General features: G+C 38.1%; 1 protein-coding gene and 2 pseudogenes across 3 annotated transcripts; 1 reads left to right on the top strand and 2 right to left on the bottom strand.

Annotated features, from left to right (window-relative positions):
* Positions 1-50,224: 50,224 nt before the first annotated feature.
* Positions 50,225-50,682, top strand: LOC112300153 (riboflavin kinase pseudogene; annotated as a pseudogene).
* A 14,064-nt stretch (positions 50,683-64,746) lies between these two features.
* LOC112300498 (aldo-keto reductase family 1 member A1 pseudogene) lies at positions 64,747-65,602 on the bottom strand (annotated as a pseudogene).
* A 13,893-nt stretch (positions 65,603-79,495) lies between these two features.
* Positions 79,496-226,735, bottom strand: MET (MET proto-oncogene, receptor tyrosine kinase). 3 transcript variants are annotated; one of them, XM_024555773.3, is made up of 21 exons: positions 226,214-226,735; positions 194,626-195,842; positions 141,455-141,646; positions 127,445-127,579; positions 126,494-126,667; positions 121,702-121,862; positions 120,104-120,206; positions 119,854-119,990; positions 118,980-119,141; positions 118,114-118,213; positions 113,878-114,096; positions 107,336-107,482; positions 105,471-105,627; positions 105,135-105,275; positions 101,744-101,974; positions 99,716-99,796; positions 97,720-97,901; positions 94,664-94,773; positions 93,296-93,461; positions 81,796-81,932; positions 79,496-81,687 (listed from the first exon to the last, which is right to left on the bottom strand). In XM_024555773.3, exons 2-21 carry the CDS (start codon positions 195,826-195,828, stop codon positions 81,477-81,479), a joined length of 4,149 nt encoding a protein of 1,382 aa, XP_024411541.1. In that variant the 5' UTR covers positions 195,829-195,842; positions 226,214-226,735; the 3' UTR covers positions 79,496-81,476. The 3 variants fall into 3 exon arrangements, with proteins under 3 accessions (XP_024411541.1, XP_045047409.1, XP_045047410.1); XM_045191474.2 differs by lacking the exon at positions 105,135-105,275; XM_045191475.2 differs by lacking the exon at positions 194,626-195,842 and having other exon boundaries at positions 226,214-226,734.
* Between the last annotated feature and the right edge of the window lie 37,965 nt (positions 226,736-264,700).

Genomic DNA, 264,700 nt, shown 5'->3' with positions numbered 1-264,700 from the left:
TACAGAGTTTTGACTCATAAATGCTTTTTTTATTGTTGTTCAATTATAGTTGTCTGTGTTTTCCCCCCACCACTCCCCCCAACCCCAGCCATCCCCACCTCCCTCCTCTGATCCTTGTTTTTGTCCATGTGTCCTTTATAGCTGTTCCTGAAGACCCTTCCCCCTTTTCCTTCCTACAAAGCTTCATTGAAATGCACAATGATTGAATGATCCTTTGATTTTACATCCTTAAATGGGAGCTGAAAATTGAGCTAGCCACCATATGGAGTTTAGAGATTGCCCTAAAGTGTGGTTCTGGGTCTCCAGAATAGGAGAGCAAACACTTTCCCCAGAAAACCTCAAATCATACAAATACTCCTACTCTTTTCTACTCCACATTCAGTCACAACTTATATAGCTCTCTAATTGATTTTGTGCTCTTTAATTTCTCAATCATTGTGAGTTCAAGCCTTTAGCATCATCACATCATGCCTCAAATGAAGCACAGGTCAGGGAGAGCATCTAAGGTGATCCTTTAGGGTGAGGCAAGGAAAGTCTAAAGCTTCTACTTATTTCTGTTAATTTATGTGAACTATTTTTACACAATATGTCATATGCGTGTGTGTCTTGGTTCACTCCTTCTATGTACCATTCATTCCCTTTCCTTCTTTTCCTGGGTAACCACTAATTTGAATCTGGTGTTCATCATTCTCATTCTTCTTTAACACAAACTGTTTTGTTTTTTAATCCCCTTAATGTGGTTCTTAATTCAAAAAGTATTTATGGAATGAATTAATGAGTATGATTTCTTTGCATAGTCTTGAAGACAACATAAATATAGAAGATAAGATTGATTTCTTACTTTAAAAAAAGTCCTAATGGCAGTATAATTATGGAGCATGAATAAAAAATTGTCAGACTCTTGGCTTAGAAAAATGAAGCAACACAATGAACAGATTTGCTGGTAGTAAGTGAAAAGAGTCAGTATCTTTAATTCTTTACCTTTAATACCTGATAATATTTTTAGCTCTTATTTAGACTCAGTAATAGAAAAATAGCAGTACAGAAGGAAATTTGTCATTTGTGTTTCCTGAAGCCATACCAGCCTAATAAAATTTTGTTTCTCTAACTCAAGTCTAATCCAATGAATTGCAGAAGTACCTGCCCAAATTCCTTTCTCTTTGTTCTTTAGGGGTGTTACAGTGAGTCATGTGCAGAAATGTTTGTACTACTCTCTTCTTTGTCCTTTGGTAAAGGCCTGTATCGTGTCTGCTGCTCCATATCTCATTAGATCTCTCCCAATGTTGTAGCTCTAGTATCTTTCCTAATGTTCCCCCCATGGCACATATGGTTCAGTGATCCTGTCACCTAATCTTATTGTAACTTTAGCTGCATCTATTGCAGGTAGGGGCTGGAGGATCCTGGGCCATGTCCCAGGCTGTGGGGCGAGCCACACAATTTTCTTCACTTTTCTCTTGTCTGCTGCTCCTGATGAATAGAGCTATAGCAGACACTGTAAGTGCTCTGCCCAGGTGCCCTCAGATCACTTTGACTATGTCTGTGAGTTAGTGCTTTTTGTGTCCACATCACAGAACCTACAATTATTCCTCACTGTTGTGCTACTAGGGCTGCTTAGCTAACAAGTGTGGAGATGGGGTAGGAAATCCCATCTCCCTAGCCTCAGGTCAGAACAAGTCTAAGATGTAATTTACATTCCAGATTTCCCCCAGACAGGCCAATCTCAATTTGCCTTTTCCCCCTTTCCTGGGAGTGACTGATACATGAAAAATTCTCAGAGTAGGAACCCGAGAACAGTGATAGAATAGATGGTAGGTTTTGCATATGACACAGCTTTGGTGCTCCAAATTCAGGTAACAGGCCAGTTATCAAACATCAGATTTAACTAGCCTTGAGGTTAAGCCCCGAAATATTGATTTGGAAGGACATTAATCTACTCTTGCTTCAATACGATCAGCCCAGGGAATAGAGTAGGGCTAATTTTGCAGGTGATTTTAAATGTGGAGAGGAATAGAGCGAGCAAAGACAGGAAGTCACCCAAATTGAGCTTGACACTGTGCAAAGCAGAGAGGTGAAACAAAGAGGATTTTAGACTACAGGACAGGGTTCATGTCCTGACTTTAGGACGTTACATTCTGGTTGTGAAAGGCTGGGATTCAATATACATTGTAGAAAGATACCTCTACAAAGCAATATGAGTTAAGTGCAAAATAAATGGCACAAATGAGAAATGTTTATACATATGAAATAGAATATGTCAAAAGAACAGAAATAATACCGGTAAAATCAATGAATTACTGAAGTAGTAATTAGTAAAAGTTTATTGTGCACACATTGGAAGGACTGTTTGTAAACTGGGAACACTCAAACCAAAACATGGACTGAGGTTCTGGGGTGTACTGTCACAAAGCAGTTGATATAGTGAGAAAGTGGCAACTGTTTACTCCTCACAGTGATTGGTTATATTAGAATTTTCTTTTTTAAAAATTTAAATTATATTTTATTGTTTATGCTATTACAGTTGTCCCAAACTTTCTCCCTTTGCCCCACTCCACGCTGATCCCCTCCTATGTCCTCATGCAATCCCTATACTGTTGTCCATGTCAGTGGGTCCTGCATATGTTCTTTGGCTACTCTATTCCCTATGCCATACTTTGATCCCCATAACTACTCTTTAACAACCAATTTCTGTTTCTTTTTTTTAATTAAAAAAAAATTTATTGTTATTCAATTATAGTTGTCTGCCTTTCTCCCCATCCCTCCACCCCACCCCAGCCAAACCCACCTCCCTCCCCTGCCTCCACCCTCCCCCTTGATTTTGTCCATGTGTCCTTTATAGTAGTTCCTGTAAACCCCTCTTCCCACTATCAACTCCCCACTCCCCTCTGGCTATTGTTAGATTGTTCTTAACTTCAATGACTCTGGTTATATTTTGTTTGCTTTTTTCTTTTGTTGATTATTAGAATTTTCTTAAATGATATCTACTTGGGGAAACATTTCAAGTTTTGCTCGTGATTTCCAGCATAAGCAGGAGATGATCCAAGTCAAGTTAGCTTTGCAAAATAAACTAAGTTAAGCTATGCTTGTATAACTAAATTGGTTTTGTCTGCTCAGGGAATTTCTAATGTCAGTCTCCTTTTGTTTTTTATTTTAGCAGATATAAATCATACTGAAACAATAGATGAAAGGAAGAAATATAGACTTTTAAGTTCTATTCCTCTTATGCATTTCTTAATCTGCTATGCTGCCTATCTCATGACTGAAGTATGAATTTAAAGAACATTACAATGCTAAGTTATTAATGTTTATTTTTAATCATAATATTTACAAAGAAAATCTAGGTTCTGAAGATAAATGTATATGTGATAGCTTCTATGAGTTGATGTACTAACTGCTTCTTAGATAATTTGGCTTATTTTAGGAAACAGTTTCTTAATTTCACAATATTTGACATAGTAGGACAATGTAAAAAATTAATGTGTAGCAGAACATATTACAATAGACTGCTTTTAATGGTATTGAAGAAATGGATGTCTGCATTATGGGAGTAATTTCTTTCTATAAGAAAGCATCATATTTTCATTTGAAAATTTCTATATTTTTAACTTATGGGAGAATTAGCTGTATGATTTCTGCAAATAAGTAATCATGCTGAGCCTCAATTTCATTACCCATTAAAAGGGAAACAATGGTATTATTTACCTTATGTGTTTTTTGAGAATAAAATGAAGTAAAAATGTTGCACATTTTAAAAAATATATGAAGCATTGTAATTCACTGTCTGATGGAAACGTAATTCTATCATTCATCTTCACTCTGCTAACTATAATGAATATATAAAATATTTCCATGAATGTTTAACTTTTCATTTAACTGAAACATTATGAAAATGCTTTTTCCAGTTTGTTTTGACATTGTTCTACCTTGTAATTGTGGTGGGTAAAAAGACCTTCTGAAATATAGGAAAGAGTATTAGCTTAGAATACACAAATTTCATGCCTGTTTTTTATTTTTCCACTTAAAAAGTCCAATGATCTTGGACAAGTCTCTTAACATATCCATCTAATTCAAAAATTTATTGTGAAGCTTGCTTAAAATAATGTGCGAAAGGGTGTTTCCTAAAATAAAAAGTGCTAAATGAATGTAAAGCAGTATCATTAAAGTCCTGTATACCTTGTGGCACCAGTAACTTGTCATTCATATTTCTTCTACTTGTGTCTCTAATGTACTCAAGTCTAATAATCCATGAGCAGTTCTCCAAGAACATTTTTGGGCTTCTTTATGTATCAGCACTCTACTAGTCATTAAAGATGTAGCAATTAACAAAACAGACATGGTCCCTGCCTTCATAGAACTCATTATTTAAAGGAGAAACATATAGTAAACAAATAATCACTCAAATAACAATGTATTTACAATTGTGATATATGCAATGTAGAGAATGTGCACCATGATTTGAGTTACATGTGACAGATCATTCTTAATGGGTCTTTCATGTTCCTGCACATCCTGAGAGCTGACTGACGAGACTTTGTTTTGGATTATCTTTTAAGAGACTTTGCATCTATCAAAAACATTCCAGTTTTTCCATGTCTTGGTTGCCGTGAATAATGCTGCATAGGGGTGTGTATATCCTTGTGAATCAATGTTTTCAAATTTTTCAGGTGGATACCTGTAAGAGGGATTCCTGGGTCATATAGTAACTATTCTTAATTTTTAGAATTAAAAAAATTACATTTAATTCAGTTTACATTCCCACAAAATGAGGGTTTGTTTTTCTCCACAACACTTGTTATTAAATACTTGTTGATAATAGCCATTCTAACAGGTGTGAAGTAGTATCTCCTTGTAGTTTTGATTTGCATTAATGAAGCTGAGCATCTTTTTATATATATGTTGGGCATTTGTAGGTCTTCTTGGGAGAAGTGTCTGTTCAGGTATTCTGCCCATTTCTCAATTGGATTGTTTGTTTGGTGTTGAGTTGTGTGAGTTTTTTGTATATTTTGGATATTAACCCCTTGCCAGAGCTGTTGTTTGCAAATATCTTTTCCCATTTGGTTGCCTGCCTTTTTATTTTTATTGGTCATTCCTTTTGCTCTGCAGAAGATTTTTAGTTCGATATAGTCACATTCATTTATTTTTGCTTTTATTTCCCTGTCTTTGGGATCAAATTCATAAAATATTCTTTAAGATCAAGGTCCATAGGTTTAGTGCCTATGTTTTCATCTATGTGATTTATTGTTTTGGGTCTTACATTTACAACTTTGATGCATTTTGAGATAATTTTTTGTATATGGGGAAAAACAGCAGTCTAGTTCCATTCTTTTACATGTGGCTTTCCAATTTTCCCAGCACCATTTACTGCAGAGGATTTCTTTTCTCCATTGTATGTTTTGGCTCCTTTGACAAAAATCATTTGCCCATGTACATGTGGGTTTATTTCTGGGCTCTCAACTCTATTCCATTGGCCTGTGTGCCTGTTTTTCTGCCAATATCATGATGTTTTGGTTATTGTAACTTGATTGGATAAAGAAGATGATATGGTACATGTATACAATGGAATACTACTCAGTCATAAGAAAGATGAAATACTGCCATTTGCGACAACATGGATGGATCTTGAGAATATCATGCTAAGTGAAGTAAATCAGACTGAAAAATGTCAAGAACCATATGATTCTACTCATATGTGAATGAAAGCAATATTTAACAAACAAGACAAAAAAACAAACAAACACACAAAAACTCATAGACACAGACAATAACACAGTGGTTACCAGAAGGAAAGGGAGGTAGAAGGGTAGTATAGGGTACAGGCAGTTGAGTGCATGGTGACAGAAGGAGATTGACTTTGGGTGGTGGGCATGCAATGCAATATTCAGATTATATAGCATAGAATTATGCACCTGAAACCTATATAATTTTATTAACAAATGTCACCCCAATAAATTTAATTTTTAAAAAAAGTAAAATAAAGTTTGCATAGCAAACAGCCTTAGGAGATAGTGTCTCCCTCCAGAGCAAAGCACAGGCTTGTTTACTGCCCACTATAAAAGGTTCTGGTTTTCTTTTTTCTATTATTTAAAAAATTTTTTAAAGATTGTACTTATTTGTCTTTAAGAGAGAAGGGAAGGGAGGGAGAAAGATAGGGATAGAAACATCAGTATGTGGTTGCTTCTTGTGCACCCCCAACTGGGGACCTGGCCCACAACCCAGGCGTGTGCTCTTACTGGGAATCAAACCTGCGACCCTTTGGTTCACAGGTCAGCACTCAATTCACTGAACTACACTAGCCAGGGCTGATTTTCTAAACTCAAGGTTCCACTTCTCTACTGCATCCAATTTTGTGTGCACTCCATCTGAATCAATCTGTGTTGCCATATGAGATGGGGACAAGAGAAACTAATGCAAATATACTGATGCTTTTGTTGCTTGATGTGTCATGAGGAATAAAGTCCTTTGTCTCTGAGCAAGGGGTCTCATGTTTTCTGCCAGCATCCATGAACTTACCAGCTAACTTGTTAGCACTTGAAAGCAGAGCAGAATCACAAACCTGTTACAAAAGGGATCAGTTCTACGAAGTGACATTTAAAATGGTTATTTTTAAATTTTTATTTATTGATTTTGAGAGATAAAAAGAGAAACATCAATTTGTTGCTCTACTTACTTATGCATTCATTTGTTGCTTTTTGTATGTATTCTGACCAGAGATTGAACCTACAACCTTGGAATATCTGGAAAATGCTCCACCCAACTGAGCTACAGAGCCAGGGCCTGAGAAGTGACATTTAAGCCTCTAGTCTCACTTTCCTCCAATTCATTTTAAAAAATAAATTTTATTTTACTATAAAATGCTCCAAATATGCAGATAAAAATAGAGATTGATATATAAATATCTACACATCCACAGCCAAGTTTTGTCAAACATTAACTAGCATTGTGACATATTTGCTTTAGATTTGATGTTTATGAATAAAGAATTACACATACAGTTGATATTTCCTGTGTCTTCCTTTCTCATCTCATTGTCTTCTGCCTATCCTTCCCTTCCCAGAGGTAAACACCACCATGAATTCAGTATTAGTCTGTGCTGCTTATTTCTTCAATAAAATATTTAATTTTACCAACAGCAGTTTACATGTAAATGGATGTACAAAGTACTTGGTACCCAAGTACATATTTCATTGTGTAAGGACAGGATAATATTGCCAATGATAATGAGGGCTTCCTGGCAAATATTAAACTGCTTCTGGGTCATGATCTGGCTTCAGCATTTCTGTGAATTTACAAGTGCTCTATCAAGGGAAGCCAGGTGGCATGGCAATGAGTGAGTCCTGAAAACACTCGGTCACGACAGTTGGTACTAAAATGTGGGTTAGGTTTGAGAAATATTGAAGGAATGAGTTAAAGAGGTGGGTGGGCTTCTTTGTATGTTCTCTTCCAAGGTTCTCAAAGGCCAACTGCCAACTCTCAGAATTAGGTTGAAGCAGTACTTCTGTGGGGTGAGATGGACGTCCTCAGATGGTCTAGGCAGATGTTCATTGCCCCATAGGCATTGAGGAAAGAGCAGAATTTCATCCATACATGGTTGAAACAAGCCAAGTAGACACAGACACAGGCTCACTTTGATGCTCAGCCCTTAGATTACAAAGACCATAAAAAGGACAGCAGGCATTTTTTATCTTGATGGCCCTCAACATGTCCTATTTCTTGATGCATGCTATGCTCCAATCTGGACAGGTTACCCTCTTTGCTCGGTTCATAGGCTTCATTTTGGTGTCTCCCTTTATAATTCTCCTGGAGATGCCTTTTGCACTCTGTGTCGAATTTGTTTGAGATCTCCTATTTTGTGTCAGATTTTTTATTTTTTGTATCCAACAACTTCCTCTTTTTTATTTACTCTTGTATTTGTGGAATATATTATCCAGAAGCTTCTTGAGAAAAGGTATTTAAGAGGTAAAATTTTACAACTGTACATATCTGAAAACATCTATTTGACCCTCATCCTTGATTTATAGTTTGGGTATATTATAATCTGAGATTGGAATTAACATTCATTCAGAATTTTGTAGGCATTGTTCCACTGTTTTAGGATTTTATTCTATGTGTGACCTTCTCTTTGTCCTCAGTATTCCAAAATTTCAGAATAAAGTTACTTTTTTAGTTCTATTTTCACTGATTTTATTGAGCCTTATGGGTCCTTCCAATCTGGAAAATTGGGTCCTTCGGTGCTGAGAAAGTTTCTTATTTCATTGATGATTTTCATTCTTCCACTTTTCCTGCACTTTCTTCTGCTACTCCAGTTATTTGTATGCTCTGCCTCCTGGGTTGATACTCTATTTTATAAAAATATTTTCTTTCCTATATTTACATATTTTTTGTCCTCCTTTTCAAGTAATAATAGCCTTGACTAATCTACTGAGTTTTTCCTATTATTTATCTGCTCATGGATATGAATGTTTGAATAATTAGTTGAAATTTACTTTAGGGATATCTGATTGGGCCATTTTATGATTCTCATTTTTTGTCAGGATCCTCAGAGAAGACTCTACTAATCTCTTGCCAGAAAAGGAAAGGCTTGGTTAATAATATTTTAGAATCCAAATACAGGAAGAAGGCTGGATGTCTCAGCATTCACCATCCAGATATTCCTTTAATCCCTACATTTGGTGTGATATCTTCACCCTCCACTGTGCTTGGTATCCATCAGTCCTAAATCCCTTTACTTTACTATTCCCAGAGAATGAAATTCTAGACTTCTGCTTGGGGTTGGGGATGGGGGAGTGGCTGTGGGAAGCTAACGTCTACCTGCATCACACACAGTCTGCATCTGGTCCTGATGACTGGGGGCACTGCTTCACCCTCATGTCAAGAGATACTTGATGCTACCAAGTCATAGACCCTTGAAAATTCTGTGGTTACAAATGAGGCTGACTCTGGGCTTAGAATTTGGCTTTTTTGGACAATCTAGTCTGCCGTGACTTCCAATTGCTTTCTAATCTCACAATTTCTGGTGCTGTTGGTTTCTTTTTCCCATTGTTTTTTCCCATTGTTTTGTGTTTATTAATTTAAAAAATTCCTTTTAGTGGGGTTCTGTGAGGGGAAAAAATTAGATACATGTGTTTCCTTCAACAAGTTTAGCTAGAACCTACAATTCACTTGAAATATTGTATATAGAAGGAGATCCTATTTTGGCTTCATGGATGCAATATCTTATCAAGTGATAATTTATAGTTTTATTTTTGTTTTCCTTTTTAATTTTCCCAAAATGCTGTATTTTTTAAAATACAAATCTATGAATGTCACTCTCCCCACCTGACTCCAATTTCAGCAGCTTCCTACATAGCTTTTAGATGAGACAAAATTCTCAAGCATAATTTTTAAGGCTATATCAGGGGGCACAAACTTATGGTGAAATATATATACTTTTGCAGCACAGTTGTGGTGTTTCAAATTCAAATGAAATTTGAATGCGTATAAGCAAGGTTTATACTCTCCTTTTTACCATATGTTCTGCTGCTCCCTCTTGTCCTTTCACATATTATCTGCGCGGTCCCTAAGGTCTTAAATTTGTTTACCTCAGCCCTGCATGTTTTGGCATCTCCAGCTGATCTCTTGCCACACTTCTTTTATTCTCTCAGCTTCACCACACTGGCTTTCTTTTGGTTCTCTGCAAGCCCCACGATGACTCTTCTGCTGGGCCTATGGATATGCAATTTAGTCTGCTTGTAACCTCCTTTTCCCCTTTAGATCTCTATTCAGTTTTTTCTTCTGTCTTCTGACTTTACTGACCAGGTAAAATCCCCATGATGGACACTCAGCACCATAAGCTATTTTATATTTCTTTCTTTTATATTGTTTTTTTATATTAAAGCATTTTAAAATTTTTTATATTTCAACTATAGTTGACTACAATATTATATTAGTTTCAGGTGTACAATCCAGTGATCAGACATTTATATAACTTACAAAGTAATTAACCCAATAAATCTAGTATCCACCTGGTGCCATACGTAGTTAACAATATTGTTGACTATATTCTGTCTACTGTACTTTACATCCTCCTGACTATTCTGTAACCACCCATTTGTACTTAATCCCTTCACCTTTTTCACTCCTGGCAATCATCAAAGTGTACTCTGTATCAGTGAGTCTGTTCATTTATTTTGTTTTTGTTTTTTAGATTCCATATATATGTGAAATCATATGGCATTAGTCTTTCTCTGTATGACTTATTTTACTCAGCATAATACCCTTTAAATTTACCCATGTTGTTGCAAATGGAAACATTTCATTTTTTCATATGGGTGAATCATATTCCATTGTACTACTAAGTAGTACAATGCACTACTTATGTTTATATTCATTCATCTATTGATGGACACTTGGGTTATTTCCATATCTTGGCTATTGTAAATAATGTTGCAATGAACATATAGATATATATCTTTTCAATTTAGTGTTTTTGGTTTCTTCAGATAGATACCTAGAAGTGAAATTGCTGGGTCCTTCTTTGTCTCTTGTTTTAAAGTCTATTTGGTTCAGCAAAAGTTTCACTGCTGTAGCTTCATTGTTTGTTTGTATCCATTTTCATGAAATATCTTTTCCATCCCTTAACTTTCAGTCTATGTTTGACTTTTGATCTGAAGTTAGTTTCTTGTAGAGAGAATATCTAAGGTTCTTGTTTTTTTATCCCTTCAATAATCATATGTCTTTTGATTGGAGTGTTTAATCCATATTCATTTAACATAATTGTTCATAGATGTATATTTATTGCTGCTTTATAATTCATTTTTTATCTTTTGTTTTTCTTCTCATGCTTTTAAAGAAGACCCTTTAATATTTCTTGTAATACTGGTTTGGTGGTGATGAACTCCTTCAGCTTTTTCTTGTCTGGGAAGCTCTTTATATATTATTTGATTCTAAGTGACAGCCATGCTGGGTAGAGTAATCTAGGTTCTAGGTCCTTCCTTTTCATCACTTTGAACATTTCATGCCACTCCCTTCTGGTTTGCAAGTTTCTGTTGAGAAATCAGCTGACACTCTTATGGGAGCTCCCTTGTAGGTAACTAACTGCTCTTCTCTTTCTGCTTTTAAGATTATTTTTGCCTTTAACCTTAGGCATTTTAATTATGATGCGTCTTGGTGTGGGTCTCTGGGTTCATCTTGTTTGGGAGTCTCTGTGCTTCCTGCACTTGCATGTCTATTTCCTTCACCAGGTTAAGAATGTTTTCCATCATTATTTTTTCAAATAGGCTTTCAATCTTTTGCTTTCTGTCTTATCCTTCAACACCACCATGATGTAAGTTCTCACAGGCTCCTTAAACTACCCTTATGTTTTTTGATATATTTCTCTTTTTGCTCTTCTGATTGGGTGTTTTCTTCTTGTCTATCTTCCAAATTGCTGTTTGATCCTCTGCTTCATCTACTCTATTGTTGATTCCCTGTAATGTATTCTTCATTTCAGTTAGTATATTCTTCATTTCTGACTGGTTCTTTTCTATGCTTTCTACTTCAATTATTATGTTTCCAATCTCTTTGATGAAGTTCTCACTAAGTTCATCTACTCTTCTCCTGAGTTCATTGAGTATTCTTATAACCAGTGTTTTGAAATCTGTATCTGGTAGATTGCTTGTGTCCATTTTGTTTAGTTCTATTTCTGGAATTTTGTTCTGTTCTTTCATTTGGGACATGTTTCTTTGTCTCCTCATGTTTCTTTGACTGGCTACCTGTGTTTGTTTCTATGTTTTAGGTACAGCTGCTATGTGTCCTGGTTTTAGTAGAGTGGTTTTATGTAGTGAGTGATTTGCTGTGCCCATTTGCACAGCCTCCCTGGTAGTCCAAGCTGTGCATTCTTGGTGCACCCCACCTCCTTGTGGGGATATGTGCACTCTCCTGTTGTAGTTGAGCCTTGATTGATTTTGGCACATCTGTGGAAAGGATTACTCCCAGGTTGATGGACTGCAAGGACTAACCATGACCACAGTGGAGGATCTGTTGTGCAGGGGCTGAACCCCCTGGGCAGGACTACCTTCAGCAGGTCTCTGGTGTGTTCACCCCTTGAGTGTGTCACTTGTGGAGGTGGTTGTGTGGTGTCTGGAGTAGTCTGAGGCTGTCCAACAGGCTGGCTCTGGGGCCTCGCAGAGAGAGGAGGCTAAGCACTGCTGCCTGTGCTTTTCCTGGGGCCACCTGGCATGAGCTATAAAGTGACTTGCAGATGGCTGCTACTTGTGCTGGGCTTGGTGGTATCTGGGAGAAGCCAAGACACAAACGGAGGCTGGCTGCTGCTAGTGCTGGGCTTGGGGTAACTTACCAAGAGGTATGGGCCATGTCAAGGCCAGATACTGCCTGTTTGGTATTTGAGAATCTAAGAAATTTTAGGAAGGTCCATAGCATGAGCCAATATAGGCCATTTAGATGGAAAAGCCAATGGAAACAGCTTGGGTGTGCCTGCAAATCGGGTGGCACAAAGTCTCAGAGAAACACCAGGGTAGGGTAAACAGTGTTAGCCAGGTTGATAGAGACTCAATTATGGCACTCCCCTGCCAACTCTGTCAGGGAAGGCTCAGCAATGGAACAATGGCCTCTGATTGCATTTCTGTCTGGGAAGAAGCTGCCCATACAGCCCTCATTTTGAAGCCAGACAATTCAGTTCATCCTCATATGTTCTGGTATCTGTTGAGTTGCTGCCCCACCCATGTTGGAGCTCAGAGTGAGTGAGTTTGAGTAAGTTGTGCTGGCCCTTTAAGTGAAACTCCTGGAACTCCAGAACCCTCATCTCAGTCAGCCACAATCTCCAAAGGTTTTTATAGCCAGAAGTTATGGGGACCTCTCTTCCCAGAACTGGAACCATGGGCTGGGTGGCCTGGTAGAGGTATGTGAGTTATCCCTCCCAATTTTTAACTGCCATACATGAGTGGGGACCAGCCCATTCTGCATCTCCAACCCTCCTACCAGTCTCAACATGGCTTCTTCTGTATATCCTTACTTGTAGAACTTCTGTTTGGCTAGAATTTTGGAGGTTCCCAATGATGGTTGTTCTGTAGTTGTTTTTTTTTTTTTTTCGATGTGGTTGTGGGAGAATGTAAGTACTGTGTTTACCTACACTGCCATCTTGACTGGAAGCTTATTTTATTTTATTTTATTGATACTTTATTTAGTTGGTGTCCACTTTCCTCAACTAAATTATAAGCTTCATAGGTTATGATATAAGTCTCTTGCATTCACAGTGCCTAGCACAGAACTTGGCTCAGAGTGGGTACTTTATAACTATTTATTAAATGAATGTATAAAGCTGATGTCTTAAGGAAAACTAGAAGCTATAATAAAATGAGGACTGAGGAAATACGAGAATAACTTGGTAGATTTGAGGAACAGAAAGACAGGAGCTGTGGCTAGAGCCATATAAACCAGTGGAGGTGGTACTAGATTAAACTAGAAGGATCAACGGGCATCAGATCACAGGGTACATTTTAAGCAATGATAAAAACATGTGACTTTTTTTAAGGGCAGTTTTAGTAGGGGAGTTGATACTTTATAGGATGTGGAGAATGAGATAGGAGTGGAAAAAGCAGATGACAGGAGCCCAGTTAAAAGGTCATCACCTTAGTTTAGTCAAGACCTAATGGCTTAGACAGAAGAAAAGGTAGGAAAGATGGAAAGAAGTATCAAAGTATATTTCAGAAGGCACAAAATTTGATGATGGGTTGGATATGGAAAGTGAAAAAAAAGAATTGTCAAAAATGACTCTTGGGTTTCTAGCATTATCAACTGGGTAAACACAGATACCATGTACTAAGATGGACTAGATTAGGGGAGAAGAGGAAAATATCATTTTGGAATTTTTTTTTTGAGATACCTGTGAGCTACCTGAGACGTTGTAGGCTGTATTGAAGAGACCATTGAACTTATAAGTCTGGAGCTCAGAAGAGAGGTCTGTATTGGAAATTTAAATTTGTGACTTGTCATACAGTTGTACTTAAACCAGGGTTAGATGAGAAAAGGCCTGAAGATACCAACCTAAAAGAAGAGTAAAATAGTAGGATATTAGGGTTGGACAGTGATGTCTACGTTAGTGATTTTGATGTGGGAGCAGTAGTGGGGACAGGAATAGACAAAATATGAGGTGGGTGTGTGACTTCAGTTAGGGACTCAGTTAGGTTGGAAAAGTTAATTGGGATGAGGCTAAGATATTGAATACTCTTCGAGTGAACACTGATATAGGTTAGGATAATGACAAGAGTTGGGGAGAAGGTGCTGTAGACCTCAGGAAACAGAAAGGAATGACTAAGTCAATTTATAATAGTAATGAGGATAGGGAGGGCGATGTATCTGAATGATATGTCAGGTTAAAGTACTTTGTGCTTTTTAGGCAGCAATAAGGTATTTTCATTATTTGAGTTTTACAAATAAAACCCAACCCCCCAAAAGAAGAAAAAAATTAAACTAAGAAAACAAACTAATTTAAAACAAAACAAAGTTTATTGCAGGGATTTGCCTGGCTCCTTATTTTTAAAAAAAAATTATTTATTTATTTTTATTCAGTTACAATTGTCTGCATTTTCTCCCCTTCCCTGCCTGGCTCCTTATTTAAACATTCAGACTTTTTGTTGGAGTATAGCAACAACAAACAAACACCAAATGTTCCAAAAAATGTAATATAGTAAAATGCAGTAATATAAGAAAATGAAGATATCTTCTCCTTAAACACATTGACATTTAGACCCACTCTGAAAAATAAAAATAAACAGTAGAAACATTGGAGGCCTATATAAATGGAAGTTTTATTTGGGATGATTAATTTGTTTTTGTTGGTTGATAAATACATATACTTTACCACATTGTAATTGTGTTATAATGTCCTTATGGATTAGATACCCTCAATTTGTAGGTCACCCATTTGATTGTGAGACGTGAAAGTAAATATCCCTTTTATACATTCTGGTAGTCACCCTCAACAACAAGGTAAAGTCACTGAATTATAGGTTAAATTGCATCACATTATTAGTATTATAATTCTGTTATATTATATAAACTTAACATATATGTGAACTTGGACTAATGGAATGATTATCTCTTTTATTTATTGTTCTGCTAAAGTTGTCTCCATTTCTCCCCCATTACTTTCCTCTGTCCTACCTACCCCAACCTCCCACATTCAATTCCCCCCACCCATGGTTGTCTTTGTTCATGAGTCTTTTATACATGACCCTTCACCTTCTGTTCATCTTCATTCCGACATTATCACCTTCTCCCCTCCCCTCTGGTCGCTGTCAGGTTAATCTGTATTTCCATGTCTCTGCCTCTATATTGCTCACTTGTTTGTTTTGTTGATTAGGTTCTATTTATAGGTAAGATCATAACATATTTGTCTTTTACTGCCTTGGTTTATTTCACTTAGCATAATGCTCTCCAGTTGCAACCATGCTGTTGTGAAGGGTAGGAGTTCCTTCATTCTTTCTGCTGCATAGTATTCCATTGTGTAAACGCACCACAGTTTTTTGATCCACTCATTTACTGAAGGGCACTTAGGCTGTTTCAGCAGTTGGCTATTGTAAATTGTGCTGCTATGAACATTGGGGTGCATAGGTTCTTTTGAATTGGTTTTTCAGGATTGTTAGGGTATAATCCAGGCAGTGGAATTGGCAGGTCAAAAGGCAGATCCATTTTTAGTTTTTTGATAAATTCTATACTGTTTTACACAGTGGCTGCACCAGTCTGCATTCCCACAAACATTGAACTAGGATTCCCTTATCCCCACATCCTCACCAGCACTGTTGTTTGCTGGTTTGTTTATGATAGCCATTCTGATTGGTATGAAGTGGTATCTCATTGTGGTTTTGATTTGCATCCCTTTGATGGCTAGTGATGCTGAACATCCTTTCATATTTCTGTGGGCCCTAAGTATGTCCTCCTTGGCAAAGTGTCTGTTCAGGTCCTTTGCCCACTTTTTAATTGGATTGTTTGTCTTCCTCTGTGGAGTCCTGTGAGTTTTAATATATTTGGGAGAGCAAACCCTTGTCAGAGGTATTATTTATAAATATATTATCCCATATGATTGGTTCCCTTTTCATTTTGCTGATGTTTTCTTTAGCTGTGCAGAAGCTTTTTAATTTGATGAAGTCCTACTTGTTTATTCTTTCCTTTGTGTCCCTTGTTCTAGGGGACATATCACTGAAAATATTGTTGTGTGCAATATTTGAAATTTTCTTCCCTGTGTTCTCCTCTAGGAATTTTATGGCATTGTGACTTGTATCTAAATCTTTTATCTATCTTGAGTTTATTTTTGTGTATGGTATAAGTTTCTGGTCATGTTTCATTTTTTTGCATGTAGCTGTCCAGATCTCCCAACACCATATGTTGAAGAGGCTATTTTTACTCCATTTTATGCTTCTGCCCATTTTGTACAATATTAATTGACCATAGAGACTTGGGTTTATTTCTGGGCTCTCTATTCTGTTCCATTGGTCTATTGTCTGTTCTTATGCCAGTACCAGGCTGTTTTGGTTACAGTGGCCTTGTAATACAGTTTGATATCAGGTATTGTGATCCCTCCTACTTTGTTCTTCTTTCTCAAAATTGCTGAGGCTGTTTAGGGTCACTTATGACTCCATATAAATTTTTGAAATGGTTGTTCTATATCAGTGAAATGTGTCTTTGGTATTTTAATAGGTATTGCATTGAATCTATAAATTTCTTTGGGTAGTATGGACAATTTGATGATGTTAATTCTTCCAATCCATGAACATGGTATATGTTTCCATTTGTTTGTGTCATCCTTAATTTCTTTTTTCAGAGTTGTGTGGTTTTCTGAGTACAGATCTTTTACCTCCTTGGTTAGATTTATTCCTAGGTACTTCATTTTTTTTTGCTGGTGTATCAAATGGGATTTTTTTCCCTGAATTCTGTTTCTGACATTTCATTGTTGGTGTACAACAATGCCTTCAATTTTGAATATTGACTTTGTATCCTATTATTTTGCCAAATTCACTTATTAGGCCAAATAGTTTTTAGGTGGAATCTATAGGATTTTCTATGTACACCATCATATCATCTGCAAACAGTGACAGTTTTGCTTCCTTCTTTCCAGTTTGGATGCCTTTTCTTTCTTTTTCTTGTCTGATTGCTGTGGCTAGAACTTCCAATATTATGTTGAATAGAAGTGGTGAAAGCAGACACCCTTGTCTTGTTCCTGATCTTAGTTGGTAAGGTTTTTATTTTTACCCATTAAGAATGATGTTGGCTATAGGTTTCTCATATGTGGCCTTTATTATGTTGAGGAATGCTCCCTCTATTCCCACTTTGCTAAGTGTTTTTATCATAAATGGGTGCTGTACCTTATCAAATGCCTTTTTTGCTTTATTGATATGATCACGTGATTTTTGTTTTTCCTTTTGTTTACATGATGTATTGTGTTTATTGATTTGTGAATATTGTACCATCCTTGCATCCCTGGGATGAACTCCACTTGATCATAGTGTATGATCTCTTTAATATATTGCTGGATGTTGTTTGCCTTGCCAATATTTTGTTGAGGATTTTAGCATCTATGTTCATCAGCGATATTGGCCTGTAGTTTTCTTTTCTTTCTTTCTTTCTTTCTTTAATTTAAATTACTTTATTGTTGTTCAATGACAGTTGTCTGCATTTTCTCAGCCAAACCCACCTCCCTCCCTTGCTTCCACTCTCCTCCTTGGTTTTGTCCGTGTGTCCTTTATAGTTGTTCCTGAAAACCTTTCTCCCCACTGTCCCCTCCCCTTTCCCCTCTGGCTAATTTTAGATTGTTCTTAATTTCGATGTCTCTGGTTATATTTTGTTTGCTTTTTTCTTTTGTTGATTATGTTCCAGTTAAAGGTGAGATCATATGGTATTTGTCCCTCACTACCTGGCTTATTTTACTTAGCATAATGCTCTCCAGTTCCATTCATGCTGTTGCAAAGGGTATAAGCTCCTTTCTCTCTGCTGCATAGAATTCCATTGTGTAAATGTATCACAGTTTTTTGATCCATTCATTTACTGATGGCCCGTTAGGTTGCTTCCAGTACTTGGCTATAATAAATTGTGCTGCTGTGAATATTGGGGTGCATAGGTTCTTTTGGATTGGTGTCTGGGCATTCTTAGGGTATAATCCCAGCAGTGGAATTGCTGGGTCAAAGGGCAGTTCCATTTTTAGTTTTCTGAGGAAGTTCCATACTGTTTTCCACAGTTGTAGTTTTCTTTTTTTGTTGTGTCTATCTGGTTTTGGGATTAGGATGATGCTGGACTCATAAAAAGAGTTTGGGAGTCTTCCATATCCTTGATTTTTTGGAATAGTTTGAGAAGAATAGGAGTTAGCTCTTCCTTAAATGTTTTGTAAAATTCTCCTGTGAAACCATCAGGTCCAGGGCTGTTGTCTGCCAGGAGTTTTTTGATTACTGCTTTAATTTCCCTAGGTGTTATCAGTCAGTTCAGGGTTTCTATTTCTTGATTCACTAATGGAAGATTATGTATTTCTAGAAATTTGTCCATTTCACCCAGGTTTTCAAATTTCTTGGCATATAGTTGTTCCTAGTAATTTCTTACAATTCTTTGTATTACAACTGTGGTCTCAGTTGTAATTTGTCCTCTTTCATTTCTGATTTTATTAATTTGGGTCCTCTTACCTTTTTTCTTGATGAGTCTGCTTAAAGGCTTGTCGATTTTGTTTATCTTTTCAAAGAAACTGCTCCCGGATTTATCAATCCTTTGAATTGTTCTTTTAGTCTCTATGTATTTTAATTCTGCTCTGGTCTTGATTCTTTCCTTCCTTCTGCTTGCTCTTGGCTGTCTTTGTTGTTGTTCTTCCAGTTCTTGTAGGCGTAGGGTTAGGCTGTTCATTTGAAATGTTTCTATGTTTTAAAGGTAGGCCTGTATTGCTATGAACTTCTCTCTCAGGACTGCTTTTGCTGTGTCCCATAGGTTTTATACTGTTGTGTGTTCATTTTCATTTGTTTCCAGAAACCTTTTTGATTTCTTCCTTGAACTCCTTATTAACCCATTCATTGTTTAATAGCATGCTATTCAATCTCCATGAATTTGGATGTTTTTGAGTTTTTTCCTTCAGGTTGGTTTCTAGTTTTAAGCACTTTTGGTCTGAGAAAATGCTTGATATGACTTTAATTTTCTTGAATTTGTTGAGACTTGTTTTGTGTCCTATCATGTGGTCTCTCTTTGAAAAAGTTTCATGTGCATTTGAAAAGAATGTGTATTTTGCTTCTTTGGGATGAAAGGGTCTACATCAGTTAGGTCCATTTGATCTAATGTGTGGTTCAGTTCTACAATATCCTTCCTAATATTTTCTTTAGAAGATCTATCCATTGTTGACAGTGTGGTGTTAAAGTCCCCTACTATAAATGTGTTGCTGTCTGTATCTTTATTGAAGTCCTCCAAGATTTTCCTTATATATTTGGGTGCTCCTATGTTGGGTGCACATAAGTTTATAATGTTTGTATTCTTGATGTATTCTTCCCTTGAGTATTATGAAGCGTCCTTCTGGGTCTCTTTTTATGGCCTTTGTTTTGAAATCTATTTTGTCTGATATTGTTACCCTCACTTTTTTCCCTGTCCATTTGCTTAGAATATTTTTTTCTAGCCATTCACTTTCAGTTTGTGTAGATCTTTTGTTCTGATGTGGGTCTCTTGTAGGTAGCATATGTGTGGGTCATGATTTCTTATCCATTCAGCTACACTATATCTTTTGATTGCAGCATTTAATCCATTTACATTTAAGGGTATTATCAATTGGTAATTATTCATTTTTTCCCTTTTTACCTGTGTTACTCTCTCTTTTACTGCCCCCCCCCCATCATCTTAAATCAGTCCCTTTAGCATATCTTGCAATGCTGGTTTGCTGGAGGTGTATTCTTTTAGTCTTCTTTTGTCTGAGAAACTCCTTATTTCACATTCTATTTTAATTGAGAGCCTTGCTGGGTAGAGTAGTCTTGGTTGCTTTTCATTACTTGGAATATTTCTTGCCATTGCCTTCTGGCTTGTAGTGTTTCCATCAAGAAGTCAGCTGCTAGCCTTATTGGAATACCCTTGTATGTTATTCCCTGTTTCTCCCTTGCTGCCTTTAAGATTCTCTTTTTGTGTTTGAATTCTGTCATTTTACCTATGATGTGTCTTGGGCCTCTTTGGGTTCATTTTGATTGGGACCCTCTGTGCTTCCTGGATTTGTGTGACTTTTTCTCTTCTCAAAATAGTGAAGTTTTCCATCATTACTTTTTCAAACAGATTTTCTATCCCTTGCTCCTCTTCTCCTTCTGGTATCCCTATTATATGGACATTATTCTGTTTCATGTTGTCCTGCAGACCCTTAACCCCTCTTCATTCTTTTTGAGTGTTTTTTCCTTTTCTTCCTCTTTCTCACAATTTGTTCCTACTTTGTCCTCCAGCTTGCTGATTTCAATCCTCTGCTTCATCTAGCCTGCTTTTGATTCCTTCTACTGTGTTCTTTAATTCAGAAATTGTATTCTTTATTTCCTCTTGGCTGTTGATAGTTTCTATGTCCTTTTTCATGCTGATGTAGTTTGCAGTGAGTTCCTTGTAGCTTCCCTGTAGTTTTTGGTAATTCTCACTGAATTCATTGAGCTTCCATAGAACCATTGTTTTGAACTCAATATCTGTTAGTTTACTTGCCCGATTTCATTTAGCACTCTTTCTGAGGATTCCTCCTTTCCTTTCAATAGGGGTTTGTTTCTTTGTCTTCCCATTTTTTGGGATACTCTTCTTGTTTGCTTCTGCTTCTTAAATCGATGAGTTTTGACTCCTTGTCTTTGTGGTGTGAACTTCTATGGTAGAAGACATGTGAGATTCAATGTTGCAGTCTCCTTGATCTCCTGAACTTGATGCTCTTGGGATGTCCTTTATGCCATTTGTGTTGGCTCTCTGGGTGTAATTGGGTTTTGATTGTTGTTGGGTTATTCTTTGTTGAGTCCTTCCCTCCAACTGGATTGAGGGTCACCCCACCCACCATGTCTTGTATGCTGTCGTGCAGATGCTGCCAGAACAAAATCACAAAGCCAAGGAAGCAAACCCACACCTGCAAAAATAACTCCCACCCACAATCCCACTATCAACAGCAAATGAACCAGTATTAATAAGGGTGTAAAGGGATTAAAACTATTATAAGAAAGGAGAACAAATATGAGATGACCTACTGAAAGAAGAATGATTTTTAGAGGGTAGAGGGAGGAGCACTAATAAGAGCTGGGAATCAGAGCAATATGAAGAAAGGAAGTAAAATTCACATCAGAAAATCAAAAGGGAATTAAGAAGGTGAAATGGAGTGAGAGAAGGGAAGCATATAGTATTAGGTTTAAACAGAAATGAAAATAAAATAAAGTAAAGAAAGTGAGACAGAGAAAGAAAAAGGAAGGGAAAAAAGTAAATAAATAAAAAAAACAGGAGCCAAATTGGAGCGAAAGATCCACCACAGCAGTATCAACAACAAATTAGCAAAAATTAATATAAGTGGAATGGGAATAAGAGGGAAAAAAGAAAGAAAAACTAAGAGATGTCTGGAGGAATGGGTAGTGATTTTGAGATGGTAGAGGGAGATAGAATACTAAGAGTGAGGAATGAAAACCAGACCAAGGCAAGGAAAAATTAAAATTTGGGATGTAAAGGAAAAGAAAAAAAGGAGAAAAAAGAAAGATAAAGGGCAGGATGAAAGAGAAATAGAAGAAAGAAAAAATAATAAAAACAAGTTTAGACAGGGCAAAATTAAAATTTGAGACAAAAAAAGAATAGGAGAGAACAGTAAAAGTTGAGATTTGAAATACCAAATTAGTGAAGCTGTAGAGATAAAATTGAAAAAAATACAACTACCCTATCCACAACCAATGAGCAAAGATTGCTAGAGGTGGATAGAGAATTCAGGTATTTTAAGAGCAGGGAAAAGGATATAAGATGACCATTGACAAGAAAATTGATTTTGAGAAGCTGGACTGGGGAGAAATAGTAAGCCTGTGGAATGGAAACAAGTTGGAGCAAGAGAGAAAACAAAATTTGAAACAAATATACTGAGAGGAAAGAAGAAGGTAAAATGGGGTAATAGAAGGAAGGGGCAAAGTATGTGAATTGAAATAAATTGTAGCATAAAATCTAGTAACTTAATATGCACAAACTTGACGGACAAGAAATGAATGTTAAAAAGCTATGCAGGAAAGAAATTATTGCAAATCATGGAGAAGACCACAGTGGATTTCATCTCAGAGCATGTAGTATTTACCACTGTTTTTCCTTTTTGGATCATCCTCTGGTGATGTCAGATGGTGACCCTGTCTGACCTTATGCAACCTGTTGGAGACTTCCAGGGATCTACTGTCTGGGGATGATTCCTTCCATTGTACATCTAATCAGACTGCACTTAGCAGTGAGGCTTACATACCACAGGGTGGGGCAGAATCCCTCCTGTGGTCAGGGCTACTGTTTGCCCTGAGACTGCTGCCATATGGGGGTTGACTCAGCACTGAGATCCAGACTGCTACTTCCTCAGTTCTGTCCCCAAAGCCTCTGTCCCCAGTCTCTCCTCAAACATCGGTAGTCCACTCTGTGCAGCCCTTCCCCTCCATTGCCAGGGATCTACTGTCTGTGGCTGACTTCTTCAGTTGTTAAATCTAGTCACTCTGCACTCAGGAGTCAGGCTTAAGCACGCTAGGGAGGGGCAGATTCCCTCCTGGGTTTGGGGCTATTGTTTCCCTTCAGGGTGCTGTCACTAGGAGTATTACAGAAACAAGCCCCCTCCCCCAGGGTCCTTTTTTTTTTTTTTTTTTTTTTTTTAATCATGGTTCTTCTTTGCCTGCTGCTGTGTTAGGAAATGTGGCTCTCAATGCCAGAGTTTGGTAAAAAGGAAAGGAACTATTTATTCAAAAGTTACATAGGGTTAGAATAATGGCAGAATATCACCATTAAATCTCAAAGTCGCTTTAAAACACCCACAAACACACACACAGTCCTGCTTCCCCTTGCCAAACCAGGCCAGTCAGGGGTACTGTATCTCAGGAAAAGAAATAGAAGTCCATAGCTGGGCTCGATTCCCATTTGCAATCCAAAACCTTATCCTTTAGGTGGGCCAGTGGGAGTCCTTCTGCATTCTTTTAAACAGCAAAGAGAGAGTTCTGCATGGCTACTACCTGTTGCTTTCCAACTTCCTAAGCTGCATGGTCAAGAGAACCCTCTCTCTACTCTCAAAACTGCATTGTGAAACCCCTCGCATGGCTGCTGCACCTGGGTTTAACTCCTAGCACGGATCTTCCTCTGTAACCCTATTTCTGACTCCTCCCATAATCAGCTACACCAGCCAGTAGTCTGGTTTCTTCTGCCTTTCTTGGCTGCCATTGCAGGTCCAGGCAAGTGTGGCCCTGTGGTATGGAACAAAACATTTCCAAGCTCTCCTATATAGCCTCCCACCCCTTTCAAATCACAGATATGACCTATTCCTTAAAGTAGTATAACTCTTAAAAAAAAAAAGAGTAGTATAACTCTAGTAATTCTTTTCCTTTCTAGAGCAATTTTGTTAAAGTGATTCATAAAATAATGAGCCTCCTGATGAAATCTAATGCTCATAAGAGGTAAAGATAGGCCAAAGAAATGTATGAAATTGCGAGGCACATTTTAATCAAGTTTAATGTTCTCTTGACCCTAGCCATCCTTTCCTAGCCCAGAAAAGAACTCTTGGGTTTCACCTTTACTTCTCTTTCTTTAAAAAAGATTTTATTTATTTACTTTCAGAGAAATGGAGGGAGAGAAAGAGGGAGAGAAACATCAATATGTGGTTGCCTCTTGCACACCCCCAACTAGGGACCTGGCCTGCAACCCAAGCATATGTCCTGTCTGGGAATCAAACCAGTGAACCTTTGGTTCGCAGGCTGGCACTCAATCCACTGAGCCACACTAGCCAGGGCCACCTTTACTTCTCTTGAAAAGGTGGTAATGAGTGTAAAAGAAAAAAAATTACTTGAAAACATATAATTTAAGATGTGTAAGCCCTGGAACATTCTAATAGTCTACTTAACAAAGTTTATTTTTGCTTAATCTAAATTTATTGTTAATTTTAGTGAAAAAATAAGAAAGACTATACTAAAAAGTTGGGACACTCAAAATCAAGGCAATGGCTCCACTGAAGTGAAGCATCTTGGGTGCAGTTTGGGTGCTTAATGGGGACTGATCTGGGGGCCAAGGCAGTGGATAGCATGGACCAGCTCAGAAGAATTTATTGTAAGTCTAAATTGTATACAGATCAATTTCAAGATGGCTGCGGAGTAGCTGGAAGCCTCACTTCCTTGCTCCCTGCCCCAGACAGGACTTGCACCTAAACTGCAGAGCAATCCACTTGAAAAGCCAGTTGAAGTACAGCTGATCTGAACATTTATAAACAGAAGAATGGGGGAAGGCAGGAGGTGACACAGAGAAGGTGAGCCCCCTCATGCAGGTGCAGCAGCTGGGAAGCTAGAGGGACATTACAGCAGTGGAGTTCCCTCCTCCTAGGACTGCGGGGTGTCAGCCCCATGCAGAGATCCCCAGTCCAGAGTAACAGAGGTGAGAAGGGGAGCCTGAGTCACATCCGGTGGTGGAAATCAGTGGGGATTCCATCCACCTGGGAGACTCAGACCATACCATCCCAGGGAAAGAGCAATCCTTTGTTACACCACCAGCCTGGGAAGTTCCCTCAGGTCTGTGACTGCTGTAGGGGCCACTACGCAGTTCCAGGCAGTGAAAGGGTCTGCTTGGTACAGTTAGGAGTGACTTTGAGGGACTCTCTATCCTCTGGAAGGACTTTGGGCAGACAGCCAATTAGAGACAAGTCTGTGTGGCTTGGGAAAGATCTGTCTTGTCTACCTGCACTGCATGGGTGGCGCCACTTCCCCTAACCTGCTGAACTGCTTGGTCTCCCTGTCCTGCTGTGTTCCAAGGCAAAAGGCCATGGCACTGGACTGGAAATTTGGGCCTGCCATGCTTGGTTAGACAGTGTGTGGGAGTAGGACATTTGGTCCATTTGTACCCTGTTGTGGCTGCTGTGTGAAGAGATTGGAGTGCCAAGTGGGGCTGATTTTTTGGTATCCTCCAGCTTGGTTAGGTGGTACGGAGGTGCCAGGGAGTCACGCAGACCTGGGATTTTGTGATTGTGTCTCCCAAGTGGGCTTCAGCCTAAGAGTCAGATAAGTGTGTGCTGGGCTCTGCAGCTGTGTTACTGGGAAGCAGATTTGAGCTCCCTAGTGAGATCAGTCCAGAAGCCCCAGGAAGGACAGGAAGGGCCCACCCCTAACAGGTTGTGGTCATCACCCCCAAGACTATTTTAATTACCCCTTCCAGGTACTGGATACCCCCTGCAGTTACATGGGGAAAGGGAGAGCAGCTCAGAGCAAGGATATTCAAAGTGCGAGACCCAGAGGCATACCCAACCTCTAGGCTCCAGAGGCCCCACCTGCCAAACTACTAGGGGCTCCACCTGCAGAGCTTCTGACTAGTTGTTGGGAGCTTGGCAGAGACAGTGTCTGATGCTGGCTTGTACCAGAGAAATCCCCATGAGTCCAGTACACCAAATGGCCAGCTTCAGACAACATTTGAGCAGGATCCAACAACTTCACAAATAGCATATCCAAAGGGTGATCGCAGCAGGTACTAAACTCTGCTAAGGTGAAGCCCATTTTTTCCTTTTTCAATCTTTTCTTTCTCTTCTATTACATTTTCTCTTTCATATCTCTTTTTTCCCTCTTTCCTTTTCTTATTTAATTTTTTCTCTTTTCTTACTCTCATTTCCATTTTTCTTTTCTATTCTTTATTTTATTTTTATATTTATTTTTATTATTATTACTATTTATTTTTCTTCCTTTCTTTCATATTCTCTCTTTCATTTCATTTCTTTTTTCTCTAATCCTTTTTGCCTCTTGTCTTTTATTATTCTTTTTTGGTCTCTTTTTTCTTTTTTTATTTTTGTTGTTGGTATGTTTTTTTTTGTGTGTGCTGTTTTCAGTTTTGGTTTGTCTTATTTTGTTCTGTCAGCACCAGTGCAACACTTGGCATGATTTGGTCTGGGTTTTGCTTCACAGTCAGCTAGCCTAAGGGTTGAGCCCACCATCAATGGGACAGTAGCAGTCAAGACCAAATTATAATAGGAGGGCCAACATGGCCCACACAAGGATTATTCCTAGAGCACCCAGCTCAGGAGATCAGTGAGACTGCACCACTGAGTCTCACAGAACACCTACAACAGAAGGCTGCCCCACCAAGACTGGAAGTCATAGCAGTTCTGTTTAATACATAGAAATAAACATAAAGAGACAGCCAATATGGGGATTCGATAAAAAAAACAAACAAACAAAAAACCCAAACAGGCCCCAAATGAAAGAACAGAAGGAATCTCCAGAAATAGAGCTAAATGAAATGGAGGCTAGCAATTTACCAGAAACAGAATTCAAAGTAATGGCTATAAGGATGCTTAAAAGCATGAAAAAGGACATAGAAAACATGAAAAATAATCAATCAGAAATGGAGAATAACATATCTGAAATAAAGAATGAACTGGAAGGAATAAACGGTAGGTTGGATGACGCAAAGGATTGAATCAGTGAATTAGAAGACAAGGTAGAAAAAAATCACTCAATTAGAGCAGCAAAAAGAAAAAACTAAAAAGCATGAGGATAGTTTGAGGCAACATGAAACATAACAGCATCTGCATCATCAGGGACCAGAAGGAGAAGAAGGAGATCAAGGAATCAAAAACCTGTTTGAAAGAAACACAAAGAGAGGAGTCAAATAAATAAAATTACAAATGAAAGAGATGAAGTAACAACTGACATCACAGAAAGACAAAGGATTGCAAGAAAATACTATGGACAACTATATGCCAACAAATTCCGAGAAACCTACACTCTTCCAAAACTCAATCAAGAAGAATCAGAAAACCTGAATAAGGGAATAACAAGTAATGAAATTGAAGCAGTACTAAAAAAAAACCCTGTAGGAGACAAGTCTTGGACCAGATTTTACCAGTCAAAGAAGAACAACCACCTTTTCCTCAAACTACCCCAAAAAATTCAAGAGGAGGGAAGACTTCAAGCTCTTTTTATTAGGTCAGCGTTATCTTACTTCCAAAACCATATAGAGATACTACAAAAAAAGAAATTATAGGTCAATATCCCTGATGAACATATATGCTAAAATCCTCAACAAAATATTAGCAAATGGCCCTGGCTGCTGTGGCTCAGTGGATTGAGCACCGGTCTGCAAACCAAAGGGTCGCTGGTTCAATTCCCAGTCAGGGCACATGCCTAGGTTGCATATGGGCCAGGTCCTCAGTTGGGGGCATGGGAGAGGCAACTGATTAATGTATCTCTCACACATTGATGTTTCTCTCCTTCTCTTTCTCCCTCCATTCCTCTCTCTCTAAAAATAAATAAATAAATAAATATTGGCAACAGAAATGCACTATAACCAAGTGGGATTTATTCTGAATGCAAGGTTGGTAAAATATTTGCAAATCTATAAATGTGATACATCATATAAACAAAATGAAGGATAAAAATCATGTGATCATATCAATAGATGCAGAAAAAGTAGTCAATATAATCCAGCACCAATTTACAATAAAAAAAAATCTCACCAAGGGGGAATAGAAGGATCATACTTCAACATAATAAAGGCCATATATGAAAAACCTACAGCCAACATCATATTTAGTGGGCAAAAACTACAAGCAACTACTCCTGTCTTGTTCTTTAAGAATCAGGAACAAGACAGGGGTGTCTGCTTTTACCACTCTTATTCAACATAGTACTGGAAATTCTAACCACAGTGATCAGACAAGAAGAAGAATTAAAAGGCATCCAAATTGAAAAGGCAGAAGTAAAACTGTCTTATTGCAGATAACATGATATTATACATAGAAACCCCTCAAGATTCCACCAAAAAAAGAAAAAACAAACTTACAGACTTAATAAATGAATTTGGCAAAGTAGCTGGATACAAATTAATATTTAGAGATCAATGGCATATTTATACACCAATAATGAACTCTCAGAGAGAGAAACTAATAAAACAATTCCATTTACCATTGCAACACAATGAATAAGGTACCTAGGAATAAACTTAACCAAGGAGGTAAAAGACCTGTACTTAGAAAACTATAGGACATTTAAGAAAGACATAGAGGAAGATATAAACAAGTAGAAGTTTGTACTATGTTCATAGATTGGAAGAATTAACTTCATTGAAATGTCCATACTACCCAAAGCAATCTATAGATTCAACACAATTTCTATTAAAATACCAATGACATATCTCACAGATCTAGAGCAAATATTCCAAAAATTTATACAGAACTTAAGAAGACCCTGAATAGCCTCATCAATCTTGAGAAAAGAACAAAGTTGGAGGGATCACAATACCTGATATCAATCTATACTACAAGGCCATTGTAATCAAAACAGCCTGGTACTGGTATAAGAACAGACACATAGATCAATGGAACAGAACAGAGAGCCCAGAAATCAACTCATGCCTTTATGGTCAATTGATATTTAACAAAAGAGGCAAGAGTGTACAATGGAGTAAAAGCAGTCTCTTTAATAAATGGTATTTGCAAAATTGGACAGGTGCATGCAAAAACAATGAAATCAAAAAAGAAAAAAGAAACCAGACCACTAACATACAGCATACACAAGAATAAACTCAAAATGGATAAAAGAGTTAAGTGTAAGTTGTGAAACCATAAAAATCCTAGAAGAAAACACAGGCAGTAAAATCTTAGGCATCTTGTGTAGTGATATTTTTGTCGATATATGTCTTAGGGCAAGGGAAAGAAGTGAAAAATATAAACAAATGTGACTACATCAAACTAGAAAGCTTGTGCACAGCAAAAGAAACCATCAACAAAATGGAAAGGGAACCCACTGTATGGGAGAACATATTCACCAATGGATCTGATAAGGGGTCAATTACCAAAATATATAAAGAACTTATACAACTCAACACCAGGAAGACAAACAATCCAATTAAAAAATGGGCATGGGATCTGAATAGACACTTTTCCAAAGAGAACATGCAGATGGCCAATAGATGTATGAAAAAATGTACAACTTCACTAATCATCAGAGAGGTACAAATTAAAACCACAATGAGATATCACCTCACACCTGCAAGAATAGCTACCATCAATAAATCAATAAACTACAAGTGCTGCAGAGGATGTGGAGAAATGGGAACACTCATGCACTATTGGTGGGAATGCAGACTGGTGCCCCCACTGCAGAAAATAGTATGGAGTTTCCTCAAAAAATTAAAAACGAAACTGCTTTTTGACATAGCATTCCCATTTCTGGGAATATATCCTAAGAATCCCAAAACACCAGAAAGAAAATATGGAAGCCTATGTTCATAGTAGTGTTATTTATAATAGCCAAGATCTGGAGAGAGGCCAAGTATCCATCAGCAGATGAGTGAATAAAAAAGCTCTTACCCTTTGTGACATCATGGATAGACCTGAAGATTATTATGCTAAGCAAAATAAGCCATTCAGAGAAAGACAGATATCACATGATTTCACTTATATGTGGAATATAATGAACAAAATAAAGTGACAAACAAAATAGGAGCAGAGGCATGGATACATGGAACAGACTGACAGATCTTGAAGGGGAAGGGGTAGAGAAGGCCAGAAGGGATTAGCCAAAGAACACGTATGCATATAAGCATAGCCCATGGACACAAACAACAATGTGGTGAAGGGGCAGTCTAGGTGGAGGGGGGTAGAGGGCATGAAATGGGGGGCATCTGTAATAGTGTCAATGATAAATAAATAAATAAATGTGGTTTCAAACTCAAACAAAAAATTATATGCAAATCAAGCAGGCAACTCCTGCATGTCTAAGATGGGAACAAAAGATTGGGTTGCTACCCTTGTAAGTTACAAAGGTTACATTTCATAAAAATTATACTGCATTTTACTGTGTTCATCTTCACAAATAAAATACTATTATGAGGTAAACAGAAGTTTGAGGAAGCTGAGAGTCTTTATTATTAGGACTTATATCTTCACTTTTGACTGCATATTCAAAATTGCTTCACTAGATTCTGGATCCTACTGGGAGAATAGGAAGGGCTTTTGCAGCTTTCATTGACTGAGCAGGAGGAGGTTGGAGCCTTGGTCTGGAACATCGGACAGTAGAGGGGAAAGAAGAGTGAACAGAAGGAGGAAAAGGCAGTTTTCCTTCCCTGTGTGGCTCACAGAAAAGAGAAATTGGGTTTCCCAGGCAGAGGAGTGAAACTAGGGGAACTGGAGTTTCAGTGGTTAGAGCAAGCCCTGAAGCCAGTGCAGGCAGAAGTGCCAGTGGCCTGAAGTGTCTTTACCCCCAGCTTGACACAAATCCTAGAGAGCTGGAGATCCATGCCCAAACCATGGGAGAGGTACCTGTACACAAATCCAAGATGCAGAATGAAGGGTGATGGAACATGGAAACAAGATTATGACAAAAATGAAGAGCTGGTCAAATCTTTGAGAGATGCTCAGTTGTATTTAGAGTTTATCTTTACAAATGATTTTTCTCTAAAAGTGTTATGAAACGAAATAAAGAAGGGAACAAGATGGTAATGTAACTGAACACAGATCTGGCTGCCCACTGCTTCAAAAGCCAGTACTGTTGTAGAAAAGTGGTTTATTCAGTTGCCAGCCACCTGGAAGATGGGGGACTCTCGTCTCAAAACCCATCTCGGCACCTCGGGCTTCCTGGCTAGTTTATATAGGGGAACCGTGGGAGGAGGAGAAATGAGGAATTTCTGGCGATGTGCAGTTTCTCAGCTCTGCTCTTGGGTGGTTTCAATGTGACCTCCTGCGTGTGTCATCGTGTAGTCTTCATCGCTCCATCTGCAGTTTCACTGCTGATATCTGGGAACAGGATGTGTTTCTGCTGGTTCTGATACGAGTCGCTTTCACTTGCCCAATATCTTGTGGTCACGGTCATTCCTTGGTTAAGCAGGGACTGCAACTACTGATGTCTTTAAAATACTTATAAGGAAACTTTTAATGCATGAATCTTGCATGAGTTTTTTAGTACAGACAATTCTATAATTACCACCTGATTAGTATATTATGTTTACTTTAATCACTGTTACAGTAACTAAGGGAGACCATCGTGGCGGCCAGGGAAGGTATCCCTGAGGAATGACATTTGAGCTGAGGCCTGTGGGGTGAAAATGAGCCAGCCCAGTAATGGGATGGGGGGGCAAAAGAGGGAAAGAAATGTAGAGGGAAGAAATGGGTCCAGGTCCTGTTTATACTTTAATAGTAATATGTAATTTTCCCTCATAACTTACTGTATAAGTGGAATGGTGAAGAGCTATAAGAGTTATGTTACAGCAATGGGTAGCATTCAGTTCACATGGACCAAAACATGCAATGAAGTCACCTGTGATTTAGGCTTATTGATTCAGTGATATTTTCTTTTGCCTCATTTGCTTGATTTCTACCAAACACATTTCTGACATCTATCTTTTTTCTTCCAAATTCTTCTTTGCCAAATATTTTGTTTTCTTTTATAGGAAGTCTTAGAAATTTTCTACACCAGCTTTTTCCAAACCTGATTGCAATTCAGAATTACCTGGGGATCTTGTTAAAAAAGGATTCTTCAGGTCTTGGGTGGGATGCAGTCATCTGCATTTCGATTCTGATGCTCAGAATTCTGATGCTCAGAATTAGGTTCAATACCCTAATCTTGATTAGTAATTTCCAAACTACTCAGCAAAACATTGGTTCCAGGAGGTGTTATCGGTGCTCCAAGAATAAAGGATTTTCTTGTTAAATATGCTTAAGAAACTGTCCTGTTAGCATTTCGCCCTGGGACAAAGGCTCCAAGACCCATTTAAGTGTCTAACAGCTAAATAATAGAATCATACTGATATTTTTTCTTAACTTCACTAAGAATAGTTTTCCCTAAATGAAGTATGGAAAACATTGATCTAGAAACAGGTCTTAATTTCTACAAATATATATGTGTATATGTATATATAGTTCATTATTATATCATAAATTCTATTAAGTGTAACTGGGTAAGTTGCTCCTTCAGTTAAGAAAGCAGTCCCAAAGAAGGCATCTAGTCTTAGTTGCAGGTGAAGCTCTGACCAGCCTCAAAGCTGGTCCCAAATGTTTTTGCCACATCTCCGCTTTTGTCCTTTTTCCAGACTCTACCTAAAACTGCTATGCTGTCTCTCAAATTTATATCTCCATATTTCTGCCTGTTTATAAAACATCTCTACCTGGATGTTCCAGGTTTACTCTCAATGATTTTGACACCAATTACAATGCGTGAGTGATTTTCCCCACCCCACCGAGCAATTCTTTGATACTAGCTGGGTATCTCACATTTCAACCTGGAGATAGCATCAGATACCACAGGTGAGGGCCCAGTCTCAAAAGACTACCTCCCTTTCCCACTTCCCATGGCAATCACAGATCTAGAATTACCAGTCTTCTGCCCAAACTGGTTATAAATCACAGGTTCCCACAACTCCCTCCTCAGGTTTGATAAATTTGCTAGAGTAATTCATGGAACTCAGGAAACCAGTTTACTCACTGGATTACTAATTTAATGAAAAGCATACTAGAGGATACGAATCAACATCCAGATGAAGAGATACATAGGGTGAATTCCCAAACAAAGAAGTTTCTGACCTGAGGAGTTTGGGTCCCAGCAGAGTGGCCCGTGGTTGTGTTCTGGTTTCTCAAGCTGGAAGCTCTCTGAACCCCATTATTTTGGGTTTTTGTGGAGGCTTCAGTACATAGGCATGATTGATTAAATCACTGGCCATTGGTGATTGCCCAAAGAAGTAACTAAAAAGCTTGGTTAGATGGAGACGGTCCAGTGGACATTTCGCTTCTTAGATAGTCAGACAGTGAAAACCAGGTTTCCTCTAATCATCTCTCTTCTCCTTCCTGCTGCACATTGCATTAGTAAGAGGATGCCAGAGCTTTCTGTGGCCACTTTCTCTACATAGTTAACCAACTAAACTTCTCCACCAGCCACTGGGGATTCATAGAGATTCTTAGGTTCAGGGTGTCAAAGGATGATGTGACCCTCAATCAATATTTGAAATAAAATGACAAAACTGAATTGATTGCTAACCATAGCAAAGGAGGCACAGTCTTTCTGAGAACACTGCCAATACAATTGCTGATATGGTTTTATAGAGGAAGTGTAGAGTTCAGGGACTGGCAGATTTGCAGAAGTTTAGGGGGTGAAGGTCTCATCTGCAGAAGCTTGTGTATTTATTGGTCTGAGTCTATGATTGTCTGACTTTTGAGTAAGGAGCTGACATTAATTGGTTGGCTTTTAAAAGCCTTCTAGTGAGGTGAGTTGTTTTAAAAGCCTTCCACTGAGGTGATATGTGAACAGGTTTCAAGCAGTCTCTGAGTGTTACTTACCATCATGGTATACGACAATCAGGCTTTTCCTAGGAATGTGGAAATTTGATTTTATTTTCACGTCAGCTTCACTAGTAATAACGTTGGTATTGTTCTTTTACCATCTTCAGGCTCCTTGTGTGCTTTTCTCAGCTGGTTAAGAGCTGGAGAGAGGAAGGCTGTGAGTGGTGCCCCTAAACCTTCCCAGATGGGGAGGAGTAAGGCTGAAACAGGACTTTACAGCTGGAAGAAACTTAAGAGTTCCTCAAATTTAGAATTACTGTTCAACAACCTCTTTAAGAAGAAAATAGATGAAATATTACCAAAGAGGTAGCATCTGCCTCCATTTTATCTAGGACACGGTGAGAAAGCAGATGTTTTGGTCTTACCTCCCTATTAGTATAGTTAAAAGGAAGCTGCTCTTTGGTGTCTCCTCATCTGCATTGATTCTGGTTCCAATGTGTACCAGGGCTCTCTTTTCTGCTGGTCACCTCCTCGAAGTTCTGGGCACAGGCTCTGATCGGATGCAGTGCTGTTGCCTGGGCCCAGGTCAGGAGACCGTGGTGCTGGTAACTGTGCATACTATTGTGCTGTCTCTTCAGTCTTTGGAGCACTATTATGCAGCTTGGTCAGGTGTCCAGACTTGAAACACAGGAAGAAGTTAAAGAGCCTTTTCCAGAGTCCAATGGGGAAAGTGGCATAAAGGCAAAACCTCTCTGACAGGTTCTCTTAAATTCCATCCTGCTTCCTTCCTGGCTCCCCCCTTAGCATTTCCTCTCTCTACCTGTGCTGCTACCATCCTTTTCAAGAAGTCCCAAGTTACCCTCAGACATTGATCTTGCCCCAGGGTCAGCCTTTTCTCCCCTTAACCCCCACTTCTCCCCATCTGAATCATTTGGCCTCATCCAGCTGTTCACAAATTTTAATATGTTTATAAAGCACTCAAAATCTTATGAAAATGCAGATTAGATTCTGATTCATTAGGTCTTGGGTGCGGCTTGAGAGTTAGCATTTCTAACAAGCCCCAGTGATTGAATAAGAAAATTCTAACATGCTAGCCAGGGATTCATCAGGACAAAAAGGGAGTGATTAGGTCCCATGACACAAAGTGGGTATTTGGCACTTACAGTGGATTCTGAGCTCTGCTGGGGTTCTGCACATCAAACACCCTTCGTGATTTCTTACCCTTGTGAGCTGCAGGCTTGAGGGCTGCATTATGGCATTAAGGGGCTATAGGCACGCTGCCTTTGTGGATTCCTTCCTCCATAAAAATATAAATAATTATATTTTACAATGAAAAATTTTTCTTTTATTGATTCTAGAGAGAGGGGAAGGGAGGGAGAAAGGGAAGGAGGAGACATTGATGCAAGAAACATTGATGGTTGCCTCTTGTACACGCCCTAACTGGGGACTGAACCCACAACCTAGGCATGTGCTCTGACCGGGAGTCAAACTGGAGACCTTTTGGTTTGCAGAGTGGTGTCCAACCAGCTGAGCCACACTGGCCAAGGCTTTACAATTATTTTGGTACAAAGATGAATATAATCCAGAGGAATTCATTATTATATAAAAAATAATTTATTTTCTGACTTTAAAAGAAACAAAAACTAAAGCATTTCCCTGGGACCCTAAGAGTATCATGGGTACTATGCACTATGTCTACTATGTCTAATAAGGAAGTCAACCCTAATGGACCTGTTACCTAACCAAAATCTGTGTACCTGATGCTTTGTAAGGCCAAAACTCTCAACATCAGAGTTTGGAGTAAGGAAAGGTTTATTGATTGAGAAGGTGCCAACTGAGAAGATAGGAGACTTAATGGTGCCTTAAATCCATCTTGTTTATGAACTAGGCTAAGTATTTTTAAGGGGTTGGGGGAACAGGTATGAAGAAGTGCTGGTGGGGCAGATTTGAACTGGAGGACCTTGGAACCTGGCCATTTATGATAAAGGGGTGTCAACACCAGATCTTTCTGGAAAATGGACCCTTGCCTTCTGAAAAGGTTCCAGTTTTCAAGTTCTGGTTATGTTCTGGTCCTTTGGTTCCATTAGGGGGTGAGGGAGAATGAGACTTTGGTTCCAGGTACAGTGTAGTTCAAAGTTTTCTCTGCTGCCCATGATTCCGGTGCATGACCCATAGCCCTGGTCTGCTGTCCCTGAAAAAACAACTCAGCACCTCATCAAACAGGATACGACTATTCTGAGTTGGCTCTGCAGTTACAAGCCTACGTGTTGGACCAAATACACACATTTGCCATGAGAAAGTACTTCTCTGACATGGAGCTGTTGTAGGTGGGAATTAGGTTCTTCCACATTATCATAAAGAAAGCATTCCACGGATCCACACACAGGAGATATTGGGGGGGGGGGCAAGATGGTTCATTCTTGTAGATACAGAAGCTTCCCCCTGGGTTTCAGATGTCCCATCTCCTTCTGTGCTGCCATGGAAAATCAGGGTCAGAAATAGAGTCAATGTCCAGAGATTCTGTGCCGTATCAAAGTCCAGTCCAGTCCAGCATCTAGTTAGCTCAGTGTGTGTTTTCAGATGCAGTCCATTGCTGTGCTGTGGTATTCGGCCTCCCTTCTGGAGCCTGCATGTAGAGTCCCCATGACAATGGGCCTCGTGGCTGATAGGGCCACATGGCTATAGAGAGAGAATGTGTGAATGTGGGAGTGGGGGAGTGGAGTGAGTGTGGGTCACATTGGAGGGAGGGAGGGAGGGAGGGAGAAAGGGAGGGGGAGAGAGATAGAATGTCTTTGTTCCCCTGGGATTATATTAGATTGGGTTTGGAACACACCAGGTAACTTTTCAAGAGAACCAATCAACTTCCCAGGCTTCCACAGGCTTTGGATGGGCCCATCTCCCAACCAATCCCTTTTTCCTCCAGGCTAGACTGACAGGCTTCTTTGGTCAAGCACCTACCCCTACACCATTTTGACTTCTATTGCACAAGTGCCTGCCTTCCCCTGCTCCCAACTGGCAATCTGGTGCCAGAGCGGGGAAGGGAGGAGTGTTAATCCTCTTGGTGGGGCATAATGCTATAATCCCCTGGGGTGTGAAGCTGCAGCTTCTTAGCTAAGCAAGCAGTCTACTGCTTCCCAGTTTATTAAACTCAATGTCCAGTTCCTTTTGCTTTCTTTCCTTTACTAATATCTATCTAAACACCAACGGTAATAGAGCTATCTAAATTTCTAAGGAAGATAAAATTTATTTTAAATGCCTTAAATTTCCAAAGCATCTCTCTTCCTGTGGACTAAATTAATATCAGCACAGGAATTAATCCAATTTGTTCATTCCCCTCCCTGCCACTTTCCAAATTTTGCTCATTTGGATTTGTCATGAATTAAAGAAAATGGTATAATATTTTAGTGGCTGTGCCATTAATTACAAAAAGAGTAACTTTGAGACTCTTACTGCAGGAGAACCTTGATTACATTTTTAGTCAAGGGCCAGTAGTTCTACTCCATCTACAGGTATTTTGTTCTTACAGATACAATAATACATAAAACAGATGCAAGTGTGGCCTCTGTGGTTGAAGAGAGGCTGGCATCCTGCCTGCTCAGTTTTATTTCCATCCCTTTCAGGAGGCCTGGGATGTCTCTGAGGAATACCAGGGACCCAATTGGAACCAACAATTAAATTCACAACCTCTTCCACACTCTACATATGAGGAACCAGAAAGTCAGTGAGTATGATTGTGTCTTCTTTTTTAAAAATAATAAAATTTAATGTGTTTCCAGGTGTTACAAGTAGCCTATTTATTCTAGAGTTAGAATAGAATTAGCCGGCCTATTAGTTCCAATACTTGCCCTTCTTCCAGTCAGAATGGTTAGTCACTTTGTTACTCTGAATGCTTTTGATCCCAGAACCACACCCTGATTTCCTGGAGGAAAAAAAAGAAAGGCCGGAATGGAACTGTTAAGGCAAACAATGTCCTGCTACTCAGGAAGAGATAATAATAGCATATAGATACTTAGAACAACCAGGGTCATGTTCTAAACACTTGACATGTGTTAACGCTATACACTTTTCCTGGTGGTGCTACGAAGTGGGTGACATCTTACCTGTGCCTAAGGCACAGAGAGTTTCAGTACCTTGTCTATGGTCCCTGGTTATTCAGTTGTGGTAGAGTCAGGCTGTGGACCCAGCCAGTCTGCCTCAGGGTTTTTTCTCTTAATCCCTCTGTTATGGGGATAGCTCCAGAAGTTCTCATCTAGCAGTGAAATTTTCTGCTTTTGAAAACATTTTCCCCTTTCTTTTTCACTTAGCTTCTTCTGCCTCTCCAAGGAATTGAGTAAAATTTTCAACATCCTTACTTGTCTACTGATACTGCACACCTTACTCTTTCAAAATCCATCTGTGGACAAGATCTTCAGATTATGATCCTAATCATTCCTCTTTTTTGTGTTAACAAGGAACTTCTGTGATATACAACACTCCTGGGGGCTCAGAGTAGAGTTCCTGGGAGCGGCTATGGAGTCAGAGCCAGAGCTAGTGTAAGGCTGTCTCTGGTCCTCAGAGCCCTTATCACCACATAGCCTACATGCCTGGATGCCCTTCATGCCTGGGTGCTATGTCTGCATCTCGGTACAGAGCCCTCTCAAGTTGGCAATTTAATCAAACTGCGACTTCACCCAGATAGCTGTGCAATACACAGAGCTCCTTTCACCACTGAGATTGATGTTTTCCCATCTCTGGGAAGCAGCCCAGTGTTTAGACAGAAGATAGTCTCTGAGGTCAATCTGTTTAGATTTAGTGATGATTCTGTTACTTATTACCTTAGAGATATTGAGTAGCTGATTTAATTCAGCTGTCCCTTAGTTTTCTTATCACTAAACTGAAATAATTACAGTACCCACCTCAGTTAGCTCCTGTGAAGAATGTATGAGATAATACATGTAAAGTATTTAAAAGAGTGTATGGTTCATAGTGAAGAATTAGTTAACAGTAGCATCTATTATGATGAGATGACTGGCAGCAGGAGAGAAGACAAAGTGTTCTGTTATCATTGGAGCATATTTTAAACTAGAATTATGGAGGTATATTTCACCACCTAGTAGACCTCCGTTCATTGTATAATCAAAGGAACACAGATATCTCAGACTCAGAATAAAAGCCCTTGTCCTCTTAAGTCCTTACAGTTGGGTGGGAATAAGGCAGAGGCCCAAGTTGAAACATTAGCTTCCTGGGAGTTGTCAAATTAACTCACCCCATGAAGCTGACCCATTATGCTTGTTAATCACAGTAGTCTGGGTTATACCACCAAATCATATCTTACTCATTGGTTTCACCTTTACCAGCAGAAAATCTATGTATTACTCCATGGACAGACACTCCCAAATCTGTGCTTAATTTTCTTCCTCATCCCTATGTCATCACATTAGGATCCTGACTTTAACCCGTCTTGCCTGAGATTCTTCCCTTTTTTTCTAGGACTTCCTGCCTTAGCCACTTTCTGTTTTTTAAAATATATTTTATTGATTATGCTATTACAGTTGTCTCATTTTTTTCTCCCCTTTATTCCCCTCTGCCCTGTACCTCACCTCCCACCATCATTCCCCCACCTTAGTTTATGACCATGGGTCATACATATAAGTTCTTTGGCTTCTCCATTTCCCATGTTATTCTTAATCTCCCTCTGTCTATTTTGTACCTACCATTTATGCTTCTTATTCCCTGTACCTTTTCCCCTATTCTCCTCCCTCTCCCTCCCTGCTGATAACACTTCATGTGATATCTATTTCTGTGATTCTGTTCCTGTTCTAGTTGTTTGCTTAGTTCGATTTTTTTTTTTTTTAGGTTTTGTTGTTGATAGTTTTGAGTTTGTTGTCATTTTACTGTTTGTATTTTTGATCATCTTCTTTTTCTTAAATAAGCCCCTTTAACACTTCATATAATAAGGGCTTGGTGATGATGAACTCCTTTAACTTGACCTTATCTGGGAAGTACTTTGTCTGCCCTTCCATTCTAAATGATAGCTTTGCTGGATAGAGTAATCTTGGATGTTTGTCCTTGCCTTTCATGACTTGGAATACTTCTTTCCAGCCCCTTCTTGCCTGCAAGGTTTCTTTTGAGAAATCAGCTGATTGTCTTATGGGAACTCCTTTGTAGGTAACTCTCCTTTTCTCTTGCTGCTTTTAAGATCTCTCCTCTTTAATCTTGGGTGATATAATTATGATGTGTCTTGGTGTGTCCTTCCTTGGGTCCAACACTTTGGGATTCTCTGAGCTTCCTGGACTTCCTAGAAGTCTATTTCCTTTGCCAGATTAGGGAAGTTCTCCTTCATTATATTTTCAAATAAGTTTTCAATTTCTTGTTCTTCCTCTTCTCCTTCTGGGCCCCCTGTGATTCTGATGTTGGAACATTTAAAGTTGTTCTAGAAGTTCTTAAGCCTCTCCTCATTTTTTTGAATTCTTGTCTCTTCAGTCTGTTCTGGTTGAATGTTTATTTCTTCCTTCTGGTCCGAACCATTGATGTGAGTCCCAGTTTCCTTCCCTTCACTGTTGGTTCCCTGTACATTTTCCTTTATTTCACTTTGCATAGCCTTCACTTTTTCCTCTGATTTGCAACCATACTCAACCATTTCTGTGAGCATCCTGATTACCAGTGTTTTAAACTGTGCATTTGATAGGTTGGCTATCTTTTCATCACTTTTATTTTTTTCTGGAGCTTTGATCTGTTCTTTCATTTGGGCCATATTTTTTTGTTTTGGCACACCTGTTATGTAGTAAGGGGAGGAGCCTTAGGTATTCGCTGGGGTGGGGCAACCCACCTGGCTGTGTTAGGCACTGTATGTTGGTGAGGGGTCCAAGAGAGAACAATGCTGCTTGCTGGGCTCTTGGTAGGCTTTCAGTCACTTCCTATAAGCAAATTGGGCCCTTCTGGCGCTGATTCCTGGGAGGTTGGGTGGGGGTGGAGTGGTTTTGTGTAATTTCCTGGACCCTGTAGGTCTCTTCAATGGAATCTCCTGTGAGACTGGGATTTTCTCCAGCCTCAATCCTCACAGGTTTTTTCAGTCAGAGATTTTGAGGCTTTATTTACCCACACTGGAACACTTGGTTGAGTGCTCTGTCTTGCTCCCCAGTTATTCTTCCCGGTTTATCTGCATGCAAATGTGGGACCACATGCTCCACCAGCTGCCAACTTGACATGAGTCCTCTCCACCCTGGCTGCCCATTTCTGCCCCTCCTACTTTCTTGTTTAACTCCTTGGTTGTTGGACTTCCATACAGTATTATTTTGTGGCAATTCTGGTTATTTTTTGCTTTCAAATTTGTTGTTGTCCTTCTTTTGGTTGTGCAAGGAGGCAAAGTATATCTACCTATGCCTCCATCTTGGCTGGAAGTCCCACTTACTTTTCTTATAAACAAATTTTGTTGTGAAAAATACTACACATAAATTGGTGTTATGGTAGACAATGCTATGTGCTGCCAGATCCCTTTCAGGAATGAAGGACTTAGCCCCAGCTCCCAGAGGATTGCCAGCAGAAAGCCTTCAGTTGTAAGCCTCCAGTTGTGTGGATGGCCTTAGCTGAAGAGATCTGCTTTGCTCAAAGTCAAGATCTCCCAAGGGTGGCTTGTATCCACTGACTGATTAACATAGGTATGTAAAGACCAGTTTCCCATTTCCACCAAATCAGGACAACTTTGAAGGGCCATTCCAGCTTCAAAACTCTCTGTACAGTTGACTGAAACCTCAATTGAGACTTGTATTGAAAGTCTCTCCATTGCAGATCAATTTCTTCCCATATCCAATCCTGCTTCCTTCAATTCCTGCCACAGTTTTTGACTCCAAGAACACTCCCAAATAAATCTCTTGCACGATAATCTCCACCTCAGAGGCTGCTTCCTAGTGATCGCAACTTATGACAGGTGTATAAAGTACTTATGTGGTTTAAAGAATAAATAAGTATTCAGGTACCCTCCATCCAGCTAAAGATATAGAATATAGAGTCTGGCACAAATAACGCCCCTTTTTATTACAAAATCACAAGCATGTAATAATGTAACATAATATTACATTCAAGCATACCATATGACACTTTAGGTGAAATGTTCAAATTAAAACTATAAATTATTGTACCCATAGTGTTACCCTACCAACCACACTCAAGCAGGCCTTACTTTTTTTCTGCAGACTCTGTAGTTTGAAGTCTTTCAGAGTACTGAAGTCTCAGTACTTTGAAGCCCACTGTGTACATTCCTGCCCTGTGTCCCCTTCTCTGTCTGTACCCCAGGTAATTAATATCCTGAACATTGTGTTAATCATTGTTTTGTTTTTCTTTACATTAAAATATATATTTACATTAAACTAAAAATTTATATATTTTTCCTGTTTTTGAGCTTTAAGTAAGTATAACCTCATACTTACATATTCTTTTGGTACTCAGGACTTTCCTTCAATATTGTTTTTTTGAGATTTAACCCTATACTTAACATGTATGTAGCTATAGTTAATCTTCCTCCCTCAATTATTTTTTTAAATAGCATTTCATTGTGTGAATGGTTTAGCACTCAGTTACTCATTCTATTGTTGATAGACATTTGAAGTATTTCCAGTTTTTTTGCTATTATGAATAATACTGGTAGGAATATCCTTGAAACTGAGAATAGAATTCTTGGGTCATAGGGAGTACACATCTTAAGCCTTACTAGAGAATGGTAACAAATGAAGCAAAACTATTGTACAAGTTCATACTCCTACCAGGAGTGCTTGTGAATTCCCATGTCTCACATTCCACATTCTTGCTAACACCTGATAGTCCATTAAATTTTTTTTCTCCTGATCATGGTAAGAAATGATATCTCATTGTTTTAATGTGTGTTTCCCTAGTTACTAAGAAAGATGACCATATTTTCATAAATTTTTAAGACATTTATGCTACCTTTTCTGTGAAATGCCAGAATTTTTATTCTCCCAACTTCATTCTTTAAAATCAGGCAGACATGGTAATAATGATTTCCATTTATCTCCTCCAACTGTGTAATACTCTGTTCAACAACATTCCTAGTTCAACACCTAGTTTGACAAAGTGGTCCTGTTTTGGAAAATTTGCCAAAAATTAAGTTTCCTCAGAAAGTCAATGTGCCAAATAGCTTCCCTCTTCCTTCTGTATGTTCTATAGGACCAACCATGAGAGAAAAGCAGTATTGGCAATTTCATGATAGGAAGCAGTCTAAAAATCCTAATCAACTCATCAGAACAAGCCCACCTTAAGGTTGGTACAATCAAATACTTTTTCAGATTTTTAGTTGCAATGGGAAGAATTTAAGAAAAGCAGTAAATACCCGAAAAAGAAGAGTTCTGGTAGCCAGAGCGGGGCTGGGATGACTTGTGCCATTGAGGTGACTAACTCCAACAGGCAGGGTCAAAAAGAATGGCTGTTGTGCAGAGACTAGGGCATAGGATCTGACAGTAGAATTCACACTTGGATAGGAGGGAACTCAGTTGGGAAAGTAGCTGGAGGGCAGAACAGGAGACCCAAAGCAAGTTGTGAATGGTTGAATTTTGGACACAGCAGCATCTACATACTCTTAAAAAACAGTAATATAAATAACATATAAACATAAATTTAGTATATAACATGTAATAAATAAAAAATCAATATTTGGTATGACTCTCAAACTTTTATGCAGAAGTATTCTGAATGGCAAAAGAAGTGTAACCAGAAGGCTTTGAAATTTAAATTATGTATTTTTTTATCCCATCGCCACCTCAACTAGTCTTCCAGTAAAATTGTTATGTAGCTTCCTTAGCCTGTCTGTGCTGCGACCTGCATGGGATGGAGGTCCCTGACGCAGGGCGATGGGAGATTAAGAAAGACACATACACAGACACTTTAAGGAAAAGTGGGGACCAGGTGGGACATCGTCCTCTGATGGAGAGACAATGACCCTGAACATGGCCTCTGTGTTTATTTTATAAGAGTTAGTTGGATAAAGCTCAAGGACATTTTGCAGACTCAGGGAAAAACTGCAGGCATAATTGCTTGGTTCCCAGGCTATCTAAATGATAAATATTTCTTCTGTAAAAGTTACAGCCGCATTCAGCTGAAGCTTGTGGTTAACTATCTCCTTCTTAACCCCTGTGGGTTCCGGCTGTATGATGCCAGCTTTTGCTGTCCTCCACAGTCTGTACATTGGTACTGATGCTATGGGTTATATATACCCTGGGTGAAAAACAGGGGCATATTGATTTGGGGAACCTTAACCATTACTTAGGGACATCTGAGGCATCTATAAACCACAAATTGGAACCACTGTGGAGGAATCAGATTAGAATATAAAATCAAATTATGCTAACGTGTTACTTTTCCCAGCTTATATTAACTTTCCAACTAATATTTCTGCATGATAAAATGGCCAGGCCAAATTAGAAGGGCAGATATTTATGCAGACAGATTTTTTAAAAGAATAAACTTTTAATTTTAGAATAGTTTTAGATTTAGAGAAAAATTACCAAAGATAGTAGAGAATTCCCACATACTCCATATCAACTTTCCCATATTATTAACATGTTACATTACTAGGCTATATTTGTGACAATTAATAAACCAATATTGATTTATCATTATTAAGTAAATCTATACTTTATTCAGATTTCCTGAATTTTTATCTAATGCTCTTTTCCTGTTCCAAGATCTACCTTTGAATTTTCATTTACTTAACTCCCACCCTCCTACAAGTCAAACCATTCAACAAACTGCACAGACTAAGTGGATGAATCATTTCTAGGTGGTAGAGTCCAAAGATGATACTCACTGTGATAAAGGCCAGGAAGGTGACTAATGGTTAGTTACTAAGACAGTAGAACCTTTGGAGGAGTGCTGGACAATTTCATTACAGTGATGTTTCCTTTGAAGTTTTTGGCTATTAAATATTTGGTGTCAACCAAAACATTACTAACTTACGAAGAGAAACTGTCCCCAATGAATAATATAAAGAGCAAACACTTTCAGAGACCTACATGTATAAAAATTGGTATATCTGTCCTAATGCACTGTTGTATATAATATGTCATTCAAACACAACACAGTGGGCTTTGAAATCATACTGCCTGGATTCAATATATGGCTCTATCACATATTTCAGGCAAATTTCTTAATTTTTAGGAGTCTCAGTTACTCTACTGCAAATTGGGGTAATAATATATATGATATATGAAATTATCATTTTGATAGTTATAAACAGTCAAATATCAGCCATTTCCTACATTAAACTTGGCAATTTCTACTTCAGCCAGTTCTTGAGATGATTATCTGAGATAATGATAATCAGATGCTTGGAATGTTCCTGGTGCTTAGTAAATATACAATATATACCAGCCATAATTAATATATACCATTTCCTCCCTGGCTGGTGTGGCTCAGTGGATTGAGTGCCTGCCTGTGAACCTACAGGGCACGTCAGGGCACGTGCCTGGGTTGCAGGCCAGGTCCCCAGTAGGGGACATATGAGAAACAACCACACATTGATGTTTCTCTCCCTCTCTTCCTCCCTCCCTTCCCCTCTCTCTAAAAAATAAATAAATAAATATAAATAAATGGTATATATATATATGTATACCATTTCCTTTCTTCTTCTCTGCAAGAAGAATATGTAACACAACAATTTAGAGAAACTACTGTTATCATAATTGGACACATGGATGGTAGGTCCAGTTCTTGCTAGTCATATATAAACTATGAGTTTAACTAGTCCTGCCTGAAGTTAAGATAACAAATCCAGTCAGGGTTTGGAAGAAAGGCAGAGTGGCACAGTCCTTCATGACATGATTTGAGAAGGCTCCAACAAAAGATTTTACCTACCAAAAATATTTTCCTGTACATCCTGACCATGACCATTCTTAACATTTATTCATTTAAGTTTAGTATTGCATCTACTAGAGTCCACTTAAACAATTCAAACATCTTAATTATATGAGCATATATAATATCAAGAGATTGGGGGAGAAATTAATCAAAAAACAGAACAGGTGAGGTGAAGATGAGAAGTCTGAAGGACCAAAGTCAAACTTCTCATTTGTTAAGATTGCATCAAGCCAGCTCTTGGCAGGCATGGCCTTAAGAACGTTTCCATCTTACAATACTATAGTTTATTGTATAAAAGAAATTCCTTGGAAAAGGAAGGAAGAAAAAAAGATAGAACAAACAAAAAGCAAAGCAAAAATTTGTTATCTGAAATGAAATTTTGTAAGGGTTATGGAGTGGTACTTGATTCCATCCTTTTCATGCAGCAAATGATATTTTTAACATCATCTCACATGTTTATTAAGTGATTTTGAAAAAGAAGGCATATATTAGTAAACTATATATTTTTCCTATTCAAACAGAAAGGAAAAGCTGTCCTACTGACCATAACAAGGGCCAATTCAAACACTTTAAATGACAAATAGACAAAAATCACCCGTATTTGCTATGTCCTTGATAAAAACAACAATAACAAAAAACAAGCATTAACAAATATGTTTTTCTTCCAAGAAGATGTAGGGACCATAAATAGAATCTGTAGTCTTATGTGTGTGATGGAAAACTGGTTTATGTGCTTTTCTTTGGAATCTATGACAGTTTTTTTTTTTTTTTTTACTTTCTGAAAACCTGACAAACTAACATTGCCAACTGAATAATGAGAACTAATTTCTGAAAGGGAAAAGTCTTCCTAGGTGTTTATTAAAAGGAATTTTACAAAGATTATAAAAAGCTTTTTAAAAAAAAACCTCTTCCCCTATCCTTTCCATTTTCTCTAGCACTAATATTATTTTAAACTCAGTATTCTATTTCCACTCTTTCCCACCTTTCTCCTCATTATTATGTATTGGTTCACTCATGATATTTTTGGTAAAATTAAGTATTTAAATTATTCCTTAGAAATAAAATGAAGTAAGACAAAGAAGAACCAGTTCATTTAATTAGGCAAAGAGCAAACTGGAGCTGTCTGGAAGAGGAGTGTGCCCTCAGAGGGCCATCTGTTGTCACTCCGTTTTCTTCCTGTTTCAACTTACTGTTTCCTTGCTTAATTAGGAGTTTATCAACTACTGTGTAACCCATACCTTTTTTCCTTCCTATGCATATGTTTGTTTGTTTATTTATTTATTTAGTAACATGGCATCTTACCTGGGTCCAAGCTACCAGCTGCATGTGTGTGAAGTTGGGTAACAGGCTCCTTGAGCCCTCAGTGTCCTCAAGCAGATGAAGCTTCCCAGGACTCCATCAAATCCTGTGCTCCACCTCTTCATGTAGCTGTGTGACCTTGGGCATGTTACTTAATGTCCTCGTACCTCAGTTTTTCTTCTTTATGAATTTATTAGGATAATAAAGTACTTACCTTATGGGGCTTTTAATGAGAAAATATCTGTCAAGCACTCAATAAATGTTAATAATGACAAAAATGATTATGATAATGACAATGAAGAAAATATTCACAGGGTCACTTAAACAGATATTCAATGATCACTTAGTTTGTCTGGGTCCCAAAAGTATCAGTGGGAGGAAATTGGTTCATGACCACATTCTCATATAGAGAAATGTTTGAAGTACTTAAGGGAGGAAGGGTTTAAGGAAGGCATATTAAAGGCAGAGTAATGGGACCTCTGAAATAAAAATCCTTATAAGGGAGTAAAGAGTCTGTTATATTAGGTCACTTAGGTCAAAGTCCAAGTGAGAAGATAGACGAAGTTTCTAAAATACAATGTGTGGCTGCATGTGAACCCAGCTTGACTCAAGAGCTTAACAGGAAAAGGAAGGGAAGCATTAATCAGTCACTGACTTCTGGTAGCTCACAATCAAGAAGAGACATACAGTTAAGGGACATATAGATAGAATAAAAGAAATATGGATGTATAAGCTATCCATTTATATGATGTGCAAATCAAAGGTAAGTAAAGGTACTTTAGAAATGTAGCCCAGATGATTAATGTAATAAGATTACCAAGTGACTATTGGTTATGCTGAGGCTCTCATTTGGAAGTGGTAGGGATTGGACAAATTTATTTTAGACCTTGGGGTAATTTTATTTTAGGGCTTGACTTATTTTAAATTATCTTTGAAGACTGGATCAAAGGAAAGTATCCTGGATGTTATGGGTTGAACTGTGTCCCTCAAAAAGACATACCCTCAACCTTCAGCATGAAGATTGAAGTCATAACCTTCAGCATCTGTGAATATCACCTTATTGGCAAATAAGGCCTTTGCATATGTAATCAAGTTGAACTGAGGATAGTAGGGTAGGTTCTAATCTAGAATGTTGGTGTTTTAAGGAAAGTAAAACATCATATGAAGAGAGACACACAGGGAGAACACCACAAGATGGCAGAGGGAGAGACTGGAGTGATGCAGCCATGAACAGCTGCACACCAAGGAACACCAACCATTCACCTACTCCAAAAGCTAGGACCAGGCTAAAAAGGATTCTACTCAATCTTGGAGCACAGCCCTACCGACATCTTGATTTTAGGTTTCTGGCCTCCAGGCTGTACAAAAATGAATTTGTTTTTTTAAGCCATCCAGTTTGTGGTGCTTTGTTATGGCAGCCCTAAGAAATGGGTATGCTGATTTGCTATTAGAGTGTTTCAGACATAATTTTCTTAAACCTTGAATATGCCTTTATAAATAAAAGTTTCAGTAAATAGTTGCTCTTGATAATTTTAGGGTGGTTTGGTGACATGGGCTGTGAAAGAATTTGCAAAGAAAATGCAGAGAGCAAAGTTTTCATTTTACTTTCCCAAGAGAGGGAAAGGGCTAGGTGCGGAGATGAGCATCAGTACTGAGGGGTGGGGGGCTTTGAGCTTTTATTAGCTTATAATTGGATTATAAAAGGGTGGGAGGATGCTGTTCAAGTGGGCCCTGGACTGTTGGGGCCATTGCAACACAGGAAGTTTCTGGTGGCTTTGCCTAAACTGCAGCTTGCTCCAATGTTATCTTTTGCCTGCAGCTGTGGGGGCCATTAGTCACAGCTTGCTCTTGCTTTCCCTGTAGTGTTCCAGTCCCTGGGACATAAACTCAGAAGAGTAAAATGGTAGTCATATTTAAGGTCATAGGCCTGCTCAGCAAATGGTGCCACAATAGCAAATGGCCCTGGCTTTATCCTTTCGGATGACAGTATTAGAATCTATTTCTGTATCTGGCCAAGAGATTTTATTTAATATAACAAATTTTTGCTGGCTCACCTTTAATCTCTCCACCCTCTGCTTCCTATAGTGCCATTTGTTTCTACCTCAGGAATAGTTGGTCTTCTGTGGCCATTCTAATGTACCAATCATCTTGATCTTGTAGCATTTCCCATTTATTTCAGGTTGTTCTTAACGGAATCAGTTGAATGTGGGGTCTATTCCCCTCTGGTGTAGTAAGTAAAGGCAAGTTTCATGTTCATGTTGTTTCTTGTGTTTCTACATGCAAAACATTTCATTGCTGTGGGTTTCCTCCTAGTTCCGACATTTTGGGCAGCATTAAAATTTTCTCACACTTGCATTAAAAATGCAAAGGTAGGGTGGTTCAGACACTATAAAGGAAGCCTACTCTAACCTAGGAACTCTATATATTACTTTCAATCACTTTGTTACTGTGAGAAAGCACAAAACAAAGACTGTGTTTCTTTGGGGGCTGAGAAGAGTCTTGAGTTCCAGGGACTCTTAAGGTTGAATCTTAAATTTTATTAGGGCCTCAGTTAGGCAGCCATTGCTCTGCTTCCTTCATATGCAAGTATTAATCACTATATCTTAGTTATAGTGATTAATTCAGTTATTTACTCTTTTGACATGTATTTTTGGGTGCCTATTATCTATCAATTCTGTCTAGGTCCTAAGGGTATAGGGATGAAGAAGAGAGATCAATCCTTACTTTCCTGGAGTCCATAATCTAGTGAGGAGAAACAGATAATACAGAAGTAGGCATATAAATAAATAAGATAATTTCAAATAATTATACATAACAGTGACAAAAAGAAACCAGGATATGTGACAGAGAATGACTGAGGCAGAGGGTACTATTTATACTGGGTGATCAGGAAAAGCCTCATTGAAAATGATGATAAGGGGCCATCCATGAAAAGATCTGGGGCAGGGAGTTGTAGCCATAGGTAATGAGGGAAAAACCCTGAAAGGGAAAAAGTGTAGAGGAAAAAAAATGGCTGGCAAGGCAAAAGGGTAGTGTGCTAGACAGGGTGAGAAGAATGAGCTGAGTTGGTGAGGAAGCTGAGGCTCAATCACGAAAGCCTTGATGAACAATGCTAAACAACATGCATGTTGTTCTAAGTACAATGGGAAGCCGTTGAAATATTTTAGGTGTGAAAGTTACATGATGTGATTTATGTTTTCAAAAGTTCACTCTGGCTGCTGTGGAAGTAGAAATTGTAGTGGAAGCTTAGAGACCATTTGAACAGTAGTCCAGGTGAGAAATGATGGTAGCCTGGTCTTGGGGCTTGGCAGCATAGTTGAAAGAGATTGTGGGTATGTTTTAGAAATAGAGCTAATAACATGTGCTGGAGGGAGAGGTTTTGATAGATTACCACTGGCTGGATGATGATGCTATTTTACTAAGATGATTTTACTAAGATTTTACTAAGAAGATTGAGGAGTGAGGGAGGTCAAGAATTCTATTTTTGAGAAATTTATTAGGCTACTGCTCCTGAGGCAGAGATGCCTCAGAGTTGCCAGGCAGCTCCTCTTGGGTCAGCAGCGTGAAGGGTTTGCCCTGTCATGTCTCTGGTATCTCCTGGGCTGTGTGCTCCCACCGGGCATGCCTAGCCCAGGGTGTCCAGGCACTGCCTCAGAGCCACTGGACCTTCAGACTGGGTCACAGTCCATACCCCAAGAGGATAGCTTCATGAAGCACCTGAAGTACTTCAGCCATGGCCAGTGGTATGGGGGGGGCCTCCAAGCAGCTGGGCAAACCCACAGCTAACTTTTCTGAATGAGTGGTAGATAATCTTCCCTTTGATGTATCCACTGGCCTTTATTATGGATGGGCCAGTGTTGGAAGTGGAGATTTCATAAGATGGTGGTGAACATAGGATGGAACATATTCTACAAGAATACAGAAAAGTTCATGGAACTCCTATCATGCAAACCTTCAAAGAGTAGTTTAATGGGGAAATCCTCAATGTGGCCATCATTGGCTATGAAAGACCAGAAAAAAATTTTTATTCTCTGGAGTCACTTACTTCAGCAATTCAAGATGATATTGAAGAGGCTAAGAAACAAGCAGATTTATCAGAACATTTGAAACTCAAAGAAGACAATTTCTTCCAGGTTCCTAAAAGCAAAATAATGAATGGCCACTAATGAAAAATCATCTTATTTATTACTATTATTTTCTAGTATTTTACTGCTTATAACTATGCAGTCTCATCTTGGTTATATTTAAAAAACCAAACATTTTCCTACAGCTGTGAATTAAACAATACAATGTAATTTTAATTACGCTTCAACTGTTCAGTAAACCCATCATGCTACATTACTAAAAAGATTCATTTTAAAAATCAAGATTCTTTTAATGTAATATGTTGACTAAAATTTACCACTAGAAATCTCTTAAGTGCCTTATTAGGGAAATGAAATGTCTATAGCTATGTGTAAAAGGCAAGTAACTATATTGAGGTGAAAACTAATTCACATGGTAAAATTCTAGCATGTATGTACTTGTATAACATGTGCTGCTAAACAGAGAAGACTTATAGCAGTAAATGTATTAAAGAGGTTTGATAGGTTTATTATAAACCTAAGGGGGAAATTCACACTTTGTAGTTTTGATATTTTGTACATTAATATATTATTACAAAGATGAAGAGTTGTATAATATAAATGTCATTTCCTTTATGAAGTCAAATCATTGTGTTATGTGTTATGTACTTTTTTTTACAGGTGCCTCAATTCTAATTGGTCTAGACGCCCTCTGCCTATCAGTATTTTGGTCTGTCTTTTAAAATATTAAATGAGTGTCTTTTGAAAAAGATAAATAAACATTAATTAATTTTTAAAATTAAACAAATTTAAAATTACAGTTGCTAGTTCTTATTTGTATTTAAAATAATTTCCCCTTCTTCTTAATGAAATCCCTTTAATATTTCTTGAAATACTGATTCATTGATGATGAATTCCTTTAGTTTTTTCTTATTTGGGAAGCTCTTTATCTGTCTTTTAATTATAGATGATAGTCTTTCTGGGTAGAGTAATCTTGGTTGTAGGCTTTTGATTTTCATCAATTCGAATATTTTGTGCTGATCTCTTCTGGCCTGCAAAGTTTCTGTTGAGAAATCAGCTGACAGTATTATGGATCTCCCTTGTAGGTAACTAACTGCTTTTCTCTTGTTGTTTTTAAGATTCTCTATTTGTCCATAACCTTGGCATTTTAATTATGATGTATCTTTGGGTTTATCTTTTTTAGGATTGTCTGTACTTCCTGGATATGTGTGTCTATTTCATCTGCCAGTTTAGGGACGTTTTCAGTCATTACTTGTTCCAATAGGTTTTCAATCTTTTGCTCTCTCTTTTCTCCTTATGGTACCCCTATGATATAAAAGTTTTTATGCTTGATGTTGTTCCAGAGTTTCCTTAAATTATCCTCAATTTTATAGGTCCTTTTTTCTTTTGCTGTTCTGATTGGATGTTTTCTGTTACCTTGTCTTTCAAATTGCTGATTTGATCCTCTACTTCATCTAATCTGCTGTTGATTCCATTTAAAGTATTTTTAATTTCAGTTATTATATTCTTCACTTCTTACTGGTCCTTTTTTATGTTTTCTATATACTTAGTTATGTTTCCTACCTCTTTGTTGAAGGTCTTACTGAGATAATTAATTCTTCCCTAAGTTCATTCAGCATCCTTGAAATCAGTGTTTTGAACTCTGCATCTGGTATATTTCTTGCACCTATTTTATTTAGTTCTTCTTCTAAAGTGTTGTCATGTTCTTTCATTTGGGAAATGTTTATTTGTCTCTTCATTTGGCTGCCTCCCTGTATGTGTTTCAATGTGTAAGGTAGATCTACTGCTCCCAGTCTTGTCAGAGTGGCCTTATGTTGTAAGTGGCCTCTAGGGCCCAAGGTGCAGTTCCTTTGCTCACCTGAGTTGGGTGCTCCAGGAGCACCCCACACTCTTGTATAGGTTGTGTGTGCCCTCCTACTGTAGTAGAAACTTTATTGTTGTTGGCATGTGAGTGGGTGAAATTGACCCTCAGGCTGACTGGTTATGAGGACTGGCTGTGTGACAGAGTGCAGGCTGTTTTACAGGGTTGACCCAAGGAGAAGGATTCACTTTAGTGGGGCTCTGGTATCTGCTGAGTCCACCCTTGAGTCCACTCTTTTCATGTGTCATTTGTGGTGCTAACTTAGTGGTGCTCTGGTGTGGTCTAAAGTTGGCCTCCAGGTATATTGGTTCTGGGGCCTCTTCAGAGGGGTTCTGGTGAAGGCCAAGGTCAGCTGATGCCTGTGTCTGGTCTGGGGACACTTGGTAAGAGCTACAAAGTGATCTGCAGTTGGTAGCTGCCTATGCTGGGCTTGGAAATGCCTGGGAGTGAGTATTCTGTGAACCAAGGCTGGTTGCCATTAATTTTGGACTTGGAACCACTTAGCAAGAGGCACAGGGCATGCCTTGGCTAGTTGGCTTAGTTGGTTGGAGCATTGTGCCATGAACCAAAAGTTGTGGATTTGATCCCTAGTCTGGGTACATACAGGAGGCAACCAATCGATGATTCTCTGTCTCTCTCCTTGCCCCTCTCTCTAAAATCAATAAACATATCCTCAGATCAGAATTAAACAAAATAAAAATAAATAAAAGTAGGTATATGGCATGCCAAGGACAAATGCTGCTCTTTTGGTGTTTATAGACCTTTGAGAGTATTTAGGAAAGTGTGCAGTGTGAGTCTAAGCTGGCTGCTTGTGCAGATTACCCTCTGAAGGATGCTGGGTGTGTGAACCGAATGAGGCAGGGACTCAGACAATCAGCAGAGAGGGGAGAGAGCAGTTGGGTGTCAAGGGTGGTTGTTCTATAATCTAATTGTAATTTTGATGTGAACACCAGCATTTAACTACTCCTCCATCTTGACCAGAAGTTAAGAGTTCTAATTTTTATCTGTTAAACTTGAGGTGATTATGACATGAAATTGTCAAGTAGGCAGCTATTATATGTATTTGGAGTTCAGGTAAAGATGTAAATGTTGGAGTCTATAGATGTATTTAAAACAATAGGATTGGTTAATAACATTACTTTGGAGGGAGTAGGGCAACAAAAGGAATGGCGCTCCAGGACTGAACCTGAGATAAGTAAATGTGAGCTGGGAAAAGAATCCAGCAAAGGACACTAAGGAGTGTTCTACCTCAGTGACGTAGGTAGAATACTGGAATGGTATGGTGTCACTGAAGCCAAGAGAATAAAGCTAATCAATGAGGGAAGAATGATCACCTGGTCAAATTCTATGGCAAAGCAATATATAATTGAGGGCAGATTTAACACCACTGGTGATTCTGAGAAGAGATTAAGTAGAGTGGAGGGGTGAGTAATTGCCTGGAGTGGACTAAAGTGAGAATGAAATGTGGAAGTAGAAGTTGTGTCTTTCAACACATTTATGGTGCAGAGAAGAGAAAGTTAATGTTGCTACTATTTACTGAGCTAGGCATTTTTTCATATATTATTTATAATGCTCACAATAACTCTACAAGGTATTTTAATTTCCATTCTTTAGATAATTAAACAGAACATGAAAAGAATGAGAAACTTTCCTAAAGCCAAATAACCTGCAATGAAGGGTTGGGATTCAAGCTCAGGTCCTTCTTGGTCAAAGTCCTGTCTTATTCTATTATGCCATATCACCACCAGAGTAGCAGATAACCCCGTCAGCATGATTTTCCAGAGCCTAAGAAAACTGTCAATATCTGTTCAGAAATATTTTTCCTGAGACTTACAGTGTTCCTGAAATTTCACTAACAGGGATTTGAAAATATATCCATTCTTTAGAGTTTTTCAGAATTCTGATATTAATTAAAATATCAATAATCAAGGGAAAGGTATCATCCAACAGCTTCATGTGGATTCCTGTGGTTTTAAGTAGTGTCTATAAACTCATGATATCCCATTTTTCCTCTTCAATCTAGAACACTTCTTTGTGCTCTGGGTTCATAGTTCCAACTTGACATTCGAATAGCTTACAGGCACTTAAAAATCAGCACACCCCAAATGCTAATCTTGACTTCCACAGCCCCTCTTCCAATGTGAGTAAGTAAGTGGTGACATAGTTCTCTCAGTTGTCTACTGCAGAAACCTATTAGCCATCTTATAATCCTCTCATGTAATTTTCCTTATCCCTGACATTAGATCCATCAAGTTATGCTGGTTCTCCCTTTAAAAGAGACCTTCCACTTGTCTGCCTTTTTCCATTTTCAGCATCCCACCTTTACTCCTACCCATCTAAACTGGGTCTCTGACAGTCCATTATCTCACCTATCACTGCTAATTTTCTTCTAGCACTTATCCCATGCTGTTACCATTTGGGTTAATTTTTTTTTGTTTATGTCTGCATTGTAGAATGTAAGTTCCATAAAGACAGGAACTTTATTATGATTACCATTGTGTCCCCAGTGTTTATCGTGACTGGCACAATTAGCACATAGTAGATGCTCAACAAATATATTGGTACTTGAATGAAAAAAATTAACAAAGAAATAATTTCTCTCCAGGCAAGGAAATAGCCTCTGCCAACTGTGGCTGAAAAACAAAGTGACAAAATCCACATTCACCAAAGTTGGACTGTCCAGAGTTTTGGGGCACTGAAATTGTGGCTCTGGGGCTGGCACCCTTTCTATTTCCCTCTTCTGGTTAAGTTGTACATTTCTTTGTTATGGCAGTAATACAAACAACAGCTAACTGTTTAGTAGTTTACAAAGCACATGCAGGTTTGCTATTTTAATAAACTGTGAGATGGGGAACAGGTTTTACAGGTAAGAAGTTTAAAGAATTGGGCCTGCATCCCTAACTCTGGGTCTACTTTGTATTCTACATGCTATACTTATATTTATAGGAAACCGATCTGCATGGCAATGGCTAATGTAGGCCAGCCCCTGATTTGGAAAACTGGCGAGAGCAAGGTGGCACACAGGAACTGAGACCACAGATCAGTTCTCCCTTGGGGATCCAGGCCTGCATTGTACTTAGGCTGCTTTGAGGCTTGCTTTTTGCTAAAACTCCCTCACCTTGAATTGAGGCAGCAAATGTTTGCTGCATATCTTTAAAGTAACTTCCTAAAGTCTGTGCTAAACCTCCCAAGGATGGAGTGTAACCAGTTCAACCACTTTTCCCCTTGCATTTGCAAACATCCTTTTCTTTGTAGTAATTAGCAACATCCTCTTCTTTGTTATCTGTAAAAGGTAATCACCTAAAGCAAACCTGTGCATAGTAAATGAGGACATAAAAGCCTGTCCAGGCAGGGGTTGGGGCCCTCTCTCTCACTTAGAGAGTGGCAGTGCCATCCTTTTTCTCCACAGGACTTCTGTAGTCCATGTGAATTTGTTCGTAGCAGCCACAACACACAGACGCTGCTGGACCAAGGCTGCATCAATATTTTCTATCAAAATGACATCATACATAGTTTCAATGTATAGCAATGTTGTAAGGTCAATGTCAGGCAATTTGCCTAAGTATAAACCTTTTGTAACTGGGCAGGCTGGGGTTTTGATGCCTGTCTCTGTATATAAGCATAACACGTAAATTTGTGGGGATAGAAAGAGGTTTTTATTAACAGGATACTCAATTTGAGGGGGCTGGGAACATTCCTGCTTTGAACCAAACTTTTCTACCAAGTACAGAACCCCAGCCACCCCCAGGACCACAGTCAGTGTCTCAACCCTTCTTATCTGCCCTTTTGAGTCCCATGGTGGCTACATGAATAAGTCTCCATCCTCAGGCACTCTCTCTCTCTCTCTCTGGTGCACACTTGTGGGTTCTAGCCTTGCCATTGCATTGTGCAGCTTTCCTCTCTCCTGGGGTCTGGAGTGTGCTGCCAGATCATTCAGATGGTCGTGCAGGGGAAGCTCCATCTGTGGAGGCCCAGCACCTGAGGCTTCCTGTGACCCTGGATTTGAAGAATTTCTTGGCTCTTGCCTCTCGCAGGGCGAGAGAGTGAAAGCAGTCCAGGACTTGTGCAGTGTGCTGTGCAGGGTCACAGCGTCCCAAGGGCTGGCACCCAGTATGGCATGTCCCAGCATGGGACTCTTCCTCTGTGAGGTAGCTTCAGACCATGCAAGGCCTAAGCCATGAGTGCGCCCAGCGTCTGCCAGTCCCAGAAGTGCGCCTGCCCATGAAGGGCAAGGAAAGGGGAGAGTGCCTTTCTGTGTGTTCCGTTTTAAATCTTTTCCCCCAAATCTGATGTGCTGTGGGAGGTCCCTGCATCCACCAGTTCTATCGAATGTCCACCATATGTATCCTGCTTTTCAAGCAATGTGGGCTCGTCAACCATCTCTGTCTGCTCCCTAGTGTTCTCACCCCTCCTCTGGCTGCCATGTTCTGCAAGGGGGTCAAGATCTGGGCCTGGGGCAGGGTGTCATGTCCCCTGCTGTGGCTTGCTGACCTCTACCATACACATGTGTTTTGACCTTCCTGGCCCCACACAGCCTCAGTACAAACTCTCTCTGATGGGCAGTGAAGTGCTCAGCTTCTGGGGCCAAGCATGCTGACTGTTTACTGTTGCCTTGCGCAGCAGCCTTCTCCTAAAGCCCCTCCCCTCTTCAGGACAGCATGGTCTTTGGTAGGCTGCTGCTTTGATCCACAGCCCTTGGCACTTCCTGGCTCCCCCACCCCAGGCACCCCTCTGGGGAAGTTCTTACTTGTTAATCTGAGTAAAGCATTTTGTGAAATGTTTGGCATACAGTAAGCTCCCAATGAATGCTGGCTATTAAAAAGTTCCTGAGCCAGGCCTTGGACTTAGTTTTTCTGGTTCCAACTCCACTGGCATCCTATCATTCAAGTCAGTCATACTCTTAGAAAGCAAATGGAAATAAATGTCTTTTGAAGTGTTCTTTTTAGGAGAATCTGAGGTTAAAGATTTAACCTCTTCTTTCGACTTAAAGATAAGTACTTAATGTTGCTACATCTCATGAAATCACCACATAGGATGTATTTTGGCAGAGAGTATGCTGAATTTCATCATATCAACATAAGGAGTTGTCCTTATTTGTTTTTTATCCTCTAGAATTTCAGACCTGGAACAAGTGGCACTATCTTTTTGTTATGACACATGCTCGGACTTACTGTGTGTCAAAGGAGAAAGTGTCTCTTTCAACTTCAGATATTTAACATGACCTTAGAGGCTGCATCAGTTATTACTAATTTTTTGTGTGTGTCTCTTTAGGATTCTATCCTGGAAGAATAAAAGGCTGACGTATTAGGTAATGTGCATAAGGTGTTTTTTTTTTTTTGCAGCATTGTTTGTAATACTAAACAAAACAAAGCAAAAAACCTGGAAGCAACCCGATGCTTATGAAGAAGGGAACAATTAAATGACTTCTGAAACCCCATTCTACAGAATATTAGGTAATGAAGATGTAAGCCATAAAGTGGGAGAATGCCTGTGCTACACTGCGAAGTCAACATAAACCCTGTTGCAGACTATGTACATAACACAATTTTATTTTGATTTATAAACCCTAAAATCATCATATATGTGTACCTTTCTATAAGCATACAGAGCATGAAAATATGTTGGTGAGAGAATCTATTGGAATGAGGTAGTACTGGAGGGGTTTGCTAGAATCTGCAAGAATATTAGCTTTAAAAAAATTACATCCTGACATTATTTTACCCAGAGAAAGCATATGTTATTTATAAAAAAGGTCTAATATGAGCAGAAAAAATGGTTTTCTTCAGCAGTGGCCAGTTTACACATTCATTCTCCTAAAGCCCATTGACCTTGAGGGAACGTATTCATACGACCTGAGGTATTCAGTAGTGAGGCTGTCTGTCCTCTGTAGGAATCAAACTTCTGAACGTGGTCTCAATAGCACTAAGCTCCAACTGAACTAGTCCTTCTGTTTACTCACAAGCATAGCAAACACATAATCAGCTTGCAAATTATACATATGTACACTATACAGGTTCATACACTTGTTGAATCAACCATACTTACTCAATTATGTTAGCTTTTTTATTCATAAAAATTATAATGCTTGAATTTCAGTATAGTGTGAAGCTAGAATAACCTCAACCTCAGATATAATAAATGTAATTACTTTTTTTTTTCACTGACTTACTGGTATTTTTTAAACTGTGTGTTTGATATCATTTAAAGCATATCTGCTATTGTCACAACCACTGATAGGTTTCAGAGTAGTAAAGTCTTTGAAATATGACTCTACTCTACAGAAAGGAATCTGCAGCACTTTGACACAAAGATTATAATCTTTGGCCTTCCCGTGGCAAGATTTACAACTGTGACCTTAGACTCTATTTCTTTTGGAGTATAGTCACTTTAAGTTACAGTGATGATTGCTTTGAGTTACTAGGTCAGTGTAAATTGCCTAATATAATGTCAGATTCGTGCTTCCCAAGGACTAGGCAGTATTAGGGACACAAAACAAAGGGAATTTTAATGTCTGCAGAAGGCAGTGCTATGATATATGAGCCATCCCAGTCACAATGAATTTCCTCAGCAGGAGATTTTAACACCAGTTCCTAACCTAGTCCACACTATCCATCTTTTAATTCATGAAATATTATGAGTTAAGTGAAATAGTCTGAAATTACCTGGTTAAAGAGATGGAAAGAATTAAAAGCTAGCTCTGTCTTTGGGCCTACCTTTTATTAGAATGATAAAAAAGTGAATTAATTATATGAAGGATGATACAAAGCTACAAACCATGCCCTTCAATTCTGTTAACTCATCTCTGTCTGGAAGTTGAGCTGAAGGCTTCCTCCCGCTGCAGTTCCAAGTAAACAACTTTGATTGTTTAAAATTTAAATTAATATCTGGATGACCAGCGACAAAGGCAGTTTAAGAGTATGGGTTTTGATCCTTCACCATTGCCTAGTTTTTGTTGTTGTTGTTACCAATTTTTTAACAGGAGGAAGTGGCATTACCGGATAAGAAACCAGACCTTTCTATGATATGTTATATTTAAATACATTACCAACACTAGATGGCACTCTAGGGTTGCTTTTCTAGTATGTTCCTCAAATTCCGAGGTCCTTCAACATTAATTCCCTCCTTTAAAAAGAGCAAACATGCTATTTAAACAAAGGTCCCTGCAGTTGTTCTGTAGTTCTGTTTTTATATTTATAGTCATGTAATCAATATGTTGGAAGAGTAATTAATTTTTAACCTCGATCTATGGGGAGATCAAATGTTAGTGGAGTTAATGGATGGAACAGGCTTCATTATTCTAAAGTAACACTAATGATAAGACAGAGAAGAAGGTGAAGGGTTGTAAACAATTGTGCCATCAAACACTCTCCTAAAGCAGCCGTGCAATGTGATCGTGGAACGCTGACCTATCGCTACCCTCCTTTGGTACTGCTGTAGTTTCTGCTTTAGTCAACTAGACTAAATTTAAATACAGTTGGCCCTTGGACAACATAGGTATTAGGGGCACCAACCACCCCCCCAAATAGAAAATCCACATACAATTTTTGATTCCCTCAGAACTTTACTAATAGCTTACTGTAGACTGAAAGCCTTACCAATAATATAAACAGTCAATTAACATATATTTTTGTTATATGTATTGTATACTGTGTTCTTACAATTAAGTAAACTAGACAGAAGAAAATGTTATTAAGAAAATCATAAGAGAAAACACATTTAGAGTACTGTGTGTATTTATTGAAACAAACCCCGCACGTAAGTAGACCTGTGCCATTCAAATCTGTTGCTCAAAGATCAACTGTAGTCTCCTAAGTGACCTTTGAAAATATTTCCTCTTCCAATCAATATGGTTGGATTTATTATTCCAAATGTAAGTTCTTTTTTGTTGACCCTCTGTTTTGAAAGCCTCTCGTCTTTCCTCATTTCCCAATACCTTAGAATGATATTAAATCACTTTTATGTTTTGGGTCCTCTGTTCTCCTGGAGCATGTATGTTTCCAGACTTCTGGGTTGCCATGCAATGCTTCAAAGAATATTTTGGCAGCACTATGTTCCTGTACATGTGCTATGTTCTTCCAAGAGAGGTAACAACCCAGGGTAGCTTCTGCACTGCATCATATCCATGGGCAGCCAGGCTTCTGGATGGGCTCACTCCCAGGACAGAAGTGGGATGGCATGGCCAGAGCTGAGGGGCTGGCAGCAAAAAAGGACAAAGGACTTACCCTCTTTTATACTCGCATCGGCAAATGCCATCGTTAAATTTCCAAACCTGCTTTCCAGGATCATGAGAAAATAAAAAAGATCATTATGTTGTAGGCATGACAGGCTCACAGTCAATTGTACACAAAGGCTCATTATCACTGGACACATTTCTCTTTCTTTACCAAACATTATTATATTCAAATTAACTTCTCTTGTTTTTTAACCAGTCTTGTACTTTCCTGACCTCTTTGCTGAAATAATTCTATGTAGAATGTTCCTTTCCTGTCTGTTCATCTGACTCTTGTGCATCTTCTTTTGCAAAATCTTTAACTCTTTCTAGCATAATGAATCTCTTTATATGCTGAACTTCCATATTTCTTAATTTATATGCTTATTACAAAAACCTATGATAGGATTTCTGTACTTATTTTTCTTTTCTAGTACAAGTGTAAATTATGTGAGGATTTGCAGATCTTTGTATCTTCTACGTTGCCTGACCAAGTGCCTTATGTAACATAGAGGATCTATGAACGTTGAATTTACTGAAATAAGACAGGATAAAACTTGATCAAAGGACCCAGGATGGATGGCTGTATTAGAGATAGCTAATTTTTTGGACTAATCATTAAAAGAAGACTCCTTTTTAAAAAATTTTTTATCTTTTAATTACAGTTGACATACACTATTATATTAGTTTTGGGTATAGAACATAGTGAGTAGGCATTTGTATAGCTTATGAAATGATCACCCCAGTAAGTCTAGTACCCATCTGGTACGATAGATAATTATTACAATATTATTGACTATTTCCCTATGCTATACTTTACATCCCAATGACTGTTTTTATAGCTAGCAATTTGCACATTTTAATCCCTTGCCCTTTTCACCCATCCACCAACTTCCCTCCCATATGGCAACCATCAAAGTGTTCTCTGTATCCATGAGTTTGTTTCTGATTTGTTTGTTCATTTCTATTGTTCTTTAGATTCCACATATAAGATATATCACATAGTATTAGTCTTTTTCTGTCTGACTTAATTTACTTAGACCCTCTACATCTATCCCTGTTGTTGCAGTTGGCAAAATTTCATTATTTTTTTATGGCTGAGTGATATTCCATTGCATGAGTATATGTATATATATATATATGTGTGTATGTGTGTGTGTGTGTGTATGTGTGTGTGTGTGTATATATTCTTTATCCATTTGTCTATAGATTGATACTTAGGTTGCTTTCTTTTCTTGACTATTGTAAATCTGCTGCAATGAATATATAAATGCATATATCTTTTTGATTTAGTGTTTTGGATTTCTTCAGATAAATACCCAGAAGTGGAATTGCTAGGTTCTTCTTTGTCTCTTGTTAGTGACTTTGTTTTAAAGTCTATTTTTTCTGATATAAGTATTGCTACCCAAGCTATTTTTTGTTTCTATTTTCATGAGATATATTTTCCATCTCCTTACTTTCAGTCTGTTGTGTCTTTCCATCTGAAGTGAGTCTCTTGTAGATAGTATATATAAGGGTCTTGCTTTGTTATCCATTCAGCTACCCTATGCCTTCTGATTGGCACATTTAATCCATTTGCATTTATGGTAATTATTGATAGATATGTTTATTGGTAGGTATGTATTTATAGATATGCTGATAGATATGTATTTTATAATTCATATTTTGAATTTTTTTTCTTCTTTTTAAGGAAGACCCTTTAACTTTTCTTTTAATACTTGTTTGGTGGTGATGAACTTCTTTAGCTTTTTCTTCCCTGGGAGGCTTTTCATCCGTCCTTCGATTGTAAATGCTAGCCTTGCTGGGTAGAGAGTAATGTAGGTTATAGATCCTTTCTTTTCATTACTTTGAATATTTCATGCCAAACCCTTCAGGCCTGCAAAGTTTCGCCTGAGAAATTAGCTAACAGTCTTATGGGAGCTCTCTTGTAGGTAACCAGCTGCTTTTCTCTGCCTGCTTTTAAGATTATCTTTGACTTTAACTTTTGGTATTTTAATTATGATGTCTTTTGGTATGGGCCTCTTTGCTCTTTGTACTTCCTCGACTTGTATGTGTATTTCCTTTTCCAGGTTAAAGAAGTTTTTTATCATTATTTCTTCAAATAAGTTTTCACCTCCTTGGTCTCTCACTTCTCTTTATAGTACCCCTATGAAATGAACATTTTTAGACTTAATGTTGTCTCAGAAGTCCCTTAAACTATCCTCACTTTTTGGATTCTTTTTTCTTTTGTTGTTCTGATTGGATGTTTTCTGTTACTTTGTCTTCCAATTTGCTGATTTGATCCTCTGCTTCATCTGCTCTAATGTTGATTCCCTCTAATGTATTCTTTGTTTTTAACAAGGAAAAGGTAAAATTAATTACTTTTTTACTTTTGAATATTTTTATTGCTGTTCAAGTACAGTTGTCTCCATTCTCCCCCCACCATTCCCCCCACCCCAGCCATCCCTACTTCCCACCCTTGATCCTACCCCCATTTGTTTTTGTCCATTTGTCCTTTACAGATGTTCCTGAAAACCCTCCCCCCCATAATCCCCTCCCACCTCTTAGTCATTTTATTCTTCATTTCTTACTGGTTCTTTTTTATGTTTTCTATCTCTTTGTTAGGAAACTGAGATCATTAAGCATTGTTATAGCCACTGTTTTGAACTCTGGGAGATTGCTCGCCTCCATTTTGTTTAGTTCTTTTTCTGGAGTTTCATCCTGTTTTTCATTTGGGACATGTTTCTTTGTCTCATTTTGGAGACAAAGTCCCTATGTTTATTTCTATGTATTAGGTAGTTCTTTTACATCTCCTAGTCTTGGCAAGGTAGCATTAGGTAGTAGGTATCCTGTGGGCTGAGTAATGTAGTCTAGTTTCCCTGTTTACCAGACCTGAGTGCTTCAGGTATGTCCCTCGTGTGGACTGTGTGTTCCCTCTTGTAGCTTAGCCTTGATTGTGGTTGGCACATCAATTGGAGGGAATTGGCCCTCAGGCTGATTGGCTATGAGGACTGGCCATGACTACAGTAGAAAAACTGTTGTGAAGGGGCTGACCCTACAAAGCAGGATAACTTTAGCAGGGCTCAGAGCCTGCTGAGTCTACCCTTAGTATGTGGTTTGTAGACGTGTTTAGGTGGTACTCTGGTGTGGTCTGAAGCTGGACACTGGGTGTGTTGATTCTGAGGCCTCTTGGAAGGAGCTCTTATGCAAGCCAAGGTCAGCCCTGACTTTGCTTTGTCCTGGGGCCATCTGGTAGGAGCTAGAAAGTGATATGTAGATGGTTGCCACTTTTGCTGGCCTCGGAGAGGCTAAATTGTGAACTGAGGCTGGCTGTCACTATTACTGCACTTGGGGCTACTTAGTAGGAGGTATGAGGCATGCTGACGCCTGGTGCTACATGTTTGAGGTTTATAGACTTTTGAGAGATTTTAGAAAACTCTGAAGTATGAACCAAGGCAGGCTGTTTGCATGGAAAAGCCAATGGAAATGGCTTGAGTGTGCCTGAAAATTGGGTAGGGTAGGGTCATAGGGAATCACAAGGGCAGGACAAGTAGTGTTAGCTAGGCTGATGAAGACTCAGATATGGCACCTACCTGCATCTGTAGGGGAAAGGCTCAGCAAAGGAACAATGGCCTCTGCCAGCACTTTGTCTTGGAGAAAGCTGCCCTTCCAAATCTCCCTGAAACCAGACAATTCAGTTCTTCTCTGTATATCTCTCACACTTTTCACTTTCTGACTTGTTACTCCAGTGCTGCAGCTCAGAGAACAGGAGTCTAGCAGAAAGTAAGCCTATGTGTGGGTTCTTGAAGAGGAACACCCAGGACTCTAGAAGCCCTCTGTCTCACTCTGCTATAACCCATGCTGGGTTCACAGCCAGAAGTTATCAGGACTTCTTTTCCTGGCACTGGAACCTTGGGCTGGGGTGCCTGGTGTAGAGCTGGAACCTCTTACTCTTGGTGGGACCTCCACAGCTGAGATACTTCTCCTGAGTTTTAAATGCTACATATGGGTATGGGACCAGGTGGTCAGCCTCTCTGCCCTTCCTACCAGTCTCAATGTGGCTCCTTCTGTATATCCATAATTATAGGAGTTCTTTTCAGCTAGACTTTAGGCTGTTCTCAATAATGGTGAAGTTAAAAATATGGATGTTCTGAATGATAGGGGAAGGTGTGACACTCTTGGGGATGGAGATCACTTTCTGCTGGACCTGCCACCTGAGTAAGATCTGGGCTGCAGACCAGCCATACTTTTCAGGCAGTGCCAGGACCACTGGTTCCTCAAGCAGAATGGCTCATTAGGATCATGCCAAGCACGACCAGAGGAGTCCAGAGGGCTGGAAGCAGTCACCTTCAGGCCGTGTGCTTGGCAGTGGGCAATCAGCTTGTTCTGAGCAAGATAGGGGTGGCATTCCACTTTCTGGACAGCTGGGCGCACAGAGGCCACACTGAGCAGATCGTCAATCTGCTGACTGCTGAAGCTGGACAATCCCAGTGCCTGCACCAGCCCATTAGCCACCAGAGCCTCCAGAGCCTTTCACATTTCCTTGTAGTCAATGGTTCCATAGTGGATAGTCCCATCAGCATTCTTAGGAAAAGGGTCATCTTCTCACTCAAAGGCATCAGGTACAGGTCCAAATACTCCAGTTGGAGGTCAGCCAGCATCTTCCAGAGGTCAGGCTCCACATCTTCACAGTGGTTCTCAGTATTCCATAGCCCGGAAGTCACAAACAGTTCCTCCTGAGGCACCGCCTTGCCAGGTCCAGTGTTCTCCTTCAGAGCCTCCCCAATGTCAGTCTCACTGCAGCAGACAGCAGAGCAGTCAATGTAGTGGTAGCGTATACTCAGGGCATACTTAATAGCTGCTTTTACTGGGCCAGGATTGCTCTTCTAGGTGCCCAGTCCAATCAGGTGCATCTTCTGACCAATGTGTGGGAGGACACAGGAAACTGCCATTGCTTCATTCTTTCTCACTGGGGTTCATTCAGTCTTCCCTTCTCAGAGGAGGGTTCTATAGTTGCTGGCTGGATGCAGGGAACTCTGCACAAGTACTGAGCGTAAAACCCAATGAACATAGCTCATGTACAGGAACATAGTGCTGCCAAAATAAAGGTGGTATAATTTTGGCTCAGTTCTGAGCTGTGTTAGTGATCCAAAGAGCTGGAAATGGTGGGTTACATGGGAAGTTGGCCTCCAATTTTCCCTTTTAAAATGAAAGAAGACAAGTTTAGATATAAGTTGTGTTAATTTAGTAATGTAAGCTTCAGAATAATTAGAAAAAACCAGATATCTTTAGGAGACAGGAGACTTGTCATTTGACATTACTAGTTGTGGTATATTATGACTTATTAGTGTATGATCTTTGCTTGCTTACTACATTCAGTTGGGGCCTATAAAAATTGAGATAAAAGGACTAGTAATTTTTTATTACTTAGAATATACAGTGGTTCACTTCTTTTCTTTAGAATAAGAGATTAATTATATTTGGATGGCAGGAGTGATTGAAAGGGGAGAGGTTAAAAAAGATGGAAGAAATTAGCTAAAAATTGTTGAGTATCTTTAACCAGCTAGTAGAAAACCATACATAATTTTATTTAATCTTTCCAGATGATAATTTTGCATTTTATGTTGATATAAGGAAGGTCCTACTCAATCTAACCTCCCTGACCACTAAGCAATGTAGGGCCCTGAGGTCCTACTATCCCTGGTCCTTTCTATCTTCCATCCATAGGTGATCTCACCTGGTTCCATGGCTTTTACCACAAAATGCTGATGGTTTTGCTCCTCTAAGCTCCTGACTTATATATTTAAAGGGCTACTTGGCATTTCCACTTTCTGGCTAAAAGACACTTAAAATTGTAATATAGAACCCATAATCTGACCTGTGACTCCCCCAGTAAGTGGTGATACCAGTCCAGCCAGTTGCTTAAGCCCAAAATCTAGGAGTCATGTTTGATCATTCCCTTATCCTCCTCACACACATAGAAGTCATCAGCACATTCCATTAATTTTATCTTCAAAGTGCATCTCAAAATGTCCACTTATCTCTACCTCCACTGCCTCTGTCCTACCTCAAGTCCACACTGATCTCATGCCTGGAGTTATTCAGTAGCCTCCTTGCTTCTTCCCTTGCATTGCTACAATCTATTTTCACGGAGCAGCTCCACACTTCACAATGCTGGTTCATTCACATCTTCAGGTCTCCTAGCAAGGTCTTTCCTGATCACCCTCTGTCAAATAGCCATTTAAATCTTTATCCTATTTATTCCTTTCACAGTACTTTTAACAATTTGAAATTAACTTTTGTGTATTTATTGCTTCTGTGTGTCTGTCTACACATCTATCTATTATTTATCTACCTACCATCGATCATCTATTTAACAATTATCTACCTTTCTTTCTCACTTTGTAATATGTGCCCTGGGGGGCAAGTGTCTTGTCTAGTATATTCCAATCATATCATCCTTTTTTTGAACAGTGCTTGTCATGTGGAAGATGATCAATAACATTTTAAAATTGAATAAATGAACAACTGCATTTATCCACAGTCAAATGGTGAGGATATGGCAGAGTTGGGATGGGAACCTGGCTCTTTGTTGCTTTTCACCCTTAATTTTTCATTACAAGAGCTTCCTTCCAGTCAACCAGGACTCAGAATTCTCTGCTATTAAAACAAGGGCTATTTTAGCTAAATATATTGAAGAATTGCAGTAATTATGTGGTTAATTTGTGTTTCCTCTAAATTATTTTACCTCGACTCCACAGATGCTTCAGTAAATCACACATTTTAAAATTTGAATTAAATGATTGCCTCACTCTCGTTTTTCTTTGCTATCATGTATTATTCTATGAATGAAGAACCATTTCCTTTTAAAAATAATGTTGTCCATATCCTAATGAACTAGTTAATTTTTTTCCACTATTTTCTTTTGGCTTTGTAGATATGACCTAATAGTCACTGCAATAGTGCTGTTGTTTTAAAGGGTAGAGACCTTTTTTCTTATAAAAAATTGAATGTGAAAAAAAAAAACACCCCACCTCATGCAGTGTGAGAATGCCTGTTTTCCTTGGTCATATTTCATTTCCTCAGCAAGACTATTTTCTTCTGCTTTCCATTGTCAGCAGACAAAAAAAGAGACACAATTAAATCAAGGAAACCTGGCAGGGCTGATTTTGGAAAATGAAGTGAATTCAGTCTCTGATTTGAACAAAGAGTAATTTATTATGTTGGAAAAACACAGTCCTGATGAGATTCAAACTCAACATTGTCTTGTGTTAGCTCAGGACACCATTTCAGATCTACATTGTGTTTGTCTTTGAGAAGGAGCAGTGATTTCACCCCCAAACTTTGAACTCCAAAGAGGACATGGAGTTTTTTAAGGGTCAGCTAGCAATGAGCACCCAGAATTCCTGAGTTGAGGCCCAGGGCCAGATTCAGGGCTTTCTGCCCTGAGCTCATTGATTCTAAGTGCAGATTTTTGTAAACAACTCCAGCAACTATGTTAGAGCAAATGGAGTGCTGGGGTTGGTGAGAGGGAATTTTATGAATCAGATGAGGTCTAACAAGACTTTTGAAATAAAAAATATATTTTGCTGAATCTAGTAACTATACTAGTACCTTATATTTGTATAAAACATTGTTATATCATTTAAGATTTACAGCTAGCACTGTGAGTATAATTATCTTCATTCTTTATAGGTAAGAAAATAACAAAGTACAACTTAAAACAATTAAGTGGCATTGAAGATCACACAGACAGTAAAGTCAGACCAGAGTAAGGACCCCTTTCTAATATCGGGCTGGTACTACTAAAATGAATGAAAAAAATGAGTCTTTTTCATGACTTTTACCTTCACACATTTCTGGTTTGTGCCAAACTTTGGACCTTTTTTGGTGACAATTTTATTTTAGAGTCTTCCACATTGAGTCTTTTTGTGCAGCAAGACAAGCTGTAAGTGATAGTAATAATAATAATAAAGTACAAATCAATGTCTCCAGAAATAATTACTGCCCTTGTTGAGAGTTTTCTACACATTATTTTGTTGAATTCTTGCACAATCTTATTAGAAAGCTGCGATTTGTATTTCCATTTTACAGACGTAGAAACTGAGGCTTAGGCTGGGTAAGCACCTAGTTCAAAGTCACTACTGGCAAGTGGTGGAAATGATTCAAACTTAGAGTGTCTGATTCCAAAGTGTGTCCACTGAACTTCTATGCTATAGCACTTCTATCCAGAATGAGGGTAAGGGGTAGGCCTGCCAGGTCACTGGATGCTGAATTATGACTGAACTATGTAAGTAATATGATGTCAGGCCATTTTGAATTCCACATGTGGCTCCTTATGTAATGGACAAAAATTAGGTTGGGTTTGCTCTTGCCAAAAGGACTGTTGGAGTAAGGAAAGTAATTTCCTTCTTTGTGAATCGTGCTTGCTACAAACAGGTGCAGTTTGTGAGTTAAAAGTCATCAGTAAAATGAAATTCTGAAACAAAACCTCATATAATGCTGCTTATCAGACATGGGTGATTTCTTTTTATTACCTAAGTTTGAAACCCTTTATAACCTATAAGCAGTCTGGTTCAGAATATTACAAAAGAGAGCTAAGTTTTAGAAAATTGTAATATTTTACTGATTTATATTTTAGTACATTGATTCTGCTTTGTTAAATGGAAATAAATACGTAAATCTGTTCTTTATTTTTTGTTAAAAAATCACTGTGCTCGCCTATTAAATAAAATTATAAAATTCGAGAAAATATTTAAAGATTATCAGTTTGAAGGTATATCAAATTATAAACCAGCTTGGGTGGTGTTGGTGGTGGTAGTCCAAATAGCTTGGACTAGTCTTGTTATACAGGGTGCGTGTGTGTGTGTATTAAACCCTGTATATACAAAAGGGGCTTATTTTTGGTGGAAGTTTGTTTATTTATTTATTGCTGGAAGTTTAAAGTCACAGAGCTAGAGAAATGCCATATAATTGGGCAGATTATGCTGACCAACAGTTTGGTCAATATGATGGAGATTTTTGAAAGATTTCTTAAAAGTGTCTGATGCAAGGACTGATGCAAGGTGGAAGCTTCTGGAACAATATACAAAGTGTTAACATTGATTATCCTTAGCGAGTGAGGAGACTGTGGGAGAATGGTCAGAGGATATTTCCTGTTCAATTTAAACTTCGTCTAATTAAAAAAAATTCTATAAGGGCATATTCTATAATAAAAATAAAACAAAGTAAGACAACATAAAGAACTAATGCAGGGAACATCTAGAAATGGGCATAGGTTTTCAAGTAGGAGGATGGCATAATCAAATATATTATTTAATTTTGCAGCTTTTATTATTTTATCTTATTATTAATTACTTTCTTTTTTGTTATTGGGAAGTATTGCTTTTGTTTCTTTTTAATTGAATTTCTTAGGGTGACATTGGTTAATAAAATTATATAGGTTTCAGGTGTACAATTCTATAATACATCATCTGTATATTGTATTGTGTTCACCATCCCAAGTCTCCTTCCATCACCATTTATCCCCCTTAGAGCAGTTAGTTTTAGAATTATAAGGAAAAGTCAATATGGAGAGAGCAGAATCAGGAGGTCAGTTGTTAGTGTAAAGATGTTGTGTAATGACTTCTAAACCAGGTATAATTTGGAGTGAATATTCTAAAGCCCAGGTGGAGGAGCCACATTTTGTTACTTAAAATGATTGAAAGCAATCATAATTTAAATTTGATATACCTGCACTAGAAGGAGTTACATTTTAAAAATCCTCACTTGAGGATGTGTTTATTGATTTTAGAGAGAGAGGAAGGGGGAGGTGGTGGACAGAGGAAGAAAGAGAAACATCGATGAGTTGTGCCCTCTCCCCTGTGTGTGCCATCTGGGGATCGATTCACAACCTAGACATGTGCTCTGATCAGAGATCAAAACTGAAACCTTTTTGGTGTATGGGACAATGCTCCAGCCAACTGAACCTCCTGACCGGGGCAGGAATTACATTTTTATTAACAGCTTAAATCCATCAAACAATTTATAAGTAAGCTCTGGGTAGGTAGCTCAGTTTGGTACAGCATCATCCAGATATGCCAGGGTTGCAGGTTCAATCCCTGGACAAGGCACATACAAGAATGAATCAAGGAACAATAAATTACATAGAAGAAAACATAGGTACTAAACTTATGAACCTTGGTCGTGGAGAACGTTTTATGAATTTGACTCCAAAGTCAAGGGAAGTAAAGGCAAAAATAAATGAATGGGACTATATTAAACTAAAAAGCTTCTGCACAGCATAAGAAACTGACAACAAGAGGCAACTCACCAAATGGGAGATGATATTTGAAAACAACAGCTCCAACAAAGGTTTAATATTCAAAATATATAAAGAATGAATAAACTGAATGCCAAATGAACAATATAATTGAAAATGGGCAGAGGGCCTGAATAGACACATCTCCTAAGAAGACATACAAATAAATGGTGAACAGATACATGAAAAGATGTTCAACCTCATTAGCTATTAGGGAGGTGCAAATCAAAACTACTGTGAGATACCACCTCGTACCTGTTAGAATGGCTACTTTCAAGAAGACAAGTGAAAGCAAGTGTTGTAGAGGTTGTGAAGAAAAGGAAACCCTTATTCACTGCTGGTGGGAATACAGACTGGTACAATCACTATGAAAAACAGTCTAGCAGTTCCTAAAAAAATTAAAAATATAGTTACAATACGATCCAGCAGTCTGTCTTCTGGGTATCTAACCAAAACACTCAAAAACAAGTATTCACAAAGGTATATGCACCCCTATGTTCACTGTAGCGTTATTCACAGTGGCAAGACATAGAGACAATCAAAGTGTCCTACGATCCAGGACTGGATAAAGAAGATATGGTACATATACGCAATGAAATACTACTCAGCCATAAGAAGAGACAAAATACTGCCATTTGCAACAGCATGGGTGTACCTTTAGAACACTATGCTAAGTGAAATAAGTCAGTCAGAAAAAGTTAAGAACCATATGATTTCACTCATATGTGGGATATAAAACTGAAACTCGTAAACACAGAAAGCAATGTGGTGGTTGCCAGAGGGAAAGGGGTGGGGGTTGAAGGATTGAGGAGAGCATAATATATGGACATGGAAGAAGGTTTGACTTTAGGTGGTGGGCATACAGTGCAACATACAAATCCAGTATCATAGAAATGTACACTTGAAACCTACATGATCTTATTAACCAATGTCGCCCCAATAAATTTAATAAAAAATCTGAAAATTATTAAAAAAATCAATCACTTCTGGCCAAGATGGAGGTGTAGGTAAATGCACTGTGCCTCCTCACACAACCAAAAGATGGGCAACAACAAATTTAAAAACTAAAAACAACCAGAACTGAAACAAAATTGAACTGTATGGAAGTCTGACAGCCAAGGAGTTAAAGAAGAAACATTTATCCAGACTAGTAGGAGGGGCGGAGACAGGAAGCTGGAGTGGAGAGGACTCACAGGGAGGCGGCAGCTAGAAATTAGGCAGTGTCACATTTGTGTGTGGATATATCAGGAGGAACAACTGGGGAGTGAGACAGACTGCGCAACCCAGGGTTACAACTTGGAGTAATAAAAGCCTCAGAACCTCTGACTGAAAAAACCTGTGGGGGTTGTGGTGGTGGGAGAAACTCCCAGCCTCACAGGAGGGTTCACTGGAGAGACCCATAGGGTCCCAGAACATACACAAAACCACCAACCTGGGAAGCAGCACCAGAAGGGCCCAATTTGCTTGTGAGTAGTGGGGAAAGTGACCGAAAGCCAGCAGAGAGCTGAGCAAGAGGCATTGTTTCCTCTTGGACCCCTCCCCCAAATACAGTGCCACAGTGCAGTGATGTGGTTGCCCCACACTGGCAAATACCTAAAGCTCCACCCCTTACCACATAACAGGCCTACCAAGACAAAAAAAATATGGCCCAAATGAAAGAACAGATCAAAACTCCAGAAAAAATACAGCTGAGCGATGAAGAGATAGCCAACCCCGCAGGTGCAGAGTTCAAAACAATGATAATCAGGATGCTCACAGAAAGGGTTGAGTATGGTCTCAAAATAGAGGACAAAGTGAAGACTATGAAAAGTGAAATAAAGAAAAATGTACAGGGAACCAACAGTGAAGGGAAGGAAACAGGGACTCAATGATTTGGAGCAAAAGGAAGAAATAAACATTCAGCCAGAACAGAATGAATAAACAAGAATTCCAAAAAATGAGGAAATCCTTAGGAATATCTGAGACAACTTTAAACGTTCCAACATCTGATTCATAAGGGTGCCAGAAGGAGAAGAGGAAGAGCAAGAAATTGAAAATTTATTTGAAAATATAATGGAGTACTTCCCCAATCTGGCAAAGGAAATAGACTTCCAGGAAGCCCAGGAAGCTCAGAGAGTCCCAAAGAAGTTAGACCCAAGGAAGGACACACCAAGGCATATCATAATTACATTGCCCAAGATTAAAGATAAGGAGAGAATCTTAAAAGCAGCAAGGGAAAAGGAGAAAGTTACCTACAAAGGAGTTCCCATAAGGCTATCAGCTGATTTCTCAAAAGAAACTTTGCAGGCAAGAAGGGGCTGGAAAGAAGTATTCCAAGTCATGAAAGGCAAGGACAAACATCCAAGATTACTCTATCCAGCAAAGCTGTCATTTAGAATGGAAGGGCAGACAAAGTGCTTCCCAGATAAGGTCAAGTTAAAGGAGTTCATCATCACCAAGCCCTTATTATATGAAATGTTAAAGGGATTTATTTAAGAAAAAGAAGATGATCAAAAATACAAACAGTAAAATGAAAACAAACTCACACCTATCAATAACTGAACCTAAAACAAAAAAAAAAAAAACGAACTAAGCAAACAACTAGAACAGGAACAGAATCACAGAAATAGAGATCACATGGAGGGTTATCATTGGGGAGGGGAAGGGAACAATGGGGGAAAAGGCATAGGGAATACATATAATAAATGGGAGGTACAAAATAGATAGGGGTAGTTGAAGAATAGTATAGGAAATGTAGAAGCCAAAGAACTTATATGTACAACCCATGGACATGAACTAAGGGTGGGGGATGTGGCAGGGAGGGAGTGTGCAGGATGGAGGGGAATAAAGGGGGGGGGAATAGGACAACTGTAATGGCCTAATCAATAAATTAAAAAATAAAAATAAAAAATTCAATCACAAACAATCAATGAATGTGTCAATATGTGGGACAAAAAATCAATGTTTCTCCTTTCCTCTCTGTAGAATCAATAAATAAAAGTTAAAACAATCCTTAAGTAAACATTGTCAGAGTAAAAGTAGGAGGTAGATGTATGAAATAAAAAATGTACAGATCTAACACAGCTTGTAAAAAAAAGAAAAAATGAAGAATATATATTTTTTTCTGAACTACAAATAAATAAAAAAATGAGTAGGACCAGCACATGACACGTTTGCAGCAGCCTTTTTTTCCTTGTGAATCACCCAGATTTGATGGTTGCAGTTCTGATTTTCTTGCTGTCATGTTAAGCTTTCCTTTACTAACAACATTTCATTGAGCAAGACTAATTCCTGAGAGCCCATTAGCTTCCAGACAGACATTAATTCCTGTGACATGTCTTGGGATGAGGTCATTATTATTATCACTATTATTTTTATCAATCAAGTTCATTTTTAGAAAAAAATATCTATGTAGTTTTAACACTGGCTATTTTTTTTTCTGATACATGTTTGTTAGTATCTTTGGGATAGTAATTTCTTGCTTTGCCATGTTTCCATAGACCTTTTGACTGCTACCAAAGCTAAATTTCCTAGGTTTAATTCTCATTGTTAACAAAAAATTAGAGACATCTTTACAAAAGTATCCTGATAGGATATTTTGGTTTCTCTGTAATTTTTTGATTGGGACTTCTGAAATAATCTCTGAAGATCATGTGGCTGATTTCAGAAGTGTGAGTGGGATTTCACAAAGGCTCAGACTTTGTCATTTCTTGTTTGCGATGATTGTTGCTGCTCATGAATATGGTGGTAGTTAGTCGCAGTGCTACAGAAGGAAAGGCCCAGCTTGATTTTAATGGAAAAGCAGATGTCACCAGAACAGAGTGGCAAACGTCAAAGTGAGGGCTTTGGCTTGCGGGGAGCAGTCTGTCCGTTACCACTTCCCAACACTTTTAGAATTAGAGACAGAAAGAAAACTCATAAGACAAATGTGGAAATTATAAACAACCAATAAAGGTAAATAAAATATGGTGCTGAAAAATTCCAGGCTGCCCTATAAAATTAGGAACTGATATTACAGATCCCATAGAGCATAAATGGCCTGGGGAGTCAGTACAGTTCTGACATGTTTGGATGCCAAAGATTTTTAAAGTTGATCTCCTTTGCCCTAGTAAGATTTTATGCATATTTGTCATTCCAGCCCAGGGGTCTAAGGATTAGTGGATGTTTCTGCCAGCTTGAAAATCATGTGGTAAAAAGAATGTATGCATGTGACAGAGAAAAAGTAAATGCATCAAGATAAAGGGCTTCTTTTCAAGAAAAGAATAAAATTATCATGGTAATCTGGGTTCAGTGCTTCAAAATAATGCTAAATTAGTAGTTTCCTTAAGTTAAACATTTCTGTTTATGTACCCTAAATATGGCCATTTTCATCTCAGGGTTGCTTTTTAAATGCTACCTGGTTTTCAGAACACTTAACCTACTCTAAATTGGTGTATATGGGGAACTAGCTGTTCATTAAACAATAATAAAAGATTAGGAGCTATCTGGATACTAATTGTATATGGGGCTAATTAATTGATTCATATCAGTTTTTTTTTTACCTACACATTTTATTGATAAGAAGGAAATATTCATCTGAATAGCTCAGAAGCATGCAATAGAGAACAGGGAGAAGATAGAAGATCCTTCTCTTTCCAGCATTTGTTAAATGTTTGCCTTGAAGCTAACACAGTACTAGTTAGAAAACAAAATGTTTAGTCCTAATAATGATGGGCTTTTCATTACCATAGATATGTTTTTGAAATTTTCCTAGCTATCTGCTCCAGGGTCATGTGGTAAGTCAATAGTAGTTATAAACCTCTCTGCATTGTGATCAATACCTTTCGCTGACGTAATCTAGATCTCTGGTGTAATTTACAACACAGGGCAGTTTGGGCAAGCTCTGTTTTATTACCTTCAATTCCCCTACTGAAATATTTCACTGGTTTATGACTGAAGTTACTTCCAATTTTTGATAGATAGGGAATTGAAATAGTACTGAAGAAAAGTGTCAAGTATGAAGTAAAAGATATTTTATGGAATTAAAAGCAATAAGCATTTCTTCTTTGGGGGGTAGAATGGGGTATACCTATCTCCTGAAATTGTCTAAAGCACCACAAGAGTGAAGAGTGTGTGTCTGTGTAGTGCCTTGTGCATGGATTATAATACTAATGAAGTATTTCTTATCTTCCAAACACACACCATATAATGAAAACAACACTGTACGTAGTCTACTTTCCTGGAATCCGAATAATCATTAACCATCCATTTGAGCAAAACAAAGTCACTAGACATGAACACTGAGGATGGTATCTCCTATCGTTGTGCCTTCATGCAGTTTCCCAGTAATTCAGACATATTTTTTCCATGTCAATTGTACATTCTAGGTCTGAAGGCTAACCAAGAAAAAAGGAAACCAGTCATTGGGGAGGTGATTAAAGAACTAGCAGGAGTACAAAAAAAGAAGAAGAGATGGAGGTGTTCTTCGGGTATCCTGCACCAATAGGAGAGGTGCACAATCTTGTCACCACTCGCATCCCTAACCTGCACTGCCATATCAGTGTGCGAGGATGACGTGCAATCATAGCTCTGCTTCTACTATATAAGGCAGGTATGGGGTGAAGGATAGGGTAAAGATTTAGATTTAAACATCTATAAGGTCCCTTTCAGACTGAATTCCCCTTTCAATCCACCACCAGCTACATTTACATGGGCTTTTATTGTCTTAAGAATGAAGATAATAATAATATCCTAATTACTGAGCAACTATGGTGTGCCAAGTACCCATCCAAACTATTTTTTAGTACTCAAATAACCTTCTTAAGTAGGATTAACCTATCTGACAGGTAGAGAAACGTGGGTTGAGAGAGTTTCAGTATTTTGCCCAAGGTAAGTCAGAGCTTGATCTATTTGCCTAACAGGCTTCACTTCGCTTATGTAAAACTGATGTCTTTTAGTGATCAAAACAGCATGATGTTGGCATAAGAACAGGCACATGGATCAAGGGAACAGAATAGAGAACCCAGGGATAAACCCATGTGTATATATGGTCAATTAATTTACAATGGAGCCAAAAATATACAGCAGGGAAAGGACAGTCTTTTCAATAAAGGGTGTTGGGAAAACTAGACAGTCACATACAAAAGAATGAAACTTGACCACTGTCTTATGCTACACACAAAAATTAAATCAAAGTAGATTAAAGACTTGAATTTAAGACCTGAAACCATAACTCCCAGAAGAAAACATAGGTGGCAAGCTTCTTGACATAGGTCTTGGTAATGATTTTTAGAGTCTGACACTAAAAACAAAGGCAAAAAAAGCAAAAGTAAACAAGTAGGACTACATCAAACTGAAAAGATTCTGCACAGAAAAGGAAACCATCAGCAAAATGAAAAGGCAACCTACTAAATGGGAGAAAATATTTGCAAATCATATATCTCATAAGGGGTTAATCTCCAAAATATATTTAAAAACTTCATAAACTCAATAGCAAAAATTTTAAAAATCTGATTTTAAAATGGGCAGATCTGAATAGACATTTTTTTCAAAAGAAAACACAAATGGTCAATAGGTACATGAAAAGAAGCTCAGCATTACTAAATCATCAGAGAAATACAAACCAAAACCACACTGAGATATCACCTCACAAGTGTTAGAATGACTATTATCAAAAAGACACGAGAGAACAAACGTTGGCAAGAATGTAGAGAATAGGGAAGCCTGTGCACTCTTGGTAGGAATGTAAATTGGTGAAGTCACTATGGAGGTTCCTCCAAAAGTTAAACTAGAACTTCCATATGATTGAGCAATTCTACTTCTGGGTATTTACCCAAAGAAAACAAAAACACTAATTCAAAAAGGTATATGCATGTTCACGGTGGCATTATTTACAATAGACAAGACATGGAAAGAACCTAGGACTGTACTGATGTACAAATGGAAGAAAATGTGACCATATATATGTACATATATAATAAAATATTATTCAGCCATAAAAAGGAAATCTTGCCCCTTCCATTTGTGATAACAAGGATGGAATAAGAGGGTATTATGCTAAATAAAATAAGTCAGACAGAGAAAAGCAAATACTGTGATTTCACGTATATGTAAAAAAAAAAAAAACCCAACCCCAAACCAAGCATGTAAATACATAGAACAGGTTGGTGGTAGCCAGAGACAGGGGATGGGGTGATGGTGAAAGAACAGGATGAAGGGGTCAAAGGTACAAAGCTCCAGTTATAAACTGACGTCTCTTCAAGGTACTTTACAGATCTAAGAAATGTATAGTGTTAGTATTTACTAGTTGTATAATCTTGTCTCTTCCATTGAATTCCTTGGGGTGGGAGGGATTGTTTATTCTTAAATCCTCATTACCCAGCACAGTGCCTGACATATGTATTGAATAGATGCTCAATAAATATTAGTTGAATTAAATGAAATACTAATCAATTTCTTTCATATAATGCTAATTTGCTTCTTGAACTAAACCAGGTAGATTAACAATGGGAGATGTCATTGCCATTCAAATGTTTGATGTACTTGACAAGACTTATATCACTTCCCCATAGGTCTTTAAGGGTACAATCTGCTGTGCAGGTCAGAGAGAGCAAAAATATAATTGATGTTTACCTTGTGAAATACAAAATCCTGTGGTAATTAATAATTTAGAACATCAAATAAACTTTGCAAAGAGTTATGTTTTTATCCCTCTCTCCCTAGAAATATCACCCTCCTCCCCATGTGAGCGTTCACCAAACATCATGGGAGCTACACAGGTAATAACTGTATCTGGTGGTTTAAAGTGATTGAGGATAAGGAAATCCTGCTTCAGTTCATTGAGAATCTATTAAGTGCCAGATAGTAGGGATATAAAGATGACAGGTTCTTACCCTCCAGAGGCCTGGTCTAATTGACCTTATGCAAATATATCTCTTGGCTGGGAGGGAGTTTGGGTATGTACATGTACGAGGATTGACTTCACTCTCTCAGGAAAGCAGCAGCTCCCACTCTATTCATAGGCAACAGTTTAAACTTGGACTTTTTAAAAGAAATCAGATTGCTCCAAAGTGCCACATAATTCTTAGATCAGTACAATATCACCTTTGAATTCTCTTACTATTACAATAATATTCGTTGAAATAATCTGAAGGTAGTTTTCTAGTAATTGGGGGCTCCTGAGCAGTGGGAGCCTGGGTAGTGGATAAGAAGGCCTGTTTACTCCAACTCCCAACTAGGTATCTCTGTGTGAACTGAACTGTGGGTTTGCAGCTCCACTGTCATATCTTCTGGACTAAAAATACACCTTGCTGGAGAAGAGTACCGTGCTACAGTACGAGTCAGGCTCTAGCAGTTGAAAACTTGTCAGAGAAATGCAGGAAATTTAGCAACTCAGGGCAAACTGCCCTTAGAAAGACGGAGACTTCCTGAGATTCAGAGTGAAATTTTGTTTTTTTAGCTGCCCATGCACTAACTCATTTAAGGCTCTCATATGAGGATGATCTTGATGTAGTCAGGTGAAATCAATTGTAGGCTTCCTGCCATTATGCAAATGCTAGGTAATCAAGAATGACTAGCAATAACCAAGTCTCAGTTTACAAGATGATACATCACTTTATTTTTAATTGCATGATTTAATCAGCACAATAACTATTAACATACAAAGTACCATTCAGCTCAACTGCAGGTATAGGCAGTGACAAGTATCTAACCTTAGAAGAATCTCTTACTTCCCCAATCTGTCTAGACACGTTAACCTAAGGACACATTTACAAATAGCAAACACGATTTTCACATTTCTGCTTTCTCAAGGATATACACAGGTATGTGAAGACTTGTTCATGGGTTGTTTCCATTAAGTTCTTTCTGTTTTCATTCTCTTGACATTGGCAGAGATATTTCTGCAGCGCAGATTTATTTTTTGTTATTCACTATTTACAATACTCTGTGAATTAGTATTATCCCTTACACTTCTGAAATAGTAATATTTGAATTGTAATATCTCTGCAGTACACTTCCTTGTGTCTTCTGGTATGTTCTGCTATTATCAAGGAGGTTTTGGTTGTAATCACTCTTTTGCCACAACTCGGTTACTGTGTTTCAGTGTAACACACCCTCTTTACGGCTGGCTGTGTTAACTCTTGGCTCCAAGTCCTGGTGATGCAATGAGGGTGGGGTGCACTGGCAATCAGCACGTTCCCTTGTCATTGTTTATAGCCATTTAAAACCATGCCCTTATTAATCCAAGTCTGACATATCTTTTCTGAAATGTTCACAGTGTAGTATTTTTGTGGCTTAACAAAAGTTTTCTTATATCATTAAAATAAACATTTTTATAAAAATAGAAAATTTAAATGTTTATACAGACAAAACATGTTAGAGTATCCTGTGCCACATGCACTATACAGTAGTAAGCACAAAATCTCACAAAACAAGTCATCACAAAAATCCTACCCAGAGTAACTGTTCATCCAGGTGAAATGGCCAGAACTTTCAATTGCTTTTTTTTTCTAAAATATTTTTTTCTTAATACATAACATGTCCTAATGCAAAAACTGGACTTCCTCAAGTTTTTTATTGTCTCTACATGTTTGTGGAATAGGAAGCTGCCACTTGATAAAGAGGCTAACATTTCCAGTCTATCAATCGTCTCTTTGCCATACATGTGAGCTGGATTGGAACCAATGAACCTTTCAGTTGGTTGTATTTTGCTTTTAAAAACATGCCAAATTACCTTTAAAAACACTAATTATCACAAAGTACTTGTTTATTTTCAGTCAGCATTTACAAAAATACAGACAAAACATCTAAATGTCCACATTCATTATATCAGAACAGTGTCATTTTCAAACAGTTGATTTTTAAATGAGAAATATTTCATTATGACTAAACTATTTTATGAAAACTTTAATGTCATCTATGTACAATACGTAAATATCCCTATTAAATTATAAACACATTTTGTGTCCTGCTGATTTGAAACATTAACTGCATCGCCTACGAATATTTCTCCAATAAAAGGAATGTGTATGCAAAAATTTAGAAGGGAATGTTTACCTAGTAGGCAAATAACAACATCAGTAATAAAATATGTTCATGACCATCTAACACATGAAAGCTTTGAAACACTTTAAATGAGTGACCTGGTCCCAGGGCCGCCTGGACATTACCACTTCTGAATTTTCTGTGATCTAGAAGGCTTCAAAACTCATGGCCTCAGTTCCCCATATGAAATCAGGTGAGATCCTGGTTTTTAAAATTTCAATACAGAATTCAGGTTTTGGCCTGAATACAAAAGGAGCATCATCGAAGCTGCAGGGTTGCCATTGGTCACTGGCCTTTGGGACCAAGCTTCTGGCTCTGATGCTTTGTCAGATGATAATTCCTTAGAATCCAGTCATTTTAAATAACAACATAAGGTCCTATAATAGTGCAATTTTGGCAAAATCAAAATATATTTGGTCGCCTTTCAATGGCCAGGCAGTGAAAAAATATTGGACCTGGTATGGATTGTTGTTTGGACAGTTCTATGACGCTTATCAGAAGGAGACTGATGCTGTGTCCATCCATCATGTGTCTCCCTCGCCATCAACTTTATCTTGTGATGACAACAGAGAAGGGTATGGAGAGACACATTTGACATTCACATAAGTAGCATTCACATGGACGTAGTGCTCCCCAATGAAAGTAGAGAATATCGTTGATATCCTGGAGACCAGTTCTGAAAAGGATGGGCGAAGTTCGGCTTTGGGGTGCCAGCATTTTAGCATCACTTCATATCTGTTTCAGAAAGAAAGAAATGCTGTGAGAGACACTTTGAAGGAAACTGTTTCTGTAAAAGTAAAAAATATAAGAGGTACAGAAGATTCTTTCAGAATTCCTACTTACAAGGGATCTGGGCAGTATTCAGGTTGTAAGAGCCTTCGGCCTTGCAACAAGTAAACTGTTATATCAAAGGTGTTGACATCAGGATAAGGTGGTGCTCCTCTTGTCATCAGCTCCCAGAGGAGCACACCAAAGGACCACTAGTCAAACAATGCAAGGGACAATCCAGTGAGAAGTACGACAGCACAAAGATGAAAGGCAATCAACAGGCCTTGATAATTAAACTTGTCTTAGCATATTCAATACTCGTGCTGTTTGGAGCAAAAATTTCCTAAAAGACATTTAGTAAGCTATACAATTTGTAATTTATTTAAACCAGAATTGTATAACATTTAGATTACAAGTAAAAAGAGTATCTGAAGTACACATGATGATTAAAATTTCATCTGTGGTTAGTGGAGTAGGATTTCTAAGTTCTCTCTTATAGATGTAAAGCGTGAACAGGTGTCTATCCTTCTCTTTCTCAATAGCACCACTACAATTTTAGATTACTAACTAGTAAAAGAAGACAAATAAGCCATCCAGAATTTAAATTTGTGGGATTTCCAAATGAATGTAAGTAGTCAAGAAATGTAACCATATCTAAAAGTTAATGTTAAAAGAGAAGATCTAAGTCAGTATAAGTAAAAATCCATACTAAAAATCAGAAGTAATAAAACTGCTAGGCAACAAGGCTCTCTACTGAAAACTAATTTCAATAAAATATATGTAACTTGAAAATGTTAAATGAGGGGATTAATATAAAACAGCTGTATCAGTACCTTATAAAAAGATCGTAAGGTCACAGAGAAGTTAAGTGACTTGCTAAAAATTCCCCTGTAAGTCTTAATTCACAGTGGGATGAACATCTAAAAGTTCTTGGCTCTTGGATCTTGCTTGGTCTACTGAACTTTACTAAATATGTAATCTCTTGATTCAAAGCACTCCTCTTGGGATACTACATCAAGTCATACATATTATCTTCTCCTGGACGTGTGCCAAGGTAGAATGACACAATGAGACTAAGTCAGTATGTGCAGGTCACCTCTGGGCATAGGACCCAGGAAATCAGTTCTTTCTTAGCAACACTTACAGACGAAGAGGAACATAGGGAGGCCCTGAGAAAAAAAGGAGTTTGGAGGAGAAGAATAATACAGACTGGACAGGTGGAGTAGGAGAACATAATATTGAGAAGCACGTGTAGCTCATAACACTCAACAAGAAGAATAAGGCATGTCTTTGAACATGGTGGCCAAAAGAAAGAAATCAAGTAGGTACTGCAATTGCTAATACAATCTCCATTAATGATTCTTTCCTTTTGCCCAACTGCAAGAACGCTTAAAGGCCACTGACAGCCTTGATCCAAACAGAGAAAACAAACTCTTTCCCACATAGGAACTAGATAACTTTGTTGTCTTCTGCAGCCTTTCAAAATCAAAGCATTCAAAGCCTGCAAATCTTATGAGTCGCTTCTGGCAACTTCATTGTGTAAACCTTCAAGTTCCAAAATGTGCACGAAAATTTAATTCATTTAACAAGTATCTGCTGATTATATACAAGTAGGTGATTCCCCAAGTTACTGGATAAGTCCAGGGTTTATCCAGGGTTTAAACAGGGTTTAGAGTATTATGCAATTAACTGTCATGTAGAACAGTAAAATATAGAACAGTAATACAAAAGAGGTGTAAATGTTGTGAAAAGTCGAGATAATAGTGGAGTACTGAAAGGGGCTTCAGAAAGAAAGTGACAGTAAAGTGAGTCTTGAAGGCAAGAGAGAATTTGTTTTATAGGTGCAGGTAATGCCAGGACAGAGAGTATTCCAGATGGAGGGAGTGGGCCCAGGGGTGACAGTACACGTGCCTTTATTGAATTATAAGTACAATAGTCACTGCTTGGTGTGTGGACTAGGTGAAGGGATGAAGGATAACATATCAGGTTGAAAGGGGACCGTGAAATTGATGAGACATGCCTGCAGTTGAGCTCTAGGAGACTGCATCTTGTAAATACTATGCTTTAGACACATCGAAGAAGCCAATTCATAAGGTAAAGACAAGTCAGAAGATTTCTGGAAGACAGAAGCCTATGAGACTGAACTTCCAAATTAGGGTGGTGGGAGATTGTATGTGTCATATAATAAGCTGGGCACAGTGTCATGCCCTTTAAAAAATGATTATCTTAGCCCTGACTGGTGTGGCTTGGGGGGTTGGATGTCGTCCTGCAAACTGAAAGGTCGCTGGGTCGATTCCTGCTCAGGCCACATCCCTAAATTGCAGCCCAGGTCCCTGGTTGGGGGTGTGCAAGAGGCAACCATCAATGTTTTTCACACACATCAGTGTTTCTCTCCCTCTTTCTTCTTCCCTTGTCCTCTCTTTAAAAACAAATAAGTAAAATCTTTAAAAAAATGATGATCTTATCAATAGATGCAGGAAAAGCATTTGATAAGATCCAGCACCCATTTCTGATAAAAACACTCAGCAAAGTGGGAATAGAGGAAGCATTCCTCAACATAATAAAGGCCATATATGAGAGACCTACAGCCAAACATCATACTCAATGGACAAAAACTTAGAGCTTTCCCACTAAGATCAGGAACAAGACAAGGATGCCCTCTCTCACCACTCCTATTCAACATAGTACTGGAAGTTCTAGCCACAGCAATCAGACAAGAAAAAGAAATAAAAGGCATCCAAATTGGAAAGGAGGAAAAGAAACTGTCACTGTTTGCAGGTGACATGATAGTGTACATGGAAAATCCTATAGACTCCACCAAAAAACTACTTGACCTAATAAATGAATTTGGCAAAACAGCAGGATACAAAGTCAATACTCAGAAACCAAAGGCATTCCTGTATACCAACAACGAAACATCAGAAACAGAAATCAGGAAAAAAAAAATCCCATTTGATATAGCAACAAGAAAAATAAAGTACCTAGGAATAAACCTAACCAAGGAGGTAAAAGACCTGTACTCAGAAAACTACACAACACTGAAGAAAGAAATTAAGGAAGACACAAACAAATGGAAGCATGTACCATGCTCATGGATTGGAAGAATTAACATCATCAAAATGGTCATACTACCCAAAGTAATTTATAGATTCAATGCAATCCCTATTAAAGTACCCATGACATATTTCACAGATATAGAAGAAACATTTCATAAGCGACCCCGAATAGCTGCAGCAATTTTGAGAAAGAAGAACAAAGCAGGAGGAATCACAATACCCGATATCAAACTGTATTACAAGGCCACTGTAATCAAAACAGCCTGGTACTGGCATGAAAACAGGCACATAGACCAATGGAACACAAAAGAGAGCCCAGAAATAAACTCAAGTCTTTACGGTCAATTAATATTTGACAAAGGAGGCAGGAGCATAAAATGGAGCAAAAACAGCCTCTTCAACAGATGGTGTTGGGAGATCTGGACAGCCACGTGCAAAGAAATGAAACTCAATCACCAAGTTACGCCACACACAAAAATGAACTCAAGATGGATAAAAGATTTAAATATAAGTCATAACACCATAAAAGTCCTAGAGGAAAACATTGGAAGGAAAATCTCAGACATTCCAAGCAGCAACATCCTCACAGACACATCCCCTAAAGCAAGGGACATAAAGGAAAGAATAAACAAATGGGACCTCATCAAAAGAAAAAGCTTCTGCATGGCTAAAGAAAACAACACTAAAATACAAAGAGAACCAACAGTATGGGGAAAAATATTTGCCAATGATACCTCAGACAAGGGCCTGATCTCCAAACTATATAAAGAACTCACACAACTCCACTCCAGGAAGACAAACAACCCAATTAATAAATGGGCAAAGGACTTGAACAGACACTTCTCCAGGGAAGACATCCAGAGGGCCCAGAGACATATGAAAAGATGCTCAGCATCACTAGCCATCAGGGAGATGCAAATTAAAACCACAATGAGGCACCATCTCACACCAGTCAGAGTGGCCAACATAAACAAATCCACAAACAAATGTTGGAGAGGATGCGGAGAAAAGGGAACCCTCGTGCAGTGTTGGTGGGAATGCAGACTGGTGAGGCCACTGTGGAAAACAGTATGGAATTTCCTCAGAAAACTAAAAATGGAACTGCCCTTTGACCCAGCAATTCCACTGCTGTTATACCCTAAGAACCCTGAAACACCAATCCAAAAGAACCTATGCACTCCAATGTTCATAGCAGCACTATTTACAATAGCCAAGTACTGGAAGCAACCTAAGTGCCCATTAGCAAATGAGTGGATCCAAAAACTATGGTATATTTACACAGTGGAATTCTACACAGCAGAGAGAAAGAAGGAGCTTATACCCTTTGCAACAGCATGGATGAAACTGGAGAGCATTATGCTAAGTGAAATAAGCCAGAAGGTGAGGGACAAATACCCTATGATCTCACCTTTAACTGGAACATAATCAATAGAAGAAAAAAGCAAACAAAATATAACGAGAGACATTGAAGTTAAGAACATCTAACAATAGCCAGGGTGGAGTGGGGAGGGGACAGTGAGGAGAGAGGGTTACAGGAACTACTACAAAGGACACATGGACCAAATCAAGGGGTAGGGTGGAGGTGAGGGAGGCAGGTGGGTTCAGCTGGGGTGGGTTGGAGGGATGGGGAGAAAAGGCATACAACTGTAACTGAATAACAATAAAAATTAAAAAAAATAAATAAAAATGATGATCTTATCTAATCCTTATAACCCTGTAATGTAATCAGTTTCATAGATGCTTTAAGGATGAGGAAACCAAAGTTCTGAGAGACTGATTAGTTGTTTGTGATCAGGTCTCTCTACCCAATAGCCTCGACTATAGGTGCGTCTGGGAGCAAATTCACAAAAAAAGGGGTAAATTTCTGAGCCATAATTTGGATTCAGAGGAGAGTTGGAGGACTTATGGGACAGGAGAGGTGAGAGGGCAGCGGTTTCTAAGAAAAGCAGGCCCCCTTAACCGCTTTGCACTGACAGGATAATGGGGGGTAAGTGAAGAAGGAGCATGATATTGACCAAGAGAGAGGATGGAGGAGGGGGAGACACAGAGGGAAGAAGGTGTGGATGTGTGTGCATTAGGAATGAGGGAAACAAGTCAGTTTTAGTTTCAAGACAGGAAAGCTCTACCATTCACACTTACTGCATGAATAGTCAAGCCATTCTGAACATCTGAGCATTGGAAGTGAGCTCATCTGAAGAATCTCTGCCCAACTTTATCAAAAAGGTAAAGATCAAAGAGATTGTTGTAAACTACAAAAAAGGGTCACTGCTGATGTAAGCAAGGAATGGAGTCAGCCAGACTTGAGCATTCAAGAGGAGGAAAACTGAGATACAACACAATTTGTAAAACAACCACAGTTGAGAAAAAATGGGTATATTGATAAAATTTTATCATTGAGTAAATTTTAATAAATTTTCTATAAAATTATAAAATTCTACTCCTTGCAAGATATCAGTAAAATAATGAAAAGGCAAGCCACATGCAAGAAAAATATATTTGCAAAAACATGTACCTGCATCCAAAAAATATATAGAACCTAACAATTCAGTAATAAAAAATAAACAACCCAATTACAGAAACCCAGAAAATAAATTTTAAAACTTAAAAGGGTGGGCAAAAGTTTTAAGTAGGCACTTTACTAATGGAGATATAAGAATGGCAATTGGCACATGAAAACATGTTCAGCATCATTAGTCATTAGGCAAGTGTGGATTAAAAAGAAAATGAGACACCACTACAACCTCTTCGAATGGCTAAAACACCCAAAATTGACAATGGCAAGTGCTGATGAGAACGCTGAACAACTGAAACTCTCATGTATTACTGGTGGGAGTATAAAATGGTACAGCATGTGTGGAAAAACAGGTGGCAGTCTCACATAAAGTTAAACATAACACTTATCTTACAACCCAGTAATCCTACTTCTAGATATTTGTCCAAAAGAAATAAAAATTATGTTTACACACAAAAAAACTGTTAAGCAAATGTTAAGGCTGTTATAATTACAGATAACTTTCATATGTAATTACTTTATGAAAAACAGTACAATTTCTTTAAAACATTAAAAATAGCACTACCAAACAATCCAGCAATCCCACTTTTGGGTATATAACCAAAAGAATTGAAAAAGGATCTTGAAGAGATATTTGCACACCCATGTTCATAGCAACATTATTCCAATAACCAAGAGATGGAAGCAACCTAAATGTCCATTGATAGATGGGCAAAGAAAATGTGGTATATTCATGCAATGAAATATTATTTAGCTTTAAAAAGAAGGAAATCCTGTCATATGCTACAACATGGATGAACCTTGAGGACATTATACTAAGTAAAATAATCCAGTCACAAAAAGATAATACATGATTCTACTTATATGAGGTACTTAAGATAGTCAAACTCTTAGAGACAGAAAGTAGAATGTGGTTGCCAAGAGGCTGGGGGGAGGGGAAAATGGGAAGTTGTTCAGTGGATATAGAATTTCAGTTTTACAAGATGAAGAAATTCCAGAGATCTGTTGCATAACAGTGTGTATATAGTTAACACTGTGGTACTGTACACTTAAAGATGGTTAATTTTATTTTGTATTTTTTACCAAAACAAAAAATGAAGTCAACTACTGATACATTGATACTATTGATAAACATGGATGACTCTTATGTGTTATGCAAAGGGAAAAGAGACAAACTCAAATGCTACTTAGGTATGATTCCATTTAGATGACATGATTGAAAAGGTAAAACTATAGAGACAGAAAACAGACCAGTGGTTTCCAGGTGCTAGGGGTTGACCACAAAAGGGCACAAGGAAATTTTCTGGAATGATAGAACTGTTCTATATCTTGGTTGTGGTGCTGGTAGTGGTCACACAGTTTGAAGAGCTGGCAAAAGTAAAGAAAACACAGCCAAGAAGCAAGAGGAAAACCAGATGGAACAATGCCCCCAGAAATGAAAGGAGGCAGAAATTTCAAGAAGGAAGGTGCAGTCAACAGTGTTAAATGCTACAGAATGATGAAGCAGGATGAAATGGGCCTGCTTCATCATTCAATCGGTTTGAATGGGCTTGAAGAGTATTCAGATTTTAGCTGAACTCCATCTGGGCATTTGCAAGAAAATGGACCTTTCTATAAGCAGCAAGTTTTTGCTTGTAGGTGTTAACATACATACAGAATATTATATGCTTTTGGAAATGTTCCATGTCAGCATTCAAAAGGTTGTGCTGTCCTGGAAATGAAACTTTATGCAAATTTATCCATGCAATCGATAGCCATTTGCCAAAACAGCATTGTGTATGGATTACTCAGGTTCACCCTTTAGGTAGCACAACATAGTGTCTTTGAATGCAAGAGAGACACAGCATTTCATATCTGCAGAGGCCTAATCAATATTTGAGTGACAGTTGCTCGGTGAGAAGTGGTGGCCTCCAGATGGCATATGTATGTTTGTGGAGGCAGTGGTGTGTTGGGGGGAGGAGGGCGTTTCAAAGAGCTCTGAATTCCCACTCTTGTCTTGAACACCCAAAATTTCATCAGGCTCTTTTTATTTTGTTTTAACAGCTTTGTTGAGATATAATTTATATATGATATAATTCGCCGGCTGTAGTGTATACTTGATGATGTTTACTAAATTTATATAATTGTGCAGCTATCATCATGATTCAGTTTTATATCAATTCCAACACCCCAGAATGTTCCCTCATCCCCGTTTATAGTTAATCTTCACTCCTACCCTCAGACCTAGGCTCTGGAATTTGCCGTCTCTAGGGTTTTATGTCTTTCTAGAAATTTCATGTACTAAATGGAATCATTCAATATGTGATCTATTGAGGCTGACTTTAAAAAAATTTTTTATTGTTATTCAGTTACAGTTGTATGCCTTTTCTCCCCATCCCTCCACCCCACCCCAGCCAAACCCACCTCTCTCCCCCGCCTCCACCCTCCCCCTTGATTTGGTCCATGTGTCCTTTATAGTAGTTCCTGTAAACCCTTCTCCCCACTGTGCCCTCCCCACTCCCCTCTGGCTATTGTTAGATTGTTCTTAACTTCAATGTCTCTCGTTATATTTTGTTTGCTTTTTTCTTCTATTGATTATGTTCCAGTTAAAGGTGAGATCATATGGTATTTGTCCCTCACCGCCTGGCTTATTTCACTTAGCATAATGCTCTCCAGTTCCATCCATGCTGTTGCAAAGGGTATAAGCTCCTTCTTTCTCTCTGCTCCATAGAATTCCATTGTGCAAATATACCATAGTTTTTGGATCCACTCATTTGCTGATGGGCACTTAGGTTGCTTCTAGTACTTGGCTATTAACATAATGTTTTTGAGGTTTATTCATATTGTAGCATGCATCAGTAGTTCCAATGTTTTCATGTTTGTATTAGCTGGCTTATCATACATCCTTTTGATAAAATGTCTATTCAAATCTTTATCCTATATTTTAAAAGTGGGCATTTTGTCTTCTACGAGTTGGTTCTGGCTCTTAATGGTAGACTGACAGTTAAGTCTGAATGAATATTATGTTCTTTGAGGATGGGTTAAATCTCCCTATCTTATGCTTCTATCTTCTGCCATCACAAATATGTCCCAGCCTAGCTCTCTAGTACCCACTTCTTTTGTCTCTTTCAGAATCTTTAAGGATCAGAATACCAGGTATTATGCTCTGCTATGTGCTATCTCATTTTCTTAGTGGTCTTAACCTCCCTGAAGTCCCATTCCTCCACCATGCCCTGCAATGAACTTATTTATTGAAAACAAACTCCCCAGTTACCCTCAACTTATTTATAATGTCTCCACCACCTACTCATAATAGCTGAAACTTGGCATTAACTTGAAGACCAAAATTTCTTTGAAACTCTTACCAATCAAGGCCACACCTCTCCCTCTTGCTGACCCCCAAGGAGGGGGGTAAATGGCTTCTCAGTTCCAAAACCTCACTGAGATCTCTGTCCCTTGTTATTTCCCAATAGCTGCCAACCCTTTTCCTTTTGACGTTCTCTCCATTAGCATTATTTTCTGCCTATTTTGTTTGTTGATGTCATGGATTTGTACTTTTTCCTTTTTCAGTTGTTATCCTCAAAAACTGAAATATCAATGTTTCTATACCTCTAGGCATCATAGTCCTCTTGACTTACTACATGCAAATAGAGTAAGTGTACTCTCTTACCAAGGCTCCTCAGCACACTCTAGGCCTCTGAACTGATTCAGTTTCTAAGACCCTTCTTGTGTGCTGAACAGCACTGGACCCTCTGGAGCATCCCGTTTCTTCTTGACGCTTTCTCTTCTCCAACTTTCATGAAAATCTCTTCTCCTGGGTCTTTTACCTTTCTGTTTTTTCTCCCTCACTTTGTATATATAGGTTCTCCCTAATAATTACTTTTGGACTGTCAGAAGCATATTTTCAGCCTTGGCTTCTGTCATAGACTAAACTGTGTTCTCCCAAAATTCATGTGTTGAAGTTCTCTCAGTGTGAGGGGATTAGGAGGTGGGGCTTTTGGGAGGTAATTAGGTTTAGATGAGGAGATGAGGGTGGGGCCATCATGATGGGATTCATACCCTTATAGGAAGATATACCAGAGAGCTTGCCTTCTCCCTGTCCATCACATGAGGACACATTGAGAAGGTGGTCACGTAAAGTCAGGAAGAAGGCTCTCTGATCTTGACTGGGCCATGCTGGCCTGATCTCAGAACTTCCAGCCTCCAGAACTGTGAGCAATGTCTGTTGTTTAAACCACCTGGTCTATAGTTTTTGTCATGACAGCCTGAACTGATACAGTGAAAGAGGTGAAGTGGCAGATCCACATTTCCAATTGCCTGATGGATCTCTCTTTCTGGATGTCCTACTCTCAAGTCAAACCACTCAGCTTGGTAGTTTTCCTCCTAAACTAGCTTTTGCTCCTATGCTTCACGTATTTGTTACTCTACCAGCATATAACTTACTCACCTTTAACTTTTATCAATTTCTTGCTGCATATTGTTGATTTTACCTCTGAGATACTTTTCCTTCTATCTGTTCTTTTCTGTTCTCACAGTTTCTATATTATTTCAAGTTCTACTTTGTCTTTTGGTATCTAACTCCTCCCAAATCATTTTACACAATAAAGGAAGACTGTAGTCTAATCTAATTATACTATGTTTTCAAAGTACAATGTTTTCATATGGCCACAGAATAAATTACAGACTCCCTAGCTTGCTTTCCAAGGATATAGTATGAAGGTATTTTTCTCATTTTGTTCTCATAACTCTCCTCTGCCCTCTAGTTTTGCCAATCACTCCACGCTTCCTGTTTCCATAGAACTTTAAAGATGTGTATACTTTCCTGCCCCTTTGTCTCACCTGGATTTGTATTGCTTATTTCATTGCCCATTCCATCCTCCTTTAAGGCTCATTTTGAAACTGAGGATCCTTTAACTTTGATTAAATTTAGCTTTAAATTGTAGTTCTAGACATCATATTTCACTCTCTTTTTCTACACCCCTAGCTTTTACCCTGGAAAATCAGCAAACCCTGAGGCTGCATAAGACAATATCGGGGACCTGACTAATGATTACATGGTCAGGGACTCTGGCAGGCTAAAGATAACATCTAGACCTAAGTTATGTTTCAGTTTCTACACCTGAAGGTGGAACAACTCCCTGTCTACTTTCCCATGAATCTAGACCTAAGATCTGTCCTCAAGACCTGAAAAAGTGATTTATTACCATTATTTCACCTCCAACCAATCAGCTTCCAGCATAACCCCAAGCCCCCTAACCCACAGTGTCTTGTGATTTTGCCCTGTGTAATCTGTAACCTACATGCTACCAGGGAATTTGGACTTTTGAGTATTAGCTTCCTATTCTCCATTCATAATAAAATGTGAAAGATGGCACCATTCATAATAAAATAGCCAAATATTTCTCCACTGCAATTCTCTGGTTCTAGTGTTTGGCTCTGCTAGCACCAAGTGGATGAACTCTTTCTGCTCTGTAACAATTTCAAGCACCGTCCTTTCCTCCAGGTGGAAGACCCAGGGGTCAGTACTCAGGTCCATGTTCTGTGAGAGGAGGATAACCTTTGCAGAGAAAGGAGAGTATATTGCTAGCTAGGTGCGGGAATAATGACTTCATTGCTAGACCTGCCTCAGTTACAGCTTCCAGATGTCTCAAGATGGAATTCTTGTTGCCATGAATTTTTGAGCTATGAGTGGCTGGGCTAATCCCAGTCTACTTTGTGGGATGGATATACTTTCTCTTTCCTATTGAGCTAAGCTCCTGGAGGACAGGGTTCACACCTGGTTGGGCTTCCTAAGAATTTAGGATGGTACCCTGCTAGACAAATGTTTTTGAATAAATTAATTTATAAAAAGATACTTTGAGTACCTGTTAAGACAATCAGTCCACTTTTACTTATGAAGAAAACCAAAATTAGTGATGTTAAAGGCTTCTTTTCTTTTTTAAAAAAATTAAGTAGCCATGAAACTACTAAAAATTTGGGGTATGAAAGTAAAAGAGGAGAAGATCAGGGGTGATCAATAATACATTACCACATCTGACTTGGTGGTAAACTTCTGAGTTTGTAGACTTTCTAAAGCCATCCACTTTACTGGCAGTTTTGCTCCTGTTTTATTGTGTACACTGTAGTATTCTTTATCATACATGTCTCTGGCAAGACCAAAATCAGCAACTTTGACAGTGAATTTTTCATCCAGCCTACAAAAGGACAAATATTATTACTGGTGGCTGAAACAGACTAATTTATAGTGATGCTGAATATTTACAGAACAAGTGACTCTGTATTTGAAAACCATAAATCCATAACTTTTTCAGGGAGGGTTTCCTTTAGCCTCAATTGACTAACACTATATTACAGTAGAATTCTTAAATAAAAGTGCTTGACATTTATACTATAAATTCAACAGACTAAGGAAAGAGATCATGAATGATGTGGTATAAGAAAATTTGTTTTGCTTCAGTAGCTCTGAAGAAGTGGTAAAATTGGGCCCCCTTCCAGCTTTCCTTGGTTGCTAAATCAAGTATGCCAATGGAATAACCAAAGTAATCGCCAATAATCACTGTGAACTTATCATTAATACTGAGTTTTATAAGGGACACATGGCAGGGTGGTGTTATCTTACTTTTTCATTCTCAAATGGGCTAGGATAGTACATAAAACTTACATATTGCACCACTGAGGTAATAGAGAAACAGGACACACAGTAAAGCATCTAAGAAAAAACAGCAAGGCTCAAGAAAATCAATTTACGCTCTCTGAGGCTATGTATCCCTTTGTTTAAGTGGGCTTTTATGTTGTTACATTGACCAAAATCAAGGTAGGAAATTAACAGCACAGCTCTCTCATTCACGTATACCGTAAGCCATGAATGAGAGCTATGTAGGGGAAAGCACTGAATCAATTATAAACTGGTGACTGCTGTATTATACAACCCAGGCAGCCAGACACAAATATAGTTTTTTGTATATTCATTCCCAAATACCATTTTAGTTGGGCTTCTGCAGGCTGGCTTCAATCCACTCTAGGGAAGTGAATATGTAGGTATTTGTGTTACCAGCCTTCTCCTTTTCACTGTAAAAGGCTGAAGATCAAATTCTACCTCCCTACACTAATGCAGCGTGAAACCACAACACTGAGGTCTACTTTTAGGGAGGAAAAAAAAAGGCAAAAGCATGCAACAGCTGTTAAGACCCCCTCTGGAGAATCCCTTTTAAATTCTCCATTTGATAAGAGACTGAAAGCCCTGCCTACATCTCCAGTGTTTGCATGTGGATTTAAAACTGTAAAGGAAATAAAGAACTGTTGCATAAGAAAACTTCCTCGGTATCCTTAAACAGTGAAAACAGATTCCTCCTTGTCACTTAATTTGGACTGTGGGCACAGAGATTATTACACTTACATACAGTTTCTTGCTGCCAAGTCTCTGTGAACAAACTTTTTGCTTGCAAGATATTTCATGCCTTTGGCTACTTGAAGACCAAAACCAATAAGATCTTTCACAGTTGGGTTCTGCAATCAAAGAGAATTGGAAACACATAAACTAGGTATCTACTATTCTAGCTGTGATCTCAGAATTCTGAAATGTTTATAAGAATTATCTTGTTTTAAATGGTAACTTGTGCCTTGTTAATAATAGCAATCATTTATTAAGTACCTCCTACTGTGTGCAAAGCACCAGGCTAGATGGCTTTATAAATTTTGGCTAATCCTCGTATACTTCTGTAAGGCAGGTTGGTTATAGGGGCTCCATTTTTCAGCGGGGGAACTGGAGGTGTTTTAAAATGTAGGTTTTGTTATTATTCAGGGATGGTGAAGCCAATGGATGGGAGACAATTGCCACTGAGAGCATAGTTTGTTATAACCTACAGAAGAGGCCCACACAGGGAAGCAGTGGGGTGGTCAGGAGACAGAGGGAGGCTGATTGTGGCTTCTGTGGGAAGAAATGGTCAAGGCAACTTAAGCTGGTTTAGAATTGGCTGGTTTGAGTAATTTCAGCAGTTGGGCTTTTGGATGTAGGTGCTGTCTCTAGTTGTCTGGTATCTGGCCCTTCAGTGATTAGGGCAGGGAGATAGTGACCTACAGTGTGAAAGCCCTTTAAAGGAGGTAGTTGGGGTTTAGGCTCTGGATTGGCTGGTTTGCCTGCTCTTTGAAGGTGAGTTGTTGATCATGCTTGGGAATTTGCTAGTCCTGGGTGTGGTAGTCCCTCCAGGGTCAGCAAGGCCTCAGAACTCAGAAATACATGGTTAATGCAGGAAGTTCACAAAGAAATAAATCAGCCCCCAAATGACTCAGATGGTAAGTGGTGGAGTTAGGGTTTTAAGCTAAATCTTTTAGGCTCTAAAGCCCACAGTGTAGTGAAATCAATCACATCAGAACTCCTCCTATATATAGGTACTGACGCTTCAGCTTACAACTCCAGTGGCCTGGACCCTCATTCTGTAGGAACTCTGCCCAAAAAACTGGATGGACAGTGGGAATGTCTCTAGTGACTATAAGAACTATATCTGAAATCGTATAGATATCACTGTGGCTGGTAGCCCTACTGGTGCCTGTCCATCAGGAACAGGGTCTGTCTTCTTTAGCATTTGCTGTGGAGTTTGTGAAGTCAAGAGGCAGACAACAGGGACCCTGCAAAGAGGGCTATAGCCCTACTTAATGCACAGAGCACGCGGAGAGGCCAATTTCTTGTGTTTCTCTTCAAGACACATCTATGTTAGTGGTTGTCATTAGTATGGACTCCTTGGGTTTTAAAAGGCCATATACTTATAATAAGAAATCTCTATCATGCTTTAACCCTGGGGGCATCATATCCTGGAGAAGGTAGCACATCCAGTCAGATGAACTTATTAGGGTAACAACAAGCGTTAAAGTGGAAAAGTGGCATCTGTCAGGGCAGCTTTGTTCTTTGTAAGGTAAAGTCACCCTACCTGCAAACATTCATTGCCAGGGGGTATTTTGTTCTTTTTGCTGAACACAAATATTCCTTTATCATCGATCCTAGAGCTTATTTCTTCTGAGAAACAGAAGTTGTTTCAACAACTTCATGTTTCTGAAGTTGTTTTTGATCAAGAGTAAACTCCATTAATTCCCAAAGGACCTTGGGTACAGGAGCTAAGGAGTTGGATGCCTCCTGTGTTTTCAGTTCTGGATTCTCCTTCCTTTTTCCTCTCTGGTTCTGATCTGGCCATCATTTGCCCACCCTTTAGGTCCTATCATAAATGTCACAAGAAACCTCTGATTTGCAGGGGCCTCAAAATGTGTTTTGTAGCTCTGAGCTCATTCATTCAACAAATAGTCACTGAGAGTTTATGGGCCAAACACTCTTTTAGGTGTTAGATCTATAGCACAGACCATATACACAAAACTCCCAACCCTCAGGGGTTTGCATTTTAATGGGATATGTGTGTGTACATACACAACATTATATGCGTGTGTGTATATATATAGCTATTTATTAATTTATCATTATTTATTAATGTATTATTTATTAATTTAGCATAGCACTGTTCAATAGAAGTATAATGCAAGCCAGACATGTAAATTAACATTTTCTAACAGTCACATTAAAAAAGTAAAAAGAAACAGGTAAAATTAATTTTCACAATATATTTTTCAATCCAACATATCCAAAATATTATCATTTTAACACATAACCAACATAAGGAATGATTAATATTTTACCTTCTTATATTAAATATTCAAAACCTGGGGTGTATTCTACACCTACAGCACATCTCAGTTTGGACTAGCCACATTTTGCATGTGGCTCATTGACTCAGCCCTAGTGTATAAGGGGATGATAAGTGAGAGGGAGAAAAATAAAGCAGGGGAGAAGGGGCAGATGGAAAGCAGGAGAGGGGGTGGGTCAATTGCCATTTTAGACAGGTCAGGAAACCCTCATTTTGAAGATGATATCAGGGCATAAAGCTGAAGTTGAGACATGTGGATATTTTGAGGAAAAATTGTTCAGGCGGTAGAAATAGCAAATACAAAGGTCCCGAGATAGGAGAGTGGTTGGCAAATTTGAATAATAGCAAGGGATTTATTTGTAATTAGTTCTCTAATATCTTTGCTTCTAGAGCTAACACTCCATGTGGGCTGTGGCTAATTATGCTTCTATGTCTCCTGTGCTGTGCTGTTTCTAGCACATAGTAGGGCCTTCAAGAGTACTAAATGTACCTATCAGTGGGATGGTAGAACTAGGCTGTTTGCAGGGAAGAGTCACTGCCCCTGGGGAAACCCTTCTAGGTATCACTATCTTCCCGCCAGGATAGAAAGTTTTCAGGTACAAGTAAACTGAATCAACTTCCGTACATTTGAAAGGTGCCAACATTTTATATGTGCTTTTTTTTTTCTTTCTAAAGAGCTTTAAAAATGGTTCAAAACAGGCACATTTTAGAAGGCTGGATGGCTTACAGCTAGTTCATCAGTTAGGGAGCTTGGTAATATACTTACATGAGTCTCATTTCTAATGAAATTTCGAAGATCTCCATGTTTCATGTACGGTAGGACCACCAGTGGAGACCCCTCACTTCGAAGGCAGATTCCCAAGAGTGAGAGAACATTGGGATGACTAAAATCTTTCATGATGATTCCCTCAGTCAGAAATTGGGAAACTTCTCCTAGGTCAGTGATTCCTGAGAAATCCAGTGGTGGAGACATTGATTTCATTACAAAACAATGAAAACTTTGTCATGTGCAGATAGGGAAAGCAGTGGCATATAAAACCATAGGACTCCATCTTGTTCCAATGCCTCATCCTTGGAGTGCTTTTTCACAACGTATCTGAGTGGATGCTGTTGCCCTGCACTGTGCCTTTAGGTCATCACCTGCACCCAATTTTGTAAGATAGCACCTAGCAACTAGTTTGTATCACACAGAAAAAGGAGAAGAAAGCAGGCCCGTCAATTTCTGTAGTGCCAGTTTCGGGCAGGGGTTGGAGATTTTTTTGTAGAGCCAGACAGTTAATATTTTCTGGCTTTGTGGGTCATATGATTTCAAATACTCAACTCTGCCATCATAATGCAAAAGCAGCCACAGACCATGAGCAGCTAAGTCTCAATAAACTATTTTGGAAAACAGGTGGCCGGCCATAGTTTTCTGATCTCTGGACTGGGAGAATTTGAAGACCAATCATTGTCACGTATCTAAGTAAACTTTTTCTGTTTCTCATCACTTCTACATAGAGATTGTGAAGGCTTGATACTAGTCAACATTAATGAAGAGTTAACAGCTTAATTTATTAATCTAACATCAGTGCCCATGATGATATTGTTTTACAAATGCAATGCATTCTGAAACTGGGAAGTCCATAGAGATCAATGCACACCAGGGACAGAGAAAGAATTCTTGGTGTTAGGATTGTTCTTAATACAATTGGCCATGGTGCTCTCTTGTGAGGCAAATTTATTGAAAATCATACTTAATCCATCACAGTGTATAGTTAGATTTTATATAAACTGTCTCTTTAATTACCTTGTGATCAGACTTCCAACAAAATCAACCATGTAGCATGGAGATTTATGTGTAAAAAGGGCTGAAATTGTTCTGACAATAATGTATCTTGAAGAAAAACCTTTCACTTGTGCATTTAAATTTTATTTTTCAATATAAATTTGTAATATAGATGGTTAGCATTTTGTGGGATGTTCCAAATTATGAGCAAAAAATTTGGAAATTTAGAAAAGGCCAGCACATGGACTTTACATGTAAGGCCTGTCAGCAAAGGTGGAGCCAGGGAAATGCTAGTATGAGGAGTACATTGGGTTGTACAAAATAGTAATTTATGCCATAATTATGGTCACCAGTAAAGTCTTAGTTTTTGTTTGAAAGCATTGCTTACTGTTTAAACAGAGTATGCATGCATTCCACTTTTAAAAGTTTCTCAATAACTGCTAAAATTAAAAAAAATTTCCTAACATTAAAAGGGAGGTAAGTTTTACTTGTTTAGAAAGTTCATTATGTGGAATACCTCATTCACCAAAAATGTGGATAAATGAGGTATTATCATATTTACAATTTTTCAATTTTATGCCAACATATTTTTATCCTGTTTGTCTTATTTCATTTTTTATCTTTTTAATGGGCTGAAAAATAATTATAATAATGCCTGTGGGTAAAATGAGTCATTACTATTGTATGTGCCAGCATGCTTCCAATAGTTTCCATAAATGTCACTTGCAAAACAAATATTATAAACCAAACATAGTTAAATGATACTCAGCTCATCCAAGAACCTCATTTCTCTTATGCTCTAACTTATGAGGGTCCTGAGGGATAACTTTTGAGGAAATAACTCAATAAGAATTTAGAACAAATTTTCAGGAATAGGTCCATAATTCCAGCAGTAGCTGATTTTCCACAAGGGGAAGTGTAAATCAACAGTTTATTATAAACTATTAGTTTGCAAACTGCAAAATTGAACTCCACTGTTAAATAAAATATAACTTACTATTCAAGGATTTCACAGCACAATGAATTTTCTTGTCATCATTTTCCAACAAAGTCCCATGGTATACGCACCCAAAATGACCTACATGAAAGAAGGTGCTTGGTTAGTACTGCATTGCTTTAAACTGTGTAATAATTACTTACTAAGCCCTTTATGATCTTCATTTCCTTTTTTTTTACATGACAAAAAATACATTGTTTCTTCTGCTTTTGATTAATAATATCACTCTGTGAGTATGTTTGTGAATACAAGGTGGGGCAAAAGTAGGTTTACAGTTGTTCATATGGAAAATGGTACAATAATTGGTAAATAATAATATAAGAATAAACTGATATAACTATGATTAAAGGCTAAATATAATAAAATACTCAATCATAGTGAAACCAGTGAAAACAGGAGTTACATCTACCTTGAAAAATTTTATTATTTTTAAGGATAAAAGAATGTCTTATAAATATGAAAATAAAGTTTTGCCTACATGAATTACATTAAAATAAAGCTCTCTACATTCCAATAAGCTGAAATGAAATAAAAATGTGTGACCATTAGAAGTAAGATTAGCATTATAGAATAAGGATTTCCCCCATTAGTCACCAGTTAATATGTAATCCAGGTTGGCCAAAACTGCAAGGAAATAACCCAAATGAAGCAAATTCACTGAGTCATTCCATCCAGTTCTCTCTGGCTTTAGCCACATCACTTTCCCAATAACAGCCTTTCATCCAGTGGCAGTAATTTTCCCCAGAGGTGCCAAATGTCTGATAGCCGTGTAAGTCACTCATTAACTAATTCCTCTAACCAGCCAAGGCTCCCTGGATGCCTCGGGTGTGAGTGTCAGTCATTAGTCTGCCTTCTCATAATGAAAAGATGGATTTAAAAAACCCTATGATCTCAAGGGCTCACATTCTACTGGGGAAAACATATAAATAATAGTTAATATTTATAGAATCACTAATGATTATTACTGCTTAAGAGAAATAATTGCCATTCAGTACTTTCACGATAAAAATAAAAAATTCTAATTTTATAATGCATAGAATTAGAACATAATTAGTGAGGCCACACACTCAAACTGGTGCAATTACTGGAGTTTATAGGCTGGTAAGAGAACTGTAAATTACTCTGATGTGAAACATGTTTATTAACTGTGAAGTTGCTATTAGGGAGGAGGAGCAGGCTAAGCATTAAAATCTGGAGTATATGATAGAGGAATGTGTGGGTGCTCTCCCAGGAAAATGGGAAGGCCTTGTGTTCAAATAAGGCAAATCATTCCACCAGCTTCTTCTGCAGTCTGCATCATGCTGGCAGATGCTTGTGCTACCTCTTGCAGCACATGCTGAATAAAAGAGATCAGCGGCCATTCAATATTAAAAAAAGCTTTTTAGAAAAGAAGGGAAGAAGAGTGGCGTTCATTTCCTGGCTTCTGGCTGGTTTCTTTTCCTGATAAATATTTCCTTCAATATTGTGTGTTAGCTATTATTGCTGCTCTGTCTGGCTTGGCTTATGAGAAATATTCATTCCTCTTTGTATAAAGAAATTGAAATGCACTGTAGATATGATATATGTTGTTTCAGATCAAGAGAATGCTACAAATTCCCTGTCTTCTGATGCTTTCTAGCAGTGTACAAACTGCTACAAACCAGGGCTTCATAGATAGTCACTGTTCTCAGAGTAAAGAAAGACTGGAAGGAGATATGAATTAAAGTATTGGAACATAAAAGAATGGTGTTTTGGAAGGAAGTAAATGGCACCTTTGAAAAAATCATGGTTGTCATTATAAAAAGGTGAGGAGGGGATGTGATTTATTTTTAGATTGTTTGGAGATTATTAAATTGCCTCCAAGGACAGGGCACGTCCCCATGGATGTTATTTGCAGGCAGTTGCCCTGCAGAACTAAATCAAGAGCACTTGTTATCACTGCTCTGTCAGTTACTTTCACCATTGTCTAAATTCCTAATCTGCAATGGCAGAAGATAAAATGCTTACTGGAAAGTCGTATTTAACAAAAAGCTGAGTGGAAACACTTACCTCTTCCTATGACTTCATTGAAATGCACAATCAGGCTACTAGGCCCAATCACTACGTGCTGGACTGCCTGAACCAGCTCTGGATTTAGAGCACTGAGGTCAATGTGGACGGTATTTTGCAGTAATGGACTGGATATATCAGAGTCCCCACCAGTCAGGATTGGGGACAGGTCCATCAGAGGATACTGCATTTGTCTGCATGACCCATTCTGAGATGAGTTAGGAAACTGCTCTGCAAGATAAAGTAAAATTATTAGGAAACAACAGCAAAACCTCACTTAGTAGAGACTGCAACAGGGGTAGTGAATTGAATTGATTATGAAGACTGATCTTTAAAATTAAAGAAATGATGCTTTTTATCATTGAATGAGGATAGGAAGAGCCTTTACATAGGAATTGGTTTAATAAAAACAGTAAGTTGGGAAAAGATATTGGCATATATACACAAACACACATACAAGTGTTTTTAAAAATGTTTTAAAATTTTTTTTAAAGCAGACTGAGCATTCACTTTGACACCTTGTTTATTCTCCTCATTTCCTTAGACATTTCTCTTTTTGCATATAACAAAAAGCCATGCTTGAAGTTCACTTTTAATGTACTATATTCTTAAGGATGGGAAGCAGCAGAAGTAGTCTGGCTTTTGAGTGACTACTGTTTATTGATAGAATTAATTGCTATTGCTCAAAACCTACATGGATTCCTGTATAGTGAAATATTTTACATATATATGTTTAGAAATATAAAATGGCTCCATTTTCAGAAATGAAGCTTTTTACATTAGTGGTAAGTTTTCCATTGTGTGATGATGGCAGCAGATTTAGTGTTACCGCCATTTAGAGAAGGCAGGTTAGAATTAGGTAACTGTACCATCCCCAGCACTTAGCTGAGGGCACTTGGAAAGGGACCAGCATTCCTTATAAACTGATCCTTGTAACCAAAGTCCTTTAAGAGCCTCAGGAAAGAAGGTACTCTGTGCAAGGTGAAGCTTTTTCACATCAGGGGTAATGAATTGCGATGTTGAGAATAAAGTTCTTAATGCCAAATAGGGCAGAGAAGCCACCAGTTGCTTTCTCTTTTCTACTGGGAATCCAGACATGTTAGGGAGAGGGAATCACATCCACAGCAATAGACCTAAAGATAAACTAAGCAAGGTATTGAATTGTATTAGTATATAACACGGGGAAAGGGGGAGGGTTATGTGTGTGTGGGGGGTTCTCCATTGGTACCAGAAAGATATCATTTGTTTGCAAATGAGCAAGAAAATTAGAATTTTATAGAGGGACATACAAAGAAAGTTGATGGTACCATAACTATTCCTAACCCCACTTAAGCTTTTAGTATTTTCCACATTGAACTGTTTGGTTAATAACAAAGCAATTAGCCCAGAGCATTAAATCTCAACGGTGGTTCCAGAAAAGCTTGGGGCCACCTATAGTTACAGTAATCACTGACTGAAAATGAGACAGATAGTGATTACATAAAGAACAAATTTAGAACACAGGGGAGTACTTGAAATGTTGGATGGGTGAGAGAAGGGGGCCCAGCTGGCTGCCTGCTCCTTTGATCCCAGAGTCTAGTCCCCTCAAATCCTCTCCAAGGGATAAGAATGCAAATGAGCCTCTCCAAACTCAGTTCCTTCACCTTCACTTCCCAGACTATTGTACCTAGAGGTCAGGGTTCTAAATTCTCAGGGTGCAGAGACTGAGGGAAATTCTTGGTCGAACACAGGAAAAAGGTCCCCTGGCATGAAAATTCTATTGACCCTGGGGTTAAGTTCAAACAGGTGCATAAGCCATTGAAACCATTAATGTGTGTTTCTGGTGTAACGTCACAGAGAATCCTAGGTCTGCATGAAAGACTGATGAAGAGGCTGTCCCCAGCACATAGACAGAGAAAAGCTTTATAGTTGCCTCTTCATTAGATGCTGACTGTGCATTTTCCTTTTTCTCTTTGGATGACCTTCTTTTGCCTATTTTACTTTTCCATGTCTCCAAGGAGCAGGTTCAGTGTAGGAAAAAGGGTAGAACTCAAGCTTCTTCCCAGTGATGATAGAGGTTTGGTGAGTAATGAAGTTGAAAGAAAATTAAGCCTTTTAAAAAATTATTTGTGAATTTTAATTATCTTATTGTAGATTAGGGCTATTAAAGGTGAAAGTAAGACAATATAAGCTTAAATATCAAAACTATAAACTGGATTTGATTTGTCCATGTTGTTAAGGGCATGGATTTTTGTAGTGGCAAATGGAGTCAGGTGGGCAAAGACAGTATTTATAGAAGTAATATAAATTTCAAAAAATAAGAGGCAGTAAATGTAAAAAAAAAGTTAAAATGTTAAATGCCTCGCTGCTCTTGCACTTGTTTGGAGGATCAAATTCTAAGTTTTCCAGTATCCTCAACTGTCGGTGACTCATTTTATTTGTCCAGTGGTAAATATTCAAACAGGGAAATCCCTGTATTTGACTCACGTCCTGTAACTTCTAAAGATAATGGAGCAGATACAATCTGGACATTTTGCTTTTACCAGGGGATTTTAAATAAAACACTGTGAAATATGCTGGTTAACCTAACCATTATTAGGCCTACTGTTTTGCGAAGTAGATGATACTAATCCCTCCTTTTTAAATTGCATAAATGAAGGTTTTTATTGGATAAAACTCAAAATATATTAAAGTCCTGGAATGCTGTGGGTAAAAGGCTGTGTACTGACTGTTCACTGAGAATCCTTCAAAGGAGTACTAAAGGTGTAATTTAAATGTTTGAGGATCAACATTTGGAGGTAAGAAATGTAGCAGTGTCAACATATACTTAAATAAATATACATTTTGCATTTTAAATGGGTTGTTCAAGAGAGCTTCACAATTTCTTAGCATTGTACTGAGATGATCAACATCTTACTTTTGCTCAAATTATTTTAAAATTAACCTTTTTGAGGGAGCAAATTGGTAGTTACGAAAACAGTCACGGGGGATGTGAAGCACAGCATAGGTAATATAGGCAATAGTACTGTAGTCACTATGTACGGTGCCAGGTGGGTACTAGACTTACTGGGAGGATCACTTTGTAAGGTAGATAAATGTCTAACCACTATGCTGTATACCTGAAACTAATATAATATTGCAAGTCAACAGTAATTGAAAAATAAAAATTAACCTTTTGTGAGAAAAGAGCTTAAAGACTCTAAAAATCTAATATAATATATAAATGAGTTCATTTAAAAATAAGAGCCTTGTAATTATGTGTCATATTAAATACTTCTTTGGCCAAAGAGAGGTAAATACTTCTTTTATATTTTTATAAAAATATAAAAGCAAAACCAAAAATAAACAACAATGCCACAACCAACTGAGGTGTATTTATAGGTATTTCTCAGAAAAATAAACTGAAATATACCTTCTGGAAAAGTAGCTCGGTAGTCTACAGATTCATTTGAAACCATTTCTGTAGTTGGGCTTACACTTCGGGCACTTACAAGCCTATCCAAATGAGGAGTGTGTACTCTTGCATCATAGCGAACTAATTCGCTGCCCAGATCTTAAAACAGAGAGAGAGAGAGAAAGAGCTCATTAAAGACTTGGCTATCATCGGTCTCAGCAGACCTTGACTGAGTGACAAGAATTCATTGGTTGTATGGATTGCATATGCAATAGTGCATATGAATCTACAAATTTAAACTGTAATGACTGCATTCTTAAGGTAACGCCTTAAAACAAACAATTAAAAACGTACCTTTAATTTGCTTTCTCCTTTTCAGCCACAGGAAAAGCCCAAGTAATAACAAGAGTATTACAGATATTGTGACAACACCAACAATCAATCCTGTGAAATTCTGATCTGGTTGAACTATTACTTTTCCAAGGACAGTTGAAGAAACTGCTTGCTTCCACTAAAAATGACAAAGAAAAGCCAGAATTTAGTTGGCTATTTTAGATCTACAAATATACTACACAGGTTGAATCACAATACCACCTGATTATGACTCTTCTGTAAGTGGCATGATTGCTTTCAGAGTAATAAGACATCCCTCAACTCCGCTCCTGTGTTTTAATAATTAGGGGCTACTGATCTCTGAAGTACCTATATGATATTTAGCTGTTTGTACTTGAAACTAGGTATTAGGGATAAAAAGCTGTCTTTGATCTTGAGAAACTGAGTTATAAAAGGGGAGGTAAACACAAATAATTATTATAATGCAATGTGATGTGTCCCATAGATGTATAAATAAAGAGTAAAAAAACAGAGACAATGGGACATTAATTCTGTCCTATAGGGTAGGGTAGAGGGAGAAGGAGACTTACCATAAGAAGTAAATGATCACTATTATGGCATAATAAAGGCTTAAAATATTTTAATATCAGTTTTGATACACAGAGGAAATCTTTGAGGTCCCTTCTAGCTCTAACATTGTATAATTTTTAGGATTTATGGTCCTTCTAAATTCCAAACTTGAAGCTCATAATTCAGCCTTAAATTTTCTAATTTTCTTTGTAGTTTTCCATTTCATAACTTTCCAGAAGATTTCAGGAACCCTTTAAAAGGTACTCATTCTCAGATAAACAAAATGTGGTATATCTACACAATGAAAAGTTCAGCCTGGTATATTTATAAAATGGAATATTCAGCCTTAAAAAGTAATGAAATTCTGACACATGCTGTAACATGGATAAACCTTGAAAACATGCTAATAAAATAAGCCAGACATAAAAGGACAGATATCAAATGACTTCACTCATATGAAATATCTAGATTAGGCAAATCTATAAAGACAGAAAGTAGATTAGAGGTTCCCAGGGGCTGGGGAAGAGGAGGGAATGTGACAGAACTGCTTCATGGTTTCAGAGTTCTGCTGGGGTGATAGAAGAGTTTTAGGATTAGAGAGTGATGATTGCATGCACATTGTGACTGTAATTAATGCCACTAAATTATACACTAAAACATCGTTAAAATGGCAAATTTTGTTATACATAGTTTATCACAAGCTCGAAATATTAATATTGTATGTGTCTCAAACCATTGAACTGTATACTTTAAATGTGTGAATTGTATGGTATGTGAGTTAATCTCAATAAAGCTCTTCAAGAAAAAAGAATGCAAAAAAAAAAATCACTCTTTCTGGTTCCAGTTTATCTGATTTAGCTGTCTACCGAAGAAGTTCCTGTAAAATAGTTTAATTTCTATTTTATTTTGTCCCATGCATACACATTCCTTTCCTTATGAGGTCCATGCATTTGAGATTACCATGGAAGGCAGCAGTATGTTGGCTCTGGCCTCCTGTGGTAGTGGGAGGTAAGGGTAGGGGCAATCTTGGATGTGTCCTTATCTCTCCTGAGAACTAGAGCAGATTTTGACAAGAGTGCGGCATGACACAAAGGGAGTGTGGCTGGGCAGGACTTTTGAGATCTACTCTCTCAAGCTTGGGAAGGAGAGTGAAACAAAAAACTCACTATTTCTAAAATAACAACCAAGAATTCAGGCTGAGCTGATGAGCCAAAGCCAACACACAAATGAGCTTTAATGATTTATTTTAAGCCTGCAAGTGACATAATTACACTAGCATCTTTATTTACATCATGAAAGGAATGCAGAAATCCCACCTCTATATTTAGCTCACTGTTCAATTTCAGCAGGTCATTGGGGACCGTACATAAAATAGCTTCAGAATGTGAGTATATAGTCTCACAGCTCTTATTTCCAACTTTTAACACTTCACCTTTAACTGCTTCAGGGTCAATGTCATTTCCCTGGAAGGAAAAAAAAAGAGGTTGTTAACACTTCACAGTTTTGCAGGAATGCTAACAATTGTGAAGGGATATAAATATATTGCAAACATAGGCCATTTTGTTTGCCAAGGCACATGATACTCAGTTTATGATATCCATTTTCATGGGAATTTGGATGGCTGAAAGAAAGCATGACCATTTCAGGGCACTGAGTAGTCAGGAGTCACAGCACATAGCTTTCCATCCAATTGGATTTCAGAGAAAAGGAGAGAGTGTTTGGTTCACATGCTTACATTGAATGAACTCTTACCCATAATCATCTTATTAATTCTCATGGGGTCTTGATAGTTGGCAAAAAGGAAGCAATTTAGAGAGTTAGTTGTTGTGCCACCTAACACTGACTAATACAGTGCAACTCAGCTCTGGCTTCACTTTTAGAATCATAGTAACAGCTTTATAAAATGCTGATGCCTGGGTCCCATCTCCCAAGACTCTCATTTAATTCATTTATGTTAATATATTCTTTTTGTGTTTGATTTGGGCAGTTTCTTTTCACCCTTATTGCACAGTTAAATCCTATACATAAATAAATTTATTTTTAGGAAAATTCCTGTAATATGTCATGTGACCCTTATTATGATTTGACTACACGGTTACCTATTTTGAACAATTACATAGTTACATGAGGATTTAAAAAACTATACAATTTGACATATTTAGTTAACTGAGGTTACCATTAGGCATTTATGAAATATTAATGCTTTGTTGAAGAAACCAATCATTAGCATGGGAAAGAAGTGAAAATAGAGGAACAGTTTCTCATATCAACAATAAATGAATACAGCTATTTATTAAAACACCATTACTTACAGGAAAGATATATCAAAACATATTATTTTTCTTATAGACAAAGAGCAGCCTGTTAACTGCAGCACTGATATTCTGTTTTATATGATCTTTAACACTTAGCAAACTGCTTTTACATACATTGTTTCATATGGATTTTAATAGATTGTTAGGTCAGACATTAACCTGGGAGAAGAAGTTGGAAGAAAGCACTTCTTTCTAACATGAATCTGGGGTTTAAGAAAAAACAGATACAGACAAACTCTATCCTTATAGTATGTATGTATACTCCATTGAACCAGGTCAGCCACACAGGGCAATTCAACATAGAAGCACATAAGTCTAATAGGTCACTTTGGGGCTTCAAATGACAACTTGTTGGTTAGGTCTGAGAAAGGCTAAGGCACTCACAGATGGGAGGGAATTTGGTGAATGACAAAGAAAAAGATTAAAGAGCTGGAGGACTTAATTTATGAAGGAATGACTAGAATATGTCTTGCTTGCTTAGATAATGACAAAAGCTGGGGGAAGGGATGAACATACTGCATTTACATTTCCAATACTCCTTGTAGGCTCAGGATCTCTTTGGATGTTGCATAAAGGCTTCTCTAAAACAAACACAGATCACACAGACACACAACTGAACCCCTTTTCATTTGTGCCTACTAAGGAACACATGAAAAGCAGTGACATACATAAGAAATTACTAATAGCTTTGTATGTTCAGTAATTATCTTACCAGTCTTAAACCCAAAATATCACAAAAGTGATACTGGTAGCCGACTATGATGTAACAGAGGGGCCTGAGTCAGAAAAAATAGAAATAGATATAGGCTACCTCTTATCATTTAAAATAAACATAGCTTTACAGAACTGTGGGGAAAAGGTAAATGTTTAGAACATTATGTACTTTTTCATTATTTTTAAAAATATTTTATTTATTCATTTTTAGAGAGAGGGGACGGGAGGGAGAAAGAGAGGGAGAGAAATATCAATGTGTGGTTGCAAGTCACACTCCCCCAACTGGGGACCTGGCCCACAACCCAGGCATGTGCCCTGACTGGGAATTGAACCAGCGACTCTGGTTCACAGGCCAGCACTCAATCCACTAAACCACAGCAGCCAGGGCTACTTTTTCATTATTTAATATTAAGTATTATCAAATAGAAGAACATATTTACACAATTAGGTGGGGTTTTTAGTCATTGAAATGGCAATATATGAATTTGTAAATAAAGAAACATGGAAGAAACTTTCTGGTCTTGAACCCCCTATACACACAGCAATTTAGAGGTATAATTATCTCATTTTATCCTCCAAAGACATCTTCCTAAGGTAGGTATCATTGTTATTCCTGCTTTACACATTGAGAAATAAGATTCAAGAAAGGACTGGTCATGAAGCAAATAAAATTCCATTTGATACAAAATCTGTTTACCATCTATTGTGTATTAGACATATTCTTTTTACTAAGAATATAAAGATATATAAGAGTTTCTTCCTCTCACTGTAATGTTAAAATGAATAACTTTCTAAAGTGAAAACTACTCCCAATGTGCAATATTAGGATGCTCCTTATTCCCCTTCCTTTCCAACTCTGGCCAGGTGTAACACATATTTCTATCTAGGATTCGGGCCCAGGGACCCATGTCTGAGCTGGTTATAGGAGACAGCAGAAGGGAGTGGAATTGGGTAGGATTTTAAAAATAGCATTATAACAGAATGGGTCTTACAAGTTTTCATATATCATGGTGGCCACAAAGTTCAGTCTGGCAAAGTCAGCTAAGGCCTTAAGGTGCCGGTTGGTACCAGGACTCAGCCAGGCAACAGTGCAGGGAGTTTGGCAGCAGAACACTAGTGAGTTGATGATGGTGGCTGCAGGGGCAGATTTATAATTTATCCAGAGGATATGAGTGCCTTGGCTTAGGAAGCAGGCCAAAGAACCTTCACAGAAAGCTTCGAAACTGAGAGCACAGACTGTTAATAGGCATTTGGGGAAAAAGTTCCCAGGTCACCTGAGAAAAGTTTGGTGAACAAAAATTAAACTGGTTTCTTCACAGGTGCTGTCTATGTGCCCTGAATTTTTTTAACAGAATGCATATTAATGTGTAAAGTACAGGGAAATGCTAGTTTATGAGTACCATCAATAAGAATATATCTTGATACTGGGCTGCATAACCTCTAAGAAAAGAGTTCTTCATCCCCATCCTGCCTGGAGATAGAAATGGCCTCACAGTGGTTGTGGTTGGGATTGGGCCTATAGTTGCAGGTAAAATTGTCAGAAGGGGGAGGAAGAAATCTCTGGCTGGCTCTGGGAGGCAGACTGGTTTAGATCAGAACTATGCTACCTTCTATATGTTTGATTTAATTTTTATTTTTAGAGAGGGGGGAAGGAGGGAGAAAAAGAGGGAGAAAAACATCGATGTGAGAGAGAAACATTGACTGGTTGCCTGTTGTACGTGCCTCAACTGGGGACTGAACCCTCAACCTAGGCATGTGCCCTGGCCTGGAATTGAACTGGCAACCTTTTGCTTTGCAGCACAATGCCCAACCAGCTGAGCCACACCAGTCAGGGCTATGCTCCCTTCTGATGCCCAGACACTGACACAGGCCTTCCTGACCTCCCAGACTTTGTTCTTGTGCTCACAATATCATAGCCCAAGTCTCTGCTCCCTGCCTTAGCTGACCTAACTGCCTTCTGTTTCCTATTTTAGCCGACTTCACCAGACTGGACTTGTGAAGTATCTCTGTAAACATATATAAAAAGTGTTTCAGAAAAACCCACAGGCCACTGTCAGGCAGTCCTTGTTCCATCATTAAATACTGTACTTCTCTAGTTCCACAAAATATGCTCATACAGAAAAAGTCATATAATAAGAATTGATTTTTAGATATGTAATAAGAATTGATTTTTAGATATTTGAAAAGAGTTTAGAGCTATTCCACTTAGAAAACTGTGTAGATATCTATATACCACATGAGAGAAAAGTCCATTATAAAAGGTATTTTGGTATACATGGAATAAAAGTTAGAATGAAAAGCACTGTAATTTAGTGGAAGACCAAATCAAAACACTTGAGTATAAGTCCTGGTTCTACTGTTCGACATCCTTCCCCCACCCTAGGTGACCCAAGACAAATCACCTAATCTTTTTTAACCTCTGTTTACTTATCTGTAAATTGGGAATAATGATCACTGATTTCCCAAACCTCACAAGGTCCACATGAATCTCAGATGAAACAATGTATGTCAAGGTACTGTGTTAACTAAAAGGCCACACAAAGTTGAGCTGCTTTGCCATAGACACTGTGCCCTAATGTCTACTCCCAAAGAGATGTCTACTTGTAAGGACACTGTCCACCACTGCTGCTAGCTGACTGAGCCTTGCTCATAAGCCTCCCCACATCGATGGGTTTTCTCATCTGTTCTGAGGAGTGACTGACCCTTGGTCTCTATTACATTCTCTGGCTCCAAACTTGGCTGACCCTCTTCTCCATGGTGTAGTCATTAGACTATCTACTGTCTAAGGCAATTCTCACAACTAGGGCAGGAAACTATCATAATCTCTTTTCAGCCAAGGAATTCTTATATGCATGGCTGCTTGTGGAGCATGAACTCTTCCTGGCAATGAAAAGGAGTAAATCTCACTCTAAACACGTGATTCTGCCCACAGTGCTTTCACTGGTGGAATACAAACATACTTCATACTCATGTTTTGAATGGTAATTGGACATGCACAACATGAAATAAAACAGTATCCCTTCTGTTGATTAAGAAGTGTCTGCTGCTTGTCCAGAAGAGGGCTTTTCTTTTCTAATGCTTTGCTTTCTTAGATTATGTTCTAAGAGAGGTGGAGGTTTTAATGTGATCAACTTCAGGGATTGGTAAAGGGTTAAAGTACTGTTACACAAATATTCTCTTATACCCTAGATTTCATCTTATACTTAAGGAAAATGAAGTATGGGAAATGACTGAATCATGATACCAAAACAGACCCCTAAACTTGCCCTCTTTCCCCCAGATTGTCACTCTGTGAGTGACAGGTGCTATACACTTGTCAGAGAAAGGAGTCAATCTAAATATAAGCAAGAGAAGAAAGTGTTTTGTGCCTGTTTCCAGAGACCCTTTGGGGCATGTTGGGAACAGCATTGAAAGGCTGAGATGATGTCAAATCTTATTTTTCTTGGTCAAACAATGTAGGATATTGAAAAATGGTACTTAACTTATAGAAAAAGAAGTTTTCTTCACATAAGACTGTGCTTGGAAGGATAGATAAAGAACTATGTATATCTAATCCTTCTATCAGAGACATAGGGATAGAAAAATATTGGGCATCATCTGGGCATAAAAATATTTGCAAATAAACTTTTGTTTTCACCAAGAAAAAAACCAAATGGAATCTTTCAAATGGCAAACACAGTAATTGTTGAAAGCAAAAGGTCACACTAGATTAGTTTTATTGAAAGAAAAGTAGAGATAAAAGCTTTTTCTCCCTTTATAAAACTAATTAAAAAGCAGATGAAAGAACTTTGCTGCAGTAAACATGTCGTTCATTGAAGCAGGTTTCCATTTAATTTCATGCTGGGTTTGCTTAATTATTGTACAAAACACAATTGCAAGATTAGTAAACTTGCATGAGCATGAACGTGTGTATGGGTTTGGCTGGAGATAAAATCTTGTTGAAAAAGAAGAAAAATTTCAGTAGAAACATATTATTACTTAGATGAACATGATCTATGAGAATTTATATTACACCTAAACAAGAACTATCCTATTCTATTATTTTGTGTTTGTTCATATTTGCGTTCAGACTATCTTTTAGGTAAAAAATTCTAATTGTCTAAAAACAACATGTTTAAGGATATTTTGGTATTTCTAGTGAAAGGCTATAAATAATTAAAGTTGATCATTTTGTCTGCTTTATTACTATTTGAAGTAAAAAAATGACTGAAGCAACATAAGAGAACTGTATTCTAGTTACTATTTCATCACTTGTCAACCCACTTAACCTCGCTGGGCTTTAGTATTCTTTGTTTGCAACAGGCTGGGTTAGAAAAGATGATCTGTTGTTCTCCAACTAAATTGTAGTCAGAGGCTAATATATCCTAAGGTAGAAGAAACCCAGCTCCATTTATAAATCAGCTTAAAGATGACTACCCAGACATAAAATTCTAAGTATTTCAAGGAAGTACAGAACTGCAATTGATGCATTTACTTTCGTGGTTCTTACCTTTTATCTTATAATGAGCTCATTTAGGTATCCAGGAAAATACATACATAACATCAGCAGGATAATGCATCACAGGCAGCCTATTTAATGGATTTGTGTCCCCCATTTGCTACTTTTTAATATATACACAAGAAAGAGTTGTTAAGTGCCTCCTTAAAAGCAGTCTATGATTATATACTCACCTTTTAATCTTATGCCAAAAATTATTTTTTAGAGCTTAGATATTTGCTGATGTAGTACAAGATAAAGACCAACCAAGTACAACAATTCTATTCACATAGCTATGTAGTCAATTAAGTGCTCGTTGATGATTTAAAAGGGCATTCTGAGCATTTCTTACCTTAATTTCCAGTACATTTTCATTGCCTATTGAGATCACCACTGGCTTTTCAAAAGGCTTAAACACAGGATTATGTACATAAATGAGATCGAAGTATTTGGAATGGATCCCATCTAACATGAAAAAGGCTTTAGTTTTCAGGGGGAGTTGCAGATTCAGCTGCTGTAGTGAAGGAGTAGTACAGCAGATTATCTCTGAATTAGAGCGATGTCGACATGCCTATAGGAAGACAAAATCACCCACTGTAAACAGAATATGGCTTGACAACATCAATTGCAACTTTCACATCTCACTGTTTCAAACAATCAATTAAAAATGTAATTTTTGAAAAAAATCGGCATTTAACTTTCTAATGTTTAAGAACACATTTCGGGAAATACAATAGATGCAGAATTATCTAAACAACGCAGTCTGCAAAGAAACATAGAGCTTCACTTCCTCAGAACAAGCTATGTTGATCTACCTGAAACTGGCTCGCCCTCCATCACTTAATTTTTCGTAAGAAGATAGGACAGTCTCCTGGAAGGACTACTTTCTCATTTATGGAACAGCTATGGCACAGTGGAAGCTGAACTTTGTGCAATTAGAAGTCCTTATTTACATCTGAGCTTTAAATCAAGCTGTCAGGGCCAAACCCTTACTTGGAAACTCAGTTTCCTCATTTAGGAAGTAAGATTAAAATGTCATTACAATGTGTGATACTATATGGTAAAATGCTTTGTCAACTGCCAAGCACCATACGGTTCATATTATAATTTACTAAGTTGTTAGGTCATTTTTCTAGTGTGTTTTAAGATTATCAATTACTGAGTGCCAGCTTCTATACAAAATTCTTTCAAGGTTTGTCTCACTTAATTCTCGCAATAATCCTATGAGATAGGTGTTGTGATCACTCACATTTTACAGATGAAGAAACTGGACTTTTAGAGCTAACATCACCAGACCAGGTCACACAGGTCTGAGTGGAAAAGTAAGGAACATAAAACCGACTGCCTTAACTTTCATGCCATAGGTACTGCTTCTTGCTCACCCTATAGTCTAGGTTGGTAAATCTTTTCCTCTGCTATTTTACAAAGACTTTGCTATAATAATTTCATGCCCCATCATCTCTCATTTCAAATACTCCCCTTTGGAATTTTTATTTATGGAAGTTTGAAAAATGTGGTTTCTTCTTGATTATGCTTAGACTAAACCAGCAACACAAAGTGGCACACTTAAGATAAAATGGTTGCATTTTTTCCCCAAGGAAAAGACAAACACACAACAACATCCTTTAGATTTCCTTTACTTTGACAAGCAGAGTTAAAGATAAAACAATTACTTATGTCTACAACAGAAAAAGGGCTCAGGATATACATAAGAAGCACAAATAAAATTGGGTATTTGAGTCCTGGCTGGTGTGGCTCAGTGGTGTGAGTGCCAGCCTGCGAACCAAAGGGTTGCTGGTTCAATTCCCAGTCTAGGGTTCATGCTTGGGTTGCAGGCCATGTACCCAGTGCGGGGCATCCGAGAAGTAACCACACATTGATGTTTCTCTTCCTCTCTTTATCCCTCCCTTCCCCTCTCTAACTATAAGTAAATAAAATCTTTTTAAAAATTGGGTATTTGACATTTTCTTCTAAAAATAATGAAAAAATTATCCTATGTTTAAAGTGTATGCTGAAGCAGATAGAGAAAACTGATACATAAATACAATATAAATAAAATCATTTAATTTTATATCAAATTCATATTATAATGCTGAAAGCAATTTATTCCTATCATCTTGAAAAAAGGAAATGAACAGTTTTACTGCTATCACAATAATTCTCTATATAATAACAAGAATTTTGAAAACTACAATAATCTGCTGGCTTTTGAGACATAATGTACATTAATAAATTAATACACATTTTGTTAAAGCGATTAGTATTTTAATTTTTATTTTCTTTTCTGTTAAATTTATTGGGGTGACATTGGTTAATGAAATTATATAGGTTTTAGGCAAACAATTCTATAATACATCATCTGTATGCTGTATTGTATAATCACCATGTCAAATCAATTGGTGATTATACAATAATTGATACAAGATTATACAAATTTTGTATACAAAATTATACAATTTGATATAAGATTATCAAATCTTTATTTTTAAAGATTATAGTTTATTGGACTTAAAGTTATTGTAGCTGGATCAATACATCTAAATCAGACCTGACTAAGAGATTTTATTCGTTAATTGATGAATGGGCTCAACTAATCATGGTCAGCTTCAAATTCCACAAGCAGCAGGGAACATGGAAAGAATATGTCTCTTTATGAAGTAGTTTTTACAGACAACAAACACACTCACTGAACTTTATATTCTTGTCCAATTCTAATGCATAGTTCTATTGTACTAGTATTATAATCTGTTTGTGGCTAAAACAACAGAAGTTTACATTTCCTGATATGTAAACAGATAGAATTTTTATCTTCTACCATTGTTTGAATCTTCCTTGGCATATGCTACTCTTATGTCACACAGGTTTTAAATAAATACTTGCTTATAAATAAATGAAGAAAACTAAGAGGAGTTCTGTCTGTTGTTAAAATGCTGGTGGGAGAGAAGGAATAAAATTTAGCCATATTTTAATAAGAGGCTTGATGTAAATTAGATAAGCTAATGACTACTCAGATTTCTACTTTAAAAAGTATATGACAACACCAAAGAAGGTTACTGTTATTCTCATTTGGACAATAATGGTATACTTGGCTGGAGAGAATTGGTGTCCTTTAAATTAATAGCAGTGGTATTCTAACTTTGTTTGTGGCTGTGTGTGAGGATTGGTTTCAAAGCTCTCTACTTCATATGGTGACTCCCTGGAGTACAATCTCTCAGGAATATAAGAATCTAATAATGCTCTTTAGAGGTGATGCAATGTGGCTGATTGAGAAGGTCAAGAAAATTTCATTTTGTGTGACCTTACTGTTTGGTCTCTTGGCTTGACATTTTTAGCCCCAAATTGGTTTTTGTAATTAAAGAATGCTATGGCCTTAAGTCTTCAAGAAATATTGGGTGGGTAATCTAAAAGAAAGTGCTATAATTCAATCTATCACCTGCCCAATCAAGACCCTGCTTGAGAGGGGGCTCTGAGAACTTTCATTCAAAGTGAGTACATAAACCCAACTAGATTATGGCATTTCATATCAGAGATAAACAACAAAAATATGAAATCTCTGTAAATAACTCCAACCTTCCTAAGGTCTAAACTAAAATTACCATTATTTAATGTGACCTACATAAATTGTTAGAGCACAAAACAGGTCAATCACTTTTAAGGACGCATGCAGTTAAATTTGACTGACCTTACAAATAAAAAGAAAGATGAAGCAATACCAAAGAACATACATACACTAGTATATAAGTATTCTAATGCTCTTTCTCATTACTTGATAGTGTTCTAACAAAGGGACAAGAAGAACAGTAAGAAGTAAATGTAAAAAAACACTGTGTGCCTGCCACTTAGACACGGATGATGCTGAAATATTGGAGACTTTGCCCATGGCTTTTAATTGAGCAAAGGGGTTGATGTTCTATGGTGCATTGAAATAGGGGGGTTACAGGAATGCTATGAACTGAAAATTTGTGTCACCCCCCCAAGTTCATTTGTTGAAACCCTAATCCCCAGTGCAACAGCATTTGAAGAGCTTTGGGGAGGTAATTAAGCCACGAGGGTGATGTTCTCATTAGTGCCTTTATAAGAAAAGATATGAGAGCTTCCTTCCTCTTTCTCTCTACCCCTTATGTGAGGTTATGATGAGAAGATGGCCTTCGGCAAATGAGGAAGAGTGTCCTTACCAGACACCCAGATCTGCTGGCTCATTGATCTTAAACTTTTCAGCCTCCAGAACTGTGAAATAAATGTTTCCTGTTGAAACCACCCAGTCAATGGCATTTTGTTGGAGCACCTTGAACTCACTAAGACAGGAAATGATGGGGTTTGTATTTGTACTGACTGTTTTTAAAAACACTGCCTCAAATTGTTAATCATCATTTGTGTCTAAACATTATGTGCATGTGTATTATTTTTACAATGTTAGCACAAGGCAAGATAATTTTAGTTGTTGAATAAAAGTACTACTTGACTTACATTGCAAGGAAGGTAGCTAGCAAACATTAAAGGCAAACTGAAATGTCCTATGAACCATGAAACCCAGTGGTAGAGGCAGGGACGCAGAACTTTAAGCACAGCTATCACTCAAAGGACTTACCACTGTGAAGTTCCTTCCTACTTCATGCACATTTATTACCATCCTTAGGACACTAACGGAATTCAGGTTTTTTCCAACACCTGTTATTGTGCTCCCACCACTGGCAAAATAAAATAGAAAAACAGCAATATTGAGAGGTTCTTTCCCTACCAAGTATTTTAAGAAAGAAATTCAATTAAATCACATGCAGTTATTGCAAGTTGCAGCCACAGCCAAAGTCAAATGAAACCTCAGTGGTAACAGTTCCTTGGAAACAACTTATTTAACTTGAAAATATTTTTAAAATTTACATTTCATAAAATGAAGAAATGCATTTGTCTATTTATTCATCAACTATGCATAAGAATTTTTTTCCTCTGAAAAAAATACAAGAAGAATGAACTTAACTATTGTTGCTAGACTGATAGAATTAATGGAAACGAGGCAGACTGAACTGGGTCCAATGAGAAATTAATTCAAAGGGATGCTAGATTAGGGAAAAGCTGTGTATAAATCGGGCAGGGGAAAATGCACTGAAGAATGGGGGGAAAGGGTGATCTCACTTTGGGGCATTAAGGTTATGATACAATTGACATGGACATCACGTAAGTGCATAAATACTATGATGCCACATTAAACTGTTTTTACTGAAATCCATTCAAAATCTCATAGACCAGGATAAAATGTTCCTTGGCATGAACTAACATTGATAAAGTCAAACTGCTTTCAGAACAAGAATATAGTTTTTACTCCTAAGTTAGAAAGGCAGCTTTCAAAAGAAATGAAACTGCATCAAAGCTAAGATAAAAATATCCTTTTGACTACTTGACAGCCAAATCATCCTTATGTTCCTTATTTTCTTACACCCACCAGAAATTTTTACTTACCTAATAAAAGATTTGGTTGGATGAATTTCATAGACAATAGGGTCTTCCTGGTAACTGAAGCTGTCAGTCTCTCGGTTGGCTAAGTCAATTTTCAACTTAACAGGAAACTCAGTTGGAGTGGTTTGGGCTGGGGTATAACATTCAAGAGTACTATCTGACACACTGTACCAAAGGAAAACAAACAAACAAACAATGAGCAAAATGGACATTCACATTAAAGATATACATACTCATATTCTAAAATTATATAGTTAAATAAAAAAGATATCACTCAATGTCTCCTAAATAGGAATTTCTTGATGTGGCCTAGAAAAATGCTCTTTCTAATGTAGGCTGTTTACATCTGACTAGATCCCAAATTTAGTCTTGTTTGAACAAGCCACCCTTGACTTCAAGCATTTAGGATTTTAAGCAATTATTAAGGTATCCTTTTGGTATGTGATTAAACTGAGCTGTTCCAACTCTAAGAAGAAAAAATATAACTTCCCTCCAAACCCAATCTCCCCCAAGTTTGTCACCTCCCCAAAGTGATTTAGTCTAATTGTAAATCTTGATGGAAATGTTTATTTTAATTTATTGTCAATTATTAGAACCTCACAGCTCATAGCATAGCTAGGATACTAAGATAAAATAGGAGAGAAGGTGAATGGAAAGAACAAATTTAACAGTGGAATTAATAAACAATAAGGTTAGGGTAGAAAAATGAGCAAAAGGGAGTAAATGCATTTAGGAAGGAAGAAGTTTTATCAGCAGGACAGTAAAAGATAAATATCTTCAATTCTTTTCTCACAACAAAGAATAATTTTTTCTTGACTTGTTAGATGTACATATTAATCCTACATGACTGATGCAACTAAAAATAAATTTACACCACCTTTTTAAAGCACAGGTTTTTCCACCAATTGAAATGTGTCTAGAGTTCCCACTATTTAGGTACTTTCCAGTTAAAGTAAGTAAAGTGCCACCAGTCTTAGGACCATAACTTGGAGAAATACTTGTTATTATAGGATCCTGATGAGAGATAAAAACAAAAGAGCAAAGTATCTTGTTAATTTTATAACTCTAAGTAGATTAAGTGACAATTAAATATCCTACTTCATGAGAAAAGTAATGTTTAGACTTACCACATAAGAAAATGTACTATATTGCGCTGTCCCTCGATCACTTGAAATAATTATGGACATATTGAAATGCTCATTCACTGCAGGAGCAACTGTGCATTTTAACCTGAAAAAAACCCCCCAAAGTTTAATATATTACAAATCCAAAGGAGGCATTTTTTGGTTTGGCTGACTACTCTAGCTAGCAAGCAGAGTTTTGTGTAAAGCATTACAGCTGAAAAGTGTATAATTCTATTTCTATACTATTATGCTAACTTAATATTGTCTGTATTATATTATTTATACAGACAAAACAGGAAATGTTAAACCTCATCAATGCAGACTTCACCAAGTGAAACATTCATAATACTCTAAGTCTAATCCTATAAAACTGTAGGTATAATATTTGGCATACTTAACACACAGCATTTCAACAGCATATAAACCAATGGCTAACTATAAATAAGCAAAATATCTTCATTAAAGTATGTCAACAGGTATATTATTTAAAAATAGTGAAATTGTGATAGGTTTTCCATAGGATTATTTAAAAATAATCTTCTAGTCCTGAAAAAGTATAAATATAATTTGTTTTGTTAAATATCTTTTTAAAGAAGAGAATGAATTGTTTCACTTTTATGGGCTCTAATTTATAATGCAATGACTAGGAATTTACAAGGTATATTTTCAGAATGAATCTGTTTTGGTCATTAAGCTAAACAAGTATGACATTAACGGATGTTTCAATCTCAGTAAAATGAACAGATTTAGACCTTTGTGCAGTCCTGAAAGGAATTCTATTAGGTATAAAATAACCACTTGATACACTAGGTTTAACCATAAAACTTTAAACATTTGGCTGTTGTTACTACATGGTATCTAAAGGTTTTTGGATTCTCATTCATTACAGGATTCAAATAGAAGGTATGTATAAAATATAATAGAACAAGCACAGGTATTGGATCAGGAAAGCTAAACTCAAAGGCCTGTTCAACTTTTACTGTCTGGATTACTTCTGCTAAACTACACTCCATCTCTCTGAATTTCAGGAACCCCCTTGGAAAATAGAAATGGCATTGCTATTTCCCAGGACTTGGGAATGGTTAAATGAGACACACTCCTTACATTACAATGTCAATAAATATCAGCTGAATGTAAATTTAAACTCAGCAGAAAATGAGTCTCAACAATGTGTTTCAGCTACTCTACATTTCTGAGGTTTAGAAAGTGAATTTAAAAGACAGAATACATATTGAGCTATTTACTGATTTTTACAGGAAGAGCCACTGGGTACTATATTTGAAGCCATTAAAAACAGAGGGACTCCAACCAGTGCTTTCAAATCTACCCAATTTCTGAAGAGTTGTTACAAAAATGGCTCAAAACTCCTAGATGCTGGATTTTTCTCTTTTTTTCACCCAGGTAATGTCACCTTTCTCCCTCCTTAACCCTGGCAGTAAATAAGATTAACAAAGTAAGACAAAGCAAATCCACAAGGGATGAGATAGGCCAAGACTCTTTAACTTAAGAGATAAACTTTTAGGGCAGTTTTTACAAACATACATTCAAAAACAAAACCTGTTTTCCAGCCACACCCCAGCAAAGCATTTTAAAATCCTTACATATTTGTTGTACTTTCACTTAAGGTCAAGGTGCAGCTCTCATTTCCAAGGAGAATTCTGGTTTTCTTTAAATCAAATTTACTATTCCTCCTGAATCCAAAGTCCCAGCCGCATATGGTCAATGTTGTCCCTCCTTCCAGAGGGGCACTAGCTGGGAAAACCTATGAGGACAATACAGAATTTTAAAAACCCAATATATTGTCTTTTATATGTATGGAAAGCAAAATATGTATGTTCAAATAGTCTGAAATTATTTCATTGTCCCACTACCTAAAAAATTTAATTTTCACTGAAGGTGAATGGTCACAAATTTCAGAGTATCTGGAACAAACATGCAAACTATCTGACATGCTGATGAAACAAGTTGTTTTCAGGAGATCCAGAGATGAGACAGAGAACAGATTCGGCCTGGGTGGGAATGAAGGGCCTCCTTGGGCTAATCTGAAATGAATTCATCTTCTGGGAAACTTCTGGGTCAGAGAAGGCGTGCTTTGGACTCAGACTTTTATGCTTGTAAGTCTGACTGTAACTCCTTCATGAGCCTCTAGATGAAACTCTGCTCAGACTCATTCATCGGCCTTAGAAGCCAAGCTCCAACATATGCCGTGCTGTGTGTGCTGCACTCCTGTTGCTGTGATGTCCCCAACCCAGAAAAGAAAGTCACCCCGCAAAAATACTTCTTTTTAAATCCAGTGTTTCCAGTTGCATTCAGCAGCTTTCATAATATCAAACACATACGTAGATAGTATTCAATATATATCTGCTACTTATTTACAAATCATCTTCCATGTGCCAGACAGCAACACATGAATAAGTTAATTATGTTCTTTTATTTGTTAACTCACATTTATTATTTATTTGTGATTTTTCTTTAAATATGGTCACTATTTGATATATACCAGTTGGTTAGCTGATACACTCAGCCTTTAAAAAATGATGTAATATTTAATACATTCAATATATTATTTGTATTAGAAAGTAATATTTAATACATTCAATATATTATTTGTATTAGAAAGAGATAAAAACAGAACAGGAGAGAGCCCCAAATGTGATCTTTATTGCTGTAATGTTTCTATTGATCTCCCTTGGCATTATTTTATGTCTCATTTCCCGGATGGTACCCCGACCCGCCCACCCTGTGCAATGTTAAGTAAATAATAGGTTCATTTTATTATTGCAAGTTTACTCTTGTTGTGTGAAAAGTAAAGTTTAAATTTATTAATAAAACTTTGGTAACTGTAAGAAGATAGCATTGGGATCTTAGGAAGTCTGTAAGACAACAGTTCTTAGACTAAAACTATTAAAACAAAACAAATTTCCAAGTTAAAAATAAGCTTCTCCCCAGCAGCTTTGTGACAATTGAGAAAGGAAATACTCTTTTGGGGGGGCACATTGTAAATTGTGCTGTGAAGTACAATGGTGGGAAAACAGCACTGCCGCAGAGGAACTCCAGAAGGCATTTGTTTAAGGCCAGTTACTGAAAATCTAAAAGTGATTCTTGTACAATTTAGAAGGGCTCTTAGCAAAATTCAAATTTGCCACTATTCCCATTCTTCCCAAGCAAACAATTGCAAACCAAAGCCTTAACTTTTCTTGTTTACCAAATCCCTTTAAAGTTTTAACTTAATGCTTTTGTGGTATCTGTTTTACCCATAAAATCCATTACACGAGTTGTGCCTTTTGTGAAAACTTACCTTGTCCATGTCTAGCCAAATGAGAACTGCTAGGAAAAAAAATATCTGTTTATTATTTTATTAGAAATCCAGTAGCAGAGAATAAGACACCTCAAGCTCCTGGACTCTCTTCAGCTTGAGATACTCACGCAGCTGCTGTTCCCTCTCCTAATGAGGCTCCCCCAAGAAAACAGCTGCCTAAAGCCTAATCCCACAGATGGATCCCCCCTCTCTAAGTAAAAACTGAAGTCTGTCACTCTACATGCATCATGACTTTCTATATGAGGCAAAGGGATTGGGGGATGATTTGAGAAAAGACATTGAGAGGTGTTCAATTGGTGCAATAGAAATAAATGGGTGTTGTATAAACTTGGCTAGACAATCAGGTTTTGAAAGACCAGCTCTGCTTAGCTTTTTTCTCCAGACTGAAATACTAGAGGTGGGCATCTGAGGATTTTCCCTAGCTTATGGGGTAATGTTCACTCTTCCAGGGGGAAAGGAAGGAAGCAGCATTGGACTATACACCCTTAGATAGAACTAACAATGGGCTGGCAAACTCTGAGTTATCCTGAGGGGCAGAGACACTGTGGGAAGGAAATGTGTGTCGAGCATAAAACCACAGAGGCTGGGTCTCCCACCTGTTTGAATGGGGGAGACATAGCTACGAAAGGAGCTATAGTCCTTTCACAGGTGAAAGTGAATTAAATGATAATGTTTTCAAAACCCATCAAGATAATACATGAGAAAGCTAGAAACAACTACAAAAATCTTGGAAATTAAAATTTGTAATGTATCATAGTAATGTAAGCTATTAACTATAAAGGAAACCAGGTGAGGAGTATAGGAAAACAACAGCAACAAACTTTGGAAGATTAAAATTTGCCTCTTCAGTAGGAAAAAAGTCACAAATATACTGGTGACAGTGTACTGACTGCATGACCCGTCCCTCCATAAAATATCACTTCTTATCTGAGTCTTCTTATTAATTAATAAACTGTTTTATTGTCTCACTGGGACTGAATTCAATCCTACAAAATATGACAATTTTATCCTGATAAACTCAGAATACATGGGAAAGGGTTACCTTTTCTAAAGCATTTCTCATTGCTCTTTAAGTACAAGATCAGACAGTATGTTTGAAACAAAATAATGGGCTAGCGATCCAGAAATATCTCATATGTGGAACTGTAAACAATTTCAGCTACTGAACATCATATCATGTACCTTGAAAAGCAAGTTAACATACATTTATCAGAAAGTGACATCCAATACCTTCGCTGGGTTTTGTGCCTCCAGAGTTTAAGAGAGATAAGAAAAAGATGAATAATCTTATTTTTTTTGCAGTAAGAATGCTGAATGTCACGCTCTAGTGCAGCATGAAATCTTCCTAACAACTATGAACCGAAAGGGATTTACGGACTGGGCTGCACCACTTTCCTCCCAACCGCACAGCCCAAGCCTCGCTGACTCGGGCATGACACAAAATTGCCAGTTAGAATGTTGGCGTTAGGAAAGGTGAGAGACGAGGAAAACTCAAACAGGAGGGATTTTCTGGTTCTAGAAAATTCTAAAATATTTATTCTGTTTTTGCCATTTTAATGTACCTTCCATGACAAATAAAGAGAAGCCCATTGGATAAAGTTAAATGTTTCATTTGTACAAGTTCTCAACCCACTCTTTATTTAAAACAACAGCTTGGCTATTTTTGAAAAGAAATTGTGATTTAACTGCATGTGTGAGCACATGTGTAAACACAAACACGCACACATACCACACTCCTCATATCTCTTTCATGAATAGCTGAGCTCAGCTTTCTAGTGTCTCAAATTTCCAAGACTGCATGTTTACAAAAGTATAAAATTCTATGTGGTTTTAAAAGTGTATTAAAGAACAACAAAAAAGGGTATATAGATTTAACTTCTTCTTTCTGTCTCCTAGTTTGTTCCTTGGCTGATCGAGCTAAGTCTTAATAATTGTGTCACATCCAACAGAAATTAATTTGGTTTAAAACCTAGTCACCCAGTACAAATGTAGTCCCAAACCATAGCTAAATGAAAACAGTCATGCACTTGGGGGCAATTCCTGTTCTGACTCGTACACTTTGTTTACTCGGGTTTGAACCAGGCAACCAAGACCTTTAACTTGAATCTTTCACAAGGGACCATTTACTAAAGTCCAACTGTTCCCATGCAGGCAGAGAAAACATACACTGGGTCCTCATCAGGGAAGTATTTTCAAGCAAAATGTGTTTGGATCAAGACATTTTAAAAAAATGCCAGGAAGAGCTGCAAAGTGTCAAATATATCTTATGTAAGTAAGGCAACAGAGAGAGGCAGTGGCTGCTATGTCATGGCTGAAGTGTATTGCTAGAAACTATGTTCTCTAAGAGCAGAATCGATTTTGTCTTGAGACAGATCTTCCCAGTGTCTAGAAGTATGCCTGCTGTGTAGCATGCACTCAAATATTTTTGGAATAAATTAAAGAATGAAATGGCTCCCACAGTCTAGATTTTAGTATAGTCATCAACTATATCTTTATGGTTTTTCCAGGAACTTGAAGAGAAGGTGAATAGCCACCCATGGGTGTTGACTATCTACTTGCCCAGGGAAGTAATCTCTAATCTCATCTGTGATGAGACAAGGCCACCATCTCTGGAGTCAGACAGGAAGAAACCTGATCTGTTTGCCCCAGCATGGCTATGATCTCTAGCTTGCTTGGTACTGCGTACACTTCTGGGTTAGACCATGAGGAAATCTCTGTGTATGGTAGAGGGTCACATCTAGGCACCTGGCAGATAAAGTAGGTGGTAAGGACTCAAGAGAATGGGGGAGTCAGGAGGGAAGAGGTCCCAGTATGAGAAAACGGGGAGCTTATTCACACAGCACTGAAAGAGGGCCATTGGGCAAGGAGAACATCTCAGTGAGTGTGAAGCAAGCACTTCAGGTGCAGGACTCAGGGGACATGCCCCAATGCCGTCCTAAAGAAAAAACGTGGCGGGAGATGGTGCTTTGGCTGATTTCTCTTAGATAAATGAGTAAATTGAATTTTGGATTTTTTTTCATTAGTAGGATTTATGTCTACCAAAAAACATACTGATAACTGCCAGAGATTCCTACCTCATAGATTGTAGGATGACAAATCTCTTGAGTCCATGCTCCACTGGGGCATTTCTCCAATCGCACACATTTGTCATGGCACCAGCCACACTGTACAAAGGGAGGGGCAGAGAGGCACTGACTGCAGGACTGGAAATGTTCACAGCCCAGGCCGTTCAGAGGGATCTTGGTGATCTGTAAAGAAAAGTGATGGAAAGAGCTTCCAGAAAGCTTGTTTGTTAAATAGAAATTGAATATGTCAAAGATACACGTAAATATAATTTTATAGTCTACTATAGTTATCACATCTATGTGTGCAAATCATGTAATAATTATTAGGTGATTAAAGTAAAAACCAATCAAATTCCTTTCATCTCTCTACTGTAGGTATGTATGTGATAGAAGTTACCATGAGTATCCAGCAAACATAAGCACTGTCATGCAATGCTGGAGGTTCTCTTTAGTAGAGATAGTTTGCTGTGTTTGAGACAATTTAAAAATAACAATAGAGTATAATTTAAGCAGCTGGAAAACACACTTGAACCCCTGGGAAATCTAAGTAAGTTTACATATTATTCTGGCATCAAGATGCACCTCCCTGTCTCAGAGAAAAGGGGTGATTGGCTGGTGTCAGGGTCCAATATGCATTTTTAGGATCAGTCTGCCTGCACCAGAGCTCTTCCCTTAGGACTGTAATACTAATTCCGCATGTTTGTTTTTCTCATTGAGAAATATAGGACAAAAGGAAAAGTACTCATTATGAAAAGGACTTTCCTTAGGTCTTATTTTCCCTGAATAAAAATTTAACTTGATTTCAGAAGATCTCTGAAATACTCAAGAAAGAACTTGAAAGAGGACAGGTGAATACAAGACAAAGAGAGGAGTTAAAAAGGAAACACGACACTGGCTACAAATACCCACTCAGGAAGAACGGCATCCATGGCACCTCCTTGGTGTGGGAACAGGGCTTACCTTCTTCCCCGTGACAACCAGTGTGTAGCCATTTTGGTTTAATGGCTGTGCCACCACGGCTTCTGGAGACACAGGGTGGGAATCCAGGCGAAAGTTCACGTGAGGGGTTGATGATCCTGATCGAGAAACTACAACCTGAGAAATAAAACAGAAAACACCTTTGTTCCAACAAGCTCTGTTTAAACATAAGGGGAAAATGTGGATGATAATGGTAGTAATAGATTAGGAGAGCTCGTGGGTGTTAAAACTAAAGGGCCAACAGTTTATCTCATTGTAAATCTATGTGGCATCTTCTAATCTTCTGCCTTGAAGATAATTCATCTGAATCCCCAAGACAGGCTTTTCCTATGATCTTTTAATGGTTTCTAGGGAAGGACATCTCCCAGTCAATCAGCCAGCACATGCAGACCAATCCTCATGATTGTACTGTTAACTGAAGGAGCCACAACTCTTCCCAGAACACTTGTGCTATGCGGATTCTGGATAATTTTTAATCTATCCTTCCAACTCTCCCCATCAGGCAGCTTCCCTTGCTGTAATGGAAAATATACTGGACAGGGATTCAGGAGACTTGGACCTAGTTCCAGTGTTGCTACTCTTAAGCTGTATTTATAGACCTTTTGAAGTCAAAATAGGCCCTGAGCTACTTTGAAATGATGTGCCATCATTTTTATAAACCATTGTTCCACCATATGCTTTTACTTGGATTATAAACAAAGTACTGTTTCTCAGTCTGCTTTTATAGTAAGACCTGATGGATTTTAACAATGTCTTGGAAATGAGGTTTGATAACTGGTGTCATTCTTGTTTTCAGGTATTTAATTTGGGGTGCTACTTAGCTATATAATTTCCACTCGCCCTACTGCTATAACCCAGTAATAATGAAGTCTAGGAGTAAAATCAGGATGACTGTCTGAGATGAACACTCAGAGTTTAGGAGAGTTTACAGGTGCTTAGAGAGACTTTCCTTCTTAAATGAGGGTGCTGGAGGCTGAGCACAGGTCTGGGCTTGAAATTGACTGTGAAATTTCCTGACATCTCAAATACCCTTTTAGTTTGCACAGAAAGTGTATTTATTATATTTGCCATGGGACTGAAATCAGAGAACAAATATGTTCATTTGTGAGACTAGGATTAGTTAAATAACCACCCCTTCTACCTCAACATTCTCATCTTTAAAATAGGAATGAAAATTGTGGGAGTCAATAACTGCTTAGTACCTAACAAACATATACAACAAATAAATGTTCTGGGGAACCAGTAGTAAATTTTTTTCTTAAACACAATGAAGGAGTCAGGTAGCCTGAAACAATTTGGGAAGATTCCCAGAGTACTGGTACCTAATTTGCTCCTAGAGAATGAACTGTTGATAGAGAAACTAACCAAGCTGTAATAGAGCCCTGAAAGTTAAACATCATGACATTTCCCCCCTCCCAACATTTGTTCTACCCCAAACACTCAACGCTTTCAAAACATTTCCATTTAGCAGGGTGGCGATATTTACACAGAAGTTAAATGATGGATCAAAGGTCCTTTGGTCAGGATGGGAAAGGATGGAAACTATTGTTATTCCTAAATTTAGAGCCAAATAGGTATTTGTGACTTTTGCAGTCAAAGTAAAAAGAGGTTCAATTACCAGTCCTACCTCCCTCTGTGTGCTGGTTACAAGCACAATATCTGGACACCAGACTTTGAAAGCCTCTATCTTAAATTATCCAGATTTCAGTTACACAATTTTCCCATCTTAACTCACTTCTGGTGTTTACCAGTTCTTGTTTTTTCCTATCTCCTATTTCTTACCCCTCATTTTCATATTTTCCTGATGGTTGCCAATTAGTTCAAACTGAAAAGATTAAAATCTCCTTTTAAAAGATTAAAATAAAAAACTCCTTTTCTCACATACAAGTCAAGAACAAAATAAAACACCAGCCTCTCTTAATACTCTGAGCTGGTCTCTGTCTCATTCTGTGCTTTCCACTTCACTGAAGATTATGCATCCCTTGAACCTTCCTCTGAATATCTGCATTCTGTGCCTATATCTCTTGTATCTTCCATTCCATTCAGATCTCCTAAATAACCACTACCTCCTAGTATCCTTTTTTCTATCTTCTTGCTCTTTTTAATATCATTTCTTGTATCTATTAATAAGCAATATCTTCTTAATTACTAGGTCATCATCTTTGACCTTATTAAATATCTGAAGACTATCCAAATATTCATTTTTCAGAAAGGATTAACCTTTTTCTCTCTCTTTTCCTAAAGAAGTTCTTTGTACCTCTGTCACTTGGAAAGATTGATTCAGGTAAGACTTTTTCTCTGGAGAGCACCATACAATGCCTGGCCAGAAAGTGTCCAGCCATGTACTATGAAAAATAGAGACATTTATTGAAGAAGATACAAGGTACAAGAAACATTGTACATGGGACAATGATGGCTCAGTCCCTTTCAAAGTAGTCATCTTGCCACCTCACATAATTCTCCCAACTGCAGCACGGTGTTCCTTCTGCTCTGGTAGCAGAAGCTGCAGAATGAATTTTGCCATGACACGTTTCATGCCAAGATCCTGCATCAAAATTTTGGACACAGTAGTTTTTTGAATCCCCAGATAAGCTTCTAGTTCTCACACTGTCAGTTGCTGATCTTTGTTGATTGCAGCCCATACACATTCAACATTCTCACGTGTTCTGTTCGTTGCAGGCCTTCCAGAACATGGAACACTTTCAACAGATTCTCAACCATCTTTGAAACGTTTGTGCCACACTTTTATTTGCAATGTACTCATGACATCTTCCCCAAAAGCCTTCTTTACTAAAACTTTACTAAACTTTACTAAACTTTACTAAACTTTACTAAACTTTACTAAAACAGTTGGCTATGTCTTCTTGTGATGATCAGCTAGGATGAGTGTGGCTTGTTATAGAAAATGGGATGAACCTGAGAAGACAGGAAGGCTGTGTGGAAAAGTGAGATAGCTGGAATTTTGAGCAGAGGTCATACCACAGATGCAAATACCTTTTTAGTTGATCATTAGCTCTTCCTCTGCAGGGATACCTAAAGCACCAAGAATGCTTTTCTATCATTAATTCCTCACTTTCACTCATTGCCCAGATTCTAAATAACTGAGTAACTACTTTACTCTCAAATGCCCCTGAAGCAATGTTTGCAAAATTAGGAGTTCCTTTTGGTTGACACAGAGATATTTCTAGGGACAGAACTAAATCTAGCACCTAAATTTAATTCATATGATAAATCACATGGCAATGTTATGATACTCAGTATGAAATAGAAGACTGGCAATTATCTTTTGAGTTTTACTGTGTTGATAACTAATTTTTACTGTTTAGGTCTCAAAATCTTTTTCTAATACACTTGGGGTGGAGGAGTTGGGGGGAATCTGAATTTACTTAATTGTTGTGGCTGTGATCTAAAATTGTCTGGGACAGGACATGGGGAAGAAATATATGAACAACTAAAATAAATCCTTTGTGGCAAGGTCCCTAAATTCATAAGCCTGAACAAAGTAATTAAAAAAATTTTTTTATCCTCACCCAAAGATATTTTTTCACTGCTTTTAGAGAGAGGAAGAGAGGAAGAGAAACATTGACGTGAGAAAAGAGCACCAATTGGCTGCCTCTCTCACACACCTAGACAAGGGATCGAACCTGAAACCTTGGTATGTGCTCTTATTGGAAATTGAACCCACCTATGGGTACATGGGGCAATGCTTCAACCAATTGAGCCACACCTGCTAGGGTTTGAACAAAGTAATTTTATGTGATATATCTACAAATACATGAAGTCTGGATTCTCTCATCCCCCACATAAACATTTTTTTAATTACTGTATTTTTTGGACTATAAGACATACTCCCCCCCCCAAATTTGGGGGGGAAATGGGGGTGCATCTTATAGTCTGAATGTACCTTACCTGGCTCGCTGGAGGGGGGGTTATTTATGTTATTAAATATTTTACCACATTTTTTGCTTCAAAATTTTTTTCCTATTTTCCTCCTCTAAAACCTAGGTGCGTCTTATAGTCTGAAAAATATGGTAAACTGTTTTAGAATTTAATTTTCTTTAAGAATGATGAATACAATTTAACATAACACCTATACATGGCTTTCTGTCTACTCTCCATTTTTTTTAAAGTGGACAATAAATTGTTCTTAGTGTACCCACAGATTTGTGCAACCATCACCAAAACCAGCCTTGGAACATTTTTACCTCAACCCACACCCCTTAGCCATCATCCTATCTCCCCATATTCTCTAGTCTCTGACAACAATAATCTACTTTATGTCTCTATAGGATTTCCTACTCTGGATGTTTCATATAGATGGAATTCTGTAATGTGTGGTCTTTTGTGTCTGACTTCCTTTACTTAGTATAATATTTTCAAGGTTTATCCATATTGGAGCATGTGTCAGTACTTCATTTCTTTTCATTACCAAATAATATTCTATCATACAGATATACCACATTTTATTTATCCACTCATAAGTTAATGGATATTTGGGTTATTTCCACTTTTTGGCTATTGTAAATAATGCTCCTATGAACATTCATGTGGGAAATTTTGTGTGATTATATATATCTAGAAGTGGAATTTTGGGGTCTTATGGTAATTCTATATTTAAGTTTTTGAGGAACTGCCAGACCAATTTCCATAAGGGGCACATAATTCTACATTCTCACCAGCAATGTATGAGGGTTCCAATTTCCCAATATCATCACTGAAATTTGTTATTTTCCATTTTCTTAATTATGAACATCTTAGTGCATATGAAGTGGTATTTCATTGTGGTTTTGGTTGTTATTTCTCTAACAAAGATTTAATTACATTAAGTCAAGGTAAGTTTACTTCTGGAGGTTCTACAATCTTCCATTCATTCCTCCTCCCTGAAACTGAGTACTTACTTGGTTGGGCATCACCTGCTCAGTCTCCCAGTGTTTTGAAGAGCATTCCTTCATGGTCAGACAGGGCTTTTGTAAAACAGCATTCTACAGAGGCTGGAAGTGAGGGAAGGATAGAAAGAACAAAAGTAGATTCTCACTAGGAGAATCTGTCAGAGTGGGAAATGCAGGTCACTCCCTAAGTGCTACTGTTTTTTGAATATTGAAGTGACTCTTCCTTTTATAAAACAGAAAAGATACAGTTCTATTTCCAGGCAAATAGAATTGAATGGGGTCTCTGATATTATCTAGACTGATTTTTATTTAAAAGTTAAGAAAAATAAAGGATGTCTATTAAGAAATAAGGAAAACTTCAGTTTTAATAAAAATAATGCAAATTATTGAAGTTTAAAACTCAATGAGAAAAATATGGAGTTAAGAGGGGAAAAAAATGTGAGTGAAGTTGATGATACCATTAAGAAACAGACTGGCTGTGACCTTAAAGATCCAGGAGTAGGTCTGCTTTCCTGGTTCCCAGTAGCGTCTGGCACATAGTAGATCCCAAAGGCATACCTATTGCCTAAATATATGAATAAGAAGCTCACTTAAACTTTTTCCACCTTTTTATTGAATGTATTGGGGTGATACTGGTTAATAAAACTATATAGGTTTCAGGTGCACAATTCTATAAATACATCAACTGTATATTGTGAATTTATCACCCCAAGTCAAGTCTCCTTCCATCATCACTTATTTCCCCTATACCCTTTTCTACCCTCTAACCCCTTTCCCTCTGTAATAACCATACTGTTGTTTGTGTCTATGAATTTTTTATCTTTGCTCAATCCCTTCACCTTTTTCACCTAGCCCCACAACCTCCCTCCCCTCTGACAGCTGTTCTCAGCCTGTTCTGTATCTGAGTCTGTTTCTATATTTTGTATGTTAATTGTTCAATATTTTCCACATATGAATGAAATCATATGGTATTTATCTTTTCTGACTGGCTTATTTCACTTAACATAATGTTTTCCAGGTTCTTCCATGCTGTTGCAAAGGGTAAGATTTTCTTCTATATTTACAGCTGAATAGTATTCCATTATGTAAATGTACCAAATTTTTTTATCCACTCATCTACTGATGAGCACTTGGGTTGCTTGGAAATTTTGGCTATTGTAAATAATGCTGCCATGGACAAAGGGGTGCATATATTCTTTTGAATTGGTGTTTCAGGTTTTTTCGGATATATTCCTCGAAGTGGAGTCACTGGATCATAAGGCAGATCCATTTTTGTATCATTTTTTAGACTCTAGTTCATTTATTTCTGCTCTGATTGTTATTATTTCCTTTCTTCTAACCACTTTGGATTTTGCTTTTTGTTCTTTTTCAGTTCCTTTAAGTATGAAGTTATATTGTTTTTTTTAGCCTTTTCTAGTTTTTTGAGATAGGCCTGTAATGCTATGAATTTCCCTCTTAGGACTGGTTTCTTTCTGTTTCACAGATTTTAGAGTTTTGTGTTCTCATTTTAATTTGTTTCAAGGTATCTTTTGATTTCTTCCTTGATCTTGTTTGTTGGGAACTGTCCTCCCTGGTTTCAGAAACTGTAACCCCTTGTGGCTAAGGCTGAGTAAAAAGACCTTGGGACCAGAAGCTACTTAGGAGACAAAGCTTATCTTCCTTGTAGGGGCATCGCCTCTGCCCCCTTTCACCTCACCCTGTTTGGCCCCAGGTGGATGACCAGTTAGCCATTGATAGGTAAGATTCTTCAAAGGAGGGATGACCTAAGACAGGCACAGTTGTGAAGGGCCCTTCAGGGAAGGACTTGGGGGGCTATAGAAAAAGGGGATGATGGACCCTCACCCCTCAGCTTTGACATAGCCTGAGTCCTCATTTTGTCTTCAAGGAGTCTCCTAATCTCTTGGCTGCCTTACTTCCCCTCCCTCACTTAAGCCTGAAACAATGCTGCAGGTGGGTGTGGCCCTGTGGTGGAAAGGGCGGGTTCCCTAGGGCGATCAGGCTTAAGAAAGAATGCATAAAATCCTATGAAATCTACTTTGCTAATACTCTCAATTTAAATGATAAGGGTCCAAGCATGAAATGAGTTTGTTTTCCAAAGTTTTATGGTCCTTTAGCTATCTATCTGACCCTGACTCTGAATAAGCCCTCATAGTTTTTTGAGTGTTATTTATTGTTTGATCATTTCTGCCTGATGATAATTGATGAGCTTTACATAAATACCCCTTATTCCTATGCAAATTAAACCCAGTAAAAGCCTGTCTAGGCAAGGGATGGGGCCAGCCCTCTCTTTCACTGAGAGAGCTGCCATGTCATCCCTTTTCCTCCATAGGATTTCTGTAGTCCATGTGAATTTGTTTTGTCTCATCCATAACACCATGGACACTGCGGGCTGGTGCCCGCATCAGTTGTTAGCCCATTCATTGTAATAACATGTTATTTAGCTTCCATGTTTTTTAGTGTTATTCAGTTTTCTTCTTGTGATTGATTTCTAATTTCACAGCATTGTGGTCAGATAAGATGCCTGATATGATTTCAATCTTAAATTAACTGAGAATTGTTTTGTGACCTAACATGAGGTCTATCTTAGAAAGCATTCCATGTGCACTTGGAAAATATGTGTATTCTACTACTTGGGGGTGAAATGCTCTGAAGATATCAATTAAATCCATTTGATTTAGTGTGTCATTTAAGGCCACTGTCTCCTTGTTGATTTTCTGCCTGGAAGATCTATCCATTGAAGTCAATAGGGTGTTAAAATCCCCAGCTATGATTGTATTTCTGTTGCTCTCTCTTATGTCCATCAAGTTCTGCTTTACATATTTAGGTGCTCCTAAATATGTAAATGTTTACTAGGATTATATCCTCTTGTTGGATTGTTCCCTTTATCATTATGTAGTGCCTTTCTTTGTCTCTTACTATATAGCCTTAGTTTTAAAGTCCATTTTGTCAGGTAAAAGCATTGCTATCCCAGCTTTTTTTCTTTTCCATTTGCATGAAGTATCTTTTTCCATCCCTTTACTTTTAGTCTATGTGTATTTTCAATCTGAGATGGGTCTCTTGGAGGCAGCATATATATGGGGCTTTTTTCTTATCCATTCAGCTACCCTATGTCTTTTGGTCAGAGTATTTAAGCCATTTACATTCAAGGTGATTATTGATAGATACTAAAATGTAGTTGCATTTTATTGCTAGACTGTTTTACTCTTTTTTTTTTTCCTTTCTCTTTTTTTTATTCTTCTTAAAGCAAGCCCTTTAACATTTGTTGTAGTACTGGTTTGGTATTAACAAACCCCTTTAGCTTTTTCTTGTCTGGGAAGCTCCTTATATCTCCTTCAATTTTAAATGATAGCCTTGCTGGGTAAATTAGCCTTGGTTATAGGTCCTTGCTTTTCATCCTCATGAATATCTCATCCCACTCCCTTCTGGCCTGAAATGTTTCTGTTGAGAGATCAGATGCCAGCTTAATTGCTGCTCCCTTGTATGTAACTACCTGCTTTTCTTTTGTGGATTTTAGGATTCTCTACTTGTCTTTAAGTCTTGTCATTTTAATTATAATGTGTCTTGGTGTAGGCCTCTTTGGGTCCAACTTTTGTTTGGGACTCTCTGAGCTTCCTGGACTTGTATGACTTTTTCTTTTTCCAGATTAGGGAAGTTTTCAGTCATTATTTCTTCAGATAGATTCTTGATTCCTTGCTTGCTCTCTTCTCCTTCTGGTAGTCCCATGATGTGAATATTGTTATGCTTTATGTTGTCCAAAATGTTTCTTAAGCTCTCCTCATTTTTTTTTAAATTCCTTTTTTCTCTTTGCTCCTCTGCCTGGGTGTTTTCTCCTACCTTGTCTTCAAAAACACTGATTCTATCTTCTGCTTCCTCTAACCTACTGTTTATTCCTTCCAGTGTATTATTTATTTCAGATATTGCATTCTTCATTTCTGACTTTTTTAATGGTTTCTATGTCCTTTTTCATGCTGTTAAGTATCCTTATAATCAGTACTCTAAACTCTCTATTTGGTAAATTGCTTGCCTCCATTTTATCTAGTTCTTCCAGAGAATTCTCTTGTTCTGTCATTTGGGGCCTGTTTCTCTGCCTTCCCATTTTGGCTGCTTCTTCGTATTTTCCACCTCAGATGTTAAACTAATCATCCACTAAATGGTCTGGTTTTAATCTAATCAAGCTCTAAACAGCTGTCTGGCTTAAGCACCACAGGGTTGGGCAGAGTATTTCTTGCCGATGAGGCTATTGCTTCCCCTCAGGCTGATGCCACTTGGAGAGGAGTGCTCTGCCTGAGAAAGATGGCACCTGCAGTACGGGGAATGACTCAGCACAGGGATCCTGAGAGCTGTTGCTTCCGTTCTCTCCCCAGAGCCACCAGCCCCAGATGCTACTCAAGAGTCTCTAGTCCACTCTGCTCTCCCTCGGCTGGAGCCCAGGGTAAGTGGCTGCAAACAAAATTTTGTGTTGGCCCTTTAAGAGGCTTTCTGCATCTCCAGCTCTCTCTCCCTGGCAGACAGAAACCCTGCTGCTTTTCACCCCTGGATATTATCTGGGTTTGTTTCTGGCTCTAGTATTACAGGCTGGGGAGCCCAGGTGGGGTTTAGACCTCACACTTTTCAGGGGGAGTCTCTGGCTGCTAAATATCCCTCTGGAACTCCAGTTGCTACCTGTGGAAGCCCAGCCAGCCTCTCACAACTTCTCCACATTCTGTACCAGTCACATTGTGCTGAAGTGGTTTCTTCTGTCTGTCCGTGGTTATAAGGCTTCTCTGGTGTTCAGTTTGTTATTCTGGATGACTTATTTACAATTAAGCTGTAATTCCAGATTGGTCCTAGGAGGGGGTTAGTGTAGCTTCTACTTCTCCATCATCTTGGATCCTCTCTAAAATTATTATTTACAATAGGTTCTTTTATCACCAAAGATATTTCAGAACTCATGGGTGTGTTTTATTCTAAAGAAATATACCAAAGCTATCAGTCTTTAGGGATGTAACTAAATCAATAATGTACACATTTTAAAAAAGAGATGATACTTTTATCTCAGCAGTTTATAAAGGAGACAGGTAAGTCAGCAATCCCTAAAGAGAAATGTTGTTCAAGTGCAAGCTTCATTTGGCTGTGTCTCTTGCTGGAGGCTTATGGCACTGAGGAATTGATGGTCTGTATCTACATACTCTAAAATAGCAGTAATCCCAAGAGTAATATATACTACAGGCTTCCAACACAAAGCATTGACATGCCATGATGTCTGAACAGGGACTGAAGGAATTTGAAGACAGGAGGTCAATAGCTGAATTGATTCTTCTTACTGGAAATGAGTAATTATTCTCAAGTTCACTGATTACTAACATAATCCTTTAAGTAGTGATCATAAGTAATGATCATAAGCTAAGGATGTGTTTTTAGGCAACCCATACCTCTAGGTCTCCTGCTTAAGGCCCAACTAGTCCAGTTAAGAGGCATAAGAGAAAAGGGGTGATGAGTGGTAATAGCATTAAAGAATTGGGAAGAGTATGAAAGGGGAATTGGAGAAGAGCAAGGAGAATGCCAGCTATAATAGTGCCCAGGTGCAGAAAAAGTAGCTGCTCTGTGTTTGTGGAGCTGAACTTGAAATGACTCTTGAAAGTAACTCCCCACCCCCAACCCATCCCTAAGCTACTTGCTTTCCCTAGCCTGACAGTCATGCACAAATATTTAATAGCAATTCCTTGCATCTAGAGATTAAAGGCCTTATACAAGTGCTGTAAAAAAAAAATCAAGCAAGCATTGTTTTTGGATGTAGATTAGACGAGGAGCTCAGAAGGGGAGACGCGGGCAATCCCTGTGATTAGTCCTGTGATCTTCATGAGTATCTCTCTGCCTTCTCCCACGTAGCCCTGCACACTGGCTGATGTTCCTGAGCCTTGTTCTTTTCTACATCCCTTCCACCTCTATATTTTGTAAGAAGGCATGTTCTCATTGTTTATTTATACTGTCTTTAATATTGCCTATCATATTATTTTACTTCAAAGCATCCCAAAAGAGTGATCACAGAAATAAAAACTGTTTTTGAAATCTATATTGATATGGCTCTACAGATAAAACTCAAATATATGTACACATCAGTATATTCAGACATAGTTGCACCTGTATGCGATAAGTAAAACATATTTAAATGTTAGAAACATCGAAAATGTCTCCACTGCCATACATGTAATATTGTTAGCTAAACAATATAATTCTTTCTAATCAGATAACCACTGTGAAATACCTGATTCACTTTGCACCCAACAGCTGGGGCTGTAGCTTGTGTTCCCAACCGGGGCTGAACATAAGCACAATAGGAAAGGCAGAAACAGCTGCAAAATCTTGGAAGAAAACATTTGTAAAGCAACTTTGTCTTTAGGCTTTAGGGTAGGAAGGAAGTAAAATCATTTTTCTGTTCCTTTTTATGTATGGCAGCTGTTTTTTGGGGAAAATATGTTGATTCTATTTTGTAACAGAGACTCCACAGTATTATTAAAACACGAGTTGCAGAAACTTAGGCCTGGCCACAGATTTAGCACATTAGTGTGGTCAAAACATTTACAGAACTTGGTAGGTAGTTACGGTTCAGCTAGATTAAGCTAGATGATCCTCTTGTCTTTGCTGCACGACTGACTCCTCCCCTAACATTATTTGCTGTAAACAAACTGGACTTCAGTGATGTTGATTGCTTGATACTTCAAATGTTTTAGGTTTGTTTACATACAATTTAACGGAATGAAATCCTCTTAGGCAGTGTCAGAGAAATAGATCCTCTGTGAGTGTCAATAGTCCTTTGTCTGTATGTCTTTGTTTGTAGTCTTGGCATCAGGTACATGTTTTTATCTCCCCTACCAAAATGTTAGCTCCTTAAAGGCAGGTTCTGTGTCAATGCTTTCTTTGCTTCATTTATTTGCCTAGTAAGCATAGTAAGTTCTTGATACATATTTGATGAATTAAGAGCCACCTGGTTTAAAAAAATCAGTGATAATCAGTACTTTTCATAAATAAGTATCTACTTGTTTGCTTAATTTTATCTTTACTGTGTTGGATGCATAGGTAAAGGGCATAATATAGCTTCTTCTTTTTTCCTGCCCTTTTACTGAATCTAGAGAGAAAGGAAGGGAGAGAGAGAGAAAAACATTGATGCGTAAGAAAAACATGGATTGGTTGCCTCTCACATGCACTCCCACTGGTGACTGAACCTGCAACCCAGGCATGTGCCCTGACTGGGAATTGAACCTGCGACTTTTTGGTTTGCCGGACAATGCCCAATGGGCTCACACTGGCCAGGGCAATGTAGCTTCTTCTATGAAAATGCTGGGAGATAAGAATAAAACATTTGCCATAGCATTTATGTTATAATGAGGCTGTTGATGCATGACATATCACTTGGGTGGTAGAATCTGTCACACAGCAGAATTCACTCCACAGTCATTAAAGCAACCTATCTAAAAATGGGATTTTTATTGGATCTTTAGAATCTGGAAATAGGCCAGGAACCTGTTGAGGTAAAAAAGTGTCAGCCCTAAAGTGTCTGTGTAAAGCTGACTAATATAAAACTGTATTAGTGAGGTAATAAACAATTTAGAAAAAACACAAAATAAAGATAAAGGGAAGCAAATCAATATAGTGCACACATTAGGAGTTCAATGAATGTTAGCCTCTTTTATCCTCCTTCAATTTTGGGGGGAATTCTATAGAATAACATCAATGTAAACTAAAAAAAATACAAACACAACATAATACAACATATTTTACAAGGATAATAGATATGACCATATTTCAAATATGTTAAGAGTGCTTGTCGGTGTGGGACAGGACTGGGCATTCCTCTTTCAGATTTTGAGGAGTTGAGGACAGGATTAAATGATCTGAGGTGGTAAATAAAAGTACTAGACTGGGAGAGAGGGAGGAGGTCAAGAAAGAGTGTAGTTACCTGTGAAGCAAAGGGAGGGGGACAGACTAAAGTTTGGGAATATTTAGATAACAGATCAATATGATTAGCTCTGAGCTAGGAAGGTTTCATTTACATTTTATGACTTTGAAAAATTCCATCATGCCCACTAGTACAAGAAAAACATGATTTAAAATATGGCAATGACCAATATCCAGACTACTATAAAGACAATGATAATTTTTTAAAATATGTTTTGTAAAAGAATATAGACAGAAGATGTACAGATGGGCAAGTCACAGGAAAACATCATCATCTTCAATTAGTTTATTAGAAGTCATTGTCTGAATAGGATCTTAATTAAATTAGAAGATTATGAAATAGGCATCTCTCTTTAAGAGAAATATCTAGCATTTGTAGAAATTCAACAGTTCCATAGATGCCCTTACCATTCTGCATTAATTAAGAGTTTAATAAGGAACTCAAGTTGAAAGCACTATGCAATAACTATTACAGCAGTAAAATAGCACACATAAGTGCATTTTAGTTTCTGGAAAGCACTTTGATTCTTGTATCTAGGAAGCACAACTTCTGAAATGTGAACTTTTATTGTATGGAAATACTGTTACTATCCATTAAAAGCATTTATTTAAAAAAACCCAGATATTTTTTCAATATTTTAACTTCTTTGTATCCGATCTCATCATTTGCAGAAATCAGGAGAGTTGAAGTTACAATGGGATTTTGATGAAAGTGTCCCTTCCTAACTGCTGCCAATATTTCTCAATGATGTGAATGTTTCTTCTCATGGAGACACACAGTTCACACAATAGCTCTCCTTTGATCTGTAGCTTCCCTTGAAAAGGAAAACATCGCCTGGAAGTGCTTTAATTGTTTCATTTTATTTTCCAATCATGTGATAGAAATCATGAATGGAAAAGAAAAAAAGCCCAAACCATTCTGGGCAAAGAAATTAAAAGCAACCACATTTAAACCGGAAACTTCAAGAATTAACAAAAATAGGTCGGACACTTCATAAAAAGCAGACCAGCCTTCATTGTTTTGCTTTCAGTCTGTGTCTCTAGCTCCCACTATGATAGTCATTTTACAATATTTGCAAATATTGTAAAAACTTACTGCAAAAATAAAAACAAATTAATTGCATAATAACAGATACAACAGACACAGTCACTATTACAAAGCATTTACCTGCATAAAGCGACCCTCTGAAGTCCCCAGATTAGCGATGGTGAGGTCTCCTTTAATGAAGGTGGTTATAGATGTTAAGAGGACTTGGTTGAATTGGCCCATGAATAAGTCAACACGCTGCAAAGCTGTGGTAAACTCCGTTCGATATTCATCACTGTGTACTTCACAACCTGATGAATTTCTCAAAAGTGTCTGGAATAAAATATGGTCATAGAATTAATGTGAGTCCAGATGTGAGCAAGCTGTTAAGAAACTATTCAGTGTGTCTTTTCAGAGCTTGGATGGGAATGGCAAGGACAACCATGCAAACAGGCCCAGATAAGCAGACATGTTTTTAGTGACCTAAATGGCTCCAGTATCGTTAGGCACTGTTGTGTATGCATAGACTCTGAACTAGGGACAAACTTCACTGTCACAGTTTGTATCATGGTTAATTATGTGTATACATAAAGATGGAACTGGGCTGGTGTTATTTAAAGAAAAATACAACTGTAAATGTCTCAGCCCTTGACATAAAGGTAATGCTTCTAGCAGGCAAGTCCAATGAGATGAATTTTAATTGGAATAGTAATAAATGTTAGAGTCATATTTGTACATTATATTTTAAAATGTTTACCTTTGTGCATCTGTGTGCAGGAAAGTGACACAAAGTGGTGGTTAATAGATAATTCGTGGGGAGGCAGAACAGCACAGACCCCAAACCCAAGTGCCTGCATAACATCCTGGTCCCTAATGCTTATTTACTTTATGTAATCCTTAAGATCTCTCTGTGTTTGTGAAATTCATGTTATCTCTGTTCAGCTCCCCCAACTGTAAAAGTGAGAGAATTATATAAATGTGCCTACCTTAGAGAACTGTTGCAATGATTGCCTGAGCTAGTTTATAGAAATCTCTTAAAATAGAAGCTAGCATGCAGAGATTACCACTTACTTATTTGTCATCATTATGGTGAAAGGCTCAAAAAATATAAAAGTTGTACATCAAATGCCTTAGTAGCCAGCTTACTGAAAGGCCATTACCACTCAATCAGGTATTTATCCTTGGGTTCAACTTCAAATGGAAGGATTAAAAAAAATATTGTTCAGTAATATATGACAAGTAAGCACCTGGATTGCTCCCCACTCTCTGACACTTCAATCTCCTGGTTTCCTCCTCTTTTTCAGGCTGCAATATTCATGCTTCCTTTGCAGGACCGTCCAGACCTGGCCATCAAAGTCAGGGTTTCTCAAGGCTCCATTATAAGGACGCTTCTCTGCTCATTCTTCCTACTCTCCCCCAGGCAATCTCATTCTGTCCTGTGATATCTATTACTATTTAGTTGACACTTGTATATTTCCAGGCTATCTTTCTGCTCTGAGCTGACTGTGCATATATCACACTGACTATGAAATCTGCACTCAGATATCTCAAAGACCTAAGGTAAACACAGCCGGTATAGAAACCACAATTTTCACTCATGCCTCATCTTATGATACAATGCACCCCAGTGAATATCTCTACCATTCTTCCAGGTGCACAAATGGGAAATCTAAGTGTCATCCCCAATTCGTCCCCATATACAGTTTACCAATTCCCATCTATTGAACTGTCTAAATATCTTTTGGATCCATCCAATTTTCTTTATCTCTACCATATCAACCTTCACCCAAGCCATCCTCCCCCCCTTTCCTGGACAATTGCAATGGGTTCCTAACTGGACCTGTCACACCTGTCTTATCCAATCTCTTTCCAGGCCCAGTCTCAACTTTGTAGCCAGGTTTTCTTCTTAAAACTTAAGTCTTATTCTATAACTCTGTTTAAAACACTTAATATGTCTCCCCAATGCTCTTAGGATAAACAACAAAATTTTTAATACAACCTGTTGGGCCCTGCATCATTTGAATCCTACCCAACTTCTCTAGACTCACCTGGCACTATGCTCTCCTTTGCTTTCTGTGCTCTGGTGAGCTGGCCTTCTTACAGTTTTCCAAATATCCCATATGTTCTTCCATTACAGGGTCTTTGCACATGCTGTTCCCTCTGCCTGGAATGCTCCTTCCACCTTCAGGCACTTTGTTAACTGCTATGCCTCCTTCAGATCCCAGCTTGTCCTCATTTAATCATGAGGCCTGCCCTGACCCCAATCTCTAGTCAAATTCTTCTATTTTGGTTGAATGATTATATGATTGATGTGAGACTTCTCTAGGTGGCTCTCTGGGATCAAGGACCCTGTTTGTTCACCAGTGTAATTGCTTAGAGTAGATGAAATACAACACACAGTAAATCTTCAGTAAATATTAACTGAATGAATGAACAAGTAACTGAATCAATTATGGGCAGCTGCAGAATGTGTGTGGCAATGTGAGCCAATATTTTTAAAGCTACTTTTTTAGGAATGGAGGTAGTTCAGAGTGTATAAGGGACAAATAGAGAGTCTGGCTCCTAAGTATCCTGACAAGATAGTTTTGAATTGGTAAATTTGGGATAGATAGCAAGGAGCAGGAGGATGTATTAAGGAAAATGAAGGCTAACTTGGAGAAAAAAAAGAGAGAAAAAGTTCATTCTTACACATATATAGTTACACATATATAGTTATAGGACTTGTAACATATATAGTTACAAGTCCAGGAAAATGATTTAAAGATGAGAAATTCTCTATCATTATCCTATTATATGAATAATAATCAGAAAATTGTCATAGTACATTTCAAACCAACTTAGTGTTTAAGAACAAATTGAAATAAAAGATTTAGTTATCTTTGCATAAAATAACCTTACCCATTAAGGTCAAACTCCTGTCACATGGAATGTGAAATTCTTATATCTATTGACTTTTTATTGTTTAAAGATCACCTACTATGTTGCTTTATAGAGTAACAACTATGTCTTCATTTTAAATATTGATAAATTAGGAAACAGAGTCTCTGAGATGCTAGACCTAGTGACTCATAATTAGTGAAATGTTTTAGTTCTAGACATTTATTTTGATTCATTCATGAATGCTATTTCACTATTTAATTAGAAGCTTTTCTTCACTAAAGTACTATAGATTACTCTGAGGAGTAGCAGATAACTGAGATGTACTAGCAATTCAATGGTGACCAATTAACTGGTAATTAAGTTTCCATTGGTGATCATCCATTTTGCAGAGATAGCTAGAATTAAGGGATCCTGCTTAAAGGAGCAAATACCAGTTTTAAATCAAAGGCCATCTCAACTATTTCATCATAGAAGTGAATGCTCTTCAGGGTCAGCTTCTGTGGTTATTTTATTCCTTCTTTTGCTTGATCTTACTCCTTTTTTCCATATCTAGGTGGCATCCTGGGAACTTTAAAGCCTCAAAGTTCAGTGCTGGTTCAGATATGAATTCATTGGGATATAAAAAGTATGCCCTGTGTGGAGTACAATCTTTGACTGTAAACTAGTAGTAGCTGTCTATCAACAAGAGGCCATGTATTGTCTTATTCATCTTTTATCCCTACTGTGTTTTGTATCCAGCACATAGTATGTATTTAATATCAGCTTACTGAAAAATCAATGCATCTACAAAGTAACCACACGTATAGCCCATTAGCCACTTCCCCATCCCCCCCCACCACCTTGCTTTGTGGTCTGCCTTGCTGAACAAGATGAGCAGGAGAATGGAGGTACACTGGGGCTCACAGTGTAAACCTACAGGAACTTGCTAATGTGTAATGCATAAATGTGGAATTCTGCATCAGACCTGAGGTAACATTTATATTGTGCACTTCAAGGTCTCTGATTGGTATACCTCCTCTAGGACTGATAACATTAAGTTATATCTCTATTTCTACCACAAATTCCTAAGTACAGAAACATTGCATAATATTGGGATGGGATTTACAGAACTCCTTGATTTTAAAAAATTGTGCAATTTGGAACTGAAGAACTAATATGTCAGGTTCGGGTGGCATTCCAATTCATGAGCCCGGGGACCCTAACCATTTTGGTTTTCATTTTCCCCATAACTGAGATCTGCAGGAGAGGGGTAAGGGTATTAACTTCCAGGAAAAAGTAACACTCCAGCATTTACTGCAGGAAAGGAGACTACTTGTCTCTTCCTGCTGAGAATCCTGATAAAGTCAATGACTGGGGTCAGGATGGCAGGAACTTGCTTAGAGCTGCATGCTGTCTTTGAGCTTGAATAGAGCTTTAACTACAGTATTGCAAAGATAAAGCACTGTGCAAATGTGACTCAATCTCAGTCTGATTCTCTGTGCCCCTTAAAGATAATGATTGAATGTGTCTTCTTCTTTGTACAGGGAAGCTGCGGTGGCTTCTTACCACTTTATACACAGGTAGCTCTTGGCTGTGACATTTGGGGTGGGATTGGGTCCAGCCGGAAAAGCAATTAATTACAGACCTGCTGCCAAGTGTTTCATTGCCACTCAAACTTCCCTCAAAGCCAGGAGGTCTTGAACTTTGGGATAAAACTAAGCAAGGCTGGTGGAAAGCAGTTCTCTGGTACAGCAACTGCGTTGGGGCACAGAAAAGTCCACAGAAGTTTCACCCCAGCACCAGGTGGGGAGCCTGACTAATGCTCTCCCTTTAGTAACAAAGGGAGGAAGAAGGGAGGAAGGGAGGGAAGAAGTCTATCTTTTTCTTGCGCTTACACTGTGCAAGGCACTGAGTTGGGGATTTTCACATACAATGAGGCTCATAGCAGCTCTGTGAGCTTTTATCACAATCAGTTTTCAGGAGGAGGAGACTCAGGGCAAACCAAGGGTGCAACCATAGTGCCCAGTTCACACTGGAAATGGCCTAAGAATTTAGTTATCTCTGATTTTCAAGCTCATGAATTTCCTTTGCTTCTGGGCACTATTCTGTACAAACTGTGCAAAGTTCTGAGAACTGTACAATTGCAAAAATAGAAAGGACCTTAGACACCATCTTACTCCAGCCCTAATTTTATGTATGAGAAACTATAAGTCAGGGAAGTTGTGACTGTCAAAGACTTGGAATCATTAAACAAAAGTTTATCACTTAACATGTAAAAAACCTACAAACTCTTGAAAGTAGGAGATACAGATTTGCCCACCTCTGATCCCTTTTCTAAGAGAAAGGCTAAAATTATTTTCTGGATAATAACACAGAAGCAAATCATTGGCATTTTGGGCTGTTCTAGTCAGCTTGGCTCTCAAGTTTACCTCTCTTAATTACCTATTTTGGTTAATTACCATGCTTCCATCTAGGTAACTATGACATTTCAGTCATCACCAAATCCTCTTTCTCTAGAATTTCCCACATCCAACCAGTCGTGAAATCCCACTAAACCCTGTCTGCAGTACCTCTCCTGCACAGCTCTGTAGCCACACCTGCATACCTGCCCCACGCTAGATGTTTTCTCACTGGCCTTCTGGTCTCCTAAGTTATGTGCCTTAAAGCAATTATTTTTACCATGGACAGTAAGTCCAAGTACAGGCAGCTGGTGGCAGGGTGAGTGAGGCCTGGCTGGCCACTTTGGAGGGGCAGGCCACACGGGGTCTGTGTGGAGGATGCGGACTCACTAGGATCCAAGGGTGCCCCACAGACTCCAATGAGTTCCCATGAAGGTGTGGGCTCCATGTCCAGTATCAGAATGAAGGCTGAGGCCTACCGCATCTCCAGGCTTTCTGATGGCCAATCCTGCCGCTCCCCTCCCACGGACCCTAATACTGCGGACAGTCAGGGAGTGCTGGGGAGTTTTGCCCATTGGCCAAGATGGTGCTGGGGGAAGTTGTTACACTAATCATGCCAAAAGTTAGAATAATGAATGTATAGGGCACAAGCGTACCAAAAGCTAACAAGATGATTGAATAGAAAAAAGCCCCTCCCCCTTATCCCTATAGGAACCATGGGTTTGAACAGGAAGGAGAAATGGTCTTTGACATGGGAGTCCACCATACTCCCAGGTTGCAGAATCTGAATAAACCTCTTTTCTTCTGCACCAGCACCTGTATCACAAATTTGGCTTTTTTGTTGTTGTTTTTCAACAAAATCCTATATTTTGGTCACAGTTTTTGGTGACTCCACCAGGATAACATGGACCTCAGTAAGTCCTGAAGGGCCTGAACTGGAGTCCCAGCTGCCTGTGGCAGGCCAGTCCTGGAAGCGGGACTGTATGGACTTCCCAGTGCCTGGCAAGAGCTTTTCCTGGGGGAATTTCCCTGCACTCCATCTCAAAGCAGCAGCCATCTAAAACACTTGGCTGGTGAAAAGGAATGGGTTTTAGGAAAAGCAAATGGACTCCAAGACTGGGTAAGTTGGACTGGTGTGCACACTGGGGGTCCTCTATCTCTCCTGCTTGGGCTCATGACACTTGGGCTTCATGTTACCTGGGTCTGGTTAGGAACATTTGAGGTACCGGTTGGTAGGCTGTCCTTGTTACTTGGGCTTCATGCCACTTGGACTTCATGCCATTTGTGTCCACTCAGGACCACTTGCAGTATTGGTTGGCAGGACTTACTTGTGAGCAGTCATTTGGACTAATGGAATTATATAGCCCCAAGTTTTGTTCATGTGTTCCCACTTTGTATGGGGTCTTTCTATGGTTATGGCTTTGGGTTTGTACTTTTGTGCTCTCAGGGGTTGTTCTGTTTTGACTCCTGAAGAGAGCTTACTGGGCTGAATTTTAGCAGATTGGTCCATGTATATCTATGATGCAATGACCAAGAAGGAGTTGGTTTTCTATTGTGACACTGTTTGGCCTATTTATACTTTAGACTATGGGCAAAAATAGCCCTTAAATGATTCCCTAAATCAGTATACCATCATACAGTTGGTATTGTTTTACCAACAGTCAGGGAAATGGGATGAAATCCCTTATGTCCAGGTGTTTATGTCTACACACAATAAGGGTTAGAAAAAGAAAGGGAACAACCTAATGATTCAGAGAAGAGAATTGGCTTCAAGATCCCTCCCTGATAGTAAGACACAGGAAGAAAAGGAAAATCAGGATATGAATCTCTTTAATGCCCTGAACCCAGGGGACCCAGGATTAGCAGCAGGAGGATTTCCCCTGCCACTATCCCCACTGCTAGATACCCCTGAAATGGAGTCCAAAGGGGAGAGAGCCCCACCTATGTATGAAGAAGGAATGGTCTCCTCCTTGAAGACCTGGCAGGGGATCCAACTTGGATAGAGAGCATCCTTACCTGGAACAGGACAATTCACTTTGAGGCAATACCTATAGGTGGAATAAACCAGGAAAGCCAACCCACTGGCCACTACTGGGACCATATTCCATTTTCTACTTGAGAATTATTAAATTGGAAGAATTCCAACCCCTTATATACAGAGGATCCTCAGAAAATGGCAGATATTACCATCTCCATTTTTGCCATTCACCATCCACACTGGCCAGATGTAAATGCTCTCCTTAACATCCTGTCAATGGCAGATGAAAGGTGGCTAGTTATAGATAAGGCTAGTAAAGAGGCTCATCACCTCCCTCAAGAAAATCCCAATGAGACCCCCAAGCCAGCCAGGATGATTCCCTTGACAGCCTGACTGAGACCCACATGGTGGGAACCTAGCCTTCCTAGAGCATCACAAAAGGTGCATATGGGAAGGACTTAAGAAAGGGATGCCTAAACAAAAGAGCCTGAATATGGTACATGCCGTTCAACAGAAACCAAATGAAGATCCTTCTGAATTTTTAGAAAGAATCTATCAGGTCTATTGAAAGCACACTGATGCTGACCACAGGAAAAAGAAAATGTGTGGATGGTAAACATGACTTTTATTGGGCAAAGTTCCTCAGATACCGGAAAGAAGCTCCAAAGTTCAGAGAGGGTGTTGGGAATGAATCTCTCCCAGGTGGTGGATACAGTTTTTAAAGTTTACCATGCCTGGGAACAAGGAAACTAAAGCAGGCTGCTATTTTCATATACAGTGAAGGAAAATCAGAAGGAGGGGCGGGACCCAAAAGCAAAAGGGAAAGACCCACTGGGTGCCAATCAACAAGCCTACTGCAAAGAGGAAGACCACTGGAGAAAAGATTGACCGGAACTCAAAAAGAAAAAGGGTAGATGAGGGGTAGAAATTACGACAACTGTAATAGAATAACAATAAAAAAAATGACTTAAAAAAGAAGGATAGAAACCCTCTGCGAGAAATGTTAGACAGGAATGATGAATCAAATGATGAATGAGGAGGCCCAGGGGCTCCCCTAGACATTTCCTGACCTACTACTATTTCCCCACAGAAGCCCCAGGTACAAGTGACATAGGGGAACAAACGAATTGGCTTGCTTATAGATACAGGAGTTACACACTCAGTGCTAAGTACAAAACTAACAAAGAAAAGCTCAACTGCATGGTCGGTTACTGGAGTGACCAGAAAATTATAAAAAATAGGTGTTCCTTTATAGTACTGAAAGACCTAGCCACAGCAATCAGACAAGAAGAAATAAAAGGCGTCCAAATTGGAAAGGAACAAGTAAAACTGTCTTTATTTGCAGAAGACATGATACTGTACATAGAGAATGCCAAAGATTCCACCAAGAAACTACTAGAATTGATAAATGAATTCAGCAGAGTAGCAGGGTACAAAATTAATATCCAGAAATTAGTTGCATTTTTATATGCCAATAATGAACTAACAAAAAGGGAAATTAAGAAAACAATCCCATTTACAATTGTTTCAAAAAGAATAAAATACCTAGCACTAAACCTAAACAAAGATGTAAAAGACCTGTACTCAGAAAATTATAAGACATCAAAGAAAGGAACTGAAAAACACACAAATAAGTGGAAACACATACTCTGTTCATGGACTGGAAGAATTAACATCATTAAAATGCCCATATGACCCAAAGCAATCTATAGATTCAATGCAATTCCTATCCAGATTCCGATGACACATTTCATAGAATCAGAACAAATATTTCAAAAATTGACATGGAATCACAAAAGGCCCCACCTAGCAACAATGATCTTGAGAAAGAACAAAGTTGGTGGAGTCATGCTACCTAATATCAAATTATGCTGCAGGGCCATAATAATCAAAAGAACATGGTACTGGCATAAAAACAGACACAGAGGTCAATGGAACAGAACAGAGAGCCCACAAATAAACCCACACCTTTATAGTCAATTAATATTTGACAGAGGAAGCAAGCACATGCAATGGGTTGCAGATAGTTTATTCATTACATGGTATTGGGAAAATTGGACAAATATGTACAGAAAAATGAAACTAGACCACATTCTTACACCACACACAAGAATAAATTTAAGACTTCCAGTCAAGATGGCAGCATAGGTAAACATGGCTCACCTCTTCACACAACCACATCAAAATTACAACTAAAATATGGAACAACCATTAGTCAGGAACATCAGAAATTGAGCTGAATGGAAGTATGACAACAATGGAATTAAAGTGACCACATCTATCCAGACTGGTAGGAGGGGTGCAGACACAGAATGAGGTTGTCCCACCTCCACGCGGATAAAAATTTGGGAGGGATATCTCTGGAGTGAGGGGTTCCAGACCCACACCAGGCCCCCCAGCCCAAGGTTCCAGTGTCAGGAAGATAAATCTCCACAACTTTTGGCTGCAAAAACCAGCAGGGATTAAATTGGTGAAAGAAACTGCTGGAACTCCAACCAGTTCCTCGTAAAAAACCCACACATGGCCCTGGCTGGTGTAGGTCGGTGGATTGAGTGCTGTCCTGCGAACCAAAGGGTCTCTGGTTCCATTCCCAGTCAGGGCACATGACTGGGTTGTGGGCCAGGTCCTTAGTAGGGGGCACATGAGAGGCAACCACACATGGATGTTTCTCTTCCTCTCTTTCTCCCTCCCTTCCCCTCTCTAAAAATTAAAAAAAATAATAAAAAAAATAAAAAGAACTCACACATGGACTTACCTACTCAGCTCACTCCCTCTATGCTCCAGCACCAGGGTAGCAGCTTGAAAGGCACCAGTGGTGTACAGGGAGAAACTGAAGTATTTGGCATCAAGGTCAGCAGAGGCCATTGTCCCCTTTTTAAACCCATCTCACACAGACCCGGCAGGCTGGTGCCATATCTGAGACTTCTGCTACCCGGCTAACACTGTTTGACCTGCCTTGGACATTCCAAGAGACTCTACCCCACCCAACTTTCAGGCCTACCCAAGCTGCTTTTCCACATGAATATGTGATCTTGGCTCATGGTTCACAACTTCCTAAATTCTATCAACCAAGAAACAGTTGGCCTCAGTGAGCCCCAGGCCCCACATTTGCAGCAGCCATCCTAGATTCATGGCTTGGCTTTGCCTGGGAATCTCCAAGTCCAGCACAAGTAGCAGCCATCTCAGATTGCTTTATAGCTCAGGAAAGGTGGTCCTGGGCCAAACACAGACTGGGGCTGACCTTGGCCTTTACCACCCAGGAAACCCCAGGGCCAGTGGAGAGCTACAGACCTGTCAGAGCACCACCACCCTGCCTCCAAACACCTGATCTTCCATTGAGGGTGGAGGTTGGTGGTAAGTGTTCATTGTCAATCCTTGCAGCTGACTGGCCTAGGTAAATCCCTCCCATTGATATACCAACAACAACCAAGGCTCAACTACAAGAGGAGGATGAACTCAGCACACATGAAAGGCATACCTCGAGTACCCAGCTTGCATGATAGGGGAAGTTGTGGTACTGGACCTTACAGGGCACCTTCTACATTAGGCCATACTACCAAGACACGGGGTCAAAGCAGCTCTACCTAATACATAGCAACAAACAGAGAGAGGCTGCCAAAATGAGTAGACAAAGAGGGATGGCCAAAATGAAAGAACAGATCAAAATTCCAGAAAAAGAGCTAAATGAAATTAAGATAAACAATCTTCAGATGCAGAGTTCAAAACACTGGTTATAAGGATGCTCAATGAACTTAATGAGGACCTCAACAGCATAAAAAAGATCTAGTCAGAAATGAAGGATATTCTAATTGAAATAAAAAAAATTACAGGAAAACAACAGTAGAGTGGATGAAACCAAGAATCAAATCAATGATTTGGAACATAAAGAAGCAAAAACCAACCACACAGAACAACATGAAGAAAAAGGAATCCAAAAAAAAAAAAATGAGGATAGTATAAGCAGCCTCTAGGACAATTTCAATAGGTCCAACATTCACATCATAGGGGTGTCCAAAAGAGAAGGGAAAGAGCAAGAAATTGGAAATCTATTTGAAAAATAATGACAGAAAACTTCCCTAATTTGGTGAAGGAAATAAACATGCAAGTCCAGGAAGCACAGAGTCCCAAACAAGATGGATGCAAAGAGGCCCACTCCAAGACACATCATAATTAAAATGCCAAAGGGTAAAGATAAAGAGAGACTCTTATAAAAAGTAAAAGAAAAGAAGTTACTTTCCTACAAGTCCCATAAGACTATCAGCTGATTTCTCAAAATAAACTGTGCAGGCCAGAAGGGATTCGCAAGAAATATTCAGAGTGATGAAAAGCAGGGACCTACAGACAAGAAGCTCTACCCAGCAAAGACATCATTTAGGATGGAAGGGCAGATAAAGAACTTCCCAGACAAGAAAAAACTGCAGGAGTTCATTATCACCAGACCATTATTGTATAAAACGTTAAAGGGACTTATTTAAGAAAAACAATATCAAAACTATGAACAATAAAATGGTAAAAATACAAATCTATCAACAATTGAATCTAAAAAAAACAACTAAGCAAACAAAAAGAGCAGAGACAGAATCATGGATACAGAGAGCATTTTGATAGTTGCCAGATTGGGTGGGGGTGGTGGTTGCAGGGGAATGGTTGAAAAGGTGAGGGGATTAAGAAGTAAAAATAGGCAATTACACAATAGCCATGAGGAGGTAAAGTACAGTATAAGAAATGGAGTAGCCAAAGAACTTATATGTATGACACATGGACTTGAACAATGGTGGGAGGATTTCCTGAGGGAGTAGGGGGTGCTGGGGGGAGGGGGCAGAGGAAGAAAAATCAGTACAATTGTAATAGCATAATCAATAATATATATTAAAAAAGAATCAATTTAAAATGAATTAATGTTAGACCTGAAACTACAAAAATTGTAGAAGAAAACATAGGCAGCAACATCTCGGACATAGCTTGTAAAAATATTTTATCAGATATATCTTCCAGGCAGGTGAAACAAAAGATAAAAATAAACACATGGGACTACATCAAACTAAAATATTTTTCACAGTAAAGGAAATCATCAACAAAACAAAAAGACAACCCACAGAATGGGAGAACATATTTGCTGATAAATCTGATAAGGGGTTAATATCCAGAATTTATAAAATACTTATAAAACTCAACACAAAACAAACAACCCAATTAAAAAATGGGCAAAGAACCTGAATAGACACTTCTCCAAAGAGGACATACAGATAGCCAATAGACATATGAAAAGATGTTCAATGTCACCAATCATCAGAGAAATGAAAATTAAAATCACAATGAGATATTATCTCATACCTGCCAGAATGGCTATCATCAATAAATCAACAAACAACAAGTGTTGGTGTGGATGTGGAGAAAGGGGAACCCTCTTGCACTGTTGGTGGGAATGAAGATCGGTGCAGTCACTGTGGAAAGCAATATGAAAATCCCTAAAGAAATTAAAAGTGGATCTGCCTTTGGACCCAGCAATCCAACTTCAAGGTGTATATCCAAAGGAACCCAAAACACTAATTTGAAAGAACAGAAACACCCCTATGTTCATTGCAGCATTATTTACAATTGCCAAGATATGGAAGCAGCCGAAATGTCCATCAGTAGATGAATGGATAAAACAACTATGAGACATTTACGCAATGGAATATTACTCAGCCATAAAAAAGAAAATTTTACCATTTGAGACAATATAGAAGGACCTGGAGAATATTATGCTAATAAATGAAATAAGCCAATCAGAGAAAGACAAATACCATATAACTTCACTCATATGTGGAATCTAATTAACAAACTGAACAAACAAGCAAAATAGAGACTCATGGATAGAGAACAAGATGACAGCTAAGGGCATGGAGGGGTAGGGGTGGAGGGATTGAGCAAAAAGGAAGGACTCATGGGCATGGATGACAGTGTGGTGATTGCAGGGGGTTGGTGAGGAGGGTATAAGGAGACTGACTAAATGGTAATGGAAAAAATACAATAAAAATAAATTAATTAATTTAAAAAAGTAGGTGCTCCTACAACCTCTAGAATGTGAGCTTGGGGATCAAAACCTCAGGCATAGTTTTCTCTACATGACAGACTGCCCCATTCCGTTGTTGGGCCAAGATTTATTTTGTAAACTGCATGCACAAACAACTTTTTCCAAAACATAAGCAATTATGTTTAGGAATCCCACTGGAACATACTTTCTAACTCCAGGTGTTCCAGTCTTGCTTGGAAGGATCCAGAGATGAACTCTTCCTACCCAAGATCTACGAGTAGGTTGATAGGGCAATTGGGGCTGATAGAACCCCAGTTAGGGTGGTTAACCTCTAACCTGTAAAAATTAACCGAAAAGAAGGGGTGTGGATCCTATTGAAGAAACAATACTCCCTTAAAAAGGAAGCTTTAGGTAGAATTCAACCAGTAGTACAGAAATTCTTAACATCAGGATAAATTCTGTCAGTCTCCCTATAACACTCCCATTTTGCCAGTCAAGAAGCCTCACTCTGAGGAATATTGATTTATACAGGACTTTAGAGCCATAAATAACATTATCCAGGACATTCATCCTACAATGTCCAATCTTTATACTTTGCTGACCATGGTGCCTGGAGATAGCAAGTGGTTTTTAGTCTTAGACTTGAAGGATACTTTTTCTGCATTCCAGTAGATGAACAGTTCCAACTGTTATTTGCCTGCGGTACTCGGAAACTAAAGCTGTTCTCCAATACTGTTGGTCTGTGTTGCCACAAGGATTTAAGAATTCCCCAACCATATCTGGGGAAATATTAGCAAAGATTTGAGAGACATTCATTTGAAATTAAGATTTCTTCTACAATATGTAGACAACTTACTAATAGCTAGCAATACTTATGAAGGCTGTTTGCTTAACACCATCACAGTCCTGAATCATTTGGCAAAAAGGGGATATAAAGTATTACTTCACAAGACCCAGATTTGCAAACAGAAGGTGGCATACCTGGGATTCCACCTGAAACAGGGCACTAGGAGCTTGATGTCTAATCAAAAACAAGCCATCGCTACAATAACAATCCCAGAGAACCAGAGGCAGCTTTGTGGATTTTTAGGGATTACATGGTTTTGCTGAATTTGGTTTCCAAACTTTGGCTGTATAGAGAAACCATTGTATAATTCTTTGAAAGGACTAACCCCTGAACCCTTTGAATAGATGAAAGACTGTCAGGCAGCATTTAACACCTTGAAGAAAACCTAGTTTTTGCTCCCACACAAGGATTGCTCAATTTACAGAAAACTTTCAGATTACACATTAATGAAAGGTATGGAATTAGATGTGGGGTACTAACCCAGGCCCTTGGAAATACCCCTCAACCCATAGCCTACCTCTCAAAGAAACTAGATCACATAGCAAAAGGATGGCTGCCATGCCTCTGGGCAATAGTAGCTACCTGTGACATCTTACAAAAAGCAGAAAATTCACTCTGGGGCAACTTAATAGGGTATTTGTAACACAACAGGTCCTAACCCTATTAGAACAGAAAGGAGAATATTGGCTGACAGCAGGGTTCATGGGAAAATATCAGGCCATTTAATTAGAAAATGTTACCTTGCAAACCATCACTACCTTAAACCTGGCCACCTACTGCTGATTTCAGAAGGAAGCTCAGCCCTCCAAAATGATTGCTTAGAAATCATTGACCAAGTTTATTCCAGCAGACCAGATCTATTGGACAAGCTGCTGACAGAACCTGACTGGGACTTATACACAGTTGGAAGCAGCTTTATAGAGAATGGTCAACAATGAGCCGGGTACATGGTAGTTACCGTAGACAAGGTAATAGAAGACCAAGACCTTGCTGTATGAATCTCAGTACAAAAGGATGAGCTGATAGCCTTCACTAGAGCCTTAGAATTGTCCTAGGGAAAGAATGTTAACATCTATGTCAACTCTAAATATGCCTTCAAGGTAGTCCATGACTATGAGGCAATATGGAAAGAAAGAGGACTCCTAACCCTGGGCAATAAGGATATCAAACATGCAAAATAGATTTTAAATTTCTAGAGGCAGTGAATTTATCAAACCAGGTTGCCATAATGCACTGCCCAACCAATGAGAAGGACAGTTTCCAAATGAGCCAGGGAAACCAAACTGCAGATAAAGCAACAAGACAAGGCTCCCGAGGGCCTCTACCTCTTGGGGCTTTGACTCCACACCTAGACTTGTCAGAATTTAAACCCCATTACATAGGACAAGATGATGTATGGGCCCATGAAAGGGAATTCTCTAACACTGAGACTAATTCTATATGGAAGAGCAACACTTACAGTACTATCTCATTCCCTAAAGCTCTAGTGTGTCCCATCCTCAAACATCTACATGAAGGGACCTATTATGGAAGGGATGCTCTAATGGACCTTAGTAGACCACATCTGAAGGACCCTCATTTACAAAGGACCATTCAGAAGATTATCCAAGTCCGTCAGATATGTGACAAAAACAATTATAAGATAATGTGGCCCAACAGGAAAGGGAGTGCAATATAAAAGGAATACACCCACTTTAGGACTGACTGGCAAGTTGGCTACATGGATGCCTAAAATCATAAGAAACTTTAAATTTTTATTAGTTTTTTTTAACTTTATAAAAATTCCTCACCTGAGGACACGTTTATTGATTTTAGTGAGAGGGGAAGGGAGGGAGAGAGTGGGAGAGAAACACTCATGTGAGAGAGAAACATTGATTGATTTCCTCTTACATGTGCCCTGACTGGGGACCAAACCCACAGCCTAGGCATGTGCCCTGGCCAGGAATTGAACCCATGACCTTTTAGTCTATGGGATGATGCTCCAAACAACTGAGCCACATCAGCTAGGGCAATTTTTATTAGTTTTAGTAGACATCTTTTCTAGGTGGGTGGAGGCATATCCCACTAGAACTCAGAAGGCAGCTAAGGTAGTAAAACTTCTCCTCAAAGAGATAATCCCTAGGTTTGAACTTCCTTACAGCTTTGCAAGCAACAATGGACCATCATTCACTTGAGAAACCTCCTAGAAGACAGAACAGGCACCGCAGAGTCAATGGAAACTACATGCATCTTGGAGACACCAATCTACAGGAAGAATTAGAAAATGAACCACACAATAAAAAAGACCATGGTGAAAATGTGCCAGGAAACACATTTGAAATGGGACTAGGCACTCCCTATTGCCTTGCTCCAGATGAGGGTAATGCTCCAAAGTGGGTTTAAATTAAGCCTTTTTTGAAATAGTTTATGGGAGACATTTCCAAGTTTCTGTTTTGGGAATGCCTCCTTTAGATTTAGAACATGGATCAAAAATCAAACAACATGTACAACATCTAGGGCAAACACTAACAACTTTGCACAAGTTTGCTTATTGTAGGTTCATTGACCCATCTGATGAGTCTTATACCCGTTCCATCCAGGAGTCTGAGGCTTACTAAAGACCTGGAAGACTCAAGGTCCTGGACAGCAGTTAGCCAAGCAATAGGCCAGTCCCTATGATGTCCTACTGACAACACACTCTTCCCTAAAGCTCATGGGAATTGAGACTTGGATCCACCACACAAGGATACTGTGGGCACCACCTGAGCAACACTTGGATCTTGCTGCTGCTGTTTATACTGCAAAAGCAAGCTGGACCTGCACTCCTGAAGATTTAAAATTCCTCTTTCAGAAAGGGACAGAGGCTCCCAAAGCTAAGGGACAATGTTACTTTTAATTTTACTATAAACTTTTGGCAATTGCTACACTTTATGCCCATACTCAGACTGGTAACACCTTCATCTGCATTTACCAGACAGTAGCTTCTTCAGCAAACTTGTCCTGCTGTTGGCTGTGCCATCCAAACTCCCACTCAAAATTAGATCATGGGGACCCTTTAGTCTCTCCAGTTTCTGATGTCATTACAAATCCTCTTGCACTACTAGGCAGGCCCCTCACTAAATACTTGATTGCTTGTCTACACAGTAGTAGGTCTTACTTTGGAAGCCCATCTGCAACACTGACTTTTGAAATATGAAGCAGTCTACCTGACTGAAGACTTAATATGAAATCATGCTGCTTACTTATAGGCTCCTACAGTACTTATGAGACAAACCCATACTCTAGGACTGGTCTAAGGGTCTGGTAGTAAAGAATGAGCATACTACAGGACAGGACTGATTTTACCCCAGTTAGGATTACGAGTCTCATAACCTCAGGAAAATCAATCATCTCTCTGTGTCTGAGTTTGTTGTTTTTTTTAAATCCTCACCCAAGGATATGTTTATTGATTTTAGAGAGAGAGGGTGGGGGGGAGAGAGAGAAACATCAATGAGATAGAGAAACATTGATCACCTACCCTATGTGCCCTGACCAGGGATTCACCCTTTAACCTTTTGGTATATGGGATGACACTCCAACTAACTGAGCCACTCAGCCAGGGCTGGGTCTGAGTTTTATTTTACTATAATTTAACAATCATTTTTATAGTGATTACAATGTGTGAGACACTGTTCTAAGAACTTTCCAAATATTAACTTGCTGAATCCCCATAATGACCCTAGGAGAAAAATAAAGCACATGACCAGCAGCTGCAGGGCCAGGAGTAAACCTAGGCCATCTCACCCCAGGGCCTTCACCCAGTACCAGGCTATAAGCTCCTTGTCTGTGAAGGAGTTGAGCGAGTTGATTTCAAAGTTCTCTTCTAGCTCTACCATGCTGTGTGCACATAGATGGTTTTGAAGTCTCGCCAGAGCTTGGAATCACCGAACTACCATTAGGCTGCTGTCAGCACAAATGATTGCTGGGATGTTCAGGATGCCACACATACTCACTCTCCCTCAACCACCAGGGAGTAGCTACTCCTAAACATAGACTCTGGATACATATACCTATTCTATAAGAAGTTCTGAAAAGCATTTAATTTTTCAAGGTTTGGGATCAAGCAAAAAAGAAAAAAAAAAGAGAGAAAGAACTGATGTACATGGACACCAGTGTGGTGATTGCAGGGGGCAGGGGTGGGTGGAGATGAAAGAGGGTACAGGAGGGATAAATGCTAATGGAAAAATACAATAAAATAATGTAAAAATAATTTTAAAAATTTTAAAACTTGTTACCAATTATTTCCTTAACCCAAAGGCTTAAATATTTTCATAGGGCTAATAGGAATTATTTTATAATTTTTAAGCCTTGAAATATTTTAATTATTTTAGTCTTTCTTTAGCTTTTATAAGTACTTGCCAGATTTTTTTACCTGACTCAGACATATAAAGTTTTTTTTCAGTCCTCATCTGAGGATATATTTAATTTCAGAGGGGAGAGAGGGAGTAAAGGAGAGGAGGAGAGAAAGGGAAGGAGAGAGAGAGAGAGAGAGACAGAGACAGAGAGAGAACGAGCGAGAGAGATTCATCAATGTAAGAGAGAAACATTGATTGGCCTCCTCGACTGGCTGCCTCTTGCATGTGTCCTGACTGGGGGTTGAACCTGCAATCCAGGTATGTGCCCCAGGTGGGAATCAAACACAACCTTTTTTTGGGTGTATAGGACAACACTCCAACCAATTCAGCCACCCAGCCAAGGTGATATATACCTTTTTTTTAATAAAAAGAAAACTGAAGTGCTATATACCTCAGTGTATTTGATTCAAAATATTTCCCTTAAGTAACATTATGATGCATGCAGTGAATATGCAATTACATTTAATTCAGTATAATTAAGGATGTGACAGATTTAAAATAGTGATTCTTTTAATTGATCTATAGGACAGATTTAGCTCATTGATAGATGATTTAAATCAGTCTTGCAGATAGATTTTTAAAGAAATGTACTATCTTATAAAATCTTTGCTAGTTTACTGATATCAGGTCTCTTCTCTCCTTGCTCTTCTCTCCTAAATTAACAGAAGCAATTTAATATAAACTTTATTCATAAGTATACTTTGTATAGATTCTATGAACATGTATAATGGTTTTCAGGGAGATACCTATTTCCAAATAGAAAGTCCCTCTTTGCCTAGGGCTTTTCCATAGTTGGTTAACAACTCTAATTTCAGGAATTCTGCTTGGCAAAGTTTCCTAAAACTCATTCACCTACTCTCTTCTCTTTATTAAGTGGGACTGGGGTCCTGAACTGACCACAGGCAAAGGCATAGTGCTTTGAACTTCAGTATCATGTGATTTCTTTCGAACATATTTTAACTTCTCTCAGTTAGTATTCAAATGTCTAAGATGTCAACGTTGAAGCCTGACTCTTTGTAAAATGCAGAAGAGTCAGCTCTCTTGGCCAGACTGTTAGGGTGGTGTGGTCAAACCCTAAGTATCTGATTACAAATGTTTTGTGTTATGAAGAGGACTCAGCCTGATGATGTACTCAGTGCACAGCTTAAGAAAATGATGTTTTCTCAATATTTCTGTCACCACAAACTCCCCTTGATGAAGTGTACCCACCCCACAGCTTCAATAGCCATGGGGGTTCATGACAACCTGAGACCTCAATTGCAATTCTCACAGGGGAACAAAGTAGGGGGGCAGTTAAAGAAGGGTTGATTCTTCTCTAAAAAGGAAAAAAGGGCATCCTCTCTGGCTGTGTGTTCATCCTCAGATGGCCATAAATGTAGCATAGACAGGCATCTGGCCAGCCAGCTGCTGGCTCCACACTGCTGATTCACGAGATGTGGATGCAGCCTCGTGGTGATGACCTAACCTCACGCATCTGAAGGCATGCTCTCCTCTGAGGACCAGCCTTGTCTCCACAAATGCCTTCAGGCCAAGTTTAAATACACCATTATGACATTCACATTCATCATTTTTCCCTCTAAACTGACACCCTCTTCTCACTTGCTATTTCTATAAGGCATCAGTAGCCACCCTCTCCTCAAGTTTGAGGCCTCAGCCATCTGTGACTCTTCCTTTTATTGCTTATGCCCACCTATTAATATTTACACTTTTATGAAATGAAAGAAACCTCATACTTGGCCTTCTATGATCTGATTCCCTGGATTCCAGAATCTTCTTCCTGAATTCCATCTCTATAAGTATTTATCGTGATATTCCCAAATACCTTTTCACTCATGTAGGCCTCATGGAGAAGAGCCTGGGCTCAGGTGGCCCTTACTAGCTGTGCACACTTAGAGAGGACACTTAGATCCCCGAGCCTCCGCTCTTCACTTGTAAAATGGAAAAAACAATGACCTATCTAATAGAATTGTTTTGAGGTTTAAATGAAATGAATCCAGTACCAGCAATATATTAGAGTCACTTCCTCCATTCTTTTAGTTATTTAAAAATATTTGACTGCCCCTGAAAGTAATACAAAATAATATTAAATGTAAACTGTATTTGATAAATAAAATTTAAATAATATTTATTGAGATTTGTAGTAGTAGGTTGAATAGTGTCCACACCTAAAATTGATGTTCACTTGAAACCTCAAAATATAATTTTATTTGGAAATAGGCTTTTTGATATGTAATTCATTAAGGATCTTGAGTAAAATCATCCCAGATTTAACGTGAGCCCTAAGTCCAATGACTATTGTCTTTACAAGAAGAGAGGACACATAGACGCACACAGGGAAGATGGCCATGAAAAGATAAAGGCAGAGACAGCAGTTAAGCTGCTAAAATGTAAGGAATACCTGGGAGCACCCTAACTGTAAGGAGGAAGGAAGGCTTCTTCCCTAGAGCCTTGAAAGGGAACATGATTTTGGCCAACACCTTAATTTTAAACTCTAGCCTCCAGACCGTGAGAGAATAAATTTCTGTAGTTTTAAGCTACAAAGTCTGTGGTAATTTGTTACGGCAACCCTATGAAACTAATGAAAACTATACCACATGACAGATATTGTCTGGGTGTTAGGAGGATATAGCAGCAAACAAAAAGACCTAAGTCCCTGCCTTGGTGCAACTTAGTTACTATTATTACTGTTGTTTGTTGGTCTAGTGATTCCTCATGCCTATAGAGTAAGTCCAAAATTCTAATTATTTAGATTAACAAGCCTGGGTTCTTCATCTGTAAAATGGAAACACTCATACTTAATAGAATTACTTGCAGCTAGTAAGGTTGAACCGTTATCTGTCCACTATTAATTTTCATTATTCTGTAAAGCAGGAGTTGGATCCTTCTATTATAAAGGAATAGATAGAAAATATGTTAGGCTTTGAGTACTACAGGGTCTCTGTAATATATATTGATTTGTTTGTGTTATTTTCTAACACTTAAAAAATTTTAAAGCCATTTTTAACTTGCCAGATGTACAAAAACAGACCAGTTTGCCAATCCTAGCAAATGTTCCTACCCATAGTCCAACCTGGTCCTTTAGTGTCGCTCCCCATGCACATAGGGAGATAAGAGACAGACACACATAACAACTAATTAATAATGCTAAGTACAGAAAACATAGTTGCCAGATAAGTTCCGAAAACAATGGTACAGGTAATAAATGCTATAAGATGAGAAAAAGGGTGAGATCAGTGTGGGCTTCAATAGCTAGAGAAGGATTGTGGCAGAGGCTGAAGTTGAGCCATGTCTTGACAGAAGTTGAATTATAGAAGAGAGAAAGAGAAATACTTGAAGCAGAATATATTCACGTATATATGTGTATGGGTTTATACACACATGTGTACAAATGCATTCACATAAGAATGAAATAAATCATATATCATATACCTCCTCTCAAGGTATCCTCAGGATTCAAAAAACTCAGAATTCTACAATGATAGTGGCTTTGGGATTCTAAGTGTTAAAACTTTTGCTTCTTTGTCATCATTTCATAAGGTGAGTCAGATCTAAAACAGACCAAGTCCAGGTGGTTTTGGTTAGCAGCCTTCATCTTGTACTTCAATCAAAGCCAAGAGTGACAGAGTGACTCATCAATAAAGTTGTTCCAAGTGAGGCTGATTTTAATGCTTAATATTTAGAGGTTTTCTGATTTTCTCTATTTAGTTAACAGAAAACAAATTTTAATGTACTTATTCAAAGTGGTATAATAGATAATCAGAAGACAGAACACAGATTACTATGCACTAACCAGTAACACAGAAGCAGTTCCTCCTGAAGGAGATAAGAGCCATGTCTGTCTACGTGTCTAACAGTGTGTCACACCTAATAGAAACAGGCTGACGAATGTCTTAGTGGAGGGCCAGGAGAGGTGAAAGATGGATGAAACCTGAGTCCTTCAACCATGCCCCAGCATATTGTTTAAATCCGGGACTGTATTCCATCACTGTCATCACCTCTTATCCCTCCTTTCCATGATACCATTGTGCAGTGAGATTCTTTAGTGGTATTCTCCCCTTGTTTCTGACCAGAACTGTTTATCAGGAAGTTCAGTCTGTGGGCCACTCTTCTTACTGGCCAAGGTCTCCTTCCAAACTCTCTTATAATCTTACCTCATCTACATCAAGGCCAAGCCCAGGAACGTTTCTGTCTGTACCAAGTATGTACTTGGTCCTTCTGAAGTGGTGCCATCATGGAGTCTAATTCTGTAGCTACAGTAAGGGTAGTATTGAAAAAGACCATTGTTCTTAACTAACTTTCTTAACCCAATCATTACTTTCAACTTGAAATCCTAGATTAGTAATAAATGGTGAAAATCTGTGGATTCTCAGGAAAGTTCATGGTGGGGGGCGTTTCATCTCTGCTGGTATCATTGCTTAAGTGCTGATACATTGCTTGAGCAATGTCCACCAGTAGGTGTTGCCTGAAGTTCCTTATACAGCCAATACCACCCTCTCAAAGGGGAAGCTCTGTTGACAGGCTCAAGAAAACCTTAAGAAGTAGAGAGGACATTCCTGTCATTTTCTTTTAATGGCTTTTAATTGTGTTTTTCCCTTTTTTGATTCAAAGCTCTAGAATTCCTATCTATTTACTCACTCTATCTTCATCTTTTATTCTCCTTTAATTTTTCTCCTCCTTGTTCTTTGATCCATCTTCATCCCAAACTGTTGGGTGGAGGATTGTGTGTGTGTGTGTGTGTGTGTGTAATAAAGGTGAGTAAGTAATGGTGAGTGGAACTTTCTATAATTTATTCAGTGCTAATTTAACTTTTATAAACTCCCAATTCTATAGATTAGTTTTTAGAGATTTGGAGGATACTGAAAAACTTTTATCTAAAAATACAATAATTTTTGCTGATCAGCATTTCATTACATTATTTGATCTATGGGGCACTTCATCATTATTATTTACTCATTTGATACATACATATTTTGTTCAAGCTATTGTGGTAGATACTGGGACTAGAGATAAAAGCTATATAGTCCATATCTTCAGGGGGATAATGAGAGAACCAGTGAACATATTACCACAGCGTGGAAAGAGATATGGTATAAATAATCAAAGGGTGCTAATGAAGTACTCAGGAAAGGCAGGTTATCCAGAATGGGACATGAGGGAAAAGGTAAAGATTTCCTGGGGAAGAAAATGCCTGAGTAGAGTTGAACAGAATAGGGAGAGGGCTTCTGGTCAAGAAGGAAGGGTAGGAAAACATGGTTCTAAGAACCTCCCACAACCATGTTAAAATTACAACTAAATTACAGAATAACTATCATTCAGAACTGCCTCAAATCTAGCAGTACAGAAGTCCTATAACTAATGATATAAAGAAGCCTGATTGAGACTGGTATAAGGGGTATAGATGCTGAATGTACTGGGACCCACACCCAGATGTGGTGGTTAATAATTGGGATGAATATCTCAACTGAAGAGGTACCTGAAAGGAGTGAGGGGTCCCAGCCCCATATGAGAATCCCAGCCCAGTATTTCAGTGCTAGGAAGAAAAGTCCCCATAACTTCTGGCTGTGAAAACCGCAGAGTTGTGATAGAATGAGATGGAGGTTTTTCTGGAGTCCCAGATATTCCTCTTAAAGGGGCTATGCAGGAAATTACTTGAACTTACTTGAACTTACTTGTTTTGAGGTACACTGCAGTGGCAACAGCTCAGAAGGCAACTTGGACTTATAGGGAGGAAATGAATTGTCTGGGGTCAGGGTGAAAGCTGTGGGGTCAGCCCTCTCCCAGACAGAGTGCTGGCAGAGGCCATTGTTCCTTTGATGAGCCCTTCCCCAACAGAGGTGGCAGGCGGGTATCATACCTGAGTCTCCATAAACCTAACTCACCCCAATTGCCCCACCCTCATGACTTCCTGAGACTCCACTCCAACGAACTTTTGGGCCCACCTGAGCCCTTTCCAGTAGCTTTTCCACACAAATGACCTATCTTGGTTCATTCTTCAGACTTTCCTAAAATGTCTTACATAAGCAACAACTGGCCTTGGCATGCCCCATACCTCTTGCTAAGTGGCCCCTAGCCTGGCACTAGCAGCAGCTGACCTTAGTTTCCAGGTTGGTCTTTTCTGGACACCTCCAAGGCCAGCACAATTAGGAGCCATCTGCAGATCACTCTGTAGCTCATGCCATGTGGCCCTGTGCAGAACACAGGCAGTGACTAATCTTGTTCTGCACCTTCTGGAAGGCCTCAGGGCCAGTGCACCTGGTGGACAGCTTGAGACCATGTGGAATCACCACCCAACCACTTGCACAAAGTACACACTCAAAGGCTGGGCTTGGCAGATACCCGAGCCCCACTAAAGTGAGTTAGGCTCTGTGAGGTTGGCCCCTGCACAGCAGATCCTCAATGATTGTCATGGCCAGTCCTTGCAGCCTATTGGGCTGGGGGTAAATCCCTCCCAATGATGTGCCAATAGCATTCAAGGATAAACTACAGTGGAAGGGTGCAGAGAGCCCACATGGCAGGGTGGTTGCACCTGGAGCACCCAGCTCATTGACAAGGGGGACTGCACAACTGGGCCACACAGGACACCTACTACATAAGTCCACTCTACCAACACTGGGAGATGTAGCACCTCTACCTAATACATAGAAACAACAGGGAGGCTGCCAATGAAGAGATTAAAAAACACATGGCTCGAATGAAAAAAAAAAAAACAGAACAAAACTCCATTTTGTTTCAATGGAGATAAGCAATCTACCAGGTGCAGAGTTCAAAACACCAATTATGAGGATGCTGAATGAACATAGGGGAAGAGTAGATGAACTTAGTGAAAACTTCAATGAAGAGATAGGAAACATAAAAACAGAGATAGAAAACATAAAACATAACCAGTCAGAAATAAAAAATACACAAACTGAAATGAATACATTACAGGGAATCAACTATGGAGAAGATGAAACAGAGAATCAAATCATATATTGGGAAGATAAGTAGCAGGAAACACCCAATCAGAAAAGCAAAAAGAAAAAAGAATCCAAAAAAAGGAGGTAGTGTAAGGAAGTTCTGGGACAACTTCAAGTATACCAACATTCGCATCATGGGGGTACCAGAAGGGAGAAAGAAATTGAAAACCAATGTGAAAAAAAATAATAACAGAAAACTTTGCTAACCTGGCAAAGTAAGTAGACATACAAGACCAGGAATTGCAGAGTCTCAAACAAGATGAACCCAAAGAGGCCCATATCAAGACACATCATGATTAAAACACCAGCTATAAAGAAAAGAGAGAATCTTAAAATCTGTAAGAGGAAGACAATGAGTTACCTATAAGGGAGCTCCCATAAGACTGCCAGCTGATTTCCCAACAGAAACTTTGCAGGCCAGCTAGGATTTGCATAAAATATTCAAAGTTATGAAAAGCAACAACCTACAATCAAGATTGCCCTACCCAGTGAAGCTATAATGTAGAACTGAAGTACAGCTAAAGAGCATTCTTTTCAAGAAAAAGCTAAAGGAGTTCATCACCAACAAACCTGTATTATAAGAAAAGTTAAAGCTTCCTCTTTAAGAAAAAGAAAGAAAAAAGTTCCAAATATGAATAATACAATGGTAATAAGTACATATCCACTAATGATTATTTAAATGCTAATAGTTTAAATGCTCCAATCAAAAGACATATGGTGAGTCTTTTGTTTCCAGTCTGCCAGTTCTACCTCACCCGCAATCCTCCGCCAGCCACGGGTCCTCTCCGCCCGGCTGCGGGGCTCTGCTGCTCCTAAGGTCTCTGTGACTCTTCTCTTCCTCAGGTGGTAGAAAGGGGAACATAAGGAATGAATGAGGTGAGACAACAAAACCTGGAGTGCTGAAAAGACTAGAGTTAGACCGTGTTAAACTCATAAACGTCAGCTCAAGACCAGTGAGCACAGGAGATTAAGGAGACAGCACCACCGAATCCCATTGGCATTCTACCATAGAAGTTCACACCATAAACCCAGGGAGTCAGAATAGAGCAATTTAAGAAGCAGAGGCCCACAAGAAGAGTCTCACAAACAATGGGAAGACAAAGAAACAATTCCCAAATGAAAGGAAAGGAGGAAGTCTCAGAAAGAATGCTAACCGAAAAAGAGGCAAGGCAACTATCAGATACTGAGTTCAAAGCAATGGTCATCAGGAAGCTCACTGAGCTCTCTGAGCTCAAAGACAACTACCAGAAACTACAAGGAAACTACAATGAACTCACTGCAAACTATCTCAACATGAAAAAGGAAATAGAAACTATCAACAAGAGCCAAGAGGAAATGAAGAATACAATTTCTGAATTGAAGAACACAGTAGAAGGAATGAAAAGCAGACTTGATGAAGCAGAGGATCAGATCAGTGAGCTGGAGGACAAAGTAGAAAAAAACACTCAGAAAGAGCAAGAAAAGGAAAAGAGGCTCAGAAAGAATGAAGAGGCAATAAGGGAAATGCAGGACAACATGAAACGTAACAATATCCATATAATAGGAATACCAGAAGGAGAAGAAGAAGAGCAAGGGATAGAAAACCTGTTTGTAAAAGTAATGATGGAAAATTTCCCTAATCTGAGGAGAGAAAAAGTCACCCAAATCCAGGAATCACAGAGAGTCCCAAGCAAGTGGAACCCAAAGAGACCCAGTGCAAGACACATCATAATTAAAATGGCAAATTTCCAAGACAAAGAGAGGATCTTAAAGGCAGCAAGGGAGAAACAGGAAGTAACATACAAGGGAGCCCCAATAAGGTTAGCAACTGACTTCTCAATGGAAACCCTCCAAGCCAGAAGAGAATGGCAAAAAATATTCCAAGTAATGAGAACCAGAGGCCTGCAACCAAGACTACTTTACCCAGCAAGGCTCTCAATCAAGATAGAAGGCCAAATAAAGAGTTTCCCAGACAAAAGAAGTCTAAAAGAATACACCTCCACCAAACCAGCTCTGCAAGAGATGCTAAAGGGACTGCTTTAAGGAAAGGAAGGAAAAGCGAAAGACAGAGGAACACAGGTAGGAAATAATGGCAATGAATAACTACCTATCGATAATAACCTTAAATGTAAATGGATTAAATGCTCCAATCAAAAGACATAGAATAGCTGAATGGATAAGAAAACATGACCCACACATATGCTGCCTACAAGAGACCCATCTCAGGACAAAAGACTTACACAGACTGAAAGTGAAGGGCTGGAAACAAATTTTCCAAGCAAATGGACAAAAAAAAAAAGCAGGGGTAGCAATACTCATATCAGACAAAATAGACTTCCAAAGAAGGGCCATAAAGAGAGACCCAGAAGGTCACTTCATAATACTCAAAGGAAGAATCCACCAAGAACACATAAACATTGTCAATATATATGCACCCAACATAGGAGCCCCCAAATACATAAAGAAAATCTTGGAGGATTTCAAGAAAGATATTGACAGCAACACAATTATAGTAGGGGACTTTAACACCCCACTATCAAAAATGGACAGTTCTTCCAAACAAAAGATCAACAAAGATATTGTGTCACTTAACAATACCCTACAGGAAATGGACTTAACTGATATATACAGAGCTTTTCATCCCAAAGAAGCAAAATACACATTCTTTTCAAGTGTCCATGGAACTTTTTCAAAGATAGACCACATGATAGGACACAAAGCAAGCCTCATCAAATTCAAGAAAATTGAAATCATATCAAGCATTTTCTCTGACCACAAGGGCCTGAAACTAGAAACCAACCCCAAAGGAAAAAACCCAAAACACTCAAAATCATGGAGACTGAATAGCATGCTATTAAACAATGAATGGGTCAAGAACGAGATTAGGGAAGAAATCAAAAACTTCCTGGAAACAAATGAAAACGAACTCACAACAACCCAAAACCTATGGGAGACAGCAAAGGCAGTCCTGAGAGGGAAGTTCATAGCAATACAGGCCTACCTTAAGAAGTTAGAAACAGTTCAAACAAACAACCTAACCCTATGCCTACAAGAACTGGAGGAACAACAACAAAGACAGCCCAGAGCAAGCAGAAGGAAGGAAATAACCAAGATCAGAGCAGAACTAAATGACATAGAGACTAAAAGCACAATTGTAAGGATCAATGAATCCAGGAGCTGGTTCTTTGAAAAGATAAACAAAATCGACAAGCCTTTAAGTAGGCTCATCAAAAAGAAAAGAGAGAGGATCCAAATAAACAGAATTAGAAATGAAAGAGGAGAGATTACAACTGATGCCACAGAAATACAAAGGATTGTAAGAAATTACTATGAAGAACTGTATGCTAAGAAATTTGAAAACCTAGATGAAATGGACACATTTCTATAAAAATATAATCTTCCAAAACTGAATGAAGAAGAAGCAGAAAACCTGAACAGACCAATAACAGCAGACGAAATTGAAGCAGTCATCAAAAAACTCCCAAAACACAAAAGCCCTGGACCAGATGGTTTCACAGGAGATTTCTACAAAGCATTTAAGGAAGAGCTAACCCCTATCCTTCACAGACTATTCCAAAAAATCCAAACTGATGGAAGACTCCCAAACTCTTTTTATGAAGCCAACATCATCCTAATCCCAAAACCAGATAAAGACACAACGAAGAAAGAAAACTTCAGGCCAATATCGCTGATGAACATAGACGCTAAAATCCTCAACAAAATATTAGCTAACCGCATCCAGCAATATATTAAAAAGATCATCCACCATGACCAAGTGGGATTCATCCCAGGGATGCAAGGATGGTACAATATTCACAAATCAATAAACATAATACATCAACAACAGCAAAGACTAAAATCACATGATCATATCAATAGATGCGGAAAAGGCATTCGATACGATACAGCACCCATTTCTGATAAAAACACTCAGCAAAGTGGGAATAAAGGGAGCAGTCCTCAACATAATAAAGGCCATATATGAGAGACCTACAGCGAACATCACACTCAATGGACAAAAACTTAGAGCTTTCCCACTAAGATCAGGAACAAGACAAGGATGCCCTCTCTCACCACTCCTATTCAACATAGTATTGGAAGTCCTAGCCACAGCAATCAGACAAGAAAAAGCAATAAAAGGCATCCAAATTGGAAAGGAGGAAATGAAACTGTCACTGTTTGCAGACGACGTGATAGTGTACATGGAAAACCCTATAGACTCCACCAAAAAACTACTCAACCTAATAAATGAATTTGGCAAAACAGCTGGATACAAAGTCAATACCCAGAAATCAAAGGCATTCCTGTACACCAGCAATGAAACATCAGAAACAGAAATCAGGAAAAAAAAAATCCCATTTGATATAGCAACAAGAAAAATAAAGTACCTAGGAATAAACCTAACCAAGGAGGTAAAAGACCTGTACTCAGAAAACTACACAACACTGAAGAAAGAAATTAAGGAAGATACAAACAAATGGAAGCATGTACCATGTTCATGGATTGGAGAATTAACATCATCAAAATGGCCATACTACCCAAAGCAATTTATAGATTCAATGCAATCCGTATTAGAGTACCCATGACATATTTCACAGATATAGAACAAACATTTCAGAAATTCATATGGAACCATAAATGACCCCGAATAGCTGCAGCAATTTTGAGAAAGAAGAACAAGGCAGGAGGGATCACAATACCTGATATCATACTGTATTACAAGGCCACGGTAATCAAAACAGCCTGGTACTGGCATAAAAACAGGCACATAGACCAATGGAACACAACAGAGAGCCCAGAAATAAACTCAAGTCTATACGATCAATTAATATTTGACAAAGGAGGCAGGAGCATAAAATGGAGCAAAAACAGCCTCTTCAACAGATGGTGTTGGGAGATCTGGACAGCTACGTGCAAAAAAATGAAACTCCATCACCAACTTACGCCATACACAAAAATAATCTCAAGATGCATAAAAGACTTAAATATAAGTCGCAACACCATAAAAGTCCTAGAGGAAAACATTGGAAGGAAAATCTCAGACATTCCACGCAGCAACATCCTCACACACACATCCCCTAAAGCAAGGGACATAAAGGAAAGAATGAATAAATGGGACCTCATCAAAATAAAAAGCTTCTGCATGGCTAAAGAAAACAGCACCAAATTACAAAGAGAACCAACAGTATGGGAAAACATATTTACCAATGATACCTCAGACAAGGGCCTGATCTCCAAAATATATAAAGAACTCACACGACTCCACTCCATGAAGACAAACAACCCAATTAAAAAATGGGCAAAGGACTTGAACAGACACTTCTCCAAGGAAGACATCCAGAGGGCCCAGAGACATGAAAAGATGCTCAGCATCACTAGCCATCAGAGAGATGCAAATCAAAACCACAATGAGGTATCATCTCACACCAGTCAGAGTGGCCAACATAAACAAATCCACAAACAAATGTTGGAGAGGATGCGGTGAAAAGGGAACCCTAGTGCACTGTTGGTGGGAATGCAGACTGGTGAGGCCACTGTGGAAAACAGTATGGAATTTCCTCAGAAAACTACAAATGGAACTGCCCTTTGACCCAGCAATTCCACTGCTGGGATTATACCCTAAGAACCCTGAAACACCCATCCAAAAGAATCTGTGCACCCCAATGATCATAGCAGCACAATTTACAATAGCCAAGTACTGGAAGCAACCGAAGTGCCCATCAGCAAACGAGTGGATCCAAAAACAATGGTATATTTACACAATGGAATTCTACGCAGCAGAGAGAAAGAAGGAGGTTATACCCTTTGCAACAGCATGGATGAAACTGGAGAGCATTATGCTAAGTGAAATAAGCCAGGCAGTGAGGGACAAATACCATATGATCTCACCTTTAACTGGAACATAATCAACAAAGAAAAAAGCAAACAAAATATAACCAGAGACATTGAAGTTAAGAACAATCTAACAATAGCCAGGGTGGGGGGTGGGGGTGGAGGCGGGGACAGTGGGAAGACGGTATTACAGGAACTACTATAAAGGACACATGGACAAAACCAAGGGGGAGGGTGGAGGTGGAGGAGGGAGGTGGGTTCAGCTGGGGTGGGGTGGAGGGATGGGGAGAGAAGGCATACAGCTGCAATTGAATAACAATAAAAATAAAAAAAAAAAAAGACATATGGTGGCTGAATGGATAGCAAACAAGATCCTTATATATGTTGCCTGCAAGAAACTCACTTCAGATTGAAAGACATACACCGAATAAAAGTAAAGGGATGGAACAAAATATTTCACAAAAATTGAAACAAAACAAAGATAGGGTAGCAATACTTATACCAAACAAAAAAGACTTTAAAACCAAGGCCATAATAAGAGACAAAGAAGGACCCAGTAATTCCACTTCTTGGTATTTATCCAAAGAAACTCAAACACTAAATCAAAAAACATATACATCCATATATTTATTCCAGCATTATTTACAATAGCCAAGGTATGGAAGCAACCTAAGTGCTCATCAATAGTTAAATGGATAAAGAAGTGGTGCATAGGGAGAACCAAGATGGCGGCGTAAGTAGACACACTGCGCCTCCTCGCACAACCAGAACTGACGGAAAATGGAACGGCAAGGAAGTCTGACACCAAGGAAATAAAAAATAAACATTCATCCAGACCGGTAGGAGGGGTGTAGATGGGCAGCCAGGGTGGAGAGGACTCGAGTTGCCCTGGTGGGAATGAGACTGGAGGAGTGTGGGAGGAACGGGGCAGGCAGTCTGACCACTAGCAGACCCTGCGGCCCCACATTCGGTCACAGATAAACCGAGAGGGCTGGACTCAGAGTGGCAGAGAACAGGGCAGGCAGAGCGGCGGGTAGCACCCCGCCGCCCAACACTCGCGCACAGATAAACCGGTACAGACTGCGGGGAGCGAAGCAGACCCTGTAACCCAGGGTTCCAGCGTGGGGAAATAAAGCCTCAGAACTCTGATTGAAAGCGCCCATAGGGGTAGGGGCGGCAGCAGGAGACACTCCCAGCCTCACAGGAGAGGTCGCTGGAGAGACCCACAGGGGCCTACAGTGTGCACAAGCCCACCCACTCAGGAGCCAGCACCAGAGGGGCCCAATTTGATTGTGGGTAGTGGAGGGAGTGACTGGAGTCCAGTGGAGAGTGGAGCGGGCGCCATTGCTCCCTCTCGGCCCCTCCCCCATGTACAGTGTCACAGCACAGCCACCAGTGTTACCCCACCCTGGGGAACACCTAAGGCTCCGCCCCTTTAAGTAACAGACGCGTCAAGACAAAAAAAAAAAAATGGCCCAAATGACAAAACACTTCAAATCTCCAGAAAAAATACAACTAAGTGAGGAAGAGATAGCCAACCTATCGGATGCACAGTTCAAAACACTGGTTATTAAGACGCTCACAGAATTGGTTGAATTTGGTCAAAAACCAGATGAAAAAATGAAGGCTATGCTAAGAGAAACAAAGGAAAATGTACAGGGAAGCAATAGTGATGTGAAGGAAACTGGGACTCAAATCAACGGTGTGGACCAGAAGGAAGAAAGAAACATCCAACCAGAAAAGAATGAAGAAACAAGAATTCAAAAAAATGAGGAAAGGCTTAGGAACCTCCAGGACATCTTGAAACATTCCAACATATGAATTATAGGGGTGCCAGGAGGAGAAGAGGAAGAATAAAAACTTGAAAACTTATTGGAACAAATAATGAAGGAGAACTTCCCCAGTCTGGCAAAGGAAATAGACTTCCAGGAAGTCCAGGAAGCTCAGAGAGTCCCAAAGAAGCTGGACCCAAGGAGGAACACACCAAGGCACATCATAATTACATTAGCCAAGATTTAAGATAAGGAGAGAATCTTAGAAGCAGCAAGAGAAAAGGACACAGTTACTTACCTACAAAGGGGTTCCCATAAGACTGTCAGCTGATTTCTCCAAAGAGACCTTACAGGCAAGAAGGGGCTGGCAAGAAGTATTCCAAGTCATGAAAGGCAAGGGCCTACATCCAAGATTACCATATCCAGCAAAGCTATCACTTAGAATAAAAGGGCAGATAAAGTGCTTCCCAGATAAGGTCAAGTTCAAGGAGTTCATCATCACTAAGCCATTATTATATGAAATGTTAAAGGGAGTTACCTAAGAAAAAGAAGATAAAAAATATGAACAGTAAAAATGACAGCAAACTCACAGTTATTAACAACCACACTAAAACCCAAACAAAAGCAAACTAAGCAAACAACTAGAACAGAAACAGAACCGCAGAAATGGAGATCACATGGAGGGTTATCAATAGGGGATTGGGAGGGTGAGAGAGGGGGGAAAGGTACAGAGAATAAATAGCATAAATGATAGGTGGAAAATAGACAGGGGCAGGGTAAGAATAGTGTAGGAAATGTAGAAGCCAAAGAACTTCTAAGTATGACCCATGGACATGAACTATAGGGGGGAATGTGGGAGGGAGGGGGTGGGCAGGATGGAGTTGAGTGAAGGGGCGGAAATGGGACAACTGTAATAGCATAATCAATAAATATATCAAAAAAAGAAGTGGTGCATATATACAATAGAATATGAATCAGCCATAAAAAAGGATGAAATTTGCCATATGCAATAACATGGATGAATCTAGAGGGCACTGGGGTGAATGAAGTAAATCTGACAGAAAAAAGAGAAATGCTGGATGATTTCACTTATATGTGGAAGCTAAAAACCAAAATATATGAGCAAAGAGACCAGACTCATAGATACAGGGAACATTTTGATGGTTGCCAAATGGTAGAGGAGTTGGGAAGAGATGGGTAATAAAGGTGAAGGAATTAAGAAGTTCAAATCAGTAGTTACAGAATAGTCGTGGGGACGTTTAGTATAACGTATGGAATATAGTCAGTAATACTGTATTAACTATACAGGAATGGGCAAAAGGAGATTTACAGTTGTTCCTTCATATCAAAAAACACACAGGTTATGAATATTACAATAGCTTTATATTAACTCTTTGTTTCATGTACTCACAACTATAGACCTACTTTCTCCCACCCTTTTGTATGGTGTAAAATGGGTACCAGATTTATTGGGGTGACCTCAACCTTTTTCATACATAATTTGAAGGCACCTCAATGGGGTGAATAAGCTATATAAATGTCTAATCATGCATCTTTACACCTGAAACTAATATAATTTGTATGTCAGCTGTGAGAGAAAGTGTTAACCAGACAAAGTAATTGTCAAAAGGAATTTGAGGCAGATAAAGAAATATGTGTCAAGGTAGGGTTGTAAGGGAGACTGATGGATTCTGGGAACTACAAGAGTGATATATTGACACATATACAGAATATACAAGGAATTTATACAATTCAATAGCAAATTACCCAAATAACTCAATTAAAAATGGGCAAAGGACCTGAATAGACCTTTTTTCCAAAGAAGACATGCAAATGGTCAACAGGCACATGAAAAGGTGCTTAATATCAATATAATTAGGGAAAGGCAAATCAAAACCACAATATCATCTAATACCTGTTAGGATGGCTATTGTAAAAAAAGATGAGTTAAAAAATGTTGAAGAGGATATAGAAAAAAGGAACCCTGGTACACTATTGGTGGGAATGTAAAATGGTACAGCCACTATGGAAAACAGTATGAATGTTCCTTAAGAAATTAAAAATAGAGCTACCACATGACACAGAAATCCAATTTCCCACTAAAAGAAATCAAAACCATTATCTCAAAGAGATGTCTATACTTTTCAAGTTCACAGCAGCACTATTCACAATAGCCAAGGTATGGAAATAATCTAAGTGCCTATTAATAGATGAATGGATAAAGCAGATGTGATATATATATATCTCACAATATATACATATATATACACACACATGGAGTACACAATAGAATATTATTCAGCATTAAAAATGAAGGAAATCTTGTCATTTGAGATAATATGAATTAACCTATTGTGCTAAATGAAATAAGCCATATGGAGAAAGGCAAATATTGCATGGTATCACTTATAATTGGACTCTTAAAAAAATGTCAAATTCTCAGAAACTGAGAGTAGAAAAGTGCTTGCCAGGGGCTGGGGTGTGGGGTTGAGGAAGAGGTTGATAAAAGGTATAAACTTTCAGTTAAAAGATGAATAAGGTCTGAGGATCTAATATGGTGGAGACGGCCAACCAAGATGGAGACATAGGTAGATGCACTGTGCCTTCCCACACAACCAAAAGAAGGACAACAAATTTAAAAACAAAGAACAACCAAAACTGCCAGAAAATTGAACTGTATGGAAGTCTGACAAACAAGGAGTTAAAGAAGAAACATTCATGCAGACCGGTAGGACAGGCAGAGATGGGCGGCCGGGGTGGAGAGGACTCGTAGCAGGGTGGCGACTGGGGAATGGGTGGTCCCACATTTGTGTGTGGATAAACCAGGAGGAACAATTGGGGAACAAGACAGACCGCACAACCCAGGGTTCCAGCATGGAGTAATAAAAGCTTCAAAATCTCTGGCTGAAAAAACCTGTGGGGGTTGTGGCAGCAGGAGAAACCACCAACATCACAGGAAAGTTTGTTAGGGAGACCCACAGGGACCTAGAATGTACACACACTCACCTACCTGGGAATCAGTACCAGGAGGGCCCAGTTTGCTTGTGGGTAGCGGAGGAAGTTACTGAAAGCTAGCCAAGACCTTAGCAACTGGCACTGTTCCCTCTTTGACCCCTCCCCAACAGACAGCACCACAATGCAGCAAAGTGGCTTGCCCCGCCCTGGTGAATACTTAAGGCTCCACCCCTTACTGCATAACAGGTGCACCAAGACCAAAATATGACCCAAATGAAAGAAGAGATCAAAGCTCCAGAAATAATACAAGTGATGGATAGCCAACCTATCAGATGCAAAGTTCAAAACATTGGTAATCAGGATGATCGGTTGAGTATGGTCACAAAATAGAGGAAAAAGTGAAGGCTATGCAAATTGAAATAAAGAAAAATATACAGGGAACCAACAGTGAAGGGAAGGAAACCAGGACTCAAATCAATGGTTTGGAGCAGAAGGAAGAAATAAATATTTGGCCAGAACAGAATGAAGAGACAAGAATTCAAAAAAATGAGGAGAGGCTCAAGAACTTCTAGAGCAACTTTAAATGTTCCAACATCAGAATCACAGGGGTGCCAGAAGGAGAAGAGGAAGAGCAAAAAATTGAAAACATATTTGAACAAATAATGAAGGAAAACTTCCCCAATCTGGCAAAGGAAATAGACTTTCAGGAAGTCCAGGAAGCTCAGAGAGTCCCAAAGAAGTTGGACCCAAGGAGGAACACACCAAAGCACATCATAATTGCATTACCCAAGATTAAAGATAAGGAGAGAATCTTAAAAGCAGCAAGGGAAAAGCAGAGAGTCACCTCTAAAGGAGTTCCCATAAGACAATCAGTTGGTTTCTCAAAAGAAACCTTACAGGCAAGAAGAGGATGGACAGAAGTATTCAAAGTCATGAAAGGCAAAGACCTACATCCGAGATTACTCTACTCAGCAAAGCTATCATTTAGAATGGAAGGGCAGATAAAGTGCTTCCCAGATAAGGTCAAGTTAAAGGAGTTCATCATCACCAAGTCCTCATTATATGAAATGTTAAAGGGGCTTATCTAAGAAAAGAAGAAGATCAAAAATATGAACAGTAGAATGACAACAAACACAACTATCAACAACCAAACCTAAAAAACCAAAAATGAACTAAGCAAACAACTAGAGCAGGAACAGACTCACAGAAATGGAAATCACATGGAGGGTTATCAGCAGGGAGGGGGAGGAGGGAGAATGGGGCAAAAGGTACAGGGAATAAGAACCATAACTGGTAGGTACAAAATGGGAGGAGGTTAAGAATAGTATAGGAAATGAAGAAGCCAAAGAACTCATATGTACAACCCATGGATATGAACTAAGCGGGGAGAATGTGGGTGGGAGGTGGGTTCAGGGCAGAGGGGAATAAAGGGGCGGGGGAAATGGGACAACGGTAATAGCATAATCAATAAAATATATTGAAAAAATAATGTATAATATGGTAACCATAGGTGATAATACTGTATTGTGTAACAGAAATTTATTGAGAGTAGAACTTAAATGTTCCCCCACACACAAGAATAAAAGAATGGTAGGCTGAGGGCAGGGTAGGGTGGCAGTGGTGTGCTTGAGCTATCTTGTGCCAGATTATAGAGCTGATTGTGAACATTTCTTCCTAATTCTTATTCAGTGACTTTACCTTGGTAGCTTGAAATTGGCTTGTTTAGGGTATTTCTACCATGGACATATGCAAACACTACAAATCAGGGGCTTTTGCTCCCTCTCTCCCCCAGAGTTAAACATTTACCAGCATACCACTAGGTGTAAGGAGGACCACAAAACAGCCAGGGCCAAGGTAAGAAACTCCTTGAATATTATACTAAAGAGTATGGATTTTACTCTGAAACCATTGGGGTGCCCTCAAATTATGTATGAAGAAAGTTGAGATAGGATGAATGATTCTTTGGAAACATGAAATTTCTTGATTAAATAGGTATTGTTAGTTGCACCCAAATCAGCAGCTGATAAGGTACTTAAATTCTTAAAAGGCTGGCACACAGAATGAGAATGTCAACATGGGTTAATAAATGAGAGAGGTTATGTAAACTGTTACTTAATCCCAACTGAGGGTTTTGTGAGCCACTGGGGAACTGGGTTGAGGTTCACAGACGAGAATAAGGTTAGAAGGAAACAGAAAATTAAACAAACAAGTGTTCACTTTAAGTTGTGATTTACCAAGGGTGTAGAGCAGGGGTGTCAAACTCATTTTCACGGGGGGCCACATCAGCCTTGCAGTTGCCTTCAAAGGGCCCAATGTAACTTCAACTCCTTAACAGTTAAGGAGTAGTTACATTTATACAGTCCTGAAATTATTTCAGCCCTTTGAAGGCAACTGAGAAGCTGATGTGGCCCCTGGTGAAAATGAGTTTGACACACCTGGTATAGAGTATAAAATGAAAGCCTTACCAGTAGTAAAAAAGGTAAAATAAAGTTATGCCAACATTGTTAATAACACAATTTCCCAGTCATTCACTGGAAGAGAGATTTTATTATATATTGGGAGAAAAAATAGAAAATTTGACGGTTTCTTAAGTAGTTCTAGAATCCCCAGCACACAAAGTATTGAGTGAAGCACTGGGAGTTAGTTCTAATAGCTGTTTCTGAGGGCTCAGAGAATACAAGGGAAACTTTAACATCTAAAGCTCACACAAATACTGAATTACTATTTACTTATGAAAACTTAGGTGTTTAATTTACAAATATTTCATAACCACCCCCCCATGCATTCATCTCTATTCAATTGGATTGTTGTCACCAGGGTCACACTCAATATCACAGTTTATGGCGTGGGCTACCCTAGATCCTGTAATAATTTGGAGAGCTTTTTAAAAATAAAAACATTTCTTCTGTCAGGTGTGGTAAAGTCCATCTGTATATTTTTCTATGGCCTAAACAGTATCACAAATGGTGAACTTCAGTTTTTCAATTCTGAGGTGAAAATGTTTTCCTGTGCAGAATTTACTAAAAACAAATGGATACAGGAAAGGAGACATGGGGGTAATTCGTATTCCATGATGGCACATACCTAGGATCATAAAAAGCATTGCTTGCCTAAATATCTGAAATTGCTGCTTATGTTTTCATAAGCATTTGATTTTTAAAAAGTATCTGGGGATTGGGAATATAGGTGGAGGTGGGCAAAGGGGAATAGGGTTAGAAAGAGACTTTGCTTGGGACAATGACCTGTGTGGTTTTGTGAAACACTCACCCCAGTAAATTGAATAAAAGAAAAAATATCAATCATTTTCACAATTTGTCATAAAGTGATACCATTTTTTAAAAGCAGGCACATATTTAATCCTCTTTGTACATGTCAATAACCTATACTTTGACCCTTCAATGCTAATTACAAGTTGAACCTACTATTGTTAAACTACCATTTATACATATATTACTCATCATTCTGCAAACATTGACTACTAGCCTTAATATTGAGCCAGCAATAGAATTGATCTTGTGCTTTGTCTGCCCAGTTCTATGTGGAATCAATACCTTTCCATGACTCTTCTGAAATGAGAGTGAGTTTAAGTAAGACTAAGAAACACTGACCATTTCTTTCTATATCAGGTCTAGATAATACCCAGTGTAACTGGTGTTTTTCAAATTAGAAATATTTCTCAATTACTCTTACAAATACATTTCCTGATTCCTATTTACCATGATGGTAGAACCACAAGTAAGTTTACATTTAATGAACTATCAGATATATTCCATTCTATTCTAAGTTTCTCTTCTTCATTCACTTTATTCAGTTCCTTAAGTACCAAGATCACCTAATCTGACCTCAAATTCACCTTTATTATTGCCCTTCAGAACATTTCCAGAGTCTTGGACCTTCTTATATTAGTGAGCACCTGAAGAAAAATAACCTCACCTCATTATCTTTTTTTGAGGTTTTGTATTACCCTTACACACACTGTATTCTTACAAACAATCTCTTACATTCAAGATTCTTGTCACATTACTGGAAAACAAATAGTCCTCTGCCTGTAATTATGGCCTTCAGGAAGGGGCACACCAGTGACCTCTCTGACTTGTAGGCACAGGAATAAGCCCTGAAAATTAAATACCTCTTATTCCCTCATCTTTTCCCTGGGAAAACTCCACTTCTTTCTAGGCCAAACAAAAGTAAACAAAGTTAATAACAGAAGTTGAATATTTCTTTTAATTCCTCATATATATTTTTATACCTGCATTTCAAATCTTTGTAGTTTGTGGAGATGACAAAAACACTGCCTTTTATGATTGTCATAAAAATACTTTTGTAGCGTTTATCAAGGACTTTTATTCAAACACTTTAGCAATTCAGACAGTCTCTGTTTACTGTATAAATACATAGATTTCTTTTGGAAGACAAAATTTTTGTCAAGTAAAATCAACACTATCATCTATGGTCTGTGAAGCATGTGCATAGATGAATAATATATAAAAACATGATTATATATGTATGTATATGTATATATATATATATGATTAATATGAGAAAGGCAAAATGTGTCTGCAGCTAAAGATTTATTAGAACAACCTGACCAAGGCAATGAACTAGATAGAGAGCATCCCCTTGTACATTCTGGTGCTCATGACATCCTCCTGAGTCTCCAGGACACTTGTCTCTCCCTTGACCCTCTAGGCTACATGATTCACACGAGAAGGAAATCCTCTAAAATGGATTCATTTGTGTGGAGGACAGTACACAGATGCAGAAACACATATGACTTGGGCCTACCTCAGCATCACATTCTCTTGAATTCTGTTAACTTTGATAAGTTTTATAGTTTCAAAAGAGCTTATTTTGTGTATTCTCAGGATTATATGATTCACTTTGTCATAGAACTTACTGGTAGGTATTAGGATAATCCTTCCAACCCCAAAGAATAAAAGTTCTTCTGACAAATAGGGTTCCAAGTGTTAGCCATAGAAGAAAGGAAAGTTGGACAAGAAAGAAACAATTTGGACTGATATAAGAAATATGTATTTTTTAAAAATTTTCTTTTTTTTATTGTTCAATTATAGTTGTCCCCATTTCCCCCCATATCTATTTTCAAAGAAGCTCATAAGGCGATAGTCTATGAGACACAGTGAGAGTGATTGCTACCTAAATTATGTCCTTAGCTTCTAGAATTTACACATTTTCTTCATACCAAAAATCACTTAATGAGCTGTGGCCAGTGTGGCTCAGTAGGTTGGAGCATTGTCCCGTAACCGAAAGGTTGTGGTTTTGATTCCTGGTCAGGGTTCATATCTAGGTTGTGGGTTTGATCACTGGTGTGAGGCACACAGGAGGCAGCCAGTCGATGCTTCTCTCTCTCATTAATGTTTCTCCCTCTCTCTTCCTCTCTCTCTAAAAAGAAATGAAAAAATGTCCTCGGGTGAGGATAAAAAAATGTTACTTAATGAAAAGTAATTTAATTCATTTAGAAATCAAAGAAAAGACAAAGTTTGAACGCACTAAAACAGAAACTGTTAAAAAAGTTAAATTGTCCAGCATAGTTCTACTTGCAATATGTTTTCGGAAGTGTAAACTAATATGCACTCATGGCTAGAACCCACTTTAAAAATCTGGTTAAATGCAGCAGCATATAATTAAGACCAAAAGCTTGAGAGGTAGATAAGAATTATTAGTTTATTAAGTACTGCCTATGTACTTGCTCCTGTATTAAAGATACATTTTTTTCCCTAAAATGTTGAGCTTGATATAAGAGTTGTCTTTCACCTCCTCAGTGGGCCTTTTGTGACTATACTACCAAATTAACTTATTCTTCCACATTTGCCTTTATTGGTGTTTATTTCCATCACACTGTATTTCATAAATCACCATAATGTATTTATTCATTGGTGTGACTGATCTTTTACAGTCATCTCCTCCCCTATTCTGTTTACTTCATAAAGGCAAGACCCGTGCCTTTCGCCACTGTAATACCAACAGGGTTAGGCACTTGACAAATATTTGTTGAATTTCTTGTTGAATTTTGGGTGTATGAATAAATCCTTTCCTCTGACTCTTGCTGAAAATAATGATTACAAATTTCTGGTCATTTTATGGACTAAATAAAATGGCTAGGCTTCTAGCATTTGGCTTAAACTAATAAGATAAAAGAACAAGAATATAATGAAATTAGTTAAAATCAATGGAAAATATTGCACATTTTATTGTCCAGATAATTTTTACAGAGATTCGTTTTTGTTATTGACTGTCACTGCATTAGTGCTTGTAATCTGCTAAGTGCATTAGCACTAAATACTATTGATTCATTCAGCTAAGAGACCAATTTAATCTTTGCATTTTTCCCATTTCCAGAACACCAATTCACCTATAGTTTAGTTAGTAGTCTGGTCGTTAAATGCAAGCGTTGATAGAATTTTAAATTTAAAATGTCATTAGAAAATTTAATATCATATAGATTTACACTTTTCTGATACAGAAATTCTAGAAAATTATGAATAATTAATGTATTTTGAAATGACAACTCAGCAAATTTAATTTTCATAAAATCAGTTCTAGAAAAGAATGCTTAACAAATCAAAACTGACCTTAATTCATCCCTTTTACCTAGAGTACAATTTGAAATATTTCCTACCATTTTAATGCCTTATGATTAATAAATATATTATTTACCCAAATAAGACAACCAGAGTCAAATTCTAGTCTGAATTGATAATTTTTATTTTTTTGTTTTATATTTATACTATTCATAAACTGTTTCCCCCATTTGTAAACATGAAAATGGTTAAAATAGCCCTTATTCTATAACAGCATGCATTTGTAATACATTTTTCTGTCCTCTTGTTGAAAAATTAGAGAATATTTTTGAAGTAGAGAAGGTGGACACACTTAATCTACTCCAATGTTAGCCTAGGTCTAGGGTGAAGTGCACTCTGCCTCTCCCCCAAGGCTTTTAGGATAGGAAGTCAACACTGCTCAGAATTAATTAATATGCAAATGAACCTGCCTGGAATATTTCAGTTAGAGAAATATATCATTGACTGACACATATCTAGCTACTATCCTAGAATCACCAGATTCACTATTATTTAAAAAATCAGGGGAGTTTTACTTCAAGAATAGCTGAACTATTGGTTTCACTTCCCTGATAAATGAGACCCTGACAACCCTCCCTGGCTGCTGGAGAAGGGACCTGCAGCACATCCGGGCACTGAGTCATTCTGGACTCCATGTGCCACTGACTCAGTCTTTGTGCTGACCCATGAATAAGCAATGGTAGAAATTCCTACTGGGTCTTCTATTCAAATTCTTACAGATCCTCATTTTTCTTACTAGAGTGAGGAGATAAGAATGCAGAGAGGGATGAACACTGATAAGAGAGAATTCTGAAGTAATGGTTTAACACCCAAAATTTGATATTATTATTCTGAGAAAAAAATCATTATTACTGAAGGAGACTAATATTCTTATTAAAATGCAGCATCTCACATGCTTTCAGAAGTCTTTAATCATGTATGGCAAGGAAAATATAATGTATTAGAGCTATGTCTTCAAAGTGTTATTAACACTTCAGCTTTTCAAATACTAAGATTTTTTGCATGAACTCACTGTTTACCACATTAATTTTACCAAATGACTCTCCATGTAGAAACCAACTACTTAAAATAAAACAGACCATACCACTTGCTTCAAAAGACATTAAAGAAGAATGAACAATTCATTTCATGTATATGGTATGGTTAACTTTTATTTACCTACCCACAGGACATATATCAATCACATCATGAGTCAATATAATACACAGGTAAAGCCTACCTATATTTTTAGTGACATTTTCACCATTAACTGCTTTTCTTTGCTGTTAACCTGTGAATAAGCTATGACATGGTTTAAAGGCTGCTTAGGAGAGAAAAAAGTAAAACGCATTAATGGGTTATTCTGTAATGCACTTTCTAATACCCAGGGTGTGCCATGTAATCTCAGAGAGTGTTGCAAAATTCTGGAAAGACCGTAATTTTAAATTCCTTTTAATAAAATAATGCACTATGCCCACTTTTCATGGGAAGGGTAGCACAGAAAGTTCAAATAAGTAATTTAGGGAGTATTGACTCCCTGAGCCTGGCAGAGAATATAGAAGAGTTTAAAGAAGGAGATGAATCAAGTGTACAATTAATAAGTTTATACCTAGATTTTTAAAAAGTATATTGAATCCTTACGCCTCAAGGATTTTCTTGTGAGATTTTGCTTTGGTAGCTATTACATTTGGCATATGGCCAAGGTATTTAGTGTTTAGAATAAAGAATCTTCAATAAAATTTTTTCATATAGGATAACATTCTCTCATTTTGGAGCACAGGGAGTTAAAAAAAACAACCCTGAAATCTGACTTCACATTTTTCATCCCTAATACAAAATGCATTCTCTTAAGATGCTAGATTGCTTAAATAAGACATGACAAACCAGTATGACTACATGGATGTTATTTGCAACATTGACTTCACATCCCCAGTTCAAATGTTGGGATACAAGAGGTTATAGATATATGGCCTATAAAGAGTTATAAATCTTTGTTTATTTTATTAAACATTATGAGACATGTCCTGAGGATGACAGATCAATAATGGTCCTTGTGGTTTCCTGATAGAAGGCTGCAATTATTTTCTTCCATTATAACTTAAACACAACCAAATTTTACTCATCTATCATCTTTATAATAGTAATAAACATCATTTTATGTTTATTTTTCTGCCTGTTCATATTATTCCTGGTTTGCATCGTTTTGACTTTGTTTCCGTTTAAAATTGTTCTAATCACTTTGCTTTCTTCCTTTGATGGTTCTGACCCTTTAATTTTGGCACTCTGAGACGGAGATGGAAAATTACTACTTTAAGGTTCCTTTATTTTGGGAAGCAATTGGCTACTTTTTGCATTTGAGTATAAATGATAATTAAAAACAAGGAAGCTTGATAAAAACAACCTGTGAGGTTAAGTTTTTCTAAAACCTCATTATCTGCAAGTTCTTTAATGCATAGTATAATTTAAATTAAATAAGCATAGTATCTTACAGTGCTGTGGGGTAGTTAGACTTGAAAGTTGGGGAAAACAGCACACCTCATACCTTCTAGCTTGACTATAGTCCATTTCTGATTCAGCTGTATTTGTTTCCAATGCCAAACAACACCACTTCCCACCTCTCCTTTTTTTCTTTTGAATTTTAAGGACTTGAACAAATTAAGCATTATGGAAGTAGATCACTCATAACAGGTAGGGAAGGAGGTGAAAGACCCTCATGATCAATAAAACCAGAATGTGCCCTTTCCAGAAAACAATTCAATAATTTGAATTTGCCTTTTAAATAAGTATTTCTTACAACAATAGCTGTTATTTAGGTCTTTTACAACATTATTGCACTTGTCTACACAATAGTCCTGCATGGAAGAAAGTGGTTCAGAGTTTAAACATGCTCATAGCCAAACAGGTAGAAAGTGGTGGGGTACAAATTTGAACCCAGATCTCTTTGACTTCAGTCTTTTTCCTTTAGCCAGGGGTAGTAAACTCATTTGCACTGGGGGCCACATCAGCCTTGCAGTTGCCTTCAAAGGGCCGAATGTAATTTTAGGGCTGTATAAATGTGACTACTCCTTAACAGTTAAGCGAGAGCTCAGGGCTGCTGCCAGGTAGAAACAAGGTGCCGGGCTGGATAAAACACGGTGGAGGGCTGGATTCAGCCCGTGGGCCTTGTGTTTGCCACCTGTGCTTTAGGCCATGCTGCCTCCCAAAAGCAAAATTTATGGTCATCTTATTGTGCCAGGTACTTTATATAAATTATCCAGGATTTTTACAAAGCCCCGTGAAGTAGGTGTTGTTATCTGCAGGTTACAAATGAAGACACTGAGTCTCTAACAGGTTAAGTAATGTGGTAGAAGTCATACAACTGGTATGCAGTGGGCCAGGACTTCCAACCAGGTGTGTCTGCCACCTACTGACATACTTTTCCCTTTAACTGATTAATAATTAGTCATAAAGATGAGCAAGATGTTGATGAAAATATCTACTATAAGTTAACATTTATTCTCTCAAATGTTTATAGATAGAGCAAGACTCTGATAATGAGATCGCACAAAAACAGTGTCATATGATGACTTCATTTTCTGGGTAGGTGAGAGAACACTTTTTAATTCCAAATTTGACTGAAATTAAAAATATTTCCAAATGCATTATTTTACTTCTCTTAGTAAATATACTAAATTTAAGAAAAAGGATCTTTGCTGATTTGGGGATTTCAAAAGGTTCCTTTATTCAATGTTAATTCGCATATGTATGAGAGTGGGCCAATGTGTACTGATTCTAGTTTTTCCTGGAATAATTGTTATGTTAACAAATCTCTTATATGATGCTCTTGGAGATTCCAGTTAATATATGCTTAAGATTAACGGAATTTTTAATACTGTTTGTCCCAACTTGAATACATGAGTTTTTTTTTCTACCCAAATTTGAGGCATTACAAGTCTCCATATTATGGCACATTTCTTCAATTACTTTATTTTGAATAATTGTGTGTTGTTTAGGGGCTATGAATTAGTATAAAACAACTTTAGTCAATACTAATTTAGGATGCTTATAGAGGTCTGCTGATGGATGGGTAAAAAAAGGAGGTTAAGATATTTAAGACATTTGTGGATGTATAATCTCACAACTCTAAGTATTGGAAGTCACTGTAAATAAACTCTTAAGAATGGTTACATTATAAAGATAAGAATACATTCTTACAGAACTGATATAATCAACAGTAATATTACATGAATGGTGAATGGATATCTGGGGCTTGAGATAAGTTTTTAGAAACAGGATCATACATGGAATCAAAGAGTTCTTGAAGCACAGATAATTAGAGGTGAGGATGATACATTCTGAAAACTATCAGGTGATTCAAAAGAGGGCTTTAGTGATGTCATCAACATGAGAAGCTTATGTATATATATAAGCTTATATATATATAAGTGTTTCATAAAATGTCAGAGTGGGAAAAGCAACATGAATGATCTTAAATAAGCAAGTCAGGCCTGACAGACCTACTGGACCCCCAAATTTAGAAGACTCTCACTTAGCACTCTCTCTGCCTGATCTTGTGACAGAAACCCTTTTCGCACATGAAGAGAAGACCAGGAAAACCTCACCATGGCTGCACTCATACTTTGAGGACTGGGCAGAAGCCTAAGCAGAAAGTTACTGCCCCATCTTTTTCTTTCTTTTCTTTTCTTTTTTTTCTTTTTCTTCTCCCTCCTTCCCTCCCTCCCTTCCTTCCTTCCTTGCAACTATAAGAGAAAGTTTATTTAGAAAGTCACAGAGGTAGAAAAGATGAGCCAGTTGGGCTACATCTGCTCAGGAAATAAGTTACAGAGGCAAAAGAAGGGTCCTTGGAGCCTAGGAGAAAGAAAGGCAAAGGTAACATGCCTGGAGAAAGAAAAGAGGGGAGGAAAAGGAACAGAATGCTCTAGAGAGAGCATAATGGGGATTGAAGGGGGGAAGGCATGGGCATGCTCCAGAGGGGCAGAGCATGCACTAGATCCTTTGTCTTAAGGTTTTTATCTATATTCCAAAGATGGGAATTCTAGGGGAGGTCTCAGAGGAGGAGCTCAATAGAATATTCATCAGCTTTATCCTGATGTACCAGGATGAGATTTATTCTCCTGACTTCATCCATCCTTGGGTGTGGTAGACACAAATGGCACTAATTGACTTTCTGTTATCTATCTCTCTGAATAGGGTAATTGGCGACATCTTTCTTAACCTTGTACATAAAAATATGATTGATTATATATGCTAATAACAAAATGACATTATGTGTATCTATTCACCAAACTTTATGCAAATAAAAACTCAGAAGAAATTGTTAGAAGCAGCACCTGATATCTTGCCAAGTAAATTTGCCAAGACAAAACAGAGTCATTTTATTGTTTAGAGTCTCTCCAAACTGGTTTGATATTGTAAGTCATTTTGTTTTTGTCTGAATAATGACTCTCGGTGCCTTCACTTTATGCTAATGATATGCTAATTATTGGAACAAACAGGCTTTTTTCTGTGGAATGAATAGATATATAAAAACTGAGAATGTGGGTAGTCTCATTCTTGGAACAATTTTGATCTTTATAAACCAGAAAAGATATACAAGGAAGTAAATAAAGGTTTGAGGGTATTTGTCTTTATGGAATTTGTCCAGTGTAGAAGTTGGCTTCCCTTGTAAGAAGACTATGTTGGCAAGTTCTATGTTGTTTTCCACAGGAATTTCTGCAATGGAACGATAATAATTTCAGGTGTGGCTGGTGCATTTTGGCCATTTTCCTTGGTGATAAAACTGACCTGAATGTCATTGGATAATCTTGCCTTTTTGTTCCCCTTGGAACACTAAAAACATCAAAGCGATGTGTTTAAAAATTTTGAGAATTGATAAGTACTTTTACATCTGGGGGCTGACATGAACAAAATAAGTAATAAGATGTCAATATATCTTTTATGTTGTCTCTTTTTAATTTTTAAGAGAATGAGTATCAAATAGCTCATGTGCTCTAGAGGCCCTGTAGGAATTCCTAATAGACTCTTTTAAATTTGTGTTTCTGAAGCAATTTATTGGATGAAGGAAAAGTATTTTCTCTGGAATGCTATTACTATTATGCTTTTATTTCCTAATTCCAGATTTCTGAAAGTTCTTTTGTTTCCTTTCACTCTTTCATATTTTTGAGTCAAGGAAAGTGGCACCCTCATGAGGAATCCCATTGCTTCTTACACCGTTTGCAACAGAGAGAAATAAATCTTAGTTGGGATATATATGTACGTACACTATGTGTATTCATAGACTATGGAAGGGGAAAGAGGACAGTTATGTCTGTAGTACACCAAAAGATGAATTTGTTTTCTCAGAAGTTTCTAGCTTTATGAAAAAAATTACTTGAAGTTTCCATCTGGGGAAGTATCCCAGATATTTCAACAAAGGTGAGGCAAATGTTTCTGAACTCATATGCCTTTGGTACCCCTCAGCAAATTATATACTTACTTTCACCAACAGCATGTTTATGTTCTTCCTGCTTACAATTATAACCTTTATTACTTAGGCTGAAAACTGCTAAAGTGAGATGTACATTTCTAAAGTCAAATTGTCTTGAGAAAAGTTCTACTACCTGTTCATTCAATTATGATCACTAGTGGTTATTATGTTTGGAGGCATAGCCAGGTCCATATATTCCAATCTGGGTCCAAACCAAGAAAGCCCAAGGCCATAGTGGATTCCAATTTGGTGCTCTTCTTCTGGCACCAAGTGATCTGATGACCAGCAGGATAAATTAAGGCAACAAAAATTTCCCTACCACTTTCACAAATGGTATTGTGAAATACCATTTCATGTAAGTATAAGCAATCATTGATAAAAAGTATTTATATTTATAAATATCAAACACCAACCAGATAAAACATACCAAACTAGAATATGATGGACACATGTCTATTCAAGTAGGAAGTACATGACTGATGTCAAGAAGGTACTTCTGATCAAGATGGTGGCATAGGTAAATGTGGTATTTGCCTCCTTCCACAACAACATCAAAATTGCGCTAAAGTACAGAACCATCATAATTTAGAACCTCCTGAAATGTAGCTGAACAGAAGTTCTACAACTAAAGGTATAAAGAAGGAGCCACAAGGAGACTGGTAGGATGGGCGGAGATGAGGAACGGGCTGGTCCCACACCTGCATGTGGCAGATAAAAATGGGGATGGATGTTCCAGATGTAGAGGTTCCCCCTGAGGAATGAGGGATTCCAGCCCTACACCAGACCCCTTAGCCCAGGGTTCCAGTGCCAGGAAGAGAAGTCCCCATAACTTTTGGGTATGAAAACCAACTGGGATTGACACTGAGGGAGACCGAGGTTCTTCTGGAGTCTCCAGCAGTTCCTCTTAAAGGGCTCATACATGGACTTACTCAGACTTACTCACTCTGAGCTCCAGAACTGGAGCAGCAGCTTAAAAGGAATCAGAGACATATGGGGAGGAAATGAACTATCCGGCATTAGGGTGAGATCTGGGGAGAGAGCTTTCTCCCAGACAGAACTGCTAGCAGGGGCCATTATTCCTTTGATAAGTACCTCCTTCTCCGCAGAGCTGGCAGGTGGGTGCCGTATCTGAGTCTCCTTCAACCTGGCTTACACTGTTTGCCCTGCCCTGGTGAATCCCTGAGTCCCCACCCCACCCAACCTTCAAGCCCACCCACACTGTTTCCAGTGGCTTTTCCATACCAATGGCCTGTCATGGTTCATGATTCAGATTTTCCTAAAATCTCTCAGACAAGCAGCATTTGGCCTCAGTGTGCCCTGTACCTCTTGCTAAGTGGCCTCAGGCCTGGCACTAGCAGCAGGCAACCTTGGTTCATAGCTTGGCATCAGCTGGGTACCTCCAAGCCCAGCACAAGTAGCAGCCACCTACAGATAGCTTTGCAGCTCATGCTGTATGGCTCCAGACAGAACACAGTCAGTGGCTAACCTTGTTCTGCTCCTCTCAGGAGGCCCCAGGCAAGTACACTCAGTGGACAGCTTCAGACAATACTGAAGCACCACCACTCAACCACCTCTACAAGTGACACACTCAGGGGTGGCCTCAGAAGACACCAGAGCCCAGGTGAAGTAAGTCCTGCTCTGTGGGGTGAGTCCCTGCACAGCTGATCCTCCATGGTGGTTGGAGGTCAGTGACCAGCGATCACAGCTAGTACTTGCAGCTGAGCAGACTGGGGTAAAACCCTCTCACTGATGTGTCAACAGTAATCAAGGCTCAACTATAAGAGGGTGTACGCAGCCCACATAGAGGGCACACCTCAAGTGCCCGGCTTGGGTGATCAGGGAGGCTGTGCCACTGGACCCCACAGAACACCTACTATGTTAGGCCACTTTACGAAGCCTGGGAGAATTAGCAGCTCTACCTAATATGTATAAACACACACACAGAGGTTGCCAAAATGAGGAGACAAAGAAAACATGCCCCAAATTAAAAAAAAAACAACAACAACAAAACTCCAAAACAACCACCCCAAAACCCTAAGCAAAATGGACACAAGAAATCTATTAGATGCAGAGTTCAAAACACTGGTTATAAGGATGCTCAATGAACTTAGTAAGAAGTTCAACAGCATAAAAAGGACCAGTCAGAAATTAAGAATAATTTATAGGAAATCAACAACAGAGTAGATGAAGGCAAGAATCAAATCAGTGATTTGGAATATAAGGAAGCAAAAAACACCCAATCAGAGAACAGCAAAAAGAAAAAAAAGTCCAAATAATGAAGACAGTATAAGGAGCCTCTGGGGCAACTTTAAATGCACCAACATTCGAATCATGGGGGTGCCAGAAGGAGAAGAGAGAGAGCAAGAAATTGAAAACCTATTTGAAAAAATAACAACAGAAAACTTCCCTAACTTGGTGAAGGAAATAAGATATACAAGTCCAGGAAGCACAGAGAGTCCCAAGTAACGATGAACCCAAAGACACCCACACCAAGACATCATAATTAAAATGCGAAAGGTTAAAAACAAAGAGAGAATCTTAAAAGCAGCAAGAGAAAAGCATTTGGTTACCTACAAGGGAGCTCCCAGAGACTGTCAGTTGATTTTTCAACAGAAACTTCACAGGCCAGAAGACATTGGCAAGAAATATTCAAAATGATGAAAAGCAATGACCTACAAGCAAGATTACTCTACCCAGCAAAGCTATCATTTAGTATTGAAAATCAAATAAAGAACTTCCCAGAAAAGAAAAAGATAAAGAAGGTACTATATGAAATGTTAAAGGGGTTATTCAAGAAGAAGAAAAAATATTAAGAGTATGAGTGATAAAATGACAATAAAAGCATATATATATCTCAACAATTGAATCTAAAAAACAAAATAAACAAACATCCAGAACAGAAACAAACTCATTGATATAGAGAGTATTTTGATGGCTGCCAGAAGAGAGAAGGATTGGGAACATAGGTAAAAAAAGCAAAGGGATTAAGAAGTATAAATTGGTTGTTACAGAATAGTCACAGGGATGTAAAGTACAGCATAGGGAATACAGTTGATAATATTCTAATAACTATATAGTGTCAGATGCTTGCAAGATTTATTGGGATGATCACTTAGTAAATTATGTAATGACTACTCACTGGGGTATACACACAAAACTAATATAATAATGTATGTCAACTGTAATTGAAAAATAAAAAAAATTAAAAAAAGAATAGAAATAGAAATTATCTATGCCAGGAGACATCATCATGAACATTCTCAAGGCTATTTTTATTGGGGAATATGCTGCAACACTGCTCCTGAACTCTTTTCGCAGAAGGACACAGGCCAGAATGGCATCTCAGAAGCTTGTTTTACCAGACATAACAGTAAAGGAAACTTATATTTGTACCAGTGAAAGTTAATGTTTAAAACAAATAAATGTGTTTGTTTATGTGCATTAAAAAAAACCCCGAAAAACAAAGGAGGGGTTTGAGAGCAAAAATTTCCTTTCCAGTTTTCTAGGTTATTTAGAAAAGTATATTACCTCATTTAAAAATGTTTTATTTACCAACATTTTGGAAGATATATTTTTGTGTTGTTTTCAGTTGTTTTTAAGTAATGCCAAGACTATAGACTTCATTAGCATATTAGTGAGCAAATGGTGCCTCATAAGGAAAAATCCTTCAAAACCCCAAATTAACTTGAGTGTCTAATTTTAAATGGTGTAAAGACTACATTGTGATCTTAATAATCATGTTTTATAGAAACTGCTGTTGTACTGAATTTTGTGTAAACTTTACTAAAGCTTATATGAGAAATATGTTTAATAATCTGAAGTGTTGGCAAGTGTGCATACCCAAATTGTAAAAATATTTTACTTTGTCTTTTAATTACCTCATTAAGTTTTTCTTAAACTGTGATTTTACTTTTATATTATTTTAAAAAATATTTTATTTATTTACTTTTAGAGGGGAAGGGAGAGAGAAAGAGAGGGAGACCAAACATCAGTGTGTGGTTTCCTCTCGCACACCATCTACTGTGGACCCGGTCAGGAGCTCAGGCATGTACCATGACTGGGAATCGAACCAGCAACCCCTTTCTTCATAGGGTAGCACTCAATCTACTGAGCCACACCAGCCAGGGCTGATTATACTCTTAAATGAAGATTCGTTTGCTAAATTTTCTTGGAAGGAATTTGCAAATATTTTGGATTAAGACCATTTACAAAGCACCAAAAAGTCCTTAGTATTATTTTCTAGACTGATATCTTTAATGATTATACCTTGTAATTTGTAAGTGGGGAACCTGTGTGACTTACCCGATTAAAGCAGTGTTCATGGTTGGGTCCATAAAAGTGCTGGAGACATCTCACATTGTTTTTGTTGACGATCTTGTTGAAGAATTCATTGACATACTTGATAGGGAATGCACAGACAGCAGAGCGTTTCATTGGTTCAGCAGAATCTGGCTTGCTTTGTGCAAACACCCCATACAGAATGTCATCATTCAGGTTGGCACCTATTTGCCTAGCGAGATGGGCCCCAGGCTTACTGACATATGCAGCTTGGAGAATATTAAACACTTCCTGCCTTGGTGATCTCTTTCTTCTTTTTTCTGTGAGAATACACTCCAGAGGCATTTCCATGTAAGAATGCAATCCAGAGTCTACAGAACAGAACCTGATTATTCTTGTGTGAAAAGTCTGAGCATCAAGAGTTTCCCGTTGGACTGTCAAGAAGTAAATAAAATGGTTGCTTTCAAAGGCGTGGATATACTTAATAGGGTAAGAATCTTGGAATTCAGGTAAAACATCAATATAGGACTGATCTGTCAAAAACTTAAAACCATCTTGTGTTTCCTTTAGCCTTCTCACTGATATCGAATGTATTGAATAATCTGGAAGGTAAGAAGAATTTATGGTATTGCCCACAAAGAAGTTGATGAACCGGTGCTTTTCAGACATCAGGACCTTGGTTCCCAGGGCACTCACTACACAGTCAGGACACTGGCTGGGCTCTTCATCTGCCTGTGGGGAGTACATGCAATGTACCTTCGACTGTATGTCAGCAGTATTGTAGCGAGGAAGGACATGTCGCTGGCAGGTCCCTCTCCAGACACTTCCACAGCTAATGAGTTGATCATCATAGTATGTGTCAACAAGCAGAGCCATGTTGATATTATCTTTCCAAATACCACCTGAAAAATTGGCTTTGTGGCTGCAGTTCTGACATGGGAAACAATCTGGGTGTTCCAGCATAGGTCCAGTCCTGTACTCAGCAACCTTCTGAAGGTCTTTGTCATTTAAAACATAAATATAATTAATGGCCCCGACATAAATGTGATGCTTGTGTAAAACAACATTCTGGATGAGTGTTTCTGCAGTGAAGTTAGGAAGCTGATACTTCATGTCCACATTCATTTCAGATTTTACTAGTGCCTCCTTGCACTCCCCATCACTCTTCTGCACCAAGGTAAACAGAAGCACAAGGATGCCAGGTGCAAGCCCAGCAGGGGCCTTCATGGTGAGAAGTTTATCTGCCAAAACACATTCAAGGCGAGAGCAATTTAGTTGTCATTAGAAACAAAGAAGAAACAGAAAGAACTATACCAGTTAAACTATTAAAAATACAGCTTCCTAACTGGAAATTTTACATCGAGTGAAAACAGAAACTCTAGCTGGTTTCACATAAAGATGCATTGTGCAGTTGGACATGACTCTACATAGTTTAATTTTAGAACTCAAGCCAGAACAAGTAATTTTAGAGAACCATTATGAGATACAAACAATGATCTGTATTAAACACGATAGAATTACTAAGTTAGACTCATTCAGCAATGAAGTCAGAAACATAGCAAATTTCTTTCTTAACCCCTTGCTGGTTGTTTAATATGCTTTAATATCTGTAGTTAATGAATGGGTTGATATTCAAACTTTCTAAGTTAGTCAAGTAAAGGAATTGTGGTTCATATTCATTTATTCTAGAAATCACAGCAGGCATTGTTTTCTTGGGAGCATGTAGAATTACTAGGCTAAATTTAACTTCCTTTTGGAAGAAAACAATCATAAATTCTAGAAGCACATGATCACATGCTGTTTATAAAAGGATTTTGTGTGCAGAGGAAAGGTATAGTTATAATTTGGCTATAGTTGGCCTATTGTTTGGATAGATGAATGCTTAACTTAATGTAAGATCATGGGAACATAAAAACAGCAAGCTGAAAATGTACACAATAAAATTAATCTTCAGGACTAAAGACCTAGAATTATTTTACAGGGAAATATAGCATATTGTTCATTACCAAGGCAAAGCTATTTAGTAAAAAGAACATTATTTTAACATTCTGTTATATGCACATGGACAATATTTCTACTAGAAAGCGAGTGGATTTGTGATTTAGTTTTCAAAAACTTAAGGTGCACAAGTTATAAACATTGTAAATTCTACTTACAATAATTATACAGGAGCTACTATAAAGGACACAAGGGCAAAATCAAGGGGGAGGGTAGAGGTGGGAGACGGAGGTGGGATTGGCTGGGGTGGGGTAGAGGGATGGGGAGAAAATGCAGATAATTGTAACTGAATAACAATGAATAAATAAATAAATAAATATTAAAGATAATCTAAAACAAAGTAAGTGTTCAAAAAATGATAGCTAATTATTATGAAAATAGCAATAGTAATAAAGTATCCATGTATGTGGCCCATAAATGGAGTCAGTGCATGTTGGAGTTAAACCACACTAGCTAAAAGAGCCCATTGTAAAATCTGCAGTAATGTTGGGGCCTGTTATTAAACTCAGCCTCCATTAAACATTCAATTACATACATGTACAAATAAATAGATTGTGGTAAATGTAAAAAAAAATTATAGTCAGGGTAATAGTTGGAAGGACAGGCCTTAAAATGGATAGAAACTAAATAGGAAAATATTGTTTTCCTTTTTAAATGTATATTCTTACAAAACAAAGGGAGCATCCAAAAACATACTGGGTATTATAACTATTCCAAAGTCTAACCCTGGGTCTACAAAAATGGCAACAGAATTCACTAAGCAACTAGTATGTGCATAGCTCTATGATTGAACTATGTGAAATGGGAGATGGCCCCTACCCTTCAGTGAATCTATAATGTGGTTGAAAGATAGCACACATATGCAAATAACTTTAACAAATGGCTTCACAATACCCTGCATAGCACAAAACAAATGCTAAAAGCATCAAGAGAGGTAGGTATGGCCTGTACTTAGGATTATTAAGATTATGAGAAATAGGGACAAGTCTACAGTGTTGTAAGGTCCAGAAGAGCAAGGACAAGGTCTCTTTGGCTCATCACTCTATCCCAAGTACCTGGCATAGAATCTAGAACATAGTCGGTGTTAAATAAATACATGTTAAATAAATGAGTGAGTAAAAATTAAGAAATAAATTCAAAGTCACAGAAGAGGTAAATATTGTAGCCAAATCCAAATATTTTTTCCAAATATTTTTGACTCAAAAATCAAAGATAACTATACTCTACTAATTTGAGAGAAATTGGGGCTTTATTTAAGAGGTAATAGAAAATCATTAAAGGGTTTTGGGCTGGAGAGCCATATAACCCAGGTTTTACTCTAGGAAGATTGATCTTGAGGCAAGGCAGTGTAGAGCAGGAAGAACCTGGGAATAGGAAGACCAGTTGACTTGCTATTATTATAGCCCATAACCAGGTAATAAAGGCCAGCCAGGAAGGTGGCCACAAGAACAGAAAGAAAGAGATGAATGAGAGGTATATTTCAATAAATAAGATTGGCACCTAAATTGATGGAATACAAAGGAGAAGGCAAAGATTATTAGTGCTTATCTAGGCAAAAGTGGAACAAGTTACAAAATTAAAGTAGTCAGTAGGAAGAAGTTGGACTGAAGACCAAGAAATACAATAGTTGATTTTAAACATGTTGAGTTTGATGTGATTTTGAGATATGAGTGAAAATGTTCTTCTATAGCAATAACTAGTAGGTTTTACATTGTTTACCAGGAGGTAGGTATCTAGAATTAGCGAAGAATGAAGATTCCAAGCAGACAGAGTATTTGTATCAAACAACAGAGGAGAATAAGGAAAGGATTCTGAGGAGAAGCCTGCCCTTACTGTGAAATAGGAACAATCAGTCTTTGGTGAGCCAATATCCATCTTGGGTGAGACAGTGGCAAATGAAAGCATGAGTTCCAAGTATCTGCCATCTGAACACTAGAAAAAAAGAGAATATTTAGGACTCAGTTTTGCTAGAGTAACTGGGATGCTAGTTTGGCTAGAAAAAAAACTGGCATGTTGACTGCTAAGAGCTGATGGTTAAAACCAAGAGGACATTCATGGAGAAACAAGGGAAAGAAAAGAAGGCAAGTGAACCAAATCTTGGGGAGTACCTGCATTGGAAAAACCAATGAAGGAGTCAATAGAGGTAAGTTTAGTGAGGCATCAAGTTACAGAAGCCAGGTCAAGTGAGAGGCTTCAAGAACGAGTATATGATCCACATGGCAGCTCTTTGTTGACCTTCCCAAGTAGTTTTTTGGGAGATTCAAAAGTGGCAATAGTGGCACAAGTGGTGAGGAAGTAGAATGTTTTGTTAAAGAAAGGATAATAGAAAGGCAGTCAGGGTCAAGAGGAGTTTGTTCTTAAATTGTAGGAAAGACATATACTTATTTGTAGACATCCCTTTCATCCACTAACATTTATTGGTGTCTACTAAGGACCAGTCAGTGTGGTAGTGACGGGAATACAGAGACATGGCGCCTCTCCTAGGAAGCTCACAGTCACTTGGTGGAGGCATAGGTTGATAGACAATTTTGGGGATATATAGGAAGGGCAGCAAACTTGGAAGTGGTGCCAGAGCTAAGTCTTGAAGGAGGCTGGAGAATGGATATTCCTAGGTGGCAGAGTACTTTGTGTGAAGATATAGAGGCAGGGGAGAGCACATGGTCCGGCCAGGAGAAATGCAAGTAGTTGAGCTTAGAGAGATGGGGATATCAAAAAGAACAAATGAGTGAGACAGAAATTGTTATGGCAACCTCCCAAAGGAGCAAAAAGAGGCACTTCCAAGAGCCCTGGAACATAAGACAAGTCACTCTACCTGAGACAGAGGAGAGGATGAGAAATCAGATGAAGCACAGGGACACTGAAGGAGTTCAGGGCACATGATCTCAAAGTTTTAAAAATAACTTATAGTATATGACCATCTGCTGAAGGTGATGGATACGGGGAGGGATTAGGGACTTCAGGATGGAGGGTGAGGAGGTTTAGAATAGTTATAGCAGGGCATGCAAACTGAGGTCAGCAAGAAATGAAAGAAAAGATTGCTTAGTAGCTCTGAGGGCTCCCATGAGATGATATCCAATGTATTATGACTTCCTCTTCATATTGATGGAAGATGTGGAAAAAATCCAAGGCAGAACGTCAAGGACAGAATGATTTCAGGGTCCAAATGAAGGCACATAATTAGGCATACAGGCTTTGAAGCCGAGAAAACTAGTTGGTACAGAGGGCAAAACAAAGCTTCATTAGGGTAAAGAACTGGAGGAGAAATCATATAACAACAACAACAACAAAAACATGTTGAATGCTTACCATATGCTGGGCATTCTGCTAAACCTTTTGAATTACTGTTTATAAACACCTTGTGAAGTAAAAAGTATTATTATTCTCCTCTTTTAGATGAGCAAACTTGCCAAAAGTCACACAGTTAGAACCAGATTCAATGCCATGTCTGGGTGACAGGAATCTGTCCAGGATCTTAAACACTTTACCAACACTGAAGCAGTTTTCCGTGCTAAGAGGGGGTGCACTGGAGGAGAAGGCAGACAATCAGAGCTTCCTCTCCAGCTATGTGCTTTCGGGCAACTTCATCTACCTCTTAAATTCCAGGATCTGATATTCTCATATAATTATTTTAAATAACAAAAGAGATCTCATCTTTGAAAGCATTTTGCTATATAGTGTATATAAAAATAAATATAGGGTGTTGTACCTGCTCTTTTTATATATAACTCTCATTGTTTTGAAATGAACTAGAAAATTTTTGGCATTGATGGGAGGAATGAGAAGAAATAGAAGAAAAGAATTTGGGGCAAGTTGTCCTATTACAAGACAAATACAAGCTGTAAACAAGCTGCAAATGTGTATCTCAATTTTCTAGACTATAGTAAACAAAAAATTAAATGCACTTCTCAATATGGTACTGGTATATCTTTACAATCAGGGACATTTGCCTGATACATTATTTATCACTATATGTTCTCTAGGAAAAATAATAAAGAAAATAAATGAAACTGTCAAAAGTAAAAAAGCATAACAATGAATTTGCATCTCAGTTGATGTCCATTAATGCAATGTGGAGAGCAAATGACTTTTTTTTTTTGTTTCAGGTTTGTTGAGGAGGCTTCAAAAGGATCTCTTTTTTCTTTAAAAAAGTTTGAGGTATTATATTATGTTATGTTTTAAAAATAAGGGAGGTGGGACTGGCTGGGGTGGGGTGGAGGGATGGGGAGAAAATGCAGACAATTGTAACTGAATAAAAATAAAAAAATGAAAAAAAGAAAAGAAAAAAATAAGGTTCATATCTTACAGTTGGTACATAAGTCACTCACGGTGTTAAAACCTCAATTAACTAGAATCCAAGAAAATGTACAAATGTAGTGATGGGATTTTTGTTACCTCACTTGGATGATAAATTATCAGAAAACCAGTAGGGAAGGAGGATATGTTTTTCTATTTAAAGAATAAACCTTGCAGAATACCCCTGGAGTTAGTAACCCAGTCTCCTATACCTTCTTTACATTCTCTTGCTAGCAAATGGTGATGCCATTTTTCAGATTGAGAAATCAAAGGTTATATTTTTTTATTGAAGCAAAAAAAGTGAGACTAGGGACCATTGTCAACAGTAGGATTTTAATTAAAATACAGGTTTCTGTTTAATCCTCTGATGTTGAGGAAAGTTGAATACCCTATTACCTTGATCATTTCAACTTAGCAAAGGGGTGTATTGGTCAGACTAGATTCTTCTTTGGGAAATGTTTGTATCATTCATAAGGAATGGAGGGATACCTTTTGAAAGTATTTCCTGCTGAGCTGTGTACTTCAATGCCATTCATGGCCAGTTACTGAATGACAGCTGAATAGTCAAGTGCAGAGGCTCTGGAGACAGACTGCCGGGTTTGAATCCATTCATTGTCTGTGTGACCTTGGGCAAGTAACTTCTCTGAGCCTCTATTTTCTCATCTGAAATGTGTAAGTGATTATAGTACCTACCTCACTTGTGATGGTTATTCTGAGGATTCCATGAGTTAATGCATGCAAACCAGTAAGCTCAGCACACAGTAGGCCAATAAGTGTTCTCTATTATTATTGTTTATGTCCTCAATAAATACTTTTGAGGATCTACTATTTTTTAGATACTGTGCAGAGTGCTGAAAACACCAAAATGGAAGAAAAAAAAAAGGTTGGTGGCATCTCTATTAGAGGTGATAGACACACAAACCACAGTTTAAACTTATTGTTGAAAGGTCTATGGGGGCTCTTAAACGGGAACGCTTAACCAGGCTAGGGGAGGCATGTGGGCTGACAAATCAGTCAATCAATCATGGTCCTTTCACAATACTCAGCATTCACAATACTGAGGAACAGCATGAGGAAGACCCTAAGTTTTCGTAGTGGCAGTGCAGCAAAATACTTATAGTATGAACCATTTCCTTTTGCTTCAGATGCTTTCTTATTTGTGAAATTATAGTGTTGAACTAGTCCTGTGCTGGAGGCCTCTTGCACAGGCTCATGACAGCCTATTGTGTGCATCGCTTCCCAAAGCACATCCAGTGGCCTCATCTTAGCAGCTTGAAATCGACCATAGTGGGAGTATTTACACCACAGAAATAGGCTAGTAATACAAATCAGGGCTTTTTTCCCTCCCCTGGAGGGATTGTTATTAAATATTTAGAAGCATACTCCTGGGTTGAACTTACGAACTCCAAAGTATTTTCCAACTCCAATAATTTTCAACTCTGAGAGGGTTTTCTGCAATTATATTTTACCCCATTGCCACTGAGTTGGCATATTTGCTTTCTCTTCTCTGTTTATATAATCTGCCAGATCAAGCTGTATGAGCAATTTTAATGTTTATATTGGTAGTCACTCCAGAAATACTTTCACTTTTCCTATACTTTTATCTTGATATATTTATCTTTGTGATATGCCCAGATCAGGCTTTCAATATAGAATGTCTTTTTAATGTTTTTTTTTCTCTTTCTTTCTGAAATAGTACTGGCTATTTAGCCAACTATGAGTTCTTTACTAAAAAAAAAGAAAGAAAAGGAAAAAAACCACATAAAGATGGTTTAGTCATTCAAACTGACTAATTTATTCTCTCAAAATGTGGTACACATAGCAGGTGAAACTGAATCATCCATAAAACATTTCTTTATTTCTTTTCAGTTGGTAGTTAAGATAATTTCACTGGCAAAACATTTCCTGGGAGTGATTATATCAACGGCACCTTGGTCATTAATCAACTGGTACTTAGGAATATTATCTGTAAAGAGGACTGCTCTGTTGGCTACAAATATCAGCTCAGCCTAAACTTAAGACCAGCGATATAACTCTGTCTGCCATCTATCTGCTTCTAGTTTCCTCATTAAACTAGCTTACATTGCTCTTTTTATCCCTTAGAAATCTAGCAAAACATTTAACTTATAAAGAATTTATTGAGTAGCTATCTGTGCCTATCTTCACTACTACTATAATCATCTTTGTCCCCATTATCAAGAAAAACCTGTCACAAACATATATATGTGTATTGTGTTCATGTACTAATTTCTTAAGAAAAACCACAACAGGTGTAATGAAGATTATTTTGTAAGAGAGAGGCTTTTCACACTTTGAACAGGTGACTTTCTTTAGGAATTGATTTTCTTAGAAATCAATATCTTATAAGTACATAGATAGTACTTCATAGTTAATAAAATACTGTCAATTACATCATCTCTTCTCATCTGAATGATTTCTTTGAAGGTAAGCATTATTTCTGTTTTTAGATAACAAAACTGAGATTCAAAGAAAAAAATTATCTAAAATGTGATAAACATGTAATCTAGTTCTTCTGAATGTATTTCTAATTCTTTAAGAGAAGGATGCTAATTTAAATTTTTAAAATATATTTTATTGATTATGCTATTATAGTTTTCCCATTTTTTGCCCCTTTATTCCCCTCTGCCCTGTACTCCCCTCCCATCATTCCCTCACCTTAGTTCTTGTCCATGGGTCATACATATAAGTTCTTTGGCTTCTACATTTCCTATATTATTCTTAACCTCCTCCTGTCTATTTTGTACCTACCATTTATGCTTCTTATTCCCTGTAACTTTTTCCCCTTCTCTCCCTGCCCTCTCCCCACTGATAACCCTCCATATGATCTCCATTTCTGTGATTCTGTTCCTGTTCTAGTTGTTTGCTTAGTTTGTTTTTGTTTGGTTGTTGATAGTTGTGAGTTTGTTGTCATTTTACTGCTCATAGTTTTGATCTTCTTTGTCTTAGATAAGTCCCTTTAACATTTCATATAAGAAGGGCTTGGTGATGATGAACTCCTTTAACTTGACCTTATCTGGGAAGCACTTTATCTGCAGTTTCATTTTAAATCATAGCTTTGCTGGGTAGAGTAATCTTGGATAGTCCAGGCCTTTCATGACTTAGAATACTACTTTACATCGTCTTCTTGCCTGTAAGGTTTCTTTAGAGAAATCAGATGATAGTCTTATGGGAATCCTTTGGAGGTGACTCTCTGCTTTTCTCTTGCTGCTTTTAAGATTCTCTCCTTATCTTTAATCTTGGGTAATGTAATTATGATGTGCCTTGGTGTGTTCCTCCTTGGGTCCAGCTTCTTTGGGACTCTCTTAGCTTCCTGGACTTCCTGGAAGTCTATTTCCTTTGCCAGATTGGGGAAGTTCTTCATTATATTTTCAAATAAGTTTTCAATTTCTTGCTCTTCCTCTTCTCCTTCTGGCACCCCTATAATTTGAATGTTGGAACATTTAAAGTTGTTCTGGAGGTTCCTAAGCCTTTCCTCATTTTTTTGAATTCCGTTTCTTCATTCTCTTCTGGTTGAATGTTTATTTCTTCCTTCTGGTCCACACCATTGATTTGAGTCCTGGTTTCCTTCCCGTCACTGTTGGTTCCCTGTATATTTTTCTTTATTTCACTTGTATAGCCTTCACTTTTTCCTCTGTTTTGTGGCCATACTCAACCATTCCTGTGAGCATCCTGATTACCAGTGTTTTGAACTACATTTGATAGGTTGTCTATCTCTTCATCATTCAGTTGTATTTTTTCTGGAGCTTTAATCTGTTCTTTCATTTGGGCCATGTTTTATGTCTGGGCACACCTGTTTCATAGTAAGGGATGGAGCTGCCCACTTTGCTGTGTTGTGGTGCTGTGGGGGAGGGGTCTAAAAGGGAACAATGCATCTTGCTCCACTCTCTGCCAGCTTTCAGTCACTTTCTCCACTACCCAGAAGCAAGTCGGGCCTTTCTGGTGTTGATTCCTCAGTGGGTCGTTTTGTGTATGTTCTAGGACCTCATGGGTCTCTCCAATGAACTCTCCTGTGAGTCTGGGAGTTTCTTCTGCTGCCTCAACCCCCACAGGATTTTTCAGTCAGAGGTTTTCAGGCTTTATCTCTCCATGTTGGAACCATGGGTTGTGGGGTTGCATGGTCTATCTTGCTTCCTAGTTGTTCCTCCCAGTTTATCTGCAAATGCAAATGAGGGACCGCATGCTTTGCCAGCCACTGCAAAGCATGCTCCTGGAATACTGGCCACAACCTTGCCCGCTCCAGTCCTCCAGCTGCCACCTTGCTGTGAGTCTTCTCCACCCTGCTGCCCATCTCAGCCCCTCCTACAGGTCTGGACGAATGTTTCTTCTTTAACTCTGTGGTTGTCAGACCTCCATACAGTTCAATTTTCTGGCAGTTCTGGTTGTTTTTGTTTTTAAAGTTGTTGTTGTCCTTCTTTTGGTTGTGGGAGGAGGCACAGAGTATCTACGTATGCCTCCATTTTGGCCAGAAGTCCACTTATTTAGATTTTTAAAAATTATTTGCATGTCTTGGAAAGTATTTTTATTCAAAAGTCATAATATTTTAGTAAACATTTGTTTTTACCTGTCTAGCTGTCACTGTCTCTACCAGTGGCAATTCTTTTGAAAACTCTCCTTTCACTATCTAATGGGGCTGACAATCACATGGCCTAACTCCTTCAGCACTAGGTGAGCTTGCCAACCAGGCTGGCCTTTCAATGAACCCTATTCTTTTGACCCACAGCTTCGTCAGGGGTAAGCATGTGACCAAAGCAAGGCCAGTCAGAATCTTTTTGGGGGATTCAATAGATACTGTGAGAGGACCTTTCTCCTTCAAAGATTTTGCACATGCTAGAGATGTTGTGAACTGGGAGTGTTTTATAACCATCTTTGCCACTATGTGGAGAAAGCCTGCCTGAGCATGACACTGACCCTAGGAACAGAAGATCCTAGATATGGAGAAAGGCTCCCGATGTTATTGCTTGAGCATCTGTATCTACCATGTCTTATGCTAATGGGAAACAGTAAAATATTTTCTTTCCTCTTTTCTTTTTCTTTTTTTCATTAGCAGTTTCATTGTGATTCTTTTATTCCTTGCTCCTAAAAAAGTCCTCACTAAACAACGTCCACCCAAAGATACTACAAATCTGTGAATTCAAACACAAAGAGCATAAGAAACTTTATATATTCAAATTAATTAGAAAAAGATAGTTTCTTTATTTACTTAAAAATTACTTTAAATATTTCACTTTGCATTTGAAAACATATTAGTTAAAATTTCTGAGGTAGGTTTCATAGGTTTTTTCTGCTATGTAGTTTGAAATTCTTCTACAATATTTACTTAACATAATCTCAAGACTGAAATAATGTACCAAAGTGAAGTCAAGATGTAAAAATTAGAAAGCATTTCAATCTAGCTTTTAAGTATATAAAAGGGATTTATAATGATGGAAAATGGCTGAGGCCCCATATTAAGCAAATTACAGTCATAGCTAAATCTCAAGGAGGACTTGCCAGAGTGAAATCCTAAGGCAAATTCTTAGTCCTCTCTCTCTATATATTATTTCTAATAACTTTAAAAGTAGACCCATTAAAAACAAAGAAAAGGAAAGAAGATTCCAAAAAGATATTTCTGATATAATTTAAAATGTATTTATAAATGCTGCTTGTGAGGTCATATTATATCACACAATATTAATCCAATATTGTGAGCACCCACTACATATGGTACCCCTGTCTAAGTACTGAAAGTTTCTATCATCAAAGAATATACAGTCTATGGATTTGGAGATAGCAAGGTAAATGCTTAAAATCAAAATGTGTAACCTAAAATGAAAAGTGAATGGATCTACTGGTCTGTTGAGTAAGCAAATTTTAAAGATGCTTTGTTAAACATTTGATTCTTATGCTTAAAGATTTAACAGTGTTATCATCCTTAAAAAAGCCTAAACTGACTTTAGAAAAGATAAAAAATATATACCATGTCAAAAGTCTCTTCTAATATAGCCAGACTTATCTTGAAAATAATTTCTCATGGTAAGTCAAAGGGATAAAGAAACTTTCAGGACTTTTCAGCCCATCCAACTGCTCTTTTAAAGAACATTTTCATGATCCAAAATACCCATGAGTCAATCTTCTGTGTAATATGTACAGTCCAGTTTGCTTGACAATATTCTTCCCAATAGCTAATAAAACCCTCCGAAGAAGAGGTGGGGTATAGCTGAGAAAGTATGGGCTTTTCTGTCAGATAGATTTTGATGTGATGTCAATCTGGGCTTTACCATTTACATACCTTCTGACTCAATTTTTCATTTAGCACATGGGGATAGTGTCAACTTATTCATATAAAACATGGGGGTAATGGTACACTTCTTGTCATTGGTCATGAGGGTAACAGATAAATTATGAAAGAAGAGGCACTGGCATTCAATTGTGTTACATACACTGGCATTCAATAAATGTAGCTATACTTACTATCCTTAGCTGTGTTTCAGTCAAGTTTTGCTCACCCTCATACAAAATGAGGAACTTGGCACAGTCTACCCAGTGAGCCCACTCAAAATATTTGGCGGCTGTTTCATCACCTCAGTCCTCTTTTCTACAGATTAAATGGTGTTATTTCTTATTTTCCCACCCTTTGGCTAACTTGCGGTTTTCCTAAAACCCATTTCAAGTTCTTGAAGTCCTTCTTAAGCTGTCCTCCAAGAAAAAGGCCATGGTAAGGGCCTTCTATACTTAGGAAGAACAAATAAGTAACCATTACTTTGCCTCTTTAGAGAAGAGTAAACCCAGACCCCCCACTCAGGTTTAGCAAACAAAGATATAAGATATCTAGTTAAATTTGAAATTTACATAAACAATACCTTTCCTTAGTGTTAGTATGAATGTATTTTATGTGACAACCCAATTTGTAAGCAAATGGAGAAAAAAAGGGAACAATCACCCTTTTTACTAACAGAATTTTGAAAAGATTTTAGCCAAACCTATTTATCTGTTGAGGTAGAACAGTATTTTCAAGGGTTTTGTAGCACGTACATGTTGTTGTTGCTGTTTTGCTGCTATGTGTCCAAACATGCTGTTTTAAAAGTGATTATCAGGGTAACCTGCTCCTAATAAATAGGTGGTTCTAAATATCAAGTGAAGATATAGCTGTGTAAAAAGTAGTAAAGATTATTTTCTTTTTTTAACTAAAAATCAAGGAAAAGATTCTGTGCTTGTGGAGAAAAGTTATACTGAATATGGCAGCTTGTCACTAATATGAAATTTCTGAAACAGAAAAAATATTCCTAGATTGACTTGTATATTCTTAATAAACAAGTTTATTAAACATCCAAATATAGGTGGTTATAGGAGAAAATATGTTAAGCATAGTAAAAGAGTAATTTTCATATCTTATAATTGATACTTCCAGGAGTTCCTGTAAACACTGATTCTTGATTATTACACACATATCATTTCATATCGTTTCTTTGAATAAGATATAACTAGCGCTTTTATTCAGATGCACATCTAATATTGTATCCCTTCTTCCAATAAACATTTTAAGAACTGAAAATGACTGGATTATAGGGCAAGAAAAAGCCAACTACGTATTTTCTGGTTGTAACATATGATTAAGATCATTGTCCAACTCTGATGTGGTGAGAGTACAGATAAAGAAAAAAAGAACAGAATTCCTTTGTATTCTCAAGCTTATCCATCATAAATTCATAATCTGTTTGTAAATATCTTTGTCCTTTTAAGAATGGCTGAAATTATTCACACTTCTGGGAAATAATAAATGGACATTGTTTATCAGTGTGTATATTGTAAAAAGTCCTAATCAGAAAATACATCAAACTGTCAGAGTCCTGATTGATGGACAGGCGTTTGTCCCATCAATAAGTTGTAAGTCAGACAAGAATGTTTCATTGCCCTTGAAAATGTGAAGATTGAACTTTCAATATTAAGAAAGTTCTAATATGCTTGAAATCCTATAAAACTCTCTAAAAATATTTTTCAGCCTAATGATAGTTGTAATTTTATAGTTCAAATTGTGCAGAAGTGCTATCGGATTTTGTTTAATTAGTCCAGGAACACTGAATAATATGAATCCTCAAATCATATTTAAGTAACATCTTTCTAACTATCTAAGTTAAAATAAGCCTAGCAACCTTTTCCAGTTGCACTCAAATACAGGATTGGAATAGGTTAAACCCGACTGGAACTGTCAGAATGTGAACCAGTGAAGGGAGACAAGTTGGAGAGGAAGCTGGTACATTACTCATGAATGAATCAGACATTTTCCTCCCTCTGTGCTTGAAACTGTTCTCAGCATAAGGTGTGGTAAATGCCAAATGGGGGAAACCGTATTCAGGATTGGGTTTATGTAACTTATCAATATCCTATGGTATTACCTAAAGCAGAAACCAAATGGCTGCAGAGAAATGTTAATGGTGAGTAGACCCCATTCTTAACACAATGGCTGTCATGTAAAGAGAAATCAACATCCAGGGAAAGAGAGACAAAGGGGACAAGCATGAGGGTGCCATAGGCCAGACCCCATGTGGTCAAATGAGGTAGGTATTCCCCTGTAAACACTACTTTCACTTAATTCTGAGGGTACATATGAATTTTACTTGGCTCACACAACCTGAGAATTTTTCTTCAAAATCAAAGTTTGCAAGTAGACTCTCTGTCAGTGGAATGAACTCAGAACCTTTTTCAAGGTGAATTTTGTCACTATGTGACATTTTCTTTTTCAGGCAAAAGAGAGAAAAATACTTTTAGATATCATGAAAAAACTGTGAATGGAAGGAAGAGCCAAACCTAGCTATATTTTTGTATAGATGTGGATTCCTTGGGTGAACATAATGCAATTCTAAAAGTGTTGGGTGAAAAATTAAAAGCATATAAGTGTCACTACATTGACATCAATAGTAATCAGAGAATAAAGAACCAAACAAAACTTTCTACAAAGATCTTAAGAAGTACTTTTAAATGAACAGAGAATGCCAAGAAAAGCTATCCTCATAAATATAGAATAGTACAGAAAAATAAGTACATAAGTACAGAATCCAATTTTTAAAACTCATTAAGCATTCTGGAACCTTGAAAAATCAATAAACTAAAAGGTTAGGACACCTTAAATATAACTGTGTTCCAAATTGCATTTATATAACTGATCAAGGAAAAAATAAAAATAATTCAGGCAGTTGTGTGTGTCTGAGTGTGTAAAGTACACACAGGCAAGAGAGAAACAGAAAGAGGGCAAGAGATTTTTTAAAAAATGACTTTTCAACCATACAGGTCTTGCCCATTTGCTGGCAGTCCCAGCTTCCTGCCTCACCTCACTCTAGGTTGTGCTGTAAAGATGGTACACATGCCTGGATGAGCATAGAAGGAAGAAGAAGAGCTAACTTCAGTAGACAGAAGCAGGGCTAAGGAGTATTTCAGAGTAGAAATATTACTTGAGCTGGTAATTGTAGGACAAGTAGGAGTTGCTCAGGTACAGCTGAGGCAAGGGACAGACACTTTGGACAGGGAACCTAGGGGAGAAAGTGCAGTGCTGTTCTGGAGGTTGTAATGAGGACAGAAACTGTGTGGATTGGGCTGAGGGTGGATGAAGCTGGAAGGTTAGGCTGGGGCCACATCACAGCAAACTATATGTCCTGTTGAGGGATCTGAACCTTATCTACAGTGGTAAGTCATTCGAGATTTTAAGCAGGAGATGGAAATCAGCATACTTATATCTATATATTACACAGTTTTGTGACTGTGGAGACTGGATTAAGTGGGAAGGAGCTAGAGGCCAAAGGCATGGCAGAAGGTCATTACATCTGTTCAGGCAATCTAGGATGAAGATTAAGAATAGAGTGAAGATCTTGTTACCTTTAGAGTCCAGAAATCTATCTCTCAAGAATCGGTTTTGTATGTCAAGCTGATTTAAGACTATATTTGATATATATTTATTGGGGCCCTACTATGTGTGAGGTGCTTAGGGTACATCAGTAAACAAAACAAACATTCCTGCTCTTGTAGAACTTACTTTCCAGCAGGTGCATCCAGACAAAAAATTACACGTATGATAATTAAGTCAATCATGTACTATAATAGAAGTTGATGAGTGTTATAAGCAAAAATAAAAAGCAGGGTTGAGGGATCAAGCACATCCAGAGGGAAGGTGGTAGGAGAGGATTATAGCTTTGAAAAACTGGAAAGGTGACTTTTAAGGAGAGGGTAGAAGAATAAGTCTTGGCCATCTAAGATGAAAAAGAGATTTATGAGCAGAGGTAAGAAGGACCAAACCGAGACCATACCCGATGTGTTTGAGGCACAAGAAAGGGGCCAGTAAGCCTGGACCTTGGCATCTGGCAGATGAGGTCAGAGGACAAAGAATCAGAGCATGTAGGGCCTGTAGGCCACTGTGAGGCTTAGGTTTTTATTGGAGTGAAGTGGCGAGCCACTTCAGGGTGATGAGTGAGGGAGTAATTACGATTAAATGGAATCATCTTGACTGTGTGTGGAAAAGACTGCTGGTGGCAGGTGACTGGCATAGGGCAAAGGTGGAGAAGTGAGGCCATTTGGGAGGCTGCTATAGTAGTCCAGGTGAGTGAGGCCCTGGCCAGAAGGAAGGGATGAATGAGAGGTGGTTGAAATCTAGTTATATTTTGAAGATAGAACCAACAGGATTTACTGGATTTGGATATGAGGTATGTGAAAACACACACACACAAACAGGAGTCACAAACACTTCAAGGATTTTGGCTTTTTAAAGAGGGAGAATGGCTTTGCCAGTTACTGACATGCAGAAGCTGGTGGGTGGACAAGTTTCAATGGATGTGAAACTATCAGGAGGTGTGCTCACATTTGAGACAATTTTTAGGAATCTGTTGAATATTTGGAGGAGCTGTTGAATATGCAGTTGGAAAGGTGAGTTTTGGAGCTAAGGAGAAGGTCTAGGCTAGAGACTTAAATTAGGAAATTGTCTGCATATCAGTGATATGAAAAGTCTTGAAATTCGATAAGACCACCAAGTAAAGAAGTGCAGTGTAGAGAATGAAGAGAAGACTACACACTGGAGCACATGAAAGCTATCAGGTTGGGGCAAATAGAGTAAATGAGACAGGGACTAGAAGGCACCTCTACTCCCATGAAACTTGCTGTCCCACTCTGTATCCTTTTCAGTGCCTAACATTTCCCACATTTCTAGGACACCACCCTTGACTCCCAACTACAAGTAGTTTCAATATGTCCATCTGTTTTCCATCCCACTGCTACCTATAGTTCAGGGCAGTGCCACTTCTTTTTGCCTGGATTACTTCCAACAGCTGCCTACCTGGCCTTCCCTTGCCAATCTTTTAAAAAGTTATATATATATATATATATATATATATATATATATATATATATATATATAATATATATATATGGAGAGAGAGAGAGAGAGTAAGTGGGGGTAAGGAAGCAGAAAGAGAGGGAGAGAGAAATATCAATAGTTTGTATTGCCTGACTGGGGACCAAACCCACAACCTAGGCACATGCCCTGACTGGGAATTGAACTGGCAACCTTTCACTTAGTGGGATGATGCCCAACCAACTAACTAACACGGGTCAGGGCTTCCTTCGCTATTCTTGCCCCTAATCATTAGTTCCCCAATGTACCAGAGATAACTTTCTAAAAAGACAATGTATAATCAGATTGTGACATAATCAGAAAGTGACATAATTATTAGTTTTCTATTTAAAAACAATTCGACTCCTTAGCACAGCTTAAAAGCCACGCATAATGTGGCCTCTTCCTAACTCTACAGCTTTGCTTCTTGCCAACATGCCCCTAGAAATCTAGTTTGTAGTCACCCTGCCCTTTTTTGAATTGTTGAAGCAAGCGGCGTGCTCTGCCACTCTGAGTCTTAGCACTTGTCGATACCTCTTTATTCTTGTTCTCACCATCATGTGGTTAACTCTTATTGTCCTTCATTCTCATCTTTGGAACACTTCTTTTGGGAAGCCTTCTCTGATGCCTCTCTTGCCCTCTGGTAACAGATTAGGAACTCTTCCATGTACTCATACATCAAACCTGCCTTCCCCTTATCTAGACATTTTCATGTTGTGTTGTACTTTACTCATCTGTGTCTCCCACTAGACCGTAAGCTCAGTTTTCAGTCCCTGGCATAGTGCCATCATATGACAGTTGGTATTGAAGCATAGATAGTGGAATGAATTAATTCATGAAAGAACAATCCTTAACAAAGACTCTGGAGGTATGGCTATGATAGAAAGAAAGGATGAGACTAGAATGATATTGAAGAGATAAAATTTATGTGATAATGATTAAACATAGATTTTGATTATAAGGGAGACTAAGAAGTCAAGGATGGCTAAAAGATGTTTGAGTGTCATAAATGATAAGGAAAATAGGCAAAAAAAGTTTTGAAGCAAAAATGATAGGTCAGTTAATAACTCTGAAGTATCTGTTGGTCATTCAAGTGGAAATGTCTACAAGATACTTAACAACATTGGCATGGTAGTCTAGAGTAAAGAGGGAGTCAAAGATAACAATCTGTAAACCATTGGTCCCTCAGTGCTTCTGAAGTCACAGAGATAAATAAGACCACCTCTGGGCATGTTCAGTTAGTAGAAAGGAGGGATTCAGATGGAACCCAGAATCTAACCTTTATATTCTAAAGGTAAAAAATTTGAGTGGTATTTCCAAAACTTAAGTAGAAATTTCAATAAGGGAAGAGCACAATTTATAGTATCAAATTTTAGAAGGGTCAAGTGGGATAAAAACAAAAGTATCAGTCATATTTGACAATAAGGAGGTTATTGGTGATTACCATGAGGTCACTTTCTTGAAAGTGTGGAACAGATTGTTTGAGTAGAATGAGTTAAGGAATGAATGAGAGTAGAGGTAATGAGGTAGAGATTTATTTTCAAGAATTCTTCATTAAAAGGATAAGGCAAAATTAGGAATAAATACATAAGATAATTGTGTATTAAGGATTCTATGGACATATGTGTTTTCTTTCTTTCTGGAAGAAGTTTAGTAATGGCTGAATGAAAAAAGGTGAGTGAGATTTTAAAAGATGGGAAGGATTTGGTAGGAAGGTGGGATAGATGGAGCAAAGTGTCCAAAGATGTGAGAGAAAGTGGCATCAAGACCATTCATTTAAAAGACCATATCATCATCTGGAACAGAAGCAGGGAGATAATAAAGGGTGACATAAAAATCATTTAGTCTTCTGTTTATTCTCTAAAACATAAGGAAAAATATTATACTGAAAATAAGAAAAGCCAAAGAGATTCATGAGCTTGAGAGAATGGTGAAAGTTTGCAATTATTGTAATGGGAAGGAGAAAATGGAAAATGATCAAAACAAGAACAGAAGTTCGAATGAGGAAAACTCATTCTAATGCCCATTCCTGTTGAGTATCTAAGTAGTCCATAAGGCAGATTTGAGAATTAAGTGGTTCCATAATCCTGACCTCTGCAGTGAATTCCTTGTAATGTCTATAATAATTCAACAGATCTATAAGCCTTTATTAAGAAGAAATGTCAGCATTTGATTGTTTTAATCTCAAAACTAGTTTTACTGAAATCTGCAAAAAATAACTTTGGGGAAAAGAAAATATACTGAAAGAGATACCCTGCTATCTTTTCAATAAAACCAACAGTCTAAAGATGCTAAACAAATGAATCAGATATTTTGCTCTTCTAGCTCTGAAAATGAAAACCCAATTAGAAATTGTGGGGGAGTCTTGATCCTAAATAACAGTTTAGTTATTCACTCAGAACCTTTAATAACACTTGGAAAGTAATTAATCAATTTATGATACAGGTTCAAGGGCTGTCACTTTCATTGTTGTTAAGGAAACTGTCTTGGGTCTTATCCGCACTTTTTCTGGTGATTTAAAGAACATTTTTTTATAAGCTCTTTGAAGACCTGAAGAATGTTTATAATCATTGGACTTTGATGTATAGATTTAACTGAACAAATATTGTTAGAGAGAATGAAATAGAATCTAGAAGTATCTTAATTCTGTCATGATAGAAGGTGACTTTTTGAAAAGTCCAAAATGCATATTCATTTCTATTTGGAGGAAGCTTTTTTCCTGTCAACAAACTTTGCTTTGGCTGCTTTTTAATTATAACTCAGTAGTAGTTAAAATATGTTTGTTCTGTTTTACACTCAATTAAAACAAACAGCTGGGGTAATATTTTAAGCCCAAAGGTTCACATAGGCCCTAAATGATTCTATTTGTCTGTTGTCTTTGTCTTAACTAGATAGTAGGTTGGACCACACCTCACTTTGGACAGTATAACCATCAGTAGGAGCTAGAGGGATTCTGCCTTAATGTGAGGCCAGTCAGATGATAGCTGCTCACCTAAAACTTTCAGCGGAGCAAAAAGACAGAAGTGAAGGCAAGCCCTAGTATGAGATTTCCTCAAATCTACAGATCACTGTCTGAGTTCATTAGAAAATGAACAATGCAATTTCTATGCTCACTCCAGTATGAACTCTGTATAATCAAGGCTTGTAGAAATGGCCTCAAGGTAATATCCACAAGAAAAGCAGATGATGACACAATGGAAAGCAATTAAGGATATAGTTTTTAGAGACACAACTTTTGGTCCCAACAGTAATAGATGTGTGATAGTCACTGATATGCTAGGAAATTTCATTAGTCATGAAAATGGTGTAAAAAATTTACAAGTTTGTTTGCTTTTTCTTTTTATTTTTCTTTTTTAATTTTTGATATATTTATTGATTATGCTATTACAGTTGTCCCACTTCTGCCCCTTTACTCAACTCCATCCTCCCCACCCCCTCCCTCCCACATTCCCCCCCTATAGTTCATGTCCAAGGGTCATACTTAGAAGTTCTTTGGCTTCTACATTTCCTACACTATTCTTACCCTCCCCCTGTCTATTTTCCACCTATCATTTATGCTATTTATTCTCTGTACCTTTCCCCCCTCTCTCACCCTCCCAATCCCCTATTGATAACCCTCCATGTGATCTCCATTTCTGCGGTTCTGTTTCTGTTCTAGTTGTTTGCTTAGTTTGCTTTTGTTTTGGTTTTAGGTGTGGTTATTAATAACTGTGAGTTTGCTGTCATTTTTACTGTTCATATTTTTTATCTTCTTTTTCTTAGGTAACTCCCTTTAACATTTCATATAATAATGGCTTAGTGATGATGAACTCCTTTAACTTGACCTTATCTGGGAAGCACTTTATCTGCCCTTCCATTCTAAATGATAGCTTTGCTGGATATGGTAATCTTGGATGTAGGCCCTTGCCTTTCATGACTTGGAATACTTCTTGCCAGCCGCTTCTTGCCTGTAAGGTCTCTTTGGAGAAATCAGCTGACAGTCTTATGGGAACCCCTTTGTAGGTAACTGTGTCCTTTTCTCTTGCTGCTTCTAAGATTCTCTCCTTATCTTTAATCTTGGCTAATGTAATTATGATGTGCCTTGGTGTGTTCCTCCTTGGGTCCAGCTTCTTTGGGACTCTCTTAGCTTCCTGGACTTCCTGGAAATCTATTTCCTTTGCCAGACTGGGGAAGTTCTCCTTCATTATTTGTTACAATAAGTTTTCAAGTTTTTGTTCTTCCTCTTCTCCTTCTGGTACCCCTATAATTCGGATGTTGGAATGTTTCAAGATGTCCTGGAGGTTCCTAAGCCTCTCCTCATTTTTCCGAATTCTTGTTTCTTCATTCTTTTCTGGTTGGATGTTTCTTTCTTCCTTCTGGTCCACACCATTGATTTGAGTCCCAGTTTCCTTCGCATCACTATTGCTTCCCTATACATTTTCCTTTGTTTCTCTTAGCATAGCCTTCATTTTTTCATCTGGTTTTTGACCAAATTCAACCAATTCTGTGAGCGTCTTAATAACCAGTGTTTTGAACTGTGCATCCGATAGGTTGGCTATCTCTTCCTCACTTAGTTGTATTTTTTCTGGAGCTTTGAAGTGTTCTGTCATTTGGGCCATTTTTTTTTTTTTTTTTGTCTTGGCGCGTCTGTTACTTAAAGGGGTGGAGCCTTAGGTGTTCCCCAGGGTGGGGTAAGGCTGGTCGCTGTGCTGTGACACTGTACATGGGGGAGGGGCCGAGAGGGAGCAATGGCGCCCGCTCCACTCTCCACCGGATTTCGTCACTCCCTCCACTACCCACAATCAAATTGGGCCGCTCTGGTGCTGGTTCCCGAGTGGGTGGGCTTGCGCACACTCTAGGCCCCTGTGGGTCTCTCCAATGACCTCTCCTGTGAGGCTGGGAGTCTCTCCTGCTGCCGCCCCAACCCCCACGGGCGCTTTCAATCAGAGGTTTGAGGCTTTATTTCCTGCGCTGGAGCCCTGGGTTATGCAGTCTGCTTTGCTCCCCGCTGTTCGTCCTGGTTTATCTGTGTGTGAATGTGGGGCCGTGGTGTGCTACCTGCTGCTCTGCCTGCCCCGTTCTCCGCCACCCTGAGTCCGGCCCTCTCGGTTTATCTGTGCGTGAATGTGGGGCCACAGGGTCTGCTAGTGGTCAGACTGCCTGCCCCTTTCGTCTCGGTCCCACCATGGCCAAGGAAGTCCTCTCTGCCCCAGTGTCCGTCTCCACCCCTCCTACCGGTCTGGATGAATGTTTCTTTTTTATCTACTTGGTGTCGGACTTCCTTGGCATTCGATTTTCTGTCAGTTCTGGTTGTACGAGGAGGCGCAGTGTGTCTGCCTATGCCGCCATCTTGGTTCTATCTGCTTTTTCTTTTAATACTGTGATTTTCTCTGAGAACATGGAATTTCATTTAGAGTTTATGAGTAGCTAATAGAGGACTTAGGACACACTTCCAACACTCAAAATAAAAGTTCTTCCTGCTTCTGCCATATATTCCTGCTATTCTTACTGGTACCTGAGGGTAGGGTGAACTATGAGACCTGATTTGGGCCTAGATAGATGATAGTCTAGCTCACAGATAGCAAACACAAGGTCTGCTGGCCAAATCTAGCCCTCCACCTTGTTTTATCTGGCCCAGCACCTTGTTTCTATCTGGTGGCAGTGCTGAGCTCCTTGCCCCTAGTTAAAGAGCAGTTACATTTATACAGTCCTAAAATTACATTCCACCCTCTGAAAGCAACCTTGAGGCTGATGTGGATCCCAGTGAAAATGAGTTTGACAACTTTGGCAAGCTTCTAGAATCAAATCATCTGTGACAGAGATGAAGTTCAGGCTTTGCTCAATGTGTGCCCTACCATTTTTCTGTGAGCTTCTCTTGATTCCCCCCTCAGTTTTGCCTAGTCTTTTTCCTAATTGTAAGGCAGCAGACTGATTCCTAATGGGACACTCTATTCATGACTTGCAATGCACCCAAGCCCATGATTCTACAGTGTATTTACCTCTCTCTCTCCTCCCTTAACCTAACGGATCCAATACCCCATCAAAACCTCCAAGTATTCTCTTTCATTATTTATTTTCCATATCTGTGGCATGAGAGTTATCATGAAAATTTTCTTAAAGTGAACTAAATTTTCTCAAATGTATATACAGGCATTTGACTACATATTTCTGAAATCATTAGACTTTTTAATTGAAGTTAAAAAAATCATCTAAATATAAATGTGTACAAACAGATTAATATATAATTATTACTGATTCTCTGGTTAACCACTGAAATAAAAATTAAGCATGTCAATATCAAAACTATATAAATAAGCTACTCCTTATATAATGCTATCTATAATTAAATTTCAAAACAAGCTTTAATGATGATATATGTATTTGGCAAACCTTCAGTTTTACCTAAGATAATCTCCATTTCAAGAACACAGTAATACAATTTTCCTGTATCTCCCCACCAAGATAGAAGAAATTGCCAAATTCTGGTACCGCAATGTCACACAGAAACAAGACACTTTTGATCAGGGGAGGTTTTCTGGGAACCAAATGTAATAAGTAATTAAAAAAACCATAATTAAAAGGTCTCAATGTCCATGTTTCAGTACTGTGCATGCCTTCTAAATTCTACTCTGTTTCTTTTGGACAGAAGGAGTAGCTGTTTTCATAGCTTTAATACTGTAGTCATGTGCATTTCAACTGCACTTAAAGTTACGTATTTGGGCCAAGTCCATATGGGAAGTCTAGTTACCAGAAAGCACAGACTCACAAACAGGAAATATAACTAGAGTAAGAAGGTGTTTTTCTCTACACAATAGAGTTCAAAGATGTGTCATTCACGTAATTTGGAGCAACCCCCAACACCACTATTATTGTTAAGTATTCTTTATGACGATTTATGATTATACCATTATGTTTTCTAAGCCTGTTTGAACTTGCTGTTTTTGCATGTACATACAAATGACCTGCCCTTTTCTGTGCATAGTTTTTCAAAAGCAAGCATGTCAAGGTGGGAGGAAGGATGGCAGGAATAGTAGAAGGGGAAAAATCAATTTTCAGAAAGCATATGGTAACAACCAAATACTTAGTCAAATTAGCCTAGAAATTCTATGCTATTTTCAGCACTCTTTGCAGGGCAGTTGCTTCATGGTACAGAATGAATTTCAATACACGGCATATATTTAGTTAGATGGCTTATTTAAAAAAATTGTCAAACCAAGTCACTGACTCAGAATAGATCTCATTCCAAGACATGATACATGGATATGATATTGAATAGAAAGACTGACATTAGCTGGAAGGTTCTGGGTGGAAGAAAATGTCATTCGTCTAACATTCAACAACCTACTTTCTGAGTACCTACTGTATGCCAGGATAAACTTACAATAAATATTTGTAAGTTTATTTTATATTAGAATACAAGGAGAAGTTGTGACAAAATAATGTCCTTGGGGTTAGTAAGGATTATAATGGAATAGCACTTATCTTTAAAAATACTTATATTTTTCATATTACATCAGAAAAATGCATTAGTACTCAACCATCCATTCCGTCACGGTTGCAGGATTTTAGATTTCAGATTTTTGAAGATGCTGTTTACTGACCCTTAGTTAAAACCAACTTCCTATTTTTCTGGAACAAAAGGGCCTTACATGGTTTCAAAGATTTCTTAGACATCAAAGAGCTTAGAGAGACATTCAGTTTATGGGTAATGATTTAGGCTTTAGTGAATCAAAAACACATGGATTAAATTTCTTTTAAAAGACCCCTAGGTTTAATTTTTAAGAACTAAAATGCTGGTCTAAACACGTTAGTCTGGAGGAAACCCAGAATTTATTTTTAAAGATAGTTAGTATTGTCTTATGGACCCAAAACTTGGCTGAGCTTTCCTTTCACACATGATTAGGCCTCAAAAGGAAGCAACCTGACTTCTGCTAACCAAACTAACTTCTCTTTTTCTCTGACTTGTGAAAACTACATTATTTTAAAGGTCTCCAGCTTTGAATGCTCTTCCTGATATTAAATAAAACATTAAAACCCAAAACAATCCTATGGCCTTATTAAACAATTCGAGTACTTTTTAATTCCTCCAAGTCAATTTTTTTTTTTTTTTACATACAGAGATTACATACTGAGACTGAGATTATAGGTGCTGTCTCAGGTTTCCAACTATCAGGGAATATAAGATCATTTAAAAATAGGAAAAGGCCACTGATCTCAACATGTGCACGGTTTCATGATATATTGTTATATTTGCATTAAAATAGTAGGAAGAAATACAGTATATAATCTCCTGTTCTAACACAATGGCCTTCCGGAAGGCCACTAGCCTGGGTATTTCACCAAGTTTTTAGGATTAAAGGAAACAAGTTAGTGCACAACCTGTGAGCTTTTATTCCTTTGGAAAAATAGATTGCAACACTAATCTGATGGCTTTTAAAGGGCACTCGAAACCAACACAGTGTGCGTTTTGAATTTCAATGGTACAGGAATAACAACTGATGAAATTCAGGCAAATCTAAAACAAAACAAAGCAAAACAAAGTAAGTGCCAGCATTCCAAAGAAAGGGTTTATTCTGAATGAGAAGTGGAAAATGAAATATGAAATACACATACAAAGTTAGGTGAATTGAGGTTTCAGAAAATGATTGTTTCAGTTTAACCATAAAATAGCTAGATTACCCTTTAGTTTATAAATATATAGAGCTGATGAATTTAGAAAAATAAGTAGGTGTCAATATAAGGATTATAAAATATGTTTTTCTTTTTTAAATTGCTAAATTAATATTCTAGAGAGGAAAAAAATCAGAGAACTCTGGAAGATAAATTACTTGCAGAAGTGGTCCTAGGGCTCTTTGGCCAAGTCCGGTGCTGAAGGTCACACAGGGGATCACTTGGCAGATACTGTAGTGGCAAAGATTACAAACAGGACCACCAGGAGCCAAAGCCGGCCCACAGACATTTTGTCTCTCTGCTGGCACAGTTTTAAACATGCTGCGTCAACATTTAATATTGAGAGATTTCTAGCTTCTCCTGAAAATTTGAAAGACAGCACCACATGGGCGCACACAGCACACTGGGCCTCATGACAACTCTGATGATGTCAAGCAGTGGCTACCCCCTCTTAGATAGGGGTTTTTCTGAGCAGGTTGTTGGTTCCTAGTGAAAGGATTAGTTTTACTTATTTAGGTTAACTGCTTGCAAATCTTGATACAGGATATAGATAGGGGATAAGGAAGAAGGAAGAAAAGATGACAAAAATCCAACGCAGTGGTTTAACACTGAAAAGAGTAAGGAGGGTGAGAGAAAAAAGGAAAGAAAGGAGTGAACAGCAGACAGAAGCTATATATCATTAAAAATTGCCTCCCTTGCTTTCTCCAGATTTATATTATAGTGGGAAAGAGATCTGTGAAAAAGGCTATGTGTATTCGTCTCAACAAATCCCTTTGGTCCAGGCTCACAGTGTAGAAAATAAGAAGGAAGATTGTCCAAATGGAGCAATATCCCTGATCAAGGATGGGGTACAGGGATGAGACCCAATGAATGGAAGAAAATACCATGAGTTCTCTCCTTCCATACCCTATAAACCAAGGAACATGGACCACAACTTCTTCTTCATTTTGAGACTGTAGGGAACTAGAGTAGGTATTGTCCAGGTACTACCCATAAAAAACCAGAGGCTCCATGTACAGCTGTGTCCGCTATGGACTGTACAATTCCAGAGAAAACAGAATGAGAATGGCACTCCTGAGGAACGCCAAGGAGAAGCCCTGCTCCAGATAACCACATGGGTTGTTTTCTCGTCTCTGGGTGTTGGCTCAAAGGCCACCTTTGCAGTGAGGCCTTCTTTGACTCTACTACTGAATTTTTCAGTCACCACCCTGTCTCTTCTTACCCCTCACAGGTCTTACTCCACTTTACCACTTTATGCCTCCTTATAGCTCTTATCACCACCTCATATACAACACATTTTGTTATAGCTCTTTATCACCACCACTTCATATATAACACATTTTATTTATGTATTTTATTTATTTTTTGCCTTCCTAAATATGGAACAGAGCCTCATGAGGTCAGAGATTTTTGTCTATTTTATTCTCTGCTGCATTGCCAGAACCTGGAGTTATGCCTAGTAGGTGCACAACAAATTATCCCAAAAGATTAAATCCTCAATCAAATTCTTAGAGTACAGAAATTTAGCCTTCACTAAAACCTGTGGTTCTCTGACTATATTTCATAATTGAAGTATGGGACCATATTTCATAATAATCCCTTGTTATACTTAGAGAAATACATTTTTAAATCCTATAGAACATTATATAATTTATATGGTTGATAAGCTCTCATATAATTTATATGGGCCCTATGGCTATAACAGAAATTGAAAACAACAGGAATATCCTTCATAGACATACTTGCAGAAATTCACACCATCACAGAAAAAATATGTATACCTGGGATGTGATTAGCCAGTTAACTGTTTTGTTCTATTTCTTTAAGTTGCACTGTGCTTACACCTCCCACTACAAATGCCACATGTATGATTTTTCTCTTAATATCACTACATTATACAGCTTATAAAATACTTTTTTCATTTTGTCCCTTAGAAAGAAAAGTAGTCACATTTTACTGAATGTTTTTATTGAAACAAATACCAAGGGGAATATACTAACTATTAAACACGGCTGAAGAGATATCTGAGAATGAGCTTTCTGATAGGAGAATAGATTACAAAATTATTCACAACTTTTAATCTGATAATAGGAGAGTGCCCCACACATATGAATGAAACTTTTCTTGGTATGCATTACTACAAAAAGAGAAAGTGAGAAAAAGAACTGGAGAAAGAGAAGGTGAGAAAAACCCTAGAGACAAGAAATGTATATTCATCATTTATCACTAACCTAAGGATCCCAACCTACTTCTCAGTGGAAATGCTTCAAATAGTTAACCTTCATTGATTAGGCAGAGACTGTATAGCATGGGAGTGAGGCTCTTGCACATTGTTTTGTTGTCTATAACACAGGGAGGTTAAGATATTGCCTGTATTGTAAGGTTGTTGTAGTAGTAGAAAGATGATATACTCAGAGCAGCTTGAAAATATTAAGAGGTCTTTAGGTTCCAATATTCTGATTGAAAAGTAAAATTCTAATTAATAGCAATTGGGATGATTCTAACAATGTCATTCTTGTGTGATGCCCCCTTAATAATTGTGGATCTTTGTTCCATTTTATATGTGTGTTATATATCTGTATATTTAGATTGTAAATTCCTCCAAGGCAGAGATTTAATTTCTTCCTTTTAAAAAAATGTTCCCCTAGACCTAAACAGATATGATACTCTACATGCTGTGGTTAGCTATTTTTGGTGAGGGAAATGTGGGCCTCGCAGCAACTCAGTGTCTACTAAGTCAAAGTGATGCTGAATTGACATTAGTCAGTATATCCATCATTTATTAATAAGAAGTGACAATTTATTTTGCACTGAGCAAAGCCCATGAGGAAATTCTGTCCTGAGGGCTCAGAGTCAAAGACAAAAGTTTCAACATACACCAGTGAGGTGAACTCCCTGGCACTTGAATTCCTGCATATTTTTTCCCCTTAAGGCAGGACAATTAGGAAATCTGGTATCCCATGAACAAAACAAACACAGTGTCCCAAGCAAATATTAGGAACGATGGGGGAAAAGAAAACAGAGATGGTTTTGGTGAGAAGCATTAAGCCTAATGACAGTGATGAAGAAACATTAAAATGAAGTGCAGGAATGGGGGCACACAAGGGCTTGGAAGCAGCTCTGGTCAAATCAAAGGAAAGCGATGAGGAGGAAAGGGTCAGAGAGATGGGAGGTGCTCTGAAGGTGCAGGGAGCTATGTATTCATCATAGGTGCGTCACCATAGGCATTGGTGTACCCACCTACAGAATGGCGTGTGTCCTCAGAGAATGTTAGCCTTTTTGAGTTATTCTCTTTACTTTGAGATAACCACATTTGCGAGAAAGTTTATTTGAGATTACTGTATAGATTTGTAAAAGGAAAATTAGACTAACTCTATTTTGGACTTTTTTTTGTTAACAGCTGAGGAAATTGATCTCTGAAATGCATTTCTTATTCTAATCTTCATTAAAACAAATTTTAAAAATGTGAGATTATAGTGGAACATATGCTATATAGTTTTAAAATGAATTTGTAAGATGGTATTTTTCCTAAGAAAAGTGTCATTTTTCTTTTATTGTAGGTTTAAATGTCATGAAAACACTAGTTATAAGCTTTCATATTGACTGATTTGGCTAATCTTGTACATCTTTATTATTCAGATAAACTTCACCCCCTAATTCTGAAGGCACGGAATGCGAATCTAATGTAAACCCCCCTATTTTTGATGTATTAAGAACAAAGCAATCTTTGAAAAAGCCACAGTCAGCATGTCATTTTTTATACCATAAATTTTATCATGTTAAAATCAAAATATATTTAGGTTAATAACTATAGACTCATGCACTGTTAAGTGTGAAACTTGAAAAGACTTAAAAACAACAGTACATTTTATAGGCAATCAGACCCATTTTTGATACTACAAAAATTTCTTATGAGTAATGTAAATTTTACCTGTGTTATTCAGCATTTCAAAAACTCAAGTCTGAATACACCAGACTTGCAGTCTATGATTCGAACCAAAGCACCTCACTTCTCTTCTGTTATGGAAGTTCACATGTAAAAACAAAGCTCAATGCACTTAGAGCTAGAAAGGAAAGCTATGTACCTGTAAATAATCCAAGCAACACTTACAGTTTACATAAAAGCACAATTTATGGTCCAGTAGCACAGAGAAACATGATGTACAGTGCTTTTGGATCATTTTCACCTAGAAAAAATTCATTAATCAGCTATAATAATTTAGCTGTAAAGGAAAATGATGTTTTCTCTGAATCCATTTGCATGGCAATATGCATGTGTCCAGCTGATGGAAAGGATGGAATAACCTCCACCCAAAACTACAAAATGTGAACAGTCTTCTTAAAATTCAGGAGAGGGTCCAGATAGTCTATACTCTCTCCAATGTCAGTTTTTACAATCCTCTCATATTTATTAACCATCTTAACTTGGCAATTAAAGTATCCTGATTATTATGTCTGAGAGAGTTGACAATATTTCATTCTACCCCAGGGCTCCTCTGAACACAAAACTGTGATAAGGTAAAATACATTGGGCAACTATTTCTGCATGAGCCACTGGAATCCTCTTTAACTGCCAAATTCATAAAAGGCTCTTTTGGAACATAAAAGGTATGAAATGTGAAACCGTACATTGTTGTAAATTCTGCATTGGCAATACTCAGTGAAAATACTTTCATCTGTGCTTTAATTATTGGGATGGATATAGTATGAGCCAGAGAATCCGACCTCTGTTTATAATCTGTTTTACTTAATAAGATAGATGTCCTCCACAGAGCCCCAGCAAAGAGCTAAGGTACAATTGAAAATGATGGATCACAAGTCCTGCATATTTGCCAGAAATGAAGATTTCAGTCCTTCACAGAAACATCTGTCTCTTGGAAGGACCCCCACATATTACAGATAAAGCAGGGTTAGGAACAAGGAAACCTCTGAGTCCGAACCTTGTCAGCTGTTATCACCTTGGGCCAGGGTGACTGGATTTCTTTTGTAAGGGCTGAGTCAGCTCACAGCCTTGAAACTTGCCTGGCCATAAACAGACAAACATAACTCCCTACCCCAGAGCCCCTCTCTCCTTAGTCATAGAGGTGTTCTGATGAGAAGTGAACCCCTAAAATGAAAAGCCCCATTCTGGTTTCGGCCTCCCCCCTGACCACATCCCTTGAGTTTCTAAAGACTCTAAACTCTCGCCTACCTTTCTGGTCTTGCCCTCTAGAAGAGCAGTCAGATCTCTTTGGGAACAAAGAGAGCAGAAGCCCTGGGGCGAGGGGTGGGGTGCGGGATCTGAAGGGGTTGTAGTTTTACCTTGCGGTGGCCAGGAACCTCAGCAGAGAAGTCAGTCCACGCAGGGACCACCCGCGCGCTCAGCGCGTCTCCGCCTGCTCGAAGCAAGTCAGCTGTCGTCCGGCATCGGGTTCGTACCCTCCTGTGGGCTCTGCATGTGGTCACACAGCCCTGGGTGTGAGCCTCGGGTCACCTGCAGCGGGGCCCAGCGAGCGTCTGGTCTGCCAGCAGCAGCGCTCCCTCCGCCCCTTCCCACCAGTGCGCTGATCAGCGGGTGACTCAGCCAGGGATCGGTGCGCGCGGCCCGCGGCCGCCCGGGCGCGTTCAGGCAGGAGGCACAGCCCGCCACCCGACCCAAGCACTCGGCCTCCTGCCCGCCCCAGCTCTGGTTTGTCTGTCTGGTGGGCTGTCCGTGGATCTTGTCTGTGGGTCCAGGAATGATGAGGTGCTGACTGGCACCACCCAGAGGGGAAAGTCGGCTCCCGCCCTTCCTGCCGCATGCACGCCTGGCTAGCCCCGCAGGGGTCGCGTTTCCTCCCACCCTCCCCCCCCCTGCCCAGGACAAGGTGAAACTTTTTAGGTGGAGAAGTTTTGTCGTCCTGGCTGCCACACAGCTCTCTCCTCCCCCAGCTGGGGCAGTTTGAAGTTAGCACAGCGGCAGACAAACGGCACCAAGTCTCCCCCTCCTGGCGCTCCCGTGGAGAGCGTCACAGAGCGCGCACACTCCGCGCTCTGCGGCGGGAAGAACACGGGGCTTTGCCTCTCCCACGTCTAGGTTAAAGCCAGGCGCTCACCCGGGTAGAGAAATACTTGGACCTACATAAACAAGGAATTCATTGTCAGAGGCAGAGGTAGGAGTGGATGGACGAATTGTCCAATGATTTTATTATATAGCAATTATCCCCTACTATAATAATTCGGGTTTCTGGAAGGAAGAACAACACAGGACTTTAACCCTGAGGAAACGTCAGTTTCTTTAATTTTTTTTTTTCATAGCAGGAAACAGGCTGATTAAATAACTAAGCAAACATCAGTGAACAAGCAAAACAGAACAAAAGTTTAATTCTTGAATGTTGAAATCTTATGATTTAAAAAAAGTTTGAGGGCTTGTTGAGTTGTATTAGAATAATTGTGTTAGGATAACTTTTTATATCTCACATGCCAATATAAAAATTGACATTAACCTTCTAGAGGAAAAAAACACAGGTAACAGGATCTGAGGGAGAGCACTGCCTGTTAGGACTTAGAGTTCTCCTTTCCGACTCCCCCAAGGGCTCGTTTAGGTAATAGCATCTGTTATATACTTACAGTCATGGAATAATTTACTGTACAGTTTCGAGAATTATTTACTGCAGACTGAAAAATAGGTATGGAGATCATTTGGAGGGTTATCAGCTGGGAGGGGGAAGGGAGACAATGGGGGAAAAGGTGCAGGGATTAAAAAGCATAATTGTCAGGTACAAAATAGACAGGGGGAGGTTAAGGATAGTATAGAAAATGGAGAAGCAAAAGAATTTATATGCACCACCCATGGAAATGAACTAAGTCGGGGGATTGCTGGAGTGAAGTGGGGTACCAGGTGGAGGGGAACAAAGGGAGAAAAACTGGGAAAACTGTAATAACATAATCAATGCTATATACTTGAAATATAGAAAAATATAGTAAGAATAATTAGCATTTTCCTGAGAGCTTACTATGTGCCACTTTACCAGGGACTACACTGAGCAATTTCAATCCTCAAAAGTGATTACCTCATGATTCCTTGATTTTATAGAAAAGGAAACTTCTCTGTGTAATAGTAGAGCTCTGCACTGAAGCATTTTGCAAATGAGGAAACTGAGTGCCTAAGGGTACTGAGAGGATCACACAGCTGTTAGTAAGAAGAGACAGGTTAGACTCCAGCTCTCAAATCCCAGTCAGGTGTTCTTCACACCATGCCAAGAGGCGGCAGCCTGGCAAGACCAAATAAGCAATGCATTCCTCCAAAGATTTCTTAATACCAAGTGGCCTAATTTAACAATGACTATGGCTTATATTAAAATGCTAATTTAATGGCTGGAGGGTACTGGTCCTACTTATGGACAGGTCAATTATACATTTTGAGTTCAGTCGCAACTTTCAATAAAAGGTGAATAAACTAATGAACTCTTGTACACACACACACACACACACACACACAATTAGCCATAGTTGTCCAAACGAATAATTAGAGTGCTGTTTCTATTTCCTAGTTTCCATAGCAATATGTTAACTGGATTTTTAGATTGCATTATGTAGTTGCCTTAGCAGGTTTTCTGAGTTTGTGTGCCATGATAAAAATATAAAAGAAAAAAAATACAATTAAAGTGGTGGAAAGAGCCAGAAAAGCCAATACAAACTGGAAGATAAAATAGAGTATAAACTCAAGTAATGTTATATACTTTCAAGGCTGAAGTTTTCTAGTTTCTAATTATTGAAAAATTTCAATCCAATTGTAAAACTAAACTGAAATTGTCATTTTGATTGATTAACCATAAATAAAGAGATAACAGTTTATAAAAATAACAACTAAGAATAGCATAGCTAAAATTGTCTGTGTGTGTGAAAATCAAATAATTAGTCTTTAAACATTGCCTGGATAAGTTTGATCAGGAAAAGAAGTAGAAGTCATTTCACATATTTGGAAATGGATAGAAGCAGATACTTTAAAAAGGCAATAGGAGTTGTACAAATCAGTTTTGGTTTTGCGGCAAACTTCAGTATTTGCTGTTTAACTTTCTTTAGATTCATGGCATGAGTGACACACTATATGATGAAGTTCTGTTGGTATTTTCCTAACCAAAGCAAAGTTTTGTGGTTGGCTAAGCCAATGCCTGTTCCTAACCAATTACTCCCTTTCTGCCTCCATTCTTGGGGCTGCAAAGGAGAAATGCTTGCTTTCCCAGACTCCTTTGCAGCCAAACATGCCCATGTGATGTCGTTCTGGCAATAAGGTTAAGCTGAAGTTTGTTGGGAACTTCTGTGCAAGAGTTTAGTTTCCTGATTAAAGGCAACTAATAAGCTGGTGCCACCCTTTCCTACTTTTGCTTTAAAAAATTATTTTATTGTTGTTTGATTACACTTGTCTGCATTTTCCTCCCACGTCTTGCCTTCTTGATTCCATATATAATGCCCAGCAGGGTGATAGCTGTTTTTTGACTATGCTGTTCCTGACATTGCTGAGCTACAGCACCAATGCCAGTAGACACCTACTTCCAGATTTCTTGTTTTGTGGAAAAATACTTGTTCTAGACACTGTTAGCCAGGGTTTCTGTTTTCAGCAGCCAAAAACATTCAAAACTGATATACCCCTCAAATGACTCTCCACGACTGAGTTTAGCATAGTAGTTAAGAGTTTGGTTTTTATAGTCAGCCTGGATTACAATCCAAGTTCTGTTGCTTGTTAGCTTTATAACTATAGGCCAGTGACTTAAATTCTCTGTGCCTTATCTGTAAAACGAGGATAATAGTAGTATTATTGGAGGATGAAATGAGGAGCTAGTACATGGAATGATGTCTGGTAAAATATAAGTGCTTGAAAGGCATGAACTATTCTTACCAACATACTTGTGGATAACAGAGTGCTAAGCTATAAACAGGATCTCTTTAGATCTTCACACTAAGATAGGCCTAATGGTAGCCATGGTCAAGGGGAAGAGGAACTGCAGTGTCCTGCCACATTCCTTCTGCTCTCCCTTCTTCACATTAAAATTCGGATCTTAGAAGGTACCCTTAAATTTATTCATATGGTGCTGTTTTTGAAACAAAAATGAAAGCAATCTTGATTTATGCTGGCAGACTGTGGAAGGTAGAGCCCACAGACATGCATAGGCCCACAGAATTTTTTTTAAGTTTGAACTTCAGTAGAAAGAACGTATGTTCTGCAGTTTGCCATCGTCTTGCCATCTTCTCTTGTAAGTCCAGCCTACTTCTGGTTTTGGCGTCACTTGTCCTGTAGGCATTAGGGTTTGTGACACCTGTCTTAGAGTGTTTATTCTTGGATTCTCTCTCTCTTCTCTCTCCAACTCTCTGATTCTGTTGCCTCTATTATTGTGGTTGTGGAAAATGTATGTGCAAAAGAACAAGAAGAATAATTCAGATGATGGTTCCTCAAATAATTTTTGTGGGAAAACACATTTTGGGGATGTAGGAATCCTCTTATCTTTTAGAGATACATTATCCACATTAGAATATTGAAGATTCTGAAAATCCACATGGAAAAACAAATAGAACAAAAACATGCTTTTTCCCTCTTAACAGTTTCAGTAGCAGTTTCCTGCTACTGAATAGTAAAATTAGTTTAATAGGTAACATACTTTGGGAAACTTCACCTTAAAAAATGGAAATGCCAGCTGCAAAGAGTTAGAACAGGGCAATTTCAATATGAACTGCTTTCATGTCATTTGTATTAGTCACTTGCTTGTGGTTCTTGAAAAATAAAACATGTGATGGTAAGTTATCCAAAAATATAACTAAACTTATTCAATTTTAAGGACAAGTACAAGACAGCTGTTCTTGTAGCATAAGTATAGTGATTTTAATCAAAAGGCCTAGGAGACTGGAAGCAGGACAATTAAAAATAAATTCTCATCTCCAACAATGTATAGCAATTTTGTTAATGATTCGGTTCATTTTCACATTCAGCTTATTGCCTCTCTTATAAAATGTGCAAAGATATAATGTATTCAGCTCCCATTTATTAAATATCTACCGTACAGCAGTCATGTGTTTGAGTTATACTTATGTCCTCATCCTCATAACAAAACTCCAGACAGACATCATCCTCTAGCTTATATCCAGGGAAATGAGGCTCAGAGAAATCATGTAATTTATCCGAGGTCACACAACTGGCTTGTCTGTCTCTTTCCAGAACTACCCTTCCCATTGCAATATTTATCAACTCTTCCTCCTCCTGTGGTGAATGATGCAGTCATTTAACATAGAGCAGCAGAACGTAAGTCTTCCTCCCATTTTCTTTTCTTCTCTGCAATTTAAGGCATGGCTATCCTCTGCTTGACCCTTGGGGATGGGATGTTGCTGTTCATAATAATGGTGCTGGCACCACCTATGTTGTCCATAGGTTGGAGCAAGGGTCCCAGGCAGTCAGGGTGGCCTAGGTGATGCGCTGTACGTAGAAGTAATCAAGGATTCCCTGATGTGAAAAAGAACTGGAAGGCTCTTTCCCCAGTGTCTCTGTTTTTATAAGCCCTGCACTGTCCTTTGGGTACATAGGAAATGTGAGAGACAAAGGGAAGCCCCAGATGACAGAGGGTCCAGAGTCCTAAGAGAGGGTCTTTTAGAGAGCCTCTGTCTTCTCAGAAGATGAAAAATAAAGGCAATGACTTATAGAAGGGCTGCCCTCATAATTACCCTATCAATAATTCCCTCCTTGATGCCCTGTTAATTTCTTTTTCTTTTCCATTCTCATCTTTTCCCTTGTGGTAAATTATAAAAGTATTTTGGAAAACAATGGGAAAAATCTTTCCTTTTTATACAGCACAGTATAGCATTACTTCCCAACTAGTATATTCATTCCATCTGTTAATTTAAACTGTTTGGCACTAACATAAATGGATTAGCCTATCTTGGGAAATAATGCACCAACAATAATAAACACGTGTCCTCCATTGATGAGCTTTCATTTATGGTTAGCCCTTTAAAAATGTGTATGTGAGTGTGTGTGTTTGTGTAATCACTGCAATTCTAACTTTACCGTTAACTTGAGGAGTGAGTGCTTTGGCACTTAACTCCTGTGCATCAACTTCTTCAGCTATAAAAACAGTTCCAAAGTCTGATGAAAATGATATTAAAAAATTAAGTACCAATCAAAATTTTACTGGAACCAGTCCTTTCAAAGCAAATATATCAAACAATCTGCCAATTGTATTGTATAAAAGGGGACATTGTATTACAAAGAAAGTACTCCAGAGTGTGGTTCTTAATTACTATTGCTTTGTCCAAATATGATAAAAATTCTTCTTTCTATTCCAATAATCAACTTAGGGATAGTATATTTGGTGAATCCAAAGTAAATTAGGCAATTTAGAAATGCCTACAATATTTAACAGTTTAAGGGATAATATATAGATCTTAGTGGCATTGGAAAAATGGTGGAATGTTTGCAAGTTTTGATTAGAATCACTGTAACTATTACACATAACTAATGTATGCCGAAATACCAGTGTAATAAAGATGGTTCCAATACTTTAGCACTGGCCAGATTTTAGCCTTTTGTTTAACAACCTTAGAGTCTAAACATGATTGTTATTAATGTGGGTTCAAAACACACAGAAGAAATGGCAATAACTCTGGATTAAACTTGGTTTGTCATGTAGAATTTAAAAAATAGCACATTAAAAAATAGCACAGACAGATTGTGACCAGTCAAGCATTATGCTCAGAAAGTCAGCGGTGGGACAAACTGCTTCAAATTTCCAATTCACTGATATAAACATTCCTGCCTTTACTTACTTTGAAAAACAAAATTCAGCCAAACTTCCCCCAAGAGGCAATTGCAAACTAACTTCCAGACAGAGCTGTCAGGGCCAATAAAATTATGTGCAAACTTTCATGCTTATGTTGAAGGCGTTTTCAGGGAATGTGTAACCTGAATTAGAGAAGACATCTTTCTAGAGCTTTCCCTGAAGTGTCTGGGCCATCTGTTTTGGCCTGAGCTCTCACTTTAGAGCTGTTATCAAGTACTGTTGGCTCTCCCATTGCTACTGTTAACAAATGAATTTGTCACCCCAAAGTCAAGAAAAAACAAATGTTTCCTTTGTTGTTCTGTGTTCCGATGGCAGGTCAAGAGCATGTTTAAACAGTGAAATTGAGATTTAGAAATAATCTTATTAATTTGATCAATGAGGCCATATGATTTAGAGCCATTTCAAGACTTAGAGTAAATTTCAATATTTGGCTATCTACATTTATTCAATTGCCCCCAAATTAATCTGCTTGTTTTTGTAAATAGACACCTATATTTTATGGGAATCATAATTTGTATGGAAGCAGTTATAAATATGGACTAAGATATTTAAACATATTAGGTCTTATAATCCATCAGTTAATTTCTTAACCAAATGTTTACTGAGCCCCTACCATGTGCCAGGGAAGTGTTAGTGTCTGAGGCTACAAAGATGGATGAGATGTGGTCCTTTCACAGTGAGGGGTCCATAATTTAGCATGGGAAACTCACATGTTAATCAGCAGACTTGGTATAGCATGGCAAGTGCTAACCTGCTGTTAGGAGAATGTGTGCCATGAACTAACTGTGGTGGTTGGGAGGAGGTGGGGGGACATGGAAGACACTGCAAGGGAGGCCTTGTTTGAACCACATCTGAATGGATGAGCAGGAGTTTGCCAGGCAACTGTATTTTCAGGGTGATGCAGCTGAGGAAATGAATTCTTAACAGAGGGAGCATACACACATATATTCAGGGTTCTGTAAGTAGTTCAGAACAGCTGAGGACACACTGGGGGCAGGGCAGGAAATGGGACCAAAAAAGTAGGTGAGGATCAGAATATGATGATTTTTATATATAATACCAAGAAGGAAAATCTGTATGGTAGGTAATAAAGAGTCACTAAAATATTTTGAGTAGAAATAATTGGAATTTTACATTTCAGAAAGATCACTCTGGTTTAATAGAAGTTTTGGAGCAGAGTGAGACTGCAGGCAGGGTGGCAACAGGGAAGGCTCTTTCTTTAATGTAGCGAAGCAATGATGAAAGCTTGATGTAAGGCAGGGACTGCTGGGATACAGGGCAGGGAGGAAAGTTTGACAGATGCCCAGTGAGTGGATAATATAGGAGCACTTAGTGGTAATAGAAATTGAGCCATACTCAGAAAGGTTGTTTTTTGTTTGTTTTATACATTTTTTGTTGTTTAAAAAAAGTTGGGCACAATGATAAGTTTATGTTGGACTTGTTAAGCTTGAGGTGGAATATTTGTGTGTCTTTGTACAGTGAGTTGTGACAGATCTGGTAGTTACGTCAACACACCAACGTGCCAATGGTTATGTTGAGCACTGCATTTTTCACACTTTCCTTCTCCATGCACAATAATTTCAAGTTGAAGGTGGCCCAAAGGGAAGCTGTGTGAGTTCTGGGAGGCAACAGATAAGCAGTTGTCAATATGTTCTAAAGGTTATTGTTGAACCCAGGGGTGTTGCTGGTTTTCATTTTATTCTTGCTCTTCCCTCCTTCCTGTTGTTGGCCTTGGCCACAGAAAGAGATCCTAGGCCTCCACTGGATGCTCTGCTGACACTTTACAGAGGTGGCAGCCATGAAGAGCCAACAACCTTTCATATTCCTTGTGGTCCAACCCCAGCAGCAGTAGGTGTTGGCTTCCACAGCTCCCTGCAACTTTGGACTCATTTGTGATTTTTCTGTTCCTTCAACTACATTTTGCAGATATTTATCTTCCCAGCTCTTTCCAGAATTGGGTACTAATTCCTATCATAAGTTCCTTTTCCAATAACACTCATAGTGTTCTGCATTCCTGATTGAATCTTTTAAAATCTACAACTGAAGAGTATTTTCAAATAGAACTCCTTAAAAACACTACATTTTTCACTCAAAACTTTTTATCGCTTAAAATTGTTTTGATTTTGAGAGTCTGTTTGGTACCCCTGACATCCTGATAGTAATTACTAGTGCATAATGATGATCTTAATGTGTCCAAATAGGAGAAGTTGTTAGGATATATATGAGGAATTTCAAGAAAATTCAACATTTGTTTCTTATGTTGTTGAGAGAAATCTTTTTGTATGCATTCATATTTAAAAATTATTTAGCTATTTAATTTCTATCATTTACACTATTATAGATGTCTTCTGTTGCCTCCCTCCTTGCCCCCCTCCCCCAGTCACTACCACCCCTGGTCTTCGCCACGTTGTTGTCTGTGTCCATGGGCTTTGCATATATGCATATATGTTCTTTGGCTAATTTCTTCCAGTCCCCCTCACTCCCCTCCCCTCTGAGATCTGTCAGTTTTTCCATGTAACCATGCATCCATGCCTCTGGTTTTATTTTGTTCATCAGTTTGTTTTGTTCATTAGATTCCACATATGAGTGAGATCATATGGTATTTGTCTTTCTCTGACTGGCTTATTTCATTTACCATAATATTTTCCAGGTCCAACCACACTGTCGCAAAGAGTAAGAGTTCCCTCTTTTTTTACAGCTGTGTAGAATTCCACTGTGTAAATGTACCACAGCTTTTTTAATCTACTTATTTACTGATGGACACTTGGGCTGTTTCCAGACCTTGGCTATTGTAAATAACACTGCTATGAACATAGGAGTACATATATTCTTTCTGATTAGTGTTTTGGGATTCTTAGGCTATATTTCCAGAAGTAGGATTGTTGGGTCAAAAGGCAGTTCCATTTTTAACTTTTTGAAGAAACTCCATACTGTTTTCCACAGCGTATGTGAACATTTTAATATAACCTAGTGCTCTAGAACTCTCTGGGCCATAGAAAGACAGACATTAAATATATTAGGTGCTTTGGAGACAGGGAGGGAGGACCGGGGTAGATTGTGGCAGGAAAGAGGAATTCCTCCTACTGGCAGGTGGAGCCATTCTTGTTGAAAAGCCAGCTGTGGAACAGAGATCCTGATGCCATTGGCTCAGTGAAGATCCTCTCAGGAGCAGATTAAGAACAGAAGTGAGGGATACTGTCTAGAACTCTAGAATAAACTAGAGTTTTTGAGTTGCTCTTCATCCATTTCTGACCTGTGGAAAGGGTAGAGGTTAAGTCTAAGAATGATAAGAAAAAGATATTAACTTTATTGCCAGTATTGAGAAAAGAGATGACCTAGAAAAGTATGTGCCCTGAAGAGTACTTTCTTGTGTTTGCTCTGCTTTTTAACCTTTCTTTCAAAGCTAGAAAAGGAGAACATAGATGTCTCCTACTCCAAGAAGAGTGCCATGAAGTAGGCAGTGTGGAAACCTTGCCAAGAAAGGCAATAGTATTGACACTGTCTATTCCTTTGGTGGGAATGGCCTTCCTTCTTACTGTATTTGTATGGCAAACTATGGCTCATTTTATAAGGTCCAGATCTAATGGAGGAAGGCTTCTATGATTGGCCAGCCAGCCCTCTCTCACTCTGCCCTGTCCTACACCCTGAGCAAGCTGACAGGTTGCTTCATCTGATTTCTAGTGGCACATCATACACCTAATTTAGTGTATCTTGCACTATACTATGATTAGCTTTTTTTGTTGTTGTTAATTGCATGACCTAATGATGTATTAATTTTATGTTTTTATTCTGTCTTCTGCTTTGTGGATCAGAAAGCATTAAGGCAAATAAAATGAGAAAAGCTATCACTGGATACAGAGGGAGGTAGGAGATTTTACATCTTTTAGAGTGTTGTGTATTCAAAAGGGGCTGCTTCACTGCAAATACAGAATACCCCAGCTTTGCATTAGTTTGGTTAGGTGAGGCTTAAGAAATAGTACATTTCTAATTTGTTTGCCTAAAAATCTTGATATCTATATATTTATAAAGTTTTAAAAATTTATAATAAGCAAGTATAGAAATTAAGCTCTGTTGTCCGTGAACCGCTCTGCCAGCATAGCAGAAGTGGGAGGTCGGGCCGTGAGTGCAGAGCCTTCATATACAAGGGGCCTAATGACCTTAGACCCAAGATGTGTAATTAATAATCTTTTCTTCTTCCTGGGAAACAAATGAGATTAACAAACTGTGACACTGTCTATTATTTTTAAGGAAGTTACACTGAGATGGTGTCTCCTCCCCAAAGGACATATTATACAGATCGCAAAAAGGAAGAGTCATGTGGTATGCACAAACTTCTTATGACAAGTTTCTCTTTGTCAAGATAACATACTTACTAGCTATTTTTATTAGATATTTGAAAGGTACCCACTACTTAGTGCCTCACACGAGGCAAAAAAATTGAGATTAGATATGTCTATTAAATCTGTCTCAAATGAGATGGCACATGTGATGGAGGGCACCAGTAACATCATCTTGAGGGCCTGGAGGAGAATGGTATTCAGATGTTACCCAGGACTCGCACCTGTTCCCTTGTAAGCACCTGCTGACCATGTCATGGGCATTGGCTATAGAGTGGGGAGAAGCCCTCTTGCCTCTCTTGAGACCAAGTGAGCCATGGCTGCCAGGGGTCCTGTTCTGCTTAAACAGACAAGCCTCCACATCTGTGTTTGTCTCTTGAGGTCCTGAAATTACTTTCTTATTACAATTAAAACAAGTGAAATGAAAGCTGACCTAGGAAACATCCCTAGTTTTGGCAATTTTCATCACTTCCTCCCATTGCTGCCTAAAAGTTGAAAGGCAAAGATTCATTGTCTTCTAGCCTCACTCTGGTTCTTGAAAAGTTTGATGCTATTTTAAATACTGATTTTTTTCTCATATTCATTTTCTCTGCTCTCACTTCTAGGACTCCAGAATTTAGATGTTAAACCTATGGAAATTATCTCCTAAGTTTTTCATGTGTACATGAAATATATATGGTATACATGAAATAGATACCATGCCAGGCATCTTGACATCTTGGAGGATCAACAAAGAGGCTAGTGTGGCCAAAAAAGTGAGAAAGACAGTCTCAAATGTATTTGTTCTAATTGTACTTAATTTAGTAAATAATCTTGGACAATAATAGTAGAAAGAATAAAAACCAACCTTTTTGGTATATTTAGTAAATTTTCTCCTTTGCTCTGAATGTTATCTATTTAATCTTCAGCTCTAAAAATTTTCTAGGGTAACTTACTGGGTGACTTTGGGTGAGTTGCTTAACCTAGGGATTCTTATTTCCTGGGTGTAAAACAAACAATTGGGTACATGTAATCTTTCATATCATATTTGCTCTGAAATCTGATATTGCATTGGGTCACCTCAGTACTAATCTATATTGAGAAGTAATAGGAGTAACCTAGTACTCCTATTAGAATAAGGCCTGGTGCATGCAGAGGAAGTGAAACTTAAATTGGTAAATACTGGTGCTCCTTCAGCTCAATCTTTCTAGGAGAAAGATTGGGTAGAAGAGATCCATACCTTTAAGGTCCCCTTTGGATTCTAAAGTTCTTCAATGTTTATTATATCAAAAGAGAAAAAAATCACAGATACCTAATGTGATTCTCATTTGATGACTGTAAAGAGAAGTTTTAATACAGCTGTGATCATTTCAACTACACAATTAGTAAAATTGTAGGACCATTTAATGTACATATGGAATAGCTCACTATCACCACAAGCATGGAATGAGTACTCTTAGTAATAAAGAATGTATGGAACACACGTTCTTAAAATTTAATCCAAACTCAGGGACTTGTACCCAACACTTCTATTGCACACATTGCAAACTGAAACCAAGAACAGCATTTACCATGACCTATCTTTCCAAAATTATATTCTATTACTTGGCTCTCTACATTCTGCTTTACACTACTCAGTAAGTTTTAGACTCTTATGTGCCCTTTATCTTTTGTTTCTGTTACCTGGAATCCTTCCACCACTACTACCCTGCCTCCCTCATGTCACCAGACTCTAGTTGCCAAATCCTACCCGGCCATCAAAACCCACATTACATAATTCTTTGCTCAAGCAGCTTTTCTAGTTTCTTCCAAGAAAATCAACTTTTTTCTCCTTTAAAGTTCTTAACACATTATTTGTACCTTTCCAATGATACTTATTTTATTCTCCTTGGAAATATATCTTCTTATCTTCCTTTTGGATTATAGACTTCTTGAGAACAAGAATTATGTCTTGCTCATGTGCGTATCTCCTACTATATTTAGTAGAAGACAATAACTGCTCTTAAAATGAATTTTATGTAACACCTTATGCAGGCAAAAGTCTATAGCCTTATTAAAAAACAAACAAAAAATCCAACAAAACCTTTTAACATATATAGGAAAACATGTATATAATGTTTCTTATAACAATAAAAATGATTTAATAAAGAGTTACAACTATTTCTCATTCTATCAATAATGACTACCATCTTTTTTTTTATTCTGCCTTTATTATTAGCAGAGACTTTGCATGCTTATCAGCTTTTTATGACTAGGATATTTGATATTCCTTTGGAAAAATACCCTCCCACACCCTTACAACAATTCAAAGTAACCCATAAGTTTAAACTGTTAGCTTTGAAACAAATGTCTTTAGTTAGCTGGCTTGCAACTCTAATGTTTTGAGTATGTCAGTTCACCAAAAAAAAGTGAGCCAGGTGGAATGGAAGCCCACTTTCCCCTCTTTATTAGCCTAGCCTGGATAAATGTCCTAGAAAAAATTTTCCAAAAATTTATTTTAAGTCTCTTGTGATTTGGAAAACCAGCAACTTCAAAAGATTTTTCAGGATATTGTCCTATATCTAAAGTTTAGATTGCCCTTACTTGAAAGATTTTTAAAAATGTATTTAAGGAGATTTTAGCAAGATTATTGATATAAATCTGAGTTAAAAGCATTGGTTCATATTTCATTAGTCATGCTGTTTGTCACCAGTGAATCTTTCACTAGACACTTGCCCATTCCTAGGAAAATAACACTCTTGTTTTTATTTCTATATTTTAGCTTTCATTAAGCTGAGGCTTAGAACTCATTTTTTTAGACACAGGATAAGATTACCAGAAATAAGTGTAATGTTGAAAGTTTTATTTAGTGATTGAAAAATTTATTAGCCTCTATAAGGGACCATTATTACACCTTCTTGTGTCTTTGGAAAATTCCTTTAAACAGGTGAAATGTATGCAATGAATTTCTGCAATGAATAACGACAATGTAAAAAATACTTTGTGATTTTAAATATTGTCAAGATGCTTTATGCCATACCAAAGAAGTTAGTTCTTTAATAGCCCACACACAGTAATCATGTATTGTACCGTCATTTATATTATTTATTCATGGCAATAACTCTAGGATAAGTTCAGAAAATACATATAATGTACATTTATACATAATTTGAGCATTTCATTCAAAGCAATCTGATATGTGCTATCTTTTCCTGATGTGCGAATTGAATAACTTTTTTAGCGGCTGTTTCTTTTTTTTCAAATTTAATCTAGAAACAAATTGCTTCAAGCTTGTTGCTAAAAGTTCATCTTATGAGAATCTTTCCATTTTATTTTTATATTTAGATTTGTAGAAAGAAGATTACACATCAGTCATATTTAGATTGAAGTAGAATTTCAAAATAAAGGGTTTCTTTTTATGTTTGTTTTAGTAATGTGGCTTTGGTTGTATTGAATATAAGGTAACAATCATCCACTAGTCTAGAAATGGCTAAATGCCCAATATTCAGATTAACATTAAATTTCCAGTATTTCCTATTTGATGTTCTTACATGACTGTAACCAAATAAGCTCCATATTACTCAATTGTAATGTTCATCTGGCTTCCTGCAATGTAAATGGATGTATTAATACTCAGTTCTCGAGAGTGTTGTGAAGTTCAGTTAATTAATGTTTATAAAAGCTTCTTGAGATTGTCTGATGAAAGATATTACGTGAGTTAAAGTTATAAAAAAAGCAAACATGTAGAGCACTCTAAAAATTGTTGCTTAGCAAAGACAAAAGTGCCCTGAATGTGTATTAGCCATGTCTGAACCAATAACTTCTGGTTTCTTTAATCTATTATAGTATTTTATGGTTAGCACATAAAGAGGACTTAAAGATGCGTCATCTCTTTTCATAGTGAACAATTCTTTTTTAATTAAATTATTGGGGTGACATTGGTTAATAAAACCATGCAGGCTTCAAGTGTACAACTCAGTGAAACATCATCTGCATACTGCATCATTCATAACAAAAGTAAAGTCTCTTTCCATCCCCATATAGCCGCCCTCCTTCCCCCCACCATCTTTCCCTCTGGCTATCACCGTACTGTTGTCTGTGTCTATGTGTCATATATATGTATGCTTATTTGCATATTAATATATAAAACATATATTAATATATAATTAATACATATATAATTACATATATGTACATATAATTATACATATATAATTTTTTGCTTAATCCCTTCACTTTTTTCATCCTGTACTCCAATCTCCCTTCCCTCTGACAGCTGTCAGTTTGTTTTATGTATCTAAGTTTCTGTTTCTATTTTGTTTGTTAGATTACTTTTTCATTCGATTGCACATATAAGTGAGATACTATGGTATTTGTTTTTCTCTGACTAGCTTATTTCACTTAGCATAATACTCTCCAGGTCTATCCATGCCATTGCAAAAGGTAACAATTCCCTCTTTTTATGGCCAAGTAGTATTCCATTGTCTAAAAAAGTAGTATTCCACAGCTTTTTAACCACTCATCTAGTGATGGACACTTGGGCTGCTTCCAGATCTTGGCTATTGTAAATAATGCTGCCATGATATAGAGATGTGCATATTTTTTCAAATTGGTGTTTCAGATTTTTTCAGATGTATTCTGAGAAGTTGGATCACTCAAAGGTAGTTCAATTATTAATTTTTTGAGGAAACTCCATACTGTTGTCCACAGTGGCTGCACCAGTCTGCATTCCCACCAACAGTGCCCCAGGGTTCCCTTTCTCCACATCCTCACTAGTACTTGTTGTTTGTTGATTTATAGATAGTAGCCACTCTGGTAGTTGTGAGGTGATATGGTGGTTTTAATTTTCATCTCTCTAATGATTAGTGACATTGAGCATTTTTTATATGTCTATTGTCTATCTGTATGTCCTCTTTGGAGAAGTGTCTATTCAGATCCTTTGCCCATCTTTTAATTGGGTTGTTTGTCTTTTAAGTTCTTTATATACAGTTATACCTCAATACTTGTTGGTTTCAGAACTCTTGAAACCTTGTACTCATTGCATTTTAATGAGGAAAAAATATTTCAGCACTCAACCCTTGCTTGGGACTTGTTGCACTTGCTAGAACTTGTATGGGTCATGACACCACTCTGCAAGAGAAAATGCTTCAGCACTTGTTGCTTGCTCAGTATTCATTGGTTTTGGCACTCATCGTGAGTTCTAGAATTAATTAACGATGAGTACTGATGTGCCCCTGTGTTTTGGAAGTTACCTCTTATCAGATGTATCATTGGCAAATATGTTCTCCTATTCAGTGGGTTGCCTGTTCATCTTGTTGATGTAAGTCTTTTTTTCCATTTTGAGTTTAATCTTGCACATGGTGTTAGTTGGTGGTATAGTTTCACTTTTTTGCACATACCTGTACAATTTTCCCAGCATCATTTATTGAAGGGATTGTCTTTACTCTGAAGTACATTCTTGCCTCCTTTGTCAAATATTAATTGACCATAAAGTCATAAGCTTATTATTATAGTTTATTATTATAAGTTAACATTCTTTGAATGTTTGGAAAATTAGCCTGTGAAGTCCTGTGAAGTCCAGGACTTTTGTTTGCTGGGAGTGTTTTGATTACTGCTTCTATTTCACTATTTGTGATTGGTCTATTCAGATTATCTGATTCTTCCTGATTCAGTTTTGGAAGATTTATGTTTCTAGGTATTTATCCATTTTACCTAGGTTGTCCAATTTTTTGGCATACAGCTATTCATAGTATTTTCTTACAATCCTTTGTATTTCTGTGGTGTCAGTTGTTACTTTTTCATTTCTGATTTTATTTATTTAGGTCCTCTTTCTTTTTTCTTGATAAGTCCGGTTAAAGGTTTGTCAATCTAGTTTATCTTTTGAAAAAACAACCTCTTGATTTCATTGATCTTTTGTATTTTTCTTTTTTTTTAGTTTTTAGGTTATTTATTTCCACTCTAATCTTTATTATCTCCTTCATTCTACATACACTGGGCTTTGTTGTTATTTTTCTAGTTATTTTAAGTGTAGGGTTAGATGGTTTATTTGAGATTGTTCTTGCTTCTTGAGGTAGGCTTGTAATGCTATGAACTTCTCTCTCAGGACTGCTTTTGTTGTGTCCCAGAGATTTGGGGTTGTTGTGTGTTTTCATTTGTCTCCAGGTAGCTTTTGATTTCTTCTTTGATCTTGCTGTTAACCCATTCATTGTTTGATTACATGTTATTACATGTATTTGAGTGTTTTTCAGGAGGTTTTTTGTAATTGATTTCTAGGTTCATACCATTGTGGTCAGAGAAGATGCTTGATATGATTTCAATTTTGAGTTTATTAAGATTTATCTCTTGCCATAACATATGGTCTCTCCTGGAGAATGTTCAATGTGCACTTGAAAATAATTCATATTTTGCTGCTTTGGGATAAAACGTTCTATAAATATCAATTAAGTCCATCTGGTCCAATGTGTCATTTAATGTCACTGTTGCCTCCTTCAGTCTTTGTCTGGAAGATGTGTCTGTTGATGTCAGTGGGGTATTAAAATCTACTCTGACTGTATTGCTAACAATCTCTCCTTCAATGTCTATCAAGATTTTCTTTATATATTTAAGTGCTCCTATGTTTGCTGTATATTTATGTTTATAATGGTTATACCCTCTTGTTGGATTTATCCTTTGAGTATTATGTAATGTTGTTTTTTTTTTGTCTCTTTCTATGGCCTTTGTTTTGAAGTTTATTTTGTCTGACATAAGAATTGCTGTCCCAACTTTTTTTTCATTTCCATTTGCATGAACTATTTTTTCCACCCCTTCACTTTCATTCTTTGTGCATGTTTTGCTCTGAAGTGGGCCTCTTAGAGGCAGCATATACGTGGGTTGTGTTTTCTTATCCATTAACCTACCCTATCTTTTGATTGGAGCATTTAATCCACTTACATTAAAGGTTAATATTGATAGGTACTTATTTATTGCCATTTTATTCTTTATACCTATGTTCCTCACTCTCTGTATTGTTTTCTTTCTTCTTTTTAAAGCAAGCCCTTTGACATTTCTTGTAATACTGGTTTGGTGGTAATGAATTCTTTAGTTTTTGGGGTTTTTTTTTTGTTGTTGTTGTTGTTGTTCTGGTAAGCTCTTTATTTCACTTTCAATTTTCAAAGATAGTCTTGCGGGAATGAGCAGTCTTGGCTGTAGGCCCTTACTTTTTATTACTTTGCCTATTTCATGCCAATATTTTCTGGCCTGAAGTGTTTATGTTGAGAAATCAGCTGATAGCCTTACAGGAGTTCCTTTGTATATAACTAAGTGCCTCTCTCTTGTTGCTTTTAAGATTTTTCTCTTTGTCTTTAACCTTTGCCATTTTAATTATGATGTGTCTTAGTGTGGGCTTCTTTAGATTCATCTTGATTGTGACTCTCTGAGCTTCCTGAACTTGTGTGCTTTTTCTTTCAACAGTTTAGGGAAGTTTTCAGCCATTATTTCTTCAAACAGGATCTTGATTTCTTGCTCACTCTCTTATCTTTCTGGTGCCCCTATTATGCAGATGTTGTTATGCTTGATGTTGTCCCATAGGTCCCTTAGATTTTCCCTATTTTTTTGATTTTCTTTTTGTTGCTTTGTTTGGGTGCTTACTGTTATCTTGTCCTCTAAATTGCTGATTTGATCCTCTACTTCATCTAACCTGCTGTTGATTCCGTCTAGTATATTCTTCATTTCAGTCATTGCATTCTTCATTTCTGACTGGTTCTTTCATATGGTTTTTGTTTAAGTTCTTTGTGTCTTTGTTTAAGTTCTCACTGAGCTTATCCATTCCTCCTCTAAGGTCCTTGAGCATCATTATAACCATTGTTTTACACTCTGCATCTGGCATCTTGGTTGCTTCCATTTCATTTAATTCTTTTTCTGAGAATTTCTCTTGTTCTTTCATTTTGGGCACGTTTCTTTGTCTCCCCATTTGTGAACCTTTTTGTGTTTGTCGCTGTGTATTAAGTATATCTGCTATGACTTCCAAGCTTATTATGAGGGCTTTCTGATATAGGTTCCTTGTGAGTCTCAGTGGTGCAATTTTCTAGATCACCTGAGGTAGGCACTCCAGAAATGTTTGTTGTGGGGATTATGTCCCTCCTCCTGTTGTACTTGAGTCTTGAACCCTGTTGGCCTGTTCTTGGGTAGAGTTAACCCTCGGGTAGCTGACTAGAAGGATAGACCTCGTTCACCATGTATGAGTCTCTGTTCAGGGGCTTCCTCCTGAGGTGGAGTTGTTCCCAACAGGGTCTGATGTTTGCTGGAGTCCCCTTTTGGCTGTATCATTTGTGTGGCTAGTTGGGTGGAGCTCTGTTGTGGTTTGAAGCTCACCACTGATTATGTTTGCTCTGGGCCCACTTGGCCATGGTTCTGGTGCAGGTCAGTGTCGGATGATGTATGAAACTTGCCTTGGGCTACCTGGCTGGAGCTACTCTGCTATTCACTGTTTGTGGTTGTGTCTACTGAGTATGGGTGTGAATGGGAGGGGCCAATCTGTGTACAAGGAATGGCTTCCTTCATCTCTGAGCTGGAGGCATATCAATAAAATGTCCAAGGCTCCCTGAGAGTGGCATTTACTTGTCAGCTACTCCTCTACCCCTTGAGGCTGTCTGGACTTCCTCCAGTGTCTTATGAAGAAAGACTATGGAGTGGGTTGAAGCTGGCTATGCCCCATTAACCCTTTTACTTGGCCCAAGGTCAGTAGGTTGGGGTGTCCAGATTGGGAGGATGGGCTAGTGGGTCCCATACTTGGGTGCAGCATGGTCAGGCACTCAGTGGGGAGAAAGTGGCCCCTACTCCAGAGTCATGCCACTCAGCCTCTGCCACAGTTTCCAAACTTAGCTCCCTCAGGAGGAGCGTATTTTAGGTTCAGGTTGAGTGCAGCTATCTGTGACCACTGTAGGATCAAGCTCAGTAGGGTGGGGCCACCAGGACTTGGGAAAACAGATCAAGAAAACCTCTCATTGGGGGTGGCACTGGCTGGGCCAAGGGGAGGTGATCTGCATGCCTTGCCTTAGCTCTGTAGCCATGCCTACTTGATCTCTAGTATGGAACCTCTGAGGGAAACGTGCTCCAAAGTTCCCAGCTCTGAGCAGCATTCCCTTCCCCTTGCAGAACTGTGCTGAGAAGAATGGGGCACTAGGACTTGGAAAAACAGACAAAGGCATTTTTCTATTGGGGCTGGCACTTGCTAAACCTGTGGAAAGTGTGAAATTTGACCCCTGTTCCAATGCCACACAGTTCAATGACTGTCTGAGTGTCTGCCTATAGTTTCTCTGGAAAAAGAACATACCAGAGGTCCCTGTTGGGTGCAGTCAACAGTCCTTTCTGTCAGACTTGAGCTTGACAGGGTGGTGTCACCAGAATTTGGAGAAGTTAGTATACTCCTCCAGCTAGTGCTGTAAGAATAGGTGTGTCTGACCCTGGGAGATGGTGCCTGAGGGCAGTGTGGGATGTTGACTTAGGAGTGGGACTTCAGTTGCTGAACCTCCAGAGCTCTATCTGGGGCCATGCCACTTAGATCCTCTCTTTATAAGTCCCTTATGCTCTGATTCACCTGCCCTCTACCAGAGCCCAGGTTAATGCCAAAAAGCAAGCTTGGCCCTTTAGGAGAGTACCTGGTATTGTAGCAGACTCTCTCCTCTTCCCCTCAGACAGTCTCTGCTGATTTTCACTGCCAGATGCTATGCAGGCTCCTCTTCCTGGCCTTGGTGCTCTGGGTTGGGGTCCCTGGCATGGGGTCTCAACCCCACTCTCCTCAAGGGGGACTTTTGATAGCCAAGATATCCATCCCTCTGGCTTTTCAGCTACTGTACCTGGGTGCAGGGGCCAGCCCTCTTTGCATCTCTGCCCTTCTTACCAGTCTCTACATAGCTTCATCCATAAATCCATGAATACAAAACTCCTGTTTAGCTATCCTTCAGTTGGTCATTCAGGTTGATTGCTCAATAATTTAGCTATAAACTCAGTCTGGCACTAGGAGGAGGTGTGTGTACCTTCTACCTCCTCTGTAGCCATCTTGGATCCCCTAGTGAAGAATTCTTTATGAGATTTGGTCAGAGAAGTTTAGGTAAAATATTTGTGTGGTATTCATTAGGGCAGAACAGTCAAATCAAAGATCTCATAAAAAGTAAAACATTAGCCAGAAGATTTATTCTTGTTCCTGTCAATGGGATATGAGCAGAATTGATGTATGAAGCTTCTAGGTTACATCCTTAAAGGAAGGTGTGCCCTTTTTTCATCTTACTGCTTGGAATATAGATGTGGTGACAAGTCACCTTGGACTTGTGGGTAAAGGAAACAACATAAAGATTGAGGAGCAACAAGACAAAAGAGGGTTGGTCCCTGAACAACTCAGAGAACAGAGCTGCCACACCAGCCTTATAATGACTACTTATGAATGTGCTTAAACCATGATTAGTTTGAGTCATGGTTATAAAGAACCAACTATGTCTATCTTTACAGAAAGCAAAAGCAAAAAAAAAAAAAGATTTGACTTTCAGATCTTACACCCAATTGCCTACTCATGGATCAGGTCTCATTAAAAATCATCTATAATTTTTATTTATGTGCTGAATACATTTTCAAAGTTTTAATTTGGGGATGTGGCTCCCCATCCTAAAATGGATAAAGAAAAATTTTTTTAGTTGCACCTCCAAACGGACTAGGGGGCTCTGCTCTGAAACTTCTTTATCCTTTAAAAGCCTTACAAATTTTGAGAGTAATAAAATTGAAAAGAAACTTGTATGATTTAACTAAAATTACACAATTCTAATATATTAAACAGATAAACCATATTGATGGACCATTGCATTTTGTCCTACTTTATCTCATTCTTATGCTTATCAGCTGAATGGCTTAGTGGCAGTAACTAATTTTTTTAAATGGTAAAGACCCAATAGAGCTAGCTTCTTCTTGTTTAAAAATGTGATCTCTATTTTAAATTCCTCTGAGATCACGATTTATTCAGAGCTCATGAAGGTGATACTACTGTATCACATGCTTTTCAGGTATAGTTTTCATTTGCTTCATAAATACTTTTTGTTTTCATGTAAATGGGGAATACACCCTTCCAAAAGTATTCACCAAATGTTTTTCATGGCTCTGTACTTACAGCTAGCTAAACTACAAAGTCAAATATTAATAATAAATACATTTATGGCTTATTGTACTAAAGAAATGTGGCATGTTCATGATGATATTTATGTTCTTTACAATTTTTGACCACTAGAAATTCATCTATATTTACATTTCATTAAGGTATCTAAAGTAATATCTTGCTGTGTAGCAATCTAGCTTAAAACCATAGCAATTATTTATTTTGCTTGCAAATATGAAATTTGTGCAGTGTTCAAAGAGGACAGCTCATTTCTGCTCCTTGAGGCATCAGCTAGGACAGTGCAACGGAGGTCAGAGGATTTACTTCTAAAATGGCTTACTAAAATAGTAGGCAAGTTGGTGCCAGCTTTGAGCTGGGAGGTCAGCCAGGGCTATGTTAGTAGCTCTGGCTCATTTTCCTATTGACCTCTCCATGATGTTGTTTGAACTTTCCCCCAACATACAGTTTCTAAGAGTATGTATTTGAGAAGACAGGAAGAGGAAACTGGCAGTTTCTTAAAGCCCAGGCCTGAAAACTGGCATAGCACAATTTCTGCCATGTCACGGAGACCACTTAGGCTTAAGTAAAGGGGACATAAATCTCATCTGTTGGCTGGATGAATGTCAAAAAAGTTTGTGACCATCTTTATTCCAGTATTAAATGTTTAAAATAACAAAAATAAAAAGTTAAGATAATGAGCAGTAGCAGTCATTCTTTCTATGAAAAGGTAACAGAAATGCTGAAATGAAGTAATAGAGTGGATTGATGAATATTTTAGAAAAGTTTGGAGTCTTCTATTCAAGTGCTTCTGATCTTTTCTCCTGATATCTGGTCAAGTAGCAGAATTTTAGTAACAGTATGTGGCAGATATGGAAGATTGCCTATCCAGTATCTACTCTTCTCCTTCTTTCTTATAAATATACCTCTGAATTTGTCAGCAATGAGACCGGATAAAAATTCTCACTTCTCTAGACTCCCTTGAATCTACGGATTGCCATGGGCCACAGTCCTAATTCATTTTAAACACAACTTATTGGGTACTAATTGTAGGAAAACACTTTACCATATGATCTCACCTTTAAGTGGAACCTAATCAACAAAACAAACAAGCATCAAATTATAACCAGAGACACTGAAATTGAGAACAATCTGACAGTAACCAGAGGGGAGGTGGGAGAGGATAATGGGGGGGAAGGGGGAAGGGTGTTCAGGAACAACTATAAAGGACACATGGACAAAACCAAGGAGGCATGTGGAAGTCGGGGAGGGAGGTGGGGATGGCTCCAGTTAGGGGGAGAGGTGGGGGGGGTAAATACAGACAACTGTACTCGAACAACAATAAAATAATTTTTTTAAAAAGAGGACAAACAGCTTTTTTTTTTGTTCGAGTTTGTTCTTCATTTTTTTCCTCATCTTCCTCCCTGTATTTGGATGTGATGTCTATAACACAACAGTCTTGTGATATAACAAAGGTAATCACAAGAAGAAAGCAACATGATAAGGATGTATTAGAAGAAAGCTAGAAGGCTAGGTCCTTGACGGTCTTGTGGAATCACCAGAGCAGTCTTATACTGTCTACTCTAGATTTCTTAAAATATAATGTAAAAATTCTGTATGTGGGCCAAATTACAGCAATGGGTTTCTGTCACATAAAATTAAATTCAGTTTCTAACTGAATTACTGCTCTAAAAAAGTCAGCAATACTTATAATCAATGCCGGAGATTAACAACATATCACAGGATCTGCAAAACAATCTACAGATTCTCTGTTCACTGTGTTTCTGTATGAATAGAGTTATTTGACTGCCTGCTCCCTTAGACTCATGAGGAAAGTTTTGGCATGTTCGAGAAGTGTGGGATTTTTTTCTCAGCATGGTGATATAACACACTTCTTACCTCTCATTTGCATCATGTTGAACCCTCCTCCATAATGGGCTACATGGTCTGCTCAGCAAAACATTCCATCTAAGAGACAGCACTGCATTTGGTTATAGCAAAAATAAATCCAGTGAGGTGCTTGTAATACATTAGTAATGAAACCATTGTTATAATAACTTTGGCTAAGTTTGGAAGATATTTTATATTACATAATTTTAAGGGGTATACCCATATGGTAAAGTATTACCAACAGATGAATATGTATTTTAAGTAGGAGATAGTATGGATTTGAATATTTTAAAAGAGACCAAGTAAAGTGGTTTAAATATCATAGTTTGCAGAAGTTTGCATAGTTTGCTTTCTGTCATGCAGAAGTCAGAGTTGGTAGGCTGGGGTAGGGAGGATAGGCAACTCTAGTTGGCTAGGAAATTGAAGAATTTCAGTCCAGGCCATTTCCTAAACTAGAGTGTTGTTGCTAACCATGTAGTCAAAGCTGGCTCCCTTCCGCTGTGTTTGTATTCTAGACTTCGGGAATGTTTGTATTATAGAAGCAATGGGCAAGGAGCTTCCCATGAGAATCTGATCTAGAAACTGTCCACATCCTTTCTGCGTACATCTCATTGGCCACTTGTTAACAAGCCACAACCAGCTGAATGGTCTATTAGGAAATGGCTCTAGTTGGGACCTCATGTGTCCAGTCAAAAGGAGGAGCTTCTAAAACTAAAAGAAGCAGGATGTGGATGGTGGATGAAAGTTACCTGCCTCTTTTACAATGAGTATCTCATTTGCCTTCAGAGTGGGCTTTTACAGGGGGATGTCAAAGTGAACACTTGTTCGTATGATATTGAAAGCCTTGTGAACTGCCCTCAATCAACATTATTTTTTGCTTTCCACTTCTTTTTTTAAGTATATTTTATTGATTATACTATTACAGTTGTCCCATTTTTTTCTCCCTTTTCTCCCCCTTTGCCCTGCACTCCTCCTCCCACCAGCACCCCCCACCCCCCCGCTTAGTTCATGTCCAATAGTAATACATATAAGTTCTTTGGCTTTTCCATTTCCTATATTATTCTTAACCTCCCCCTGTCTATTTTATACCTACCAATTGTGCTTCTTATTCCCTGTACCTTTTCCCCCATTCTCTTCCCTTCCCCTCCCTGCTGACAACCCTTCATGTGATCTCCATTACTAAGATTCTGTCCCTGTTATAGTTGTTTGCTTAGTTTGTTTTTGTTTTTTAGGTTCATTTGTTGATGGTTGTGAGTTTGTTGTCATTTTACTGTTCATATTTTTGTTCATCATCCTTTTCTTAGTTAAGTCCCTTTAACATTTCATATAATAAGGGCTGGGTGATGATGAACTCCTTTAACTTGACCTTATCTGGGAGGCACTTCATTTGCCTTTCCATTCTAAGTGATAGCTTTGATGGAGAGAGTAATCTTGAATGTAGGTCCTTGCCTTTCATGACTTTGAATACTTCTTTCCAGCCCCTTCTTGCCTGTAAGGTTTCTTTTGAGAAACCAGCTGATACTCTTATGGGAACTCCTTTGTAGGTGACTGTCTCCTCTTCACTTTCTGCTTTTAAGATTCTTTATCTTTAATCTGGGTAATTTAATTATGATGTGCCTTGGTGTGTTACTCCTTGGGTCCAAATGCTTTGGGACTCTCTGACCTTCCTGGACTTCTTGGAAGTCTATTTCCTTTGCCAGATTAGGGAAGTTCTCCTTCATTATTTTTTCAAATAAGTCTTCAGTTTCTTGCTCTTCCTCTTCTTCTGGCACCCCTATGATTCAGATGTTGGAATGTTTAAAGTTGTCCCAGAGATTCCTAAACCTTTCCTCATTTTTTGAATTCTTGTTTCTTTATTCTGTTCCAGTTGAATGTTTATTTCTTCCTTTTGTTTCAAATCATCTATTTGAGTCCTGGTTTCCTTCCCTTCACTGTTGGTTTCCTTTATATTTTCCTTTATTTCAATTTGCATAGCCTTTCTTCTTCCTCTATTTTGTATCTGTACTCAGTCATTTCAGTGAGCATCCTGATTACCAGTGTTTTGACCTCTGCATTTTGATAGGTTGGTTATCTCTTCATTGCTTAGTTCTTTTTGTGGAGTTTGATCTGTTCATTCATTTGAGCCATATTTCTTTGTCTTGGGCACCTGTTACATTGAAAGGGGTGGAGCCTTAGGTATTTATCTGGGCAGGGCAACCCATGTCACCTGGTTGTGGCACTGTATGTGGGAGAGGGGTTAGAGAGAGAACTATTCAGCTTGCTTGGCTCTCTCTTTCAGTCAGTTCCCCTGCCACCCACAAGTAAATTTGGCCTTTCAGGTGCTGATTCTTGGGTGAGTGAGCTTGTGTACCTTCTAGGACCCTGTGTATCTCTCCAATGAACTGTGAGGCTGGGAGTTTCTTCCACCACCACAACCCTCACAAGTTTTTACAGCTAAAGGTTTTGAGGCTTTATTTCCCTATGCTGGATGCCTGGGTTGTGTGGTCTGTCTCTCTTCACAGTTGTTCCCTGGCCTTATCTGCATGTCAATGTGGGACAGCCTGGTCCACCAGCCACAGCCTTGCCTGCACATACTGCTGCCTTGCCCCTCTGCCCCAGCTGCCTTTCTGTGCCCCTCCTACCAGTCTAGGTGAATGTTTCTTCTTTAACACCTTGGGTATCAGACTTCCATACAGTTTGATTTTCTGGCAGTTCTGTGTTTTTTGGTTTGTTTGTTTGTTTTTAAACTTGTTGTTGTCCTTCTTTTTATTGTACAAGGTAGCAAAGCATATCTACCTGCACTGCCATCTTGACCAGAAATTCTTCCACTTCTCATTAAAGCTGGATGGCTTGCAACCTCCTGGTTTCCTCTTTTTCTTGGCTTCTGGATTCCTCACATTCTGTTAGTATCTCTCCCCATGGCTATCTTGACCAAAACTTAGCATTTCTTTGCTTTCAATATAGGTGTTGAAATACCCAAAGAAATCACTAGTTTAGCAAACTTGACCATAGCTGGGGTGGTGGTAGGTGATGGGGGATGCTGGTCACAGAGCCTTACCCCTTTTCAGTGGCTTTTGCTCTCCCTCATTTCCCTTCCCACCTCAGCTTTTCACCTCATTTCAAATTACCCCATAAGTCTCCAAATTCCTTTTCCTCTATTAGGCAGAACTATTTTCCTGTTCCTCTAAAATCTTCACAGCCCACACCAGATGCTTGGAGGGTTCCACTTCTGTCCCAAGTGTTATGTTATTACCATCAATATCTGTATTCTTTTTTAAAGGAATTATAGTGCCAGTTGCTCAAATAATAAATCTGCCCACCTCATTATAAAATGAAACCAATGTCTGCATTTGCTCTAAAAATGTTGTTGAGAACATTGTCTATTACAATCACTCAATTTCCCCTCTATGAATGTTCACATCAGAAAGTTCTTTTAGATTTCAGTGCCAGAAAAATCTTTGCTTCTCCAAAAGAATGCTTCCTCCTTTCTGATAACAAGAGCTATATAATTTATCATTCTTTCTGAGCCATATAACTCTCCCCTGGATTTACAGCCCTAACACTGCAATTATGGCAAACATACAGTTAGCACATTTATATATCCTTTATTTGTTGGGGCTATTTTACATGTCTATCATATTGGCCTGGCTTTTGTTATAAGCCATTTTAAACCCTTTTAAAAAGGGTTAAGATAAAAATAAGTTGATTGTTAATAAATTAAGTAAATAAGCTGCTTAGAGGTTATCTAAGGCAATAGCATGCAGTGTTTTTGACAACTCCCCAAACTACTTAGATAAGGCAAAAGGCCCTGTGGATCACCTTCCCTACTTATTTCTACTTTCCAAGTAGAAATATTATTTCACTGAAAAACAACTCAGTGAAATACTTTTTTTAGATTAAGAATGAAAAACATAAAAATTTAACATTAACTCACTTGTTAAAAGTATCAGACACTTGTATACTATTTTAGCTTCTTGCAATGTCACTTGTCTACAAGAATCTTTGGTCCCTTGTTCAACTCCAGTTGCCATTATAATGACCATCAAAGATTTCAACTGATTTCAAGAGAGTACAACTCAACAGCAGCTTTCCTTATGCCTATCCATACATTATTCCCCTTCTGCCCCGGGCTTCCTTGTTGATGATGAGGAAGATGACACTATGAAATCTGCTTGGTATCCATGTATGTACAACCTAGGAATCAGGACCTAACACCCTATGATTACTTCTGGGTCACTTACTGGGCAAGAATACCAGACAAGAATCGATCAATGAATGCCTAAATAAGTGGAACAGCAAATCAATGTGTCTCTTTCTCTCCCCTTTCCTCTCTCTCTCTAAAAAATCAATTTTAAAAAAAGATGGCAGGCTGAGTAGTGTGTGACTGTTTTTTTTGTTTTTAAATGTGTGGAGACTCACATTTTTTTTTAAGAAAGGATTTTTGTCCTTTCCTGGCCTATGAGGAGAATCTTTATTGCCCCACCCACCAGTGGGCCACACACTGTTTTCTGAAAGTCAGTGATCCATAAGATTTTATTAAGGATTGCCTTATAGAACTTGGGCAGTTCTAGAACTGGAAGTCTGGACAATTTATATAACTTAGTTTTCTAACAACATTAATTGATGATGTAGGTACCATATTTTTCAGACTATAAGATGCACCCCCCCCCAATTTGGGAGGAAAATAGTGGTGCATCTTATAGTCCAAATATAGCTTACCTGGCTCGCTTGGGGTGGTGGGTGGGTGGCGGTGGAGTGGGGTTTTTTTTTCCTATTTTCCTCCTCTAAAACCTAGGTGTGTCTTATGGTCCAGTGCATCTTATAATCCGAAAAATACGGTATTTGAAAAGTACTGCTGAAGTATGTAAAAGTAGAAATTCTGAGAAGGCAGCCAGAACTGGGGCAACTTTTTTTTTCTTTCTTTTTTTTGTTGGGGCTACTGACCACGTTTGAGCTGGGAAAGACAGTAGATTGGAATGGCAGAGTTGGAAGCCTAGATTGGGTTGGTTTAAAGCAAGACTGTGAGGAAAGTTTAGGGGAATCATCAGAATTAAGAAATCAGAGAAAGTTGAGTGAGAACCTAACAGATGCACTCTGATGTGAGACCAACAGCAGGTAGGGGCCAGGAAGCAGGCTGGGATTAGAAATCAGGAGTAGCCAAAGCCGTAAGCAGTGCCCATACCTTTGGCTGAAGTCAGGGCATCAGTAAGGACATCTGACTAAGATACTTGGAAACTGAGACAAGATCTCCTTTCTACAGCCAGCCTTTTACATAGACTTCTGGGAATTGGTAGCCCAGGGTCTGAGGCTTGAAGACTGATGAGAGACAGCAATTCCTTCCATCAGGCAAATTGTGTGAATTTTAAAGAACAAGAACTTTTTATCATCTGGAAAAATCTTAGGACTTAGAATAGATTCCTGTCAATTCAAAGGTAATGTAGATTTAACACAAACCACAGTACCAATTCATTAATCTTTCTACTTTGGAGCCTTTTGGCTTTTATTTTCAGCTTGTTTTTTTTGAGGTGCAGACAGCTCTTTAGGGGCACAACATGGACCTGAGCAATTCTTCAGCACTTAGTTAACAGGAATGAACTAATTTCAAGTAAGACGGTAAACATTTGCTTTCTCCTTAGTTTATGTTATAAACTATCCTTCATTGTTTCTGAAGACTCCAATTGCTTGGAAATAACTCACCAGCAAAAAACAGGAAGGGTGGACTGTTTTAGAAGATAGACTGAGCATCCATAGTATGCCAATTATTATTTCTCGTCAGAAGGAAAAAAACATGGGAATTGTAGATTCTAAGAGAGATAACTTTTTCGTATATTTTTATCTCATTTTAATTGTAAGACTTGCTGATTTTTGTGCCCATGTGATAGATGAGGAAAGTGGAGCTCAGAGAGTTAAGGGACATGTAGAGTTAGTAAGTATGGATTTGAAGCCAGGTCAATGAGGCTCCAAAGCCTGAGCTTTGTCACTTTATCAAATGTCCGCTGCTTATGTTCCTAGGTTGTCTACTCACAAATGACAAGAGAATCTTTATGGAGTTTTCCTTTTGAGAAACCCATTGTTTTATCACTACTCTAAAACTAATGTGCACTTGATTTGGAAAATTAAAATGAAGCAATATCAGTGAAATTCTTTAAAATTATTTAGTAGTCTCTGTTCAAATATTGATTGTATTTAGAGAAGAGAAAGAAAAGCTCCTTAAAAACAAATTTGGCTTTAACAGAGAGTCACTTTTTAAAGTGCAGTGTAGCAAAGGAAATGTCTTTTTATATAATGGAAACATTCATTAAAATAGGGAAAAGAATGAGGAGATATATTCTCAGTTTAAAGGAAGAATTATGAAGTCTTGGCTATCAGATGTCTGAAAAGTTTGAGGGACTTTACCACTTCAGTAAGTAACTTAAATTCTTGGAAATTTAATCACAAACAAGAATGACCATTAATGGAAGTTACCACAATAAACTGACCTAGGAAAAAAAAAGACCTAACCAACTTCTAGAAATTCCTAAGCCAATTCAGTCCTATGTTGGTATTAGAAATGTCCCAATTAAAAGCAGAGCATATCTAAATGCTTTTTGTAGCATTCTTTGTGATCCATAAATATTGATGGTCTGAAAATATATTATAGTTAGGTCTCTTTTACAATAGAATGAATAAACAGATGCTTTCTAATCCAGAGATTTTGGATGTTAAAATTGTTAGACAGCTGAATTTTAAAATTGCTACTATTATAACAGGTACCTCATTAATTACCTATATTAGAGAATGTTATCCTCTATCTTACTCAAAGATTCCGCATCTTTGAGTAACAGAGATCTCTATTTTCAACACAGAGCTCATTTTGTGGTTTGGTTATATCATGTATGAAATATGTTTAGCCACATTAAACACACCAAACTATATAGAAATACATAATATTACACAGATCAGCTGTAAGAAATATAGAAGCACTTAGGTTTACTACAGCAAATCTTTTAGTGCTAGCTAAGGAAATGTTTTTTTTCCTAGGCAATGTTGCTAAAATTTTTGTGGGGTAAGTTTTTAAAAATAATCAAATAGAAATCATGGCATAGCATACATAAAGGATATCTTTATTCACAAGTTATTTAAGGAGTTTCTAAAAAAAAAATCCCAGAAAGGAGATAGCTGAAAGGATTTATAGAATGAATAAGCAAAAGTTTCTAAGAAATTCTAGGAAAATGAGCTAAGAGGAAGGTTATTCATGTGTGTTAGGTATTATGTAGGTAAGTTTTCTTTAAAAAATAATAAGAAGGATATTATTAGGATTTACTTATTTCTTCTTTCATTTTTACAATTCCCCAAAATTTTTCAATAGTACCTAACCTAATGTTGGTCACAATATTCTTTTTTTTAAAGATTTTATTTATTATTTATTTGTTTATTTATTTTTAGAGAGAGGAGAAGGGAAGGAGAGAAACATCAATGTGTGGTTGCTTCTAGCGCACCCCCTACCAGGGACCTGGCCTGCAACCCAGGCATGTGCCCTGACTGGGAATTGACGTGACGACCCTTTGCTTCGCACTCCAGTGCTCAATCCACTGAGCTACACCAGCCAGAGCAGTCATAATATTCTTAAAAAGTCAACTTCAAAATGGCATTGGTTTTTTAGTCGTGATAAAGATACTATTTTCTGCAAGTTTTCACAAAGTGAATTAAATCTATAATCTAATTTTAAAACATGTACAGGAAACAATTTCAGGAAACAAACATTTTATTAAGTTATACTGTAATTTAATACAAATATTGTAGAAAAAGACCTCAAGTGATGGAAATATTTGGGTAATATGCTGGTTTGTTTAATTATTTTTAATTTAATTTAATTTTTTCCTTTTCAATTCTTATTAGAAATGTTTTTAAAATTGAGTTAATAATATTTACTGCCACAGGAAATACAAAAGTGTATCAATCTTTCTTTGGCCACTGTTTATTTCCATTTTCTGATATTGATATTTCTGAATGTCAATAATCATTGTACCATCAGTGATTGGGATGAATGTATATAACTTCAGTAGATAACCAGGGAAGTTATTTGAATAAATCCTTGATATAAACTTTCTTTCTCAAGTTGTGCTTCATTTTTCTTCTCCTTAAAATAGAGTTCTAGGAATGGTTTGGGATTGGAAATATTTAAGGTGCTCTAATTAATTAATTTTTAAAAAATGTTTTATTGTTTACACTATTACAATTGTCCCAATTTACCCCCTTTCCTCCCTCCACCCAGCCTATTCCCCACTTCCATAACCAATCCCCACACCACTGTCCAAGTCCATGAGTCCTTCATATATGTTCTTTGACTAATCCCTTCATCTTGTTTCAGTCAGTCTCCACCTCTCTCTTCCTCTCTTAACAGCTGTCAGTCTATTCAATGATTCTATGCCTTTGGTTCTATTTTCCTTGTTAGTTTATTTTATTCATTAGATTCCTCTTGTAAACAAGATCATATGGTATTTGTCTTTCACTAACTGGCTTATTTCACTTTGCATAATACTCTCCAGTTCCATCCACGCTGTCACGAATGTAGGAATTCCTTCTTTTTTTCTGCTGCATAGTATTCCATTATATTAATGTACTACAATTTTTTAATACACTCATCTACTGCTGGGAATTTAGGCTGTTTCCAAATCTTGCCTATTGTAAATAGTGCTGCTATAAACATAGGGGTACATACATATTTTTGAATTGGTGTTTCAAAATTCTTAGGGTATATTCCCAGCAGCAGAATTGCTGGCTCAAAAGGCCATTCCATTTTTAATTTTTTGAGAAAATTTCATACTATTTTCCACAGTGGCTGTACCAGTCTACATTCCCACAAACAGTGCATTAAGGTCAACTATTTTCCACATTCTCACCAGCACTTGTTGTTCGTGGATTTGTTTATGATGGCCATTCTGACTGGTGTGAGATGGTATCTCACTGTGGTTTTAATTTGCATCTCTCTGATGGCTAGTGATGCTTAGCATCCTTTCGTATATCTCCGGGCCCTCTGTATGTCCTCCTTGGAGAAGTGTCTCTTTGGGTCCTTAGCCCATTTTTTAATTGGGTTGTTTGTTTTCCTGGTATTGAGTCCCATGAGTTCTTCATACATTTAGGACACAGGCGGCAAACACAAATCCTGAGGGCTGAATCTGGCCCTCCACCTTGTTTTATCTGGGCTGGCACCTTGTTTCCACCCAGTGGCAACGCTGAGCTCCTTGCCCCTAGTTGAGGAATTGTTCCTTTTATACAGTCCTAAAATTACATTCAGCCCTTTGAAGGCAACTGCGAGGCTGTGTGGCCCCTGGTGAAAATGAGTTTGACATCATGATTTAGGAAGTTAAACCTTTGTCCGATGAATCATTGGCAAATGTGTTCTGCACATTTGATTCCCTTTTCATTTTGATGATGGTTTCTTTAGCCATACAGAAACTTTTTTAATTTGATGGAGTCCCATTTGTTTATTTTTTTTTCTTTGTTTCCCTTGTCCTAGGCCAAAATATTGCTATGTGAAATATTTGAAATTTTACTGCTTATGTTTTCTGCTAGGATTTTTATGGTATCACAGCTTATATTTGTCTTTTATCCATTTTGAGTTTATTCTGGTGTACGGTGTGAGTTGATGGTCTAGTTTCATTTTTTTTGCATGTACCAGTCCAGTTCTCCCAATATCATTTATTGAAGAGACTTCTTTTACTCTATTGTATGCCCATGCCCCCTTTGTCAAATATTAATTGACTATAAAGATATGAGTTTATTTATGGGCCCTCTATTTTGTTCCATTGATCTATGTTATGCTAGTACCAGACTGTCTTGATTACAGTGGCCTTGTAGTATAGTTTGATATCAGGTAATGTGATCCCTCCATCTATGTTCTTCTTTCTCAAGATTGCTGAGGTCATCTGGGGCCTTTTTTGGTTCCAAAATAAATTTTTGAAATATTTTTTCTAGATCTGTGAAATATGACATTGGTATTTTAATAGGAATTGTGTTAAATCTATATTTTGCTTTGACTAATATGGACATTTTAATGATGTTAATTCTTCCAATCCATGAATACAGTATATGCTTCCATTTATTTGTATATTCCTCAATTTCTTTCTTCAGTGTTCTATAGTTTTCTGAGGACAGGTCTTTTAACTTGGTTAAATTTATTCCTAGGTACTTTATTATTATTATTTTGTTGCTATGGTAAATAGGATTTTTCTTAGTTTCTCTTTCTGATAGTTTATTTTTGCTGTACAAAAATGCCTTTGATTTCTGAATATTGACTTTGTATCCTGCTACTTTGCTGAATTCATTTATTACGATAAGTAGCTTTTTGGTGGAACCTATAGGGTTGTCCATGTACACTATTATGTCATCTGCAAATAATGATAGTTTTATTTCCTCCTTTCCAATTTCGATGCCTTTTATTTATTCTTCTTGTCTGATCCCTGTGGCTAGGACTTCCAGTACTAGGTTGAATAAGAAGGTGAAAGTGGACAACCTTGTGTCCTCCCTGATCTTAAGGGAAGTGCTTTTAGTTTTACCCTATTGAGTATGATATTTACAGTAGGTTTTTCATGTATAATCTTTATTCTTTTGAGGTATACTCCATCTATTCCTACTTTGCTGAGTGTTTTTTTTTAATCATAAATGGGTGCTAAATTTTATCAAATGCTTTTTCTGTGTCTATTGATATGATCATGTGATTTTTGTCCTTTATTTTATTTACATGATATATCATGTTTATTGATTTGTGAATATTGTACCATCCTTGCATCCCTGAAATAAATACCACTTGATCATGATGTATGATCTTTTTAATGTATTGCTTGACCCAGTTTGCTAATATTTTGTTGAGGATTTTAGCGTCTATGTTCATTGGAGATATTGGCTTATAATTTTCTTTTTTTGTTGTGTCTTTACCTGTTTTTGGAATTTGGATAATACTGGCTTCATAAAATGAGTTTGGGAACCTTCCTTCTTCTTGAATTTTTTGGAATAATTTGAGTAGACTAGATATTAGCTTTTCTTTGAATGTTTGTTACTGTAGGATTTTTTTGTATTCTTGATGGGATTTTGATGAATGGAGGAGGTAGACTGCTGAGGCCTCATCCATTATCTGTTAGTGATTCATTCAACAAGGTGTAGTTCATGGTTGAGGAATGAATAGGAGGAAGTATTCTGGATTTGGAGATGAACTTCGAGTAAGGGTAGTCTGTTTAACAACATCCAAGCACTGCAACCTTTGGCTTGACTTTGGAAATTGGAGTTCAAATAGGGTGACTGCTATAGGCAGAAAATCTTATCAGATGGATAGTAGTGATTGGTTCTGAAAGACTTTTATATAGTGGTGCTTGTGAGTGGAGGATTCAACCTGGGAAGGAAGGCTAGAAGGAGGCACTAGGGCCCATAGGTACAAGCTGGATTTGGAATAGGGTCCCAGTGTTAAATGGGGACTGAGACACTCAGTAGGATCACCTCATGTAAACTATACAGAAGAACAATCAATCCATAAATCAATGCATAGATTTCTTACAACATTTTGGAAGGAGATGATAGTGAAAGTGTGCTCCTAGTTATAGAAATAATGGAAAATATGTACATTTTTAAGAATAAATATGCCCTGGCTGGTGTGGCTCAGTGGATTGAGTCCTGGCCTGTGAACCACAGGGTTGCTGGTTTGATCCCCAGTCAGGACACATACCTGGATTGTGGGCCAGGTCCCCAGTAGGGGGCGCACAGGAGGCAACCACACATTGATGTTTCTCTCTCTTTCTCCCTCCCTTTCCCTCTGTCTAAAAAGAAAATAAATAAAATCTTTTAAAAAAAGTAAATAACGAAACTTGGAAGAAAGAAAGTAAAAATCCCTGGTACCAGGAAGGAGGAAGGACTATAAAGGCAAATCTGCAAGGAGAAGGTGAAGCCATGGGGGCTCTCAGAAGTTTCCCAGTCAGACCGAGAGTTGGAACTAGAGTCCAGTTTAGAGATGGGAAATGAGGTCCCAGACTTGTGTGAGACAGACACTGGGAACGTTCCCTTCATCAATGGGAGCCTTGAAGGGCTGCCCCTTGGATGAAAAGGGACTATAGAATCTCTGTCCTTTGGGGCAGCCCTGGGGAGGATTGGGTAAAGATATCTGCAAGGAATTAGAAACTTAAGTTGGCACAAACAGGTGTGAATCCGGAATTTACACCACTCCTGAGTTACAGGAATTCCAAATTGAGAAATTAACACCAATATTGGCATGAGAATTCCTTAACCTCCCAGGGCCCTGGAAGAAACAGAAGCGGAACAGCTCTGAAAAGATCATCCCACAAAACAGAGCACATGGGAATTAAAAAAAAAAAAAAACAGAAAATAATACTCCATGAGGGAGAGAAAAATAGCTGCAATAATCAGGAGAATTTATACTAAGAACTGGAGATTATAGAACAATTTGAAACATAATATAGGCACATTAAAAAAGCTTAAAGAGAAAAAAAGAAAGGCTAAAAACTATAATAAAATAAACAGAGTAGTGTGGAGAAAGAAAAGGCACGTACAGTAAGTGACATGAAATCGCAACAAACATTAAATTGCAGATTAGGGCCAGCTAAAGATATGATTAGTGAATTGGGAGTTAGGCTAAAATAAAATCAATCAGAATTTAGCACAGGAAGATAAAGAAATATGTAAAAACAATGGAGAGATGGAAGATAGATAAAAAGTCCCTTATAGAAGTTCTAGAAACATAAAATTAATGTAATAAGAACCACTGGCTGCAAATTTTTCTAGACCTGAGACAAGACAGGAGTTCTCAGTTTAACAGAATATATCACCATCTGAGTGAGATACATGAAAATAAATCTAAATCTAGGGTCTTCAAAAACAGAAAATCTTAAAAGCTATCAGAGAGAAATGGAAGAAAATCTTAAAAATATAAAGAAAATTGTGACAGAAAAAAAAAGACAATTAGACTGGCAGCAGTTTTCTCACTGAAAAACTAAATGTCAGGAAAAAATAAAATGCATTTTTAAGTGAAGTAAAAAAGGGTTAAGTGTGTTTGTTTACTACTGCTTGATTCTGTGCTCAGCCATATGACTTGCTGTGGTCAATAGAATGAACTGAAAATGACAATAAACCAGTTTTAAACCTAGGCCTCAATTGTATGTTTCTCCTGTGCTGATACCATTGCCATGGGAAGAACATGCTTAGGCCAGCTCAGTGGTCCCTGGAGAAGTGTGAGAGACATGAGGAACAGAATCACCTCACAGTGAGCATGTGGGAGATGAGCTGACCCACAGATCCATGAGAATAAATCACTGTTTTTTTTTTAAGTTCTAGAGTTTTGTAGTGGATTATTACATTGTTATCCTATTACTGAAGTAACAAATTAACACAAATTCTCTTAGTTATGGAGATCCAAAATGATATATATAGGGCTAAAATCCAAGTGTTGGCAGGGCTGTTTTTCTGGAGGCTTCAGAGGAAAATTTCTTTCTTTGACTCTTCTAGCTTCTGGGGTCCTCCTGAATTCCTTGGCTCATGAAGCCTTCCTTGTATCATGACAATCATTACTTTTGCTGTCACATCTCCTACTGCTGTAGTCAAATCTCTTTCTACCTTCCTCTTAGAACGATTTGTGTGGTTACTTTTAGGACTTACTTGGATAATCCAGGATAATCTCCCCATCCCTTAATCTTCTCATATCTACAAAGTCTCTTTGGCTATATAAGGTAGGTAACATTCACAGGTTTTAGGAATTAGGATGTAGTCATCTTGGGGAAGGGGCATTATTCAGCAGACCACAATTGTTATATAGGGATTTATTTACTTATTTATTTATCTATTTAAACAAAGTGACATTTTTTTAGAGAATTAAAGGAGATTTACTAGGCAGAGATCAATATTGAAAAAACTACTAAAAGGATTGTCTTAAGATATAGTGATTAAGCACATGGATTTTTAGGCAAACTGCCTTGGTTCAAATACAACTTCTACCACTTTTTACCCATACAACCTTGAGCAAGTTATTTACCTTTCTGTGGCCAGTTTCTTCATCTGGGTCTGGGTTCTCCCCTCATAAGGTTTTCACTTACTCTCAGCTCCCTTAAGGTAGAGACAGTGTCATCCATCATTGACTCTCCAACAAGGGACAGATACAGGAGTATCTTTCCATTAGAGACCAGCAAATATATCAGTGGCAAGAGTTCTTTGTTTTTGAAACAAAAATATCCAATTAATTTCTGTATAACTTAAGTCCTCCAAGATGTTTTGTGAAAAGGGGTTTTATAGTCAAATGTTTTAGGAAATGTTGTATGCCATATTCCCTTCTTAAAGATTCATAAAGCAAGTAACAGGTAAAAATTATCAAGATGAATAATAAAAAGAAACCTATAAAGAAACTTTGCACCTCTCCAAATTATTTGACACCAAAATGAATTTTTTGGGATGGCCTTTAATAGCCCTTTAATTGTTTTGTGAAATTCATTTTGGTCCTCTGTTTGTATTTATGTCATTATTTTCCTAACTCTTTAAAATATTTCTATAAGGTTTATTTTAAAAATTAAAAATATATACCTTCATTCTAGGGTTTCTATTTAAGTGTTTAAACTCCAAATTCTGCTTAAAACATTAACCAGAGGTTTAGTACAGTTATTTTGTTTGACTTTGTAAGAGGAATTAATACTGTGAAATTTTCTGCAAGTTATTTTATCCCTTCAAAATCATAGTAAGGCAGAGAATTAATGATGGT

Source organism: Desmodus rotundus, chromosome 6, assembly GCF_022682495.2.
Source record: "Desmodus rotundus isolate HL8 chromosome 6, HLdesRot8A.1, whole genome shotgun sequence".
NCBI lineage: Eukaryota > Metazoa > Chordata > Mammalia > Chiroptera > Phyllostomidae > Desmodus > Desmodus rotundus.
The sequence above is the reverse complement of the archived record's forward strand: the minus strand, read 5'-3'. Positions and strand labels throughout refer to the sequence as shown.

Coding starts and splice junctions, on each gene's coding strand:
- MET (XM_024555773.3), bottom strand. CDS start 195,828: ATGAAGGCCCCTGCTGGGCTTGCACCTGGCATCCTTGTGCTTCTGTTT. Junction 141,647..194,625: donor ATGAACACTGCTTTAATCGG/GTAAGTCACACA, acceptor ATTTTATTCCAG/ACACTTTTGAGAAATTCATC. Junction 107,483..113,877: donor AAAATGTACTGGAAATTAAG/GTAAGAAATGCT, acceptor TTTTCCTTCCAG/GGAAATGACATTGACCCTGA.